This window comes from Bos javanicus, chromosome 16 (genome assembly GCF_032452875.1).
Source record: "Bos javanicus breed banteng chromosome 16, ARS-OSU_banteng_1.0, whole genome shotgun sequence".
Lineage (NCBI taxonomy): Eukaryota > Metazoa > Chordata > Mammalia > Artiodactyla > Bovidae > Bos > Bos javanicus.
The window spans coordinates 2,633,472-2,914,808 of record NC_083883.1 but is presented as its reverse complement, the minus strand read 5'-3'; the positions used below and the strand labels follow the sequence as shown (position 1 = coordinate 2,914,808).

The following is a 281,337-nucleotide window of genomic DNA, read 5'->3' as shown; positions in this document are numbered from 1 at the left end:
CACCAGATGTCAATATTGCAATCAGACTGATTACATCCTCTGCAGCTGAAGATGGAGACCCCCTACGTAGTCAACAATAACAAGACCTGGAGCCGACTGTGCTCTGATCATCAGCTCCTTATTGCAAAATTCAGACTCAAATTGAAGTAGGGTAAACCACTAGGCCATTCAGGTATCACCTAAATCAAATCCCTTATGATTATATGGTGGAAATGTCGAATAGATTTGAGAGATTAGATCTGGCAGACAGACTGCCTGAAGAACTACGGATGGTGGTTCATACATTGTACAGGAGGTGGTGACCAAAACCTTCCCTAAGAAAAAGAAATGCAAGAAGGTAAAGTGGTTGTCAGAGGAGGTCTTACAAACAGCTGAGAAAAGAAGAGAAGCGAAAGGCAAAGGAGAAAAGGAAAGATTTAACCAACTAAATGTAGAGTTCAGGAAAATATCAAGGGGAGATAAGAAAGCTTTGCTCAGTGATCAATGCAAATAGAGAAAAACAATAGAATGGGAAAGACTAGAGATCTGCTCAAGAAAATTAGAAATGCCAAAGGAACATTTCATGCAAACATGGGCTCAATAAAGGACAGAAATGGTATGGACCTAACAGAAGCAGAAGATATTAAGAAGAGGTGGCAAGAATACACAGAAGAACTGTACAAAAAAGGTTTTAATGACCCAGATAACCACGACGGTGTGGTCACACATCTAGAGCCAGACATCCTGGACTGTGAAGACAAGGGTCTTCACAGCCTTAGGAAGCATCACTATGAACAAAGCTAGTAGAGGTGATGGAATTCCAGCTGAGTTATTTTAAATCCTAAAAGATGATGCTGTTAAAGTGCTGCACTCAATATGCCACCAGATTTGGAAAACTCAGCAGTGGTCACAGGATTGGAAAAGGTCAGTTTTCATTCCAATCGCAAAGAAAGGCGAGTCCAAAGAATGTTCAAATTACCGTACAATTGCACTCATTTCACACGTGCAAGATTATGCTCAAAATCCTTCAAACTAGGCTTCAACAGTACGTGAACTTCTAGATGTACAGCTGGATTTAGAAAAGATAGAGGAACCAGAGATCAAATTGCTAACACCTACTGGATCACAGAAAAAGCAAGGAAATTCAAAAAAATCATATACTTCTGCTTTATTGACTTTGCTAAAGCCTCTGACTGTGTGGATCACAACAAACTGAAAAATTCTTCAAGAGATGAAAATACCAGACCACCTTATCGTTCTCCTGAAAAACCTGTAAACAGGATAAGAAGCAACAGTTAGAATCCTACACGGAACAATGGACTGGTTCAAAACTGGGGAAGCAGTACATCAAGGCTGTACACTATCACCTTGCTTATTTAACTTCTAGGCCAAGTACATTATGCAAAATGCCTGGCTTAATGACTCACAAGCTGGAATCAAGATTGCTGGGAGAAATATCAATAACCTCAGATATGCACATAACATCACCCAGTGGCAGAAAGTGAAGAGGAACTAAAGAGCCTCTTGATGAAGGTGAAAGACAGTGGAAAAAGTTGGCTTAAAACTCAACATTAAAAAACTAAGATCACGGCATCTGGTCCCATCACTTCATGGCAAATAGATGGGGAAAAAGAGCAAACAGTGACAGATTATATTTTCCTGGGCTCCAAAATCACTGTAGGTGGTGACTGCAGCCATGAAATTAAAAGACGCTTGCTCCTTGGAAGAACAGCTATGACGAACCTGCTGCTGCTGCTGCTGCTGCCAAGTCGCTTCAGTCGTGTCCAACTCTGTGCGACCCCATAGACAGCAGCCCACCAGGCTCCCCGTCCCTGGGATTCTCCAGGCAAGAATACTGGAGTGGGTTGCCATTTCCTTCTCCAATGACGAACCTAGACAGTATATTAAAAAGCAGAGACGTTACTCTGCCGACAAAGGTCTGTATAGTTAAAGCTATGGTTTTTCCAGTAATCATATACGGATGTGAGAGCTGGACAAGAAAGAAAGCTGAGCACCAAAGCTTCTGAATTGTGGTGCTGGAGATGACTTTTGAGAATCCCTTGGACAGCAAGAAGATCAAACCAGTCAATCTTAAAGGAAACCAATCCTGAATATTCATTGATACTGATGCTAAAACTGAAACTTCAATACTTTGGCCCCTGATGCAAAACAGCCAGACTCACTGGAAAAGGCGCTGATGCTGGGAAAGACTGAGGGCAGGAGGAGACTGAGGGCAACAGAGGATGAGATGGCTGGATGGCATCATCGACTCAATGGACATGAGTTTGAGGAAATTTGGGAAATAGTGAAGGACAGGGAATCCCGTCATTCTGTAATTCATGTGGTGGCAACAAGTCAGACATGACTCAGTGACTGAACAACTTAGTAAGAGCTACATCATGACATATTTAAAGGTAAATAAAATGACACAGCTGTGAAACTTTAAAATATTTCACCACAAAGGTGGGAAAAAAGAAAAAGCAATACTGAATTAAAACAGTGGGTTTTATTACCCCATTGAATGGTACACAATAAATGTATGCTGAGTGTGCTCAATCGTGTCTGACTCTGTGCCACCCCACGGACTGTAGCCTGGCAGGCTCCTCTGTCCATGGGATTCTCCAGGCAAGAATACTGAAGTAGGTTGCCATTTCCTGTAAGAAATCACAAAAACCCCATGTGTTTGCCAATTGTAGCTTGAAAAAACTACTCATCTTGGTTTCTAGTCACCTCCTTAGTCAAGGCTTTTCTGACTCCCCAAAGAAGATGATGACACTAAAGCACTTCTATTAAAATACCCACAATACTAATTTTATGTTTTTATGTGTGTCCCCTCCTGGACTGAAATCAGAGTGCAAGAACAGTCTTATTCATCTCTCAAGGATAATGGAACAGTGATTTTTACCCTACACTTAGTCCAAGAGACTCTTATATCTGATCTTTGATCTCTACCTTTGAACACAACTATAATTTAAAGACTAACTAAAATAAAAGGTTTTTGTCAGAAGTTAGCAAAACTAATCATTGTTATCAATTCTTTGAAGTCCTGAGTGCCTCTACTAAACACTACTGTCTGATTCCCTTTCAGCTAGATACCTGAAAAGAATAAAACCAACTTTTTTCTTTAGGGGGAAAAAAAAAACCAACTACCATTCAGATATTGTTTTAGTTCTTACCAGATCTGCTACACACCTAAAAAAGTGAAGAGTGTAGCAAGAATATACTCCAGCACAGTTTGCAAAACAAACAATATGCTTTACGAAACAACCTAAAAATCCCCTGAAGAAATTCTTGTGCACGATACTCAAGTCCTTAAAAGAAAATATTATATGTACACTTTATGGAAAGCTTTCTCTGATGTTGCTACTGAAAAATTTAAGGTGAAGAATAATAGATACAGAATGACCCCATTGTTGTTTAAAAGTAAGAATACATGTGGAAAAAGTCAGGAAGAACATAATATCCAGCAGTTAAGGGTAGCTAGCTTGAGGAGGGGGCAGGTTAATGGACAGTTCATTTTACACACTTCTGTACTGTGTGGTTTTCTTCAACAACACGCAAATAGTATTTTGATTTTTTAAAAAAACTATAAAATAAAAAGTTGTGATCCTGACTATACTGTGAAACAAAATATTCTTAAGTAAATATTCTAAACGAAATGAACTTTTCGTGGCAGAAATGAATGAGGAGTACGTGCACGCGTGTTAAGTCGCTTCAGTCGTGTCCGACTCTTTGCGACCCCATGGACAGTAGCCCGCCAGGCTCCTCCGTCCACGGGACTCTCCAGGCAAGAGTACTGGAGTGGGTTGCCATGCCCTCCTCCAGGGGATCTTCCCGACCCAGGGATTCAACCTACGACTCCTGCATTGCAGGCGTATTCTTTACCGCTGAACCACCGGGGGAGCCCACGTAAGAGGGAGGAGACCAAATCCAAACTGAGATGTAGTGATACTTAATACCAAAAAGTACCAAGGACCTTCGATACTTGTTTCCCATTCCAACATCCCACGGCACGGAGGAGCTTCCTAGAAGAGCTTCCGAGATGAAGGAAAAGAGCAGCAGCATTTTCTCTGTGTGTCGCTTTATAACAATGGTTTTCAAACTTGGGCGTGTACAAGAACCAACAGGAGAACGCGCTGATTAAAATACACCTTCCCGAGCTCCAGCTCCTGATATTCTGTTAGGGGAAGTATGGGTGTGGCCCCCAAATGAGCAGTCTTCAAACGAGTACTCAAGTGCCTCTGAGACAGATGGTCCGTGGCCCTGAAAATCACTACCATAAAATCTTGAAGACACTGCAGTGTCATTCTCTCCTCCCTTTCCCGCCTTTCCTCCAAAGTGCCTCAGTCATCCCCACACTTTGCGTCCTATCGAGCACCGTCCATCTATCCCGACTTCCGGTCGGTAACCCGCCGGCGGACCTGCGCCTAGTCACTGCACTCCCACCATCGTCCTCGGCGGATTCGCGTCGCGTGGCGCTTACCCCACCAGCCCGGCCTCGCCAGGCGACCTTCCGCACGCCGCCACCCACTCCTCTGGCTCCTCCCGCCGGCCACCCCCTGCCCCGGGCCGCACACCTGGCCGCGTCTCTCCCACCCCCCACCCCCCGCCCCCGGCCTGCCGGCACCTCGCCAACAAAACCCAAAAGCCACACCTCACGGCCGTTCCATGAGTCGCTTTCCGCCGAGCCCAGGGCTGTGGGGGCGTCACTCAACTGTCCCTAAGGTCTTAGCAGCATTTTGAAACGGCGAGTAGTGAAGGCGCAACTTCCGGCCTCCCCAACCCATCGCCCACAGGAGCTTCCGGTGAGGCCTCCGGAAATCATAGATGGGCCAGTGGGAGGGCTAGAGAGCAAGAAGGCTGAGCCGGCCCTACCATAGAGGGGATGCCAGTCCGGGGAAAGATAGTAGTAGGGCCTGGACGAATAAGACTTCTGAGGTTTCCATTTGAGGAAATCGCAGGGGCTTAATGCTATTTATAAACGTGTCCTGGGAGAGTTAAAAAAAAAAAAAAAAACAGGAAGGGGAGAAAGCTAAAAGCACCATCAGAGACACCTTTTCAGCTCTTCAGAAAGCTGAAAAGCCAGCCCCTCTGCTTTTCGGTGTTATTCATTCCTACTCCCCAGACATGGTGGAGCGGCACGCTAGTGTTGACGCTAATTAGGCGAGGATAAGATTAGTACAGACACAGATTACTACAAAATATGTGGTAAATGTTAAAAGAGAAGTGCAGAGGACAATGAGGTGGAGCTTATTTGGATCACATAATCAAGTCGTCTAGCCTACTCTCACAACACACAAGTGCCTTCAACAAACTTCTCAGGCATGCTGTTTGCCGGTGCCAAATGGCAGGACCCCTCCCAATACTTCATTTCGTTTACTGTAGGATGAGTCTAGATAGTCGAGGAATTTTTGAGCTGAAATATGTTATTTTACCACCTCTACTGGTTTTAGTTCTGCACTTTGGAGAAGACTAAGGCTTCATTCTTTCTAACATAAATACTATTTTTCTTTTTTTTTTTTTTGCAGACAGCTACCATGTCCCATCTCTAACCTTTCGTTTTTCTGCTTGCTGAAAATCCCCTCAGAGCTTTCAATTACTTATCTGCTGTGGCTTCAAGAACCTGTTTGTCCTATTTAAAATGTGCCTCCCGGAACCAGATACACACCTATGCAAAATAAAATGAGGCAATGACCTCTATTTGCACATTGCACCTTGCTCTGTTTCTGGCATCACCTCCGACTTAGGTAGAAATCAGAATTCTGTAAATGAGCTGAAGAATTAATTCCTTTTTCACACTTGCTCCCAGAAGGCTTTTCTAGGTGAACTGTTAACTATTTCTCCTCTCTTTTTCTGCAATTAATTTTAATTTTTAAAAATCCCAAACAGAAATTTGTCTTATATCTTTTAACTAGTACCTGGTTATTTTAGGTCCTTTCCTACTGTCTACTGGACTTTTTGGATTATGATCCTGTTACGCAATTCAGTTTAAGGTCCACAAGTATTTGTTGAACACCTACTATGTACCAAGCACCAACCTTCCATGAGCCGCTTTCCGCCGAGCCCAGGATTGTGGGGGCGTCACTCAACTGGAGTGGAGTGACGCCTGGAGTCTGGAGGTGCCGTCAGAATGTCCAGGTAAAGAGAACGTGCTAAGTGCAATGAGAGCTGCAGCTGGCCTTGCCTGGAGAGTCAGGAGGGATTAGCTCTCTCACTTTTGCATATTGTTGATTAACAATTATAATCAAATTATTATAATTATACAAATTATTTTCATTTAAAGCCTTGATAAATATGTTGAGTAGGAAATTATTAAGAATAGAGCTGGGGCTTCCCTGGTGGCTCAGTGGTAAAAGAATGCACCTGCCAATACAGAAAACACAGCTTCAATCCCTGGTCCAGGAAGATCCCACATGCTGCAGAACAACTAAGCCCACGTACCACAACTACTGAGCCTGTGCTCTAGAGCCCACGAGCAGCAAATTCTGAGCCCATGTGCTGCAGCTAATGAAGCCCACCTGCGCTAGAGCCAGTGTCCCACATTAAGAGAAGCCTGTGTGGTGAGGAGGCCGCAGACCACAACTAGAGGATAGCTCCTGTTCTCCACAACTAGAGAAAAAGCCTGAACAGCAGTGAAGACCCAGCACAGCCAAAAATAAGTAAGTTATTTTTTAAAAAGAATAGAGCTTACCCCTCATAGTTGACTCTGGTTCAGGATTCCAGAGTTCCTCTTCCAGAGTTGTTCTTAAACCAATTATCCCACCTAATAGAGGTCAACATTTGGCAACATTTCTCTGACCTTTCCCAAGGAGTCCATAAAAAAATAAATAAATGACTTGCTATAATGAAAACAAATCGTATCTATAGTATTTCTTCTACCAGTCAAGTAAACTTGCCAAAAAAGAAAACAAAATTGGGTTAACAAGATCATAACTGATTCAGTGATCGCCGCTTCCTTCTCTAAGAACTGTGCTCACAAACCATGTATTTGATAAACAGGAAATCTGGGTTTAGTCTAACTATTCTAGAAACCAGAAAGTTCCACAGGTCTTTAGTTTCCCCAATCTGTAATGTAAAAGGAGTGAATTGAATAAATTTTCTAAGGCCTACTGCAGCTTTAAAGGAATTAAAAGCCAATGTTATTGCCCTTTCTGAAAAGCTGTAAGAAACTATTTCAGACATGTAAAAAAGTGTAATGAAGAATATGACTCCTTTCCCCCACAATTCTTCATAAAGAACATTACCTGTACAAAAAAGTCCTGCATGTGGGACTCTCCTGGTGATCCAGGGGCTGACTCTGATCTCTCAGTGCTGGGGCCCTGGATTTGATCCCTGGTTGGGGAACTAGTTCCCACATGCCACAGCTAAGACCCTGTGCAGCCAAATAAATAAATAAAAATAAGTATTTTTAAAAGTTCCCCTTCAGTCTCTTCTCCGATGACATTTCCCTCCTTCATCTGAAGAGGGAACCATTATCCTGAGTTTGGTATTTACCCCTGCAACCATTTAGTCTTTTAGGATTTATACCTGTATATATTCCTTTCACATATTTTATACTTCAAATTTTAAAAAAATTTGTCTTCATGTTTACCCTTCTGTCTGTGTACTTTGTATCCTAATCTCCTTTTCTCATGAGGACATCAGTTCAGTCGCTCAGTCGTGTCCGACTCTTTGCGACCCCATGAACTGCAGCACACCAGGCCTCCCTGTCCATCACCAACTCCCGGAGTCCACCCAAACTCATGTCCATTGAGTCGGTGATGCCATCCAACCATCTCATCCTGTGTCGTCCCCTTCTCCTCCTGCCCTCAATCTTTCCCAGCATCAGGGTCTTTTCAAATGAGTCAGCTCTTCACACCAGGTGGCCAAAGTATTGGAATTTCAGCTTCAACATCAGTCCTTCCAATGAATACCCAGGACTGATTTCCTTTAGGATGGACTGGTTGGATCTCCTTGCAGTCCAAGGGACTCTCAAGAGTCTTCTCCAACACCACAGTTCAAAAGCATCAATTCTTCTGCACTCAGCTTTCCTTATAGTCCAACTCTCACATCCATACATGACTACTGGGAAAACCATAACCTTGACTAGACGGATCTTTGTTGACAAACTAATGTCTCTGCTTTTTAATATGCTGTCTAGGTTGGTCATAGCTTTCTTTCCAAGTAGTAAGTGTCTTTTAATTTCATGTATGCAATCATCATCTGCAGTGATTTTGGAGCCCCCCAAAATAAAGTCAGCTACCATTTCCCCTGTTGCCCCATCTATTTGCCATGAAGTGATGGGACCAGATGCCATGATCTTAGTTTTCTGAATGTTGAACTTTAAGCCAACTTTTTCACTCTCCTCTTTCACTTTCATCAAGAGCCTCTTTAGTTTTTCTTCACTTTCTGCCATAAAGGTGGTGTCAACTGCATATCTGAGGTTATTGATATTTCTCCTGGCAATCTTGATTCCAGCTTGTGCTTCATCCAGCCCAGCGTTTCTCATGATGTACTCTGCATAGAAGTTAAATAAGCAGGGTGATAATACACAGCCTTGATGTACTCCTTTTCCTATTTGGAACCAGTCTGTTGTTCCATGTCCAGTTCTAACTGTTGCTTCCTGATCTGCAAATCTAATGTGTATTCCTTGAGTGAGAAATTGGAACATTAATGAGCCAAAATTTAATAGTTCCCCATTGCTTAGGGGACAGTTATTCTTTCAAGTTAACTTAATATTGTCAACTTTCTAAATTCTCTATGTCTCCCTCTACTCCAGTCAAATACATGTTAAGCCTTAAATTGAAGCGTCATTTTCTTAGGTCAGTCTCCCAAGACAATAGAAGTGAAAGCAAAAATGAACAACTGGGACCTAATCGAACTTAGAAACTTTTGTACAGCAAAGAATATCATGAAGAAAACAAAAAGATAGCCTACAGACTAGGAGAAAATATTTGCAACACGAGACCAGGGGTTCATTTCCAAAATTGTATACAAACAACTCATACAACTCAATAACAAAAAACCCAAACAACTCAATCTAAAAATGGACAGAAGACCCAAGTAGACATTTCTCCAAAGAAGATACATAGATGGGCAATAGGCACATGAAAAGACATTCAGCTTTGCTAATTATTAGAGAAATACAATCAAAATAACATTGAGGTATATGCGTCACACCAGTCAAAATGGCCATCATCAAAGAGTCGATAAATACTGAAGAGGATGTGGAAGAAAGAGAACCCTCCTGCATTGTTGGTGGGAATGTAAATTGGTGCGACCACTATAGAAGATACTATGGAGGGAAGTTCCTCAAAAAACTAAAAATAGAGTTGCTACTAACTCCAGGAGATAGTGAAGGACACGGAAGCCTGGCATGCCACAGTCCACGGGGTCGCAAGGAGTTGGACATGACTGAACAACTGAACAATGATCCAGCAATCTCACTCCTGGGTATATATCCAGAGAAAACTATAATTTGAAAAGATATATGCATCTCAATGTTCACAGCAGCACTATTTAGGATAGACATTAGACATAGAAGCAACCTTAATGTCCATTGACAGATGAATGGATAAGAAGGTGTGGTACACATATACAGTGCAACACCACTCAACCGTAAAAAGAAAGAAAGCATGCCATTTGCAGCAACATGGATGGGCCTAGAGATTATCATACTCACTGAAGGAAGTCAGAAAGAGAAGGACAAATATCATATACCATTTATATGTAGAAACTAAAATAAGAAAAAACGAACTTATTTACAAAACAGAAACAGACTCACAGACATAGAAAACGTGGTTACCAAAGGGGAAGGAGAAGAGGAGGGATAAATTAGGAGTTCAGGATTAACAGGTGAACACTACTGTATGTAAAATAGATAAACAACAAGGTTCTACTGTATAGCACAGGGGAATATATTCAGTATCCTGTAATAAACTGTAATGGAAAAGAACATGAAAAAAGAATGTGTGTGTGTATCTGAATCACTTTGCTATATACCAAAAACTAACACAACATTGTAAAGCAAGTGTACTTCAATAAAAAAATAAATGTGTTAAAGTTTATATATAGCATGACTATAGTTAATAATAGTGTCCTATATATTTGTATTGCTAAGAGAGTAATCTTGGAAGTTCTATTACAAAAAAAATTTTTTGTAACTGTATGTGGTGACAGATGTTAACTAGATTTATTAGGGCGATCGTTTTGCAGCATATACAAATATCAAATCATTAGGTTGTGCACCTGAAATGATGTAACATGTCAATTTTACCTCAATAAAAATTAATTTAAAAAATATGTTAAGCACTTGTTGAAGGTTGGATAGTGTCAGAGAACCAAAGAACAGAATCATGGAGTCTGATCTTGTTATATTTTTATCTAACTTTGTGAATGCTTATTATATGTCAGACACTATTCTAAGCAATTTACATAAACAATCTTATTTAATTCTTGCAATCATTTTATTGTCCTGAGACAGAGGAATAGTTTACTCTAGATCACACAGGGTAGTAAGGTTTCAAAAAGGGGCACCTAACTTCAGTACCCAGTCTTTACAGATCCTTTCAATTTTTGAAGGTACTTACATGCATCGTTTAGAAAGTTTCAAGTTGAAGTATAGTTGATATACAATATTATATTAGTTTCAGATGAACAGCATTGTGATTCAGTATTTTTAGAGATACTGCTATTGAAAGTTATTACAAAGTAATGGCTGTAATTTTCTGTGCTGTACAATATATCTTTGTTGCTTAATTTTTATATTTGAAATATAGCCTAACACTATCTTACAATTATTCCCAAATTGTGTTCTTTTACATGATTATTAATGGCTACATATCATTCTTAATAGCTGCTGCTGCTGCTAAGTTACTTCAGTCGTGTCCGACTCTGTGCGACCCCATAGACGGTAGCCCACCAGGCTCCCCTATCCCTGGGATTCTCCAGGCAAGAACACTGGAGTGGGTTGCCATTTCCTTCTCCAGTGCATGAAAGTGAAAAACAAAAGTGAAGTCGCTCATTCTTAATAGGCTATACCATAATTTATATAGCCATTTATGTCATTTACAGTTTTTTTTTTTCCAGTTAAAATGCCTTGATGTTCTTTTCTCTCTTGTAATCAAGTCTTTTTGCACATCGCTGATTATTTCTTTAGGACAAATTCCTCAGAGTGGAATTGCTGGACCAGGGCAATCACTTAAAGCAGTTGGAATTAAGGGAAAGCAACGTCAGCTAAGAAAAACCCTTCGATGTCCCGCTCTAAGCCCCACGGAGGGTTAATTCTCCACGTCAGCCCTGTGGCAGAGGGCAGCGCTCAGAGTACTGGCGGCTGTGGAAAAGAAGAGCCTCCGATGCCAAGATCGAGAAAATGTCTCACCGCTGGCATGTTCAGCTTTCCACTCTGGTTTCCTGGGATTTCTGACTGGAAGGTCATTGGGGTTTGTGTCACGTAAAACTATGACTCGGACCCCATGATGGGACCTGCAGGACAATCCCACCATCCCTCTGCGGGGTCCTTTCTCCCGCTCCACACTACACAGTTCAGTTCAACAGCTTCAGAACAGCATATCTGTATTCTCTCTTAGAGAGGTTTGTGTGTGTGTGTGTGTGTGTGTGTTTGGTCGGGAACGTTTTAGATACCCACCCTTTTATCAAGAGTGTAATAAATCTTGTCAGTACAGATCTTCAAAAGTGGCCTACGTCACCGTTCTGTTCATCTTAGACTTGTCAGAGAGATTACCTAATTATTATTATTATTACCCAATAATGGTTATTGGGCACAGAAGAATCTCGCAATCCTGAGTTAACCGGTAATGCTGGCGAAAGGTCCACGAGGCGCGTTCTGTTTTCCCTGGCGCACGAACCCAGTGCTTGACCGGGTTTACCACAGTTTCACAAAATGCCGGCGGAGGAGGCGGGTCCGCGGCGCTCGTCGTCCTTAAGTAAGATGCCGCAGGAGCAACGTGCGTTCGTGAGAGCCCGGATAGCTCAGTCGGTAGAGCATCAGACTTTTAATCTGAGGGTCCAGGGTTCAAGTCCCTGTTCGGGCGCTTTGTGTTTTTTCACCTTCAGTTTTGTTTTCTTCCCCAGTTCTTAGAAATCTGAAGGAAAAAAAATTCCTCCCGAAAACCGCGCAAAACCTCCGCACTCACCAAGAAATTGAGTCATTTTGCGTAGCCGCTTTTCTTTCTTCCCTGACTGTACGTTTATCTATCATACTCCGAAATCAATGAAAAATAAAGTTGATACGACTTAAGGTAGAAGTAGACTTAGCAACTAAACAAACCTTGGAATTTTCGAAAAATCAGAAGGCGCCCGAACAGGGACTTGAACCCTGGACCCTCAGATTAAAAGTCTGATGCTCTACCGACTGAGCTATCCGGGCTCTCTCGAAAACCCTTTTCTCTTCTGTTTACTTGATAATATTCTAATTGGCCCTCAAATCTAAATTTTAGTTCGTATTATTTTTTCCAGTAAGATAAGGAAACACAAACATTCATTTTTCTGTGTTTTTCTCCATTCACTTAATACGTGTTTTCTTCAAGTTCCTTCATATTTAATGTCTGATGAATTTCTAATATTCACTAAGCTCTCTAAAATTACGTGGTAGTAAATTACAGAAAAATGGGAAACGGAGACGAACATTAAAAATTCAGAAAGCTGCAACCTCTTTTTACTACACTTCTGTCTTCAGTATACTGCTTCTCTGATAGGGCCTCTGAATGTCGGTTATACTCTGCGGAACCAGGTTTCAGGGATTTCCCCCATATCTTTAATGAACAATAGGACCTCTGAATGTCAGTTATATCTACCGACCCAGGTTACAGTATTTTCCCCATATTTTTAAAGAACAATGTATTTCCATTCACTTGATGATATAGCTGTTAAACAGGCATTCCTTAGCACAAAAGAAGGAAAGATACATTTGACTCATAAATAGAGGAGCTAATACAGGAAAAGATAAGTGACTGTGGAAAGGTGGATCCGAATATAGATTGAGAGAAAGGGAGTTTAGACCTTTAATTTAGATTTTGATTGAATTTTTCCCTTTCTCCCTCTTCCAGACAATTTGCAATTTTCAAATCAGACTCCCAAGGTGAGTCCTTCTAAAGCAGTATTAGTGTGTACCAGTGAAAGCAACATAAATTATTAAGAATAAAAATCTCCAGATCAGCCTGGCTTTTCCTAAAATCAACTTCATCAACTGTGACGCATAGGGTAAGGAAAACAGGATTATGAAATTTCAAGACTGATAAGGGAGTGCATTTTTGTTTCTGGGAACCTGAGGCTTCTGACACAATGAACTAAATTGCCCAGCCTCAGTTGCAGGAGTTTGCTTCCTACAATTGCCTGATTCTTTAAAAACAAAGGCCAACAAACTGTGTGATCCTACACAGGCCTGAGTTTCCACATCAATAAAACGAGGGAAGTTGGTTAGATGACCTGTACTGCGGCTGCTGCTAAGTCGCCTCAGTCGTGTCCGACTCTGTGCGACCCCAGAGAGGGCAGCCCACCAGGCTCCCCCTTCCCCGGGATTCTCCAGGCAAGAACGCTAGAGTGGGTTGCCATTTCCTTCTCCAATGCATGCAAGTGAAAAGTGAAAGTGAAGTCGCTCAGTCGTGTCCAACTCTTAGCGACCCCATGGTTTGTAGCCCACCAGGCTCCTCCGTCCATGGGATTCTCCAGGCAAGAGTACTGGAGTGGGGTGCCATTGCCTTCTCCGAGATGACCTGTAAGACACTTTCTAAATTAAAAATTTTTACCACTCTTGTTACTTTTTTTGCGGGGGATAAGATTAGAAGGAAGACTCAAAACGCAACAGGAAGAAATAATGTAATTGTAGAAACATTTTTTGATCATCTATTGATATTATGGCTTAGGTTCTGTGATGAAAGTCAGAGATGTATAGGACCTGGATCCTGTTCACAGTCTAGGAAAGAAGGGAGACATTTAAGCAGTTAATTTAAACAAAGTAATAAATGCAGTATTAAGAATTCAAGTACAAGAAGAGGCAGGAGATGAGAATGGACAGACAGAAAGGGTGTACAAAATGAGGGCAAGGGGTCTTTCAGTTTTCAGCAAGGAAAACAGGATCAAAGTTAAGTTTCAACAAGTTAACTGTCAGAGGTATGCAGAGGAAACTGTAGTGAGCCAGACAGACATTTATCTATTCAGGTATTTCTTGAGCACTCATGTGTGAAATAAGGAAAAACTGTTTGCTCTGTTTGAATGAGATGTGAAAATGTATTATACCTAATTTCTTTTTTTTTTTTTTTTAAGGAAGGGAACTAGTAGCTGTCCAGTGTCCCTGTGAAGTGAAGTGAAGTTGCTTCAGTCGTGTCCGACTCTGTGCGACCCCAGAGACGGCAGCCCACCAGGCTCCCCGGTCCCTGGGATTCTCCAGGCAAGAACACTGGAGTGGGTTGCCATTTCCTTCTCCAATGCATGAAAGTGAAAAGTGAAAGTGAAGTTGCTCAGTCGTGTCTGACTCTTCGAGACCCCATGGACTGCAGCCTACCAGGCTCCAGTGTCCCTAAAGAAGCAAAAATAAAGTGGTTTTTTTTTTTTTTTTCCTGGTCAATGGCTTCATTTGTTACATCGTATTGCCTTTGCTCCAGGAAAATAAACCAGCTGTTTAAATAGACTAACTCATGAATTGCTTATTGAGCACCTACTATTTCCACAGCAAAGAGACAGGCACAGTGGGAAGGAAAACAGTTAAGTCTGGAAGGAAAATGAGAAATGAAAATTGTGTTTTGGGGTTGGTGAATAAATTAATCTGGCTGTAATAAAGGGAGGTAGACAGGGAAAGTGTGGGATTGGAGACAGCTGACGGGATTTATTTCAGGCTAGAGGAGAATAATTTTATCATATAGGCAACAGCAAAGTTTGAAAATCAAATTGAAAGTTTGGCTTGTTAACATTGTAAAGTCCCATCTGAAGTAGCATGAACTGAATCTGCTTTTTCTATATTGGGTTACAAAATACCATCAGTAGCGCTTTCTCCTTTTTAAGCATGAAATCTTCCGGGAGTGCTACCAAGCTTCTCACTCACATTGACTGTTGAACTTAATTCTCCCACTGGAGGGCAGTCTAAACTCACAGATTCTAGATTTGTGGCCCAAACTCGCCCACCCCCCGCAACCCTTCTCAAATTTCCCCACTAATTATTAAACACATGCTCTTTGCTCTTCTACTCATCAGACTCATTGGTCATTGAAATTTTCCATCAACTCTGTATCAGAGCTAGGAAAGTTGTGGATGAAGAAATGGGTCCCCAAACCAATGCTGAATGTACCTACTCAGAGACCCAGTGCTTCACCATCATCATCTTTGAGTTGAGATCATTACAAGGTGCAGAGATGCATGGTACAGAGGAATTGTTTTGAAAAGTTTCCTTTTGTGTTTTTGGCCCAATAACTCCAAACTGAGAGCAGCCTGGGTTTCTGGTAGGCTCTTCAAGCTCTCTCCCACCACACTCCTCTCTATGATAGAAAGGCTAACAACTCAAGAACCCCTCTAGCATTCAGAATCCACTGACTTCTTGTCAATCCAAAAGGCATTTCCAGCCCCGAGCCCCTGGATGCCTCAGCCGCCCTTGTGTTCACATCCCTCTTTCCTGACACTTTCTCTCCTCCTCCTTTCTGACACTCTGGCGTCTCAGTTCTTCCTTTCAGGCCTCTTCTTGCCTCTATTTGCCCACTTGGGTGATGTCGTATATGTAACTTTGTTTATCATCTGTGAATGGAAGAGTCCAAAATTGAAACCATGTGTCCATGCCTCTACTTTCAATTTAGTTTCATAAATCTAAAGTCTACTAGACATCTCCACCTGAGCATTCCAGAGACACTGCAAGTCCAAATTTAATTTAATGTTCAAAATCAGAGTCATGATTGTACCTCCAATACCCGGGCCCTGTCTTACTACAGTCCCTCACTTAGTAAATGGCACCACCTGCCCCCAGTTCCTAAGGCATCAGGTGGGGAGTAATTCTACACTCTTCCCCCTCATTGATGATCCCTATATTCAGTACAGTACCAAGTATTACTGACTTGACTGCCTGACTCTCTTGTATCTGTCCTTCCCTCCCATCCCACGCTTCTGTCCCTGCTTCGAGATTCTCTGCTCTTGCACCCTGAATGCAGCCATGGCCTCCCCGTGAGTTCCCAGCCGGTACTCCTAAGTGTGCAAATGGCACACTCCAATTTGAAGGAACAATTTACAAAGGGCCAGCAGGGTGTAGAAAGCCAAAAGCAACAGTGTGCAGTCTCCCGGGCCAGCAGAAAAGGGAGTTCCCACTTCTTGGCCTGAAAGTCGAAGGAAGGGAGTGAGCAATTCTCTAAATGAAGAGAGAAGAGGGAAAGGGAGAGGGAGGGAAAGGAGCTGAGAGGGAAGGGGAAACACCTGGAGGAAGCTTTGTTGAGCGTGGCAGCCAGCCCACAGTGACCCCAAAGAGAAGGAGCCCAAGGAAGAAATGTCCAGACCTCTTGACCTCCCTCCTCCTGCTCTTCTGAGGAGGCTCCCCACTGGCCCACCGCTTCTAGGAAACCAGAGGGCCCAGAGTGGGTCTGCAGGGGCAAAGGGAAGACATCAGTATGTATTCCAAATCCTTCTGTAATAGGCCGCATCACTGATCACACCACTCCCAGTCTGCACCCTGGGTTCTCTGTTGCCTACAGGGCTAAACCTAAATTTTTTGACATGCCCTGGTTTCTCTAATAATACAGAATTTTCTCCCTACCAAGATGCATTAAATGCATTTAATATGATCCTCAGCCCAGCAACTCGGGCAGGCCTATTTCCTGTTAGCTCTTCACTTAAGACTCTCCACTCCAGCAACCCTGGACCACTGAGGGCCCCACACTACTGTGTTCTCTCAGGCTTCCGAGCTTAGCCTGATGACTAAGAGCACACAGAAAGGGGTCATAAATGTGTGCTGTGATCACGCAGTGAATGAGTGAATGAGTGCATGTTTTTATCCCCCGAGGCTCTTGAGCATTAGGAATAGTGTCATACATACGTTATATGTACAGAACACACAGGCTGTGGTCATCAAAATGGTCCATTACATTCTTTCCTTTGATCTTCACAACAGGCCTGAGTGGGAAGCAAAGCTGATAGAACTATTGATGCTCAGAGGGTGAAGTGGGCTACCCAAGGCCACAGTGCAGTGAGTAGAAAACAAACACAAGCCTTTGTCCCTTCTCCTTTCATGAGCTTCTCCTCCCATTGTCTCACTCAAGGTTGCCTGCAATTAATGGTTCTTTGCACTGGCCCAGATTTCACCTTATATGAGAACAAAACAATATCCCAAGAGGTACCTCCAAATCATGATCTCACTTTTTACATTGCTTTCTCCCTCTACATAGGACTTCATCTGGCTATTCAAATTTCCTTCCCCAAAATAGTTATCCTCCTTTGAGCTCTAAAGTCTCTTCCATTTAGGAAATTTTAAAACGCCCTTATCTTTTTTAAAAGGCCTTTCTGACACCCTTAAAAAAAATCCACAGAACTCCAGTGAACCCCAAACAGACTGTAAGAGTAGCATTTTAACAAACATTTCTTTGAGACCAGAGAAGGCACGGGTTTGCAGATGTTTCCCTGAGAACGCTAGCAGGGGAGTCCTGGGCCTCTGACCTCAGGCTGGGAGTACTGAGCCCTAGATACCTGAAGGGGACGGCAGGGGAGGGACTCTGAGAACCAGGTGCTGAGCGTAGTCTGGCAAGGAAGAAACAAGGAGGACCCTGGTGGAGAGCAAGATTCAAGTTTTGAGGAAAACGCACTTTGAGATAACATAGCATCGTTATTATGCAAAACAAACGCAAATGAGGGGCGGGCCAACTATGGGTTTCTTTGGGTGGAGCCCTTCGGAAAATTCTTCTAGAGACCACTGCTCAAACAAAGGTACTGAGTCAAAATTTTAAATAGAACGTAATGTATGAAAGATTTTCCCTTGCGCTGGTTGGGCTGGAGGATCAACCACTACCCTTCCCCTTCAGGTTGCAGACTGCTATTTAACGGGGCTCGGGTCACACGACCCACTAGGGCGAACCGAAAAACCGATGAAGCAGAAAAGTGCAAAAGGCAGAGGCAGCTTCCCCACGCCGTCTCCTCCAACCTCAAGGTAGGGACTCTCTCGGGCATCGCTCTGTTAATGATGCGGGGGGGAGGAAATTCCATCCACTGATACCCGGACCTCAAAACTCTGTCATTTCCAGTAGAATGATCTGGCATTCGTCCGGCACACAGCAAAGGGGTCCCAGCAGGGAAGGTAATGACCATCTGCAAACACCCTCACATGAGTGGAGAGTGGAGATCTCGGCCCCTGGGTTTCCGAAGCACGACTCGACGCCTTGATTTTCCCTCCCCGCGCGCAAAGGCCGGGGAGGCGGGGAGCCGAGCGGGAGGGGCAGGCGGCCGGGCTCGGGGCCCGCCCTCCTCCGCGCTTCGGGCGCTGCGGGCTGGGGCCGCGGCCTGCGGCTGCCCGCCCTGCCCGCGTCCGGCCGAGCCTCCGCTGCCGTGCAGTGCGCGGGGTCTCCGGGAGATGGCTTCCCCGCGCTCGCCCGCGGCTGCCGCTATTGTCTCCCCCGGGCCCGCCGGACCCCGCGGGCTCGCGCACGCCCTCCCCTGAGCCGACTCCCCAGCCGGTCCTCGCGCCCCTTCTGCCTCCCCGCTGCCTCGGGCCCGGCGCCCGCCGCGTGCTGCCCGGGAGGGAGCGGCCCCGAGGAGGCGGTGCGCCGCCGGAGCCGCCGGGAGCCGGCAGCCCGGGTCTCCGAGCGCACGACCGCAGGAAACCGCAGCGGGCGCAGGTAAGGCGCGCACCCGGCCGGGCGACCCGGGCCGCGTCTGCGGATCACCCGCCGAGTAGGGCGGACGGAGGTCCGGGGCTCTCCCTGAAGCATGGCAGCTGCGAGGTTCAACAATGGAAGGACCCGAGGGTTCCCGGGGCGCGGGCCGCGGGGGCGGTGGGCGCCGAGCTCCGGGCCCCGCGCCCGAGCGGGAGGCCCCGCCGCCTCCCCGCTCCTGGGGTCTCCGAGTGTCTCGGACCCCGGGCGCCCTCTTCCCCACCCCTTTCCCTCTGAACACACTTCCTGGCTCCCAGCGGCAAGGCGCCCTGAATCAGCCAATGGTTTTGGTGTTTTGGTTTGTTGAAGATGAGAAAATAAAAGGCAAAACCTGCCCTGGAGTGAGAGTGGTGGGGTGGTGCTTTCTCTTAGGGTAGGTGAAAAGTCAGCATCTAGCCTAGGGAATATATAATAGATATACATTTTTTAGGCGGACAGATAGGAAAATTGGCTTCTGCCTTATAAGGATACTGCAGCAAAAGGGGAAAGCTTGGGAGAGGGAGAGGGGCCTTCATTCCGGAGTTCCCGGTCCCTGGGGGGAGGCGCAGCTCCCCGGCCTGTATTTGTCTCTGGTTTTCAGCTCCCGACAGCGGTGGCTTTGATGTTGGGGCGCAATCGCAGCAGCAGGAAGCCCCGGGGAGCCTGCCAATCTCGGGTAGGGTGGGGTGGGAAGCCCAGGGGCTCGGCAGGCTCCCGGGTTGTGAGAAGAGGTTACTAACGTGTGAGGTTAGCGCACACACCCTGGTTGGCCGCGGGGCGCGTGTGAAGACCCTGCCATTGCTCGCGCTCTTCAGGCCGACCTCCATTCTCTTGGTCTCCACATCCTTGTGGGGTCTTTATGGCTTCCCAGCCCCTCCAGCCTGGCTGCGATGGAATCTCTATTGTCTCTGCTGCCCTGATGTTTTTTTTTTTCTCGGTTCTTTTAGAGAATTTTGTACCCTGGGTGGCTGGTCCGAGCGTGGCACCAGATCCCTTAGCACACAACTACCCAGGCTTCCAGAAGTGGGCCAACATGCCCCTCCTTCTCTGTCTAAACTACCTGACTGTATGGGTTGTGGCCAAGCAGATGTAAGTAATTTGCACTGAATTCCAACCCTGTATCAGCCGCTGAATGAAAACTTATTCTGTTGCCACACAAGGCCTCAGGAAGATACTGGAAGAGAAATGGTCCAGGGGGTGGCAAACTTGATCCCTCCCGGACTCCAGCTGTGCATCCCAGAACACAGAAGTTACGAGGCTTCAGAACTGCAGCTCCTCCAGAGCCTGGCGGTCCCCTCTGGGGTTGTGTCCATGGAAAAATTAAGTCGAGGCACATTTTATAGCCCTGCCTGGCAGCCAGCGTCTGAGGAGGTGGTGGCTCGGAGCCGGAGCCCTGGACTGAAGTGTGGCTGCTTCCCCTTTGGCCTTTGGGTGAGCCCAGGGTTTGACTTCCATGGCTCTGAACTTACTGCTGAGTGTGCATGGGTGTGTGTGTCTGACTCTGACCAAACTCTCAGCCCTGGCCAGAAGGGAGTTAGTCCATTTCCCTCTTCCTGGAAAGATTGGTGAGGGAGGCTCCGTTTATCTGGGTCCTCAGGCCTTTCCCTGGAGTGCTTGTTTGGATTGTCCAGTGACCTGGAATACCTGCGTACTTGGCCGGGATGTAACGATGCTCTAACAGATACCCCACGTTCTTGTGAGCCTTAGGTCTCCTCTCTGGTTTCTCCACCCCACCTAGGCCTGACATTTTGAAGTATCTCATGTGTATGGTCATTCAGCCTGGACAGCCCTGCTGGCCAACAGGAATAAAAATGAGGGAACTCTGTTCCCTTTGGGGGTTTGTAACTGGCCTTAAACTTCAGGCTCCTCGTGCTCCCAGGACGTGAACTTGGGTGCAATAGTGCGGAGTAGTAGAGAAGCAGTGGGTGGGTTCAGTGTCAGGAGGCCTGGCTTCCTAGCTGTGTGAGTATGAACAGCTTGTGAGCCTAAGACTCAGTTTGCATAACTATAAAAGGGGGGAAAATACCTTTGGGTCATAGGATTGTTTTAAGGATGAAAAACACTGCTTACCATGAACTGAATAAAATCATGTATGCAAAAGCACTCTAAAAAGTACAGAGTGCTATACAAAAGTAGGTTATACATCTGAGTTTAGTCTCACTAATGAGGGAGGGAAAGCTGGTGGGGATGGGGTAGAGGGATGGGAGGAAAGGGATATGAAATAGAGAATGTTCTGGAAACTTTCTTTTCTGGCTAAGGGAAAGTAATGTGACAATGCCCAGGTAAACTATTCTTTGGGTATTTCTCTTTAAATAGGGTTGCTAGAATGGGAACTAGGAGAGAAGGAAAGTCCACTTAATGATATTTCTAGGGAATCAGGGGGATATATACACCCCCAAAGGCTGACTGCTGTCTATAGTTAGGGTAGTACTGAGCTGGCAAATAATATTGTAGCTCACACTGATGTCAGCTAGCTAGTCAATACAGAGGAGAGATTTGAAGCGGGCATTCCCTCTCCAGACCCTGTGCTCATAAGTTGGGTGCCCCTTTGAGGGAGATGTTGGGTCCTGGGAAAGGAGCAGCAGAGTTGCAGAATTCATTCATACTGGATTCCTTGATTTGAATGCCAGTGAGATGCTACCGGACTGGGACATACCTTAGATAACTCACTTCTCAAGGACACAGATCCTGGGGGACAAATTTCCTCCACCCAGCCCTAGTCCAGCATAGCACCTCCTTAATTCTTGCATTTCCTAGGATCACATATAGTTTTAGAATTGGAAGTCATTTCTCTACAAAGAAATGACTCTTCCAAGGTCAGGTGATTCTTAACAATGCTGGAACTTGTTCCACAGATCATTTTACTACCAATGAAAGGACCTGTCTTTTAGCACTTTGGAATGTACCTATCAGTTGACCCTATCGTTGCTGGGAAATTTTCTTCTCTCAGGATATCGGTGATGGAATTCACTGTCCTCAAATCTCCATAGTGTTAAAGGGATTAATGACACAGAACATATTTTGAGCTTTGGGGAAGAAGCCCACAAGGTATGGAGGAGGAAGAGGAGAGCAGTCCCAATAGTCCTGGGGCAGAATATAGAATCTGTGACAAGGGATCTTTAGCAGTTCGTCCTTCCTCTTCTTGAGAACTTCCTGTAGGAAGTCTCACCTAGCAGAGGCTCCATAGTGTTTCAACAAGAGGCCAAAAATCATTTACCTCTTTGGAAACTTTTTTCCTTCCTCCTTAACTTTTGCACCTGCCACTCTTCTTTTTGAAAACATTGTTCGACACCCTTCATCCTGGACCTTTCTCTCCTAACCTCAGCCAACCCTAGTCACTGCGAGACTAGTTTCCTGGGCAGTGGCTTCTTTTCTCCTTGGCGTTTTTTTCCACTACGTTTAATGCCTCATTCCAAATCTCGACCCGTGGATCCTGTCTTAGAGGTTAGCTTCTATTTCTGCATCCTCCCCACTGTGGGTGGGTGCCAGTCCTGAGAGCTGCTCACACACTCTGGTTCCCCAGGCCCACCAGGAATAAGCTTGCATGGAGGCATCCTCTCCTGCCAAGGTTTTCTCTCTTTCTGTCTTAGTCTGCTTAGTACCCTTGACAGCAGACCAGAAGACACAGTGAGGGGAACGGGATAGAGAGCCGAGGAGATAGTACAGTTTGCCTTGCCAGGTGAAGAAACAGATATGAGCTCTTCTCATCTCAGGTCCAAACCTAGAACCCAGACTGGAGTGATTGATGGTGTCCAGCCACCGTTGAGACACCTCTGAGGGCCCCGTGTTTCTGAAAGCAGAGTGTCTGCCCCATCCCTGACTTGTCACGCTCGAGTGTCTTCCAGAGGGTAAAAGAAGTTAAAGTACGAGGAGCACTGGAGGACTCATTTAATTCTGACCCAAAATGGAGAGATTGTTTGCAAATTGGATATTATGGGCACCTGGGAGAACGCAACTGTATTTCCCCCCAAAATATTATAACTAGGATGTCAGACTTACACTTTAGAATTCAGGAAGACAGATTTTTTTTCTTTTTTTAAATTAAGAGAAAAGATGGATATAGTTCCCTGACAAGCGATTTTGAAAGAGTGGCTCCCTGAGGGTTGTCAGTTCTCTGAAGTGCAATTTTGGTTACGCTGTTGTAGGTGGTCCCAACAAGGAAGGCAAAAAGGAGCCATTTGAGAAAAAGTTCAAATACCAAGCAAGGCATGATAAAAATACCAAGCAAAGCATGATAAAAAAGAATAGCCTCCAGCACTGAGTGTCTGTCTTCCTGTAGCTTTTCAAACCTTAATTCCCACCCCCACTGCAATCCTTGGAGGAAATAGATGATGAAATTGTCTCATTCTCCTTTGCAGATGAGAGAACTGAGGTTCAGCTTAGGTTTAGATTCAAACCAAGATTAAGGTTGTACAACTAATGAGAAAAGAGCCAGAGATTGAATGTAGGTCAAGATGCCTCTAGAACCTGGGTTGTTTCTATGCTGCACTGGAGGCACCTGTGAGGAAAAAATGTCAGTGAGGCCCAGGTTCTGAATGAGATGGGGCTTCCGCAAGAGTCAGGTGACAGCAGCAAGTGTTCTTCTTAAAGTCATCTGTGGAAGAAGATGTGATCACAGAGGCAAGGAAGCTTGTCAGTTAATGTTTAAAAAGAGCTCATCTGTTCATTCACAGATGTTTTTTGAGTGCATACTAATGACTTTAGGTGCTTTCAGTGTCTAGCACATACAGCCTTCCAGAACTTACTCCTGGGTGGAGAACATAGACGAATGAGTAGGCTATAGTATGGGATGCTTAAAGAATTCATAAATGAGGTGTTTAGGGTGGTCAGAATTCCTGGTGGAAATGAAATGTTAGCTGAGATCTGAACAATGAGTAGGTGTTGGGGTGGATTGGGGAGTGAAACAAGTGGTGAGAGAGGTAAAGGAAGTGTAGTTTAATTTGGCCAGTACTCTTGCCTGGAAAACCCCATGGACGGAGGAGCCTGGTGGGCTGCAGTCCATGGGGTTGTGAAGAGTTGGGCACGACTGAGCGACTTCACTTTCACTTTTCACTTGCATGCATTGGAGAAGGAAATGGCACCCCACTCCAGTGTTCTTGCCTGGAGAATCCCAGGGACGGGGGAGCCTGGTGGGCTGCCGTCTCTGGGGTCGCACAGAGTCGGACACGACTGAGGCGACTTAGCAGCAGCAGCAGCATTGGAGGAGCTTGCATTTTATCTTTTATTCATCCATCACCCATTATGCATTGAATGCACATGGTGAACCTGAGTGCACAGCAGGGAAGAAGACAGACCAAATGAATTTCCAGGAGTAGTATCTGATGCATGGCAAGGACTCAGTAGATGGTGGTGGTCAGTTAATTTTATCATCTTCCAGTAGCAGGTTTGTGCTAAACCCTCAGAATATAAACGAGTTCAACATGGTCCCTGACTTTGGGGTAACCACACTATACTCCAAAAAACTCAAGTGAACAGATGAGCTTTATGTAGAAGGTAATTCTGTAAGCTCAATATGAGTCAGTTGTCCTATGGTTGTCCCAAGGCAGCATTTCTTTAAAAAGTATAGAAACTAAGACTAGAGTACTTAACATTTTGGGGGACACTTGAATTCTGAGAACCTAATACATGCTATTGGGTATCAACCTGGAAAAATCAATTACAATTTTGCCTTCCTTATCCAGCTTCAGAATCCCTGATGCTACAACAGGAAAGTGATAATTCTTCTCTAGGTTGGTCAGAGCACCCTCAGAACACCGTGTTTAACAACTCTGCCTGTGTGTAAAGCATTGTATTGAGCATTGTGGGGAAGACAAAGACAAATAGGAGGTAATTTTTTCCTTAAGATTAATGGGCTTATATTTATAAAGTGTTTTGTAGTTATAAACCACATACATGGATGTTTGTTGTTGTTGTTTTTAGTCACTAAGTCGTGTCTGACTCTTGCAACCCCATGGACTATAGGATTTCCCAGGCATGAATACTGGAATGCGTTGCCATTTCCAACTCCAGGGTATGTTCCTGACGGAGGGATCAAACCCACGTCTCCTGTATTAGCAGGCGGATTCTTTACCATTGCGCCACCAGGGAAGCCCCACCTACATGGACAAGTTATTTTTATTCTAATCACCAGTAGGGTAATACCAAACAATATAAATACAACGGGATGCATTAAAATTTTTACAGACATTTGAAAGGGAGCAAAGTCACTTTCAGTCATAGGAGATGAAAGAAGGCTCTAACATAAGAGCAGGTCAGGCAAGCCAGAGTGTTCTAGAGGGCACGCGCATAAACAAAGGAGTGCTCCAGAGGGCGCTCGCATGAGCGAAGGAGTGCTCCAGAGGGCACTCTTGTGAGGGAAGGAGTGTTCCAGAGGGCACGCACGTGAGTGAAGGCGTGTTCCAGAGGCGCTCACTTGAGGGAAGGAGGGCTCCAGAGGGCACTCGCCTGAGCGAAGGAGTGTTCCAGAGGCCACTCGCATGCGCGAAGGAGTGTTCCAGAGGCCACTCGCATGAGCGAAGGAGTGCTCCAGAGGGCACTCGCATAAGGGAAGGAGTGTTCCAGAGGCCACTCGCATGCGCGAAGGAGTGTTCCAAGGGCACTTGCGTAAGGGAAGGAGTGTTCCAGAGGGCACTCGCATGAGCGAAGGACTGTTCCAGAGGCCACTCGCATGAGCGAAGGAGTGCTCCAGAGGGCACTCGCATAAGGGAAGGAGTGTTCCAGAGGGCGCTCGCATGAGCGAAGGCGTGCTCTAGAGGGCGCTCACGTGAGCGAAGGAGTGTTCTAGAGGGCACTTGCATAAGGGAAGTAGTTGGTTCCAGAGGGCACTCGCGTGAGCGAAGGAGTGTTCCAGAGGGCACTCGCGTGAGCAAAGGAATGTTCCAGAGGGCACTCGCCTAAGCGAAGGAGTACTCCAGAGGGCGCTCGCCTGAGTGAAGGAGGGCTCCAGAGAGTGCTCGCATGAGCAAAGGAGTGTTACAGAGGCCACTCGCTTGAGGGAAGACGTTCTCCAGAGGGCGCTCACGTGAGCGAAAGAGTGTTCCAGAGGGCACTCGCCTGAGCGAAGGAGTGTTCCAGAGGCCACTCGCATGCGCGAAGGAGTGTTCCAAGGGCACTTGCGTAAGGGAAGGAGTGTTCCAGAGGGCACTCGCATGAGCGAAGGACTGTTCCAGAGGCCACTCGCATGAGCGAAGGAGTGCTCCAGAGGGCACTCGCATAAGGGAAGGAGTGTTCCAGAGGGCGCTCGCATGAGCGAAGGCGTGCTCTAGAGGGCGCTCACGTGAGCGAAGGAGTGTTCTAGAGGGCACTTGCATAAGGGAAGTAGTTGGTTCCAGAGGGCACTCGCGTGAGCGAAGGAGTGTTCCAGAGGGCACTCGCGTGAGCAAAGGAATGTTCCAGAGGGCACTCGCCTAAGCGAAGGAGTACTCCAGAGGGCGCTCGCCTGAGTGAAGGAGGGCTCCAGAGAGTGCTCGCATGAGCAAAGGAGTGTTACAGAGGCCACTCGCTTGAGGGAAGACGTTCTCCAGAGGGCGCTCACGTGAGCGAAAGAGTGTTCCAGAGGGCACTCGCATCAGCCAAGGAGTGTTCCAGAGGGCACTCGCGTGAGCGAAGAAATGTTCCAGAGGCCGCTCGCGTGAGCGAAGGAGTGCTCCAGAGGGCACGTGCATGAGTGACAGTTTGTGGGAGAGCGTGGGGCCCTGGAGAATGGTTAATGACCATCAGCGCTTTGGGGGGCATGCAGGGGACTGGGCTGGGACTTGGTGTGGGGAAGGGAAGAGACAGAGTTTCTCACTGGACGAATGACATGACCAGAGCTCCAGGATTCCCTGGCACTGCAGTATACCAGAATAGTCACCAATATCAGCTTGAACATTTGGTAAAATGTGATATTCCTGGGTCTCCATAACAGAATGGGAAAAAGATCTCGAACAATTTTGGCCTCAAACAAGATTCAGTTTAGCTTTTACTCATTTATTTTAAATTTTATTTTATTATTTGCTTGCTGCTGCTGCTGCTAAGTCGCTTCAGTCGTGTCCGACTCTGTGCGACCCCATAGACGGCAGCCCACCAGGCTCCCCCATCCCTGGGATTCTCCAGGCAAGAACACTGGAGTGGGTTGCCATTTCCTTCTCCAGTGCATGAAAGGGAAAAGTGAAAGTGAAGTCGCTCAGTCGTGTCCGACTCTTCGCGACCCCATGGTCTGCAGCCTACCAGGCTCCTCCGTCCATGGGATTTTCCAGGCAAGAGTACTGGAATGGGGTGCCATTGCCTTCTCCTTATTATTTGCTTATTGACGTATAATTGATTTATAACCATTTGACTTAGTCTCTTTTACTACTTGTGTGACCTTAGGCAAATTACTCAATTCATTTCCTGTTTTCGTAAAGTAAGGATAATAATATAAACATTTAAGGATTGTTATAAGGATGAAACAAGACAATACCTGGCACAGAATGCCAGATAGGGTGGGGGTGGGGGAAAGATCTGTTTCCTTCCTTCCATTTCTTTGATACTTATATTCACTTATTGAGGCTAGGGTCACATTTGGGTATCAGCTGTTGCCTTAGTGTGCTAGAGTCCTTGAAGAGTAACTGCTGACCTTATTCACTGACTGTGACCCTTATGGCATAGTCAGTCACCAGGTTAGTAACATATATCAGATTGTTACACAACTGTTAGATCGATTAGTGCCCACAACTTAGGGAGATGGTAATAACTATTTGTTTAGGAGCCCTGTGGTATAGGAGTGTGTAGAAGCTGTCAGGTCCTAACCTACTCTAGTACTCTTGCCTGGAGAATCCTATGGACAGAGGAGCCTGACGGGCTACAGTCCATAGGGTTGCACAGAGTCAGACACGACTAAAGCGACTTAGCATGCAAACATGCATGTACATATTCACTTAGCCTTCCTCTCTGTCAACCCCTAGTACAACCCCCCCCCCACCTTTGCTTTGTTTTCACCAGAATAAAGTATGATAACCTCACTCCAGGCAGGACAGTGGACATATCCTTGGGGTACTAATTTGACGGATTTATAATGTTTACATGCATTGTATTGGTGTTTCAGCAAGGTAGTTATGGATGGTTAGCTCCATTGTGCCTGCACATATGGCCACGTTCTGGCTTCTCTCATCCAGCTGCAGGCATGGAGCTAATCTCTGCTGAGAACAGCCTCTGACTATTGCTACCCTATTGTAGACCCTGAGTGAGGGTCACAGGAGCAAGGGCTCCATGACGGTGGGGCTGGTGGGATGTGAGTGTGCCTCACTGAGCCAGGTGGGCAACTGAGTCCCTACGCTGGGTATAGCCTTGGCCTCTGTCTCCCTTGGAACTTCCTGTGCAAAGTGGGACATGAGTTCAGTTTCGTCTCTCAGTCCTGTCCGACTCTTTGTGACCCCATGAATCACAGCACGCCAGGCCTCCTTTTGCATCACTCCCAGAGTTTACTCAAACTCATGTCCATCGAGTTGGTGATGCCATCCAACCATCTCATCCTCTGTTGTCCCCTTCTCCTCCTGCCCCCAATCCCTCCCAGCATCAGAGTCTTTTCCCATGAGTCAGCTCTTCGCATGAGGTGGCCAAAGTATTGGAGTTTCACCTTTAGCATCAGTCCTTCCAATGAACACCCAGGACTGATCTCCTTTAGGATGGACTGCTTGGATCTCCTTGCAGTCTAAGGGACTCTCAAGAGTCTTTTCCAACACCACAGTTCAAAAGCATCAATTCTTTGGCGCTCAGCTTTCTTCACAGTCCAACTCTCACATCCATACATGACCACTGGAAAAACCATAGCATTGACTAGATGGACATTTGTTGGCAAGGTAATATCTCTGCTGTTCAATATGCTGTCCAGGTTGGTCATAACTTTCCTTCCAAGGAGTAAGCGTCTTTTAATTTCACGGCTGCAATCACCATCTGCAGTGATTTTGGAGCCCAGAAAAATAAAGTCTGACACTGTTTCCACTGTTTCCCCATCTATTTCCCATGAAGTGATGGGACCAGATGCCATGATCATAGTTTTCTGAACGTTGACTTTTAAGCCAACTTTTTCACTCTCCTCTTTCACTTTCATCAAGAGGCTTTTTAGTTCCTCTTCACTTTTTGCCATAAGGGTGGTGTCATCCGCATATCTGAGGTTATTAATATTTCTCCGGGCAATCTTGATTCCAGCTTGTGCTTCTTACAGCCCAGCGTTTCTCATGATGTACTCTGCACATCTCATGATGTGCTCAGTGGTGTCTGACTCTTTGCAACCCCATGAATCGCAGCACGCCAGGCCTCCCTGTCCATCACCAACTCCCGGAGTTCACTCAGACTCACGTCCATCAAGTCGGTGATGCCATCCAGCCATCTCATCCTCTGTCGTCCCCTTCTCCTCCTGCCCCCAATCCCTCCCAGCATCAGAGTCTTTTCCAGTGAGTCAACTCTTCTCATGAGGTGGCCAAAGTACTGGAGTTTCAGCTTTAGCATCATTCCTTCCAAAGAAGTCCAGGGCTGATCTCCTTCAGAATGGACTGGTTGGACCTCCTTGTAGTCCAAGGGAATCTCAAGAGTCTTCTCCAACACCACAGTTCAAAAGCGTCAATCCTTTGGCACTCAGCCTTCTCCACAGTCCAACTCTTACATCCATACATGACCACTGGAAAAACCATAGCCTTGACTAGACAGACCTTAGTTGGCAAAGTAATGTCTCTGCTTTTGAATATGCTATCTAGGTTGGTCATAACTTTCCTTCCAAGGAGTAAGCGTCTTTTAATTTCATGGCTGCAATCACCATCTGCAGTGATTTTGGAGCCCAAAAAATAAAGTCTGACACTGTTTCCACTGTTTCCTCATCTATTTCCCATGAAGTGATGGGACCAGATGCCATGATCTTCGTTTTCTGAACGTTGAGCTTTAAACCAACTTTTTCACTCTCCATTTTCACTTTCATCAAGAGGCTTTTTAGTTCCTCTTCACTTTCTGCCATAAGGGTGGTGTCATCTGCACATCTGAGGTTATTGATATTTCTCCCGGCAATCCTGATTCCAGCTTGTGTTTCTTCCAGCCCAGCGTTTCTCATGATGTACTCTGCATAGAAGTTAAATAAGCAGGGTGACAACATACAGCCTTGATGTACTCCTTTCCCTATTTGGAACCAGTCTGTTGTTTCATGTATTCTGCATAGAAGTTAAATAAGCAGGGTGACAATATACAGCCTTGACATACTCCTTTTCCTATTTGGAACCAGTCTGTTGTTCCACGTCCAGTTCTAACTGTTGCTTCCTGACCTGCAGACATAGGAGATGGGAAAAAGGCATTAGGGCGTGTACAGAGCAACGCCGAAACTGACAGGACTCCTCCTCTACTCCCCCACCGCCTGGGTTACTTCCTACTTAGGAAAGAAATCTTGACCCCTCCATGTGCAGAGATGCAGAATGGTTGTTGTAACACCATCTAAGACAAAGGTGTTGTTCTCGTGCCCCATTCTAATGTCATGTCATGTACACAGCATCAGAATGTTTAGGAAACACTGAGAGCGTAAAAGAAGTAAGGCAAGTTTGAAACAGCTGACCGGGGAAGGTTTCTGAGGATCCTGAGTTGGGGTGAAAAGAGGAGAGAGAAAGCAGGAGTAAAAGCGCCTCCAGCTGCACTCATGGCTTTTGAGGCCCTAAGGGTCAGGTGGGACCAGTAGGGCCCGGGCACTGGAGCTGCCTCCACTGTGACAGGGCTAGGTAGGGGGTGACCAGGTGGAGGGGAGGCCCGGCTGGGATCCCCTGCAATCAGGCACCATCAGGATCTCTGCCCACTTCCCAGCCCCCTCCCTGGTGTCCCCTTCACTGTGGTTTGGGGATTCTGAACACTGGGAGGCCGTCTGGGGATGGATCTCATCTCCCAGTTCCCTCTTAGGGCCCTGCATCTGCAGTGGGGTTTCTCCTTTGACCTTGGTGAGACGGAACCCTTGGTCTCCTCCTGGGTTCTGTGTCCTTGGCTGACCCGGGGCAGGATATCCTTCCGGTCTGCTACCAGGAAGAGGGGAGAGGGACTTCATGGCTGCGGGGTGAGGCCAGGCTAACAGCAGCCAAGGCCAAGAATCGGGGGGTCAGTGACTTAAAGGGTCAGGCCGCCTCCTGGACAGTGCTTAGGGGAACTTGTGCCCTGGAGAGGTCGGGAGCTGGGACCGGGGGAGGACTGGCAAGGCCTGTGTCAGAGATCTGATCCTCCACCTTCTCATGGATAATTTCTTCCAGTGCCACTTGCAATTTCCTTTTCCACTTCCAGATTCCTTTAGGTTGAGCACCTTCTCCCCAGACTCTGCTTTTTAACTACAGACGTCCCTCTGACACTCCTGAATAAATTAGTATCAGATGTTTGGTGGTGTTTTGTGTGTGGTGTGTGTGTGTTTCTCGTCTGAAAGAAGGGGGCCACTTGGGAACTGACACCCCTTCCCTTGCCCATCCTGGTTTGTGAGGACCCCAGGGTTCTCCATTGATTGAGGGGATAACCAGCCGCCGCTGAGGCTGACCAGGTTTGTTTGGGCAAAGGCGCTCCAGGGCTCTGTGTCTGGGGTCTCCTTCCCTGGCGTCGCCCTCCTGCGAGCTTTCCTGGCTGGCCCAGCCTGGCCCCGCACCCTGGAATGTGGACAGGGAAGGGCCCTGGAACCTAGGGGCCCCGTTTTCCTTTTCTTCGGGTTCAACTTCCTGCTGCTTTTCTTAGGCTTCTTTGCCAGCAGCACTAGAACTGTCCCCTCAGCTGTCTAGGCTGGCTTCTTCTGCCCCCAGGGAGCTGCTGAGGGGGGGGTGAGTCGGAGGGTGTGTGGTGGGTGGGAGCGTGCGGGTGGGCACGTGTGCAGTTTGTGTGGTTACTGTGGCTCTGGGCCCCTGGGAGTGACTGCAGTCTATCGGGGACTTTCTTGATTTGGGGAACTAGCACTAATGGAAGATATTCAGACAGCCTGTCAGGATTGCTGGGTTAGGGACTGTGGTGGCAGAGAGACAGCGGTCAGAGCTGGCGGAGGGAGGTGCAGAGCCTCCCTGCCGAGAGGGCGGGAAGGAGCTCTCCCTGGGGACGGCGTGGGGGGCCGGTCTTCACTCCTCCGAGGTTCCCATGGGTGACTGGCTCAGGCTTTTTCCGCTCGACTTCCTTTCACCCTTCTCTGAGCCAAGCAGGTGGCTGTCGGCTGCCCACACAGCCTGGCTTGCCCTCTGGTTCCTCAGCTCGGGCTTCCAGCCATTGCCCTGCCCCTCCCCACAGGCGGCACCACGGCGTGGGGGCTGTTGGCTCCCCTTCTCTACTTTGTGGACTCGTTCTGGGGACCGAGCCCCCAGGTGCTTCTCGTCCCGGGCTCTGGCCATCATCAGTGCCAAACGTGTCCTCGTGGGGAGGTGCACGGGGCTGGAGCAGGCTTGTTTCTGAGGACCAACAGCACCGTGTGGCCTCTCCACACTGGGTCACGGGCCCTTCCCACTCTGCGGTGAGAGCCGGGGCAAATGCACTGACTGTTCGTGGGTCTCATTCGACTCATTTCTATTAGACAGGCGGATCCTGTCATGGAGATGGGAGACAGCCTTTCAGATGTCCAGGAAAGGTGCTACCAGAAAACAACTGAAGAATTGTTATAAGTGAATGAATTGGAGACACTCCCTGCAGATCAGAGAGTTGATCCGCAGCAAAGATGCCATTCTTGTGGAGTATGGTCTCACTGGCGTTATTCAGTTGACTCTGGCTAGTCTGATGCCTCGGTGGTTACCCCAAGATACTTCCCCATCCTCTTGCTGTGGGCATGGGCCGTCATTTGCGATGCTGCTCAGCGCTCCCTTCTTCTTCCCTGCAGACTCTGATGGGTTGGCCCTGCCCAGCTTGTGAGGACTTGAGGAGTCTGCACTGGAGCCGTGAGCCAGAGTGACACCACCTGTCATCTCTCCCTTCCGGTGAGTCCTCCAAGCAGAGCAGAGCCTTGCTGGTGTGTTGGGTCCTCACTTCGGTGCCTTGGCTGGATGGGAACAGCTGTGACCTGCTTTCTGGATTTTGCTTAATGGGCTGGCCTCCTCTAGGGAGTTTTCCCAGCCCACGCAAGAATCCTGGAGAACTGGATTCCGGCGGGCATGAGCTGGGGAAGCTAGACTGGAGGTTCAGCTGGAGGTGTCAGGCAACAGTCTAATCTTGCAGGAGCTCTCAGCTGCAGCCAGCAAATGGCACTGGGAAAGCCTGCTGTGTCCCCGTGCCCACCTCCACCCACTTTCTTATATCCCCCTCCTTGAGGGGCTTCCTTTATGCTTCAGGGGCCTACAGTAGATTCAGAGAGGCTGAGGTTTCCTAGATTTTGGAAACGTTAGGTGGTTTTTCTCTTGTAGGTAGGTTGGAGTGCACTTTGGTGGGAACTGATCTGAACTAGAAGGACTGGTCCTTGGAGCGGAGGGCAGGCAGCAGAGAAACTGGGAAACGTGGCCCAGAGGGGAGGTGTGGCTGCTCTGGCTCCTGGGATGGTTCCTGGGTTAGAAACTCACATGCTGCCAAGACCTTTCTTTCCTTTTTGCCAAATGTTCCATTCAGCTGACTGCCAGCTCCTGGTCCTGGGCCCTGCCGTCTGTAACAGTGCAGCTCTTGGAAAGTTTTGAGATGAGCCATGAGCTGCCACCTCACCTCTTCCATCCCTGACTCTCTTAATACCAAGACCCCATGTCTACAGGGTGTGTGCCAGGAGCTTTGAGCCCCAGGGATTCCATGTGTGTGCACGTGTACATATGTGTGTGTGTTTGAATGGAACCTGCTGCACAGACAGTTTCTGAGCAGGGACTGGGGACTGTGAATGCAAACCTGACGGATGTAATGGGTCACACGGCCTCCTGACCCTCTGCTCTCTTAGGACCAGAGAGCCTTTTATTAGGGCTCTTGGGTCCACTTTGGCTTCAGATTGGTGGAGAATTCACGGTAGGCCCAGGAGAGAGAGATGGAAAGTAAGTCCAGCAGCAAAGACTGAGCTACATGGGACTGCTTTAATTTGGCTAAGAGGGTGCTGGAGAGGGGCTATGTGAGTAGGAAGAAAGTGCAAGTCTCTTTCTTCCACATTTGGAACTGAGTGAGAACCACCCCGAGAGAACACGGTTAATGAGAAAGACTTTGTTGGTGTGTGTTACTCAGTGATTGGGCCTGACTTCAAAGCAGCCTGTAGAGTTGTATAAAACCTGTAGGTTTTCATTACGGGAGCAGGGATCGGCTGCATATCTGTTTGAGGCGGAGAGCTGACCTACTTGACTTCTGGTTATACCTCCCTGCTGGAGGAGTCAGGTTCCTGGCACAGGGCACACTGACTTCCCTGTTGGAGCTGTGGGCAGGGAGATGTGGAGCAGGACAGCAGGGTGTGGGTTGAGGGGTGGGCGATGGGTCCCTGGCTGCAGAACCACTGGAATGGGGGTCTGGATAAGTGTGGCTGTTGGGCATGGCTAGGGGGAGGGTCCTCTCAGAAAAGAAAACTCTGTGAGCCAAAGGGATTAAGCCTTAATGGCCTCCAACCCTTTGACCCATTCTGTCCCAAGAGGTGGTGTGGAAGGTCTCCTAGGGCAGCCCTAGAACTGAGTCATCTTAGGGAAGACAGGGGCTTGAGACTGCACATTTTTCACCCTTTCTTGATAACTCTCCATTGCCCCTGCTTGGTGAAGATGGGCCAAGATGGGCAAGGTTCAGGCAGGGATTGAATTATTTATGATACATCTGTCACCTTTGCTAGATCGTAAGCTTCCTGGAATTGTGCCATTGTCAACTGAATATTTGGGTCTAGTATGGCGCCTGGCACATAGCTGGTACTCAACACCCATTAGATTCCACTCTGTGGCCCAGGATGTGGGGAGAGTACCCAGGCTCATTAGTCTGTCCCAAGCAGGGCAGTTCTGATACAATGCCCCCCATCGAGGCAACAGGAAGCCCTCTCCACCCAGAGCTGGAGTCACTGCTGGCCCCTGGGGCCCCGCCCTCTCTGGCACAGGCCCTGCACAGAGTCAGCTCGCTGCAGGGAGTGCCCTCTCCTCTCTCCCCACCCTTTGACTCTGAACCATTGTGTGGCTCTGCTCGCACCGGCCTCCTCCCCCCTGACCTCCAGCCATCTGTTGGCAGCTGTGTGAACTGAGTTTGGTGCCTGGTGCTGCTTAGACCCTGGCACCAACCCGCTTGGCCATAAACCCCTTTCCCTTCACCAGCTGACTGCCTGGTGCTCTTCCGGGTCCCTTTCCCCAGTTCCCTCCTGTACTCCTGGTGGTTCTGAAACCTTAGTCTTTGGTGTCAGATCTGCACATCTGAATTGTCTGAGGGTCTTTGAAATGTTCAGAGTCCAGGGACTCACCCCACTAAATCAAACCCTCCAGGAGAAGGGCCAGGAATTTGTATGTTTGAAAAACTTACCAGATGGCAATTACAAACATTCAAATGTGGGCCCTATATTAGGTAATTTTATCGGGTCAGCGTTAACATTTTGCGGGTATGCTAACTGACATTGTGTTTACCTCAGAGAATGGCCTAGGTCTTCTGTAGAGATTCAGGCTAAAGTATTTAGAAGTGAAGTGCTTGCATCTTACTTTCAAATGTTAAGCAGAGAAAGTGTGTTCAAATGTGGGGAAATGTTAATAATGAGTGCATGCAGGTGAAGGGTAACTGGCTAAAAATGGTCTTTCAGATGGTTTTCATCTACTTTCTGAGAGATGGATACTGGAAGAGAAAACAGCTGGGGCCACCACGGCGCACAACTCCAGGGGGCACCACTCTCTTTGATGTGGTAGACGATGTCAGTCTCATAGAGTACAGTGTCTGGGTGCTCCTTGCAGTTTGTGACAGAGTGGTCTTGGCCCTTGACTTCTCTTCCTGGATGAGCTGCAGAGTAGCAAAGCCCCTGGTCCTCCTCTATCCCAGCTCTTTCCTGGGACCTACATCATGTATATTTCTTTCTTCTTTTTTTTAAAACAGAATCCTTAGTAGCCCTTGAGGACTCAAGGAATAGGGAATTTGTCAACCCAGCAGAGTTTGGCAGGGAGGGAACTGAATTGGAAAGAGAATGGGGGAGGCAAGAAACATGAGACTCTGATTCTTAAAATACTTTGTGTATCCACACCCCTCCTGGAGGATGAAATTCAGGAACGAGTTCTCAGTGTAAGCCAGTTCCCTCTAGCTCCAGGTGGTTGGGATCCTGCCTTCCCTCTTTCCCTAGATTTCCCCCGTGCCTGCTGCAGCTCTGAACCTTCACTCCACCTTGGGGGATGGCTCTCCCGGTCCTGCCTGCGCACCACGTGCCCGTCCGCAGTAGAGTGAGCAGAGCACCGCACTTTTGGAAGGCAGCTGCCGGTGTGGCCCTGGACACGAGACTTGTCAGCGGGCTGGGCCTCCTCTGCTTGGCCTGGTGGCGTCCTGGCCGGGAGCCAGGGGGCTGGTGGTTAGAGAGGGGTAGCTCAGCTTTCTGCATTTGAATTCCAGTTTGGAAAGAGCTGTAGGAGCTGGGCCTGCTGGATCTCCCTTGGGCATTTTTTTTTTTCCCTTGGCCACACCACATAGCTTCTGGGATCTTAGTTCCTGGAGCAGGAATTGAACCTGGACCCTCAGCAGTGAAAGCGCCAAACTGTAACCACTGGGCTGCCAGGAAGTTCCCCCTTGGGGCTTTCTTCTCTTTCTTTCTAGGGCTAACTTTGGAGTCCTCTGAGGAATCAAGAGAAATCAATAGGACTGAAGGGAATCAATAGGTCAGAATCAAAGAGTCCCAGGGCTGGAGGGCATTTTGTGCGGTGGTCTTGTCCATTTGCCCACCTGCATTTACAGATGCTAAACCTGGTCCTATTAGTTGAAGCCCAGTCCTTCCTTTGAAGGATCCTCAAGGAAGGATCCATCTGTATCCTGACCACCTATCTCCGTGTCTGAAAATTCTTACCATCAGAAAGCTCTACCCTTATGTTCCAGTTCAGGAGCATTTTTTCTCAGTGGAAATGAGGTGATATTGGAACTTGAGCTTAGTTGGGGGATAACAGAATCATACACATTTAATTTTGGATAAATAATTTAAGCTGATATTTGAGGTATATATAAGTTGCTTCCCAAGTGGTGCTAGTGGTAAAGAACCTGCCTGCCAATGCAGGAGACATTGGTTTGATCCCTGGGTCAGGAAGATCCCTTGGAAGAGGACACGGCAACCCACTCCAGTATTCTTGCCTGGAGAATCCCTTGGACAGAGGAGCCTGGTGGGCTACAGCCCATAGGGTTGCAAAGAGTCAGACACGACTGAAGGGACTTAGCATATTGAGGACATGAAGATAGGGCCCTTAATTCAACCTGGGGATCCGGAGAAGGCTTCCTGAAGAACCTGATGTCTGAGCAAAGTCTGAGCATTTAGAACCAAATAAGCGAAGAACACTGGCAGTTGGGAAGGGTACCTTGGAGTAGGAAGATACTGCATAGAATCACAGAGGTATCAAATAGGTAGTAATGAATGGTTGGAGATGGGAGGGAGATGTGGGCTGGTGATGAAGGCCTTGTTAAGGAATCAAATAGAGAGCCTTTGAAGGGGTTTAAACAGAGAGTGAGATGATCAGATTTACACTTTAGAAAGAACCCTCAAGCTGCTTTGGGGAGCAAGTGGTAAAGAGGGAAAGGTTAGCAGGAAGGACTGTTAGAAGGCTCTTACGATAGCCCAGCTGAGAAGGTGTGGGTCTAAATAGGGCGGCAGCAGTTAGGATAGCAGGAGGGACTCGATTTGGGAAGAACTCAGAGGACAGGCCTTGGTGACTGGACGGGGGTAAAAGGAAGGTAGGATCCAGGAGGACCATCAGCTGCCTAGCCTGGGTGACTGAGTGGTGCCGTTCACGGCGATGGGGAACCAGGAAAGGGAAGGCTGTGGGAAGGAAATGCGGATGTGGTCGTTCATTTGGGGCGTTTGGGCTTGAGATATGGGTGGCCATAGCGACTTGAGGGGGGAGAGACTCATCTGGGGCCATCAGCACGCACCTTGTATGAGTGGGAAACAGACCGAGACTGCCCAGTGTCAGCCAACTGAGGTGGAGGATGGAGTCCCACGCCTACGCCAGCATTGCAGGGGTGGACACAGGAAGAGGAGGACAACGGTGGAAGACGAGAAGAAAGAGAGTCATGGGAGGCAGCGGGTCGAGGGCATGGGAAGAGGGGAATGCTCCACGAGCCAAGGGCAGCAGCGGTGTCTGGGCAGATAGAAACCTCTGTGAAGCGGGGAGCCTAGGCGTTATTGCTGGGGCATTCCAGTGGAATGCCGGGGGCAGAAGGCAGGTGGCAGTGAATTGAGGAGCCAATAATGGAGACCTGAGAAGTGCCGTGTGTCTTCTGCTCTTGGCTGGGAAGGGAAGGGAGCACTGAGAGGGCATGAGCTGAAGGACAGGAAGCCAAGGTGATTAGGGTGTGTGTAGGCTTCTGGTTTTTGTTTCTTCTTTCTTTCTTTCTAAGGCCAGAAGAAGCTTGAACATGTTTAAGTGCTGAAGAGAGTGAGCCAGTTAAGGGGAAGAGCTGAAAGTCAGGGAGAGGGGCGGGGAGTTTGTGGAGCGTGTGTGGAGGAGACCCGGTGGTGGGGCAAGTGCCCAGGAGGCTTCTAAGTCAGCGGGAGGGGTACTGCTTCTCCAGAGGCCGACAGGAGAAAAGGAGGCTGAATGCAGGTGTGGATCAGTTAGTTAGTGGGCAAGAGAGGCAGGACGCTGAGAGAGATTATTTCCAATGGCCTCAGTTTCTCTCTTCACAGCGGCGCCAGGCCAGGCCATTTTACTACTATGCTTGTTCCAGCGTGGGGCTAAAAATACAGCCATTCTCTGGATTAAACCTGGAGGAGGGCATGGCAACCCACTCCAGTGTTCTTGCCTGGAGAGTCCCCATGGACAGAGGAGCCTGGCGAGCTACGGTCTACGGGGTCACAAAGAGTTGGACATGACTGAGCGACTAAGCACAGCACAAGCTCAGTTCAGCTTTGAGCGTTTATCTCTTGTCTCCTATCAAAAGCATGGGCCTCCTTTTCCTGGGTCTAGTGTCCCGTCTCTGGGCAGCCAAGTTCTGGGTATCTCCATCTGCTCATCCGATTCCTTGGAATTTTAAATAGCATGACTCTCTTCCTCTGTGGATAAAACGTAGTCTATAAGGAGATGTTGAAGGGTGGAGAAACACAACAGACACAGGAAGCAGCAGAGAGCTGTTTTTGCATACCCTGAAACTGAGCTTGTGCTACTCAATTTTGGGGGAAATACATTCCAAGACTCATGGAGCCAGCCGGTGCCTAAGGGGTGCTCCAGGATCTGGGAGGGGGCTGCATGTAAAGGATGCTCTTGCCCTAACTCATTTGGGGTGTGATGGAACTTGCCACCGTGCACCTATCTGAACTTATTTTCTATTGATGTTTTCAATTTTCTTATCATGAAGGACATGCTTCGTATGTCTGTAACTTGCTGGGCAAAGCAGTACAATAAAATGAAGGATTTTTGATAATTTTAGAAATGGTGAACTCAGCTGCTGGTGAGAAGCTTCAGAAGTGACTTACTTCACACTCAGCTGTCCCAACCTAATCTGAAACACACATACACACACAGGTCTGTGGTTCTTAGCTTCGGCTACAGTTTAGAGTCTCCTAGGGAGTTTTTAAAAATACCACTGCCTACTGCAGACCAATTAAATCAGAATCTCTTGAAAGTACCTGGGCTTCAGTACTTTTAAGAATTCCCCCAGTGTTTGTAATATGCAGCCAGGGTTGAGAACCACTGGGCCAGGCTAACCTTGTCATCACGAACATGTCTTCATGCCGTGTCATCCCACGGCACCTGAAGGAGAAGGATGACAAAGCTGGAGTAAATGAACAGGGCTTCTCATGGCAGAGGCAGCTGGCCAGGCATGTGTGTGTGTGATCTTCCTGTCTGGTTTCCTAAGGGCTGAGGGAAATCAAGATTTTGGCACACCTTCCCTTCATCAGGCACCCGGGTCTTACCTGTTGGCTAGTTTTGTTTTATTGCTTGTATTGATGTATTTTGGGAGGATCTCAGTGCAGTCTGACTAGTTGTTTCATAGGGCTTTATTGTACTTTTCATTATAGATTTATTGAAGTATAATTGTACATATAGTATGTACATATACATATAGTATGTATGTACATACAGTAAATTGTACATACTTAAAGTGCGCAACTTTATAAATTTTGACATACATATATATGGCCAGTGGTAAAGAATCTGCCTGCCAAAGCAGGAGATGCAGGTTCAGTTCCTGGGTCGGGAAGATCCCTGGGAGAAGGGAATGGCACCCCACTCCGGTACTCTTGCCCGGAGAATTCCATGGACAGAGGAGCCTGGCGGGCCACTGTCCGTGGGATCGCAAAGAGTCCACACAACTGAATGAGCGACTGACAGTTGCACTTTCACTGTAGATTAGTTCTCCTTTTCCAGAATTTTATACAAATGGAACGCTACATACCCATAATCTTTGGTCTGACTTGTTTTTCTCAGCATAGTTATTTTGAGATTCATCCATGTTACTGTATGTATCAGTAATGAATTCCTTTTTGTTGCTGAGTGGCATTCAGCTGTGTGGACGCATCACATTTTTGAATCCACTCACCTGCTGATGGACACTGGGTTGTCTCCAGGTTTTGATACGTCTGTTAATCCCGAACGCCTAAGCCTTCCCCACCCCGCCCCCTTGGCAACCACAAGCCTGTTTTCTGTGTCTGTGCCTCTCTTTCTGTTTCATAGATATGTTCATTTGCGTCATATTTTAGACCCCACATATAAGTGATATCGTTATGGAATTTGTCTTTTTCTGTTTGACATACTTCACTTAGTAGGGTCATCTCTAGGTCCATTCATATTGGAGAGCTGTCTTTCAATCGACTGAAGAGCCCTTGTCTCTATCTTTTTGTCTTTGCTGATGCAAGGTGCCTCCTTCTTTCCTTGGGGAACCTGTAAGCGAGATGAGGATGGGATTTAGGGACCAGAGATAGCAAAATGTATGGATGAATGGACGGAGAAGGCCATGGCACCCCACTCGTACTCTTGATTGGAAAATCCCATGGGTGGAGGAGCCTGGTAGGCTGCAGTCCATGGGGTCGCCAAGAGTCGGACACGACTGAGTGACTTCACTTTCACTTTTCACTTTCATGCATTGGAGAAGGAAATGGCAGCCCACTCCAGTGTTCTTGCCTGGAGAATCCCAGGGACGGGGGAGCCTGGTGGGCTGCCGTCTATGGGGTCACACAGAGTCGGACACGACTGAAGTGACTTAGCATAGCATAGCATAGCATGGATGAATGGAAGGGTGGATGGGTGTAATAGATACATAAAGTTGGCCTGGTGTCTCTCTATTTTTTTCTTCATCTTTCTGTTTCTTTCCATCTGTTGTAGGCACTCAAGAAACAGGCAGTGGCCCAGATTCTAGCGCCCAGTCAGATTGCTGACCCATCTGTTTTTGAGACCTAATGACTGATATTTTTACCCATGCCTTGCAGGTGCCCAGACACCATGCCACAACCCTGCAGACCGGACGTTGCCATGAAGTAGACAACTTCCTCGTCTGCGCTGTCCCCCGTCCTCACCATGTCTTCGACTCAGGGCAGTGGGGAACACTGGAAGTCCCTGGAGTCGGTGGGCATCAGCCGCAAAGAACTGGCCATGGCTGAAGCCTTGCAGATGGAGTACGACGCGCTGTCCCGGCTTCGGCACGACAAGGAGGAAAGCAGGGCAAAGCAGAACGCAGACCCCTCTCTGATCGGCTGGGATGAGCCTGTTCTGGACTTCTACAGCAAGCCAGCGGGAAGGCGGAAGGACCTCAAGCTCTTACGCGGTCTTTCTGGCTCCGATCCTACCCTCAATTACAACTCAGTCTCCCCACAGGAAGGGCTGCCCAACCACTCTACCTCCCGGGGCTCCCAGCCTGGCCCAGATCCCTGGCCCAAAGGCTCCCTGGCCGAAGACTATCTCTACATTTTTGATGGTTCAGATGGGGGGCTCTCCTTGTCCCCAGGACCAAGGCACAGAGAAGACTCTTCTAAGAAACTGTCCCCGCCTCCTCTGCCTCCCCGAGTCTCTATCTGGGATACTCCTCCCCTGCCTCCCAGAAAGGGGTCCCCCTCCTCTTCCAAGGTTTCCCAGCCCAGTGACATCAACACTTTCTCTTCAGTTGAACAACCTCCAGGCAAGTTGCTGGGGCCCGGGATCCTAGAAGAGGAGGAGGAGCTGGGAGGTGGGAGTCCGGGGCGGCCGCTGGGTTCCGTGGACTACGACGGCATTAACGATGCCATCACACGGCTGAACCTGAAGTCGACCTACGACGCAGAGATGCTGCGGGATGCCACCAGGGGCTGGAAGGAGGGTCGGGGGCCCCTGGACTTTGCCAAGGACACTCCTGGGAAGCCCGTGGCCCGGAGCAAGACCATGCCCCCACAGGTGCCCCCCCGCACATACGCCTCCCGCTGCGCCAACCGGAAAAACGCAACACCCGGCAAGAACCGCCGCATTTCTGCAGCCCCGGTGAGGACCTCTGTGTTTCTTCTGTGCCCGTTCCCTTGTCCTTCAGAAACAGAACAGTCCCTCTTTCCTCTTCACTGTCCAAATGCACGTCTGCTCCACCCTCACCCCTTCCGTGCACTCCTGCCTCTGCCTCTGCCACTGTGCCCCAGGCCGGGCTGGGGAAGGGAGGAGGGACGCCAGGAGAGGGAGCTCCTTTTCAGGGCCAAGTTTCGTGTGTCCCGGCCAAGCGGCCCTTGTGGGTGTGGGCGTTTCTGAATGCCCGCTTAGTGATATAAGGGGAGACCTGGGGTGAGGAGATGCAGCGTTGACTCCATGGCCGAATGGCCTCTGCTTTCTGACTTTCTGCTCGGCCGAAAGTGCTGCGTGATGATGGGGTTGAGTCCCGAGCCTGACCGATGTTCGGCGCTCGGGGAGCGCGTCCTGGCCAGACCTCTCAGTGTCTTGCGTGATGAGCCTTGGTGCAGAGCCCTGCTGCCTCTCACCCCAAAGCTCCACTGTGCTCGCTCCCTTTCTCTCTGTACTCTCTCCCCCACTTCTCTCCAGGTCTCTGCCTCTCTGCCCCGCTGTCTGTCTCCTCCCTGTCCTCTGTGCGCGCACACGCATGCCTCTCTCTCTCATTGGGATAAAATATACATCCCATAAATCTCTTTGAACCAGTCGTAAGTATGCAATTCAGTGGCATTAAGTACATTCATGTTGTTGTGCCATCATCACCATCATCCGTCTCATTTTGCAGTGAAAATATTTAGAAAAAGTATGCAGTGTGACCATAATAGTTTCACTTTTATCAGTGCATAGTATACAATAGCAAAGCATTTACGCAGAAGCACAGGGTAGGTTTTTTTCTGGTTTAAGAAGTGTCAGCAGCATCCCCTTCAGGGCAGGACCTGAAGCCTGCTTTGTGTTTCACCCTCGGGCCCTGGAAACCCTGGCCCCGGAGGAGCCAAGAGGCACCCCTTGGCAGATGCCTTCTGTGCTAATGGCGTTCCACTTCATTCCATCCTTGTTTTCTCCTAGCCCATTGTCTAATGGACACTGGGGCTTTCCCACGTTACGTCCCAGTAATTGGGATCCTCCACGACTCTGGAAGAGCCACGTGGTCCTTCCTTCCTGTGCTGGTTAAGAGAGTCCCCCCGAGCAGAGGCAGCTCCTGGGATAAGCTGTAGGGAGCCAGGCTCTTTAAAGGCCCTGCTCTGAGAGGTGGGGCTGTTCCTGCTATTTATAGGGACAGGGAGAGTCTGTTCTCACACAGCCGGGCCTGCTCGCACTGAGTCAGGCCACCCTGGTAGGTGGGCACCCCTGTGGCTCCCTTTCCCCCTCCCCAATTCTCATCCTTCCCACATCCCCTGTGTGTTATCAGAATTCTGGGGGGAAACTTGGTCCAGTGTCTCCTTGAAGAAGCTAGGGCAAGCAGAGCTCCTGCCCGTTCTTAGGGGGACATGCGGCCTTGGTCCTCCCCACCCCAGCCTGGTGCGGGGGCTCACTCCAGGACCGAGGCCCCTTCCGGCTCCCGGCCCACACCACCTCCTCGCCTTCGCCGGGCCTCCAGCCGGAGCGACCCTCCTCATCCCAGGCCTGCGGGGCCAGCTGAGGAGACGGCTGGCTCCAAGTGCCGGCGCGGTATCCCTGCTGCCAGCCTCTGCCTTGCAGGTGCCCCCGGCCAGCATCAGGCGATGCCCCCAGGGCCTGCCGGCCGGGCAAACGTAAGTGGCTTTGTTTTGTTTTCTTACGGAGCCCATGAGTGGCACTGAAAGGGCCTGAGTGGCCCTCACTGGCCACTCTGTCTTCTGCCCCCTGCCTTGCCCTCCCCTCCCTGTCTCTGTCGCTCTGTTGCTCTCACTTCTGTGGGTGAGCTGCTGACAGTGGTACTATTGTTTTGACTGGGACACAGCACGAACTTGGCAGGGCCGGGACCTCCCATGCCAGCTGCCCCCACGCTGCCCTCCCCTCTCTGCACACCCTCCACGCCTGCCCAGGGGGCGAGGCCAGTGAGCGAGGGTCACTCAGAGGAAGCGATCTGGTTATTCAAACGAGGAACTCACTTGCTGCCGTCTGCCCCGGGGCGGGGCAGGCAGGCTGAGAGGTGAAGGCTGGTGTGAGCAGACTGGTGCGCGGCTTCTCGGAAATGGCGCTTTTACCCGATGCCGGCTGCTGCTCCATCTGCGCCATCACTTCGTTCCTTGGGGGCAGCCTCCCCCGGGGCTCTGGGCAGGTCTGTCAGGACAGACTTGCACCAGCCCCTCCTCCACTTCGTCCCCCTGGGGCTGTGCTACAGGTCTTGTTGGAGGGCTGCTTTAAAACTCTCCGTGGATGACTGGACAGCCCCGTGGTGGAGGTCCTGCTGAGAATCTCAGGTGGCACACAGTTTTCTTGGACTGGAAGTGGAGCTCAGGCAGGCTCCCTCACATTCCAGCTGTGGGGGACCAGCAGAGTAGAAGGACCTAACCCTTTTAGCAGGTCCTTTCCTGCCCAGGAAGCTGCTTTGACACTTTATTCCTCAAACAGCATTGACCGGGAAGGCACGTGTGTCTGAGTCATCGCCTCCATCTATGGTCTCTTAGTCTCTCTCTGTGTTGGGTCCCTGGGGCTTGCTGTGGATGTTGAAGTGTTGCCCAGGGCCCCGTTTCCTTGGGGACTCTTTGGGCAACCTGCTTCCATGGGCTTCCGTTCTGGGATAGGGGAAACAGCTGTCCGCTCAGCTTCCTGCCACGCCTCTGTGAGCACCCTCCAGAAAGTCAGCCCCGGGGTCCAGCAAGCAGGGCACTGCCTGACCTGCAGGCTTGAGCTTACTAGACACTGGCGTCTCCGGAAGGAGGTTTGGCCACATTCACGTCCATCTCATCCAGGCTTCCAAACTCAGCCAAGGCTTCAACTGCTTTTTCAACTTGGCGCTTAGTCTCCCAGGACAGAAGATAAATATATTCCTGAAAGTCCCACATATGCCACTCTCACCAGGAAGCCTTTACACCTGGAGGTTAAGAGTTTAGATCGAGGAGCGGCCTGTGGGAAGGGGATGATGAGGCTCTGAGTCAGCTGCTCTTCTCTTAAAGGTGGGCTCCCGGCCCCACACCGTCGCCAATGGCCACGAGCTGTTTGAGGTCTCAGAGGAGAGAGATGAGGAAGTTGCTGCATTTTGCCACATGCTGGATGTGTAAGAGTTAATGACGGGGTTAGGGAGGGCTGTGGGGCGGGGAGGAGACTCAGTCCTTTCAGAACTTTCTAGGGAGGAAGAAGAGCCATCTGTAATAGATCTCAATTATAACTATGGGGTGCTTCCTGCAACCGGTGTTTGTAGGCTGTTTTGGAGTCTTAGAATTTTCACATTGTGGACAAAATTCATGAAACTTGGCTCTAACAAAGTATTTCCAATCACTTCAGGAGCAGTTGCCCTTAGGAGCAAATATACCCCAGATGGAGATAAAGGGTGTAATCTTATCTGGAGCTAAAAGAGAAAGGAAATGGATTCAGAAAAATATTCCTCGGAACTTATTATGGAAAGCTGTGTTGTTTAGAACTGTCCCTAATGTTCAACTCAGCTTGAGAAACGTTTTGCAACTGTAACAAATGTGTCAAGAACATGGTTTCGCAGAGATGCTTCCCCACTGTCCCCATCCTGGCCTGAAGACCTGGAGGGCCGCAGGCGGGATGGGCATGGAGGGGCCCTTGGGCCTCAGCACGGAGGTCCCAGCAGGCGTCTTGTCCGCCACTGTCTCCCGAAGGCACAGGTCTTCCCCTCTCTTCCTGCACAGCCTCCGATCTGGCTCTGATGTCCAGGACTACGCCCTCACTGGGTATGTCTGGAGCGCTGTCACCCCGAGCCCGGAGCACCTCGGGGATGAGGTGAACCTGAAGGTGACCGTGCTGTGCGACAGCCTGCGGGAGCCGCTCACTTTTACCTGCAACTGTAAGTTGGGGGGAGGCTGTGTGGGCATCCTCAGAGGTGGGGCAGGGGTGACTTTTGAAACCCCAAACTGCTTCATTGGCTGGTGCTGGGCCTGCAGGGCGAGGGGGCTCAGGTTGAGCCCCGCCTGCCGCAGTGACCCCCTCCTTGCCCCCCCGCCTCACCCCTTTCAGGCTCCTCCACTGTAGACTTGCTCATCTACCAGACCCTGTGCTACACCCGTGATGAACTGAGGGATGTCGACGTGGGTGACTTTGTGCTGAAGCCCTGTGGGCTGGAGGAGTTCCTGCAGAAGTGAGTGAGCGGGTGGGGACAAGCGGGCAGGAGGTGGCACGTGTCTTCTGGGACGCAGGGTCATGAGAGGGCTTTGCAGGGGCACGCTGGGCTCAAGGCCTGGCCACAGGCAGGACTCCTGCTTTCTGGGCATACTCTCAGCCACGTCGCGCTTTCCCCAGGAGCTCGGTCTTCCAGAGGGCTTGGCCGGCTTCCTGAGACAAATCTGCTGTGGAAAGAGCTTGGAACTGGGATTGGGCAAAGAGCATATCTGCCTGCAGACTTGTGCACGTGGAGAGATGTGTGTGGGGGGGTGGGGGGCTATGCCCCCGCCCTAGATCTTGTGCGGTGTCTTTACGGCCGGGGGCAGGAGGAGGACTGGGCAGAGTGCCCCACGGGACCAGGGGTAAGAACCACAGTTGCTCTCTTCCCCCTTCCTCTGCCGGCGAGCCCTTGCCCCGCTGGCATGTGGGGCTGGCTGTCCTCCCCACCAGAGGCGCGCCTCCAGCGCCTGTCCGTTCAGCGCCCTCTGCAGTGAACAGCCTCACTGGAAAGTCTGATGGGGACCAGTCTTCTTTCCACTGTGCTGGGCTCTGGGGGGCTGGGCTGGCAGAGAGGGGGCTGCACCCCTCGGGTGGCACGGCTGTGTGGCGGGCTGCAGAATCAGCCAGAGGTCAGCGGATCAGGAAACAGAGAGATCTGCCCTCCCCCTCAAGCTTTAGCCGCATGCTGCCCTCGTCCCTGGCTGCCTGGTGCAGCCGATGCTGGGAACAGGGAGAAGAGGCTGCCTCTCTGGGCTGAGGGGCTGAGGGGCACGCGGGGAACACCGCCACTTGCTCCTTCCCTTCCACATAGGTCGAGAGGCAAGGATGCCTGATCTGTGACTAGCGCCATTCTTGGCTGGCTTCTCAGGGGTATTGTGGGCCCTTCCTGTCTCTGTGCCCTCAACAGGAAAACAGAGAAAAGAAGAGGGCAGGGCCCTGTGTGGCACAACTCCAGGGAAGTTCAATGTATACTTACTTTCCCCCAGAAGAATAAAAGGGGCCCCAGACTCAGGGGCTCCTGGCAGAGAGCCCCTGCCACTGTCGGAAGGAGCAGTGGGCACTGTGGGCACCTGAGCACAGCGGGTTGGGGTCTGGCTGCCTTTTACGGGTTGTGAGACTCTGGCCCTCAGCTGCTTCTGTAAAATGCGCCAAGGGTTATAGATGAGAACACCCCGATGAGCAATCCCTAAACGTTCCCAGAGAAGGACCAGTCCAAAGAGAGGATCCAGGTCAGCTGGATACTGCCATTTCCTTTACGGCCCCTAGTCCTTCAGCCCCTGAGTCCAGAGGTGGTGGATAAGCGGTCAGGTGCTGACTTCTTGCCAAGACGCAGGGGGAATGTCGCAGGCGAGGTGGAACAGGATGGTTGGTCCTAGGGTCAGGCCTGTCTCCCCCTACCTTGAATGCACGCAGAAGAAAGCCTTCCACAGAGAAAGTCAGGCACGCTCCCCGGGGACTGTGTCCATCGCTCTTGGTCCAGGAGCCCCTCCTCCACCAGGGCTCTTCTCTTTCCTCTCGTGTAACAGAAAAGCCCAGGCCCCTGAGCATCTGCCTTGAGTGGAGGTGGGAAGGCCCCTTGGGAGCTCCAGAAAGCTGCTGGCTCCCAGGAGGCCCTGGGTTTCCTCCCCTGTCTAGCAGAGGGGCTGACGCTGAGGGGGAGTGGCAGTCCAGGATGCCGGCTGCCCTGATAAGAACCTTGAGATGGTCCCAGGGGAAGGCTGGGTTTCCTGCCGCCTCCCCCACCTCCGCCACCTCTTCCTTCCTCCCAGGCACTCCCGCCAGCCCTGCCCCATGGCCCAGCCTCTCCCACCTCCAGGTTTCGGCTGCCACCCAGTCTCAGCAGGGGGGCCCAATTCTGAGGCTTGGCCCCTCTGGATGTGGACAGCCCACTTACGTCCTAGCGGCCCGTCCTGGCCGCGGGCCTGGGCCCCTTTGTCGGCTTCTGCACAGAGCCCTCTGCATTGCTCTCCTTGCTGTTTCTGGCCTAGACTCCCGGCTCTGCTGAGGAAGGAAGTCCCTTTCCGGCTTCTGTTCCCCAGCTGCTGGGACCTGGCCCAGGCCTGCTGAGCTGGCCTGCAGGGGGGACTCAGTCTGCCCTTCTCCCGGGCTTCCTTTCTGACCACGGTTCAACTTGGGGCTGGAGCAGCTGGGGACCCCCTAGAGCGCCTTCTCTGGAGCCTAGGCTGGGTTAGGGGCACAGAGGTCTTGTGTGTTGTCCTCTGAGCAGGGGTAATGGCATGCAGGTCGTCTGTAGAGATTATATTGTTATTCACAGTCACACGACCCACAGAGGGAGGTGAGAAGCAGGAGTTTGGTTGGGGATAATTCCACCCCGAATCTTGGTGGGTTTGCTTGGTTGGCCTTGGCACCCCAGATGGTAATAGTGAGGAGTGTGTGACTTAAGACCACAGTGTGGGGGGACTTAAGACCACCTGTGCTTACGCTGGCTTCTGATCTGTCCTATATGCCAAAGTTAGGCTTCTCTGGTGGCTTAGTTGGTATTGAATCTGCCTGCAGTACAGGAGACCCAGGTTCGATTCCTGGGTAGGGAAGATTCCCCTGGAGAAGGGAATGGTAACCCACTCTAGTATTCTCGCCTGGAAAATCCCATGGACAGAGGAGCCTGGCAGGCTACAGTCCATGGTTGCAGAGTTGGACACGACTGGGCAACTAACACACATATATACCAAAGCCAAGAGAAAAATGAAGTTGCTCAGTCATGCCCAATTCTTTGCAGCCCCATGGACTGTAGCCTACTAGGTTCCTCTGTCCGTGGGATGCTCCAGGCAAGAGTACTGGAGTGGGTTGCCATTTCCTTCTCCAGGGGATCTTCCCGATTCAGGGATTGAACCCAGTTCTCCCGCATTGTAGGCAGACGCTTTACCGTATGAGCCGCCAGGGAGGATGGAGTTTAAACACTACCCCTGAGAAATCTCCGTTCCCCTCCTCTCCAGAAGTTCCCACTCCTGGAGTTGAACCAGGGATAACGGTAATAAATACCTAGCACAGTTAGTGTTTGTACAGACCAAGGGTTAACTGCATTAGGCGGCTTTTCTTTAGACACACCTCTGTTTCTTTGCCTGAGCTCTACTGTGACGTTTCCCAGCAGCCAAGGTAGAGAGTACAGCACAGGAATACAGCCCCTCTCCTGCCTCCCCTTCCTCTGGTTTCTTTTGCCCCTAGGCTGAGGTGTGCATTTCCCTCGAAAGTTCCACTGAGTCTCTAGGATGCTAACGGCCTTGTCCCTCTGTCCCTCCAGCAAGCACGCCCTGGGCAGCCACGAGTATATTCAGTACTGTCGGAAGTTCGGCATCGATATCCGGCTGCAGCTGATGGAGCAGAAGGCCGTGCGCGGTGACCTGGCCCGCACGGTTCGTGTGTGCCGGGGCCGGGGTGGGCAGACGGTGACGCGGAACATGCTGCGTGGGCCTGGGGCAGGAGCGCGGGGCTGCGGTGGAGGCAACCGCCTTTTCTGAACAGGGTGCTCCTCACACAGGTGAATGATGACCAGAGCCCCTCCACCTTGAACTACCTCGTCCACCTGCAAGAGAGGCCAGTCAAGCAGACCATCAGCAGGTGAGAGCGGGTGCCGTCCTGGGTGTGGGCCAAGCAGAGACCACGAGGGGACCCTAGAGGCACCCCCGCTTGCCTTTCTGCCACGGCCCGGGCTTCTTGCACGTGTCGGGCATGGGGGTCCAGAGTCTCACAGGAGAAGATCCCCACTCCAGGGTGTGTGACGTACCTTCCCTTAGTACTTTACTATGTTCTCTAAGTAAGAGGGGGCCCACAGAAGGGACTTCTGGCCTTCAGTCTGCATGGGACTGACGGGAAGAGCGGAAACCCCTTTAAACCAGAGCCTGATCGCTGAGCTGAGGAGGAGGAGGGAGAAAATGGGTCTTTCAGAACACTGGATCTGTCCTGACTTCTCCTATGACATTTCCCTGTCCCCAACTCCCCAGGCAGGCCCTGAGTCTTCTGTTCGACACTTACCACAATGAGGTGGATGCCTTCCTGTTGGCTGACGTGAGTACAAATTCTGGAGCTGGCCCAGCAGCCCCAAACTTCTTCCTGCCTCTCCCCCAGTCCTCCCGGGATCAGTGAGCACTAAAGAGATCTGGAGCGGACACTGAAATCTATTAGCAGAGCACTTTTCATTCCTCTAGCACATGGGCACACCAAGACTGCCGTCTGTCGGGCGGCTGGCACGTGTGTTCAGAAGGGTTCTGCTCCTCTGTGGGAGCAGGTCAGGAGTCATTCCCGGATCCTCTCTCTGGAGCACAGCATCTCCAAAGCTAAGAGACATAGAGTTGCTGCCCCGCTATACAACTTGAATGTCCTGTGAACAAGGCCAGGAACCTCCTATGTGCTGAGTCACAGGATCCCAAAGGTAGGGAAGGGCCAAGACTCTCCCCACTTGGATTCACATGGAGTTTTAAGCCTCAAAACCATAGGAATAAACATGTGCCCCATGTGCTGTGAAGTTGAAGAAAATCAAATCAGATCAGATCAGATCAGGCGCTCAGTCATGTCCGACTCTTTGCGACCCCATGAATCACAGCACGCCAGGCCTCCCTGTCCATCACCAACTCCCGGAGTTCACTCAGACTCACGTCCATCGAGTCAGTGATGCCATCCAGCCATCTCATCCTCTGTCGTCCCCTTCTTCTCCTGCCCCCAATCCCTCCCAGCATCAGAGTCTTTTCCAATGAGTCAACTCTTCGCATGAGGTGGCCAAAGTACTGGAGTTTCAGCTTTAGCATCATTCCTTCCAAAGAAATCCCAGGGCTGATCTCCTTCAGAATGGACTGGTTGGATCTCCTTGCAGTCCAAGGGACTCTCAAGAGTCTTCTCCAACACCACAGTTCAAAAGCATCAATTCTTCGGCCCTCAGCTTTCTTCACAGTCCAACTCTCACATCCATACATGACCTGGAAAAACCATAGCCTTGACTAGACAAACCTTTGTTGGCAAAGTAATGTCTCTGCTTTTCAATATGCTATCTAGGTTGGTCATAACTTTCCTTCCAAGAAGTATGCGTCTTTTAATTTCATGGCTGCAGTCACCATCTGCAGTGATTTTGGAGCCCAGAAAAATAAAGTCTGACACTGTTTCCACTGTTTCCCCATCTATTTCCCATGAAGTGGTGGGACCGGATGCCATGATCTTCATTTTCTGAATGTTGAGCTTTAAGCCAACTTTTTCACTCTCCATTTTCACTTTCATCAAGAGGCTTTTGAGTTCCTCTTCAGTTTCTGCCATAAGGGTGGTATCATCTGCATATCTGAGGTTATTGATATTTCTCCCGGCAAAATCACATAGTGGTCTTCAAAAACAATCCCTGTCTCATTGATGCTGTTTAAATGGTGGTCATCCTTTTGGGGGAGCTGGATATAGCTTTGTATCTAGCTCACCCCTCCACCGACTGCCAGACTCCCTGCTCTAGCAGCCTCTGCTTGGACCTTTACTGTGATGAGAGATGAGTTCTCCGAATGCCTTTTTTGTACTAATCTGGCCCTATGTTAGTGGCCGCTGTGGGTGGAGAAGTGTAAGAATTGTGTCAGGCTTCCGGGAACCTGTGTTCCTGCCAAAAGAATGAAATGGTAACATAAAGCTATTGGTAGACAGAACAGGTTGGTATTGGGTAATCAAGAGCTCTTGGAGAGTGTTGTAGAGGGGGACTGCTAGGGAAGGCTCTGGGAAGGAAGTGAGTATTTAGCTCGTCTGTGATCTGCATTTACTTAGGTAGTCAGGGCAGGGAAGGTGAAGGGATTCCAGAATAGAAAACCGCTGGAGCCATGGTGCAGGGCATGGCATGGCTGTGGGGCTGAGATGAGGCCTCCAGGACAGGCTTGACACTAGCGGGAGACATAAAGCTGCGTGTGCAAATGCACCCTCAATGCATTTGGTTCCCTTGCTCTTCATTCTCTGTGCATTGATTTTATTAAAACTGCACGTCACCCCGGTGAGACCCCGCATGTGTTTGTGTAGTATAAACAGACGAGTGGACAGAGGGAGGCTGGAGATAAGACGAGGTTCAGTGAGGATGGCTGAAAGCATTGGGGAACGTGGGCACGGCTCCTTTAATTCATCAGGAGCTGTGTGATATTCGCTAATGCTGGGTGTCTGAAAATAAAGCATGGGCCCCACAGGTTACCCTCCCAACCCGTTCCCCTGCAGCACGTGCCTGCCGGCCTCACTGTGCTGCCTCCCACAGGGGGACTTCCCACTGAAGGCCGACAGGGTGGTCCAGTCCGTCAAGGCCATCTGCAACGCCCTAGCCGCTGTGGAAACCCCTGAGATCACCAGCGCTCTCAACCAGCTGCCCCCCTGCCCTTCCCGAGTGAAGCCTAAAATCCAGAAGGTAATGGAGTGCTAGCATGGGGAAGGAGGAGGGGAGTAGCCCCGGGAATCAGGTGGCGGGGTGTTCACTTACTGAAGGGCTCTTCCCTCCACCTGCATCTTTCATGTCTGAACACTCGGTCACAAAGTTCCTGGGAAATGGAGGCCAAGTGTGTTGCCTTTCCCCGAGTCTGAGCGCGGCCGGGGCCTGCCACCAGGACTGAGGCCAGGAATGCAGGCAAAGGCTGCTCACAGTCACTGAGGCGCTGCCTGGCCGTTTGCATACCCACTGGGGTGCAAGACCAGAATCTCCCCGAGCCAGGGACTGGAGGCGCCACCGCAGGGGCTGCATGCTGTGCAGACAGGGCCAGCTGCGTGGCAGGTGCTGCGATCTAAACGCGAGTGGCCCAAGGGCTGCACCGGCTCATTTGGGTGGACGCGATGGCTGTATCCTGGCTCGTTTGGGTGGACGCTACGGCTGTATCCTGGCTTGTTTGGGTGGACGTGACGACTGTATCCTGGTTTGTTTGGGTGGACGGGAGGACTGTACCATGGCTCGTTTGGGTGGATGGGAGGACTGTACCCTGGCTCGTTTGGGTGGACGGGAGGACTGTACCCTGGCTCGTTTGGGTGGACGGGAGGACTGTATCCTGGCTCGTTTGGGTGGACGTGACGACTGTATTCTGTCTCGTTTGGGTGGATGTGATGGCTGTATCCTGGCTCGTTTGGGTGGATGTGATGGCTGTATCCTGGTTCATTTGGGTGGATGGGAGGACTGTATCCTGGCTCATTTGGGTGGACATGATGGCTGTATCCTGGCTTGTTTGGGTGGACACAATGGCTGTACCCTGGCTCGTTTGGGTGGACGGGAGGACTGTATCCTGGCTCGTTTGTATTGTGGCTTGTTTGGGTGGACGCGACGGCTGTATCCTGGCTCGTTTGGGTGGACGTGACGACTGTATCCTGGCTCGTTTGGGTGGATGTGATGGCTGTATCCTGGCTCATTTGGGTGGACGGGAGGACTGTATCCTGGCTCGTTTGGGTGGACGTGATGGCTGTATCATGGCTCGTTTGGGTGGACACAGTGGCTGTACCCTGGCTCGTTTGGGTGGACCGGAGGACTGTACCCTGGTTCGTTTGGGTGGACGGGAGGACTGTACCCTGGCTCGTTTGGGTGGACGGGAGGACTGTACCATGGCTCGTTTGGGTGGACATAATGGCTGTATCGTGGCTCATTTGGGTGGACGTGATGGCTGTATCCTGGCTCATTTGGGTGGACGGGAGGACTGTATCATGGCTGGTTTGGGTGGGCGGGAGGACTGTATCCTGGCTCGTTTGGGTGGACGGGAGGACTGTATCCTGGCTCGTTTGGGTGGACGGGAGGACTGTATCCTGGCTCATTTGGGTGGACGGGAGGACTGTATCATGGCTGGTTTGGGTGGGCGGGAGGACTGTATCCTGGCTCGTTTGGGTGGACGGGAGGACTGTATCCTGGCTCGTTTGGGTGGACGGGAGGATTGTATCCTGGCTCATTTGGGTGGACGGGAGGACTGTATCCTGGCTCGTTTGGGTGGACGTGATGGCTGTATCCTGGCTCGTTTGGGTGGACGGGAGGACTGTATCATGGCTGGTTTGGATGGGCGGGAGGACTGTACCCTGGCTCGTTTAGGTGGATGGGAGGATTGTATCCTGGCTCATTTGGGTGGACGGGAGGACTGTATCCTGGCTCGTTTGGGTGGACGGGAGGACTGTACCCTGGCTCGTTTGGGTGGACGGGAGGACTGTACCCTGGCTCGTTTGGGTGGACGGGAGGACTGTACCCTGGCTCGTTTGGGTGGACGGGAGGACTGTACCCTGGCTCGTTTGGGTGGGCGGGAGGACTGTACCCTGGCTCGTTTAGGTGGGCGGGAGGACTGTATCCTGGCTCGTTTGGGTGGACGGGAGGACTGTACCCTGGCTCGTTTGGGTGGACGGGAGGACTGTACCCTGGCTCGTTTGGGTGGACGGGAGGACTGTATCCTGGCTCGTTTGGGTGGACGGGAGGACTGTACCTTGGCTCGTTTGGGTGGACGGGAGGACTGTATCCTGGCTTGTTTTGGTGGATGTGATGATTGTATCATGGCTCGTTTGGGTGGACACAATGACTGTATCGTGGCTCGTTTGGGTGGATGCGAGGACTATCTCCTTGCTCTGGCTCACTGTCCCTCACACGGATCTGGTACAGACTGTCACTCTATCCTCCCTGGGGAACCTCTGCTCCTTGAATTTCGGTCCAGCCTGGTCCAGATGAGGGCGGCTATGAAAAGCTGTGATGGAAAGGACTGTGGCCCTGAAGCTCCCCTTCCCCTCCTTTCTCCCCAACAGGATCCCACCGTCTTGGCCATGAAGGAAAACCGAGGTAAGGGACTGCTCTTCATGTGGGAGTGGGCAGGTGAAAACCTCAGGTTCTGCCCAGATTCCTTTTCTCCCCAGCTCCCTTGATTTATGGGTCCAGGTCTGCCTGTGTGTGTGTGTTTTCCTATATGAGGCATGGACACAGCTGGAGAGCATATTTCTTTCCACAAAATGTTTTTGCATTATTTTTCCTATTTATTCCTATGGTGTCCCTGGGAGATGGAGATGAGTTTGTGTAAGTGTGGGAGTGGGCATGGTGCCCCGGCTTCCAAATGGGAAAACTTTCACTCGAGTAGGTTGTAGGCTCATAACCCCCATGTTTCCAATTCAGCAGGGCCTGGGGAGACAGTGATAAAGAATTTTCCCCTAGGATCCCCTCTTAAGTCTTTCCAGCAGAATGTTGCCCATATCCTAGAAATATGTTGCTCATATCTCCAGGATTCTTGGTCAGTGATTCCCAATCTTTCAGATTTTGTGGACCAAAAAGTATTATTTTGGTGACCGACATACAATTGTTGGTCTTATTTTGCTAAGCAGTGACTTCCTAGTAACTGATAACTCTTATTCCTACTATTTCCTAAAAGAAAGGACATTTAACACAAAATAAGTAGCAGCACATATAAATCAGGACGATGTTTAGAACTGAGCATCTTTCATTTTATGAGCAGTATGTGCTGTGCCCCTGCTTTCCCCATTTCAGCACAGACGCGTGACTGGCGCTCAGGGCCGCGGTCCCAGGCAGTGCCTTGCCCACAGAATGGAGCTCACTGACCCTCAGAGCTCTTCCTCCCGACCCCTTCCTTAAACAGAGAAGGTTGTGGAAGCCCTGACGGCTGCCATCTTGGACCTGGTGGAGCTGTACTGCAACACGTTCAACGCAGACTTCCAGCCCGCGGTGCCTGGGAGCCGCAAGCACGCCCTGGTTCAGGAGGCCTGCCATCTCTCGGGGCCGCTGGCCTTCACGGTCTATGCCACCCACCGCATCCCGATCACCTGGGCTACCAGGTGAGCGCGGGCTGCTGGCCCGGGACTAGGGAGCAAGCCGAGTGTCACTTCAGATGCCTTTCTGTCTGCATGGGACGCCACGGCCCTAAATTCAGGATCTGTGGCACGGTGATGCCCCATGCGCCCACTGAGAGGGACACAGAAGAGGGACGTGCAGGGGGGGAAGGGGCAGCGGTGGCCGGGGCTGGCGTTCCCGCCTGGTGCTGGCTGCAGAGGCATCCCTGCCCCTCCCACCCAAGGCCGGCGGGGGTGACACGCTGGCAGCGACAGATGGCCGCTTCCCAGCTTCCCAGGCTGAGTGCACCCTCCTGCCGTGACAGCGCGCACACAGTGGGCGGGGCGGGGGCGCGGCCGACCCTTTGTCTGGAGTCCCCCAGGCCCGCGGGGGTGGGTGGGGGACATTAGCGTGGTCCTCAGGCCCTCCCATGCCGGCCCCCTTGGCCCGAGGGGATCAGGCCTGTGGCCCCCCCACTCCGCCCTCCTCCCGAACCCCCGCCCCCTTCCCCGCTCTTTTTGTTCCCCGCTTAATGTATTCCTCTGGGCGACTGGCGGAGAACAAAGGGCGACTCTGGGAGCCTGGGCCTTCGCTGCCCTCCTCTGTCAGGCACCTGTCGGCGCAGGGACCCCCCTGTGTCGGCATTCACGTCCGCATCTGTCGCGCTCTCCTTCCACGCCACCCCCTGCCCGCGCACGCGCACCGGCGCAGATGCGCACGCGGGCCCGGGGATGGCGCTGGCCCTGGGCAGGGGCTGCGGGCTGCATCCAGTAAGGGGCAGGGACCAGGGCTCCACACGCAGCCTCAGAGCGGGCAGGGGCACCCAGGCTGAGCTGCTTTTCCCGGAGGTCGCGTCCCCAGATCCTACCTGGCTGTCCGGCCCTTTGACCGCGTGTTCTAGTCCTGCAGACCGAGAGGAGTGTAACCGGGGGAAATGGAGCTTGGCGTGGTTCGGTGCCGAGATGCCCTCTGGGAGCCGAGGGCCCTGACTTGCCTCCTTTCCCTTGTAGCTATGAAGAGTTCTACCTCTCCTGCTCCCTCAGCCACGGCGGCAAGGAGCTGTGCAGCCCCCTGCAGACCCGACGGGTCCACTTCTCCAAGTACCTCTTCCACCTCGTCATCTGGGACCAGCAGTAAGCACCCCGGCCCCGCCAACCTACCCCCGAGGCTCCAGGGCCCACTGCAGACCCTCTCTCAGCCTCTGAAGACCCAGGTTAAACCGGGCTCTCTCACTGACCAACCAGGAGAGCCATTTAGACTCTTGAGTCTCCACTTCCAGAGCTCTTAAATGAGGACTGGTGTAATTTCTACCTTTAAAGTGGTTATGAGTCTCCAATGAGAAGTGACCATAAAAGCGTGTTGTAAACCATGAACGACCATATAAACATTAGTCTTAATAATAATTCATCATTTTAATCTTGTCTCCCTTAAAAGGTTTAACTAGTCTGATAGAGTCTCATCTCCCTTGTTCCTAAATTTCCTGTAGAAGAGGGAGACAGGACTGTGTGCTTTCTCCCTTACATATCGGGGGGAAAGGCTGCCTATGGGGAAGAAGAATGGCCTTGGAGCCGTAGGAGTGAAGCTCTGTCTCTAGCTCTGCCTGTAGTCCTAGATTCTCCGAGGCCTCAGTTTCTCAACCTGTGAAGTGGGGACATTTGTTTAACTCAGAGGCAGTTGTGGCACTGAAATGAGATAGGCTACAGATATAAACATGAAACCACAAGCACAGGATAGCAGCACCGTGCTATTAACAGTAATTTGCTGTCAGGAAGGTAGGCATCAGCCAAGCGAAGCAGGAAGGAAATGGAGGTGCGGGCGCCTCGACGCGACAGGGCAGAGCTTCGTGTGCCTTGTGCGTTTTCTGTGCTGTGCTCCATCCGCTCAGGGAGTTTGTTGCTCCCCCAGCTTCACTTTCCCAGATTGACTTATCTCTGAGTCCTTATGTACAAAGCAGAAGATTTAAGAGATTGAGGAGGTTCCTCGGTGAGGCCACGGGGTGCTGAAATAGGTGCATGGAGAGCCTGGAGGTCTGGGAGAGGTGGGCCATTTTACGGGTGGCTGAAGGGGGACAAGCAGCACGGAGGGCAGCCCCTGTCTCCTGTCGTCACACTTTTACGGTTCTTAGAGCAATAAAGGGGGAAATACAGTTCTCTGATTAAGCAACCACCAGGGCAGGAAAGTCTCTTTGGAGGTGGAGGATGGCTGCATTAAAAGGCTCCCGAATTCCATCATCCCCTTGGGACTCTCTGACTCACTTACCACTGCTGCTAAGGGAGGGGTGCGTTACAGTGCTCTGGCCCAGGCAGACCCCACAGTGAGCCGTTCCCTGCAGAGTGTCAGAGGCGTGGAAGCAGCCCAGCATGTCCTGCCCTGGGCTGCGTGCCCTGTGGCCTCATCCCGCTTCCTGAGTCTCTGCCTCAGACCCCAGGGGGCTGGTCTCCTGCCTAGAGCCTTGTGGAAGGGGTTGTCTCAGTGCTGCCCCTCCGGGTCGCCCTTGGGCACCTTCCCGATTAAGAACAAGGTGCGTGGGAAGGCGTACTACAGTGTAGGGTTCAGAGCACTGGCTTGGGGTGCCACCATCCTCTCCTCCCTGCAGGTCCCACCTTGGGCAGGTCATTGAGTCCAAAATGGATGGTGATACGGCCTACCCTATAGGGTTGTTTGAGAGCAGTCGAGACATTGCCAGTAGTTGCTTGGCATGATACCTAGTGCACGATAGACGTTTTCTTCTTTATCATCTTTGTCGTGTTTTGAGCTGGGGGAGCCCTCTCAGTTCCAGTTTCTCTGTTCCAAGTGACTGGCGCAGTGACTGACACATGAAGATGTTTGTGCGTGAAAGGACTAAATGTGTAACTCAGTTCCAATGCAGTAACCACAGTGTCACACAGAAAAAAGCACATAGTCTACACACATGTCACACACGTGAAGCTCTGTTCCCCTTTTCACTGATAAGGAAACTGAGGCACAGAGGTGTGAATAGCTGGCCCAGGTTGGGAGAGGCAGAACCAGGACTGGAAGGGCACATCCCAGGACCCCAGCCGGTGGGAGCTGGCCCCTGTGCCATGCTGTTGAGGGACGGGTTGCAGCTCACCTACTGGTTGTCCTGACTGACCCCAGGTGACGGTCCATGGGGAGATTTCAGAACACCGGATATACCCAAGGGGCGAGGAGAAGGGGGCCTTGGCTGGGGCCAGACTTGCTGGTTTCAGTTCAGAAAGTTTCCACACTCCACTTTTCCTCTGGGTGCCCAGCTGGAAGCCTCTTCTTGGGTGAAAAGAAAGGATCGGGACTAGCTCCGTCTCCTCTCTGCTGTGGGGCCAGCCGGTCCTCTCCCCCACTGTAGTGTGGGGATCAGCTAACTCTCAAAATAGGCCAAGCAGCCTGGCTCTGCCCCTGGCCTGGCCTGGCATGTGTGCTGGCTCCTGGAGGGGTCCTAATTATAGCTGTGGGCCCCCGGGGTAGGGACGGGGCAGGGCCCTGCCAGTGTCTGGCAGGGAGGTGGGAGTGCTCCGCTTAGGTGGAGGTTCCCCCAGGAGTGAGGGGCACAGTGGGGGGAGCTGCTGGTCATGAAGCTGCTCACCACGGGGGTGGCCGCCCTGCCTCTGTGTCCTCGGGCATAGAAGCTGCTGGGCCCGGGGCTGGCCAGAAGGGTGTGACAGCATGGACTTTGGCCCCGGGACAGCTTCCCCGAAAGGTAATGCAGGTCCTCCCTCTTCCCACAGCTCCCCTCCCCTTCCCCCTCACCCCACCCCAGGGCCTGCTCCTGAACTTGGAGGGCGCGGCTGGGTGTGGTGTGACTCAGAAGGGGAGCAGGCGGAGACCATCTGGGTCCCCCGGGGCTTCTGTGCCTGACTTCTTCGGACCCTGCCGGTTGCTTTCTCACTACCCGGGGGCAGGGAGGAGCCTCTACTTTTTATTCTTTTGGTTTTCAAAATGTTGGGGGTGAGAACAAATTATTTGGGCCTGGTGGGTTAGGAGAAGAGGGGCCTGGGGAGGGCTGTGTGGCGGTGGGTGGGGGAGTCAGCGGGAGGAAGAGATCCTGCTGCTGCTTCCTGGTGGCGGGGATTGTTCAGTGGAAAAGGACTGTGGGTCCGTTTCAGCAAGTGGGTTCTTGGGGACCCTCTGCAGAAGTCCTGAAACTCAGGAAGGAGTGCGGCAGACTGTTTGGGTCATGTCATCACCTGAACTCTAGGTGGCTCTGGCTCAGTGAGTTCTGTCTGGTCACAATGAGGAGCCTCAGAGTCCGAAGATGTTTGCCTGACTCTCCCCAGAGGCTGCAGAGACTGATCTGTGGACTGTGATCCCGAGGGCCTTGAGGGAAGTTTTGACTCCAGTCTGGGGTCTGTCCTGGTTCTGCAGGAAGGCTTCCCCAGGGAGCACGTGGGAGGCGGAGCCCTCAGCCTCAGCCTGCCGTCCTGCCGCCTGGCCCTGGAGGCCACAGGGGCAGCACTGGCTGATCTGGTTTCCTGTCCTCCCTAGGATCTGCTTCCCTGTGCAGCTGAACCGGCTGCCTCGGGAGACCCTGCTGTGTGCCACCCTCTACGCTCTGCCCGTGCCCCCGCCGGGGAGCTCCTCGGAGGCCAACAAGCAGCGGCGGGTGCCCGAAGCCCTGGGCTGGGTCACTGCTCCGCTCTTCAACTTCAGGCAGTATGTGGGCCCAGGGCACCAGCTTGGCCTTGGGTGGAGGAGGGCCTAGGCAGAGGTGTGACCAAGGAAGCTACTGGGCAGGACTCATGGCCCAGGACTGGTGGGAAGGGGCAGGGAAATGCGTGCTCATGTAATGCCATCTGGTCTTATCATTGGAAGGATCTCAGAGGTCCTCCAGTCCCCCTCTCTAGCTCATGAAGGCATCCACCCCAGGTGTGGTGAGCTTAGAAAGGCTTCCTGGAAAGAGTGGGATTTTTTAGGGCTTGAAAGAAGGAACAGGTGGTGGTCTAGGGAGAGAATGAGAGAGAAGAGTTGGGCAGTGGATTCGAGCAGAAAAGGCAGATTTTTGGATGGGGAAGCAAGAGGAAAACCATGTCCTTAGCCACTGGGTTTGTTGGCTCACCCCCCATTTCATCTCCCTTAGAGTCCTGACCTGTGGCCGGAAGCTTCTGGGCTTATGGCCAGCAACACAGGAAAGTCCCAGTGCCCGCTGGAGTGCACCTAATTTCCATCAGCCAGATAGTGTGATCCTGCAGGTGAGAGCCCAGCCTGTCACTCCCACCCTCAGGCCCCTCCAGAGGTGGCTCCAAGGCTCCCCCGGAGGTCTGGGCTGGGGCGGTAGGAGAGCATGCGGAGCTGGGGCATGGGGTGGTGTGGCGGAGGCTGGAGCAGAGAGGGAGGGCCGTCTCTGTGGAGTCCGTGTCCTGTCTCCTGGAGGTCACCTGATTTCAAGGAGCCCGAGGCGGGATTTGAGGCCCTTGCCAAGCACGGCTCAGCTCCTCAGGGCCCCTTGTGATGAACTCTATTAGTAGGCTGAGCCATCCCCTCTTGGTGCCCGTGGGGGGACCCATTCTCTGGACAAGGGAGGAGTCAGGTCCAAGGTCTAGTTACCACTCTCCGGCTCCACTGTGGTCACAAGATGCTTTGGTATGGAATATGGGATATCAAAGTGGATACAGAATGAAAGCTCCAAGAGGCAGGCATTTTTATCTGTCATATTTACTACTCCGTACCCAGGGCCTAACGCTTGGCGTATATTAGGTTTCGATAAGCATTTCCTGAATGAAAGAATGTGGAACTCCCTTTGAGGACGGTCTCCCTGGGCTCTGACATCCGTTATAGGAGGATGAACATGGCAGCACAGAGGAAGGGGACGCAGCATTGCGGCCTCAGAGTTGGCAGGGCCCTCGCCCCGCATGTGGTCCCAACTTCCATCAGGCGGTACCCGCCAAGACTGAAGACTCCCCAGCCTAATCACACATCTGTGCAGAGCTCTGGCCTGGGACCAGTCCCCTCACCTAGACGCATCTCAGCCCAGTCTCTTCCTCACTTGACCATTTTTCTTTCTGTCTCTTTGTTTCCTTCTCATTTTTTGCTGGAGGTTATAGCTGGAAGGGACTGTAGTGATCACCAGCTCCAACAAGTTTATTTTACAGACAAAGAATCTGCGGGAGGGAGGGAGGGAGGTGGGCATGTTGGCAGGTGAGAGCAAGTTGGAGCCACCCAGTTGTGGTTCTCTCTCCTCACTTTCCCGATGTCACCCTGCAGATTGACTTTCCCACCTCGGCCTTTGACATCAAGTTCACCAGCCCTGCTGGAGACAAGTTCAGCCCCCGCTATGAGTTTGGCAGCCTCCGGGAGGAAGACCAACATGTGCTTAAAAACATCATGCAGAAGGAATCCCTGCACTGGTGAGGCTCAGGGCATGCCCCGCGTGTGACTCAGGCCTCCAGTGAATTTCTCGGCTTTCAGCTGACCTCCCAGTGGGTCCCTGCCCTCCTGCTCTGGGAGGCGAGGTGGGCTGGTGTGGGTATTGATTGCCACCTGGGCGGGAAGTCATGGAGACAGGGCTCTGCAGCCCCTAGAGCTTTTTCAAAAGCTGAGGAGGGTGGAGAGCTCAGAGTGAGGGTTTTAGATCTGGGAATGCCCCTCCCCACAATGGGCACTTGACCCAGGATCAGCAGGCCAGGAGCACCAGAGCTCTGCCCACTGCAGAGGAGCTGAGGGCTGTTTGCTGTCCATGGGGGCCGCTGGGCCTCCCACTGTGCCCCCACCTGCTGCCCCTGCCACACCCACAGCCTTGGTGTTTCTCTGGCCCTGACACTTTCCAAAGAAGATCTGCTCCCAAGGCAAGCTGGCAGCTCTCAGGAGTCTGTGAGCCCAAGCTGATCTCACCCTGGGGGCCACTTCTCTCAGCTGGTGCGGAGGAGCTGGAGGAGCCATGGGGTCTGGGCGCTCCCTGGCTTGTCCTCTCCTGTACCTCTCTGGCTCTGGCATGGCCCTGCCTGTGGCAGCTGAGGAAATGAGAGAGCTGGAGCTTCTCTTGCTGGCTCCTGTCCCATCGGGGCACTCCCCTCCCCCTGCTGACCCCTTACTCATCCGCCCCTCAGCTCCCTCCCCCATTGGACACCAGATCTCAGGCTCGGGAGGCGCTCCGGCTGGCCCCCACCCCCCCAACCCCCCCCCTCGGCCCCAGAGGCCTCTCAGCTGCCTTGACCCTGGCATGGGGACTGCTGCCCTCTGGTGGCTCTACTTGGGAGATGCCCTCAGTGCGCCCTCAGGAGGGGCAGCCGATCCTGTGCCATTGGCCCGGATGTCCCTGAGATTTGGAGTCTGGCCCCCAAAATTTGCTTCACACTTTGCAACCCCTTAGGGATAGCGTCAGACACGACCAAAGCGACTTAGCAGCAGCAGCAGGGATAGCGTCTGCCTTCCCTATTCTGACTTAAGGGCTTTGGGTGTAGCCTGGAGGGAGGCGTTCACAGCGCCCCTTGGGTACTAGTCGGCGCGCGCAGCGTTCTCTCAGAGGCCGGCTCCCTGCAGACAGCTGGCCCCACGCCCTTTCACCGCCCTGCACCCCCACCCCCAGGCTCACGGATGCCGACAAAAAGCGCCTGTGGGAGAAGCGGTATTACTGCCACGCGGAGGTGAGCGCGCTGCCGCTGGTGCTTGCCAGCGCGCCCAGCTGGGAGTGGGCGTGCCTCCCCGACACCTATGCTCTGCTGGCGCAGTGGACCCCCATGAACCACCAGGACGCCCTGGGGCTCCTGCACGCCACGTGAGTCACGACACCCACCTTTCCCGACCCAAAGTCCTGCCCAAGCCAGCCTGCGGCGCTGGAGTGAGCTGTTCTGAGGGGGAGTGGTCACGTGGGCGTGGAAATTCAGGGCTTTCCTACTGTTTCTCCACCCCATGTTATACTCCTCATTCTTCTGTTTCTCCACCTCATGTTATACTATGAACATTTTCCAAACATACAACAAAACTGAAAATAGTGAACATCCATATTCCTACCACCTAGATTCTAACCTGTAGCATTTATTACATTTGATTTATTGTATGTGTACTTCCATCAATATATCCTATTTTTATATGCATTTTGAAGTAAATTGAGACATCATAACTCCTTCCTAAATTCTTTAGCAAGCATATCATTAACTAGACCTCAATGTTTATTTACAGTTTTTCCTTTGAGATAAAATATACATATAAATAAATGCCCAAGCCTTATGTGTACATTTGCTGAGATTTGATGTATGCACACACCTGTTTAACCCAAATCTTATTACTTAGTTCTACTTTTGAAGCCATCGCTTTCTTCTTTCCGCTAGGGACACAGGCTTCCAGTCTCAAACCCCTAGATGGTACCCACTGTTCTTGGCTTATTTTCTACTACTCTTAGTAATTAAAATGTATCTAATCCATGCATCTTACCTTCTGGCCTTTTTGAGGCAATGGATTTGCTAATCTCTGCTAAACTAATTCTGGCTAGGTATACTGGCTTATAGTGATCTCTGTTATTCACCGGACAAGTTTTGCATTAAAGGATGGTACCAAGAAGTGATGGCACTTTGACTCTCATGAGGACTCTTTGATGATGGGAATTTCTAGCAGAGTGGGAATTAAGGAAGAGATCTTTGGGAGTGGCTTTGAGGACTTTGTCTCATTTTCTTTAGCTCATACAGGGAATGAGAGTGACTTCCATGGCCTCAGGCTGACTCTAACTGTGGGCTGGGACGTTCTCAAGGATTGCAATCCAGAAAAGGTGCTTAAGACTCCTAGTGGCTTTGGCAGATTCTGGAAGTCATTACCTTTTCTCCACCCATGCCTCTGAGGCCCTGGTGTGAGGGTGCTTGCTCACTCCTGTGCCTCAGACCCTGGGACTGGATTGTCAGCGTTCTGGGCTCTGTTTTGCAGGTTTCCAGACCAGGAGGTGCGTCGCATGGCTGTACAGTGGATCGGCTCCCTCTCCGATGCCGAGCTGCTGGACTACTTGCCCCAGCTCGTGCAGGTGGGTGGGCTGGCCTTCCCTCCAGTTCTGATGGTCCCGCCCCCGGGACCCCAAGACAGACTGTATTCTACAGGGATATTGCTTGGTATAGAGTATGGACAGTCAACAAAGCCCCCTGTCCCCTGTCTCCCACCCAGGCCTTAAAGTATGAGTGCTACCTGGACAGCCCCTTGGTGCGCTTCCTCCTGAAGCGAGCGGTCTCTGACTTGAGAGTGACTCACTACTTCTTCTGGTAAAACTGTGCAGAAAGGGGAGAGGTAGACTTGTCTCCCTCACTTGGGAGTACTTTACTTTCAACCTGCAGGGTAGGGGCTTCCTGGGTGGCGCTAGTGGTAAAGAACCCGCCTGCCAGTGCAGGAGACAAAAGAGACGCAGTTTCGATCCCTGGGTTGGGAAGATCCCCTGGAGAAGGAAATGGCAACCCACTCCAGTATTCTTGCCTGGAGAATCCCATGGACGTAAGAGCCTGGCGGGCTGCAGTCCGAGGGTTTGCAAAGAGTCGGACACCACTGAAATGATTTAGCACTGCCAGGTGGGGACCTGAGCCATCTGGGTTGCAGTATTTGGGCCAGCACCTTTTCCTCAGGGGGGTCTCAGCCCACCCCTATGGTAAGCAGAGTGGGATCATCCCTGGCCCTCCCCTCCACCCTCATGTGGCAGAAATATAAAGGAGAAACCAGATGCATGAGGCCTTGGAGCTCTACTTAAAAACAGCATGGGCAAGCTGAGAAGTGGATGAACACCTCTGTATCAGTTTTACACCCAGAGTCTGTTTTCCTTCCCAAATTTGGGGTGGGTTTTCCAGGGAGTTGGAGCTGGGTCTGGCCGTTGCCCAGCCCCCTTGCCTGTGGTCCCTTGGGTGTTCTGATTGCCGCGCTTCCCTTTGCCGGATAGGTTGCTGAAGGACGGCCTCAAAGACTCTCAGTTCAGCATCCGCTACCAGTACCTGCTGGCCGCCTTGTTGTGTTGCTGTGGCAAGGGGCTGAGAGAGGAGTTTAACCGCCAGTGCTGGCTTGTTAATACCCTGGCCAAACTTGCCCAGCAGGTCCGGGAGGCTGCCCCGTCTGCACGGCAGGTGAGCAGGGCGAGGCTGCCTCTGCCCCATTCTGGTTCTGGGCCTCTGCAGCCAATCGTAACTTCTCAGGCCTCCTGACCAGCAGGATGGCACTTGACCATCACTGGTGAGGGGCTGGAAGGAGGCGATTCTCTAATCTACAGGCTACAAACCATGGGAGTGTTTTCTTTGGCTTGCTAAGTATTAAAATGTCTATTTAACTGTTTGCCTTAAAGGCTGAGCCAAGTTGTATCAGTGCTTCACCACACAAGAGCGCCCAGCCAGAGGGGCCGAGGGAGGGCGAAAACCCAGTCATCCTTTGTCCACTGCGCAGTGAGCCTGTTCCAGGACCGCCAGAGGGGGCACCTTTGTGTTTGTACAACGGGCCTGTATTAGGCCAATATTAGGGATCCTGGTTGCTAACCTTTAAAAATTGGGAGATGATGAAGTCTAGATTATTGGCTTCCTCTGGCCACGGCCCAAGGGACAGCTCCTCCTTGGCCTGCGGCCCCCGTGAGCCGTTCTGCCATTCGCTCCGTCTCTGCAGGTGTGGCCTGGCGCTGGCCCGGGCAGGGATGTGGGGGTGGTTTTCCTTCATCGTGGTCTGCAGGAGGCTGTCCACACCTCTCTGGTGATTATTTCCATACCAGCTGCTACTGGGCACCCGCCCGGGGAGAGACCTGACTTCGGTGGAGCCTCCGGCCCTCACCCCACCCCGCTCCCCCCACAGGGCATCCTCCGTGCCGGCCTGGAGGAGGTGGAGCAGTTCTTCGTCCTCAATGGCTCCTGCCGCCTGCCCCTCAGCCCCAGTCTGCTGGTTAAGGGCGTCGTGCCCAGGGTGAGTGACTGCGGGTGTGGGGCTCTCGGAGTGGGGAGGGCTCATGGAAGCAGGGTCCTCACTGACCTAGTTACTGAGAGAGACAAGGAAGAGAGGCTTATGTGGAGCCTCTTCCCAGCCCTGACATGTGTGGTCTTTCACCTGAAGCTGTGTGGTGTGGGTGTGTGGTGTGTGGTATGGGTGAGTGTGTGGTGTGTGGTGTGGGTGAGTGTGTGGTGTGGGTGAGTGTGTGGTGTGGGTGAGTGTGTGGTGTGTGGTGTGGGTGAGTGTGTGGTGTGTGGTGTGGGTGAGTGTGTGGTGTGTGATATGGGTGTATGGTGTGGATGAGTGTGTGGTGCGGGTGTGTGTATGGTGTAGGTGTGTGGTGTGGGTGTGTGATGTGTGGGTGAGTGTGTGGTGTGGGTATGTGGTGTGGGTGTGTGGTGAGTGTGTGTTGTGTGGGTGAGTGTGTGGTGTGGGTAAGTGTGTGGTATGTGATGTGGGTGAGTATGTGGTTGGGTGTGTGGTGTGGGTAGGTGTGTGCTGTGGGTGTGTGGTGTGTGGTGTGGGTGAGTGTGTGGGGTGGATGTGTGGTGTGTGGTGTGGGTGAGTGTGTGGGGTGTGGTGGGGGTAAGTGTGTGGTGTGGGTGTGTGGTGTGGGTAAATGTGTGGTGTGGTGTGGGTATGTGGTATGTGGTGTGGGTGTGTGTGTGTTGTGGGTAAGTTTATGGTATGTGGTATGGGTATGTGTTGTGTGGTGTGAGTGTGTAGTGTGTGGTGTGGGTGAGTGTCTGGTGTGTGATGTGAGTGAGTGTCTGGTGTGTGATGTGGGTATGGGTGTGGTGTGTGGTGTGTGTGTATGTGTGGTGTGTGTGAGTGTATGGTGTGTGGTGTGGGTAAGTGTGTGGTGTGGGTGAGTATGTGGTGTGTGGTGTGGGTGTGTGGTTTGTGGTGCGGGTGAGTGTGTGGTGTGTCGGGGTAAGTGTGTGGTCTGGGTAAATGTGTGGTGTGTGGTGTGGGTGTGTGAATGTGTGTTGTGGGTAAGTTTGTGGTATGTGGTGTGGGTGTGTGGTGTGGTGTGAGTGTGTAGTGTGTGGTGTGGGTAAGTTTGTGGTGTGTGGTGAGGGTGTGTGGTATGTGGTGTGGGTGAGTGTGTGTTGTGGGTAAGTTTGTGGTATGTGGTGTGGGTGTGTGGTGTGTGGTGTGAGTGTGTGGTGTGTGTTTTGGGTAAGTTTGTGGTATGTGGTGTGGGTGTGTGGTGTGTGGTGTGAGTGTGTAGTGTGTGGGGTGGGTGAGTGTGTGGTATGTGGTGTGGGTGGGTGTGTGGTGTGGGTGAGTGTGTGATGTGTGGTGTGGGTGAGTGTGTAGTGTGTGGTGTGGGTGTGTAGTGTGGGTGAGTGTGTGGTGTGGGTGAGTCTGTAGTGTGTGATGTGGGTGTGTGTGTGGTGTGGGTGCGTGTGTGGTGTGGGTGTGTGGTGGGGGTGTGTGGTGTGTAGTGTGGGTGTGTGGTGTGTGGTGTGGGTGAGTGTGTGGTGTGGGTGAGTCTGTAGTGTGTGGTGTGGGTGTGTGTGTGTGGTGGGGGTGAGTGTGTGGTGTGTGGTGGGGGTGTGTGGGTGTGTGGTGTGTGGTGTGGGTGAGTGTGTGGTGTGGGTGAGTGTGTGGTGTGGGTGTGTGGTGTGGGTGAGTGTGTGGTGTGGGTGTGTGGTGTGGGTGAGTGTGTGGTGTGGGTGTGTGGTGTGGGTGAGTGTGTGGTGTGGGTCAGTCTGTAGTGTGTGGTGTGGGTGTGTGTGTGGTGGGGGTGAGTGTGTGTTGTGGGTAAGTTTATGGTATGTGGTATGGGTGTGTGGTGTGTGGTGTGAGTGTATAGTGTGTGGTGTGGGTAAGTTTGTGGTGTGTGGTGTGGGTATGTGGTGGGGGGTGGGGGGTGTGGTTTGTGGTGGGGGTGAGTGTGTGGTGTGGGTAAGTTTGTGGTGTGTGGTGTGTGGTGTGGGTGAGTGTGTGGTGTGGGTGAGTGTGTGGTGTGGGTGAGTGTGTGGTGTGTGGTGTGGGTGAGTGTGTGGTGTGGGTGAGTGTGTGGTGTGGGTGAGTGGTGTGTGGTGTGGGTGAGTGTGTGGTGTGTGGTGTGGGTGAGTGTGTGGTGTGGGTGAGTGTGTGGTGTGGGTGAGTGGTGTGTGGTATGGGTGAGTGTGTGGTGTGTGGCGTGGGTGAGTGTGTGGTGTGTGGTGTGGGTGAGTGTGTGGTATGTGGTGTGGGTGTGTGATGTGTGGTATGGGTGAGTGTGTGGTGTGTGGTGTGGGTGAGTGTGTGGTATGTGTGTGTGGTGTGGGTGAGTGTGTGGTGTGTGGTATGGGTGAGTGTCTGGTGTGGGTGTGTGATGTGGGTAAGTGTGTGGTGTGTGGTTGGGTGTGTGGTGTGGGTGTGTGATGTGTGTGTGGTGTGTGGTGTGGCTGAGTGTGTGGTGTGTGGTGTGGGTGTGTGGTGTGGGTAAGTATGTAGTGTGGGTGTGTGGTGTTTGGTGTGGATGAGTGTGTGGTGTGGGGGTGTGGTGGGGGGTGGGGGGTGTGGTTTGTGGTGGGGGTGAGTATGTGGTGTGGGTAAGTTTGTGGTGTGTGGTGTGTGGTGTGGGTATGTGGTGTGTGGTGTGGGTGAGTGTGTGGTGTGTGGTGTGGGTGAGTGTGTGGTGTGTGGTGTGGGTGAGTGTGTGGTGTGGGTGAGTGTGTGGTGTGTGGTGTGGGTGAGTGTGTGGTGTGTGGTGTGGGTGAGTGTGTGGTATGTGGTGTGGGTGTGTGATGTGTCGTGTGGGTGAGTGTGTGGTGTGTGGTGTGGGTGAGTGTGTGGTGTGGGTGAGTGTGTGGTGTGTGGTGTGGGTGAGTGTGTGGTGTGGGTGAGTGTGTGGTGTGTGGTGTGGGTGAGTGTGGTGTGTGGTATGGGTGAGTGTGTGGTATGTGGTGTGGGTGTGTGATGTGTGGTGTGGCTGAGTGTGTGGTGTGTGGTGTGGGTGTGTGGTGTGGGTAAGTATGTAGTGTGGGTGTGTGGTGTTTGGTGTGGATGAGTGTGTGGTGTGGGGGTGTGGTGGGGGGTGGGGGGTGTGGTTTGTGGTGGGGGTGAGTGTGTGGTGTGGGTAAGTTTGTGGTGTGTGGTGTGGGTATGTGGTGTGTGGTGTGGGTGAGTGTGTGGTGTGTGGTGTGGGTGAGTGTGTGGTGTGTGGTGTGGGTGAGTGTGTGGTGTGTGGTGTGGGTGAGTGTGTGGTGTGGGTGAGTGTGTGGTGTGTGGTGTGGGTGAGTGTGTGGTGTGTGGTGTGGGTGTGTGATGTGTGGTGTGGGTGAGTGTGTGGTGTGTGGTGTGGGTGAGTGTGTGGTGTGGGTGAGTGTGTGGTGTGTGGTATGGGTGAGTGTCTGGTGTGGGTGTGTGATGTGGGTAAGTGTGTGGTGTGTGGTGTGGCTGAGTGTGTGGTGTGGGTGTGTGATGTGTGTGTGGTGTGTGGTGTGGCTGAGTGTGTGGTGTGTGGTGTGGGTGTGTGGTGTGGGTAAGTATGTAGTGTGGGTGTGTGGTGTTTGGTGTGGATGAGTGTGTGGTGTGGGTCAGTCTAGTGTGTGGTGTGGGTGTGTGTGTGGTCTGGGTAAATGTGTGGTGTGTGGTGTGGGTGTGTGGTTTGTGGTGCGGGTGAGTGTGTGGTGTGTCGGGGTAAGTGTGTGGTCTGGGTAAATGTGTGTTGTGTGGTGTGGGTGTGTGAGTGTGTGTTGTGGGTAAGTTTGTGGTATGTGGTGTGGGTGTGTGGTGTGTGGTGTGAGTGTGTAGTGTGTGGTGTGGGTGAGTGTCTGGTGTGTGATGTGGGTGAGTGTATGGTGTGTGATGTGGGTATGGGTGTGGTGTGTGGTGTGTGTGTATGTGTGGTGTGTGGTGTGTGGTGTGGGTAAGTGTGTGGTGTGGGTGAGTGTGTGGTGTGTGGTGTGGTTGTGTGGTCTGGGTAAATGTGTGGTGTGGGTGTGTGGTATGTGGGGGGGGTGAGTGTGTGTTGTGCGTAAGTTTATGGTATGTGGTATGGGTGTGTGGTGTGTGGTGTGAGTGTGTAGTGTGTGGTGTGGGTGAGTGTCTGGTGTGTGATGTGGGTGAGTGTATGGTGTGTGATGTGGGTATGGGTGTGGTGTGTGGTGTGTGTGTATGTGTGGTGTGTGGTGTGTGTGAGTGTATGGTGTGTGGTGTGGGTAAGTGTGTGGTGTGGGTGTGTGGTTTGTGGTGCGGGTGAGTGTGTGGTGTGTGGGGTAAGTGTGTGGTCTGGGTAAATGTGTGATGTGTGGTGTGGGTGTGTGGTATGTGGTGTGGGTGAGTGTGTGTTGTGGGTAAGTTTGTGGTATGTGGTGTGGGTGTGTGGTGTGTGGTGTGAGTGTGTAGTGTGTGTTGTGGGTAAGTTTGTGGTATGTGGTGTGGGTGTGTGGTGTGTGGTGTGAGTGTGTAGTGTGTGGTGTGTGGTGTGGGTGAGTGTGTGGTGTGCGTGAGTGTGTGGTGTGTGGTGTGGGTGAGTGTGTGGTGTGTGGTGTGGGTGAGTGTGTGGTGTGGGTGTGTGATGTGTGGTGTGAGTGTGTAGTGTGTGGTGTGTGGTGTGGGTGAGTGTGTGGTGTGCGTGAGTGTGTGGTGTGTGGTGTGGGTGAGTGTGTGGTGTGTGGTGTGGGTGAGTGTGTGGTGTGGGTGTGTGGTGTGTGGTGTGAGTGTGTAGTGTGTGGTGTGTGGTGTGGGTGAGTGTGTGGTGTGGGTGAGTGTGTGGTGTGTGGTGTGGGTGAGTGTGTGGTGTGGGTGTGTGGTGTGTGGTGTGAGTGTGTAGTGTGTGGTGTGTGGTGTGGGTGAGTGTGTGGTGTGGGTGAGTGTGTGGTGTGTGGTGTGGGTGAGTGTGTGGTGTGGGTGTGTGATGTGTGGTGTGGGTGAGTGTGTAGTGTGTAGTGTGGGTGAGTGTGTGGTGGTGAGTCTGTAGTGTGTGGTGTGGGTGTGTGTATGGTGGGGTGAGTGTGTGGTGTGGGTGTGTGGTGTGGGTGTGTGGTGTGTGGTGTGGGTGTGTGGTAGGGGGTGTGGTGTGTGGTGGGGGTGCGGTGTGTGGTGTGGGTGTGTATGTGTGGGGTGAGTGAGTGGTATGTGGTATGGGTGTGTGGTGTGTGGTGGTAGTGTGTAGTGTGTGGTGTGGGTGAGTGTCTGGTGTGTGATGTGGGTGAGTGTATGGTGTGTGATGTGGGTATGGGTGTGGTGTGTGGTGTGTGTGTATGTGTGGTGTGGGTGTGTGGTGTGTGGTGGGGGTGAGTGTGTGGTGTGGGTGTGTGGTGTGGGGGTGAGTGTGTGGTGTGGGTGTGTGGTGTGTGGTGTGGGTGTATGGTGGGGAGTGTGTGTGTGGTGGGGGTGAATGTGTGGTGTGGGGGTGTGGTGTGTGGTGGGGGGGTTGTGTGTGGTGGGGTTAAGTCTGTGGTGGGGTGTGTGTGTGTGGGGTGAGTGTGTGTGGGCCTAAGTGTGGCTGGGTCAGGCTCTGTCGTGGTGATGCCGAGGCTGAAGGCCTGCTGGCGGTCTGTCGTCTGTCGTCTGTCTAGCCCTCCCCTGTGCCCCGCGGTGTTCTCGGTGCTTCCCTTTGATGTCAGGTTTCACCCTCACCACTCTCGTGAAGTCAGTACTGTGAGCCCCGTTTTAGAGGAGAGTATAGACGGGACACCTGATTGCCAGCAGTCATGCAGTGGAGCAGTGGAGTGAACGGGACGGGTAGGAGGTCAGGCGCAGCAGCTGAAGCCCTAACACACTAGACGGGGTGAGGGCGACAGGAAGGCAGAGGAGGGTGGGCCCGCAAAGGCCTGGGGAAACGGTGAGCGGCCGCTGCTGCAGCGCTGGGGCGGCCACTTTCCCGCCTGGGCTGGGCCGGCCTGACCCTCACCACTACCCTCTCGACGGCGGCAGGACTGTTCCTACTTCAACTCCAACGCCGTTCCCCTCAAGCTCTCCTTCCAAAACGTGGACCCACTGGGCGAGAACATCCGTGTCATCTTCAAGGTGAGGACCCCCTCTCGAGCCTGGTGGGGTGTAGGCAGTAGAGAGGAGAGGAGGGAGTCCAAGGCGGGCAGGAACAGCCTCAGGGCCCTTCTCGTCCTACTAATCGCACTCAAGCTGCTGCTATAGTGCATGAAAGACTATCGGCTGAAAGAGGAAACAGATGGACTGTGTGTGGGCCCAGAGAACTAGGAACAGTGTTGGAATGTACGGGGAGGCAGCTGACAGCCTGTGTCAGAAGTGTTTTCTAGAAGGCCAGCAAGGGAGCGGATAAGGTGCTACCCTGCTTGTCCCGGGTTTTCAGCCTGAATGACTGTGACAGGCATGCTGAGGGGGAGATTCATGTATCAGGTACAGGTTGGACTTAGATGAATCTTGAGGTCCCTCTAACTGGTCCATCCCTGATTCTGAGGAATAGATATAGCCTCAGAGCACACAGTCCAGGGGGGAATGAAAGGCATGAGCACGGCTTAGTCACATCCATGTGCTGTACGTAAGCTCCACCGAGGTGTAAACTTGACTTGGATGGTTAGGAGGGCTGCATGAAGGAAGGGCCCCAGACTTGGCTTCAGATGGGGGTGTGGGGTCGGGCAAAGACCACAGTAGCGCAGGGATAAAGTGTAGCTGTTGGCCCCTCTCTGGTGTCTGGCCTGGTGGGAGCTGGGTGAGCAGGTCCAAGGCTGAGGTGGGGAACCGGGCAGTGCCTGGCCTCTGTAGTCTGGGCCGCGGTTGCCCTCCTGGGGGAGCTGGGGCCTGGTGTGAGCTGGGGGAGGTGAGCGAGGTGGTCCTGGTCACTGTCTTCCTTCATCCAGTGTGGGGACGACCTTCGCCAGGACATGCTGACCCTGCAGATGATCCGCATCATGAGCAAGATCTGGGTCCAGGAGGGCCTGGACATGCGCATGGTCATCTTCCGCTGCTTCTCCACCGGCCGGGGGAGAGGTCAGTCAGGGGTGGGTGGGGTGATGGCTGGGCAGCTGCTGTGGGGGGCGTCCTTGCTTAATGCCCTTCTGCTGTTCCTTAACATGAACTTTGTGCTTCTCCAGGAAAATGAAAAGGGCAGGATTATTCCGTTAGAAGCTATGGAACAGCATAAAAATGAAGGCAGAGAGACATAAAATAAAGCAGACTTGGAGACATAGCAACCATGTATACTGTGTAGACTTTGGATTCTGATTCTAACAGACCCAACTGTGGAAAGATATTTTTTCAGACAGTTGTGGGAAATTTTCATATAGATTGGGCTAGATCAGATCAGATTAAAGAATGTTAAATTTTTAGATTTAATGCCAGAATTATATCCTTGTTAGTTATACTTGGAATACTTATGAGTGAAATGACATGTATGGGATTTACTTAAAAATACTCCAGATGGGATTGAGGCAGGAGGAGGCTGGAGGTGAGAAGAGGGAAGCAGGGCTGGGTGATTGAAATAGATGAAACAAAATTAGCAAAGTGTTGATAATTTTTGAAACTGGGTGATGGTTATGTGTGAGTTCATGATACGATTTCTTTACTCTTACATGTATTTGGAAATCCCATAATAAAAATTAAAACGATAAAAGATTATGGCTGTGAGCTGGGGAGACCACAGAGTCACAGTGTGGAATATGAAAGCAGGGGAACATCTTTCCCCTTACTGTATATATATATTTTTTGATTGAGCTATAATTCTGCACAGTACTGTGCCACGTGTATACATATACCCCCTCTCAGTCTTCCCTCCCCCGGCCCCTCATTCCGCCTTCTAGGTCGGCACAGAGCCCTGAGCTGAGCTCCTTGTGCTATCCAGCAGCTTGCACTGGCTCTCTGCTTTACACACGGCAGTGTGCATGTCTGTCCAGTCCCCAGGTCGTCCCCTGCTGCCTCCATTCTGTGTCTGTGTGTGTTTCTGCCCTGCAAACAGGCTCATCTGTGCCATTTTTCTAGATTCCACAAATATGCCTTATTATACATCTGTTTTTCTCTTTCTGATCTACTTCCTTCTGTATGACAGACTCCAGGTCCATCCACTTCTCTACAAATGACCCAGTTTCGTTCCTTTTTATGGTTGAGCAGCTTTCCGTTGTGTATCCATCCCACATCTTCTTTACCCGTTCATCTGTTAATGGACATTTAGGTTGTGTCCGTGTCCTGATTATTGTAAATAGTGCTGCGATGAACGTTGGGACACGTGTGTCTTCTTGAATTATGATTTTCTCAGGTCATATGCCCAGTAGTGGGCTTACTGGGTCATATGGAACCTCCATACTGTTTTCATAGTGGTTGTGTCAATTGACTTCCCACCCGCAGTGTAGGAGGATTCCCTTTTTATGCCCTGTCCAGCCTTGATTGATTGTAGGTTTTTTTTATCTTTGACCAGTGTGAGATGAGACCTCATTCTGGCTTTGATCCACAGTTCTCTAATACCTAGTGGCGCTGAGCATCTTTTCAGGTACCTCTAGGCCATCTGTATGTCTTCTTTGGAGAAATACCTATGTAGGTCTTCTGCCCATTTTTTGATTGGGTTGTTTGTCTTTTTGATATTGAGCTGTATGAGCCCTTTTGAATATTTTGGAGATAAATCCCTTGTCAGTTGCTTTGTTTGCAAATACTTTCTCCCATTCTGAGGGTTGTCTTTTCATCTCATTTATGGTTTTCTTTGCGGTGCAAAAGCTTTTAAGTTTGGTTAGAGCCCATTTATTTCTTTCTGTTTTTAGTTTCATTACTCTAGGAAGTGGGTCAAAAAAGATCTTGCTGTGATTTATGTCAAAGAGTGTTCTTCCTGTGTTTTTCTCTAAGCATTTTGTCCAGTCTTACATTTAGATCTTTAATTCATTTTGAGTTTATTTTTGTGTATGGTCTTCAGTGTTTTAATTTCATTCTTTAACATGTAACTGTCTAGTTTTCCTGGTGCCAATTATTGAAAGAAACTGTCTTTTCACCGTTGTATATTCTTGCCTTCTTTGTCATAGATTAGGTGACCCTAGGTGTGTGGGTTTAATCTCTGGGCCTGAAGTCAGGGAACCTGATTCCTCCAGCTCCATTTTTCTTTCTCAAGATTGCTTTGACTATTTGGGGTCTTTTGTGTGTCCATACAAATTGTCAAACTTTTTGTTCTGATTCTGTGAAAAATGTTGTCGGTAATTTGATAGTGATTGCATTGATTCTGTAGATTGCTTTCGGGTAGTAAAGTCATTTTCACAATATTGACTCTTCTAATCTGGGTACAGGGTGTATCTCTCCATCTGTCTGTGTCACCTGTCATTTCTTTCATCAGTATCTTACAGTTTTCTAAGCACAGGTGTGTTGCCCCCTTGAGTAGGTTTATTCCTGCTCTTTTTGTTGCAGTGATAAATGGGATTATTTCCTCAACTTCTCTTTCTGATCTTTTGTTGTTAGTGTTTAGGAATCTAAACACTAATGCAGGATCTTTCTGTGCATTACTTTTGTATTCTGCAGGTTTACCAGATCCATTGATAAATTCACAGGCGAATTTTTACTTCTTTTTTAAGAAGTGAAAAAGAAGTTTTACTTCTTTTCCAATCTGGACTCCTTTTCTTTTCCTTCTCTGACTGCCATGGCTAGGACTTCCAAAACTGTGTTGCCAATGTGGACAAAAATAGTGGCAAGCGTGGACATCCTGGTCTTATTCCTGATCTCAGGGGAAATGCTTTCAGGTTTTCGCCAGCGAGAATGATGTTTGCTATGGGCTTGTCATATTTGGCCTTTATTATGTTGAGGTAGGTTCCCTCTATGGCCACTTTCCGGAGAGTTTTTATCATAGATCAGTGTTGAATTTTGTCAAAAGCTGTTTCTGCATCTATTAAGATGATCATATGGTTTTTCTTCTTTGTTAATATAGTGTAACACATTGATTGGTTTGCATATATTGAAGAATCCTTGCATCCCTGAGATAAAAATCCCACTTGATCATGGTGTGTGATCCTTTTAACATGTTGTTGGATTCTGTTTGCTAGTATTTTGTTGAGGATTTTTGCATCAGTGTTCATCATTAATTCTGGCTTGTAATTTTCATTTTTGTGACATCTCTGTCTGATTTTTTATCAGAGTGATGGTGGCCTTGTAAAATGAGCTTGGTAGTGTTCCTTTCTCTACAGTTATTTGGAAGAGTTTGAGAAGGATGGGTGTTAGCTCTTCTCTACATGTTTGATAGAATTCGCCTGTGAAGCCATCTGGTCATGGGCTTTTGTTAAAAGATTTTAAATTGCATTTTCAGTTTCATTACTTGTGATTGATCTGTTTGCATTTTCTATTTCTTCCTCGTTCAGTCTTGGAAGGTTGTACCTTTCTAAGAATTTGTTCATTTCTCCCATGTTGTCCATTTTGTTGGCATATAGTTCTTTGTAGTAGTTACTTATGACCTGCTGTATTTCTGTGGTGTAATTTTTCCTTTTTTATTTCTAATTTTCTTGATTTGAATCCCCTCACTGTTTTCCTTGATGAGTCTGGCTAAAGATTTATCAATTTTGCTTGTCTTCTCAAAGAACGAGCCTTTCGCTTCATTGATTTTTGCTATTGTTTTCTTCATTTCTATTTTATCTCTGCCCTGATTTTTATGACTTCCTTCTTTCTGCTAACTTTGGGTTTTGTTTGTTCTTTCTCTAGTTGCTTTAGGTATAAGGTTGATCTTCCCCCTTATCATCAAAGTTTGTCCAAATGTCCTAGGGCTTAATTTATAGGGACACATCCAGCAAAGCTCTTGTAGTCCTCTCCTGACAGATGTCTTTTCTCTGCACTGGAGAGTGACTCGGTGTCTCCCCTCACAGGGATGGTGGAGATGATCCCCAACTCTGAGACCCTGCGCAAGATCCAGGTGGAGCATGGGGTGACTGGTTCCTTTAAGGACCGGCCCCTCGCCGACTGGCTGCAGAAGCACAACCCTGGGGAGGACGAGTATGAGAAGGTAGGGCTGGAGAGGGGGTGAGGCTGGGGTGGGATGCTTGTGGCCTGGCGCCCTGCCGTGTTCCCCCAAGGCCTGCATGTGCACAGCGAAGGTGGCTCAGCTGTGCTGGGAGGGAAGAAACACTCTTGGTGGACTGGTGCCTCCTGGTGTCTAGAGGGGGGTCACATGCCCGATGTAAGCTGACCAAGCACATCCTCTGGTATCCAGCTGGGAACCCTTCCCTAAATTCCTCTGGTAGACTGAGTTTGGAGGAAAGGGTGCTGTTTCAGTCATGGGTCCTATTCAGGTCCTCCTGTGCCTTCTGAGGAGTCCAGTGATGCTTTGGAGAACAAGAGTTGGAAGGAACTTAAGAGATCATTTTATCCATCTCCTCTTTTAATTAATTTATTTTTTTAATTGAAGGATAATTGCTTTACAGAATTTTGTTGTTTTCTGGCAAACATCAACATGAATCAGCCATAGGTATACATATGTCCGCTCCCTCTTGAACCTCTCTCCCATCTCCCCATCCCACCCCTCTAGGTCATTACAGAGCCTCTGTTTGAGTTCCCCGAGTCATACAGCAAATTACCATTGGATATCTATTTTATCCAACTCCTCTTTTTCATAGATGTGAATTTAAGGTTCATTCAGTTGTTCCCAGTTATGGAGTTGGTTTGTGGCATGCAGGGTTGAGGGTAGATAATGACACAGAGATGATGGAAAAGGTAGTTGACTTTCCTTGGGAGGGGCTTTCCTGGGTGGTAGGGCTTGGTGACCTGCTGGGTTTTGTGGCTGGTCCACAGCTTCATGGCTCTTGCCTCTGGGTCAATCATGTTTAAAGGAGAGAGAGTAAGTCATAATCACCATGCTCCTAAGAGAATGACCTTAAACCAGAATGCTAATTTATGGGGATCTATATATACTGACTTTTCTTGACCAGTGCCTTTTATCCCTCAGGGAGAACCTACATGGGCAGCCAAATTATAATCAGAATATTGTTTAGTGAACATGTAATTAGATGGTCTTCCAAGGCCGTGAGTGTTTGCGTTCCCCAGGGTTTAATTCCTGGCCTGCTGAGCTCTTTGTACTCTTCTTGGGCCAGTTCATCATCTCCTGTTACTTTATCCCCCCTTGCTGATGACTTCCAGAGCCATTCCCTCTTCCCTCTCCCCGCCCGATTGCTGGACCTCTGCTTGTGTTGACCTGTGTGTCAAACTCAAGTCAAAACTGAGCTTTCTGGCTCTCTGTCCTCTTGAAACCTGGTTTTGGTGAGTTTCCTGGGTGATAACACTCTCTGTGTGGTCTCCCAAGACAGAGCCATGAGACTTCTGCTTTTTATTTTACTTCACTTAGCTTTATGCTGTGCTGGGTCTCCATCGCTGTGCGTGGGCTTCTCTGGCTGCAGAGCCGGGCTCTAGGGCATGTGGTCTTCAACAGCTGCAATGGGCGGGCTCTGGAGCACAGGCTCAGGAGCTGTGGCACTTGGGCTTAGTTGCCCCACAGCATGTGGAGCCTTCCCAGATGAGGCATCGAGTCTGTGTCCCCTGCATTGACAGGTGAATTCTTAACCTTAACCATTGGATCGCCAGGGAGGTCTGAGCCAGAAGTCTTCATGCCTCCACTCTGCTTTACCGAGCCCTGTTGATTCTGTTCCTCAGAGGCCTCTTGACTCTGTCTTACTTCTCACCACTTCTTTCAGCTGGTTGCTGTCTGCCCCCTGAACCACTGGAATGCCTCTCCTCTTCCCATTATCATTCTCTGCTTGATTTCTGAGGCTTTTAAAATAAAGTGTAAACTGCTAATATCACTCCTTGCTCTCTGTTCTTCAAAGACTCCTTGTGTCCTAAGAGATGAGCTTATCGTCCATGACACTGCTGCAAAGCCTTCTGTAACCCAGCCCTGCCGACCCCTGTGGTCTCCTCCACTGCGCCTCCCCATCCACGACACTGCTGCAAAGCCTTCTGTAACCCAGCCCCGCCGACCCCTGTGGTCTCCTCTGCGCCTCCTGGTCTTATGGTCACTTATCTTGTAGCTTAGGCAGCCACTTCCATTTCCTAGATTCCTTTAGACGGTAGTGTTCCCTTTGCCAGGAAAGCCCTTTCTCCCTTTCCCCATCCCTCCAAACCCACCTCCTCTATGTTGTGAATGTTAAGGTCCTCTACCTTTGGAAAGAAGTAATATTGTTTCCACCCTCCCTCGACTCCATGTACTATTTATACTAACATGTATTTTTCAGGTATTAGATAGCCACCATAGACAGGCACTGTACTTGGTGTTGGAATTGTGATTACTCCTTGCCAATGTAATAAAGAGTCATAATAAATGTTAATAGAAGTTTGTACAACAAGAATACACACAGAGAGAAATTAACTCCGCATCTCAGTGTTTATTATCAGTCTTTCAAAGGTCACTCCCAGCTCTCTAGCCTCCTACTAGGATGATGCTGGTGGTTTCTTATGGTGCCTTCCAGGAGGGAAGTGCCAGAGATCCTTGTCCCTTGGCCACCTACTCAGCAAACAGAGTACCCCCATCTTACACATGAAACCCCTTAAATCAGGAGTACTTTCTTTATACTTTGAGACTTCCCGCCAGTAAGCAGCTGCTGCTGCTGAGTCACTTCAGTCATGTCCGACTCTGTGTGACCTCATAGACAGCAGCCCACCAGGATGTCCCGTCCCTGGGATTCTCCAGGCAAGAACACTGGAGTGGGTTGCCATTTCCTTCTCCAATGCATGAAAGTGAAAAGTGAAGTCGCTCAGTCATGTCCGACCCTCAGCGACCCCATGGACTGCAGCCTTCCAGGCTCCTCCACCCATGGGATTTTCCAGGCAAGAGTACTGGAGTGGGGTGCTATTGCCTTCTCCAAGTAAGCAGCTAACACCCTGTATAATCAGGTGAGGAGACTTTAGTCATTTACTCTGTGATATAGTATAGGCATATAGCTGCTTCGTAAGTCAAAACAAGATACATTTCAGGTAGCAGAAATACCTGTGACAGGAAGACAGGTAGGTAGGGATGGTCAAGACTGAGAGTTGATGGGTTATTGAGCGGTTTCTTTTCAGTTACGTATTTCCCTATCATAGAAGTCATCTTTTTTTTTTTCCAGAACGTACATTCTGTGAGTTCTTCACAAACTTTCTATTCTTAACTTCCTAGGGATTAGTCATCTGGTGTAATTTAACAAGTAGCTGGGAGATTTCTGTATTTTGAAATAGGCCTGTGGAGCAGCCAAGAGGCTGCTGGGAGATAGGATCCCTGGGCCCTGGGAAAGGGAGAGTACTGAACTCTGAGTGAATGTTGGTGCCTGTAGGGGATCAGCAGGGAGGAGTCCGTGCGGGCTGGGAGGGTCTGGAAACTCAGGAAGGTCCCTGAAGGCTGGGTAGAAATTTGCAGAGGGAGGTGGCGAGGGCATGTCCTATAGCTGGGAAACTTTCTCTCATGCCCAGTTTCCTGCTTGGCTCTGAAAGCTGTGGCCTCTACTCAGGAGTCTTTCTTGAGGTCTTAGGAATTCTCTGAACCTCCCAAAGAAGATTTGGAGGATGAAAAGTGTCCATTCACGATTTCCATACATTTTTACTGCAAAGACAGATAAGGGGGCAGATATTAACCAGATAAAATAAGGTAGATCCAACCCCTTACTCCTCCCCCTCCTGCTTTAAACTCAGAAATAGCTCTAACACATTTTACCCACTAAAGATGTCTGATTTTCAAGCGTAAAACACCCTCTAGAAGTGTTAAAACTCCCTCAGCTCTTCCTTGGAGTGAAGCGCATTTAAGTAGATTAGCATTTATTGGTTACCAAGAACACCGGAAATGGGAGCTCTATTAGGGATGAGGAGACGGACAGAAGAATTCTGAGCAGGATCAGGAGGGGACCTTTGAGTCTCCTGCCTCGGTGCTGTGCTTGAGTTAAGGTCACCACAACCAGGCGGGAAAGTTGTAAACATCAAGCCTGCCTGATTCTGGGCTGGTCAAGCCTGGGCTCCTGAATCAGTCCATTGTCCTTCCAACCAGTTTCCATGTATTGCAGATAATGGATATATTGCGGATAGTGGATATATGTGTGTATATATGTCCCGTCTCCTTTTTGCCCCATAAGATTCAGGACAAGCTTCCGTGTGCCTCAGTGTGTATGTCAGTGTGTGATGAAGGCTGAATAGGCAGATGTGAGAGCCCCTGGGCTCCTGGGAGAGGGTCAGGGCGGGCTCGGGTCAGCCTGGTTTTGCCCCTGGGGTCCCTGCGCACCAGCTTTACATCCTGCCGTCTGCATGCCATCCCCTCAGGCTGTAGAGAACTTCATCTACTCCTGTGCCGGCTGCTGTGTGGCCACCTACGTCCTGGGCATCTGTGACCGACACAACGACAACATCATGCTGAAGACGACTGGCCACATGTTCCACATAGATTTCGGCCGCTTCCTGGGCCATGCCCAGATGTTCGGCAACATCAAGCGGTAAGTAGCGCCCTGAAGCCAGCATGTGCATAGGCCCGGGAGGTCAGCGGAAATGGTTCAGAGCTGGAACACAAGCCCACGATGGGAGAAGTCCCGCACACTGCAGAGTGTGGCCCCTGGGTTGAGCGGCTCTGAGGAAGAGAGCACTGAGGCCTTGCAGAAGAAGGCAGGGACCAGCCCTCTGCCTGCCTGCTGAGGGCTGAGCAAAGGAAACGAGCCCAGACCACAGCCAAAAGAAACCAGATACCCGGGGGACATCACTAGCTCACAGGCAAGGGACCAGTGAACGACGTGTCTGGGGATCTTCTGAGGTTAAAGTGGGAAAAGAAACAGTGTTGGAGGAGCCCGTGGATCCAGTGTCACGCGGGTTTTGAGGGATGAGGGGACGCTCCCCCGACAGCCCACACGGTGAGCCCCCTCCTTCGTGCTGACCTTCTGCCTGTGTGTTCCCCTTGGCTCAGGGACCGCGCCCCCTTTGTCTTCACCTCGGACATGGCGTATGTCATCAACGGGGGTGACAAGCCTTCCAGCCGCTTCCATGATTTTGTTGACCTTTGCTGCCAAGCCTACAACCTCATTCGCAAGCACACCCACCTCTTCCTCAACCTTCTGGGCCTGGTGAGGAGCTCCATCCCTTTCTGAACCCCTCCGTCTTATCATCTGACACCATTTTTAAGACTCCCCATCTTGCTTCTGGAGATCTGCTTCTCTGAGCCCGAGATAAAGGCCAGGGCCCAGGCCACCTGGTGGTGTCTGCTGGTGTCTGACTTCCTGCTCCCGACCCCCCAGCTCCTGTGGCCTGCCAGCCGCTGCCCACTGCATCTCTCTACCACCCTCTGGAAGGGTTAGGGAGCGAAGCTGTAGGAAATGCTGAATTCCTGGTCGTTACAGACACCCTCTCCTCTTTGCTCTTCTAGATGTTGTCCTGTGGGATCCCTGAACTCTCAGACCTGGAAGACCTCAAGTACGTGTACGATGCCCTGAGGCCTCAGGACACAGAGGCCAACGCCACTACCTACTTCACCAGGTGAGACGCTGCACACGAAACAGTGCTGCCCGTTCTGGGTAGGTAATTTCCAGGCCGCTCGATGGGGAGGAGCTGGGCTAGGGAGACGGGAGAGGCTTTGCTCTGGTGGCAGAGCTTAGAGTTGACAGCACGGGTCAGTTGTCTGACTTGGGTAACTCGTTTTACTTCTCTCAGGCTCAGTCTCCCACCTGTACTTGGGTGCCAACCTTTACGCGGAGGTATTGCGATCCCCCGCTTGCGTTCTCACCAGGTCGCGGGCAAGGACGTTGTCTGTGGGGCCGTGTACAGTAGGGGTTTTGTAATAGTTTTTAGCTCTCTCGATCAGGACCCTCCCCCTTGTCAGAACATGGAATTTCACGGTTCCATTTTCCCATGTTGGATGTTTTTAGACACGTTATGCACGAAAGCAGGAAAGTGCCTATGTACTAATGAATGTCTACGGTTTTGTCCATTTTATTATGTACCCTTTTGGGAAGTTAGCGAGTTAAATTTTCTCTGGGGCTAATACAGTACCTTTCCTTCGGAACTAAAGTCTCTGTGTTGGGTTTTGTTTGGTGGGGATCCGCTGTACTGAAGCTGAAACTCAGTTTGACAACAGTATTTAGACTTTCACGTGGTGACCCCACGGTGGCATCCCACAGTTCCTTCCTACTGTGGATTAACCGTCTTTGGCCCAGGTGGGCAGTGAGGGGAGATGAGACCCCCAAGATCCACAGGAGTAAACTGTATTCAGATCATTGTGTGCAGTCATGTCCTTATAAGGCTAGCACACAGGGGAAATGATCTGATCTGAGCTGCGTGTTAGCCTCAGGTGTTGGGTGATATTCCTTGAGATACAGCTCTGCCCAGGCAGTGGCGACTTGGGTCTGTGGTTGCAACCTTTTCTTCCCATCCTTCTGCAGGTTGATAGAGTCCAGCCTTGGCAGTGTAGCCACAAAGCTCAATTTTTTTATTCATAACCTGGCTCAGATGAAGTTTTTAGGCTCAGATGATCGGCTGACCCTCTCCTTTGCTCCACGAACACACACTCTCAAGAGCTCAGGCCGCATAAGCGATGTATTTCTCTGTCGCCACGAGAAGGTCTTCCACCCCAACAAGGGCTATGTAAGTGTCTGCTCCAGTTTGACTCTCTCCTGCGCCCCGCCACCCAGCTTGTTGCGGTTCTGTTTCTTTCCTTCCACACTGTGGGTGCTGGAGCTGACTGAGCACCCTGCGCTGGGGGCAGTTGCAGGCCCTTTCCCCTCCCCTGCCCAAGTGCCTGCCTACAGTCAAGGACCTGAGTTGGATGGCTGTTCCCTCTGAGCCAAGGGTCTTGTGAACTAAGGATTCTTGTGAATCTTTGCTTTCATTTTCCTGCATAGGTATATTATCTTCGTCTCCATTAGAGACATTTTTATCCTCTTCCTTCTGGAACGCATAACTCTTCCAACACACACACACACACACACACACACACACACACACACCCTCTGTCCCCTCACGTGCCCTCTTCATTGGTTTGGCCGGGGGTGTTCACTAAGATTTGGGCTTTGCAGATTTACGTGGTAAAGGTGATGCGAGAGAATGCTCACGAGGCCGCTTACATCCAGCGGACATTTGAGGAGTTCCAGGAGTTACACAATAAGCTGCGGCTGCTCTTCCCTTCTTCCCTCTTGCCCAGGTAAGTGCTCCGCCTGCTCTCTGCACTGCGGGGTAGCGGGGAGGGCAGCCAGGGGCTGGGCAGCACGGCCCTTGGGAGTCAAGACCTGCGTCCTCGGTTTTCTTAACTGGCCATGTGTGATGACAAGCGCTCCCCCTGCTGGCCATGCGCTTCTGAGGCTCTCAAATGGTCTTCCTCCAGCCTCAAAAACAAGCCTGGGCGCACCTGCCAGGGCAGCTGCTGCTGCTGCTGCTAAGTTGCTTCAGTAGTGTCCGACTCTGTGCGACCCCGTAGATGGCGGCCCAACAGGCTCCCCCGTCCCTGGGATTCTCCAGGCCAGGACAGAAAACTGGGTCTAAAGGCAGGGGATTGTTGGCGTCTGAAGATGTTTTGAAGTGTCTAATCTTCTAAAGAGTAAAAGTGTTTTTGAAATATATAAAGAAAATGTGGTGTATATACAAAATGGAATATTACTATACTGCATGATTCCACTTATATGAAGTACCTAGAGTAGTCACATTCATAAAAACAGCAAGTAGAATGGGGGTTGCCAGGGGGAGGGAGCAGACGGGGAGCTGCTTAATAGGTACAGAGCTTCAGTTTCTCAAGAGGAAAAGACTGGAGAGGGATGGTGATCATGGTTACATCACAGTGTGAGTGTGCGTAACTCTGAACTGTACACTTACAAATGGGTAAGACAGTAAATTTTATGTTAGATGAGTTTTACAACAATTTTAAGGAGCAGATTTTCAAATAGAATTTGTACCATGATGAGGAAAACTGGAGGCTCCGGAGCTGCCTGAGCACTTCTGGGCAGCTGTAGTGCTCTGCTCAGCACTTTGGTTTTCTCTTCTGTGGTCCGTGGAATCGTCCAGTGGGAGATGCTGCGCATGCGTCCTCGGCACAGACCTGGGGAGCCGGGGGAGGCATGGAGTAGGGGAGAGGTCCCTGGGGAGGGAGGCCAGGGAGAAATGCGGATCAGGTGGCTGAAAATGAAAGTGGAATGGGACTAAAGGCTATTGCTTCCTTTTTTCACCATCTTTTCACCGGCCGCCAGCTTCCCCAGTCGCTTCGTGATTGGCCGCTCGCGAGGAGAGGCAGGGGCCGAGCGGCGCCGGGAGGAGCTAAACGGATACATCTGGCACTTGGTCCACGCGGCCCCGGAGGTGGCCGAGGTGGGTGGCCCTCAGTCCCTGCCCGGCCTGGCGCCGCTGAGGGGTGGGGATTGTGGACCGAGGCGCGCTTGCGTTTTCTGGGCCTGTCCGGGCATGGGGGAGGGCAGTGGGTCGTGGCACCAACCCCACTGAGCTGCACGCAGAAACGTGACACCCAGACACGCAGCCGGGCACACGGAGACACAGATCCGTGTCAGCTGCCATCACACAGTGCTTGTGCTAAGCAGGAGCCTGAGGAAATGGAAGGTTTCTGAACAAGCTGAGTATGTGCACCACCTGAATTTTTCTTTTAAACAAATGGTGTTATAATTTGGTTTTATAATGGTCATAAAGACAGAGAGTCATCAGGAGTCCCTTGACCCTAAAAAACCGTCTAACCCCATTTCCATGTTTCCTTCCTATCTGGCCATATATCAATGTGACTTTTATAGTTTTATAGTGGTTTTTTATTTTTACTGAAGTGTTTATAGTTAGCGTAACTTTAAATATCTATGCCAAGTTAATACACTGACTTGCAATACCATCTCTTTAACCATTCACCTCTTGAAAGATATTTAGATCATGCCCCTCCCCACCTTTTCACTATTAATGCTAGAGTGGGTATTGTCACACATTTTAGCTTTTGTTTCCCTAATTGCTTAGAAAACATTCTCAAAAGTAGAATTTATAGTCCTTGTCCAAGGCTGGCTTAAGCTAGGGATTGAGCCTGGGACCAGGCAGTGAACGCTCTGAGTCCTAACCACTTGCCTGCCAGGGAATGCCAAGGACAGACTGCTTTTGAGTTGATGTGAATACTTTTATTTGCTTCCTTTTTTCCAAAACTTTTTTATATGGGAACTTTCAAACATACAGAAAAATAGAGAAACAGTATAATGAATACCTATATATTCATCACCTAAACAGGCATTTTTTTTTGCCATGTTTGCTTCATCTGTTTTTTCTGAAATATTTTAAAGTAAGTCAAAGGCATCATGACATTCTACCCCTAAATACTGTGCATCTCTAAAAATCGAGAACATAATTTTACATAACTGGACCGCTGTTACACCACCCAACTCTTAGCCCACATTTAGAATTTCCCTGTCGTCTCCGAAATTCTTTAAACAGTTGGTGTTTTTGAGCCATGACCCAAATAAGAACTGCACATTACGTTTGGTCATCACATTTTGTAAGTCTCTCTTGATGTTGACGAGTTCCTTTCTTCCTTGTACCATTGCCTTACTGAGGAGTGACCCTGTTTTCTGATTCTGTTCCAGTGTGATTTGGTGTACACCTTCTTCCACCCCCTGCCCAGGGATGAGAAGACGGCAGGCAGCAGCCTGGCTCCCAAGTCCTCAGGTATGGTGCTGTCGCTGTGACATTTCTGCCAGCTTCCCTCTTGTTGTTCAGTCAGTCAGTCGTGTCTGACTCTGTGACCCCATGGACTGCGTGCTTCTCTGTCCTGCACCATCTCCCAGAGTTTGCTCAAGCTCATGTCCGTTGAGTCGATGATACCATCCAACCGTCTCATCCTCTGCCTTCCCCTTCTCCTCCTGCCTGCAGTCTTCCTCAGAATCAGGGTCTTTTTTAATGAGGCAGTCCTTTGCATCAGGTGGTCAAAGTACGGGAGCTGCCCTTCCCCTTCTCCTCCTGCCTGCAGTCTTCCTCAGAACCAGGGTCTTTTTTAATGAGTTGGTCCTTTGCATCAGGTGGTCAAAGTATTGGAGCTGCAGCACCAGTCCTTGTGTTACCAGATTCGCAAGCCTGTGTGCCCGGGGCACAGTGAGGCCCATCGGTACGCAACGTTAGAGTTTGGAACAGAGAAGGGTTTATTACAGATTCATACAAGGAGATGGGTGGCTCATGCCCTAAGAACCCCAATGTTACTCAGAGCTTTCAGCAAGGCCTTTTAAAAGCAAAAGGTGAAGGATGGATGTGGTTAGTTCTTGCAGACTTCTCAGTGTCAGAGTCTTGTTCTTGAAGTTAGGCCAGTGGTCAGGTAACAACGTTCCTGTGAATCTCTGCCGGACGAATGTTATTCTCTGTCCTGATAAGAAAGGGCAAAGTCCCAAGGCACAACTTTAACCCTCCAAGGTCCCAGAGCTGGCTAAGGGGAGGCATATCTCAGTTGGCAGCTCCTCAGGGCCAGGTTCCCATGTCTTGCCCAGCTGTCATCCTGAGGGAGCCTGGCATCCAACCCAGCTGGTCCTCAGTCTCCTCATGTTGCCCAAATGGGGAGACCAGGTCCCCCGGACTGTGACCAGGCAGACGGCCACTGCTAGAGGGTCACAGAGACAGGGATAGGGGAGAGGGGCACCACTCCTCAGGGCCAGGGCCAGGGCTAGTGGAGGGCCTGAGTGAGGGCTGCCAGGAGTCATCCCCAGTCTATTCCCTGGGCCCCCCAGCTCACCACTGGCCTGAGGCTGGGTAAGCTGGAGGGCCTCCAGGAGAAGGCCTGGATCTGCCTCTTACCTCACTTCCACCTGATGACCACCATACCACCGACCCTTGACTCAGTCACTTCCTCAGTGCTCCCTCGCTGACAGTTACCAGTGGGCGGGGCCCGCTGCAGCCATGGCCAGTAGCTGAGCAGGAAACGGACGTTGCTCGTTGACAGTGGCTGCTTGTGGGCAGGGTCTGCTGAGGTACCTGGGTCGCTGCTGAGCAGGACCTGTTGCCCAGTAACAGGTGCAGAGTGATGAGGACCAGCAGGGGCTGCCTGCTCAGGGCTGTGCTCACCCTGTTACTCCTCCAGTGAGTATTCAGAGCTGGTTTCCTTTAGGATGGACTGATTGACCTCCTTGCTGTCCAAGAGACTCCTCGAGAGCCTTCTCCAGCACCACAGTTCAAAAGCATCAATTCTTTGAAACTCAGTCTTCTTTATGCTCCAAATCTCACATCAGTCATGACTACTGGAAAAGCCATAGCTTTGGCTACATGGACCTTTGTTGGCAGAGTAACATCTCTGCTTTTTAATATGCTATCTAGATTAATCATAGATTTTCTTCCAAGGAGCAAGCATCTTTTAATTTTATGGCTACAGTCACTGTCCACAGAGATTTTGGAGCCCAAGAAAATAAAGTCTGTCACTATTTCCAACTGTTTGCCCATTCTATTTGCCATGAAAGTGATGGGACCAGATGCCATGTTCATAGTTTTTTGAATGTTGAGTTTTAAGCCAGCCTTTTCACACTCCTCTTTCACCTTCATCAAGAGGCTCTTTAGTTCCTCCTTGCTCTCTGCCATAAGGGTGGTATTGACTGCATATCTGAAGTTATTGATATTTCTCCCAGCAGTCTTGATTCCAGCTTGAGCTTCATCTAGCCCGGCATTTCTCATGATGTACTCTGCATAAGTTAATAAGCAGGGTGACAGTATAGAGCCTTGACGTCGTACTCCTTTCCCAATTTTGAACCGGTCCATTGTTCCCTGTCTGGTTCTAACTGTTGCATCTTGACCTGCATATAAATTTCTCAGGAGGCAGGTAAGGTGGTCTGATATTCCCATCTCTTTAAGAATTTTCCACAGTTTGTGGTGGTCCACACAGTTAAAGGCTTTAACATAGTCAATGAAGCAGATGTTTTTCTGGAATTCCCTTGCTTTTTCTATGATCTGTTGGATGTTGGCAATTTGATCTCTGGTTCCTCTGCCTTTTCTGAACCCAGCTTGTATATCTGGAAGTGAAATAAATGAAGTTGTGTGGTAATTTGAATATTCTTTGGCATTGTCCTTCTTTGGGATTGGAATGACAACCGACCATTTCCAGTCCTGTGGCCACTGCTGTTTTCCAAATTTGCTTGCATATTGAGTGCAGCACTTTAACAGCATCATCTTTTAGGATTTTAAATGGCTCAACTGTAATTCCATCACCTCCACCAACTTTGTTCATAGTAATGCTTCCTAAGGCCCACTTGACTTCTCATTCCAGAATGTCTGGCTGTAGGTGAGTGATCACACCAGGATGGTTATCTGGTTCATTGAGACCTTTTTGTACTGTTCTTCTGTGTATTCTTCCTCCCTCTTCTTAGTATCTTCTGCTTCTGTTAGGTCCATGCTGTTTCTGTCCTTTATTGTGCCCATCTTTACATGAAATATTCCCTTGGTATTTAATTTTCTTGAAGCGATCTCTAGTCTTTCCCATTCTGATTCTGTTGTTTTCTTCTATTTCTCTGCATTGTTTACTTAAGAAGGCTTTCTTATCTCTCCTTGCTATTCTTTGGAACTTTGCATTCAGTTGTATATATCTTTTCTTTTCTCCTTTGCCTTTCTCTTCTCTTCTTTTCTCAGCTATTTGTAAGACCTCCTTTGACAATCATTTTGCTTTTTGGATTTCTTTTTCTTGGGGATTGTTTTGATCACCACCTCCTATACAGTGTTCTTAGGGCACTCTATCAGATCTAGTCATTTGAATCTACTTGTTACTTCTACTGAATAATCATAAGGGATTTATTTGATTTAGGTCATACCTGAATGGCCTAGTGGTTTTCCCTTTGTTCAATTTAAGAACCAATTTAACTTCTCTGAACCTTCCAAAAGGTAATTTTTCCTGTCCCCATTTCTTCCCAGGTCTCTCTCCTTGACTCATCTCTGTTCCTTTGCTTACCGGCTAAAGAATCTGTGGGGTCCACAGCTCCTTGAGCAGATTTCTCGGGGACTGAATCTATTTACAGACTGAAATTCGATAGACTCACCCCAATCCAAGTCATGCTTGCAGACACCAACCTAAGTCATGCTCGCAGATGCCACGTGGCTGATCCCTGGTGGGATATCAGGAATCTGACATGGAGATAGGGCAGGGGGTCAGAAGAAAACAGAGACATCTACCTGGCACCTGATGGGGACAGGGCTGGCCCCCTGACCTTTCTCTCTGTCCTTTGTCCCTACAGAAGGCACATGGGCCCGGCCAGTCGGGAGGGTTGGAGGAGAGGTGAAACTGTCCATCTCCTACAAAAACAATAAACTCTTCATCATGGTGATGCACATTCGGGGCTTGGTAAGTGCATGCACAGTCCTCATTTGCATCTTTATCTTTCTTCTGGTACTTTTCTGACTGATGAGACCTTTTTTGTACCCCCCTCTCATGAGAGTAATCACAAAAGTTACTAAATGAAGAGTAATCACAAAAGTTACTAAATGAATCCCCAATGGGCCTGCTCCCATGCTAGGCCTGTGGTATGACCAAGCAATGCTGGACACAGCTTCTTACTACCTGTGACCTTTGGCAAGTAGCCCAGTTACTCTTAGTCTCATTAAAATGAGGATAAGGTTAGTGTCTGCCTCATAGGGTTGTTACAGGGGTTAAATGAGATAATGCATGTAGAGTACTTAACATAGTGCCTGGTATTATTATTATTATGGTGATTATTATAAGAGAGAGACCTAGGGGCCTATTTCCTGGTTATAGAGGTAAGGCAGCCATATGACATCCTTCAAGCATAATCAAGGGGGTGTATAATTCCTACGTTTTTGATATGTTTCTGAGAACCTTCTGAGTGGAAGGGGAAGGGAACTCATAGAATACCTACAGAGTGCTGGACTTCTGTAGGTTGGGGCACTGATGTGTGGCAGGAGGTCCATGAGCTCTGGAATCAGAGGTGACGGGGCTTCACTCTCACAGCATCACTCATTCATTTTAGTCAACAAATCTTCATCAGTCCCTTACTGCGTGCCAGGCACTGATACGTTAGCTCTGGACAGGAGGGCAAACAAAATAAAGTCTCTGCCTTCAGGGAGCTCACGATCTAGTAGGCAGAGGCAAACGGTTAAGTAAAATACATGGCAGGTTGGACAGTGGTGAGAACTTTGGTAAGAAAGAAAGCAGACAAGGAATACCGGGGTGGAAAGAAGGCATCAGCAGCCAGGGAAACCCTCACTAATGAGGAGGTGAGGGAGGGGGCCGTGTGTGTCAGGCCCTGCAGCGGGGGCCAGTGTGACTGAAAGCACCGGAGCAGGGGGAGAATAGTGGATGCTGAGGTCGGAGAGGGCCGACCGGAGCCGTGGTCCTGCGCTCAGGAGCATGGCTTTTCCTTGAGTGAGATGGGGGCCACTGGAGGGTTTGAGCAGAGGCATGCCAAGATCTGACTGACATTTTAAAAGGAGTGAGTCACTAATTGGCTGACCTTGAACTAGCAACTTAATCTCTCTGACTCATTTCTCTGCTTATCTCTCACTACGGGTTTCCTGGGTCAAATGACAAAGTAGACAGACATTGGGTGAAGATATCTGGGGATATTGTGGTTCATTCAGAACAGACCAAGTTATGGTGTGCCCTGAGCATTCATATACAGAGTATAGAACTGGATATCATGGGTGATCTGATTGATGTTTTAGGATGACATCTAATGTTACCGTGGTAGGTGTTTCTGGCAGAATGCAGTAGGCTGGCTGGGAAACATAAATTATTGTGCATTGCAAGAAGCTGGGTGTCGGGGAAGAGAGGCTGGGTCAGGGAATGGCTACAGGAATGGTGATACAGAGGCAGATAGACGGTTTCTCATTCCCTTTGCAGCAACTGCTCCAGGATGGGAATGATCCCGACCCCTATGTCAAGATTTACCTCCTTCCTGACCCTCAGAAAACCACTAAGAAGAAAACCAAAGTGGCCCGGAAAACCTGCAACCCCACCTACAATGAGATGGTATGTGGAGAAGGTGATGGGTGGGGCTGGGGCTGATAAACAACTGTGCCTGTTTTTGTAAATAAAGCCGTACAGGGACAGGGCCATTCCTGTGCATTTAAGTCTTGCCTGTGGTGCTTTCACGGTGTACCAGTGGGGTGAGTATGTGTGACACAGACCAAACGGTATGGCCTACAGAGCCTAGTATATTCCGCATTTGGCCCTTTATGTTAAAAGTTTGCTGATACTTAGGGTAGGGATTCCACAGCTGGGCGTGGTCAGTGGGGAGGAGGAGCCTGCTGGTCCTTTGCTGATAATGAACTGTGGCCCCGATGATGAGCCTTCTTTTGCTGGAACCCTGAGCTGAGAACAGTGTTCTTCGAAGGTCCCCTTGGGTACTGTATGCCTTCTGTATTCCCTTGGACTTTGCTTGGGGAGGTAAAGTGGTCTTACGCTCAGCCAGATCAAACCACCACAAACTATCATTCTTTTTTAACCAGAACATTTTTTCTTTTGTTAGGTTCACTTGTTCCCCCCAGTATTTATTTGTTATTTGGCTGTGCCAGTTCTTAGTTGTGGCACACAGGGTTTTCGATCTTCACTGAGGCATGTGAGGTCTTTAGCTGTGGCAGTGGAATCTAGTTCCCTGACCAGGGGCCGAACCCAGGCCCCCTGCACTGGGCGCCTGGAATCTTAGCCACTGATCCACCAGGCAAGTCCCTGAACCACCACAGACGAGCATCTCCCCCTTCCGTGTTCCCTCTCTCACTGCTTCCCTCTCTTCCCAATTTGGCGTCTGCAGCTGGTGTATGATGGAATCCCCAAGGGCGACCTGCAGCAGCGGGAGCTGCAGCTGAGTGTGCTGAGTGAGCAAGGGTTCTGGGAGAACGTGCTCCTCGGGGAAGTGCACATCCGCCTGCGAGAGCTGGACCTGGCCCAGGAGAAGACTGGCTGGTTTGCACTGGGATCTCGAAGTCCTGAGACCTTATGAACACAGCGGAGCCCCGGCCCGGGACCCCAGGCTCACGGCAGAGCTGGGGAGAGGACTCGTCCCTTCTTGGGGAGGGGCATGGCCCTTGGTGGGCTCCCTGCCGTCCTGGCCTCCAGGGTGGGAGGCGAGGAGAGTAGAGATGCTCTCTGCTGGCCCCTCCTCTGCAGACTGCTTTTGAGTTGGTTGTGATGAGCAGCCCTGTGGAGGCTGTGAGGTTGCAGCAAAGTTTTAAGTTTACCTTGTGTCAAGGGAACAATGCCTGGATTGAGGTGTGTGAGGTGCACTGTAGAAGTAGCATTTAGCGGGAGGGTGGGTGGGTATCTTTATTTTTATTTTTAAAAAATGAAATAGTAATGTTGTCCTAACTGGACAGGAAGCCTTGTGAGAAGGGACTTACATGTGCCCCAGAAGGCAAAAGAGGAAGACTGTTTGGACTTTTTTGACTAAGGTTCTTATTGGACTTTCCCTAGGTTTTTGTTTGTTGTTTTGTGTTTCTATCTATAGGAATTATTTGGGGAGGGGCCCAGTGGGCCCTCGGGGAGCACCCTCCCTCCCTGAGGGAGGTCGGGAGGGGCAGGGAGGGCTGGGTGTGCTTGACTGAGGCCTGCATGCTGGGCCTGTCTGATTTTGCCTCCAAAGGAGAGCAATGTGATGCCTGTGTGTGTGCGGAAGGGCCTTCCGGTCGGGGTTCTGCAGAGGACCTGTGTTCAGGGACCTGGGCTCGTCTGGGGGGAGTTTTTCCTCTGGTCTTGCCCTACTCTGCTAGGACATGCCTTGAACACCATCTTCGGCCCCTCCGTCAGCCTTTCTGGGGACTGTGTTGTCCCTGTGAATACGCTGGGGTGGTCCCCCGTGGGCCTTTCCCTGCAGCCCCCTCTGGTGGGATGGACTGCTGCCCGGTGTGACCGTGGGCGCCGTGGCCCTGGGGCGGGGCCGCCTGCTGGCTGGCCTCGGGGGCTTTCCTCATCGCCTGCCACTCCTTTCTTGTCACTGCTTCTCTCCCAAACTCCATTTCTGTCATTTTTTTTATAAGAATTTCTTCCATTCTGTGGGGCCATAAACCTATTATTCTGGAGCCAAAGGGATGCCCTAACTGAAGAAAAGGGGTGCGGGTGGGGGATCCCATCAAAACTGGTTTTTTTCCTGTGATTTTCTTTGGTTGCGCGGAGGCTGGATTGAGCTGAGCTGGGAGGGAGGGACTGGGTCTCTGATTTCTTATTACTCTTCATTCCCTACCAAATGGATTTGAAATTCACTCGTGCGCTTTACTCCAAAGGGTTGTCTTCCTTGAAAAAAGAAGGAGCAACTTTGAATTTGATATTAACTTTTTAAATTGGTGGCTGTGTCCAGTGATTTGGGAATGGAGTTAAATGGGGATACTCTTTGGATTGTCCTCCCCAGCTCCAACAAGGATCAGAAATTTCCCCTTTTGTTAACTCATTCCATAACTGGAGAAAGAAGCTCCATTGATTAAAGCCACAGAGCAGCAAGGAAGTTATAAACTTTTAAAGTAAAAATGCCAAGAATATAGCTGGCTGTTGTGAGCAGGAGTTGGGAGAGTGGGGAACAGAGGTGGAACTTCTCCAGGTGAATGGACCAGAGATGTGTTACTGGCTTTTTGCCTGTAGCTCATGTTACATTGACCCTCGATGCCCCTGATTTAAGAGATCTGTGTACTGTACCCACTTCCCAGATGTCCTTGTATCTCCTACTTTCTCTGGAATTGTATTTTCTAATAAATGATGTTTAGAAAAACAAAACTGTCATTTTCAAAATTGGTTCATGTTTAGATTAAAACATCTGACATATGAGATGAAGATGATAATGTTAGTCATGGTTCCATAAACGATAACTTTTATATGCATGTGTCAGCTGAATCTTTCCTTACAACAACTTGATCAGGTGAGTAGTATTATCTCCCAGTTTACAGACAAGAGTAATTAAGTAATTTGCCTAAGGACATAGTCGGCCTTGGCTCTAGAATTTGAACCCAGGTTTGACTCCAAACCTGTGCTACTTTTTCTAGGCAGTGTTTAATACAATCCTTTAAGTTGGTAAGCACTTGATAGTTTTGGATTGTATTAATATACATGTCATTTTTCATTACAGCTGTGCTGGAAAGTAGGCATGGCTCATTTGTTAACTGTCAGCAAACATTTACTGTGCTCACCAGTCACTGCTACCTGGGGGCGTGCCTCCACCTCGAAGAATACAGTCCTTGGAGCTGTGCACTGGGCCCTCTCTACCAGGAAGCAAAGATTACAAAGATAAATGAAGATGGTTCTCTGCATTTAAGAAGTTTCCTGCCTAGTGGTAGTTAACCAAGCCTGTTTCATACGAGAGGAAACAACCTTTGAGATGCCACACAATGATTATGTTGTTAGAGCCGAGCCGTCGCCCAGAATTGAACCCACATGAAAGCTGGAGGTCATGTGACCCCTGTTGCAAGCAGTTTACTCAGAAGTTTTCAAAAGTCTCCAGTGTGGAGTCATATTTCATGCTGGGAAATTTTGTGGGGCTTCCAAGGGACCTTTAGTAGTAACAGTAGTAAGTGATAACCTACCTTCTGTGTTTCTAAGTGGCTTTGAGATGTCACTGCAGTTCTAGGCAAGTCCCAATGGACTTTTTAAAAGTTAGAACTCGAATCTGGCAAGAGTCTTAGTTAAGGAAATTTCTTGGCCAAATGGGGTAGAAATCTGAACCACCCAGAGGGAGTGGGAATGAGGACTGGGGAGTGTAGGGGGAGGGGTGCCCAGGGAAAAGAGAAACAGAAGCCCTGGAGGTGGTAAAAATGATGTAACTGGACTTGTTAGGGTTTGGGAGGTAAAGGTTAGATTAGACTTGAAAGTTCAAAAGTGAGGCAGCATTTTTTAAGTTGGGAGGTAATTCTGGTGTCTGGGACTTGTCTGATACGTCTGTTCACAACACTGATGGCCCTTCTCTGGGTCAAGTGGGTACCAAGCACAATGACTACTAAGATAACAAGGATGTGGATCCTGTCCTCAAGGAACTCAGAGTCCAGCTAGGGAGGCAGACGTGGAAACGCGGTAAGAGTGCTGTGTCCCAGACAAGGTGCAAAAGGGGAGGGGTTGGGCAGACAGAATGGGCGTCACAGGGAGATATTTGAATTGACTCTTAAAGTCCATCAGAGCTCTGGATTTCATTCCCAGTGTGATGGAGATGCCATTACAAGGTTTTGAGAAAGGGATTACAGTACAGCACTGTACGTAGTCAAAGATCATTCTTTTGCTGTTTCAAGCAGGAATGGAAGCAGTAGTCTAGGAGGGGAGTGACATTACGACGGGGATGGGGCAAAGTAGTTCAATTCTGGATATATTTTGAAGGTAGAACCGATAGGGGGCTTCCCTGGTGGCTCAGCAGTAAAGAATCTGCCTGCTGATGCAGGAGATGTGGGTTTGGGTCGAGAAGATCCCCTGGAGAAGGGCTTGGCAACCCACTCCAGTATTCTTGTCTGGAGAATCCCATGGACAGAGGAGCCTGGCAGGTTACAGTCCATAGGGTCATGAAGACTCAGACATGACTGAAGCGACTTAGCACCTAAGTTTAGGGGCCTGGCAACTGGGTGAAAAGGACTGTAGGGGGATTATGGGATGGGGAAGATGGGCTTGGCAGATCTCAAGAGTTTTATTTTGATCATGGTAAGTCTGAGATGTCCGCACATCCAAGTGGAGAAGTAGGATGATGGAATCTGAAGTCTCAGGGAAGGGTCAGTCTGGAGTTGAGAAGTGGAAGTTGGCATTTAGTGCTGTGGAACTGGATGAGATCACTTAGATTAGAGAGGCTTAAAAACAAACAAAGCAACAGGTGACTGAGCTCTGATGCAGCCAACATGAAGAGGAAGAGTCCCTGGAATTGTAGGGACACTGCGGTAATGATGTCATGTGAGTCTGAAGAAACGGGCTACTGCAACGAGGGACACAGACTGGGTGGCTTAAACAGCAGAAACTGATCTCAGTTCTGGAGGGCAGAAGTCCAAGCTCAAGGTATAGGATTGGTTCGTCCTGAGAGCTGAGAAAGATAATCTGTTCTGCGCCTTTTGCTAGCATCCGGTGGTTTGCTGGCGATCTTTTGCATTCCTCGGCTTGTAGGTACCTCACCCAAGTCTCTGCTTTCATTTTCACATGGCGTTCTCCCTGTGTGCGTGCGTGCGTGTCTGTATCCAGACTTCCCCATTATACAAGGACATAGTCATGTTGGATTTGGCCACACCCTCATGACCTCATCTTAACGTACAAGGATGATATTTCTAAATAAGGTCACATTCGTAGGTCCTGGGGGATTAAGACTTCAGCATCTTTTAGAGGTGCACACATCAACCCACGAGTAAGAGAACTGGATTTGGCAAAATGTTCTTGGTGATCTTGATAAACTCTGGGTTGTTTTTTGCTGCACTGGCTCTTTGTGGTGGCCAGTGCACTTCTCTCGTTGTGGTGCATGGGCTCGTAGTTGAGATGTGTATGGGCTTAGTTGCCCCACGGTATATGGGATCTTAATTCCCCACCCAGGAATGGAACCTGTGTCCCCTGCACTGGAAGGAAGATTCGTAACCACTGGATCACCAGGAATGTCCCAATAAGAGCTGTTTTAATGAGTGTTTGGGATGAAACCCACATTGGAGTAGCCTGAAGACAGAATACGTGCAGAGAAAGTGGAGGCTGTGAGAGTAGACAACTCTTGAGAAATTTTTGCTGCAGTGGTGTAGAAACTTGGAGATGCAAGTATCTAAGGAGAAGTTATTTGTTATTTAACATAGGTGATATTAGCCCATGTTAATGTGAGTGTTCAACTAGTTTAAGAAAAAAAATTACATGTTACAGGAAAGAGGAGATAAAGGAGGCCAGATTCCTCAAATGGACATGAAGGGATAGGATCCAATAGGCTTCTTCGCTTATAATGGGATCAAAAGCAGAGTATGTGGGTCCTGATGCAGGTAGATTGGTGGATTCGGTGGTGAAAAAATGAAGTTGTTTATGTCCAGTTGTATCTGTCTTCTCAGTGAAGTAGGAGGTGTGTCCATAAGCTGAGAAGAACGTGTATGGGAATGCTGGAACTTTGAATAAACATTGTGAGACAGGCTGAGCGGAGGCGATGCAAAGCTGCTAAGGGACTATCTAAGGGGACTTCTCTGGCGGCGCAGTAGTTAAGACTCTGCACCACTGCAGCGGGGGTGGGTGCAATCCCTGGTTGGGAAACTAGAATCCTGCATGCCTTGGCCAAAAAAATAAAATAAAAACGAACTATGTAAGAATGCCTGGCATGGATGAAATCTGTTATCACAAAGAGGAAGTGAGTCAGTCAGCATGTTTGAGTGCTTTTCTCAAGGTCGGCAAGACTGTAGGCTCAGAATAAGTGGATAGTTGGGTTTCGCTAGGGTTGAAATTTTGCCAGAGAAGAATGCTGGAGTAGGAGAAGAGCATGAGAATGAAGGGTCTTTGCATGGGGGTAGTTTTCATACTGGATCATGAGATTCTTGATTGGGTAAGGAGGCAAAGAAAGAGGGTGATGAATCATAAAAACGTGGTAAATGCGATGGTTTGGAGGTTTGGCGAGGGCAGTGATAGCAGCTGAACAGGGGTTTCAAGGCAGTGAGCTGGGAAGATAGAAGGTGGTTTTTAGAGTGTGAGATACTTGAAAAATAATTTTGGAGGTGGTACTGACTGAAAAATGAAGGGAAAAGCTACACACCCTTTACCTTAGACCCTGAAAAATCTTTTAAAATAAATATAACTGAGGTTTAAATTATCTTCTGCCAAACTGCCAGTCAGCTTGCCTGTCTAAAGACTTCTTGTCTTCACCAGCAGGCACACAGCCCTGGCAAGACAGTGCTATCTCTGCAGACAGAGCTGCCTTCCCTCTGCTGCCTGCTAGATAGCGGGCTTCAGGAGGTGGCTCACACTTTATTTTCCTGCCAAGACTGACAAGGCAAAGTCACATATTCTTAAAGTTTTCCAGTACTTTATGATCCCATTGTTTCCCTTTAGAGCAAATTCCAAGGTAAGGAAAGTAAAAATTATATATCCAATGATCAGATGGGGAAGGAAGGCCCATTCAAGATGTTTTAAGGAATATGTGGGGGGAGGCAAGTGGTGGTAGTGACAAAGCTGAATGGAATGTAAGAGACTTGGCCATAAGGAAGATGCTCTTATTTTAAAGTATTAATACTCTTTCCATTCATTCAACAAACATTTATTGGTCACCGATCACGTGCCACTCAACATCCTAGGTCAGTGGTTCCTAAACGTTTTGGTCTCACGATCCCTTCCTTAAGAATTGGGAAGGACAATTCCTTAAGAATTGTTGAGGACCCCAAAGAATTTTGTTTATGTAAATTATATCTATAATTATTGTTTTAGAACTCAAACCTGAAATTTTTAAAAAATATTTATTAATTTAAAAATATAAACCCATTACATGTTAAATAAATAAGAGAAAAAAATTTTTTTTGAAAAAATGTCTAGCGAGAAGAGGGGCATCGTTCTACATTTTTTTCCCAATGTCTTTCCTATCTGGCTTACTAGAAGGCATCTGGGATCTCATATCTGCTTTTGCATTCAGTCTGTTGCCAGATCACATATCATGTACCCTCTAGAAGATACATGTGTACTATATATTCATGAGAAAAGGAAAGTTAAAAAAAACAGCTTAGTATCATTGTGAAAATAATTTTGGCCTTGAGAACCCTCTGGAAAGGTCTTAAAATGGGATCCTCAGGGGTGCTCAAATCATACTTTGGGAACTACTGTGCGAGGTATTGGAATACAGCCCTCAACAAGCAGAGACCAGCAGGAGAGAACATTTACAGGGATATATACAGAGCAGTGTGTTACATGCTCTAATGGAGTACAGTGGTATAGTTCTGACTGTGAAGGTCAGCAGAGACTTCGAGAAGGTGTTGACATTGGAGCTGAACCTTGAAGCATGGGTAGATATACAACAGAGAAGGTGAGGGCCTTCTTGACTGAGAAACTGTGAACGGTGGCATGGAACAAATCCAGTGTTCCTCAGAGTATAACCTGCATGAAGGGAAGTTACTAAAGAGAAGGCTAGAAAAGTCTAGGGAAAGGACAGACTGTACAGAGCCTTTATTCTACAGATGGGAAAAAATCTTTAGTGGATACATAACAAATATTAGCTGATGTCTGTGCCTCTAATCTGGAGAAGGCAATGGCACCCCACTCTAGTACTCTTGCCTGGAAAATCCCATGGATGGAGGAACCTGGTAGGCTGCAGACCATGGGGTCACGAAGAGTCGGACACAACTGAGTGACTTCACTTTCACTTTTCCCTTTCATGCATTGGAGAATGAAATGTCAACCCACTCCAGTGTTCTTGCCTGGAGAATCCCAGGGACGGGGGAGCCTGGTGGGCCGCCGTCTATGGGGTCGCACAGAGTTGGACACGACTGAAGCGACTTAGCAGCAGCAGCAGTGCCTCTATCTAGAAGAGGAACGATATTAGAAATTTAGTTCACTCACCAACCCACTGAGCTTTGAGTATTTAATTTGCATACCCAGATCTCTTGTCATTAAACTTACTCCCATTATTAATATATTTTTTCTGAATTGTAAATGAGCTATTGCTAGAGATATGGATAATAAGATAAAAGGGGATAAACCATAGAAATTGCGGACCTCTTAGTTTCCTAGAAAGAAGTGGCCATTCTTCCAACAGTCTCAACAAAGCAAGAGGCGCCCTCTGGGTTCCTGAAAGATCTTGTAGCTGTCTCCAGGGCTCAAACCTGCTACACTCCCTCTGAACAAATACTTCACTTCAGAGGTGTTGATTAAAAAGTTTTATTAGAAATAAAGAAATGGACTAAGATCAAACTCACAAGAAAGAATCAAATGTAGCAACTAAGATTATAAATTGAAGTCGCTCAGTTGTGTCCGACTCTGTGCGACCCCATGGACTGTAGCCCGCCATGCTCCTCTGTGGGATTTCCCAGGCAAGAATCCTGGGGTGGGTTGGCATTTCCTTCTCCAGACTCCTTACCCTCTGATAGACACAATTTTTTTCAAAGGATAATTCTCTGTGCTTTCTTCTTTGGGTGTTGTATCCCATGGTTCTAGGGGCTCAGGATACAAATATGACTTGAATATGACGTGAAGGGGAAGCAAAGACTAAACAGTTCTAGAGGCTCCGTTTCTTTCCTCCTCTGTTTGCCTCATTTGAAGAAACAGGGACACCACCTGAGAAACAGTTCACATTTTTAAATGAAAGACTTATGTGGGTTAGATGCCGAAAGACCTCAAAGCTGGATCCTAGGTAACGCTAAACCGTTATTTAGAAATCGTAAAACCGAGCGGGCAGGAATGCATAATGATTCATTTTTCACTTAAGTCTTATTAATCACGCCACATTATTAGTGTTTTTAACACGAGATATATATTTACACATCTCCCAACTTTTACTGGACTTAAATCTTAGGGTGATGATCTACTTAGCAGTGAATAACACTGGAACCACAGTGTTGCATAAATACATGCAAGTCTAAAACATACGTGTACACTTGGACTTGGGTACGTACCACGCCATTAACAGGTCCAGGGCCCTCTCCACCCGTCTACGCCGCTCCCTTGGGCCCAGAGCGCCGAGGTAGGGGGCGAGGGAGGGCGGGCCGCGGCGGAGGGGCGGTTTCCTAGGCGACCGCTAAGCTGCAAGTGCGCACGCGCAAAGCCTGGATCCGGCTGATGCAACCTCCCGCGCGCAACCGGGTCTACCGAGAGTAAGGAAGCCGACAGGGACCTGGGCGCGGCCAATCGGCGGCCGCAGGAAAGAGCGCGGAAGGGCCCGCCCCCGGCCCGGCGAGTGACGTCAGGCGGCGCGGGGCTGGTGGCGTAGCCGGCCGCCGTCCTTCGTCTAGTCAGCCTGTCTGGAGAGGTGTTGCCGCGGCGCTGGCCCTGCGGCCATTTTGAGCTTCGCTTGCACCCGCTTGCCCTCACAGATCAGCCCTTCCGGGGTAGCGCTGCTGAGGGGCATCTCCACGGTCCGTGCCTCCGAGGAAGCCGCCGCCGCGGAAGGGCTCCTATCTATGGTGGAGCGGCGCAGGCCGGAGTAGGACCCTTTCTCGCTGCCAGGATGGACGTCGCCTTGGCCGCCGCGTCTTGTGCCCGCCGTTCCGGACTGTGGCCCGCTGCCTGCGGCCGGAGCCGCTCTCCTTTTTGGCTCTTCTACTGGCCCGGGGGTCGGCCTGGGGCACCCACCCCGCCGCTGGGGAAGGCCGAGACTGTGTAGGGCCTCGAGCTCCGCGTCCCTGCCTCCGTGAGAGACTGCCGACACCGGGAGATGGAGCCGGCGGCGGACAGCTCGCGGGAACCGGACCCCCGCTTCCGGCTGCCCTCCTTCTTCCCTCGGCCCTCGGGATCAGGCACGTCCAGGTTCCCCGCACCGCTCTCCCCGGAACCCGACCCCAGGCTGGCTCCCAGCCCCCCGCCCGAGGCCCGAAGCAGCTCCTGGATGCAGCTGCTTTCCCAGCTCCTCGCGCCGCTCCCGGGCTTGCTTCAGAAGCTGCTGGTCTGGAGCCAGCTTTTCGGTGGGATGATCCCTACCAGATGGCTAGACTTTGCTGGAGGCTACGGCCTCCTGAGGGCTCGGAAGGAGCCCGCAGCCCCCTCGGCGCCCAAAGCTCTGAGTTCGCTGCGGCTCGACCCCTCGGCCGACGCGGCCGCCAGTCCCCTTGACTGGCTAGAGGGGGGCCTCCACTGGCAGTGCTCGCCCCCAGATCTGGAATTAGAACTTAAAGCCAAGGGAAGAGCTTTGGACTCCGCAGCCCATGCTTTTCTTCTGGAGCAGCCGCTGTGGGGAGTGGAGCTGGTGCCCCGGAGCGTCCAAGCGCGTCTGTTTTCCGACCCGGAGCTTGGCCCTTCGCCCTCTGGACCGCTCAACGTTCAGCGCTTAAGCAATGTCAGTGTCGTCTCCTATTTGCTGAACCCCTCCTATCTGGACTGCCTGCCCCGGGTTGAGCTGAGCTATCAGAGCAGTGTTGGAAGCTGCGAACTGGTCGATTTCCAGGCGCTGAGCCCAGAGAGCGGCTGCCTGGATGAGGCCTCGTCTTATCCCCAGCCGCTCAACGCAGAGATGGCTCCCGCCTCGTGGCAGGGATGTCCTCCTCTCTCTAGAGAAGGCCTGCCCGAAATCCACCATCTGCGCATGAAGCGGCTGGAATTCCTTCAGCAGGCCAGCAAGGGTCAGGCTTTACCCACCCCTGACCAAGATCATGGCTACCACAGCCTAGAGGAGGAGCACAGTCTGCTCCGGATGGAGCCGAAGCACTTCGGAGATAGTCCGACTCAGTGTGTTCCTGCTGCTGGAGCCGTTCCCGGAACCGCCCAGGAACCCACTGAAGAGAAAACAGAATTGTTGATTAGAGAAGTTCCTTTTGGATTGGAAAGACAGGGCCCCTCGGGAGGCATTCTATCTTGTGAGACTGGACAGGAGCTTGGAGAGGACCAAATAAGTGTAGTTGACTCTTCAGACATAGACGATGACCTTCCCATTTCTGCCAGACCAGCCTGTAGTAACAAGTTGATAGATTACATTTTGGGAGGTGCAGCCAGTGACCTGGAAACAAGTTCTGATTCGGAAGATGAGGATTGGGACGAAGACGTTGAGGATGACGGTTTTGATAGTGATAGCTCATTCTCAGAATCAGACCTTGAGCAAGACTCAGAAGGGCTCCACCTTTGGAACTCTTTCTATAGTGTGGATCCTTATAATCCCCAAAACTTCACAGCAACAATTCAGACTGCTGCCAGAATTCTTCCCGGAAACCCTTCTGATTCAGAGAAGGATTTGTCTGACAAGTCTGACCTAGGGAATTCTCCCCAGACTGAAAGTCTTCCCGAGTTTCCTGATCATAATTCTGGAGATGATGATGACTGGGAATCTAGTGCAGATGAAGCAGAGAGTCTCAAACTGTGGAATTCTTTTTGTAATTCGGACGACCCCTACAACCTTCTAAATTTTAAGGCTCCTTTTCAAACAGGGAAAAATTGGAAAAGCTATCTTGACTCAGAGAGGCCATCTGAGCCCATTTCTGAGTGTCACACCTTACTTTCCTGTAAGGGGCAGCTGTTAGGGAGCCCAGAAAGTAAATGTCCAGACTTGGTACGGGGTGTGGTTCTTTCTGGAGAAACACACACACATATCCGGAGAAAAAAGGTTTGTTTCTTTTAACATTCTTGTACTTTCTGTTCTGATGTGGAAAAGCACGAGTTTCCTGGAGCCATAGTAGTGCTTATTTTTTAGGAAAGACTCCAAGCTCTTACACTTCGGTTGAGAAATGACCACCTCTCCTTTTCCCTCATGTAGAGTGTTGTTCCTGTCTGAATTGAAGGTGCCTGTGTATAGATGTTAGCTTGAGGGTGCTGTTTTCTTCAGGGTTGGCAACTCTGGGCTGTTTCCCTTCAAGTTTCAACTTTCACTTTTTTTAAGGAACAGAAAAATTAAAATTTGTGTATACATGATTTAATTCTAGAGGTTGAGAAGGTCCTATTGTAGCAGTAGAGTTTTGTGGTATTAAGTGTAGCATGTCATTTGCAGACAGTTACTGCTCCAGTTTCAGGATAACTGTTTTCATTCCTCTCAGTTAGAACCCAAAGGGATGATGGTACCAAGTAGCAAGTCATATTTGTCTGGTTGTTTGCCATGAAAGAAAATATTAGTTTCAGTATTAAAAACTTTGGACATTTGGAATTTTGATTGACAATAATACTGAAAATAGTATTACCTTTTCTTAAGATAGCAGTCCAAGTTATCATTGGCCCTCTATAGGTTAATCATTTGTAATTATGATGGTCACTTATTTGGTTTTCTTGAGTAGTTGTTTCCTATTTCCAGGCTAGTCTTAAAACTTCATGGAGCATTTATATTACTCTTTCAACACATTATAAAGGTAACTGTATTTGGGTAATCTTTTGAATTGCTTTTTTTTTTTTTTTCGGCTGACGTCATTAATTGAAGAGAAATCCCCACAAACAGACAGGGTATCTTTTATTATGGAGCAAAAGTGTCTTTAGTTACCTTTACTTTTATTTGGAAAGATAAAGTCATGGGTGAATTATTATTGACCTCAAATTCTGCTGCATCAGAGTTTCAAGTGGAAAGAACTATAATCCATTGGCTCCAAATGACCAGCTTAATCTTTGAAACTCTCCCTAGGGTAGAAAATGTCCCTAAATGGTGGTATTCTTATGTCTTAGCTGTAGAAGCAAAATAAGGCATATTAAAAATTAGGTTTTAGTTCACACTTTTGTTAATGCTGTCTTAAATGTTTTTCGCTATGTTTTTAAAAGGTCCCTGACAAAATGGCATGTTTAGTGAATAGATAAACAAAGTGAGGCAATGGAATGAGCACTTGGCATCTGGAGACTTGTGTTCCCTACTCCTAAGTGGTTAGGGCCAACAGATTTAGGAAGATAGCCAGAGCTGGGAAGTAACTTGACCTCTCATGGCTTTGACTGACTGACTTATAGTAATAATAATAATGGCTATTGTATGAATTATCGCACGATTTAAATGAGGTGAGTAGATAAAACTCATAGTTGCTTTGCCTTAAATGATAACTCTTGTTTAGGGATCTCAGCCCAGCCTCATGTCTCTTTTTAGCTTGCTCACTGAGTGAAAAGTGAGATGAGTCAAGTAGATGTTACTATTACTATGCACTAGAAGCAACATTTATAAAAGATTATGTCTGGAATATGGTAAAGTTATTTATAACCTTTGACTACATCCCATTCTTTAGGTATATGGGAATAATGGATAGTGCCCAATTCTTAGAGTGAGGCTTTCAGATCTGGGAATGCTTTTTTAAATGGCAAACATGGTGCAGATTGTAGAGCCGGGCTCAGAGTTGGAATCCTGATTGCACCCGTGGAAGCTGTGTGATTTAAATGAGTCAGTTTACCTTGGTTTCCTTATCTATGCAATGAAGATGATGATGATACATACCTTATAGGGTATGTATTATTAAGTGAGATTAGTGAGATGAAAATTGTTAAGCACTTTGAAAAGAACCTGGCATATGGTAACCACTGTATAAATGTTATTTATCTTGGTGATAAAATGAATGAGTAATGCTAGAATGCAATATTTAGTAAGGTGTTACATGTCTACTAATTGTCCTCGGGGGTATTCCTTGGCCTGATGTAAAGGGAATGAAAGTAGCCAGCCACAGTGGAATTAGCTGATGTAAGTATTGAATGTACTTTAAAACAAGTTTTGACATTTGGTGTTTGATATCTTAAAAAGAAATTTCTATATTAGAAATTGAAAGATGGTAACGATAACCATGTATGCAAGACAACAAAAGAGACACAGATGTATAGAACAGTCTTTTGGACTCCGTGGGAGAGGGAGAGGGTGGGATGATTTGGGAGAATGGCACTGAAACATGTATAATGTCATATATGATACGAATCACCAGTCCAGGTTTGATGCAGGATATAGGATGCTTGGGGCTGGTGCACTGGAATGACCCAGAGGGATTGGATGGGGAGGGAGGTGGGAGGGGGGTTCAGGATGGGGAACACATGTACACCCATGGCGGATTCATGTTGATGTATGGCAAAACCAATACAATATTGTAAAGTAAAAAAGAAAAAAAAAAATGAGTAGGGATTAAAGGGAACTGTCACTCTTCCATGTGATCATATATATTGCAGTAGTCATAACTGCATGTATGTGTGGTGATAGCATAATGAATACAAAGAGGGTTTTTATCTTAACTACAAAGTCTCTTATAGTAACATAACCTTAAAGATATGTTTTGTTGCAGTTTGATTACTAAGTAACTTTTTCTTCTGTGTTCTGATTATAAAAGTAATTAATATAAGAATGCTGCTGCTGCTGCTAAGTCACTTCAGTTGTGTCTGACTCTGTGCGACCCCGTAGATGGCAGCCCACCAGGCTCCCCCGTCCCTGGGATAATCCAGGCAAGAATACCGGAGTGGGTTGCCATTTCCTTCTCCAATGCATGAAAGTGAAAAGTGAAAGTGAAGTCGCTCAGTCTACTACATGTTTATGATTTAAGAATTGAAAAACACTGAAAAGTTACTTTTTTTTTTGAAAAAGAAGTAGAAGTGAACTTTTGTGCTGTAATGAAAGCATTCAGGATTATATTTCTGAAATACTTAGGAAATATCTGTCATTTTGGAGGAGTGTACAAGTTTGTTTCTTTCTTTACTTCTGTTATATTTGAGATTAAAATTACTCTTTTATCTTTATAGGTAACCTTCCTTGAAGAAGTTACTGAGTATTATATAAGCGGTGATGAGGATCGAAAAGGACCATGGGAAGAATTTGCACGGGATGGATGCAGGTTCCAGAAACGAATTCAAGAAACAGAAGAAGCTATTGGATACTGCTTGACATTTGAGCACAGAGAAAAGATGTTTAATAGACTCCAGCAAACATGTTTCAAAGGACTTAATGTTTTCGAGCAATGTTAAGATGATTCGACAGCCTCTGGCCCTAGCATACACTACCTCTTACTTGAGAGGTTACTTTTAAAAACAAAAATTGGCAGCTGTCCTTCAACCTTGTCTTAGAGGATGTGCAGCTTGGATCCAGTGACCTAGTTTAATATTTTTTTGCAACATAGCCCACTCAGAAATGTCCAGGTTTGAAGCCAGGCCCTGAAAATGAAGGATGAGATGGTGTGATTTCTAATCCTCCCTTTTTTGTTTAGTTGGATCTGTTCTAGAATGTTGTTTGCTTACTGAAGTGAAAAGGGGACCTTTTAAGGTGTAATTTTGCACTTTGGAAACTTGTTTTCTTGGGAAACTATTTATAGGGTTCAAAGCCCATTTCCCATTCTAATTTAAATTATGTGCACCTGTCTAAAAACTCTGGGCTCTCCCCTCCCTCCAACATTCTGAAATTACTGGGCTGTTAACGTTTTCTATATATTCAGTAATTTGACCCTTCTACTTCAATGTTAAGAAAAATAATTTTGTATATACGACCAACTTAAAGTACATTATCGTGTGTCTTTTTTTTTCTTTTCCTAAAAATGACTGGTTGAAAATGTGTGGTTGGTTTTTATTTCCAGGTTAAGCTCTACCTAGGAAATGTTTCCAAGGACTGCCACAAAACCTGTATGTGCAGTACTTTCTGCTGCTTTGGGAAAGCTGCATATTTCTGCCAAATTTTAACATCTAATATATTTAAGTTCTTTGTAAACTCTTTTTGGAGAGGATTCTGTATATGTTATTGTAGTTCCCACTTGAGTGGTTCTTTGTGTCTTCAACAGGTAGAAATTGTTGTTAAAAGACTCCAGAAAGTAATAATTGTGTCATAGTTGCTTTTAAATTTAAAAGCTTAGAATTTTCCAGGAAGAAGAACAGGAGACATCTCAGAGCAATTTGGTTTTGTTGTATATGCTCTCAAAAGAAAACCAGTGTTAATAATATCATGCCTCAGCACCGTCACTTTTATAACTTGTCAGGGTGACACTGTAAACTTGGAAATGGGCAGTTCTGAATTTTCCAGTTTGAAATGTAAAATATAGACTTCAGTCAACATCCAAGTTTATTGTGTTCTTCTTTTTTAATAGAGAAGTAATGGCAAGGCCTATAATTTCAGAAAAGATCTATAGATTTGACAGATTGAAAGTTTTAATATCTTCATCCCAAAGCTTACATTTGAATTGAAGTTTCTGCAGTGACTGACTGTGTTTGGTTTAGTTAGCACTACATGATGTGCATATGATAGGTTGAGGGAATATTAACCAACAACTTTCTGGTCTGTTTTTACTTCACACACCTCCTGTTACAAGTAATAGAAAGTACGAGCAGAATAGATGACCTCTTAGTTTTGAAATTTTTCATCAGAAGTGCTTGCAGGATTACTACCTCAGTTTATAATCTACCTGGTCGTTATTTTTTTTCCATTTGGTTTGCTCTGAGAGTACAACAGCATAAAAGTTGGTCAGACTTCTGCAGAGCTCTTTTTCAGTGTGTTTTGTGCCCCTCTATTTTAGGTAATCATAGGGAATGCATTTATAGAGTCTGGTGTAACACCATGGAAATGCTAAATTTCAAGCATCAGCTGTGTCAGTTGGAAAGAAAGTATTGCCTTGAAAAGAAAACTGAAAATGTATAGGCATTCTTTTAAAACCAGACTGAAGTATACTATTTTATTTCAGAGACTTAGGTTGTGTTTTGGGGTTTTAAGTCTTGCACCTCTGCATATATGAAAATAATGGGAAATCTTTACATTTACTAGGCTTCCCTGGTGGCTCAGATGGTAAAGAATCCACCTGCACTGCAGGAGACCTGGGTTTGATCCCTGGGTCAGGAAGATCTCCTGGAGCCAAGGGAATGGTAACCCACTCCAGTGTTCTTGCCTGGAGAATTCCATGGACAGAGGAGCCTGGCAGGCTACAGTCCCTGGGGTCACAAAGACTCAGACGTGACTGAACGACTGACACTTTACATTTACTGGATTTTGGAGAATTGTTCTCTTGAGATTCCAACCTCACTGCTAAATATGTAAAAGCTTGGTGAAGAATTCTTCCATTTACTACCCTCCTTTAAAAGAAGTGATCAGACAGTAATGAGAAGGACAAAAGGTGAAGAATTCTTCCATTTACTACCCTCCTTTAAAAGAAGTGATCAGACAGCGCTGAGAAGGACAAAAGGGACCATTTAAAAGTTGGACAAGGGAAAAACAATTCTTACCAGTTTTGTCCAGATCCTAATTGTTAGAACAAAGTTAAAACTTCAGTCTTAAAAAGAAAATCCTTGGAAGTTTTAATTGAACATTTTACACACTTAAAGTCTTGCAATGGTGCTTTATGTATCAATGTAGCATATGAAAGGCTTTGTGCAGAGAAGTAAACATTTCCTTTTTTAAGTGTTAAAATGTGATAACACCATCTCCTCATCTTTAACTTGAAATCAAAACTATCAGATTTTATTTTTTTATAATTTAGGGAAGGTGAAGTTAGGGGCCTAAAAGACTTATAAATTGGCTTCTTCAGATCCAATGACTTAAATGTAACCAGTTTTTGTTGGGACTTTATAAAATTATATTGTGTATATAACTTAACTAATCTGTAAATTATAATAAATATATTTGCAATTATTAAATGTTACTTGATGTTTTGGTTCAACTTTATATTGTGTTTTACATTGTTTTTGGAATTACTGAGCAGGAGTTTCAGAATTAAGTCAGGTGTTTTTGTAGAAGCATTATAAACGTAAAAGGTGCTGTACAGATTTATGTGGTTAAAAAGGTTATGTGACATGGTAATTGCTCTTCAGCTAACTGAAGAGGAGGAAATCGTTAAGGGGGTAAATATAATTGCAAACTACATTTCAGTATTAGATAAACGAGAAGTTGGTTCTTAGAGTATGAAGTGACCTTCTTAGAGACTGGGGATTTGATTGTAAAACTCACCCCAGCTCTGTACTAATGCTGCAAAGAAAATAGTAAAATAGTATTCACAGAAGCAGTAAATTAATATGCTGGGGTTAGCATAGTGTTTCTCCTAAGTAGCATGGAAGTCTGCTGCTTTATTTTGTGCAATATGATTAATGATAACTGGTATTGTCAATCAGCATGTTCTCCCATTTATAATATTGAATAAATGTGATGGTAACATCTGAAAAAACAAACTTCTTATCTTGAAGAAAAAAAAGACATTTGGACTATAGCAAGCTTATTAATGGAATTAATTATTAATTATAGCATTCTTAATTTAGGCATTTGAATCTTGCTAGGAGGTCGCACAGAGTCAGACACGACTGAAGCGACTTAGCAGCAGCAGCAGCTAATGAAAAATTATTAAAAGTGTATTTCTTAACTGGAAGGAAAGAAACAGTTGCAGATAAATCAGTGTTTAGTACAAACTGAATTGACAGCCTAGGTTATACTTTTATTACCATCTTAGGGTTAATTTAAGCATCTTTGGCTGTCTCTCCCCCAGGAAGATGTATGAAAATAGTCATGTTCACATCAAGCCAGGTTTATTATGACTATCCTGGTATCCCTATAGAGGTGATGATGTTTGTTGTTTAACAGAAAGTTTAAAGCAAGTATTTAATTGCTGATCTCAGAAATTTTGAGTTATACACAGTTTTGGGAGTTTGTTAGTCTTATTTGGAGACTTCCTTTGGACCCTCCTTTATGTACCTTTTAAAAATGAAAATAATTATTTTTTTCCTCAGTTATAAAGGTATCTGACAGAGAGATGTACAAGGACATCCTGGTACATTCTAAAAAAGTTCGTTGCCCACCATTTTTTTGGAGCTAAGAGACCTAATTTCTTTATGTGTATGAAGAGGTTTTGATACTCAACTGATTATGACACAAATATTGGCTATTTGGAATGTCCCTATATTGGGAATTATAATTCTTATGGACTTAGTTGAATGCTTTGGTCAATATGAAATACAAGTCTTTTTCTCCTTGGATTTACTCGAGACTAAGTTTTTACTGGTCAAAATGGCTCACTGGGTAAACAACCCACCTGCAACACAGGAGACAGGAGATGCAGGTTTGATCTCTGGGTTGGGAAGATCCCCTGGAGGGAGAAATGGCAGCCCACTCCAGTATTCTTGCATGGGAAATGCCACGGACAGAGGAGCCTGGCGGACTATAGTGCATGGGGTCAGGTCACAAAGAGCTGGACGTGGCTCAGCACGCAGCACGTGACTAAAACACAAAGGCAGCGTGACGCCGAGCTCTGCAAGCCTAGTGTAGTAAGTAGGGTGAGCGGATCTCACCCTGCTCGCTTTGAGGGTTCAGAAAAGACCTATAGTGCATTCAGTTAATACATGTTAGCTACAGGTTTGAGATCAGGGAAGTCAAAGAGAAATGATTTTATACGTGGAATTGAGAACGCATGGTGGAGTTTGGGATTATGTTATTACCGTATAACAATTTGAGCCACATCAGTGTTTTACTGTTGACAGATTCAAGCTCATTAGGGAAAGACAGGGGAAATCAGACTTATGGAAATTAGGTTACTTGACATAGAGAACGCATGGTGGAGTTTGGGGTTATGTTATTACCGTATAACAATTTGAGCCACATCAGTGTTTTACCATTGACAGACTCAAGCTCATTAGGGAAAGATAGGGGAAATCAGACTTAAGGAAATTAGGTTACTTGACATAGAGAACGCATGGTGGAGTTTGGGGTTATGTTATTACCGTATAACAATTTGAGCCACATCAGTGTTTTACCATTGACAGACTCAAGCTCATTAGGGAAAGATAGGGGAAATCAGACTTATGGAAATTAGGTTACTTGACCCAGGAAGAGGGTACCCTAGAGATCTAATGGAAACAGTTCTAGAAAGCTGAACTATTAAGAGAAAACACTTCGGAATGCTTTTTCATGTTTTGTTCTTTTATTCCATTACCCCTCCCTTTGTCTCAGTATTATTCCTTTCTTCTAGGTTCCTTCTGCCCTTGTTTGCTGAACATTTTATTTTCACTGCTGTTTTCTAGATCCTACCTAGAAGAGGAATGAGGACCTTCACAGCAGCAGAACAGCACGATTGTCAGAGGTATGTTCATTAGCAATACTATCTATCAAGATGACACTGCAAATTTCCCCACCAAAATGTTAGGTTAATATATACACTGCATTAACTTTTAGAAATATCCCCGAAATGTTCAAGGTTAAAGACAGAGGTGGTAATAAAACTGGATTATACTGCTCTGAGGCAAGCTTTTTTTCTTAATGGGGTTCATGCATTGGCTTTGAAGGCAGAAACCAGAGAGGAGTCCCAAAAGAGTTTTTTAAAAAGTTGATCTGGATATATGTTGTGGAATGGTTTTTAAAAACAAATTTCATCATGCGAAGACTTGTTTCCTCTTTGGATCTCACATATCATCTCCAAGAGACCTCTGACAACCCTATCCTCCAATCCCTCCCTTCCCACTATCTTTAACCTTTTAAAATTGTATTCACTGCCCTAATCTTAACATTGTTACTTATTTCTTGTCTACGGTCACACCCTATAAACTCTGTAAGAGTCTTGCTCTGTGTCTTGTTCACTCTATGAGCACATCGCCTAGGACTGCACCTGCGTCATAGTCAACAGATGCTTGAATGAGTCGATAACTTTAAGTCAGTTCCCATACAGTCTTTATTGAGACTTCGTCACAGCCATGTCTGATTAGACTCCAGTGTGCCTCAGCCATAGATGATACAGAATCACAGAACTGAAAGGTCCTTAGGGAGAAGCTGTAGCACAGCTCTAAATTTTTTGAATGTAATTACAAATTTCAATTGTAATTGAAATTTGTGCTAGAGATACCTCATCAATTAATTTGAGTGTCATTAACAAGGTACATGTTAATTTAATTTACGAAGTTAATATGTGAGCAAATCAGCTGAGACCTTTCTTTTCCAGGATTAAAGAGTACTAAAGTATTGGGCGTGTGTGCTAAGTCACTTCAGTTGTATCTGACTGTAACGCTGTGGTCTATAGCCCACCAGGCTCCTCTGTCCATAGGATTCTCCAGGAAAGAATACTGGAGTGGGTTGCTGCGCCCTGCTCCAGGGGATCTTCCCCACCCACCACGGATTGAATCTGCATGTCTTAAGTCTCCCTCATTGATAGGCAGGTTCTTTACCATTAGCACCACCTGTACTGAAGTATTAAAAGTATTTTCCCCACCACACCAGAGGTTTCATTTCTACTCCTCTTTTTTAGAAAACAGTTGGCTTTGAGTTTCTAGAGATGCTCAGTTGATTCCACCAGATGGCGTGACTTGCCATCTTAGAGTGCCTGACAGATTCCTATCACTGCTAATCTGATGGCTGTTGCTTGGAGGTCATTTCCTTAGTATATAAACAAGCTGGCAAACCGCACTGCCCTGCCCATGCTAGATCTGCCTGGCCAATGGTGACTTCACCTTTTTGTGGTAAGTACTCATCACTGATAGCTCCCTGATAGCTTCCCTGGTGGCTCAGCTGGTAAAGAATCCACCTGCAATGCAGGAGACCTGAGTTTGATCCCTGGGTTGGGAAGATCCCCTGGAGAAGGGAAAGGCTACCCATTCCGGTATTCTGGCCTGGAGAATTCCATGGACTGTAAAGTCTGTGGGGTCACAAAAAGTCGGACACGACTTTCACTTATCACTGGGGGCTATTCCTTACAGGAGAACCAAAATTTATATTTGAACACAAATGATTCTTCATGGTCTCCATGGAGGAATAATAAAATGAATATGGCAATTTAGGTGATTGTAAGTGAGATATAAGAGGCTGATGTACAGATATTTGCTGGGTTTTTGTGTTAGAGTTTTTCTCTTTAGGGTTTTATCTCACTTAACTGTTTGTTCAACATTCAGTTTTCTGTTGCATTCCTGTGCATCAGGGTAGTCACTGTCAATGAGAGGAGACAGCCACGGTGCTTGGGGCATGGGAACTCCCTGTGCCTGATTACAGAGCTGTATATGCAACTGGCGTGGAAGGAGGAAAAGAGCCTCGAGAACTGTTGGTCTGAGGCTTTGTGCTGGCGTTACCTGTTTCCCGCTCAGTAGCCAAGGCCAGGTGGGTATCCAGGACTGCTCTTTGGTGGGTTTGACATTGGCTCCAAGGGGCTGCTCCTATCTGCTTCTAGGTGTACGGAATGGAGGCCATTACACGTTTGCCTACAACTGGTAAAGCATCTGCCTACAATGCGGGAGACCCAGGTTCGATCCCTGGGTTGGGAAGATCCTCTGGAGAAGGAAATGGCAACCCACTCCGGTACTCTTGCCTGGAAAATCCCGTGGACGGAAGAGCGTTGTAGGCTACAGTCCATGGGGTCGCAAAGAGTCGGACACGACTGAGCAACTTCACTTTGACTTTCTCCTACGCCTGCAGTGACGGAGGCACTTTGAGCTTGCGGTGGTTTCCTTTCTTTTGGTTCTGCTTGGTTTGACTGTGTAGGGAGGCGAGGCATGTTTTTGTACCTTCAGGAATTTACATGGGAGTTCTTTGTTTTCTTTACTTCTGATTGCCACATTTTCTAGATATCCACCTCTGAACAGATCTCCCTTCCCCAGGACAATCTGCTGAAAGTCACAGCCTGATTGGCCTGGGGGATATAACCCAGTACTACCTGAGAGATGGCAATACTTTTAGAATAATATTGAATTACAGAAGAAAAGTCCTTCATTGGGATGAAAGTGAAAGTGTTAGTCACTCAGTGATGTCCGACTCTTTGTGACCCCATGGACTGTAGCCTGCTGGGCTCCTCTGTCCATGGAATTCTCCAGACAAGAATACTGGAGTGGGTTGCCATTTTCTTCTCCAGGGAATCTTCCTGACCCAGGGATCAACCCCTGATCTCCTGCATTGCAGACAGATTCTTTACCATCTGAGCCACCAGGGAAGCCCCAATAGGGTGAAACAGGTGCATTTTCTTGCAATTAATTTCCCAGGTTCTTTCAGATAGGATGACAGTTACATTAGCCACTGTTCATTATTTTTCCTTTTTTCTCATGCAGTTGTTAAAAAAATTAAATTTAATTAAGCTTAAAAAAAAAATCAGTTCACCCATTTCTTCCACTCTCATGCTCTTCTCTGGCAATCACCAATCTGTTATCTGTATCTTTGAACTTGTTTTTATTTGTTCAGCTTTTGTTGTTGTTAAGATTTCACATATAAGAGACAGCATGCGATATTTGTCTTTACTTATTTCATTTAGCTCAATGCCCCCTAGGTCCCAGGTTGTCTCAAATGGCAAGATTTCATTCTCTCCAGGGTCTCTTCTTATCATTTAGCACAGAGCCCCTCAGGGTCCCTTGGGAATGTTTGCCTCTTGTGATCAGGTTTCATCTGCCCTCTACAGGCTTCCCCGATGACTCCATCTCTATATCCTCAGAGCTCATTGTCATGTTTTCACTGTTACAGTGCCCTGGACACCTTCTGATCACTGTTCATCACATTGAATTGTAATTATGTTTGAAATTCCATTTCTTCCTGTAGATTGTCACCTCTTTGGTGGAGGGGTCCCTCAGCACAGGGACCAGAACGTCTTGGGTGCACAATATACTTTTAACTCAAGTTACAGTTTCCAGTCTCCTTCTCCCAAAGGATAGGCTCCCTACCCCACACAACAATTGAGTAATTTACTAATTCATGTATTTCAAAGAAGCAATTAAATATGTGAAAAAGTCTGTCTTCAGTATAAATGTAATTTTTATTTCTAGTAGTTGAGATATTTTGAGAAGCTAGGCGATGGCACCCCACTCCAGTACTCTTGCCTGGAAAATCCCATGGATGGAGGAGCCTGGTAGGCTGCAGTCCATGGGGTCGAGAAGAGTCCGACACGACAGAGCAACTTCACTTTCACTTTTCACCTTCATGCATTGGAGAAGGAAATGGCAACCCACTCCAGTGTTCTTGCCTGGAGAATCCCAGGGACGGGGAGCCTGGTGAGCTGCCGTCTATGGGTCACACAGAGTCGGACACGACTGAAGCAACTTAGCAGCAGCAGCAGCAGTATTACTAGTGATGACTTTACACCTAAGGTTTTAGATCAGTTGATATTCTGTCTTCATTACTGATCTTTCAAGTGATACCATGAGGTTTATTGAAATTTGATCAGTATTATGAAAGGCACTTCTTCATTAGGCAGGGTATAATTCATATCCAATTTTCCTAGTTAAGGACTTTTTTTCAATCAGCTTATTGAGGTATACTTTACATATAAATAAAAATGTCCAATTTTCAGTATAAAATTCAATGAGTTTTAAGATTTGTGTACAGTCATGTAAACACTACCACAATAAAAATATAGAGCATTTCCATCACTCCAAAAAGTTGCCTTATACTCTTTTCTGTTCAGCCGCCTCTCCAACCTCCAGCTTTCGGCAGTCATTGCTGTGCTTTTTATCATTGTTTCACCTTTTCTAGAATTTTTAAGAATGGTGTCATATATACAGTGTGTACCCTTTTGTGTTTGGCTTCTTTTACCGGTGCGATGCTTTGAGATTCACCTGTGCTGTTTAGTTTGTCAGCAGTCCGTTCTTTTTTGTTGCTGAGCAGTATTCCCTTGTATGAGTATATCACCATTTACTTATTCATTCACTAGTTGACAGATGGTTGGTTTGTTTAGTTTATGGCTATTGTGATTAAAGTTGCTATGAACATTTTCATATAAGTGTTTCTGTAGATGTACATTTTCATTCCTTTTGGATAGATTTAAGAATGATATGCTGGATAAAATGATAACTATATATATATATATATATAAAATTTTATAAGAAAACTCCCAGTTTTCCAAAGTAGCTGTTCCACTTGGCAGCCAGTATGAGAGATCCAGTTGTTTCATACCCTTGCCAACACTTTACATTATAAATCTTTTTAAGTTTAGCTACTCTAGTGGGTTTGTAGTGACATCTTATTTTAGTGTAAATTTTTTTTTCCTTGATGTTTAATGATATGGCAAAGCATATGTTCAAATCTTTTGTCCATTTTTTAAACCAAGTTGTGTGTGTGTATATAGAAAATATTTTCTCCTAGTCAGTAGCTTGCTTTTTCATTTTCTTAATGTTATTTGAAGAGCAAACTTTTTAATGTTGCTGAAGTCCAATTTATCGATTTTTATTCTATGGTCTGTGCTTTTTTTTATTGCCCTACCTCATAACTCTTTCTCTAATGCAAAGTCATAAATATTTTTTCCTATTTCTTTTTCTGGACATTTTATGGTTTTAATTTTGACATTTAAGTCAGTGATCCATTTTTAGTTAACTTTTTGTGTGTTTGTTTGTTTTCAAATGGGCTTAATTAATTTGTTATTTGGCTGTTCCAGGTTTGCACTGTGGCACAGGCTCTTCACTGCGTGCTTCTCTAGCTGCAGCACAGGGGTTAGTTGCCCTGCGGCATGTGGGATCTTAGTTCCATGACCAGGGATTGAACCCAGGCCCCCGGCATTGGGAGCTCAGAGTCTCAGGGACTGGACCACTTCGGGAAGTCCCTGAGTTAATTTTGTATATGATATGAAGTAAGGTCGTGAGATTGATATTTTTACACACAGATAATAAATTGTTGAAAAGTAACATTGGCATCTTTGTTAAAAATCAATTGACTATATTAGGATTTCCCTTGCAGTCCAGTGGTTAAGATGCCATGCTTCCAATGCAGGGGGCAAGGGTTCCATCCCTGGTCAGGGAACTAAGATTCCTCCCCAGCTCCCCATATGCTGTATGTATGGGCAAAAAAAAAAAAAAAAAATCAACTGATTATATACTATTTCAATTTCTGTTTCAGTGGTTTGTATCTCTGTCCTTACATAAATGCTATACTGTCTTGATTACTGTTAACTTTATAATAAGTCTTGAAATCACTTTGTTCTTTTTCAACATAGTTTTGGCTCTTGTAGGTCCTTTGCATTTCTCTTTTATCTTATAAGCAGCTTATTCTTACCAAAAAAAAAACTTAACTAAGGTATTAAATGGGATTGCATTGACCTTATAGATTGACTTTAGAACATTGACACCTTAGCAATATTGTCTTCTGATCCAAAAACAGAGTACATTTCTCCATTTATTGGGGCTTTAAAGTTTTTCTATCACCAACGTTTCGTATGTTTCATGGTTAGTAGGCTAGGTGATGTCCTCTCTGTCATTCCCAGTGTTGGTGATTTATATCTTTCCTCTTCTCTTTCTTTTTAATCTGTCAAGAGGTTTGTCAATTTTATCAATCTTTCAAAAGAAGCAGCATTTGGTTTCGTTGATTTTTTCCATTGTACTTTGCTCTGTTTTGTGTTCTAGTCCACTGATTTCTGATTTGTAATCTACTTCCTTCTTTCACATTCTTTGGGTTTAATTGTCTTTTTCAAATTTCTTAAGGTGGAACTTGAAGCACTGTTTCAAAACCTTTCTTTTCTTCTAATGTAACTACCCAATGCTATAAATTTCCCTATAAGCACTGCTCTAGCCGCTTCTCAAATGTGCTCACATGTTGTAATTTCATTTTCATACAGTTCTAGATATTTTCTTTTTTTTAATTAACTTTTTATTGAAGGATAATTGCTTTACAGACTTTTTGTTTTCTATCAAACCTCAACATGAATCAGCCATAGGTATACATATACCCCCTCCCTTTTGTGAATACTCAAGACTCTTAATGATCATGTTTTTAATAAAAATATAACATGTGAAAACTAATTTGAATAAACAATCAGGGTACTTATTACTCATTATTATTTCAATTTTTAAAAAATTTTATTTTATTTTTAAACTTTACAAATTGTATTAGTTTCGCCAAATATCAAAATGAATCCTCCCTCACAACAAGGATTTATCCAGTCCCAAATGTCATGTTCTGAGGTTGAGAAACCCACTTTCTTTATTACTTTATACCCAAAGCTCTAGCAGTTATTCAAGAATAAATACTCCTTATATTGGGGGAGGCACCTTTGGTTCATTTCCAGAGCCCTGAGATATTTCTTTTTGATGGTTTGTCCAGTTTGGTGTTTGCTTTTGGTGGAGAGGATTGACAGTTTTGTCACACTGCCATAGCTGTAAGTTTGACCATAGTTTTATTTCCAACCCCACCTGTCCTTGTATTTGGGCTTCCCTAGTGGCTCAGCTGGTAAAGAACCCACATGAGCTGCGGGAGACCTGGGTTTGACCCATGGGTTGGGAAGATTTCCTGGAGAAGGCAACAGCTTCTCAGCATTCCAGTGTTCTGGCCTGGAGAATTCCATGGACTGTGTAGTCCTCATATTTAAAGCAGGTTTCCTGTAGACAACATACAGCAGCTTTTTGTTGTTTAGTTGCTCAGTTGTGTCCAACTCTTTGTGACCTCTAGGGACTGCAGCCCGCCAGGCTCCATTGCGCACGGGATTTCCTAGGCAAGAATACAGGAGTGGGTTGCCATTTCCTTCTCCAGGGGATCTTCCCAACCCAGGAATTGAAACCACTTCTCCTGCATGTCAGATGGATTTTTTACTGCTGAGCCACTGGGGAAGCCTGTTATAGTTGCTTTCTTTAAAAAAAAAAAAAAATTGGGGGGTACTTGTTGCTGTGTGGAGGTTTTCTCTAGCTATGGTGAGCGAGGGGCTACTCTTCATTTTGGAGCTCAGGCCTCTCGCTGCAGTGGCTTCTCTTGCCGTGGAGCGCAGGCTCTGGGGGTGTGGGCTTCATCGTTGCAGCACACAGCTTCAGTAGTTGTGGTGCCTGGGCTTAGTTGTTCCACGGAATGTGGAATCTTCCTACACCAGGAATTGAACACACGTGCCCTGCATTAACAGGTGGATTCCTATCCACTGCACCACCAGGAAAGTCCGTACAGTTGTATTTTTAAAACCAATATGATGATGTCTGCCTTTTAATTGGGAGTATTTAGACCACTTATATTTAATGTAATTGTCAATAGAGTTGAATTTAAATTTACTGTCTTGCTCTTTGTTTTCTTTATGTTCCATCTGATTTCATTTTTTTCTCTCTTTTCTTACCTTCTTTTGGATTGAGTATTTTTTTGTGTGTGATTTTATCTACACTATTGACGTATCAGCTATACCTCTTTATCTGATTTCATTTTTGTGGCTATTGTAATGTTTAAATATATAGGTTAACTCATCACAGTAGATCTTTAAATAATATTATACCATTTCATGTGTGTACACACAGAGCCTTTATTGACTACGGTAAAGCCTTTGTGTGGATCACAAGAAACTGGAAAATTCTTAAAAGAGATAGGCATACCAAACTGCCATACCTGCCTCCTGAGAAATCTGTATGCAGGTCAAGAAGCAACAGTTAGAACTGGACATGAAACAGCAGACTGGTTCCAAATTGGGAAAGGAGTATGTCAAGGCTGTATATTGTCACCCTGCTTATTTAACTTATATGCAGAGTGCCTTATGTGAAATGCTGGGCTGGATGAAGCACAAACTGAAATCAAGACTGCTGGGAGAAATATCAATAACCTCACATATGCAGATGACACCATCCTTATGGCAGAAAGCGAAGAGGAACTAAAGAGCTCTTGATGAAGTGAAAGAGGAGAGTGAAAGAGTTGCCTTAAAGCTCAACATTCAGAAAACGAAGATCATGGCATCCAGTCCCATCACTTCCTGGCACATAGATGGGGAAACAATGGAAACAGTAACAGACTTTGTTTTCTTGGGCTCCAAAATCACTGTGGATGGTGACTGCAGCCACGAAATTAAAAGATGCTTGCTCCTTGGAAGAAAAACTATGACAAACCTAGACAGTGTATTAAAAACAGAGACATTACTTTGCCAACAAAGGTCCGTCTAGTCAAGGCTATGGTTTTTCCAGTGGTCATGTATGGATGTGAGAGTTGGACTGACTATAAAGAAGTCTGAGTGTCAAAGAATTGATGCTTTTGAACTGTGGTGTTTTAGAAGATTCTTGTGAGTCCCTTGGATTGCAAGGAGATCCAACCAGTCCATCCTAAAGGAAATCAGTCTGAATATTCATTGGAAAGACTGATACTGAAGCTCCAATACTTTGGCCACCAGATGTGACAAGCTGACTCCTTGGAAAAGACTCTAATGCTGGGAAAGACTGAAGACAGGAGGAGCAGGGGATGACAGAGGATGAGATGGTTGGATGGCATCACGGACTCAATGGACATGAGTTTGAGCAAGCTCTGGGAGTTGGTGCAGGACAGGGAAGCCTGGCGTGCTGCAGTTCATGGGGTCGCAAAGAGTCGGACATGACTGAGCGACTGGACAACAACAACAGCAAGGTCCGCATCGCTGTGTGTGGGCTTGCTCTAGCTGCAGGGCTTAGGCTCCTCATTGTGGTTGCTTCTCGTTCTAGAGCGCAGGCTCTAGAGAGCGCTCAGGCTCCAGTAGATGTGGCTTGCAGCCTCAGTAGTTCTGGCTCGCGGGCTCCAGAGTGCGGGCTAACCCTTTATTTTTGAATGATATTTTCACTAGCCAAAGAATTCTAGGTTAATTTTTTTTTCTTTCAGTACTTTGAAGATGTCACTCCATTGTCTTGTCCAGCTCCTAAACTCTGAGTCTCTGATTTTGTGCTAGGTTCCTTGGGGTTAAAATGTTACACACAGCACTTGTCTCCTCAAGTTAACAGTTTCAGTTTGCCTTTTCCCAGCAACAATCCTGACATTGCTTTTGGGAATGTAGCCTGATGTTGCTATTAAGATCATAACCTGATATTGCTATTAAGATCATTACACATAACTGTGTAATGTACAGTTCTTTCTTTTCACCTGAGGGGTTATATACTGGCTCATCACCTCCCTTTGACTCTGATCCTGATGTTACTTCCTCCTGATTCTGTGTTTCTCTGTCCTCCTTCCAGAGCACACAGTCTTCGCTGCCTGTTCCATCTAAGCGGCAGTTTAAAGGATCAGACCTCTCTGCTTTCCTTCCCTGGGCTCTTTCTAGTGCTGTGAAGGAAACCTAGGCATTGATCCAGACAGACTTGGGCTTGAATTCCAGTTTTCCATTTCCACCAGCTGTGTGCCCTTGAATATTAAGGGGTCATACCTAAAATCTGAATAATAATAATACCTCTCAGAGAAGTTGGGAGGACTAAATTAGATAATGTATGAAAAGTTCTTAGTACCATATTTGACACATAATAATACCAACTAGTGTATATTATGTGATATGTGTATATATCTCCTGGTTTACGGATGAGGGACCTGACACATAGTAATCTACCCAAGGTTACACAGCTAGGGAATGGCAGAGAACTGAGAGTTAAGCCCTGATTGGTTCTAGCATCCATACTTTTAACTGTGATGCTTCACTCATTCTCTCAGTAAATAGGTTGGAGTTTGAAAAATAAGTGATCAGGTGAATGTTGGAGGAAGAGGGAAGTTAAAGGATAGGGAGGTAAAAGACACTTCAAGTAGAAAAAAAATGGGTTTAGAGAAAAGGTAGAAATGGAAGAATATAGAGAGCATGTTGGAGAAATTTCGAATAAGCTGGTCAAACTGGGTTAGGTTCTATGGGATGGAGGACAGGTTTGTTACGTAGGGTCTGAATGATAGAGTACTTTGAAAGCCATGCTAAGCAGTTTGGTCTGTTTCCTTCTACATAAAGTATCAAGCCAGCCAGGCAGTGACATGGTCAGATTGATTCTTTTGGAATGGCTCTTGGATCATTTGGTGGTTGGACTGAACTGAGCAGAAGCCAGAAGAGAGATCAAGTAGGATGTTCTTGTACAAGTATAGGTATGAAGCAGTGAGCTCAACCAGAGAGATGGCTAGACTGGAGAGGGGAGCTGGGGAGCAATGAAGGTATTATGGTTGACAGGACTCAGTGACTGATCAGATGAAAGAGGAGGAGAAATTACAATGGGCCAGCTCTACTATGCTTGGCGACAAGGATGAAGATGTTGTTTAATAAGCATCTCAAACTTAATACATCTTTCAATTAGTTTTCCCTGAGTCCTCATTATCTCAGAATATGGTCCAATTAACAATCACCCCGTTTCTTGGCCCCTCAAACCTAGGAGTAGTATGACCAACTGTCCTGATTTGCCTGGGACCCTGGGTTGGGAAAGATCTCTTGGTGAAGGGAACGGTTACCCACTCCAGTACTCTTGCCTGGAGAATCCCATGGACAGAGGAGCCTGGCGGGCCACAGTCCCTGGGGTCATAAAGAGTTGGACACGACTGAGTGACTGACACTTTCACTTTTGTCCTGGTTTTAGCTCTGATAACTCCACACCCCAGGAAACCCCTCCGCCTCAGGCAAAACAGAGATTGTTGGTCATCCTAACCCAAAAGTCACCCTAGATTTCCATTTCTCACAATTAATTGGATCTCCCTGCCTCCAGATATACCCTCTTTCCACCTACACTGCCGCCTGGTCCATGCCTCCACTGTGTCCTACCCACAGGGAGTAGGCAGTTGGATCTGTGCATCTGAAGCCCAGGGGAGAGGTCAGACTCAAACAGAAACTTGGGAACCAGCAGCATGTGGATGAGATTTAAAACAATGGAGGATGGACTTGCCTGGTGCTCCAGGGGTTAAGAATCTGCCTGGGAATGCAGGGGACACGGGTGTGATACCTAGTTGGGAGGTCGGGGAACTAAGATCATACACGCTGCAGGCAGCTAAGCCTACACACCACAACGAAAGACCCCACGTGCGGCAACTAAACCCAGTTGCGGTGCCAGTAAGTAACTAAACATTAAAACAAAAAAATGGTAGAGGAGATTGCCTAGAGAGAGTAGGTAGAGAGTATGCAGACTGCAGAAACAGGCCAGGGTGGAGTTTGGTGGAGTTGGAATACTCCAACATTTTGAGGTTAAACAGAGAGGTTGTAATCCAAGAGTTTAAGAAGCAATAGCCAGTGAAGTGGGAGATAAACCAGGGAAATGTGGTGTCATGAAGGCCTGGGGGAAAAAAAAAGCTCCAGGCAGGTTGTGGTGGCCAACTGTGTCAAATCCTGGACAAACAAGTAGGTTTAAAAGAGAGTTCCTGTTCCCAAGGAGTTTCAGTCCAGGGAAATAGGAAAGTGAGCTGTCACACATGATGAGTACTGTAACAGCGGCAAACGTGGGGCACATGGCCAGTGCAGAGGGCGTCTTCCTGGGCTGTGATTTCAAGGAGAATTGAAGAAGAAAACAGAGAAGGATTCCTCAGGCCAAGGGGGCCACAGGCACGAAGGATAATCAACTGTAGGGGTTTCAGGATGGCTGGGCTGTAGAGGGTGAAACAGATGTGGCACCCATTGCAGGAAGGAGAGAAGGAAGAACTGTCATCAGGAGGGTCACCTAAGGTGAGACAGAAGATGATCTGCTGGATTTGGCAACCTGGAAATGAATGCTTATTTTTGTCAGAAGAATTCTAACCATTTTCAAGGAGACAAGGGAACAGAAACCAGATTGTGAGTAACCGGAAATAAGAGATTAGACACGCCAAGGACATAGGGCATTCCTTTAAGAAACTTGAAGTCAAAGGAAGGAGAAAGTGGTGATAAGGTAATTGGGGTGGGGGGTTGGCAGGGGGCTTTTTTTTTTTTTTTTTTTTAAGGCAGAATTCTTGAACTTCAGGGAAAAGCTTGAAACTGTAGGGAAGAAGAGATAGTTGATTTGAGTAAGATTTCTGAAGGGCTTCCCCGGGGGCACTAGTGGTAAAGAACCCGCCTGGTAATGCAGGAGACATAAGGGACAAGGGTTCAGTTGCTGGGTCAGGAAGATCCCCCGGGAGGAGAAAATGGCAACCTGCTCCAGTACTCTTGGCTGGAGAATCCCGGGGACAGAGGAGTCTGGTGAGGAACCGGGAAGAATGAGAACATGAAAATGTAGCTGCGGATAGGAAGCAAGAGAGACAGATGGGTAGAAATATAGACTGTTGTAACAATAGGCATGGGGAGACTGCAGTGAACGTGTATAGACAATGTTGTAACAATAGGCATGGGGAGGCTGCAGTGAAGGTGTATAGACAATGTAACAATAGGCATGGGGAGGCTGCAGTGAAGGTGTATAGACAATGTTGTAACAATAGGCATGGGGAGGCTGCAGTGAAGGTGTATAGACAGTGTTGTAACAATAGGCATGGGGAGGCTGCAGTGAAGGTGTATAGACAATGTAACAATAGGCATGGGGAGGCTGCAGTGAAGGTGTATAGACAATGTAACAATAGGCATGGGGAGGCTGCAGTGAAGGTGTATAGACAATGTAACAATAGGCATGGGGAGGCTGCAGTGAAGGTGTATAGACAATGTAACAATAGGCATGGGGAGGCTGCAGTGAAGGTGTATAGACAATGTAACAATAGGCATGGGGAGGCTGCAGTGAAGGTGTATAGACAATGTTGTAACAATAGGCATGGGGAGGCTGCAGTGAAGGTGTATAGACAATGTAACAATAGGCATGGGGAGGCTGCAGTGAAGGTGTATAGACAATGTTGTAACAATAGGCATGGGGAGGCTGCAGTGAAGGTGTATAGACAATGTAACAATAGGCATGGGGAGGCTGCAGTGAAGGTGTTCTAGGTTAAAGTGGTGCTTTCCTTATGGCCTTTATTTTCTCTTGGAATGATGATGGTCTGCTGCTGAGAGTGACTACAGACACAGAAGGAGGCCTGTGGGAGACTGGAGAGTGTGAATGATAGGGGTATCGATTTATTTAATCCCTACAATGGCTTGGTAGGATATTTTTCTAGGCATTGGAGCAGAAAAGGTGGGCAGATAAATTCCAAGTGGAGTTTTCAGTAGGGTAACAGCTGAGAACACATGGACTAGAATCTTGGTTAGTGAGGGGATAAAGTCACAGGCCAAGCGTTTGAGTAGAGCGCTGCAGGAAGTGAAATAAGCGATAGATTAGGAGGAAAGTCAAGAGGCTAAAGGTACTGACCATGGGGTTGCAAAGAGTCGGACACGACTGAAGCGACTGAGCACACAGGTACTGTAGGAAGGCAAGGAACATGTGTAAAGGGAAGAAAGTAAAGAGGACATTAAAAGAACCGAAACTGTGGTCAGAACGTGGGATATTAGACATTTTGTCTTCCAGATAGGAGTAAATCTGAGTTGTGAGAAAGTCCAAGGAATGGCCTTGGGTGTGAGTAACTTACTGGAGTGGAGGTGAATGTCCCTGGAACTGCAGAGATTAAGGTGTTGCGAGGTTAGGACATTGAGTAGTTTCTTCACATCAGCACTGAAATTCCCCAAAGTGAAAGGGAGACAGGAATGGGGAGGATGATGGTGAGCCAGAAGCCAGCGTAGAAGCCTGACCAGCAGGTTGGTGAGTGACAGAGACAGGAGAAGGAACTGGTTGGTTGAAGGCTGGAATGGTTTCAGAGATACAGGCATAATGGTGCCTTGTAAGTTTATTGAACTAAACTGAACCAAAGTGCTGTGATAGTTCCAGGAAACGCCAAAGTCAGCACTAGCTGCCATTTTCTAGAAAAACCCCAGGTCAGACTTTAAAGTCAGTGCTTCAAGATTCAAGAAGAAACCCAGAGAGGAAATGCAAGCAGTGGCTCCAGGCCCCGCCTGCCCGTATCTGCCTGTGATGATAGACTGTTCTCTCAGCCCTGCCCCACCCACCCTCCACGCCGTGGCTCTGGGGAGCTGCCAGCGCCTGGTCTCTGCGCCAGGACACAGTCCTGGAGGAGAAGTCAGACAGCCATCTCGGGCTGGCCTCCTTCCCAGGAGAAGCCAGCACAGGGACAGAGACGCGGCCTGAAGGAAGCACGTTTCAGGCGCTCCTCTCCGTGCTGAGCAAGGGCTCATTAGCGAAAACGATCATCTTCCAGGGCTCTTCTCAGACCAACCACAAAATAACCTGAGCGGTCTCTCCACGCTCTCACCCAGGAGTACAAGTCTCTTCCTGCTCAGACAGAACCCAGCCTAACCTCAGCCCTTCTGGAACACACGCAACGTTTGCACACTCCTCCTCCTCAAGAGTGACGTGAACGTACTCAAGGCTCACTTTCAGGATGGTTCTCTCTTGTTTGCCTCCTGCTTCATTAGCCACTTGTGACTGAGTCTTTTGTTCAGGTTCCCTCATTAACACGACCTCTAAAAAGTAGTGTGTCCTGGTTCTCAGCCCTTGATCTCTGCCTCCTCCCTACTCACACACATTTTCTTTGTGATCTCAACTTGCTTCATGGTATTAATACCATCTAACCACTGAAAAATACCAAATCTCCCTACTCCTGGCCCAGACGCTAATCTCATACGTGCCGACATCTCCTTGGCATCTCTGCCGGGGTATCTCAGGCATCTCCATCTCAGAGCTGAAGTGGTTTCCCCCTCTCCCTGACATGCCTGCTCTTTCTGCAGCTGACTCCCATCTCAGTCAGTGGCAACTCTGTCCTTTCTGGTGCTCAGGCCAAATCCCTCGTAGTCAGGTAGGAGGAAACCTTGGAAGTGAGCCTTGAGAGCATTCTCATCATTCACAAAGAAAAGGAGAGGGCAGATCGTGCATGCATTCTCTTTCTCTCACAGTCCAGTTACAATCTGTAAGCAATTTCTAGCAATTCTACCTTTAAAAGATACTTGGAATCTGACGGTTTCTCACTGCTTCTATCCACCAACACAACGAACCAAACCAGCATGGTGTCTTGCTTGGATTATTGCAGTAGCCTCATAACTGGAATCTGTTTCTGCTCTATTTCAAATACCCGCTAGAATGATCCTCTAAGAGAGTCAGTAAATCATAATGATGATGTCTCCTACACTCAAACCTCCAGTAGTTCCCCATCTCATTTAGAATAACAGCTGATCTTCTTCCCGTATCCTGGAATGATCTAGCTTCTCCCACTGGCCCCCAGCCCACTGGTCCTCATCTCCTTTGCCTCGTTTATTCCGCTTCAGCCATGCTGGCCTCATTATTTCACAAACATTCCAAGGATATTCGTGCCTCAGGGCCTTTGCACTTGTTGTTTCCTCTACTTGGAAAATGTTTCCCCAGGGTCACATGGTTTGCTCTCTCTTCCTTCAAGTCTTTGTCCAAATGTCCTTCTGCTTAATGAGGCCTTTGCTGCCAACCCTATATGAAATCTATGGAATATAAGATAGCAGCATCCACTACCCTCCTCTCCTTTACTCTTTCCACTTTTCTCCATAGACTCATTGTCCTCCAAGACTGTGTATTTATTAAATGTAAATTCTATGTGAGCAAGGACTTTTCTGTTTTATTCACTCTTGGATCCTCTGTACCTAGAAGAATATTGGGGTCACAGAAGGTACTCGGCAAATATCTGTGGAACAAATGTAATTCAGGTCAACTGGCTTTAGAGAAATTTCAGGATTCCACAATCCTCTGGTTACCAGCATCAGTTCAACAGTCTTTTTATAACAAAACGTGCCACTCTCAAGATTTCCCTGGTGGTCCAGAAGTTAAGGATCTGCTTCACAATGCCGGGGACAAGGGTATAATCCCTGGGTGGGGAACACGGATTCCACATGCCAGGAGCGGCGGGGCCCACAGGCCTACATGCTGCAGCTACTGGCCTGCACACTACAGCCGCTGAGAGCCACATGATCCGAGATCAGGCAAAGGAACGGACAATATAAACACTAAAAACCCCACCTCTCTAAAACCTTTATCGAATCACCACTTCTATCAAGCAACTGGTTTGGGCTCTTGCATGTTTACATAATCGTATATCTATTAATCATCCCAGCAGAGAGGGCCTTGATTTCTTTTCCTTTGCTTCCTAGTTCCTGTAAAATAATTAACAGTGGCTAGTGACCTAGCCTGCTGCAGAGCTATTAAACACCAGCACTCAACAAAAACTACTGTTGTGGGTCTTCTTTAGCAGAGCAGAGGAATCAGTTATAATTATAACTGTGAGTCTCTTGGCCAGATACATTTAAATGATAAAGCAAATGCCTTTAAATATAGCTTTCTACTGATCGGGTTCTCAGGAGACCTGAGTTGTGGTCCCAACTCTCCCGAGGAATTGCCACAACTCTGGGTACTTCTCCTGAGTTCTCTAGTACCCTTAAGAGGGAAATTATAGACTTTGACCAGATGGTCACAAAAGACCTTTCCTTGATCTAAAATTGCAGTTTTATTGGAAGAGTTCACATTCTCAAGTCACTAGAAGTGCAGGTGGTTATCTCATTGACTTTCTCAAAGAAACATTGGTTACAACAAAGCAGAAGGGCCACAGGACACTTTGACCTTTGTCCTGGCTAGGACTTTTTCAGTTGTCAGGGGCAGAAACTGGCTGGAGCAAATAAGGGTGTTTCTGGGCATCTACAAGTAGAAATCCCAGTGATAGGGCCTCTCCTGGCAGGCTGGTCCTGGGGCTCTGGGATACGAGGACGCAGCGTGTCTGTATCTTCTGACTCCACTTTCTCCTAGACTGGACTCGCTCTCAGCCAGCTTCCCCTCAGAAAGACCCCAGCAGCACCAGAGTGACACCTGCCCGCTTGGAATCCAAGAGAGAAAGGGCTTCTTCCCAAGAGCTCTGCTGCTGCTGCTGCTAAGTCATTTCAGTCGTGTCCGACTCTGTGCGACCCCATAGATGGCAGCCCACCAGGCTCCCCCGTCTCTGGGATTCTCCAGGCAAGAGTACTGGAGTGGGGTGCCATTGCCTTCTCTGCCCAGGAGCTCTAGGATCTTCTTAAAACTGAGTCTCCCTGGTCTGGTCTGAGCCATGTGTCCTTCCTGAACCGATGGAGCTGGGGTGAGTGTGGGGGCAGCCCACTCAACCCACATGGACTGACAGCGGCAAAAAGCTAGACGTCAAAGGGAAGCTCCAAGGGCTATTAACAGGAGACAGGAGGTTGGATATTGGACAAGTAAAAATAACAGACATTTATGTCGGTCCTCAATAACTTATTATTTTTTTATAGGTACTGTGTGAATTTACCAAGATGCTATAGCAAATTACCTCAAATTGGCTGGCTTAAAACAAAAAAAAAATTATTTTCTCACAGTTCTGGATTCCAGAAGACTGAAATTTGAAGTGTTAGGGCCACACTCCCTCTGCAGGCTCGGGGGAAGAATTCCTTCTTTGTCTCTTCCAGGTTCTGGTGACTGTCACCATCCCTTGCTTTGTGGTGGCTTCCCTCCAGCCTCTGCCTCTGTGGTCACATTGCTTCCTGCTCTCCGTCTGTCTCAAGTCTCCTCCTGCTTTTCTCCTATAAGGACATGTGTCATTGAGTTTAGGGCCCACCCTGAATAATCCGGGATAATCTCCTCATCTCCAGATCCTTATCCTAATTCTATCCAAGTAAGGTCACATTCATGGGCTCCAGGGATTTGACACGGACAGTTTCTGGGGAGCTGTTTTTCAGCCTACCGCTGGAACCACGCCAGAAGCATGATAACATTCAAGTGACTGACTTAAGCTCTCAAAATATATGAGAGAATCAGAATCATTTCTAAATATCATTGATATATTTTATCCACATGATTTGTTGCTTTTAAAGAGATAAAATTTGCTGTAAGGAAAAAACAAACAGCTAAATTTCTGACTTAATTGCAAAGCAGGTAAGGTTTTCATTTCAGCATATCCCTCTCCTGCCTTCTTCCAGGTAATTGTTGAACCAATACCTATTTTTATTTGAGTTTTCTACTCTTTCTGAATTGTCTTTAGTTTCTTTGCTAAAGAAAGTTTCTTTGCTTAGCAGTATCAATCCTGATCATAATTAATAAACAAGAACTAGAATGTAAAGAGTCACTGGCAAGAACACACCACAGTGAGAAAGTATTTTCAAACCTGATTTCTTATTCCAAAAGAGTAAAAAACATTCAAAATCTCAACCACTTGCTCTTTTTTGTTTTTGGTCTAGGTAAATGTCCCAAGGAACCCCAGGCTAGATTAGAGATAAACAAGACAAAAATCTTTTGAAGAAACCCTCAGGAGCCCCTGCTCCTCCGAGAAGACAGTGGTGTGATACATGTTTTCAAAAGCATGTCATACTGTTCCCTATTTCCACCCACCTTCAGCCCAAGAAGCCACACTTAACCGGTTGCTCAGGTTGGACAGGGAGTGCTCTGGTTGCTGGTATTTTCCCTGGAGGCATCTTGGCAGCAGTCCTGGTGGTTCGGATCATCTGATATCATAGGGGTGGGCAGGTGGCTCTGGGCTTTACCAGCGGGATGGGCCTTAACAGGTGTTTCACAGGTTGGGGATGGGGGACCGGTGAAGTCTGACCCCTTGACACTCCCAGACATGTCAATTCAGGAGCTACAGAGGGGCATGCCTCCTCACCTGTGATTCTCAGATGCAGCTCTCCTTTACTGTCAAATGCAGCTTTCTTTACTAAAAACATGTAGGATCTGAAAAGGCAGAAAAGAGTTGGGTATTATAGGTTTTTGTTCCTTTTTGCTTCTGGAGAATGGACCCAAACTGGCACCAAGAATCAGCCTGTTTGTTGGCTGAGTGAATTTCCAGTGTTGGAGGTAGAATCATGCAATGGAAAGAGTTCTGGCCTGGACATTGGGCAGAGCCTTGCTCAGTGACATGAACTTTCTCTTCTCTTCTTTGCTCTTCTGCTTCCTATATTTAAGTCAAGAGGCTAGGATGAGATATTCTTTGAGGCATATTGTGGCTTCAGTGGAGAAGGCAATGGCACCCCACTCCAGTACTCCTGCCTGGAAAATCCCATGGACGGAGGAGCCTGGTAGGCTGCAGTCCATGGGGTCGCTGAGGGTCGGACACGACCGAGCGACTTCACTTTCACTTTTCACTTTCATGCATTGGAGAAGGAAATGGCAACCCACTCCAGTGTTCTTGCCTGGAGAATCTCAGGGACGGGGGAGCCTGGTGGGCTGCCATCTACGGGGTCACACAGAGTCGGACACAGCAGCAGCAGCAGTGGCTTCAGTATCTATGTACACACATTACACCTAGGTTGAGCCTTTAGGATTCCTGAGAAGGCTCACTGGTTGTTCTTTTTTCCAGAAAGCTCTCCCCACATACACCCGGATGTTGCTGGTGGTTATATTTATCTGGCCCCTAAATAGGGTCCAAAAGTACAGGATTGTGGTTAGAGTTAAGAGCCATTTCTAGTTAGGATAGTATCAGTCATTCATCAAATATAAATTGTGTGTCCCAGGTAGGTGCTGGGGCTATAAAGATGAACCAAATGGAGCCCCTGCTCTGAAGGAGACAGATAAGTAAACCAAGGATTGCATTATAGTGTGCTAAGCTCCACTGTATGTATACTCAGTCATGTCCGACTCTTTGTGACCCAATGGACTGTAGTGGGTTGCCATTTCCTTCTCCAGATAAGCTCCACTACAGGGTTATTAATAAAGTTACTTGACACATGGAGGATACACATATAAATCTGCCTAGAGTGGAATCAAGAATGGCTTTCTGGAGTAGGCAACACACGGGTTGATACCAAAGGGATGAGTAGGAATCACCTGGGTAGAACAGGCATCATGTCCCTTAGAATGCTTACAATAAACTTGCTCATTCAACAGATACTTGCCAACTGCCAAGCGACACACTGCTTCCTCTAAAGACAGGTATCTATTCCCTTTGGTCTGACACATGGATTAGGACAGTGTTTACCTAGTGGAAGCCTCAAGGGCAGGTCCTGAGTAAGCTGGGAAAGCTGACTGGAGTCCAACTTTGATGCAAACCAGAGACAGCAGAACTGTCAGTTCAGTCGCTCAGTCACCATAGGGCTCTTTGCAACCCCTTGGACCACAGAACTGTGGGCTCCAGCAATACCATTTTGCTATACTAGTACTGAATGCTTGCAATCTATGTTCCGTACATGGAACACATTCCCTCCTTTCTTTTTTTTTTTCCTTTCCTTCCCTTTTCTGCACAAATTAGGTATACAAAAGCTGTTGCTTTCTGAGTGCATCTGAAGGTCTCACTCTGATTCTTCCTTAGTCATGGCAGGCTTCTTAGAGGAAGTACTCAGAAAGACAGGTAAGTAAGGACTAGCTTGACTCATGAGGTTGACATTCTAGCGAGAAGGGGCGCCTTGCTACTCACAGCTGTGCCAGCCTTCCCTGCATCTGACCTTTGTTCCTCTGCTAACCTCCCGCCGAGCAGAACCAGATCACTTCCCCCTTTCGGGTCAGAGGCTGGACGTGTCCCTGCGGTTCGGGATTCCCATCTCTGTCTGCCAAACGGGTGCCCCCCGCGCCGGGAGTCAGGACTCGGGGGCCCGCGGGCCGCGGCGGACCCCGCCGGCCGGGAGCGGCCCTCGGGGCGGCGCGGGGCCCCGCCCTCCGCTCGCCGGGCGGGCGGCCGCGTGCGGGCCGGGAGCCGGGCGGCAGCGCCCTCGCTCGCGCTCGGCGCCCCGCGCCCTCCGGGAGCGTCCTCCGGCTCGCGCGCTCGCCCGCTCGGCCCCGCCGGCTGCCCGGCCGCGGCGAGCAGACGGGCCCGAGCCCTCGGCGCTGCCCGCGGGCCGCCCGCGCGAGCGGGGCGGCGGAGCCCCTCCGCGCTAATTGCCCGTCATTAAGTTAAGGAGACGGCGGGAGCGGAGCGCAGACTCCGGGGGCGGCGCGCGTCTGCGGCCGGGCTCGCCCGGCCCCGCCGGGGTTAAGTCTTCCGCTCCCTGCCGCCGGCTGGCGGCCAGCTGCCTCCAGCGAGAGGCCGGAGCCCCGGGCCAGGGAACCCGGAGGACCGCCTGGACCCCCGCCCCCGTCGCCGCCTCGAGGAGGAGCAGGAGTGGGGGGCTCGCCGTAGGCCCCCCGCCCGCCTCCCACCCCGACGCCCCGGTGCTCAGAGAGCCGGAGGGGCTGCGGGACTCCGAGATGGCCGATGAGATTGACTGGCTGGACTTGCCCGGCCGGTGGACCTACGGAGTTGACCGCGGTGGGAGAGTCTTCTTCATCAAGTATGTGAGCCTCTGTCATTTTGTCTCCCCCTCTCTCTTTCCTTTCCAAGTTGTCCAACTTGAAAGGCAGCAGGGCTGGGGACCAGCCGGAGAGGCCGGGTGGTGGGAGGGGTGGCTGGAACAACCCGCATGACTAATAAGTTTATCACTGTGCCTGTTTGAATGTGGCTCCCGCCTTTCCCCAGTGGGTCAAGGTCCAGCAGAGGCTCCGCACTCCCCGCCCTGGAGAGGCGGGCCAGGTGCTGGCTTTGCCCTCTCCCCTGGCCGCCGGCAGAACGGGGTCCCCGAGGAGAACGGCTGGACCTGGTGCCCAGCGCGCAGGTCTTCCCTTCCAGCTCTGGTGACTGACAGAGCCCGCGGAGGGTCCCTTCTTCCTTGTGCCCACCCCCACCTTTCCTACAGGAAGACGTGGGCTAGGTGCCAACCACCCAGGAGACCCTCTCCTACCGTCCCTGCAGTCCCCTGACCGGCACTCAGGGCTCCTCAGATGGCAGCCCCTCTCCGGCACTTTTACAGGGCTGTGGTCAAGGGGAAGAAGGTGCCCACAATACACCTGGCATTCTTTAGAGAGGGAGGCTCTGCTGCTTTCAGTAATATATTAGCACTGTTATATTAATTTCATCAACCAAAATGGCTCTGGCTTAATCTCATTATAACAGAGTGACTCTGCTGACGCTGTTTTGGCCTGCTTCTACGACAGCTATCTTTTGCCAGGATAGAAATCTCCTGATAATATAGCAAGCCTAGAAGCACAGCATGTGAACTGTTACCCACCCATGATGGGTTTTCCCTTTCTCAAGATAGCCGCTCACAGAACATTAGAGCTGAAAGGAAGCTTGGATGCAACCCGCTCCTGTTTCAGATGGGAGGCAAGCTCTGCAGAGATGGAGAGTACTTGGCTGAGATGAGACCACTTGTTAATCAGGGCTCCCACCGAGCCCAGAGTGCAGTGCCTTCCTTGTGTTACAAAGTGCCTTTGCAGGAGTGCAGGCAGCCAGTGGTTTTCTTGTTGGTGTTACTGTTTCCACGCTTGCTATAGGCTTTTCTTCTGTAGTTATTACTGCGATCAAAGTTGATGTTATAATTATACTATCTTAGACATTAACTCCACTAAAGTTCTTGACCCTGGGTCAGATTCTGAAATAACAGAACTTCTCCAGTATTAGAACAAGAGTCTCTTTGGTCAGTGGTTTGAGACTTTAGAATCCGTAAGAATCACCCAAGGAAATTAGTTTAAAAGGCCAGTTCCCAAGCCCTGCCTCCAAGGATTCTGTCTGAGTCAGAGGATCTGGGGTGGCCTCGGAATCTGCATTTCCACAGCTCCTCAGGGATTCTGATAAAGTGGTTAATTTGGCTTTTCCTATCTTTCTTCTCAGTTTCTTACTTGCCTTCCAACTTCTTTTTGTTGTTCATTCCATAGACATTTGTTGAATATCCACTATTTGTCTGCTGCAGTGTTAGGGATTGAGATAGAAAAAACAATAAGACACACAGGTTTTTCTTTAAAGGTGGTATAAAATGCAAACAAATACTTATGAAATAATAAGATACATTCCAGAGGTAATTGCATGATGTTATAGGAACACAAGGAAGAAAGAGCTAATGGTCTGAAGAGTTGAGGGAGGGCTTCCTGGAGGAGGAGACATTTCACATCATTCTGGAGGAGAGAGACCAGAGTGAAAGGGGCCCTAGGCAGAGGCCTGCGGGTTGGAGGGCACCTATGGCTGTTGGAGCCCAGGTTGTCGTAAACACTCTGAGGGGCTCAGGAGAGATGGGATGGGCCAGCTGGGGTGCCGCAGAAGCTGAGGCAAAACAGGCAGGAGAGGGCCGCTCCAGAGGGGCTTGTGTGTTAGGCTAAGGGGTTTGAACATGATCCTGTAGGTGATAGGAAACCAAACGCGATTTCGAACAGAGAAGTGACGTAGTTAGACGTGTGCTGTAGAAGGATCTCTCTGGCAGTTGCAGAAATGATGATTTGGGGGCTGAGTGGGGCGGCATGGGAGACACTGGAGGTGTGGAGGGCAGGTAGGAGGCAGTCACCAAAGTCTGTGCTCTGCTCAGTCGTGTCAGACTCTGTGCGACCCCATGGACTGGAGCCTGCCAGGCTCCTCTGTCCATGGGATTTTCTAAGCAAGAGTACTGGAGACGGTTGCCATTTCCTCCTCCAGGGGATCTGCCTGACCTGGGATCGAGCCCACGTCTCTCTGTCTCCTGCATTGGCAGGCGGGCTCTTTACCACTGAGCCACCTGGGAAGCCCCATCAAAGTCCAGGAGAGTCCAAGAGACTTGAATTAAAGATTTTTCTCCCTGAAGGGTGGGGAGAATCTTTAGGCGTAGAATTGAGAGTTTTCATTTACTTCTTGAATGTTGAGGAATGAGGGGAGAGAGGGGGAAGAGCCCCAGATAATTCTGAGCTAAAAAAGAATGTATTTATTTATTTTTGGCTGCAGTGGGTGTTCACTGCTGTGTGCTGGCTTTCCCCAGTTGCGGTGAGGGGGCTACTCTCTGCTGCATTGCACGGGCTTCTCACTGGTGGCTTCTCTTGTTGGGGAGCACAGTTCTAGAGCTCGGACTTCAGTAACTGTGGGGCTTGGGCTTAGCTGCCCCTCGGCGTGTGGGATCTTCCTGGATGAGGGATCAGGCTTGTGTCCCTTACACTGGCAGGCTGATTCTTAACCACTGAACCACCAGGGAAATGCTAAATCTTAGAATTTTTAACTTGAATTTGATAGAAATCAGGAGTATGGGAAGAGGAACAGATTTTAGGGAAGGTACAAGTTGAGCTAGGAAATCCCGAATTTGAGGTTCCCATGGGACAGTCAGGAAGTGCTGTCCTAGAGGCAGCTAGGTGTACAGGCTAGAAGTTGAAGAGAGAGGCCCTGGACTGGAGAGTCATCACGCACAGCTGGGACCACCCAGGAGTGTGTCAGGGGGAAGATGGGAGGGTCTCTGGGCAAAACCACATTTGAGGAGAGGCCAGAAGAGGAGAGGCCAGATGGAGGAGACCTGGCGTGGAGGTGGGTAGCCCCAGGGTCAGAGTGGCATGGCCCCAGATGGCGAGGAAGAGGGATGATCAGCTGTGCAAAAGCCACATGAGGTTAAGACTGGAGAGCGTTTACTGGATTGAGGAACTGGGGCATCTGTAATGACCTCTAGGAAAGTGGCTTCAGGGGAGGGCTGGGGACAGGAACCAGACTGCAGAGGTTGGTGAATGGCAGGCCAGAAAATGGGGACTGTTAGAAGGAACTCGTTTCTAACAGGGTTGTCTGATCAGGAAGAAGAGGAGCTTGGGAAGGGAGCTGGAAGGGAAAGCAGCTTTGAGAGAGAGAGACGGAGGGTTCAGTGGAAGACACAGACAGGAATGGGGCTAAAGTGACGGATGTGAGAGGGAGGGTGAAGTTGAATGTAAAGCCTGCCATGCTCAATAGAGTAAGGGTCTAGAAAAGATGGGAGATGATGTGGATTGTGACCCACGTGGACCCTTCTTCAATGGGAGAGGGCCACCTTTTGTCCAATGTAGAGACAAGTACTATAGTTCAGTTCAGTCACTCAGTTGTGTCTGACTCCTTGTGACCCCATGAACCGCAGCACGCCAGGCCTCCCTGTCCATCACCAACTCCCGGAGTCCACCCAAACCCATGTCCATCAAGTCGGTGATGCCATCCAACTATCTCATCCTCTGTCATCCCCTCCTCCTCCTGCCCTCAATCTTTCCCAGCATCAGAGTCTTTTCAAATGAGTCAGCTCTTTGCATCAGGTGGCCAAAGTATTGGAGTTTCAGCTTCAACATCAGTCCTTTCAATGAATATTCAGGACTGATTTCCTTTAGGATGGACTGCTTGGATGTCTTTGCTGTCCAAGGGACTCTCAAGAGTCTTCTCCAGCACCACAGTTCAAAAGCATCAATTCTTCGGTGCTCAGCTTTCTTTATAGTCCAACTCTCACATCCATACATGACCACTGGAAAAACCATAGCCTTGACCAGATGGACCTTTGTTGACAAAGTAATCTCTCTGCTTTTTATTATGCTGTCTAGGTTGGTCATAACCTTCCTTCCAAGGAGTAAGCATCTTTTCATTTCATGGCTGCAATCACCATCTGCAGTGATTTTGAAGCCCAGAAAAATAAAGTCTGTCACTGTTTCCACTGTATCCCCATCTATTTGCCATGAAGTGATGCGACCAGATGCCATGATCTTAGTTTTCTGAATGTTGAGCTTTAAGCCAACTTTTTCACTCTCCTCTTTCACTTTCATCAAGAGGCTCTTTAATTCCTCTTCACTTTCTGCCATAAGGGTGGTATCATCTGCATATCTAAGGTTATTGATATTTCTCCCGGCAATCTTGATTCCAGCTTGTGCTTCCTCCAGCCCAGCGTTTCTCATGATGTACTCTGCATGTAAGTTAAATAAGCAGGGTGACGATATACAGCCTTGATGTGCTCCTTATAAGACAGGAGGAGATACGTATAAGTGTTGGGGGGAGGTTGCTTCTGCTTCGTGGTTTCTATTTTTGTTGAGTTGAGGGATGAGATTATCCACTGAGAGTGAGGGAGAGGGATGGGAGGAAGGCGGGCCTGGGACTTGCCAGCATCCTGGGACCTGAGGTTGGTGGGAAAGCCTTGGAAACACTCAGCAAGGGTCAGCGGATTGGGGTCCCTGAAGAAGATTCTAGCTGGTGGGTTTGCAATGAGCGCGGTCCTTCTGGTTCCACAGTTTCCCCACTAGCCCAGGGGCAGGGTGGGAACAACCTGTGGCTGCACTGTTCAGGGAGCTGACAGGGTGGGGGAGGATGTGGGAGAGGATGTGGGGAGTGCTGGGTGTGCCCCCTCCGTGACCCTGCGACTGTCTGAGGGGTAGAGACACGTGTGGTCCGGGGAGCAAGGGCCGGAGGTCTCACAGGCCGCAGGGGAGGGGAAGGGCTGAGTGTCCCTGGCTCTGTTCCCTCGCCCCCTGTCGCAGAACCACAGCCCAGGCCACAGGCCCTCTGCCATGATGTGCATGGCTCCAGGTCCCGTGACTTGGTTTCCTAGGCACCTGGGAATGCTCTTCCTGCAGCTGGTGTTAAAGAAACTCAGAGGAAATGCAGTGGAGTTGAGGGAGAGGAAGCAGGAGTCCACGCGAAGACCTGGACACGAGTGTTCCAAGTAGCTTTATTTGTAATGGCCCGACCTGGAAACACCCTCGGTGTTCATCAGCGGGGAGGGGGGACACACCTGCGTGTCCTGCAGTGGGAGGAGCTACTGACCCGGGCCAGCACGTGGGAGAGAGACAAGAAGGAGAGAAGGCAGACAGAGAGGGCTTGTCTGTGTGATTCCACATGTGTGACACCCTGGGAACTCTAGAAAGCGCCAGTGAATCTATGGTAACAGGAAATGTACCAGTGGCTGCTGGGGACGGGGCGGACAGTGAGAACCAGTGGGTAGGAGATGGCAATTACAAAGGGGCACAGAGAGGATATGGGGGCTCACATCTTGATTTCGGGGTACTTTCACAAGTGTGTACACATCTGTCAAAACATTACACTGTACACTTTATGTGCAGTTTATTGTATCTTACTCTAGTAGAAATTTAGTGGCACTTCCTTAGTGCATTCCATTATACTATATAATTATATTATATATTAAGGTATTAATTACTGAGTGGATCCTGTTCTGGGCTCTGAGACCCCTAGTCTAAAGCCTGGGAGATAGGGTGGTCCGGGGGTCCTGCCCTGCGCATACCTTGGGCTCAGGAAGTATCAGTGTCCTTGGTTGGCAGGGAGCTGAGAAAGGTGGGTGGACCCCCCCTGCCGTGGCATCTGGAGACCAGAGGATCTACACGGGGAGCTACCTTGCTGGGAGTGAGGTGCTCGAAAGAGCTTGGGTAACAAGGGGGCACGTCTGGGCCTGGGTCCTGGCTTCATCACTTACTGATTCTGACTTTGGGGGACTTACTTAGCCTCGCGGAACCGCAGGTGTGTAATCTGCAGAGCTCCTGCTGTGAGGGAGCGTTGTGGATGGTGGTGCGCAGCCCAGCAGACACTTGAGGACTGCCGACCCTCGCAGCCTCCTCTTCTCTTGTCCGTTGCGAAGCTGCAGTGAAGAGCCTTCTGTGTGCGTCTCGTGTGGCTCACTGGTCACTCGAATGTCGCCTCCTTCATGATGCCGCCACGCTGCTGCCCTGCCCTAACCCCGTGCAGGGAGTGCTCCCCCCTCTGACTTGTAGTGCTCTCTCTGTGTGGCTCCTATCACCTCATATTCCAGATATCTTTTTACACGTCTGTCTCCCAGGTGGGTTATACAAAAGCAGTGCATCCTCTGAGGTCAGGGATCTGGGATTCTTCATCTCTGCACCCTGAGTCTGCTCAGTAAATGTTCTGCGTGTGTGCGTGAGCAAAGGCAGCCTGGTGTCTGGGGTTGGACGGTCAGTACTGATGTGACGGTGGTGATGGGTGTCCTGCTCAGGGAAGCCTCTGTGACCTCTGACATGTTCGCTTTGGTCTTCTCTAGTGATGAGGAGAAGTCAACCTGCTGGGTGCATCCTGGAACAGCATCGCCCATCCAGAGCGGACACTCCTCCTGTCCAGGTAAGGAGCTCGTCCCTCCCTGCCTTTGCAAGCCGTGAGGCGGGGATGCCCTGTGGTGGCTGTGGGAACCCGCTACCCTGACTTTGACTCTGGAACTTTCCTTTCTCTTCGAATGGACTCAGCTAAGCATTGACCCACCACTGGGCAGATGAGGGCAGGAGGCTTGATGCTCACCTTGAGGTCTTTTCGAGCTTCCAGTCCTGTGCTCAGTGACTGGGACTGACCTCTGAGGATGAAGAGTTTGCTTATCCCTCTTATCCCTCTGCCCAGTTGGAAAACCCCCTCCACCCTGAGAGCGCCCTCCCAGGCTAGCAGGAAAGATGGGCCCCATCCGAGCCAAGATGGTTTCATTCTAAATTGAAGAGGTGGAGACACCAAGAATCATAAGGCCTGGGGTGTTTCAAGTGAACAGCCCACCACCTTCTTCAGGATGCTGCCGTGGACCATAGGGGAGGGGCGGGATCGACAATGTTGGACCCCCTCACCCCACCCCCGCCCCTCGCTGGCCTCCCAGCCCTTCACCCAGCCACACAGATGGCCTCCCAGCCCTTCACCCAGCCACACAGAGTCCCGGTCATTCTTGGGGCACAGGAGCATTGCCGGATGTGCGGGTCAGGTGCTGACTTGCCCAGAGCCTGCTTTCTTTTCATTTCGGAACTGGACTTATTTTGGTTCTAGAGCCAAAAAGGACTTCAGGGATCATGGAGTCTGACTCCTTCATTTTAAAGCAGAGAGAAAGGGCCTGGCTCAAGGCCACTTAGCTAATAAGCAAAGAAGCATCGGAGTCAAATGCGCAAGTTCTAGAGACAGAGAGACCTGAGCTCAAATCTTGGCTTGAGTTTTTACTAGTGTGGCTTTGAGCAAGTGGTTAGTTTTTCTGGGACTTAGCTTCTTTGTAACATGGGGATAGGATTATGAACCTCAAAACGTTGTAGCACCGATTATGCAAGAGAGTCACCATCAACAGAGGTGACTTTTATGGTTTTTGTCGTCATTGTACTTTCAACTTGAAGCAAAGCCTCATGACCCCAAGGCTGCGGCTGTCTTCCTCTGGGTTGGTGGTGCCACCTTCCACGTTTTGACTGTTTTCAGCTGGAGTCTGTCCATCTTACCATGGCCCTAGGTAAGGCCAGAGGATGAATACAAGCCTGTGAGCCAATCCTGTCGTTTTTGGCTGCAGCCAACTGGTTGTCCAAGGTTGGGAAAGGGTTAAGATGCCCCTGAAGCTTGCTGGAAGGGCAGCTGCCTTAGTGGGCACTCCGCCTGGACAGGAATATAAGCACTCTTGGTGTTGCCTGGGCAGAGAGGGCAGTGTGCAGGGAAGTTGCTGGAAAAGGCAGGGGACATAATCCACGCTGGCCTCTTTCCCGGGCACATCACAGTGGCAGGATTATTTATGATTCTGACCCAATGGGGATCCTTCTACACGGGGAGGCTGCCAACCCACGCCCTTCTGAATGGGAGCATCCTCGCGCAGGGACAGAGGGGAACAAGTAGCATTTATGGGGCAACACAGAGGAAAGAATGTGAGCTTTGCACGTAGGCGACCAGACTCCTGTCCTGGCCCAGACACTTCCTGTGTGACCTCTGGCAAGTCGATTGAGCTCTCTGGGCCTCAGTTTCCTCATCTGTACAAATGCTTGGGCTGATGCCTGTTGTGTAATGTTGCTGTGCAGACTGAATATGCTCGCAGGGGTAAACCGCGTGCCTTAGAGGAGAGAGGCTCTCACTAAGCAGTGGCCGGTGGTGTGATTTCTGTGGACCGTGTCCTGAGAGGGAGGTGGGCTGCCCCGCTGCACTGAAGCATCGGCATCTCCAGCAGCAGCAGCTGTGGGAATGCAGAGCCTTGATACCCGGCAGTGAGTGAAGAGAACAGTGAGCAGCTGAGGCCAGCACTCTGTCCAGCCCAGGCCCCACTGTCCAGCAGCTTGTGTCTGAGGGCAGCTGGGAACAGGGCAGGAGAGGTGCAGACCAGCACTGAGTACCCATAGTTTATAAAACCTCTTACACAGGCAGGTTGAGAGAATCTGCGCCCGTTTCCTAATGTGTCAGCCACAGGGCTCTTGCAGCGGTGCCCTGCCTGCCTCCACCTCATGCTGGATTCCCTCGGACTCCCGGAAAGCTTGTCCTCCTCTGCCGCAGTTGGAGGCGGCCTGTTTGAGAGGCAGGACTCGGCCAGGGTGACTGCTTTGGGGGGGGCGGCAGAGCCAGAGGCTCCCGGAGTGCCCTGTGGAGAAGGAGACGCGGAGTCTCTGGAGCTGTGCAGCAGGGGCTGCGCCTGCCTGGAGGACTGCCTAGATGCCTCAGAGCCAAGATCAGCTTCCTTGGCTACTCAGTCCTCTTTCATTTTGCAAGTCAGTGATTCTCCATTCTAAGCATTTTCATGGATAAATTGTTTTCAGAGGTGCTGTTAAAATTTAAAAAAAAAAAAAAAAAGCCTCATTTTTTTCTGGGACTGATTTCCCAGGTCTGTGGTGTCTTATTCAGAAGCAGAGCTAATGACAGTGGCCTGGGATCTGAAGACTTGTGCGTGCGTACTAAGTCGCTTCTGTTGTGTCCAGCTCCTTGCGACCACATAGACTGTAGCCTGCCACCCGCCAGGCTCCTCTGTCCATGGGACTTCCCAGGCAAGAATACTGGAGTGGGTTGCCATTTCTCCTCCAGGGGATCTTCCCGACCCAAGGGTTGAACCTGCATCTCTTGCATCAGCAGGCGGGTTCTTTACCACTAGCACCATCTGGGAAAGCCCTTGGAGACTTGAGTCGTGGTCTTATCTTAAGTGCTAATTATCCATGAGATCTGGGGCCAGTGACTCGCCGTGGCTCCAGCTTCTGCTCCTGTGATATAAGCAGGGATGATCCTGAGGACCTTCTAGGGCGGTCATCTGTGCATTCACTGCTACATCCCTGGGGGCTGGCACAGGGCCTGGCCAGAACAGATGCGCAGTAACTGTTTGTTGAATGAATGAGCGAAGGCTGCAAAGGAGTGATCTGTTTTGTTGCTTCACTGCTCTCTGATGGGGGGCATCTCCTCCACTGCTACCTCTCTTACTGTTTGCTGGAGCACAGACTGATAAGGACAGAAAAGGGTGAGATTGTTGGTTTGACCACTGCTGGCGTATCTGTGAATTGCCCTGCTTCTCCGAGTCTCCATCCCTCCTGAGTGCAGATTGGGCTTGCGGAAGAGAGGGTGATTTTGTGATTTTGCTTCCTCACAGGTTTGCCCAAGGGCTGGGAGATGGATTCTACCCAGGAAGGAGCTGTGTATTTCATCAAGTGAGTAAGATGGAGTTTCTTTCCAGTCTTGGGGTTCTACTTTTGTCCTTGTGCCTGATACCTCCTTGGGCGGAGAGACAGTTAAAGGGTCTTCCTGGAGGCCTTGCTGGGGTCTGTGAATGGCCAGGAGGTGTCACGGGTTCCAAGTTAAAGATAAAGCCCAGGGCATGTGTGTGTGAAGCTTTGCAGATAAAGCCCAGGGTGTGCGCATGTGCATGTGTGTGTGTGTGTGTGCCCAGGAGAGCTCGTGTCAATCACAGGAAGTTCTCTGGGGTGGCGGGGTGGGGCTGGGTGATGAATGGAACGCTGGGCTGGGCTGTGTGGGTGGGAGGGACATGGCCCAACAGCGCAGAGGAGAGAAGCTCTTCTAGACACTTGGATCAAAGGGTTAGAGGAAGGAGCACGGTTGTCAGGAGAGGCGGGAAGCAGAGGTGAGTGGGAGGGAAGGGGTGAGCTGGGTGCGTGCACAGCCTCTGTCATCCTGGGGGCCTCTGTCATCCTGGGGGTGGCGGGCATGTGTCTGGTACTCTGTGTCCCCTCAGGGGTGGTCAGGGCCCTCTGTCGGATGGGTGGCTCGTGTTCTTGGGCGCAGCAGGCAGCCCTGGGGGCCGGGGTGCCCGCGTCTGCCCCGCTGGACGCCTCCCCCTCTGCCCTGACCTGGGTCCCTCCGCTTCCCCGCTGGCCTGTCTCTGGCTTTGCTCTCAGGGTGAAGCGGGTGGGCTCCAGCCGGCGGGGCTGGGCGGTGGCTGCAAACAGCTGGGGCTCAGGCACCAGCAGAGGGAGCCGCTGCCCAGCCTGCAAGGAGAGCGTGTTTCTCATCTCCTTTCCTCTCTCCCTACTTTCTCACCTTCCGTGTCTGTGCTGTGAGAGGTCCTCTTTCCATCTCCTGCCTCCAGACCAGCCAGCACTTGCATCGGTTTGCCTGTTAACCGTGTTCTTACCTAGTTGATCGGTCATGTCTGACTCCTTGTAGTCCCCTAGACTGTGGCCCTCCAGGCTCGTCTGTCCATGAGACGACGGGCAAGAATATCGGAGTGGGTAGCCATTCTCAAACAAAAGCAGTAGGAAAAAAATGGACAACTGATCTGTTTTGGAAATTGTTCTGATATGACATGGCTCTCATAGCCTGAGCTTTTCCTGAAATTGAACTCCTTGCTTCAGTTAAGACTTGCTCCTTTTTTTTCTCCTTAATGGCAGCACCTTAGCATTCCCTTATGCATACCTGGTTCTTGAGGTCATTTACGAAACACTGTCACATGTATTAAAAAAATGTTTTTGACTGCATGTCATGCGGGCTATTAGTTCCCTGACCAGGAATGGAACTCATGCCTCCTGCAGTGAATGTGCAAAGTGGTAACCCCTGGACGGCCAGGGAAGCCTGGCACTTCTGCATGTATTACCTTGTCGGCCTTTGAAAGCGCTCCCCCTTCCTGTGGTCCCGGCCGGCCCCTCCCCGCCCTCAGCTCCCGCAGCTGGGCAGCTGCACTGATTCTCGTTTTCCCTCCATCAGGCCAAACTGATTTCTGCCTCAGGACCCTGGCACTTGCTGTTCGCTCTGGCTGGGCGCGCTTTCCTCCTATTTTTGCACATCTGGCTTCTACTCAACATTTCTTAGCAGGGCTTTCCTGGCGACCTTGTCTGAAGCTCCCTCCTGCTCCTGCTTAGCCCCGCCGCACTTTCTTTACCCACACGACCGGAAGGGTTTTGTTTACGTGTTTGTTTTCCTGTTTTCTTGTTGGTGTCCCCCACTGCCGTGTCAGCCCTGAGAGCAGATTCTGGCTGTTTTGTGTTCCACTCTGTCCTGGATCCTTTCTGGCACTTGATAGGAACCCAATATTTGGTGAAAGGAATGAACGGATGAATGAAAAATGTCAGGAGATACAGGCATAACTAACTCCTGCTTTGGCTGCCAGCGCAGAGCCTCTCCTGAGTGCCTCCTTCAGCGTGTTCCGTCCTGAGCTCGTTGCCTTCCCACCACCAGCCTGTTTCATCTTTGTCGGAAGTGCCAGCAGTGCAGAACCCTTGGGCCCCTCCTCCAGAGGTCCTGTCAGTTTTCCTTTTAAATATCCCTCAGCACCACCACTTCTCATCATCGCTGTGGCCATCACCCACGTCTGTGAACACAGACACTGAACACCACAATTCAGTTCTTCGGCGCTCAGCTTTCTTCACAGTCCAACTCTCACATCCATACATGACCACTGGAAAAACCATAGCCTTGACCAGATAGACCTTTGTTGGCAAAGTAATGTCTCTGCTTTTTAATATGTTATCTAGGTTGGTCATAACTTTCCTTCCAAGGAGTAAGCGTCTTTTAATTTCATGGCTGCAGTCACCATCTGCAGTGATTTTGCAGCCCCAAAAATAAAGTGTGACACTGCTTCCACTGTTTCCCCATCTATTTCCCATGAAGTGATGAGACCAGATGGCATGATCTTCGTTTTCTGAATGTTGAGCTTTAAGCCAACTTTTTCACTCTCCTCTTTTACTTTCATCAAGAGGCTCTTTAGTTCCTCTTCACTTTTGGCCATAAGGGTGGTGTCATCTGCATATCTGAGGTTATTGATATTTCTCCTGGCAATCTTGATTCCAGCTTGTGCTTCTTCCAGCCCAGCGTTTCTCATGATGTACTCTGCATATAAGTTAAATAAGCAGGGTGACAATATACAGCCTTGACGTACTCCTTTTCCTATTTGGAACCAGTCTGTTGTTCCATGTCCAGTTCTAACTGTTGCTTCCTGACCTGCATACAGGTTTCTCAAGAGGCAGGTCAGGTGGTCTGGTATTCCCATCTCTTTCAGAATTTTCCACAGTTTATTGTGATCCACACAGTCAAAGGCTTTGGCATAGTCAATAAAGCAGAAATAGATGTTTTTCTGGAACACTCTTGCTTTTTCAATGATTCAGCGGATGTTGGCAATTTGATCTCTGGTTCCTCTGCCTTTCCAAGAGGTAATAATAAAAGTCAGATATACACATAACTTTGGAATCTGGGCTTCATTTTTTCTTCTTCTTTTAGTGTGGTTGAGTCAAATTTCAATGAGCAAATACTGATATTTGGCCAGCATCAGATAAATCTGATAATTGTGTCCAATAGATCCTTTCCTACATGGTGCTTGGGAGATCATTCTTTTGTATTACACAACTGATGGCATTGCTGAAGTGTGTGTGCAGTTTTAAAGTGTCATTGAACAGAAAGGGTGTGCAGGGAGAAGAGAAAAAGCACAGGGTTAAAATGTGGGTAAAACCCATTGCCAGCCTGTACGCATGTACACATAAATCCACTGGAGGGCGCCAAAGCACACATGACCGGCCCACTGAGGCCTTGAAAGGGCTGGCTCCCTGCAGAGGGTGGGTCCTCTCGGAGCTGACAGGGGCGTCCTGACCCTCCTCTGCCACCCCTCAACCATTGTGGGCCTGGTGGACTCCTCTGATGCTTGGAGATCTGGCCGGGTAACACTCATCCCTGATTTTCTCTGTCCCCTGACTCCTTCCCGCTAAGGCACCCATCTGTGGAGCTTGTTAGTTCAGTCTCGAAGAGTGTGTCTCTCTTCGGTTGGCAAAGAGGGCGGTAGGACCAGGGGTCCTTTCTGCGGAGACACGCCCCCGTTACCCTCGCTCCCAGCCTGGGCCCTGCTGCCCCTCCCCCACTGGGACGCTGCCCTGTAGCCGTGCCAGCCTGCACGGGCACCTCCGCCCCTCAGGGAGCCCCACCCAGCTGCTGTCACCTCCTTGTTCTGGCCTGGATACTTCCTCCAAGACGGGGCCAGGATGGGCTCTCTGCACCTGTGCCTCTGGTTCTGTCAGGGTGGGCTCAGCGCTGTGCCAGGGGCTGTGGGGGGTGGGGGGGCAGGCACACAGGAGCCCAGGGCTGGCTCACAGGAATCATCAGTAGAGAGCCCAACCTGGGGGACCCCAGAGGAGGTGGTGTCCCAGGAAGTATGATGGAGCCTCACAGGGCAAAGGAGAGAAGTCCCAGGGCAGCGAATCTGCGAGTTCGTCACCTGACTAGCTCTGCCCTCTGAAAGGCAAGTAACACCCTGGAACAGTAAAGCATGAGACAGATGAGGAGAAGCGAGGCGTGGTGTGGGGCCCGGAACAGACAAGCTCCATTTGCAGATGAGGGAAACAGGCTCAGCAGCCAGGTCACTCCTTCAGAGTCCCTTAGCTGGTAGGGAACAGAGCCGGGGCTCAATCTCAGGTCCTGAAAGAGAGTTTATCACCCAGGCTCCGTTATCCACTCCCCGCTTATTACCTTCTGGCAGGAGACACCCATCCAGGCGTGGCTGGGTAAGGAAGGGGCAGACACATTTGAGGGCCAATGGATCGCCCTCAGTTTAGTGGTCCCCGGTACTGTGGTGGGGGCGGTACTGACCCTCCAAAGGCCAGGAGGATGCGAGTGTTCAGAGACTGTGAATCCGTGACTGAGAGTTTTGGACATTTGTTTTTAAGCGCTGGGGGCCTTGGATTCCAAAGCGGGGGATAGATGGAGTCACAGAGGCACGCTCTTTGGAATATCCTCCCACTCCCTCCCAACCTAGGCCTTTCAGATGAGTCTTGTTCCCCCTCTGCTGCGTTAACAGAGAGGGAATTCAGATTCGGCGCAGGTGGACTATTTCCCCGGCTCTGCCTCACCGGTCCTCGTTGGACCTTGGAGACGCCTCGCCCCTTGTGCCCCGAAGCGCAGGCGGTGTTCCCGCAGCCGCCCTCGCATGCCTCTCCAGCCCGCAGCCCCACAGATCCCCGGGAGCACCGAGGCTCTAGCTCAGGCCGCTCAGAGGACTTGGCTGCTGCCCTCGCCCTCCGTCTGCCAGAGAGAAAACTCTCAGCAGGCCCGTCTGCCTCCTGCCCGTTCCAGGTGTCTGAGGAGTTCGTGGAATGGAGGCTGGGGTCCTTGTCCCCTTTCCCACTCTGTCTGTCCCTTCCAGATGCTGTAGTCTCTGGTTCCAGCCTTACTTTGCTCCACTGGCTCCTCGAGGCCCGAGACCCCCCAGAGCCCCGCATCTCGGGCTGCCTGGGCCGGGTTCTCCCCAAGCCTGTCCTGGGCAGTCTCCCCAAGCCTGTCCTGGGCAGTCTCGCCAAGTCCTGCAGAGCAGGGACAGGTGGGCTGGACCGAGCCGGTGCTGCCTGCACGGGGCCTGTGTCCAGCATTTCTCTGTCCCTCCGCCGAGTGGCTCCCCGACGGCCAGTGAACTCAGCGTTTCAGCCTTTGGCGGGGTGAAGGGTGACCTCAGGACCCCCTTCTCCACCACAGCTGCAGGCAGGTACATGCTATTCAAACCCGGGGTCCCTGGCTCCAGCCGGTCTGCTCTGGGGTGGGAAGGGTGGTCTTTCCAGTGGCCTCCTCTGGGGTGTGGGAGTGGGTTGTGGGGTGGGAAGGGTGGTCTTTCCAGTGGCCTCCTCTGGGGTGTGGGAGTGGGTTGTGGATCAGGATGGTCTTTCCAGTGGCCTCCTCTGGGTGTGGGAGTGGGTTGTGAATCAGGATGGTCTTTCCAGTGGCCTCCTCTGGGGTGTGGGAGTGGGTTGTGGATCAGGATGGTCTTTCCAGTGGCCTCCTCTGGGCTGTGGGAGTGGGTTGTGGATCAGGATGGTCTTTCCAGCGGCCTCCTCTGGGCTGTGGGAGTGGGCTGTGGATCAGGCCCCCTTAACACTCCCCTGCTGCTGCTCCTCCTCCTGGGCTCCGGGAGGAAGTCTGTGCGTTTGCACTTTTCATAGTAGGTTCTTTTTAATGATAAAGGCTTCAGTTGCAAAAGTGATGCTTATACTCATATTACATTAAAAGAGACCCATGGAGAAGGGAAATCGTTGTATTTAAGTGAAGAGAGGCTTAAATTTTAAAAATTAAGGTGATTCAAACAAACATTTGGAGGAGATGTAATAATCGTGTGGGTGGATGCTTGCAGCTGCCCTCTGTCTGTGCCACGCTCAGTTGCTTCAGTCGCACCTGACTCTTTGCAACCCTGTGGACTATGGGCCGCCAGGCTCCTCTGTCCATGGGATTCTCCAGGCACGAATACTGGGGTGGGCTGCCATTTCCTCCTCCAGGGGATCTTCCTGACCCAGGGGTTGAACCTGTGTCTCTTACATCTCTTGCACTGGCAGGTGGGCTCTTTACCCCTAGTGCCCCCTGGGAAGTGCCCTTTTCTAGCCCTTGCTTATTGCAATATTTCTTTACTCAGAAGTGACCCCAGGAACTCATCTGGGGTCTCCGACTTCTGGGTCTCAGAGGCAGATGGGACTAGGATCTGGTAAGCCTACCTGGAAGTTCAGGTGGGAATACTCCATTTTCTTTCCATCTTCCTGATCATGGCTAGGAAACTCAGTGTCTATCCTGCACTCGGTTATTGTCACAGAGAATCTTTTCCTAGCATCCACAGAAAGGTGAAGAGAAGGAAACTGAGGCTGTTGGGGGTAGGGAGAGAGAGAGAACTCTGAATGGTATCGGCTTTTCTACAGAAGAAACAGGGCTGAAATCCTATTGACTGAAGCCTTCCTTTCTGCCTCTGACCCTCAATAATGCAAAACACAGGTACCCCCAGCTCAGCTAGCATCCTTGCCCAAGGTCACTGGAGACCAATTGGACTGGGGGACCTAGAAGGTCCTGGCATCTTGTAATGAACTCCAGTCTGCTCCGAACATGATTTCTTTAAATTCACTGGGTGGACTCCGGGGAAGGGAAGGCACTAGGGCTCTGACCACAGCCTCTCGACACCCAGAGGCATGCCGGGCTCTCGGGTGGACAGCCATGGAGACGCAGGCAACCACAGGCAGGCCCGGGGAGGCCCTAGATGCCAGACCCTGGCCAGCTCTGGCTCCCTGCACTCTGGTGGGAGGACTGCAGAATGCAGCTTACACGGATGGCGGCCCAGCTGCCCTTTGGGGGGCAGCCTCGGCCCTGCGGTGGATGGCCAGGAAGCCTGTGCTGAGGAGCTCTGTTCTCACCCAGACTAGCAGCATGGGTGCTTAACAGCTCGTCACTGGGGTGGATGGAGTTAAACCTTTCCAGGGACTATTTACTCCTGATCCTAAGTGACAGCTTGGGGAGGGAGCATCACGTGGCCCTGAAATCCCCTGGGAGCCGATGGAGCATGCCCAGCTGCTTCTGCCTGGGAAAGATGCTGGATCCTGCAGTCCCCGCAGCAGCATCCTCTCCCCGCGCCAGGGACCTGTCAGCCAGAGAGATGACTGATTAGACCAGACCAGACCCGAGCCCTGCGCCTCGGAAGGGGGCCCCGGGGGCGGGGAGGAGGACCCCAGCTGGCCTGAGCTGGGGGGAGGGCTGCCTGGGGGCTCGGAGAGGTATAGCTTTTCGGCGTGGGGCTTGCACCTCAGCAGCCGGTGAGTCTTTTGACGCATCATGTGGGCTGGCGGGGAGCGGGGAGCTTGGGCTCTGGTCGGGGCTGGCAGCCGCCTGCCCACCGTGTGAGTCTGGGCTGCTGGCAATGCGGTGCCACTGCCTTCCCTGTCCCTCATTCTTGGCAGCGGTGCTTCAGGATCGTGGATGCTGAGAATGCTAATTTTATCCCTGTCTGTGCCCCCACCGCCACCTCCAAAACCCCCGGTGAAGGCTCATGTTGTCTGAATTTATTACATTTGAACCAGATCGCCTGTGTGAGGCCAGCCTTGGGGCTGCCAGCTTCCTGGGGTCCAGCCGGGGCCCCAGTCTGGCTCGAGCAGAGAGGCCAGCCCCACCCTGCCTCTAATCTTGCCAGAGGAGTGGGTTGAAGACCACCAGGAAGGAGAGGTGGGGTTTGGGGGCTCAGGCTCAGGTCAGCCCCAGGGACCCACCTCCCTCAGCGTGGGGGGGTCGGGTATATATTTTATGGGTTAGAGGTTGGGGCTTACAGCCGCTGAGCTCTTTAATTCCTCGGGGGCATCTGACCTCTGGGTTCTCAGATTCAGTGGGGAGCCCCTGAGAGAGCTGGAGCCTGCTGCGTGGGCATCGGGGGATGGGTTTATCATGGAGAGGGCCAGGCTGCAGACCCCAGAGTCTTGGGTATATTGTGTGGGGTTCTGAGCACAGGTTGGCGAAATGGCAGAGTAGGGTGATGAGCGGGGGGCCAGGGGAGAGTTGGACGGGAAAGGAGGAGAGGCTCTGGGAGATTCTCCTTCTTTAACGCAGGCACAGGGGAAGGAGTGGGGGCTGCAGCCTGGACCCTTGGAAGGCCAGAGGTGGGACAGCCAGGAGGGAGCCAGCCCCGGGGCGCAGGGCCGGGTCAGTGCTGAGCTGGGGGGAAGGTGGTGGGAGCAGGACGGGCACAGAGTCAGAGAGGGTCCCTGCCTTCAGAGCCTGGCTGTTCCTCCCGGGTCCCTGTAGGGCCTTTGCCCTCGGTCTGGCTCCCCTGAGGGTTTCCTGCAGGTAGGACCGCGAGCCCTGGTGGAACAGCTCTGCCTGAGCCTGCTGTCCAGACAGCCTTGGGTGCATGGCAGGCACCTGTCTAGGACTCTCCCAGATCTGGATTCCAGGCCCCCCCGGGGGGGGCCGGGAGCTGGGGGCTCCCGTGGGCTCCCACCAGGAAGGCCCGCCCCTCTACCCACTGGCTCTGCCTCCCTGGCAGAGCAGACTGTGGTGGGGGACTGGAGCCATCGCCAGGTGGGGCGGCTGGGGGGCGAGCCTGGCACTGCCCCGGGGCTTGCCTGGCAGAAAACAAGGGCTCCCTGTGTCCTCAGCAGGGCGCAGAGTGCTGGGCTGCAGATATGAATTATTAAGAGTCCTTGGCTTTCCAATCAGAGGCGAGGTGCTAAACGTGTTAGCGGCTGTGTAATTAATCCTGGGGGTGCTGCACAGGCTCGAGACAATGGGGGCCTTTTTTTCCCCTGGTTCGTCTTCTTTTCCTTCTTCACAGGAAGGTGATGGTGCAGGACGCATTACACAGATAATTACTTTTAACGTGTCTGCCTGGATTATTCAGTTGGGTTCTTCCTGCATGGTGTAAATGACTTAATTACTGAGGAAGTCAGTGAGCAGGCAGCCCCGAGAACGGGCTGACACCTCGCCTGATGGCCTGAGCCCGGGTCCTGCCTCTTCCTTCCGGGCCTGCCGTGGGTCCCCTGAGGCTGCCACACTGAGCCTGGACCCCCAGGGGGGCTTCAGGAGGGGGAGGCTTGCAGTGGGGGGAGAGGTCGCTGAGAGGCACCTCAGCTGCGGCAGAGAGTCCTGCTTGGGGAGGAGGCGGCATGGACATCAGCCCGTCAGTGAGATGACTGGGAGGCCAGTCTCCAACAGTTTAAAAAAAAAACCCACGTGTTTAGAGAGGAAAGAGCACATTTGGGAAACATTCAGAATAAATGGTGAGCAGAGAGGAAGCACGTTGAGGGCAGGCTGAGTGGGACCCTCTTCTTGGTAGTCACAGTCCAGGTGGGCTCCTGCTCAGCACCCACGGCTCCAGACGCCTTCCAAACGCAGACGAACCCTCTGCAGCCTCCTTGAGGGGCGCATCTGGGTCCTACCCTCGCCTGGATAGTCCCAGTGACTGGGGCTCATTGACTCTCCAGGCAGCCTGCTCCACGGTCAGAACATTCTTCTGTCCTGAATCAAAACGTGCCCACTTCTCAGTTCCACCCTTTGGTTTTGATTCTTCGAAGCAGCACAGAACAAATCAGCTCTCTTTCCAAGAGTGATAAAGATGGTTTTCTTCATATTAAAATAGTGCATAATAGCCTTTGGACATGATGTAGTTTATGTAATCGTATTTGTGTTGGACACTTAGGTGGTTACCCTTATTTTCTTTTTACAACTAACACAGCATGATCATTGTTTTGCGTAGGGATTTTTCTGTATTTTGGATTATTTTCTTAGGATGAATGCTAAGACATAGAATTAATGTGATAGAGGCTATACATTAAGAAAAAATTACTATTCTGTGAGTATAAAACTAATACAAGGTCATTAAGAATGTAGGGTAACCCATAAAGAAAACATTAAAATTAAGTGTAATTCTCTCAGAGATTTAATATATAATTTGAATATTTTGGCATATATATATTTTTGTGAATTCAGGCACAGACATATGACTATGTTTATTACCAAAATACACATATATACTGTTAAAAATTGACCAAGTATATATTTTTGTCACTTAAATAAAAAGCATTTCTCCATGTCATTAAGTATTCTTTTACAATATCAATTTTAGTGACTGGTATTTCCTTATAGACCTACTCCATTTATTTATTTAACTGGCCCCGATGTTAAACTATGTGTTTCCAGCTTTTCACTTTTATAAATAATGCTACAGTGAACATATAAATATCTGAATCTTTGTACATATCAATAGCTTTTTTCCTTAGGTTACATTTCTAGAAGTGGAATTCCTATGTTTTAAAATAGGTTGACATATTTTGCCAATTAATTGTTAGAAACTACTAATTTACATTCCCAGCAGCTGTGTATAAGAATGTATTTTGTGGCATGAGCATCAGCATTGACTATTCTGACTTTTTTCAGTTTCAATTCATTGTTTCTTGAGGTGGATGAACGTTTGTCTATTAGTTTTAAAATTTAAAATTCTAAAAATTTAAAGTGTGAAGGGTCGTCTGTTATCATTTGTTTGTTCAAGTCTTTGGCTTTTCTTAAAAGATAATTTAGTGCAGTTGTCAAGATTGCAGTTACGGGGCCAAACGAAGGCCGACTCTGGGTCCTGCCACTTAGCAGGGACGTGAGCTTGACCGCAACTTAGTCTCTCTGTACCCCAGTTTCTCCATCTGTAAACTGAAGATAATAATGTACCTTATCTCACAGACGTTTTGTGAAGATAAATGAGGTCACATATGTAAAGCGCATAGAATCATGCTAAGCAGAGTAAGTGACAGTATTTTTTTATTATCTTACAAGTGTCGATTTGCATGAGAAACACAGAAGCCAGTGTCATGCTTTCCCTCCCCGCCCCGAGTCCCCCAAGTCCCCCAGGCACTTGGGAGCAGACGCCTCCGGTGACACCGCCCACCCCCTCAGGCTCTGCTGCCTCCCCCCAGGCTTGGTCTCCCCAGCACAGAGCTCAGGGAGGCAGCCGCCCCCCACTCCCAGGGCCACCCCGGGAGTGTCACGCTTCTGTGACTCCTTCTGGCAGGCGCTTGGACAAGAGAAATCGGCTCCGCTAGTGTCTTCTGCTAGCAGGACATTCCGCTGGAGTCCCTGCTGCAGCTGCCCAGCCCCTCACACGCTGCAAGGCAGATGGTATCCAGGGTGACATCAGATCCTTCCAGGTCACTTAATCTCTGTAAAGGCTTGGTCCTTATTGTATGAACACAGGATTCAGGGATGGGCAAGTCAACACTGATCTGACAAATATGGATGGATGCTGAGACGTCCCTCCTGCAGGGCCTGGGACCACCCCCTCTTCCACAGGGAAGGCAAGGCCCCTCCCTAACTGACATCACCATGTCCGCTCAGTCTGGCTCATCATTACCTGAGAACTTGAGTCTATAATTGCAGGTGCCAATTTGCTTTTAATTAGCCTAATGCTTGCAATTAGCTTGTTAAATTCAACCTAACCTCTAGTGGTGAGGTCATTTTTCCTGATTTTACTTGGTTCCTAGATCCTCATTAGTATCAATGGGCTCTCCACAGATTGCAGGCCGGTCTGCTTGTCTCTACTAAAACTGCAGCTGCTAGCTGGGGAATTGAAGGGGTCACAGCAGGGAAGGAAAATCTGCTTTAGGTGAGGTGGGATGGTGGGTTGGGAGTATTCTGATGGAAACATAGATTTGTTGGACTCACAAGTGGGGTCTAGAATCCAGGTTCCTTCCTTCTAATTCAATGTTCTTCCCCTTCTGAACCTCAGTTTCCCCATCTCTAAAATGGGAATAATAATTATTTGTCCTGCTTGCATCACTGAGGTTCAAATGAGTTAACATAGGTGGGTGTGAATGTGAAGCAATATGAAATTACTTTATCACGTCAAATGTGAAAGTTCTTTAGAATTAAACAAATGATCCCAGCGTCCCTGGACACTAGTTCCTGGACCCATCTGTCTCTTCTCTTGCTGTTTTCTTGATTCTTGATTCCATTGTTTTTGTATCTTGTTCACTCCCCCCAAACCACGGGTGATTTGAAGGCATTGACATATAACAAATGCTCCATACATATTTTTGTTGCTCAGTTGTGTCCGACTCTTTGGACTGCAGCATGCCAGGCTTCCCTGTCCTTCACCGTCTTCCAGAGCTTGCTCAAACTCATGTCCATTGAGTCGGTGATGCCATTCAACCCTCTGGTCCTCTGTCATCCCCTTCTCCTCCTGCCTTCAATCTTTCCCAGCATCAGGGTCTTTTCTAATGAGTTGGCTCTTCGCATCAGGTGGCCAGAGCATTGTAACTTCAGCTTCAGCACCAGTCCTTCCAGTGAATATTCAGGACTGATTTCCTTTAGGATGGACTGGTTGGATCTCCTTGCAGTCCCAGGGGCTCTCAGAGTCTTCTCCAACACCACAGTTCAAAAGCATCAATTCGTTGGTGCTCAGCCTTCCTTATGGTCCAACTCTTGGTTGGATATATAAAGATTTGGATGGGGAGAAGTGTGGCCCAAGGGATAGCATAGGGAAACAGTTATGAGAAAGCCTTCGATGGCAGTTGGCAGGGGGCATTTACTTCCTGTCCTCCTCAGCCATGCCGCCTACTCCACTCCACTGGGCTGCTTCACGGCTGGAGCTGGTCTTGCTTGTTTTTGTGAAGTTCTGCACAGAGTCAGGCACATAGCAGTTGTTTGACACCTGCTTCATGACCGCATGAGTGAGACAGGGTAATGTGGTAGAGGGAGCGTGGAACTGGGTCAATGAACGTGATTGGAATCTTGGCCCCCTGCTTTCTTTCAGCAAATATTTATTGTGTGCTTATTATGGGCCAGATACTAGGTTGTGAAAATGAATTTTAAAATTCGTGGTCTAGGAAGGGAGCAGACGTGTGCAATGATATATGATATGAGACGTATGCGTTAGAGATACATGTATATGATATGACACCTGTGTATGAGAGACATGTGTTGTGTTTGTTTGTGGCCAAGAAAGACTCTCTCCCTGGGGGGTCAGGAAAGGACTCCTGAGGAGGGGCCTGAACCTGGTCTCCTCAGTTTGGGGAAGTCGCTTAACGTCCTTGGGGCTTGGTTTCCCAAGCTATTGTGTGGGGGAGACTAAAACATCCTTCATGGAGGTGAGGATGAAATGAAGTAAAATAACATGAGTAAAATGTCTGGCTCCAAATAATCTTTTAATAAATGTTAAAAGTGTTTTCTTAAAGCCAGGCCACATACTTAGTTGGTGGAGGAGAGGCACTAGCCAGGGTCTCAAGGAATTTCAGAAACTGATTTTACAGCTTCATTTTAGCTCTGCTAGTTAATACCTGTGTGACCTTGAACAGGTTCCTTCTCCAAATCTCAGTTGCTGTGTCTACAAAGTACGGATAACTAATTTGTTATCTGGATCAACAGAGAGACTTCAGGCAAGGTACCTAGAACACGCTTGGTCCAAAGTAAGTCGGGGAAAATAGTAGCTCTTCCTTGTTATTATTAGCAACAGATTTCATGGAGAGACTACATCTGCATGCTGACACCACTGCATGCATGCTGACTTCCAGATTTGCTCAGAAAGGAAGGGGGGATGAGGGGGTCCGGGGCAAGACTGGGCAATAGCCAGCACATTCTGAGAAACGTTCCTCAAGGTGCGGTGATCAGAATTCTGTTGAAAAGTGTGGAGGCTACCAGGCTTGAGTGAATTGCTGAGGTTTGCTACAGCTCCTGTCCCAAGCTGGGAGAGCCTGCTTCATGGGAAACCGAGAGGCAACCCTCTGACAGCAGGAACTTAATTCCCTCAGGCACGTAGGGGCAGGGGCCGTTCCTGCAGGCAACATCCCAGTGGCTCTGTCGCCCGGCTGGTCCCCTGACCTTCCTAAGCAAAGCAGCCTGGCGGCCATGCTGGGTTGCCATGGTAACTGGCGGCCTCCCAGCTGGGTTGCCCTGGTAACCAGTTAGCTGGTATTGGGGGAGGGGGATGGTGAGCTGGGGGAAATCAGCCTCAAAAGAGGCAGAGAAGGACAAGGGTGGGACCAAGAGGAAGACACATCCCAGATGCCCCCAGCATAGCCCACGTCTCTCCCTCGTGGGATGGGGAAATCCAGAGAAAGGCAGGTAGGAAAGGAAGCTGTGTTGTCTCCTGCCCTGTGTGTGTGTGTTCTGGCGCGAGTCATCTTGAGCAACGCAGGATCCTCGAAGGTTTGATTGGGCAGCGCAGGAGCTCTCTCAGGCCATGACAAAGCAGGGAGGTCCAGAGAGGGGTCCATGTCCCCATCCCGGTCGCACCACCCCAACGGTGCTATCCTCTCTGAACCCCAGTTTCCTCATCCATGAAATGTTAGTGCAGACTTTCAGGGCCACTGGAATGGTGCCCGGTCTGCCGGTGATGGTTCCCTCATCTTTCTCGCTGATTTTCTGTTTGGTGGACGCTTTCCAGCCCGTGAGCAGCCTGTATTGGAGGCCCACCCTGCTCTGGGCCCAGCACAATGGGGGAAGGAGATGGGAGGTTTGGAATTCTTGGGAACTTAAGACCTGTCTCTCAGCCTCAGGGAGTTTACCGTCCCAGTCTCCTGAGGGCAGGAAGCAAAGGTATACAGTCGGGAACATCTGCAAGAAAGTTTTCAAAGTAGAATCTAACTGAAATTTTTGCCGCCAGCAGAAATACATTTTCCATCACAACCCAGCAAAGGTGTGTGATACCCTGTGTCATGCATACTTCATGTCGCTTTTGAGTCTAGTCTGGTCTATTTTATTTAAAAAAAAAAAGATATTTTGACCCTTCAGATTGATTTCACACCCACCTGTGGTTTGAGAAACATTGAGAGAGACCCTGAGCTAAAGCTCCTTCCACCTTCCATGTGTGGGGTTGTCTGGTTGGCTCTTCATGATTGAAGTGTGTGAGGTAACAGAGGCTCTGAGGTCACATGACTTGCCCAGGGTCACAGATTAAAAGGCATATAGTTGGCGCAGGGTCACAGAGCCAAGGCTTAAAAGGGGGTCTGTGTGGCTCAGGTTTGTAGTACCCCTGTGTGTGCTGAATTTGTTGCCTATTTTCATTCTTGCTACAAGAGGATTCCTCTTCTAAACAGAGGTGAGGCTCCAAAGATCCCAAATGAGGGCCTGGGGCTGAACCCAGGCCTCAGTCCCTGACGTCTGCTGGGGGCCGAAGGGGCTATGAAAGCTGAGGCTGAGCCTGAAGCAGTCTGGGTGCTCCCTCTGCGTCTGTGAGGCTGAGCCTGAAGTGGTCTGGGTGCTCCCTCTGCATCTGTGAGGCTGAACCTGAAGTGGTCTGGGTGCTCCCTCTGTGTCTGTGAGGCTGAACCTGAAGTGGTCTGGGTGCTCCCTCTGTGTCTGTGAGGCTGAGCCTGAAATGGTCTGGGTGCTGCCTCTGCGTCTGTGAGGCTGAACCTGCAGCGGTCTGGGTGCTCCCTCTGTGTCTGTGAGGCTGAGGCTGAAGCAGTCTGGCTGCTCCCTCTGCGTCTGTGAGGCTGAGACAGCCGTGGTCTGGGTGCTGCCTCTGCATCTGTGAGGCTGAGCCTGAAGTGGTCTGGGTGCTCCCTCTGCATCTGTGAGGCTGAACCTGAAGTGATCTGGGTGTTCCCTCTGCATCTGTGAGGCCGAACCTGAAGTGGTCTGGGTGCTCCCTCTGTGTCTGTGAGGCTGAGCCTGAAATGGTCTGGGTGCTGCCTCTGCGTCTGTGAGGCTGAGCCTGCAGCGGTCTGGGTGCTCCCTCTGTGTGAGGCTGAGGCTGAAGCAGTCTGGGTGCTCCCTCTGCGTCTGTGAGGCTGAGCCTGAAGCGGTCTGGGTGCTCCCTCTGTGTCTGTGAGGCTGAGCCTGCAGCGGTCTGGGTGCTCCCTCTGTGTCTGTGAGGCTGAGCCTGCAGCGGTCTGGGTGCTCCCTCTGTGTCTGTGAGGCTGAGCCTGCAGCGGTCTGGGTGCTCCCTCTGTGTCTGTGAGGCTGAGCCTGCAGCGGTCTGGGTGCTCCCTTGCTCTGTGAAGCTGAGTCTCAAGCCGTCTGGTGCTCCCTTGCGTCTGTGAGGAGAAGGGGAAGGAGAGATGAGGGCTGGGCCCGGCTGCACTGAAGCTGCCCTGCAGCGAGCTCTCCTGGGTCTGAGCCTGTCAGGGTCCTGGGGCTCCCTCCCAGCACAGGCTCCTGGGAGATTTTCTGACAGGAAAGCCTTAATCCAGGCCTGGGAAAGCCAGTTTTTAACCATCCATTTCCAGCGTGATGAAGGACATGAATGTCAGCCCAGGGCGGCCAGGTGCAGAGTAACCGCAGAGTAGGCCCTGCTGGGCCCCCGGGGGTGAGGAGCAATGGCCCCCAGAGGATGGACCCCTGGGAGTGCCTGTGACAGGTCCGAGGTCAGGAGCAGAGTAGGAACCCGAGCCGTGGAGGAGCGTCCGTTTGCACCCTGTCTCCTCTCAGGGCCTGCGTTTCCGCCCGGGGCTCACCGGGGCGCAGGCCGTCCTCCAGTGGACCTTGCCCTTTGCAAACAGCGGAGCGAGGCGCTGCCCGCCAGGCCTTTGGGTGCATTCCCTCCTCAGTGTGGAGGGGAGGCCGGGGGGCTGCAGCTGTGAGAGGGCGCACCAGCCTCAGGCCCCTGCCCTGGTCCTCAGGCGTCCAGCCCGCGACTCCGCAGCCAATGTGAGGAGTGTCCTGTCCCAGCTGCTCGCAGCCAGGACCTTGGGCTCAGGGCTTGGGGCCAGCACAGTGGGCGGTGCCTAGGAATTCTGCTGGGGCTCCGGTTGGGTGTGTGTCCGAGGCTGAGAGAGGGTGGGGTTCCGGTAAGGAGAATCAGTGCTTTGGGGTCAAATGAGGAGACTGTTCAGTGCTTGCAGAGGAACCGATTCACACGGGAGCTGGATGGATGTCTGTCTTGTAGGTACCCTTTCTCTCTGCATCTGTGTGTTCTGCCTGTGCCCAATTTGCTCTGTACTGTCTTCCCTTCCTCTTGTCCAGGTGACGTGATCACCCCTCTAGTGGCTCAGACGGTAAAGCGTCTGTCTGCAATGCAGGACACCCAGGTTCAATCCCTGGGCTGGGAAGATCTCCTGGAGAAGGAAATGTCAGCCCACTCCAGTATTCTTGCCTGGAAAATCCCGTGGACTGCGGAGCCTGGTAGGCTACCATTCATGGGGTCACAAAGAGTCAGACTTATTTCACTTTACTTATGAAGAATCTAGCATTTCTGAGATGATGGGCCACTCATCCTGGACCGCGTTGACAAGTGGGCGAGATTGATGGTTTTCTGCCCCTCATGTGACCCAAGTTTGAATGCGTGCTTATTAGCCACAGAAGAGATGATGGAGGTGGGAGTGAGGAGGGGAGACATAACTGTCTGCTTCCCCTTTGCTATGACACCCCCGATAGTCACGGCTCAGGTCAGCCTCGCAGGGCTGCCCCACTGGCCTCTCCCTGGGTGTCCAGACCCTACGTCCTTGGGAAAGGCAGCTGGCAAATGCTGCCTTCTCTGGAGGAGCGAAGGTGTGTGCATGTGCTGCTCGCATGGTCATGTGTAAGTGCAGCCGCAGGAGCCCTTCAGATCCTGTAGAGGGAGAGTCAGAGACGCTGAGGCGAAACCTTGGCGGCAGAGCCGAGCTGCAGCGGGGATCAGGGACCATGGGCAATGTTGGTCCTTACAGCTCCCTTGGCCCATGCAGTGCTGAAGGAAGGCATTGTCTAACCAGGCAGCGGCTCCTTCAGGGGAGACAGCCTCCTTCAGCAGTACAGGCCTTCTCTGAATCCAGAAGCCAGTGTCCTCATTAAACCAACTTAGCCCTCTGGTGGCAGCCGGCAGGGTGGGCTTAACTCATTCCCTTATTTCCCCCGTGCTCCGCTCCCATGTGTTTCTGCCCTTCCCCAGCACCCCCGTCATTGAAGTTACTGTGTGTGTGTGTAGACGTGAGTGTGGAGAGAGATGCAAGAGATGTCTCCCCTCCTCACCCCCGCCTCCATCATCTCCTCTTCTGTGGCTAATAAGCACGCATTCAAACTTGGGTCACATAAGGGGCAGAAAACTATCAATCTCGCCCACTTGTCAACGCGGTCCTGGATGAGCGGCACATCATCTCAGAAATGCTAGATTCTTCATTAGTAAAGAGGGGTCATCACTTTGCCTGGACAAGCTGAAGGGAAGATGGTACAGAGCAAACTGGGCTCAGGCAGAACACACATTGACTTTCCCCAGTGCCTCTGATCCCGCTCTTAAGGTCAAATGACTCAGCGTAGAAAGGAGGGTCTGTGCGGGGGCCCTACTGCAGGCGCAGGGAGCAGAGCTGGGAGGAGGAGGGGTCTTGGTTGATCTGCCGTCTGGTTCAGGGTTGTGCTTGTCAAGCCAGCCACGTCCATCTGCCCGCTAGGACTTGTGCTGTGGGTGAGGTTGTATCAGGGCAGTGAGCACGTGGGTTCTCGGGGACCGAGATGGAGGTCCCACATGTGAAGAAAGAGGAAGAGGAGGGAGAAACTGAGGCCTCGGCACAGTGGCGATGGGAAGCGAGGAGAGGGTTGTCAGTGGAGGGAAGCCTTGAAGGGCGTGGGGCCGAGGTCTGAGAAGGAAGCCTGGATTGGCATGGACAGGACCAGGCTCAGATGCCTTCTGACGGGCTACCTCTGGTCAGCTGTTCTGGAGGCAGAGTGGCAGAGCGTGGCAACTTAGCGTCTAGACCCTAGAAAGGACTTTCCTGAATTTAAACGGAAAACATCCTGATCAGGCCTAGCATCTTCAAATCTGGTGTTGTCCAAGGCCAAGCCATCAACACTTGTACTTATTAAGTTATATTTTTAAAAGTGTCCTTTCATTGGCTGAAGCAGCCAGTTAGAAATAGAAGTTGCTCTGAAACATTTTCTTTCACATATGTCTTTCTGATGAATTTGTGACTCCTCGCAGTAATCACATTGTCTTGAAATAGTTGGTACAGGATGCATAGCTTCCCCCACTTCCCCTGGGTGCTCTGCGCTTGGGTTGGGGCAGTGTGCAAGAGAGTAAGACATGCAGCTGCTCTCCACCCAAGTCCTTTTGTGGGCTGAGATTTCAGATGATTTTTCCTCCTCCTGGTTTAGAGCCAGTCATTGGCTGAAGGATTTGCAGGGGGCCGTTTGATTGTGTTTTGTCGTCTTTCTCTGTCTTTCTTCTTGGAGGTGTGGCTTTGTCACTCACTTCTTGGGTACTCGGATAATGTAGATAAAGTGCTGGCCCACAGCATAACTTAGGTAGGAAACACAGAACCCCCTTTATACTTTTAATGATGACTGTCTATATTCTTAATATCTCCTTGAGAAGCAGTGAACTATTTTCAGCCAGTTTAGAAGAGTTGATCACTCCCACAAGAACCTTATGAGTTAACAGGTCAGAGGAAGGATGTGTCAGCAGAAGCTCATTTGCATGTTTCCCACAGTCTTTCCTTTGGCTCAGTTTGCAGACGTCCTAGGCAAGTCGTAGTGTGGGCATAGCTGTCACTTTCTCTCCATCACATCTACCAGAATCTGTGGGCAAGTCTGGGCTACATGTAGCTCATTATAAACACTGTGCTCGGATGTCAGAGCCTATTTTTCCAGATGGAGAGACCAAGACAGGAGAGGGACCTAGAATCTCAGCATTGGAAGCAGCCTTTCATTTGGTCCAACCTTCCTCCCAAATAGCAGCACCTAGATGTGTGACCAGCCAGCGCTCTTGAGCCCCCAGTGACTGGGAGCACTGCTCTGTGAAGCAGCTTCATCTGTCGTTGGACAGCTTCAACTCACATCCTTCCTTGATACTGAACTCAAACTTTCCTTCTTCTACCATCCATTCTTTGGTTCTAGTTCAGCATCCTGGCCATCCTGACCATCTTTGCTGAGAACACTCGTTTGTTTTCAAGAGTCCAGTGTTAAGAGAGTGTGGCATGGTGGGAAAACATAGGCTGCAGGGTTCACCTGCCTGAGCTTGCACCTTCCTACTACTCATCAGCTGTGTGACCTGGTTATAATCCCAGCCTCTTCAAACCTCTGTAAATGTGTTCATCCATCTGTAAAGTGTGGATAATGATGGTACTTATCTCATGGGGTGGCTGAGAGACCTAACTGCATTAACATATGTAGAAGGCTTAGAACAGGGCCTGGCAACTGCAAGCTACTCTGTGCAAGTGCAAGCTTTTTATATTCTCTTAAATTGTCTAGAATTGAACACAGCATTGCAGCTGTGGTCTGTTCAGTGGGACTCCGATGCCCTCTGCTTGACCGTCTCTTTCTGTTAGGTCAGACTCAGTTTGAAAATCACTGGTGTTTAAGTTGTGCTCATTGTGCGGAAATCCTCAGGTTATTTTCCCGTGGACAGTTGCTAGGTTTAGAGCTCTCCCGTCTTCTACATCAAAGACGTGCTCTGCTTTAGAGGGCAGGCCGGCGTCAAGGGGCGCCCCGAGCATCCCTTCCCGTTGGTTCCAAACGTGCATGAGCCCTCGGTGGCGCCGTCTGGTCGTCTTTGTAAGACTACTCTACATCTGGTGTTCTACTTGGAAAATACCTTGACCCACGCGGGTCTGAAATAAAAGCCCCCACCCCCATGCGTCTCTCCTCTCTCAGGGGTCTCTTTCACTCTTCTCTGCTCATCTGGTGCACACTTGCTTGTCGGGTGGGCTGAGCGGGCACTTTTGGACTTTCCTGACCTCCGGATTCAGCTCCTGCACTTCCCAGAGTCCCCAAGCCATAGGGAAAGGGACACCAATGCCCCAGACGTATTCAGAGCGCCTGGTTTCACGGGTAGGCTTTGAGACCCTCTAAACCTTTGTTCTTTATAAGCAGCCTCTACATCGTTTGGGAATGTGTTAGAGATAGAGTCTCAGGCTTCACTCCTGATCTACAGAATCAGAATCCAAATTTAACAACGGCCCCTACAATGTCACATTAAAATTTGAGAGGTACTGCTCTGCATTATTCAACTTGGAGTAGGAATGAGGGTGAGGCGGGGAGAATTCTATCTTCCAAGATCTTACTGACTTACTAAAATCAGTCTTACTGACAAGGCTCCTAGGGACAAACATAAAACTATTTCTAGGATATTTGATCACTAACTGTCCACGTGCCCTGTTGTTTCTTGGACTGCCAATAATAGGGTTTTTTATAAAACTCTCATGCCTGAAAAAAAAAAAAAACTAGATTGGATTTGAGTTTTCCCATTTTATTAGTGATAAGCTCTTGAGCATCTTTCAAAGCTTTGAATTATATGCACAATGGGAATCTTTTAAATGATAAGTGTAGGGTTTTACGTTTGATAGATTTCCTTTTGTCAGTGGTAGGCCACTGTTTCAGTGTGTGGAATCTTGATTCTGCCCTACGTGTGTTAGCCCTCCCTCTCGGCCTTGTCAGGAGCAAATCTGGTAGCCTCCCCTTCTGGGTCTTTATGCAAATTGTAGATGAACCCGTGGAACACAGCAGGATCCTGGCCAGAGCCCGGTGGAGCTCATTCATTCGTTCCGCCAGCCTTGCTGAGCACAAGAGCTGCGCCTCTGCAGTCAGATGAGCTGGCTTGAGCTCTGCTTCTGCTGCCTGCTGCTTTCGTCACCTTTCGCAAAGTATTACCACGGCAGACTCCTGCTTCTTCATCTGCCGTGGAGGAAGCTGGGGGAGTCAGCGGGATCCCCCAGTGCACTAAAGAAGGCCTCCTCCCCTCCCACTCGGAGACCTGATCCAGTTAGTCTGTGGTGGTACCCAGGTATTAGTACTTTTAGAAGCTCTCTAGGTAATTCTCACGTGAAGCCGGATTGAGAACCCCTGGGCCAGATGTCTGTCCCTGCACAATCTGCTGCTCTGAGCTCAGAGGCTCCCTGGCAGCCTGACAGTCATCTTCTGGGGCCTCTGCCCCCGCAGCCTGAGCAGTACCGGCCGGGTCTGTGGTAGGAGAGAGGGTGCTGGTGCTGGGCAGGTCATGCAGAACTGCAGGGTACCCTTGTCTTCCCCAACCCTCTGGGAGAGGACTTGGGGTGCCCCCTATCAGCCATCTGCCCTTCTGCCCTTCTCTGGACAGTAGAATCATCTTTGACTTCTCTGACGTTAGCTTCTGTGTTTTGGAGCTTGCTGCTTAAGAAAAATAGTCAAAGGCCAGTGGAGGTCAGTTTTAGCATCAGCCAGACAAGATGGCTCCCTGTCTGGTTCCTCTCTTTGTTCTCTGGTTCTGTGCCCCTGTGACTCAGAAGGTGACAGCCCCTCTGAGGCCTCCTCTTACAAACCTTCCCCTCCATGGCCTCCCATAGGCCAAAAGCTACCCCTGGGGCAGCCCCCAGGGACTTTGCTGGCAACACGTGGATGCATGCACACTCCTCTGACTTGGCACTGGGGTGGGGTGTCAGAGAACCTCCTTGCCTAGCCTGGCTCATTTGGGACTAGACTGGCCTCGGCCCTGGGGCTCAGGATGTCCCTTTGAATGTCCCTTCCCTGCTTCTGGGGTATGAGTGTGCTCAAGATCTGTGTCATCTTGTCCCATCCCCTTCCTCCCCGTGGTCACCGCTGGGTACCACTGCTGGCTACGGGAAGTGTCTCTGCAGTGGGCTTGGTAATTGGCGCTTCAGCTGGCTGATTGACTGTAATGCAGGCGAACATTTATTTACCCCGGCAGCCGCCTCTCAGACAGCCGTTAATTGCAGGCACAAGAGAGACAATAATTATGGGATAATGGGTGGTTTTTGTGGGAGGCCTTCTCCTTGCACTGTGTCAGCAAACATGGAGGGTTTGTTTCCTAACATTTGGCTCCCCTGCTGAGGAGATGCCGAAGCCCCATCCCACTCCCCTCGTTCCTGTCATCCATCCCCCGACCCCTCCGGGTTTTACCCACATCCCCTGGGTGACATCTTCCAAAACATCATCTGCTAATTCCCATGCAGTCATGACCCTATTTTTAGGATTTGTAAGGTCGAACTGGTGCCTTTTAGAAAGTAGTAGTTAATTAACTCTTCCTAAAACAAGGGTGAGTAAATACCGAACTATGTGCTTTATTCCATGGGCCCTTCTGATCTTTGTTAATATTTTTACATAGTTATACTTAGCGTACAGCTCTTGTCCTATGCCCTGCATTTTTTTTTTTTTGCTTAATATTATTTTATCTAAACACTTCCAGGTATGATGATGGTCCATAAATTTTTCATTTTAGATAGCCATCAATAATTCTGTCATGTTACTCCATGATTGTATTGCTTTTCTCTTATTACTGGAAATCTGGGTTGTTTCCAGTTTGTTGCTGTTATGAATAGCTCTGTTATTCATTTGTATGTTACTGATTTTTTTCTCCCAGTGGGTAAATTGAATTATGAGTTATATTGATCTGGCTTCATGTTGGGAAAAGTTGAGGGGAGAGGCGAGCTGGACGCTCCTGGAGAGTTTAACCTGTTCCCTCACCTCCCTCTCCCAATACTGATGCTCCGTCTTCTCACCTCTTTTCTCATCCATTTCTAGTAAGATTCTTGCTCCAAATCCCCTAGTCACAGCCCAGGCTAGTGAAGACGAGACTTGGTACTCTGGCAAGAATTGCTGCAGGCTAGATCATCTCCAAAACACAGTGGCTAAGCGCATCAGCTTCCCTGGGTTTCCTGGGCTCAGCTAGGTGCTTACTTGGGCTTTCTTATGGTCATCTGAAGGCTGCACTGGGCCAGACAGCCGAGGTGGCGCCATGCATGAGTGTCCTCTGGGAGCTCGGCTGGAGCTGGCCACTTGAGCACCTGTGCGTGGCCTCTCCACGTGGCCTGGACTCCCCTCGGTGTGGCAGTTGGTTCCCAGAGGGAGTGACTCCAGACAGAGCATTTCAAGAGACCCAAGCAGAAACTTTAAGGCTTCTTATGCTGTAACCTCAGATGTCATACAACATCACTTCTGTTACATTCCATTGGTCCAACCAGATCGTGGGTCCACCCAATGCAAGGGGAGAGGAGCAGACTCTGTCCCCCAATTTGCAGCCATCTCTGATCTCTGTTCTTAGAGATGGAAAGTGTGTATGGATTCCTGCTAGATTCTGCCTTCAGAGAGGCCATGTGAGAGATGGAGCCCCTTGGCTTCCGCTCTGAATCCTGCCTCTTTTCAGTCTTAGGAGTCCTGTGATCTCCCCTCAGAGCCTCTCTCGGGCCCTAAAACCATCAAATCTCTCTTCCTGGTCCCTCTTCTCTTCCCTTTCTTAACTCCCGAGGCTCTGTATCTTTGTCTGCCTTGTCTCACACTGTTCTTATCACACATCATAGCACTTAGTTATTTATGGGCTTGGCTTGTTAGGTTGTAAACTCCTACTCAAAGGCAGGGACTGTGTCCCTCTCTTCTTGTTAACCTCCACACCCTACTCCAAGTGCCTGGAACGAAAAAAGAGCTTCCAAAATTCCATCCCATCCCCAACTTCAGACACTGACCCCTCCACTGTCTGTTGAATGAATCAGATCAGATCAGATCAGATTAGTCACTCAGTCGTGTCCGACTATTTGCGACCCCATGAATCACAGCATGCCAGGCCTCCCTGTCCATCACCAACTCCCGGAGTTCACTCAGACTCACGTCCATTGAGTCAGTGATGCCATCCAGCCATCTCATCCTCTGTCGTCCCCTTCTCCTCTTGCCCCCAGTCCCTCCCAGCATCAGAGTCTTTTCCAATGAGTCAACTCTTCGCATGAGGTGGCTAAAAGTCCTGGAGTTTCAGCTTTAGCATCATTCCTTCCAAAGAAATCCCAGGGCTGATCTCCTTCAGAATGGACTGGTTGGATCTCCTTGCAGTCCAAGGGACTCTCAAGAGTCTTCTCCAACACCACAGTTCAAAAGCATCAATTCTTCGGCGCTCAGCCTTCTTCATAGTCCAACTCTCACATCCATACATGACCACAGGAAAAATGAATAAGTTCTCTTAATGGGAGGGTGGTGGGGGAAGAGGAGAAAGATCTATTGAACACTTGCTATATGGAGCTTTATATAAATTATGTTATTTAATTTTTAAAAAACCTGGAAAGTATGTAGTGATATCTCAGTTTTACAGATGGTAAAGCTGAGGTTCAGAAATGTTAAATAATATGTGCAGGTGACAGCCTTAGGGTCGTGGAGTTAGAAAATTGTAGAGCCTAGGTCTTTGGAAACGTGGGGCAAATCTTCTCTCCCGTACACTTAACCTCTTAGAACCTTATTTATCTATAAAAGGGGGAGGATAGCTCTTACCTCATAGGGTTGTTTCGGATGAACTAGACATGCCACACATCCGGTGTTTGTTATAGAGTAGGCGTTCACTCCATATTGCCTACTGGGACCTGACTTCATGTTTGCAAGGGCTTGACAGGCACTCCGCATGCTGGGGATGCTTCTGTGGCTAGCGGAGCAGCTGATGGCACGGCCCTGCTAACATCCTTGGGTGCCTGCACTGTTCACCAGCACATACAGAACTGCTCTGGAACAGGCTTCCCAGTGACTCCTCGCCTCGCCCTGAAGCACTTGGGAGCCATTCCCCTGGACTTTCTCCCGGTGTGCACCGTCCCACCTTCTTTGTAAACACAGCTTCCCCTGGAGCACCGAGCCTGCAGATTCCCCACCGTAATCGTTTTTTTGTTTGGTCTTTGAAAATTAATTCCAACAAGAGCTCATTCGTTTTCTTTCTTTCCCTTCATCCTCCTGCTCACATGTTCTCTTCGCCTCTCTGCCCCGGTTCCAGTTTTTGCTCTCTCTCTGTCTCGCCACATACGAGTACGCCATTCAGGATAATCGCACAGTGGTGGTGTTTCACTGGGTGAATTATATGAACTTGAAAGGAGACTGCAGCACAGTGAAGGGGGGTCCTTGGTAGAGCCGGGGACCGCGATAATTTATGTCTTTCCTTCCCTGATGCCCTTCCCTCTTACTGCTTTGGCTCTGGCCTCAGCCTTCTCTGGCTGGAGATTCTGCCTGGGAAGGGAGGAGCTGGCTCGTCCAGGCGTCCACTGGTCTGGCCCGCTGTTCTGTCGCTTCATTCCCAGCTCAGTTTGGTCTCCCACTCCCCTGCCTGGCCACTCATATATAGCATTGAGTTGCCAGAATCACAGATGGCAGAAGAAGTTGGATTATTTTTTCTTAACTCTTTTCATCCCCTTCCCTCCAGAGGTTCAAACTGAAAAGGCTGGAAGTCCAGACAGAAGGGAATTACTTAACTTTACTCCCTGCCTCAGGTCCTTCTTCCCTCCCAATGCTAGGTATTTGGTGGGGCCACAGGGCTCAGGGGGCGGCGGGGAAATGGAAGCCCTGCTAGCACCCCGCCCGCAGGAGCTGCAGAGGAGACCTCTCCAGATCAACCCTGCTCTCTTTATCACTCGGTCCAGCACCCGCAGGAGGCTCATCATCGGCAGTTGCTAGCTTGTGTGATTCTGTGTGGTGCCATCAACTACTCCGCCATCCACAAAGGCTTCCTAAACAGTCCAATTCTGTTCCTGGATGCTTGGAGTCTGACAGATGGTCCAGTGCAAAACGGCATTTCCTGCATCCACACGAGTGTCCTTCATGCTTACAAACCCGTGGTGCTTGGGGTGGAGCGGGAGAGTGAGGAGGAGGAGGGCAGACCAGTTACAAGCTGGTCCAGTGCATAATTTTAAATAATGCTTCACACACACACACACACATACCTGATGGCCTTAGACAGAAATGGTCTCTCCTTCCACTAGAATTCCTCTGGCACAATGACGTGTAACACTTACAGGAAATCTATGCTTCTGGTTGTAGGGTAGAAGTAGATCGTATTGGACAAATTGGGGCTGGGTTATAGAAGGCCCTGGGTTTCGAGGTAAGACGTTTAGCTTTTATCCTACAGTCAGTGGAGATACGTTGTAGGTTTATGAGCATGACTAAATTATCATTCGAAGAGGGGAGGAGAGTGCCGGTAGTGGGAGTAGAAGTAGAGGAGACCAGATTCAGAGATATTTCACCTCCAGGGCATGGAAACGATGGAATGATGGAACCGGGGAGTCCATAGTTCAGGTGGGTTCCTGGGTCACGGATAGTCTGTAGTTTAAAGACCGCATCATGGTTGGGATTGATTGGTGATGGGAGTTTCTAATGACAAACTGAGAGTTATTTCAGGGGCTTAGAGGGTGAGGTTGGAAATCCAAGTCTTAGTTGGTGAGTGGAGGCAGGAAGGTCAGGGTTATGGTGAGAGTTAGGGCGTGTGGGACCCGATTGGGAGATGAGGTACAGGAGCCCTTGGAAGGCTCCTCTGAAACTTGAGAAGTTTTCACTGGACACCGTCACATGTAGGAGATTTTGCCCTGTGCTCTGGTTCTTGTCATTTGTTAGAACAGCAGGACTCAGGAAGGGTGAACTCTCGGGGGAGGGCTGAAGCGTCTCCTGGAGCACCTTAGAGGCACCTCTTAAAGGGACCCAGCAGGATTGTTTCCTGGCCCTGAGAGTAACTGAGGTGAGATGACAGGGCCGTGTCAAGCAGCGGCGGGGCTGTGCGAGACTGAGGAGGAGGCGCAGCTGTGTCCACGTCACACAGGTGCCATCAGGCCCCGCGCCTGCCTGAGAGCGGCTGGCCCCTCCGTGCACCTGCCCGCCCACGCAGGGAAGGGGAAGCCGGGGCGTGACCCGCCTCCTCATCTGCCAGCTTTCTTCCGAGGTCGCCTTTGTCAACACTGGCACCATCTTTCTGGAACTGCCACCCCTAGAGCTGAGGCTGCCCAGCGTTTTCTGAGTGTCTTCTTGCCTTATTCTAGTTGCCCTGCCCCTGCCGCCTCAGAGATGCATTTGGGATCCAGAATCCTGAAACACAGCCGCCCCCTCCCTACTTCCTCCCCTAAGAGGGGCCTTCTCTGGAGCCTGTCTCCGGTGGGGAAGGCAGGGAGGAGCTTGGTCCAAGGGGCCCAGCCCGGGTGTCTATATGTTGAGTAAAGTTGTCTGCAGAGTTGGGCTGAAGCCAAGCTAAACATCCCCCCCACAGCCCCCCAACACTTGCCAGCTGCCCCAGCCATCCTGCAGTTCCAGCCGGGCTGGGAAGAGGGGCCAGGGGCGGGGGGTGGGGGTGGGGGTCTGTTGGTTAACCCTTGGGAGGCCAAGGAGATGAAAGAATCTCTTGGGAGGAAAGCATCTCTGTCTTTTCCAAGGTGGTCTCATCTAGACTAGGAGGCCCAGAGCCTTCATCCAACGGTGAGTTTACAGGACGTGCAAATATATTTTATGAATAATTAGAAAAGTTTGGAGGCTCGGGGTCTTTTATGGACTCTTTATTTTAGCTCAAAGATTTAAGATTTTGTTGAACAGGAGGCACAGGAAACTTTCCTTCCAACTCACCTTACTGCCTCCCCTACTTGGCTTCTCTCTGAGATGGGGGAGCTATGCTCTGTCTGACTCCCCCACTTACATGTGTGATTGCCTCATGGGACCTTTTTCTGGCACCTGGGCTGAAGCATGTCTGGTCCATACTGCCTGCTCCACCCTGTCTGAAGCCTGCTCCCAGGGAAGGTTCTGGAGACGGGGGATTCTCATTTTCCTCGGCGGTGGCCACAGTCAGCATTGTATTACTCTTGCCCATTTGTATTCAAAACCTGGGGAGAAATGGTCCAAGGCTGGACCTCTCAGAACTCACAACCTCGGAGGGACTTTGTCATTTTGAATAAGCTGAGTAAGAATTTGTTGTCGACCAGGAGCATGATGAATGGACATTTCTTAAATTTTTAAGGGAATTTATTGCCAGTGAAACCCTGAACTTGCCTGATCTGCCTTTATCCCCTGAGGCCCCTGAACTTGCCTGATCTGGACTTCTAGGTTGCTAATGGTTGGTTGAGGTAGCCCGTCACGGGAGCCCTCCCCAGAGCGGCTGTAGACTAGGACTGGGGGCCTGTCCAGCGAGCAGGACCTGGCCTCCATGTTTAGTGTCTACCCTTCCCCTGAGGGCCAGGCCCTGGGCTGACCGAGGGGCAGAAATGGACACTGACAGGCAGAGCTGGGTTTCCTGGGCAGTCCCCTAAGATGTGCAACTTTGGATCACTCTCTCTCCCCTCTGAGCCCTAGCTGTTTAATCAGTGGCGGTCTGGGGCTGACAATGTAAGGCTTCCTCCTTTGGGTTCTGTGAAGCTGCGACTGGGGAGCAGGCCACGTGTATAAAAAGCAATGTGTCAATGTCAAAGATTATTACTTACAGTATTATTCTTAGGAGAGGCACAAAACTTCGGAGCCCCAGTTGCTCGTGGAAATTCCTGCAGCCCACAACTTCCTCCCTAGAGGAGTAAAGGAGAAGCAACCCTTGGGGTATGAACTGCCTGCTCTTCCGGAGCCACACTGCTTTCAGTGCTGAAGCCTGATGGCTAGAGAAACCCCAGATCACGCCTGGGCCTTCCCTCTTGACTGTGCTGTGTCTGCGTTTTCCCTCTGATGGGGCTTGTGGGGTGGGGGTTGGGGGCTCTGCTCTTCTGCACAGGGTGCTGAGACCCAGCCTCGGTACTCTCTGGCTTGGTGCGTTGTTTGCCTTAGGCTTTCTTGGGACAGCAGTGCAGAGCCTGACAGAAACCTGCCTCCTCCTTCCTAGGTGTGGCCAGAACGTTTATGGTAGTGATACCTAGCATTTATAGAGCGTCACTTCCTCTTTGGATCCTCAGCCCTTATCCTTCCGTGCACGCTCCCATCTCTCTGCAGGTGCAGGCTGAGCCCCAGGGTCATATAACTTTGTAATGAAGACTCGGCGCTGTTCAGGGACTTGCCTTAGGTCTCAGCCAGCAAGTGGCAGAGCCAGGATTTGAGCTTCAGAGTCGGCACTCCCTCTGGGGTTACTTGTGAGGGCCCTTGAAGCTCAGTGGGAGACTCGTGGTCCACTTCCTCAGGGCCCGAGGGGTGGCTCCAAGGTAACTTTGGGTCTTGTGGCCCCTGAAGGTCAGTGAGCATGAGAGGTGGGCGGCGGTCATCCCGTGACCGCCCAGCGTGGGCATGAATATGGAGCAGGCGCCTTGGAGGAGCGCTCGGTTAAGCCCGTGTCCCCTTGAGCGATGTGCCCCGAAAGGGCGGGCTCCGGCAGGCTGCCTGGATCTGCCCCTTGGCCCGGGGTGGAGCCTGCCCTGGCCCTCCCCACTCAGGAGGCAGGTGGATCGTCAGTCTCTCCGGAGCAGCTGCCGGGAGGTAGGCGAGGGCAGAGGGGCCAGGTTCGTGGAGCTGGCGCCTGCACGCCCGTGCGCGGCCAGCGAGGCAAGGGCCCCCTCTGAGCACATGGCTGGGCACGGCTGCTCAGGCCGAGGCTGGGGCTGCAGGGTGGCTGGGCTGGTGGCCGAGCCCTGGTTCTGGCTGTGGGCCCCTGGTCCGGCCTGGCCCCACCCCATCTCTCTGGCCTCCCTCCTACTGCTGTTTCCTCTCTCCTTTGCTCTCTTTTCTCTTCTCTCCCTTTGATTCCGTTACTTCCCCAGCAGCTCTGAGCTCTGGAATGTCCCAGGTCTGATGCTCACTGCTCCTCGTCCTCCCTTCTGGAGGCGTCTGCAGATACCCCAGACTGTCCCACCCTCCCCCCACAACTTCTCCGTGCCCTCTCCCCAGCCTTGTCTCCCCTCCCAGGAGCTCTGTGAGCCATAGCTCCAGGAAGTGCCAGGGGAGGACCCGCCTGGGTGGTGCCAGCTGTTTGCCCAGGGTGAGGTTGGCCTCAGCCTGGGTCCCCGGGCTGGGCTGGGGGACACTGGGTCTCCGGGCTCCGCGGTGGCCTGTGCTGCCCGCTCCTCCCTCCACCTTCCTCCTCTGCTTCCTCCCAGTGGAGGCGGAAAGGCAGCGTGGGTTTGATCCAGTGGCTGTGGGTGCTGCTTTGCAGGAATGCTGGCTCTTTTGCGGGGTAGTGAGAGGCTAAATTCAGGATGGGGCTGGGAGAGCTATTAGTCTTCGGCTCTGAGCTAGGATGGTCTGAGGGAAAGCTGGAGTGTGGCGTTCTACCTCCAGAGCTGGAGTATGGCTCCATTGCTGTCTTGGGGCACGATCTTGGGAGAGTTGCTTTCTCTACAGAGTGTTGGCTCTACCACTGTCAGAGGCCCGAGGGGATCTGCTGTAGCAAGTGCTAAGTGCTGCAGTGGTAGTACTGGAAAGGGAAAAGCAGTCTGGGGGTCCTCTGCATCATTCTCAAGGGTGGGGGAACAGAGGCCAGAGCCAGTGCCCTGGCCCGTTTGGAGGAGTTTATTACTGCACTGGGCTTCCCTGGCGGCTCAGATGGTAAAGGATTCACCTGTAACGCAGGAGACCTGGGTTCCGTCCCGGGGTCAGGAAGATCCCCTGGAGAAGGGAAAGGGCTACTCACTCCAGTACTCTTGCCTGGAGAATTCCATGGACAGAGGAGCCTGGTGGCCTACAGTCCCTGGGGTTGCAAAGAATCGGACACAACTGAGCAACTAACACACACACACATTATTGCACTACCACAGTGATGACCATGGAGAGTCTGATTTTCACTTTAAAAAACGTTTTTCTTGTAGAAAGCTGTAGACATACACAAAAGTAGAGAGAATAGTGTAATAGCCCTCATACACTCAGAGTTTTTAAGTCATCTCACAGCCCATGTTGTTTTATGTACACTCCCAGTCCTTTCTACCCTCTGATTATTTTGAAGTGAATTCTACACAGCTTATCACTTCATCTGTAAAGATAGAAACTCTGAAAAAATCATCATCACACCTAAACAAATGAATACTTCCTTAATATAATCAAATATCCAGTTGGTATTCTTATTTCCCTGCTTATCAGAAATTTATTTCCTAGTTTTTTTTTTTTTTTAATTTGGCTCCAAATAAGTCCATGCACTGTGGTTGGTTGCTATAGCCAAGAGTCACTCTCAACTATAAGTAATGTTTGTCTTTCTCTTATGATGTTTTGCTGAAGAAACTGGGTCATTTGTCTTATAGAGTTCTGCATATTCTGAATTTGGCTGACTGCATCCTCATCATGTCATTTGCCATGTTCCACTGTCCCTGGAGCCTGGTGGGCCACAGTCCATAGGTTCGCAAAGAGGCAGACACGACTGAAGCGACTTAGAACACGTGCACGCACTGTCCCTGTATTTCCTGTACATACACTTAGATTTAGGGCTTGGTCACACTCAGGTTCCTTTAGTCTATTCATCAGAGGGGCAAGACTCTCTTGGTTATGGTGTGTACATCTATCAGGAGACACACAATGTCTGGTTGTCTTCCCTTTTGTGTTACTAGCCTCCTTGATGATCATTGCCAGGATCCATCCATTCATTATAGGCTAATGGCCTATAAATGACTCTTTGTAATTAGACGTTGCTTCTTTCATCCCACAGTAAGTGATCTCTTGCTTTGGAAAGAAGCCTCCTTCTCTGGGAGGTGTTGCTGTGGAGGCTGAGCCCACATGGCAACAGGGTGGCCCCCTCCCATCCATTCTGGTGTCTCTGTGGATTGGTAAGACAGACGTCTTACAAATGCCAGGCTGGGAGTCTTAGGAAGAGTCTTTTACACCTCTACAGCGTTCAGTCAAATTTCAAGTCTTTGTGTTGATGGAGGGCGTCAAAGCCCAGGATACTCCAAATAACTTTTCCAGTTACCTCTGAAATACAGTTCATCTTTAATTAGATTAATGCTCAGACACAAACCTTCACTATCTCCTGTACCCACCAGCCTGGCTCATACTACTATGCTCGACCTGATAATAACTCCTCTATATTTGTACAGTAGTTTGTAGTTTACAAAGTGCATGCACTTACATGCACGGATGCACACACACACTCATGCATGAGAGGTTAAGAGTGAAGCATTGAGATCAGCTTGCTTGAGTGTGGATTTTGATCCAACTTTCTAGCCGCGAGCAAGTGAGCTAACTTCTCTGTGAATCGGTGTCTCCACCTGCCTTACAGGGATATTAAATAATGTAAACAAAGCACGTGCCTGATGCATAGTAGGTGCTCAGTAAATGTTGGCTGCTGGAATGAGCAATCAGGTATCTAGCTGTGAGATCTGCAGACCCTACAAGGACAGAGCAGCGGCAGAGAATTGAGAGCTAACTGTATGTCACAGGTATAGGGTTGTATGCTAGCTGTTCCAGGAGCCACCAATAAGCAGGTCAAGCAGCATTTGGTAGCAATTTCATTTCTTTTCAGCTTAGCCAGAGTCGTCAGAAAGCAGCCTAGGGCTTCAGCCCAAATTTTAAGGATAATGAGGTTGTATCCAGAGAAGTTGCTCTCAGAAACACAGCAAGTCAGAAGATGTGCATAAAATGGGAGAAACAGTCTGGCCTCTCTGGCTCCCTGATGCCTGCTTTGTCCCTGCCTTAGGAATGGGAGCAGGCAGGAGGGAGTAGGAGGCCACAGGGGCTGGCTGAGACTCGCTCTTGTATTTTTCCCTTTTGGAGGCCTGACTGTTTCTTATCCTTGAGGAGGCCCCCTGAGGCCTTGGGCCTAGTGAGCCAGGTGGACACGCCTCCTCCCCGGGAGCTTGCAGTCCCCTGGGGCCTGGCACAGCTGCTTGCCCATCTGCCCATGCAGATCAGAGATAGAAATCTGCAGCTAGACAGGCAGACACAGCAGCCCGCCTGGGCAGAGGCGGAAGCTTACTTATAAGGTGCTGGTCGGGCACGGGACTTGGTGCACTCCTCGGCCTCAGTGGGCCAGAGACGCCAGGCGGAGCAGGGCTCTGCAAGGGGCTCACAGAAAGAGAGGAGACTGGCAGGCACCAACCTTGTGTGCTCGTATGAGCTCTGATCGCTGGCTGGTTCCTCGAACTCGCAAGCGCTGAGCTGTGTAGACAACAGGACGCCATTTGTGGGTCTGATGAGACACAGAAAGGGCTGAGAGGAGCAGGGAGTAAGCCCTCGGTGGGAAGGACAGGTGGGAAGGCCGGGCAAGCAGTGAGCTCGCACTGCCTTCCTAGGCATCAAAAAAGGAAGACTGGTATTGAATGAACAAAATAAATGCTTGCATTTCTGTTTGCTGGCGCCGGCCTGTTGTATCCTTGAGCTGCTTCTTTTGCTGGGAGCTCAGCCTTGTGACTGAAACATGTGAGCAGACAGAGGCAAAGTTTCCATCCCAGGCAGAGGAGAAAGTGGTAAGGGAGAGACTGGGGCGAGGCAGAAACCCAAGTAACCGCTTTGTCCGTAACTCCAGACTACAGAGGCTACTGTCTGGAGCTGGCTTCTGCCTGGGCCTATTCTAAGCAGAGGACCCCAGGGTTTGGGCAGTGAGCAGAGTTCAAGGGCACAGAGCCATGAACATTTGGATGATATAGCCGGAGTGAGGCTGGATTAAACTTCCTCCCAGACTGCTAACGCCTAGCTCCGTGCTGGCACGCCAAAGGCACTCGTGAAATACAAACTGAGTGGATGGATGGATGGATGGATGGATGAACCAGTCAAGGAGAAAGAAAAGGGGTTTAACTACATTTATCCTTAGATTCTTTAAGAATTCTCTAACTTGATCCTTAGGGTTTGGACTTCAGTCTCAAAATGGTTGTCTGTTAGGAATGTGTTGTAAATTGAGGCAAAGCTTGACTCTCTATCCCACAGAGCTCTGCTTCATGAATTAACCAGGATTTGGGGCTTCTCTTCTTTGCCTTTTATCTCCCCATCTCTGCAGGCTCACTTGGGTGGGTGTGCGGGGACCAGAGGCGGGCGGTCGTACTTAGAACCTTAGAGTGAGAGCTGGGGAAGTCTGTAGCCTTCAGCTCCGTGAGTCCTGCGCCCCCGGGTTCTGAGTCTGGGTGTCAGTGCCGTTTCTTGCCCTGTGCTTCGCATGGAGTGGGTGCTATAGGACATTTGCTGAGTTAAGAAATGACTGAGTCGGCAGAGGCAGGACGGAGAAGCTTTCTCCATCCTAACTTCTTCGCCCCTTTTCCTTCTTCTGGGCCTTAGAATGGGGCAGACTCCTTTAAGGGACAGAGGAGCTGAGTATCCAGTCATGCCCTCTGGTCTCCTTGAACTCAGGGGCCCAGTTTGAGCTGGGCTCTGTTTCAGCTGGCAGAAGGGGCATGGAACCAGAGCCTGCCCTCGGCCGTAGAGAAAGGCGGCTACAGCAGGACTGGACACGTTGAGTGCTCAGCAGCCTGCCCTACAAACCAGCTTAGGGAAAATTAAATGGATTCAAGCCAGGGGAAGCTCGGTTCGTGGCACTGGACTCTGTAGGGAGGACGCTGGGCAGGGTGAAGAATGAGGGGGCACTGCCCCTTTTTGTGCTCTGTCCAGTCTAGAAGTTCCTAGCTGCTTGCTTGGCTGAACTTGGCACTGGCTGCCTGGAAATGGCTGTTATTACCTCTCCCCATGTCCATCTTTCACTCCCTTGCCTGCTCTGACCCCTGAGATCTTGGTAGGATGAGTGACCTCTGGGGAAAGTCAGGGAGCAGAATCCTGCCTTATGGCCTCCTCCTGGGTTTGCTTGCAATCTATTCTAAGCAATTTCCAAGGAGGAGCTTTTTTAGGGCGCAGGGTCCTGAGCAACTTCAGTCGTTTTCTAGCAGATTTTCAAGCTCAGAAGGCAAACTTATCTGGGTCTTCTGGAGGAAGTAAGGCCCAGCAAGGCCAGTTTGTGCCCAAAGGCTCACTGGAAGGCATCAGGGCACTTGACCTCCCAACCCTGGGACCTGACCTCTCAGTATTTCTGAGCATCGGGTTTCCACATGGTGCCCGTGGGTTCTCTGCCAAACCAGAGACTTCTTTAACATGTGAGCCCTTCATTAGGGTGGCCCATTTGTTCTGATTTGTCTCTGCTTTAGCACTGAGAGTCCAGCATTCTGGGAACCCTTCATTGCTGGGCAAACTGAAACAGTTGGCCACCCATCCCTGGGGATTCTCGCTCTGTTAGCTCTCTAACCCTGGTCTGCTTTTCTCCATGTTGCTTAAATCACAGGGAACATTTTCAGCTTCTGTGGGCTGACCCTAGAGATCTAAAGTCACAGATAACTGGACAGAGATGTCACCTACCCAAGGTGCAGGAGGCACTTCTTCCCCGTCTCTCAGGAGCTCTAATACAATCAGAATAGTTGCTCCTCTCTGCAACTGGAGCACCTGAAGCGCTGCCTGGAGATGGCTCCTGCCTGTCCGTCGCCAAGAGCTCCGACCAGATCTCACGTTTCTGCATCTCTTCTCCTCTGAGTAACTCCAAGCATCCTCCGCTCTCTGGCCTCCTGGACCCTAGCATGGTTCCTGTGCCAGAGGACACAGACATGTACAGGTGACACACGCCTCTTAATAACTAGAGGAGCTGAAGTCTAGGGATGGTTCAGTAAGCTTTAGGCCCAAGAACACACAGAAGCACTAAGATCAGAATCAACTTATAATTCAGCAACCTTTAGGCACAAATCTTCAGCATTTGTGATTTCTGGAATAGCCTCTCCCGCTTCAAATCATTTCTTCTGAATCTTGTCCCTCCCACTTAAGATTTTGTCAGAGAAAGGCGCCTCAGAGAAGATTATTTCCGCCTGCTCTTTCTTTGGCCCCTGTCCCCGTCTTGTTGGTGATGAGACTTTTCCTAAGTGGCCCGCCTCCTTTTCTGATGGGCGCTGAAAATAGCAAGAGCTGAAGTTGCCTCGTCCCGTCCTTCCCGTCCCCTCCCATAAAGGAGTTATTCACGGAGGCCCCTCTCTTTAGCCTATTTATAAATCTTTCCAGCATGTCTTTGTCCCAGTGACGAACACTACTCTACCCTCCTTAATGCTGCCTTCTACTTCAGCCTTGGTTGAGATGCTAGAAATTTCCTTCCTGGATACTCTGGTCTTCACCATTCATAGCCCCAATGCTTACCAGGCCTGTTTTGCAATCAAGTCAGAGTGGAGAGCTGCTCTTTGGGGGATAGGCCCACGGGTCACGGCTGGACTCTGGGGTGCAGACGCTGGAGAGGACTTGTGAAGTCCTTGTGCAGCTGACACACACCCTCTGCCGCCACCCTGGGCTGGATTTTTATTACACTTCACTCCAGCCGGGGGTGACTCATGCAGAAACTTGGGGCCCAGGGCAGAAGTGTGACTTCAGCCTTCACTCAGCACTCATCAGAACACTCATTCAGTGTGCTTGTAGTGGGAATTGAGTGGTTATCATGGATGGCAGGAGCGTATGACCTGCACTTGGCTGACGTGGTCAAGAGCACAGCTCTGGCATCGGTCTGACTGGGTTCCGTCCAGAGCCTGCCATTCTGGGTATTTACCTCATTTTGTCTCATCTATGCAAGGGAGATGGTAAGAGCCATCTCAGAAGATTGTTGTGAAGATGAAGTGAGTTGCATTTAGGATTATGCCTGACACAAAGTCTGCACTCAAACAGCCGTTATTATTAGCTGGCTCATACCCTCTGCCATTTGCCTGTCTAGCAAGTTGTTCGTTCATTTGACAGATATGTACTGAGTGCCCATTATGTACCAGGAAAACAGATAAACTTCTTCAAAGTTTCCAGTTACACAAGCATTTTCTAAGGCTCTCTATTTTTGCTTTAGCCTCTTGGCAGCAACAGAGTTTGAGAAGTGGGTCATCACTCAGGTCCCATCTTGATGACCCTCGTCTGCCTGTTATGGGGCAGGGTTTCATGCATAGGTCACTCGCCTGGTGTCAAAGGACCTGAATACTGTTGATGACCTGGCTGCTAACCAGGTCATAGCAACCAGGTGACCTTAAACAGATCACTTAATCTTCCTGGGCCTCAGTGCCCCCCTCTCTCAAATGGAATAATAATCTCTTTCAACCTTACCTTGTATGGGTGCTCCGCGGATAAAATGAGATAATGGTTGCCAAAGCACCTTGCAAAAGTAAAAGTTCTTTGTTAACGACAGACTAGAGGATGACAAAGAGGAGACAGTTTTCAGAGAGCTCCGGATCTAAGTGCCTCCCCCAGGGAAGGGCCTGAAGGGGATTAGCAGCAGTGCAAGAAGCTCCTCGAGGGCACTGAATGTCCAGTGCTTAGCAGAGCGCTTGGCACATAGTAGACACACAATAAATGCCTGGCACATAGTTGAGGGGCCTCAGTAAATGTTTGTCAAATGAATGAGTGTAACAAATGGTTCCCTCCAACACAGCTGCAGGGAGGATACTAAGTTCTGAGGAAATACAAAGCAAAGGCAAGACCGGTGCTGGGCACGGTCTGTTAGGACCATGACAGAGCTGAAGTCACACAGTTCAGAGCCTTATTATTAATAATACATCGTTATTTCCTTTAAAGAAAAGAAGTCTGGGTGCACATAAGTGCTCATTTGTTCAAATATTTGAGCTGGGCAGCGTGAGACTAGGATCAAGGCATGGTCAGACTACCCTGAGGTCCTGTCTAAGCTCTGCAGCCCGTGTGTGCTGCTGCTGCTAAGTCTCTTCAGTCATGTCCGACTCTGTGCGACCCCATAGACGGCAGCCCACCAGGCTCCCCTGTCCCTGGGATTCTCCAGGCAAGAACACTGGAGTGGGTTGCCATTTCCTTCTCCAGTGCATGAAAGTGAAAAGTGAAAGTGGACTGCAGCCCATCAGGCTCCTCCATCCATGGGATTTTCCAGGCAAGAGTACTGGAGTGGGGTGCCATTGCCTCCTCCTGCACCCCGCGTGTAGCCTTGAGCAGTTTTCTCCATCTGTCAGGACCATCCTGAAAGAGATGATATAGATTTAGCATGGGAAGAAGGAGGAGAACTTGCATCAGTAAAATGATACTCCATGAGACAGGAAAGGCATTTGCAAAGTCCCCAGGGCCGGTTAGCTTAGTTTGAGTTGGTGGGGGGTGGGGGGGGTGGGGTGGTCACAGGAGAAGTGAAAGGAGTGTTTGAGAGTAGCCCTTGAAGCCCAGGCACAGGAGTCCGCTTGGGCAGTAGCTCCAGCTGGATTTTGAGAGAGAAATACTGGTTAGGGGAATGTGGAGGGGCACATTTGCAAAGCCAATCGTGGCTGGTCGGGGAGCAGACCACGGGAGGCACGGTCTCTGCTGTTTCCCTGTTAGGAGAAGAATCTCAGTGGTTGATAGCTCTGGATAACAGGGACAGTGGTTGAGGCTGCAGGGACCCGGGCCACCTGCCCAGCAGCGGTTAATGACACTTTGAAGGTGGTAAAAGCTGGATGGCAGCACTCTGCCCTGCAGTCCCACTGGCTTCCCCAGTCAGGGTGGGGAGCTGGCCTGGCTTATTTGTTTTGGAAACTTCTGTTGCAGTGGAAAGGAAAGGAATTGAGAATTTCTAGCAGGCCACCTGGGTAGCTAGGTCTAAAGTCATACAGTTTAGAGCCTTGAGTTAATACATCATTATTTCCTCCTTTAAAAAAAGAAGTCTGGGCACACACAGGTGCTCATTTATTTGCATATTTAAACTGGGCAGCATGAGACTAAGGGCAAGGGGTGGTCAGACCGATTTGAGGTCCTAGCTAAGCTCTGCTACCTGCTATGTGACCTTGAGCAGGTTTCTCATCCTCTCTGAGCATCACCTGACTCATCTACAGAGGCCTTTGTCAGAGAGTTAATTTGAGGATTAAAAAAAATAGTACGGACAGCAGTGCTTACACAGTACGTGTGAAGTTCTCAGAAGTGGTCATCGTCTACGCTCTCAGCTTCTCCTGCTAAGACAAAGCGGGCAGAGCAGGCCATGTGCAGCCCACGGGGCCAGTCCTGGCCTCTGCTTTTCCTGACTGGGCGGTAGGCTGGGCTCTGTGCCCGTGCTGCCCTGGACACTGGCGACACTGGCGACCCCAGACATGAGACTGCCTTTCCCTCTCTGTATCCTGGTACCTCACAGGGCCTGGCACAGAGCAAACATTTACTGAATGTCTGTGTAATGGAAGATGAATTTAACATGGCCCTTTAAAGTTCATAGTCTAGCAGAGGAGACAGACTTGTAAACAAAGAATTGAGAAAAATAAGATTAGATGCACTGAGTGCTTTGCAAACACAGAGGAAGGAAGACAAAATCACCTGAGTGGAAGTCAAGAGCAGCTGCAGGGGGCAGGCTTGGGCTCAGCCTCAAAGCGTGGGTGAGGGAGTGGAAGGGTTGCAGCTCAGGCAGAGGAACCGTGTGCTTGGAGGGGAACTGGAAATACGTCAGCACGCTGAAACGCAGAGAACACTTCCGGGATCCTGGAGTAGGAGGCTGGGGTGGGTGTGGCTTGTGAAGACCCTTGGTGGCTTTACCGGGAGGGTGGGTTTAATCCTTTCAGGGTCTGAGCCCACTGGGGCACCGTTTGCTACCTCTTTCTCCTTGCCCTCGCTTGTCCTTAGGGCCCTGCACAGATGAGATCCTCCCCGAGGATGGGAGAGGCCCGTGGCCTGCCTGAGAGAACACCGCGTGTGAGCCGTAGGGTCCGAATGAGAACTCAGCCAGCGCCCTTGGCTTTCCCCGACCAATGTTTCAGTAGTAGGTTGTCCTTGTGGGTGTCTCCGTGGCCTCCAGCTGACATGATCCCACGTTCTGCCCTGCAACAACTGCCCCGTCTGTTCAGAGAGCCCAGTGTGACTGACCCTGGACGCCGCTCCCCAACCCAGCTCTTTGGTGCAAAGGAGAAGCCACAAGACCTGCTGGAATAAGTTCCTGCTTCATTGCTAGGTGCCTGGCTGCCTGGCACGTGCCAGATTTGGCTTGAGGGCTTGTATTTCCAAAGAGGTTGGGCAGGATTTGCCGAGTGTGATGGCATCATTCTGGACTTTTCGGAGAAAGCCAAGAAGCCCCTCTGCCCTCTCCCGCCCCACCTGCCGCCCTCAGGGCCAGTGTGCCTTGCAGACCGGGGGTCTCCACAAGCACATGCGGAGTGAGCAGTGGCCCGTGTAGGAAGGGCTTGGGGACCTGGTACTTTCTAGAAAAGCGGGAGGAGCAGGGGGGCCTCACAGGGGCTCAGGCTGAGCAAGAAGCCTCCTTATCTCCTCGTCCTGGGGAAATTCCCGAGAGAGGCCAGCTTGCTGAGTTACGGTTTCCAGTGGTTTCCCGAGTGCTGCAGGAGCTCCTTCCCACAGGGGCTGCCCCTCCGTCCCGCCTCAGGGAGGTGGGGTGGCCTTTTGTGGGGGGTCCAGGCGGAGGGATGTGGTTTCTTCTTCAGGTTCCTGTGGTGCCAGCTCCTCACCCGGGAAGCACCCCCAAAGCTCACCCCACCTCCGGGGCTGAGCATCCAGGGGAGGGGCTGCCCCAGCCTGGATTGCCGGTCCCCTTCCCCTGAATCCATGCCCATCATCCAGGACAGAAAGGAGCCTCCATTGACAGGTGGGCATGGCAAGGCGTGCGGGGTGGCGCAGGCGCGCCCGAGAAGCAGCAACACCCATCCTCTCACTTTTCGAGGTGAGACAGCGAGGAGGGCAGTGGCGTCCTGGGACCCTGCCAGGCCTGCCTGGTAGCTGACGGCCACCCCCTTTCGAGTGCTCCCTAAGTCTGTCCTGGACGGGCTCTGGGGGCTGCAGCCCGCGTCTGTGCGTCCCAGTGTGACCTAGATCAGCGGAGGGTCACATGCGTGGTCCGGCCCTGTGCCTTGAGGTGACGTTCTCTCCTGGCGCCTGCTCAGCCCTCTTTCGCCCCTGGCTCCTGCCTGCCTTCCTGCTTACTCCCCCTTCCCTCCTTAGTCCTCCCCCCTTTCCATCTCTCTCTTCTCTCCCCGCCCTCTTTGTCCATCCCACCTTCCCTGCCTTCCCACCCTCTCTTGGCCAGACATTTATTAGGAAATCACTAGCTGCTAGATACCAGGAATGCAAAGATTAGTAAGACATGGTCACCGCTCTCGAGGAACTCAGAGTACTGTGTGGGAGACAGATCCATAAACAGATCATCACACACGGGATGATAGCATGGCTCAGAAATACCTGTGCAGGAGAGGGAGTGGTCCTTTTCACTGGAGTTGGGAGGGGGGTGCAGGTGATGGGGAAGAGACGTTCCTGCCACCTCCAGTAGGAGCCTGGCCTTGCTGGGACCTGCCCTCACTTATATTCACAAAGTCTGTGACCAGGAGCAAGTCCTTAACCTCCCTGGATCTCAAGTTTTCCTATTTATTTTTTAAAAAGAGTTGTTTGAGGCTTACTACAGAATGAAAATATACAAACAAAATCATGGGTTTTGCCTTGTAGGAGGCGATGTTAGCCAGCTCTCACTGGAGGGACAGTGAACAAGGATGCTGGGGACCCCAGAGGCAGTGGCCGCCCAGCTGGTGGGACAGGAGTGGCTGCCCCTCCCCTTGTGCTTTTTCCGTGGCAGGTGCTCGACTGTGGGCGGCCCAGGGAAAGGAGAGGCTTCGTTCACAGTTACGGCTGTGTTGTCCTTTTTGTCTGTCCTCTTTCTTCCCACCAGAAGTATCAGCTGGGTTTGATGAAGCCCGCGGTTGGTTTCAGAGACAAACTGAGTGTCCTGTGTTAGGGGAGTTGGCATCGATGTCCAGGTGGGGAGCAAACAAGGGCAGACTGAGAGCCAGGTGCTCCCAGACGCTTTGTGATGGGGGGACCTGACTCCCTCTTTTCTTGTCTCCCGGAAACCTTCCCACTCTCTGCTGAACGTTCACGCAAGTGAGCTTGGGCAAGGTTGGGAGACGGAAGGATCCTGGCATCTCTGGACCATAGTGAAGATAAAGTGATACATGATGAGAAAGAACCTGAGTCCTCTGGAATAAGGGGTGTGAGAGCGTTTAATATCTTCCGGCCAGGTTTACACTGCGCAGATCGAGTGCTTAACACACGTGGTCATAAGCCCTGTTAACCAACTTCATTACCTCCGGCTGTTGTAGTAGAACTCTGTGGACTCTGTTATGGGACCCTGGGGGTGCTGTTTGCTGAACTCGAGCATTAGAAAATTAAATCACCTGGCTTTGAGGTGAGTGCAGGAGAAGCCCCCCTCTCACAAACAGAGCCGTCTCCTCCGTGGCACAAGCTTCTTTCACATGTGAGAAGGTGGCATCAAAGGAAGCAGACAATGTGGTGTATGCAACGGGTAACAGCCCAGACGGGGCAGTCAGAGCTCACATTCGGGCTCCACCACTGATACGCCATGTGGCAAGTTCACCTCTCGGTGCTGCTTCCTTACTTGGAAGATGGGCCTGGTAATACCTACCACATAGGGGTGTGTTGAATTAAAAGAGCTAATCGGGAAAGCGCTTAGCATAGTGCTCTCATGCTGGCGCTCACCCTGCTCCGGCTTGTGTTCCTCAAACTGTTGTTGTTTAGTCACTAAGCTGTGTCCGACTCTTTTGCACCCCCATGGACTGTAGTCTCCCAGGCTCCTCTGTCCATGGCGTTTTCCAGCAAGAATGCTGGAGTGGGTTGCCGTTTCCTTCTCCAGGGGATCTTCCTGGACCAGGGATTGAATCTGTGTCTTCTCAGTGACAGGCAGATATTTTACCACTGAGCCTCCAGGAAAGCCCAACTTCAAATCACCTAAGCCTCTTTCCCTAAAGCTATGTGTATGAACACTCATGAAACCTCTGAGACTTGGGAATCTTGTCTTTGGAGAGACACTTCTTTGCTTCTCCCACAGCAAAGATTTCAGCCTTTCTCTCCATACTACAGAAAGATATAAATAAGCACACACATGTACGCATGTATGTATAATATAGCACTTAAGCCAACAGCTTTCCAACCACTTTCTGTAGCTAACTAATGTAATTCTCGCAGCAGCCTTAAAAGGCAGACGCTATCAGAATACTCATTTTAAAGATGAAGACACAGAAACACAGAAAGACAAGCAACTGAGCCAAGACCGTAACTCTTGCATGTGCCTGCGTGTGTGTGTCATGGGTTTGAGAGGTATCGCAGAGTAATGCTTACTCTTACCAAGCGCGCACGGAGATTTTCTATTCTATTCCATTAAATTTTAAAAGTGCTAATCTTGACTTGCTAAATTGATTTCACAACCTGCCGATGAGTCAAAAATTACATGGTAAAAGCCTTACAGAGTCTCCTCAGAAAGCCAGGAGGGTAATCAGGGGAAACGTCTGAGTGGAAGAAGGACAAGGGCAGGGTGGCTTCACGTGGCCTTTTTTGAGAAATGATGGCGCTCTTGCTGGGAGCACTGGGGTTCTGAGACTGCGAAGGGACCTCACTGCTCCCAGATGGGGACTCTCAAGAGCATCGGACCCTGGGAGGGGGCTGGGTGGGGCTTGGGATGTCACTCTTGTTATCTATCCCTTCCCAGATGGATCAGAGAAAGGCTCCCCAGCCTGGAGCTCCTGCCTGGAGCCCGGGACGAGGGCCCGATTGTTGAACGCGTGAGGCAGCTGGGCTTCTCTCGAGCTGCTAGTGTTCTGTCAGTAGTACCCTGGGTTTTGCTTTTAGGGTTAGCTTTTGAAACACTAAAGAAGTGAAGAAGAACTAAAGATCCTCTTGATAGAGTGAAAAAGCTGGCTTAAAGCTCAATATTAAGAAAACTAAGATCATGGCATCCCTTCCCATCACTTCATGGCAAATGGATGGGGAAACAGCGACAGACTTTATTTTCTTGGGCTCCAAAATCACTGTAGATGGTGACTGCAGCCATGAAATTAAGAGGTACTTGCTCCTTGGAAGAAAAGCTATGACCAACCTAGACAGCATATTAAAAAGCATAGACGTTACTTTGCTGACTAAGGTCCATGTAGTCATAGCTATGGTTTTTCCAGTGGTCATGTATGGGTGTGAGAGTTTGACTACGGAGAAAGCTGAGTGCCAAAGAATTGATGCTTTTGAACTGTGGAGTTGAAGAAGACTCTTGAGAGTCCCTTGGACTGCAAGGAGATCCAACCAGTCCATCCTAAAGGAAATCAGTCCTGGGTGTTCATTGTAAGGACTGATGTTGAAGCTGAAACTCCAATACTTTGGCCACCTGATGCGGAGAGCTGATTCATTTGAAAAGCCCCTGATGCTGGGAAAGATTGAGGGCAGGAGGAGAAGGGGACGACAGAGGGTGAGATGGTTGGATGGCATCACTGACTCAATGGACATGGGTTTGGGTGGACTCTGGCAGTTGGTGATGGACACAGAGGCCTGGTGTGCTGCAGTTCATGGGGTCGCAAAGAGTCAGACATGACTGAGCGACTGAACTGAACTTTGAAACACTCCTGTATTTATTAACTTACTTTATACTCACGAGAGCTAAATTAAGTGAATGTAGGTTCCATTCCATTCCACGGGTGAAGGAAGAGAGGCACAGAGACATTCAGTGGTCCGGCCAGGGCTCAGGGAAAGCTAGAATGCAGGCTCTGGGCTTCTGGCTCTGGTGATTTTAGCTGCAGGTTATACAGGCGGTGGTGTGACTGCGTGTGATGATGATGAAGGAAGCGGATACACAGAGGCCGCCTCGCCCACCTGGGCTTCGTTACCTGCTCTTCAGCCGCATGGCCTCCTGGTGAAATGCAGGGAGCACCCCACCCCAGGGGGTCCTAGCACAGGAGCCACAGGCAGCGGGAACAGGCTGTGCATGGCTTCTGTCAGCCTGTGCTGGCACTCTTATCGGGGTGAGTCTGATATCTGGGTTGACTTCCCTAGTGTGGGATGGCTTAAATTCCAGCCAGCCAGATAAAGGTCAACCCAAAGACTGGAAGGCCGGAGAAGGTGGAAGCCGGGGGAAGCTGTGACCTTTCAGAAGGACCTCTGTCTCTCTGGGGCAGGTCAGCGGAGCCACTGCCCCTGCAGCAGAAGGGACAAGCTCAGCTCATGAGACCCCGCCAGCTCTGGGGAGCCCTGCCCCTCAAGTCCAGTGCTGTATTAGGGAGAGGGGCTGGGGGAGGCTGGGCCCGCTAGGCAGCCTGCGGGGAACCCTCTTCCCGCGTGGGCCCCTGTCCTGAGCGCCCTGCAGCTGTCTTTCAGGGCAGCTGTCCCCGCAGGCCTTGCCCAGCTTTCAGGGGGATCGGCTCTCACACCCACTCCCACATCCTGTGTCAGGAAAGCCAGGCTGTCTCCCAGCCAGCGCCTCACCTCCCCTTATCTGTCCCGGGGTTGCTTTTAGTAGTTTAAAAAGTTAGGAAAATATTGTTCAGAGCTGTGGCTGCTCCTGAGTGCTTCCTGCTGCTGGGAGTGAGGCTTCAAAGGTCATTTCGTCCGTTGATCAGTGAGAACATATTTACTGAGCACCGGCCGCTTTGTGCCTGGTGGGCCCTGCAGCCAGTCCCCCGACGCTCCCCCAGCTCCAGTTCCTTCTGAGGCACCACGGGGTGGCAAGTATGGAGTGGTAAACACGGGAGTGGACACGCGTTCGCCCCTGTGTTACTCTCACCTCTCGGCGTGACTCCTGACCCAGGCCAGGGGTCGGTTTTCTGCCGCCCCTTTTCTGTGGCTTTTTCTGGGGGGCCCGCCCTGGGTCTCCCAGAAGCTGCTGTCTCCATGCGGCTGCCTCCCTGACCTGCTCCTGCCTCTGCCTTATTCTGCCCTCAAAATGCGCTACCTTTGAGACAAGGGCAGTTTGGTAGGTTTGGTTTGTCTGTGTCCAGGACTAGATTGGAGTTTCTCGAGTGCAGGGACCCCTCTTAAAGTCTAAAGACTGAGAAGTCTTTAGCCCCGTGGATGCACGGATGTCCCTGGAACGAGTGGTGAATATGTGCCCATATCTGCACACAGGAGGAGGCTTTCTGTGGGCCGGGGGTGTTTGTTGCAGGCTTTCTGGGAACGGTGGCATTGGCGCTCCCCCTTAAAGCAGTGTCTGCTTGCTTTTGGATACCTGGGTTCAACAGGCATCTAGAATGGAATCTGGAAATCAGGTTCGTAGAGAAGTGCCTCAGGCTATCAGACAATCAGTTTGGTTAAGATCTGCAGGTGGCTTGCTCTGGTGGCTGAGAGGAGTGGGGCGTCTTGTTGGGGGGTGGGCATGGCCCAAAGCAGAGATCCTTAAGGCTTTGGGGGGAAATATTGGGACACTGTGGCTGGACTAGAATTTCTTTTACATGGAGCACTGGGACAGGACGTTTGAAAGATGACTGGGCATGCACTGTGGTGGACCTGGGATGCTAATCAAGGTGCGAGGCCTTCATGTGGCCGGCCAGGGGAAGTTTCTGAGCAAGAAAGTAACATGATGAAAACAGGCACTAAACCATACCCTGCAGAGGGGACATGGGCTATATTTTTAAAGCACAGAGTCCTAAACTTCCTCTTATTACTCATTCCAAGTGCTTCTGGGTGTCTAACCTAAATCTTTCTGGCTGCAACCAAAGTACAGTTTGTCTCCTAGGAATTGGAAAACACCTGGACAGAACAGTCATCCTCCCATTTCTGTCAGCGAGAACCCACATATCTCAGTGGAATCGGTATGCGTGCCAGGGTTCTGGGCCAAGTTGGCAGAGCCCTGGGGCACGGGAGGGCACTGTAGCCGACATCGATACGGGGCCCACCTCTCGGGGTAGGGGCTGGGGTCCTCAGAGCCCCCGGTGGGTTAGAAGCCCTGGATTTGTCTCTTGGGTGCTGTTCCCCTCCCCACTCCCGGTATAGGCAAACGCACTGCCCCTTGGAAAAGCTTGCAGGCATAGAGACAGGCCCTCGACCCTCCTCCCTAGTGAGGGTAAGAGAGAGAAGGCTGATAAAGGTCTCTAAGCCGGGAGAGGAGGGCATGGAGGAAGAACAAGGGAGGGGCAAAGGAGCAGAGGTGAGCGGTGAGGGGCTCTCACCCCTGCTTGTCAGGGTGCCCATCTATGCCCAAAGGCGGCTGTGCCAGGAGGGAGCAGACTGTGGTGTCTGTTCCCTGCCAGTCTCCAGCTTGTACCAGTCCTGGGCTCGGGGGCGGGGAGCTCGAGTTTAAGTCTGTCTGGTCCTCCTCTGTCCTCTGCTGTGGCTCTCGCTCCCTCCCTCCACCTGCCACCTGCAGCAGTGTCTGATGGAATCCCAGACACACTAGTCTCTAGAAAAGAAAGCTGTTCTTGAACAGGGACTCCCGCCCCACTCCCCCTGGGCTCCCAGGGCGAGTGGAACGTTCCTTTTAAAGGGTGAGCCGGGACCAGGTGAGCTACAGTGCAGACAGGAGAGAGGACTCAGAGCCACAAGTGGGAGGAGTGTGGCTGAGCCCCCATGCTGCCCACCTCCCCCCCAGCCCTTCCTCCCCAGCGGCTGGAGGGCCCCTTGCTTCCTGAGCCCAGACCCCAAACTAGGATGTGGCCCTGGGACACCTACAGAGGCCAGGTAGGCAGACGCCCTCTCAGGAGACCCTGCCCCTCGCGCCTGGGCACAGGCACTTTCCCACCCACCTGGCGCTGTCGTGCCCCACAGTTCTAGGGGCACATTCACACCGTGCTCCATGTGACTGGCACCCCTGGGGTGTGCTGGGGATGGGAAGGCAGTGCCAGCAGATAAGGAGGAGGGCAGAATTAGACACTTTTTTGTATTCCAGGCAAACAATAGGGAACTTCCAGGACGCTCGGGAGAGGGAGTTGCCTGTAAGAGGATCCCCGAGTGGACGCTCTGTGAGGTGCTTAAACAGGGTTTTGCATTTGCCGCTGGTTGCTTAATTAGACACCTACATGGTGCTCTCTGCTAATGACCGTATCTCCCGGGGAGATGACACATAAAGGGCTGGGTGGCTTCAGAGGCCAGCTGAAGTTCTCAAGGACAGCCACCTGAGAATGGGGGCGAGGGAGGTAGGACCTCTTGGCACTTCCTTGGGCCGATACAGACTCTAGACCATCAGAGAGAGTGGTGCTTTCTCTCCAGGGACTGAGGAGGGAAGCAGGGCTTGGGGCCCATCCTGCCTCCAGTCTTAACATCCTGTGTGGGCTCCAAACTCCTGGCTATGGTTTGCCTCTTCAGAAATGGGGAGGGTCATCCCCTGTGTCCAGGCAGTCACTGAGGCCAGATGACGCCAGTCATGTGCGTGCTTCTGGAGGTAAGTGCTCTGCCGTGCAGAGCAACTAGGGTTTTTTCCAGGCACCTGCACGTTAGGTTGGAAAGAGAGCTGGGTGGGCGGCTCTGACAATTGCCTGGAGGAGGGCATTGCTCAGCATTGTGAACTCCAACTGGACAATCAAGAACTTTTGTGGGATCTGAAGCTCAGTTTCGATAATGGGCTAAGAGCCTAGCCACAAATGTTTCAGAGCTGCTCAGAGGGTGTGCTAGAGGCAAAGTGACGCTGGTAATTTTCTGCTGGGGTTGGCAGAGATGGCCTAGTGTCATGGAAACTTTGGATTGTAGGGAAGGCTGAAGTTTGAGGCTGGGCAGACCGAGCTTTGAATTTTGGCTTCCCTACTTACTAGCTTATTCCCTGTGGGACTGGGGGACTGGCTGGATACAAGTGTTTGTGACTCTTCTTGCCTAACCCCACCTTCTGTAGCACATCTTCCTAAAACTGTGGTTTTGCAGATATAGGGCAAAGAGGCCCCAGCCCTGTCCTGCATGAGCCAGCCAAATATTTATCAAAAGCAGGGCTGCAGAGGAAAGGTGCCAGGATCCAGGTAAATGCTGTGTTTGTGGTGCCCAAATAATGCCATACTTCATGGGCTCCCAAGTGCTATAGCCCTGCTGGGAGGCCTGAGCCAGGCCCCTGTGAAGGCTGGTTGTGGGGAAGTCCCAGAGGGATGACAGATAAAGGAGAGGGTGGCTTTAGAGGCCAGGTGAAGCAAGGGGCCTATGAGCAGTTGGGTAGTAAGATGGCAGAGTGCAGGTGGGCAGCGTGAATGGCTCAGTCACACCCCTCCCACCTGTGTCAGTCCATGTGTGAGCCAGAGAGACGCCCTCCCATTCTGCCTCTGGGTATCTGGGGCACTGGCATCCTGGCTTTGGCTTGTCTTTGGTCTCCTTTCCTCCATCCTGGGGAGGCCTGAATACTTCAGGAGGATGCAATCTGATGGGCTGCAGGATGGCTGTATGCTTCTGATGGTCCTGATGGAACTTCTCATTTCTGCCCATTTCAAAGACAGGGTGATCTAGTGTCACGGAAACTTTGGACTGTAGGAAAGGCTGAATTTCGAAGCTGGGCAGACCAAGCTTTGAATTTTGGCTTTACTACTTACTAGCTGTGTTCCCTGTGGCCTAACACGGGATTTCAGAACCCACATGGCCATGGGTGTTGGTGATGATTCCTCCCATGGGGAAATAAAGCAGTCTATTCTACAGCATAACCCTGAATGCTTTCCTGTTGGGAAACAGGGACTATATTCAATTTCATTTCATAAACATTTACAAAATCTTCGTCTGCGTCTTTGGCTGCATCGCGTTTTACTTGTGGCACTTGGCATTTCCATTGTGGTGCACAGGCTCTCTAGCTGTGTCTCGGGGGCTCAGTAGCTGCAGCGCTCGGGCTTAGTTGCTCCTCGGCATGTGGGATCTTAGTTCCCCAACCAGGGATCAAACCTGCGCCCCCTGCATTGCATGGCAGATTCTTGACCTCTGGACCGCGCAAGTCTCTCCGTAGACATATTTTAGCAAAGATATTTCCAGTTCCAAAGAGTCAATGATTTTATGTTTTTTGAAAAAAGTATCTTGGAAGGAAGCAATATTCAAAAATTCTATTGTATTTGGCAATTACCATCGGTTTTATTTATTTCTTTTTCAACCCACTCAGGAAACCTTTGTTTAGCTCAGAACTGGAAATAATGGGTGGAGGCAGAAAGCGGGCTGATGGCACACTTCAGTAGCAGGATAGACCACCTTCAAAGGTAGTGCCTTGTCCTTGCGGGAGTCCATGTGGCTCGTTTGTCTTTTCCGAGTGCTGGAGGCAGCTTTTCCTCCTTTGGGTGGGAGAGAAGACTGCTTTGTGCTGAGATCGCTCCTAAACATGGAAGGTCTGATTCTGGGATCACCACAATTCCCCAGGAGAGGATAGGGAGTTTTCCCTTCACTACTAGGCAAATGCACGGAGATTGGAATTAGAGGGTTCCCCTGGGGCTTCCTGACTGCCTTCTCCAAAGCTCAGCCCCTTTCATTTGGATCAAACCTTGACTCTTTCCTCTCCCTAAATGTTTATCACCGTCAAAGACTTTGAGCTTGTGTACACTCTTGGCTTGCTGCATGTCTCAGAACCAGCTTCTGTTCTGGGTGGATCTGTGCTCTGTATTCCAAGCCTTCTCTAGCAGGATGGGAGATTAACAATCAAGCAACCATTTATGGCATTCCTACTGGGTGCAAGGCAGTAGTGTAGGAGACCCAGGAAGGCAAGGTATTGTCCCAGTCCTTAAAAAGCTCCAGTCTCTCTTTGGGAAATGAGCTTTACACAAGTAAAAAGTCAGTTAAGGGTACAAGGCTCTATGAAACGAGAGCCGAGTGATAGCAACAGTGGTAGGGGTGGGTGGGAGAGCAGTCGATTAGCTAGTGCTGGGCTGAGGCACCGGTGAACCAGGCCAGTGGATTTTGGACACTGATCACTGTGGAGAGATGGGGTGGGAGAGACTCAAAGCTGTGGTTATAAGCCTGGTTGCCTGGGACAGTTTATGTTGACATTTACAGAAGTAAGACAGCTTATATGGGGAGCCCATTAATAATTAACTGTTTTTATTTAAATTTTTTTTTTTTTTTTTTACACCATGCATAGGTTATACTTTTCAAAAGTACAGAATAGTATTCCATGAAGAGTTTCTCCTACCTCGTCTCAGATTTAGCCTCAGCTCCCTCCTTGGAGGTGATCACTGTTACCAGTGTCTGCTATGCCCTTTCTGAAATGCTCTAAGCCGGTCTAGGCTATGACCCATGGGCCAAATCTAGCCCCCCACCTAATTTTGTCTGAGAAAGACCCAGCAATGATGGTTACCCTTAAATGGCTAAGAAAATAAGAATAGTGGTTTGTGACGCATGAAAGTTGTATGAAATTTAAGTGTTTGTGTCCACAAGTACAGTTTTATTGTAACACAGCCATGCTCACTTCTTTATGCTCATTTATTTACACATTGTCTCTGGCTGCTTTTGTGCTACAAAGGCGGAATTGAGTATTTGCAACAGAGACTATAAGGCCCATTAAGCTGAAAATATGTGCCATCTAAGCCTTTACATAAAAAATTTGTTGACCTCTGCTCTAGGCAAACATATATAGGTAGTTACAAGTCATTTCTTAACCCAAATGGTAGCATATGAAGCTAAATGTTCTGCCCCTTACTATCTTCATTTACTGTATCTTGTAGACTGATCATATCAATACAAAAATATAGTCAGTGGGTGGTGAATCTTAATTTGATTTTAGGTATGTGAGTTTAAGGCCAAGCCCCTTGGGGAAATGCTCCTTGTCCAGCTGGGCTGAAGCTTGGAGCCTGGAGGTGAAGATGTGAGTGACGTCTGCTGGGAGGACTTCAACGCAAATCTATGACCTTGGCCTGTAGATCAAAGATTTTCCTTTGCAGAAATGAAGCATCACATGCTGAGCACGGTTAAAAGTAAACTGAATGCTAATAGGTTGACATAAAGACAATGAACTGGAAACAGTAAGCCAACCCCTGGAAGAACAGCAAGTACTAAAGGCCATTCAAGCCAGCCAGTAAGATCTAGCATGCAGTCACAGACAGAAGGGTGCTCAGTGGATCCTTACTGAATGCCTGTTGTATGCCAACTGCTTTATACATGTTATATATGTAGTCGCTACTCTCTCAGGTAGGATTTTTTTTTGCCTCATTTTACAAATGAGGATAAGGCTCAGAGAGGTTAAGTGAACAATTAGTGGTTCAAGTGATCATCTAGTTGTGTTAAAGCATCTGACTTTTAAAGCCTCTTTTTATTCTGCTACCCAAGATGCCAAATCTGGCTAGAAGTCATTGCCTAGCTTTGACAAGCCATTTCATCTTCCTGACCTCAGCTCTCTCATCTGCAAAATGAGCCAGTTGTCACCAGATTTTCCTTCCAACTCTCACCTGGCCTGATTCTGTTACGGCTAAAACATAAGGGAAAGGGGTGACTCTGTAAGAGCCAGATGCAGAAACTTGGAGGAGAGGAAGGTGTGGTTAGCAATTAATATATGCTAGACTGTGAAGAAAGCTGAGCGCTGAAGAAAGCTGAGCGCCGAAGAATTGATGCTTTTGAACTGTGGTGTTGGAGAAGACTCTTGAGAGTCCCTTGGACTGCAAGGAGATCCAACCAGTCCATTCTGAAGGAGATCAGCCCTGGGATTTCTTTGGAAGGAATGATGCTAAAGCTGAAACTCCAGTACTTTTGGCCACCTCATGCAAAGAGTTGACTCACTGGAAAAGACTCTGATGCTGGGAGGGATTGGGGGCAGGAGGAGAAGGGGATGACAGAGGATGAGATGGCTAGATGGCATCACTGACTCGATGGACGTGAGTCTGAGTGAACTCCGGGAGTTGGTGATGGACAGGGAGGCCTGGCGTGCTGCGATTCATGGGGTCGCAAAGAGTCGGACACGACTGAGCGACTGAACTGAACTGAACTGAACTGATATCAGTTATCTGGAAGCTGATCCTTAGGAGAGTATTATTCCTTGACATGGAGGAAGTCTCCAGAAATCTTTGCTCCTCAACTGGAAACTTCCCACCCTCCTCGCTGCTGTGACCCTGAGCGTCACTTAAGCACGTGGACTTGAACAGCTGGAGAGGGCGGGCTGGGAGAGCCTGTGGACAGCGCCTGGCAGTGTCTGGGCCCGCATGGCTCCGCTCTACTCGGGCGCCTGGAGGAGCTGCAGCTAGAGGGCTGTCTGATGCTCCCGAGCTGCAGGCTGGGTGGGGAGGAGGGGAGCGCGAGGGCGGGTAAGCCATCAGACCCGCGGAGCCGGGGGTGTGAGTGTATTTATATAGGACTGAGCCAACCTGCAGTTTCAGATTTCAGACTCTGCTTTATTGGAGAATTTTCCCTGGTTTTCAGTCAATGCTGTAACAGAGAGAAAGCTGACACCAGAGCCTTCCTGGAAGGCTGGGGAAATTCTGGATTGCCGGGCCCTCTCCTGGTCTCCTTCCTTCTCAAGGGAGGAGCCACTCTCCGATCAGGAGTGTTGTTAGGATTCTTTCCCAATCAACAGCCTGCGTCTTCCAGCTGGGTCCTGGCTGCCAGCATGGAAGGTAATATCTGGGGTCCCGGGCACCTGGGCTGGGAAGAAATGGGGCTGTCCAAGCCTTCAGGGGAGAGGACCCTGGGGGTAGGAGGATACACATGTTGGGCAAAGAGGAGTGGTTCACAATAAGAGAGATAAGAGAGAGAGAAAGGAGTGTCTGCTGAGGGAGAGGAAGGGCAGGGAGGGAGGCAGTGTGTCTGTGTGTGTGTGAAGCACTTCTATTGTTTTTGGAAAGCAAACCATCTTTACACTTTCTCTTTATTATCATCTCTTTATCTCCTAACAAATAAGAGTGTCCCATGAATATCTATCTTCCTTGAGGGTCTCCAATCAAAAAGTTAGAGAAAATTTCTGACTTTCTAGAATGTGAGTATTTTTTCACTTGTGGGATTGCAAAGGGAACTTAGGGACATGGAGGTGTGTGTCCAGAAGACTCTTGTCCCTGGAGTCAGCCCTGGGTGTTGCAGGCACTTGGAAACACTCCCGGTAGAGCTAACTTGTAAGTCTGTAGAGTGGGATGGTTTAACCAGTATAAATTCTAGCATGGCCTCCACGTAGTATTAGGGTGATCCAGCTGAATGAGATCAAAGCTATTAGAGACAAGTGCCAGGAGCACTTTCTTCTCAGAGCCTCAGAACTGGGCAGGATGGAGGCCAGTGCCTGGGGTGGAGGTGGGGTAGGGGCTTGGCACTCTTCCTGAAACCCAAGTTTGGATGGGGTGGTGATTGGTGAGTCAGACTGGCTGAATGCGGCTCTGTCTTCCCAGGGTTTGCGTGGTGTTTCTCAATGGCCAGGAGCAGAGATCAGAGGCCTACCTCATACCGGGGCTGGTGGGTGGGCAGCCGGGCCAAGGTGCCAGGACCTGTCTGTGCAGTGGTGTCCCCTGGGCAGCACGTGCTGTGCAGCAGGGTCCGCAGGAGTGGTGGGTGCTGGCCGGGCCGGGCCAGATGTGGCTTTTGAAAAGCAGATTTGGGGTGCTGAGATAAGCATTGGAAGAGGAGTGTGGTGGAGTCTGCTAGAGGCAGAACATGGAGTTCTGGAAAGGATCCAGGAGAGGGGACTAGGGAATCTTAGGTTCTGATACAGTTCAAGGCTGTAGCCAAACAGAGACCTCAACTCTCAACACGGATGTAACCTGTGGGTGAGAGGACCACAGTTTGCCTGCTGACTTCTGAATATAATGAGATGGATGGATGAGAGGTGATGAGGGCTAGGCAAAACACATTTTCAGCTTGAGAAATTATATACTGCAGTTGAGTCTGGGAGGCAATCACACAGTTATTTATTAGGCAGGATAATTAATATGTAGTGTAGCCTGGTTATTTTTGAAACTATGGGCATTTAAAAAAACTATTTTTTATTTACATCACCAGCTACTTCCAAATAGAATTTTAGTGGTTTTTTTTTTATATTTGGTAGATGGTGCAATGCATCAGTTTGGCCAACAGATAATAATAACCTTTCATTTCATTCACTTGTGTATGGTTTTCCAGCTGGGAGACACTCTCTGGCCCAGTTCAGCAGCTGTTTACCAAGCCCTGTTCTCTCCTAGGTGCTGTGTTAGAGACTGGGTATACAGTCTCTAAGACTTATCTACAGATAAGACCTGGTTCCGCCCTCAAGGATCTCACAGTCACTGTAACCCTATCAGGAAGACAGAATATCATTCCTATAACATAGATGAGGAGGCGGGAGCTAAAAAGTGCTAAGGGACTCACGGTTAGTCAGCAGAAGGATTAGGATAAGATGCAACTCCTAATCCAGTGCTCTTTTGTGTTTCCTCTGCCCCGAAGTAGTGTCAACTTCCCTCCACTTCATCCCCCACCTTGTCTCCACCAGAGTCACGAGCAAGCAGCCATTGTCTGTGGAAGGCAGCATGGAAAAAGTGCTTCCTGCAATGGAGTCGGTCCTCTCTTGGGTCCTACTTGTGCAACTGAAATGGCATCAGTGGGTCTGCATACATGTGAGCTGCTGACCTGATCCTCTCTACCACTCCCCAGTAGCCTCCTTTAGCTCTTTATTCTTTTCTTTTTCTTGCGGGTGCGCCGGGTCTTCGTTGCTGTGGGCTTTCTCTGGCTGTGGTGCACAGGGGCTACTCTTCATTGCCGGGCACGAGCTTCTCTGAGCAGCGGCTTCTCTTGTTGTGAGCGCAGGCTGGAGGCGCCCAGGCTTCAGGAGTCGTGGCTGACAGGCTGAGTCTCTCCTCGGCATGGGGAGTCTTCCAGGACCAGGCATCGACTCGTGTCCCCTGCCCTGGCAGGCAGACTCCTACCTGCTGTTCCACCGGGGAAGTTCTCTCTCAGATCGTTCTTGACTTTGGGCAGATTATCTTCCTCCCCCTTTTTTCCTGGATTATCTGAACAGACAAGGGGACAGTAAAATCCAGGAGCTCATGGAAACCTGGGAGACTCCACGAGGAGGTAGATGCTCACTGAACACTGGATTTATAAAATAATCAACATTGCTTAGTTCTTTGTAGTTGACAGAGTGTGTTCACATGAGCAAAGATGCTTGTCGATTCCCCCTCCCTTTCAAGTCTGCCAGCTCTGATTTCCTGGAAAGGTCTGAATCACCAAAGCTTAGGATTGTTCTCTTCATTTTTAGGCTTAAGCTGAAAAGGACATAGAGAGGTCATCTATCCCAGTGATTATCAAATTTTGGTCTGTGACAAGAGTTTTCACCAGTCTGAAATGAAATGAGAAAAGAAAGGGAAAGCATATTGAACTTTTTGGCAGGGAAGCAAAAATGTATTCAGTTTAAAGGATTTCTTTTGGGGGCAGGAGATGTACTCAAATATTTATTCTGAGGCTATGGCTTGCTTATTCTTTTCAAGAATTGGTGATGAGAGTAGATGGTAGGTAGGCTTTTTAAATATCCTTATTTGGCAAATTGAAAAGTTGGCAACTTTATAGTGGTTCCTTAAATTTCATTTTTTGAAATTTAACTAGTCCATGAAATCAAAAAATCTTGCCTCCAGGCACGATTTTCTTCAAACAGATGAGACTCTACTTCCCTGATAGGGGTTCTTTGGGGCAGATTTCTGAAAACTTGGATTCTGATCTTGTCATCACTGTTCTTTCCCTCTGGGTTCTTGGGCCATGATAAACTCACATAGAGTCTCGGTTTCTTCATTTTTCCATTGTGGGCGGTTTCTGCCTCCAGGACAAGGTCACCAGCAGAGGAATGTGTTCTCACTTCCTCCTCGCCTGAGTCTGAGACTCTCAAAGGGGTTCTGGAATCAGGCCTTGCTGGTTCCTATTCCTATAGTCATTTTTAAGAAATAATGGAAGTCATCTCCTTTGCTTGGAAAAGATGGAGAGGGTTTGTAGTTTGAAATAGGCAGCAGCATGAGGTACATTTCACATTTGAAGCTTGGTGTCCAGTGTTAATCATTTGGAAGCACCTTTTTAACTAGGTAGCCAAGAGACAAGGGTATTAAAAAGGTCTTGCCATCAGTTTTTGAAATGGTGGATATCAAGTGGAGCTTTTCTAAATCTGGAGGCTCCTGAGGCCTTAGAGTGTTTTGAGTCTTTTACCTTCTGTAGTCAGGCCTGAAATAGCAACAAATATGTGGGAATTCCCGGGCAGCCCCAGCTACCAGACTGAGACTCGTGGTTGGGTGTGCACATGTGTGCAGACTTGTGGGAGAGAAGACGTTTAGAGGAGAATCAGTTTGAAATCACCCTAGAAATTGAACTAGATGCTCTTTTTGAGACTTGTTCTAGGACCTTTTTTTACTGAAAGCCCGGGAATCTTTTTGTAGGATAGAATTTTCTGATTTTCCACCCTAATTTTATGTTCTGAAACAAGAACCCTCCTAACCTAGGAAAGCAGCGTTTGGACTTAGTTGAGTTTGGGCGTTTGGTAGTAGACTCACCCCAAGCTTCCGTGGGGAGGAGGGAGACGTGGGACAGACTACTAAAGGCAACAGGAGAGCCGCAGGCTCTGAGCCAGAAGACCAAGCCCAGGGCGAAATCCTCTCAGAGGTTTCTGGATGGTGGTGGGGCACGAGTACAGCCACCTGGGAACAGCGCTACGGAAAAGCCTGAGCCTGTGGATGATGGACACCACAGCCTTACTCAAACCAACGGAGAGGGACGGACAAAGTGAGAAGGATCCAAGAAGTTCAGATGGGAGATCTCTGCCGCCCGCAGAGCTCCTGCCCAGGAGACCCCTCCATGGGCCCTCTGATGGCTCCGCCGAGGTTTGGGGCCGTGGTTTTCTTAGCTCATCCCTGATCACCAGCAATGTTGGCTTTCCCCAAGAGAGCTTTCATGAGGATTTTGTCCTAACTTTGGGTAGATCGGGACACAGAGTCAAGGAGCACAGTGAAATTCTTGGAGAAAATCTCTTCTGAAATTTTCAAGCCAAAGGTGAACGCCATTCAGCATGCCTTTTTCTGACAGCAAAGGTCAGCAAGATGTGACTGGAGCTTCACAGACATCCCCATCCTCGTCACAGTGAGGTAATAGAAAGCACTATCCTTTTTCTGACTGCAAAGGTCAACAAGATGTGACTGGAGCTTCACAGACGTTCCCATCCTTGTCCCAGTGAAGTGACAGAAAGCACTATCCAGGCTCCAGGGCCACCTTTCCTTTCCATTGACTGCATGATTTTGGGCAATTCAGTCCCTCTCTAGGCCTCAGATTTCTCATCTGTGAAGCAAGAGGGTTGAATTTGATTGCCACCATCCTACTCAGCTCTGCATGCACCAATTCTCCATTTGACCAACAGACCTTATCACTCCGAGAGTCTTCTATCTTCCTCTGAGATGCAGGTCTGCTGTCCAGCAGTTGCAGGTCTGTTGGAAAAGTAGCTTGAGGTGGCAGGATAAGATGAGTTATTTTCGAGACAACAGACCCAGGGTCAGAACTGAGATACCCACTTGGACAATCGTGCATCAGGACAGGTTAAGTCCTTCACAGTCGTTAGTAAGTCCCTGAAATGTACGGCTAGAGCCAAGGGACCTGTGAATAACAGTTGCCCAATATTGGTCACAGTTATGGGCCCGGGTTTTCTACTATTTTAAAAGCCTCCTGGGGTCATGAAAGAGCATTAGCGAAACTTGCCAAACCTGTTCCACTGCGTGTCCGAGGTTTGTTTCTCATCCAGAGTGTCCATCTTCATCATTTCTCTCACACTCAGCATCTTTTCTTCCTTTAGCCCAATTCCCCACACTCTTTGGCTCTCTCCACGCCTTAGCATTCCCCAAGTCTCTGTCACCCCTTCCCCTGAGAATGCCTCTAGGGAGGAGGGAGCAGAGGTGAAACTGTGGGGCAGTGGTAGTGGAGAAGGTGCTAGGAGCCCAATGAGGTGGGGAGTTGGAAGCATATTTGGAATATTCAGGCATGTCTATACCTGAAGCCAATCAAATACCAGCACGCTGCCTCTGCCAGCTCTGTTGGGGTGGAAAAGCAGCAGATTCTTATGGGCTGATGGGCTGGTCTTTGGATCCCCTCCCCTCCCCATGCCAACTTGTGTTCTGGGAAGCTGGCTCCAGGCTGCAGGAACCCAGGGACCCAGAAGAGATTCAGATTGTGGCAAGGCAAAAGCTTTCAGTATTTGTCAACATCTTTAGCTTAAATAACCCTGATGGCCTTCCTGAGCCACCTGACTTCAGGGGCTGGAGGAGGAGCTCAGATAGCTCCAAAACTCATCATCTGAAATGCCTGGGGCCTGTGGATTTCAGAATGGTAACATGATGCACACACTATGTATTACATAAAAACCTCCGGCAGAGTCTGGAACAGCTCCAAAATCACACATATTAATATTTCCGCAGCAAGATGTGTCTAAAGAATCACAGAAGTGGGATTTTTTAAAAAGGCTAAAATGAGTCTCATGCCAGTTCAAGTGATGCTACCAACTAGGTTTGAGTCAGGTTGGGTTCTGCCATCAATCCAGTTAAGAAAAAACTTTACATTTTCAGATATTTGTGGATTTGGGAATGTAATTAAGGCATTGCAGTTCTATACTGCCTCATATAACCCTATCACATGGAATTAGCATTCCCATTTTACAGATGAGGAAACTAAGGCTCAGAGAGCATCAGTAGCTTGTCTAATGCCATTTGGCGGGTAAGTGGATTCCAATCAGAGCTGACCCGTGATTCCATACCACCCCTGTTCATCTCCAGAGACAAGCCATTTCCTCCGAGGTAGGGCGCACTTTACCTTTGGGAGTGACTGAAGGAGATTTGGGGGTGTGTGGGTGGGGGCGGAGCGCTGACTTTGGCATCTTCCCTCATTAGGAATGCTTTTCCTGCACATCTGATAGGGATCATTTACTGACTTGTTCTTATTTATACTTTGACTTCTGGGATCCCAGTAAGCTAAGGTCTCAGAAGAGAAGAAGCTAAAGTTCAGTCAATTTTGTGGCTTACAAGACGAATCCAGCTGGCTTCATCGGGGCTGTGAGAGCCAAGAACAGATGGGGTCAAGTTGGGTTTAGTGAGAGAAGCATCACTTCAGTGGAAACAACTCTGCAGAACCAGTGGGATACAGTGCTTTCTGCTTCCCCGCCCACCACCTGCTGCAGAAGGCTTGCCTTGAGCAGGGACCCATTTGAGAAGACTGTCTGGAAGGATAACAAACTCCAGATGAGGGTGAGAATGGTATGCAGCTTGAAGTAAGGAGAATTCAATTAGGAGGGTTTCACTGGTCTTCATTAGTGATGTGAAAAAAAGGTCAAAGGAAGAGCTAATTCAATTTATTGAAGATAGACCACATGGTTTTTAACACTTCATTGGACAGATGATCGTTGGTCTGTTGTCTGGGCAGTGACATATGTAACCTCCCTCCCCGACCTGCTAACTGCTGTCAGACAGTGCCTGCTATTCCTGTGTCACCTCTCCGACAGGAAGGATTTGAGCTCTTATTATGCAGGCGCACAGGAGCCCGCAGCGTCCTGTGCTGTCAGGAGCCTTCCATCCGTGAATTCCAAGCAGCTCGCAGGTCAGCCGCTCTGTCTGGGGAGTGGCCTGTGCTGTGTGTGTCCTTCCCTAGGAAGCTACCGTTAGGAGGAGTGGTAGGTTCGTTGCCATAGTGACAAGGAACATCTGCTCTGGCCAACTAGAGAACAGAGGAGGAAGATATTCTTAAAGGGACCGTTAGCTCATGGATTTGGTGGCAGGGAAGAATTGATGCTTTTGAACTGTGGTGTTGGAGAAGACTCTTGAGAGTCCCTTGGACTGCAAGGAGATCCAACCAGTCCATTCTGAAGGAGATCAACCCTGGGATTTCTTTGGAAGGAATGATGCTGAAGCTGAAACTCCAGTACTTTGGCCACTTCATGCGAAGAGTTGACTCATTGGAAAAGACTCTGATGCTGGGAGGGATTGGGAGCAGGAGGAGAAGGGGATGACAGAGGATGAGATGGCTGGATGGCATCACTGACTCGATGGACGTGAGTCCGAGTGAACTCCGGGAGTTGGTGATGGACAGGGAGGCCTGGCGTGCTGCGATTCATGGGGTCGCAAAGAGTCGGACACGACTGAGTGACTGAACTGAAGTGAACTGAACTGAAGTGTTTCTAAAGGCCTGAAGGACAGAGCAGATCCCTTAATCTGAGAGAGCTGTGAGTCTCTAAGGTGGCAAAGGACCCTCGTTTGCTTTGGAAAGGGCAGGAGAAAGGATATAAATTTTCTCCTCTCCTGAATAACGAATGTCCTCTGGGAACATGCTCCCAGACCCCTGGCCCATCCGTCAGCAGAGGTGGCCTACCACCTTCACTAGGGACTTAGCTCACCCATGTGGCCCGCACTTCTCCTGTTGCCAGCTCTCTAAACACCCGAGGAGCTTTCCCTGACCTGGGAGGCAGCAAATCCACCTGCTTTCTCTGACCCCTACCTACATCCACCCTGTCCTCCTGCATGGCCTTCTAGGCCAGCTCAGGTCTTAACAGCACTGTGTTCTGCAACCCTTGGGCAAACTCCTTGGCCCTTTTCCTTCCTCTTCCTTCCTTTTCTTCCTCATGCCGGCCACATCTACAGAGTTTAGACGCTGGATCCTCCAGAATTCATCTTGTCTCTCTTCCTGATGTTAGTTATAACTTTTGAGTATGTTACTGGAACTGCTCAAAGGACTTGAAGCCCCAAGGGGATTGCATTGTGAAGTTCAGAGGGATGGCTGGGCTGCAGGAACAAGCTAGAATCAAGAAGCTGGCTGGTGCAAGTGTGGCCTTGCCCATTGGTCCTCTTCATGGGCTGGCTTCAGGCTCTTCTCCCTGCGGGGCTGTCCTGGCTCCGTGTCAGTCTAAAGAGATGGCTTCTCGCAGCTCCCTTGTGTACATGTCACCTGAAGAAGGACTGGTCTTTTTTTTTCTCTCAGTTCCAATTCCCATCCCTGGAAAGGTGTTTTGGCTGAGCTAGGGTTGGATGGCTACCTGGAACCAAGAGAGTGGCATGAGGTTGCAGGAACATGGCTATTACCGCTGTAACTCTGTGGTATCGGGGTGGAGGGGCAGTGTCTAGAAAGGGATGGGTACTTTCTTTTTTGGAGGGGGGGGATGGGTACTTTCTATCACCGATAGCCTTTCCTGGACCTCCAAGCCCAGAGGTGTTTGATTTGCAGAGTTTATACACCCCAATATCCTTTGTCCAGCTCTCTCCCCACCTGTCTACGAGGCTGCCGAGGCCTAGGGGGTAGTAACGGCAGTGTGGCTGAAGAGGCCCAGGCGTGGCTGTCCTCGCCATTCCCCACGGGTGGACAAAGTGTGGAACCTGAATCTTGAAGGCCATTCAGGGCCCCACCCTCCCCAGAGGTAACATTCTATCCCTTTAGTAAAGTCCTTCATGAAAGATTTATTGTTTCATCAGACACTAGGGAGTCAGGATCTAAAAGCCACACATCAAAAGCTTATCACTGTTTCTACATTCAGTCTTTGGTATTGTCGTTGAGTCCACGGTCCCCCATTCCATCTTGGGCTTGTTGGAGGACCGATGCCATCTTGTTTGGGTTAGTATTGAAACAGGGACCATGACATCATCACCTTGTGTGAGACGACAGGGTGGCTAGGCCAGGGTGTGTGGGATTGGGAACCATTTCTGGCTGGCTGTTGCCCTTAATCCAAATGAATTCCAAAGAAAACACAACGAGGGGTCAGGTTTGTCTAAGCTTTTCGTGGCGCTGTGTCTCCTTCATGCCTTCCCCTGCCAAAAGCCTCAGCTCCATCCACAGTGATGGCAGACACCCCAGAAGTGCGGGGACTGGAAGGGGTGGGCGTGTGGGGAGGCGGCCCAACCTGGCTCTGCTCTGGGAGGGGCGTGCGGGAGGGCAGTGGGGAACTGAGCCCTCCCCTGCTCCAGCCTGACGCCCCTGGAGCCTGGGAGCCGAGGGCGTCTTTGGGTGGAGGAGAGGGAGGGCCTGCAGGATCCCAGGGGCTGAGCTATTTCTGTAACCCAGAACACACATGCCACAGCCACAGAGAAGGTCAAACTCTGGGCGCAGGGCTGGAATGCAGGGGCCAGGCAGCGGAGGGAGCTGCGGTCGCACCCCTCCTGGCAGCTCAGCCGGCCCCTGCATTGCTCCCTGGGGAAGGTGCGTTACCCAGAGCAAAGTGCGTGGCCTGGGGAGGGACGGTGGCAGAGATGCTGGTGCAGTGCTTTGGAGGGGTTTGGGGAGAGCACCAAATCCAAATACCCATTGCACTGGGATGGGGAGGAATTTAATTCCAGGGTGTGGGACTCTATTTCATGCTCTCTGCCATGGAAAAATCAGGTCAGGCAAAGCCCTGTGTGAAGGGCAAGAGAAACAGCGCTGAGGCTGGGCCCAGGAGGCTCGGACAAGCACAGGTGTGTGAGTTGCGCCCGTGTTCAGAGGTCCGGACGGACAGATGCGGGGTCAGTTTACGAGAAGCAGGGTCAGCCTCTGTCCGCTCAGTGTGAGCCTCCCACCCACAGCGGCCCCGTCCAAGGCCCCTCTTCACTTGGGTTTGCAGTCCTTTCCTTCGTAAGCGCTGCCCACGTTGATGCGCTTCAGGCCCACTCACCTGGCTCCGCCCCTGCGTCCTGGGCGCCGGCACGCGCACCGCCCCTCGTCCCCGCCTGCCGCTGCACTAGCCCTTCCTCCTGCGTACGGTGCCCGCTGTCCTTCACGCTGTGCCCGCATCCTCACACGTGCTTGTGTGTGGTTTGGGGCTTCTGGGGTTTCTGTTTATAGTTAGAAAATCGCCCTGCTCCCGCTCTGCCTTTGTCGCAGGAGAACCATCTTCCTGGCTGAATCTGACCGCCGCCTGACCCTTGGGCGCCCTGCCCTTGGTCCGCCCCTGTTCAGCCCCCTGCTGCGTGTCTGCTGGCTTGTCTGCCTTCTCCTGCTGTAGGGCTCCTCAGCCGGAGGACCCTAAGACGGGAGCGTGCTCCAGAGGGGCTTAGGCTTTCCTGGACGGGTAACCTTCCCCACCTCCTTTGCCCGGCTCTTTGCTGAAGTGCCCAGGACTTAGTAGCCTCTTGTACGCTCTCATCAACTCTGCGGACAAGGTGGCTCCCCGCTCAGGCCCGGTGGGCCCCAGGGGCAAGCACTTGCCCGCATTATACAGCTGCATGGGCGACTACCAGCACTAGGGCCTGAACCTTCCCAGACAACTCCTCCAGCCCAGGGATGTGGCCCCTAGATGGACTTGCTGTTTAACTTCCAAGTGTGACATGACATAGAAAAACAAGATCCCCTCCTCGTTCAGAGCACGGTAGGACAGACCTCCGTCCTCTCTAAGATTCTTAGGTGTCGATTATGCTGGCTCCTGAGGGTAAGGGGTCTGCCTCAGATGATTGGGAGTGGTCTGAGGTGGGTGGGGGCTTCAAGGCATTCTTAACTAGGTTGAGAATATCCAAAATACTATCTTGATGGATAACTTCTTTAGGAGCAGTTGTTAAGCATTTGTCTTCATGTGTCAAAGTGCTGAGGGGTTTTATAGTCAGAAATTAGGCCATCACTTCCTATGAGCGAATGATCTGAGGCAGGGGCAGATAGTAATGATTTCTGGCATTTATTGAACATTGCAAGGTCCGGGTCTCTCAAATTCTCTGCTTGTATAATCTCATTTAATCCTATGACAAACCCTTGAGGTAGCAGTTTATATTATCTCTGTTTGCAGATGGGGAGATGAAAGCACAGAAAAGTTATCACTCACTCAGAGCCCCTTAGGTAATAACCGGTGCCGTCAGATTGGAATTGGGGCGGTCTGACTTCGGAGCCAAAAATCCCAAGGCCAATGCAGATTCAACTCCACAAAAATAAACTAAAGGGTTAGTTTGTAGGATGATGCATGAGAAGGGAATTTCAAGTTGCACAACAAACTGGAAGTGGGAAAAGAGTTGGCTTTGGGCTGTGTCCTGGGCTCTCACCCTGGCTTTCCCGTTTCCAAGCTGCCTAGAGCTGCTTCCCTGATGGCTCAGCTTCCTCCTCTGCAAGTGCAGGGCCGTGGTGCCTGCCTCAGGAGGTTGAGCAGAGAATGTGCTAGTTTCATGGCCTGGGTCAGTGTTAATTTCCTTTCTTTTCGGTGCCAGTTGTCAAGTCTTCCTGGAGCGAGTGAGGAGTGATTTGAGAATTCAAGGTTAATTCTTTTTTTGAGAAGCAAATGTCTAACCAGCCCTCCAAGACCTGATCTTCCGGACAAGACTTCCTACCATTACCATTTCCTACTGGTCCCTGCTGGGACTGCCTGGAATTGGAGGAAAGACAGGCTGGACAGAGAGGAGTGTTTGGCTTAATGTAGCTCTCAGACCGCCGTCACCCTCTGACCCTTATCACTTTATTTTTTCCTTTTAAAAATAAGGACATTCTCTTACATAAACCCAGTACAGTGTACAAATTCAGGAAACAACACTGATACGTTACTATTATCTAGTAGACAGGCCATATTCAGTTTCACCAGTTGCCCTAATAATGTCATTGGAATCTAATCCAGGAGCATGTCTCTGCTCCTCTTTAATCTGGAATAATTCCTCAGCCTTTCTTTGTTTTTCATGCACTGAGGTTTTTTGAAGAGTGCAGACCTCTCCCTGGCCCTTTCGGGGCCCTGTCTCGTCTCCCTATCTCTCTCCCAGTCTCTCCAGTCTCATCCCTGAGCAGGGCTGAGTAAGGTAAGGTGGTTGAGGCAGTCTCCTTAGGCACAGCATTTAAGAGGCTGCCAGAAGACTCAGTAATCAAGATAAATAGCATTTATTGCAATATTAAAAGAAATAAAAATCAGTGTGAAAATTTCACCAAGGACAAAATATCAACATTTTCAGTAACAACAGAATCAGTAACAGTGCCACCCTAAGCTATGTTGGAGCCTCAGGCGAATTGGAAATTGTGTACTACTAAGGGAATGGCACCCCACTCCAGTACTCTTGCCTGGAAAATCCTATGGACGGAGGGGCCTGGTAGGCTGTAGTCCATGGGGTCGCTAAGAGTTGGACATGACTGAGCGACTTCACTTTCACTTTTCACTTTCATGCATTGGAGAAGGAAATGGCAAGCCACTCCAGTGTTCTTGCCTGGAGAATCCCAGGGACAGAGGAGCCTTGTGGGCTGCCGTCTATGGGGTCGTACAGAGTTGGACATGACTGAAGCGACTTAGCAGAAGCAGCAGCAATCTGGTCTTTATTTAAAATATTTCACGCATTATGGATATTTTGCACTAATTTTTATTCCAAAATACTGCATAAAACTTTGATCAAACTTGATCATTGAGCTTTTCGATGCCTCTTACGTTTTGCACCTTGCAGCGTGGATTTCCGCCCTCCCGTCACCCTGTCCTCAGAACAAGGGAGAGAGGAGGGGGGCTCCCAGCCCCCACAGAGCAGGGGGGCAGATGAAGAGGGGAAGGAGGCGCAGGGCCTGGAGCCCTCTAACAGCTTCCAGCTGCTTCCTCATCCACCAGACTTCTGCCTTGGGAGTGGTGTTAGGTTGGTTTCCCTCCTCTCTCATCAGATACGCGGTCTGATTAGACCCTCAGATCCCCTCTTCTCTCCCAGGCGAGCCTGTCTTAGTATGGCATGGTTCCCCTTAGCTGAGCTGATTATGACCTGAGACCTGCCCCGTTTTCCTCCGTCCTAGGATCCCTTCCAGTCTCACAGCACCACTTGTGTGCTACGAGAACGTCTGCTCAGCGTGGGGCGAGCGCCCCGATGCTGGTCTGCGTTCCATGCTCCTGGGAGCCGAGCCAGGGCTGAGGGACGGGCGGGGTGCCCCCAGGCTGCGGGCAGACCGTAGTTAGCAGGAAGAGCTCCACGCTGAGGGTAAGGGACTCTTGTAGGAGGTGGGTGATCTTACCTCTGTGAGCCTCAGGCTTTCTGTTTGTATGTTTTTTTGTAAAATGAGAGTGTTAACATTTTTCTGCCTACCATATAGAACCATAAAAGAATCATGTGCGATGATGAGGAGAGGACTTTGTGAACCAGGTTTTATTTGATATTTTCCCTTCTGTCATAAAACAAACAATTATTTTTATAAAGACGATCTTCAGGTCTGCCAAATTATTTGACCTAAATCCAGGAGAGAGGTCCAGGCTGATTCAAGGCCACATCGGTGCCCGTCTTTAACCAGCCGTCAAAGCAGGTCTCTAGGGAAGCTGGAATCCCCACCCTGCCCCGCCACACCCCTACCTGCCCAGATCCATCACAGCAGAGGCCCAGGGGTAGGTGGTTTTTTTTTTTAATGTCTCATCTGAAGACTTTTCTTTTTTATAGCTTTAGAGAGGTACAATTGATTTATGATAACTATTGAAGGGGTAAAATTTGATGCATTTATTTTTAGACTGTAGCTACAATTAAGATAGTACACCTGTATCTGCTGCTGCTGTTGCTAAGTCGCTTCAGTCATGTCCCACTCTTAGCAACCCCATGGACTGCAGCCTACCAGGCTCCTCCGTCCATGGGATTTTCCAGGCAAGAGTCCTGGAGTGGGGTGCCATTGCCTTCTCAGACAATGTATCTATCACTCCCCAAAGTTTCTTCCTGCCTTTTTGAAATCCCTCTGTCTACTCCATCGCCATAATAACTGCTGATTTGCTTTCTGCCACTATAAATTAGTTTACCTTTGTGAGGGTTTTGTATAATGGAATCATAAAGTATACATTATTTATTTGGGGGAAGGGAGTTCAGCTTCTCTCTCTCAACACGATTATTTTCAGATGCATCTGTGTTGTTATGTATGTTAATAATTCATTTCTTTTTATTGTTGAGTCATGTTCCATTGTATGGATGGTACACATAATGTATTCTCCTATTCACGGACATTTGAGTTTCTTGCAGTTTGGGGCTCTTACAAACAAACTTCTATGAACATTTGTGTTCAAATCTTTGTGTGGACATATATTTTCATTTCTTTTGGACAAGTACCTAGGAATCCATGTATGTTAAACTGCATGGAAAAGTTTGGCAGTTTCTTAAAAAGGTAAACAAAGTGGAAGTACCATTTGCAGCCTTATCAGCAGGGTATGACTTTCAGTTCATTTACATTTTGGTCAACATTTGGTATGATTAGTCTTAATTTTAGCAGTTCTGGTGGGTGTATTAGTGTTAGCTCGTTGTGGATTCAATTTGCTTTTCCCTAATGACTAATGATGTTGAGCATGTTTTCCTGTACTTTATTTGACATAGCGTTTCCTCTTTGGTGTAGGATCTGTTTAAATCTTTTGCACATTAATGGACTTCCCTGGTAGCTCAGCTGGTAAGGAATCCACCTGCAATGCAGGAGACCCATTCGATTTCCGGGTCAGGAAAATCCCCTGGAGAAGGGATAGGCTACCCACTTCAGTATTCTGGCCTGGAGAATTCCCATGGGGTCGTGAAGAGTGGGACAAGACTGAGTGACTTTCACTTTCACTTTGCTGTCCTGATATTTAGGTGTAAGAGTTCTTTATATATTCTAGATGAAAGTCTTATGTCACATGCTTTGCTAATATTTTCTCTAGTTTATGGCTTACCTTTTTATTTTTGTAACATGTTTTGAAAAGTAAAGCTTTTTGTTTCAATGAAGTTTGATTTCTTGATATTTTGTTTAAAACTGGTGCATCTTATGTCGTATTTAAGAGATTTGCCAAGCCAAAAGCCACTTAAGATTTTTTCCTCTGTTTTCTTCTAGAAATCTTATAGTTGAAGCTTTTCATTTTAGGCCTTGGTCCATTTTAAGTTAATTTTTAATGGTAAAGTCGAGGCATTTTGTTTTTGCTTTTGGTATATGGACCTCTAGTTTTTCTAGCACCATGTACCGAAAAGACTGTCATTCCCCCATTGAAATGTCCTTATGCTGCTGCTGCTACTGCTGCTAAGTCGCTTTAGTCGTGTCCGACTCTGTGCGACCCCAGAGACGGCAGCCCACCAGGCTCCCCCGTCCCTGGGATTCTCCAGGCAAGAACACTGGAGTGGGTTGCCATTTCCTTCTCCAATGCACTAAAGTGAAAGGTGAAGTCGCTCAGTCGTGTCCGACTCTTAGCGACCCCATGGACTGCAGCCCACCAAGCCCCTCCGTCCACGGGATTTTCCAGGCAAGAGTACTGGAGTGGGGTGCCATCGCCTTCTCTGGAATTATCCTTATACTTCTATGGAAAACCAACTGACCGTATATGAATGGGTTTATCCCTAGACTCTATTCTGTTCAGTTTATCTGTAGGTGTATCTTTATGCAGATACCACATTGTCTTGACTACTGTAGATTCTAATCTTAAAGTCAGATCATCTAAGACTTCTAACTTTATTCTTCTTTTTGTAACTTTTGGGGGTTATTATAGGTCCTTTTAATTTCTATATGAATTTCAGAGTACCTGTATCAATTTTTACAAATAACCTATTGGGATTGTATTGACTCTATAGGAAAATTAGTGGAGAATTGATATTCTAACAATATTTAATTTCCTTTTTCATACAAACAGTATATCTGCCTTTTATTTAGATTTGATTTAATTTTTCTCAGTAGTAGTTTAGAGTTTTTGGTATATAGGTCTTGCACATCTGTTGTCAAATTTATTCCTAAATATTTCATATTTTTTACCCTGTTGTATGTAGTATTTTTAAAATTTCAATTTTTCACAGTTTGCTACTAGTATCTAGAAATAGAACTGATTTTTCTATGTTGACTTTATATCCTGAGCCCCTGTCCCCCTTTAAAACTCAGTTTCACAGAGTGGGAACCTTTAAATACTGAGATGCAGGGCTTTTACATGAAATGCTAAGCATTTACAACAAAGGCACAAACATCAGCGTCCTTTCCCGGTTTAAGCTGATCACACTCTGGCAGTCCTGCAGCCAGCTGTGGCTCTAAGGGACGTGAGCGGGGAGCGGTATGGTGAACCTGACTCTGCAGGCAGTGCGGCACCAGGTTTCTGGGAGTATTTCTGAGGGTGGACGCGGCAGGCTGGGAATGCTCGCAGCCCCTTTAAGAGACCAGGGCCAACCCGCCATCAGGCAGCTGGGAAGGCAGCCCAGGAGATAAGAAAGGGCCCCCTGGTAGATTTAAGCCAGGGTCTTGAGCCACAGTGACTGGACTACTGACAGACAAGAACAAGGTGTGGTGAGAGGAGATGCAGCCACTAGACCCAGGCTGGTACGAGCTGGAGCAGCACCACCCACTGGGGCCAGAGAGGAAAAGGGGGTATTAACTGTGGGCGTGCAGAGAGAGGGTGCTGACGTTCTCCAGCATAGCCTATCATGTTTATGATTATGGTTTAAAAACCCTACGAGACTACTTCAAGGCTTTATATGTAGTAAATGTTCAATAAATATGTTTATTGAGCCCTATATGCTATGCTCCCTCTACTGATATCTCACTTATGCTACAGCATACAGTGAGATCCTCTGTTATAGGGTTTGGAGACTACCGGATTTCTTGCTCAAACTAGAAAAATCCTGGCAAGGACTTACTCTGAAAAGCCTGGAGCTGCTCATTTGCACATATCTGCATAGATTTGCATACGTCCTACATGTAGATACTTTTATGCTGGATTTAGATTTTCCCAAATCAGTTGCCTATTTTTAAAGGGAAAAAGAGGTAATTTCTCTCTGCTCGTTCCTGGTCACCTTTCTTTCGCATCCACTAAAGATGCAAAAATGATTTCTGCAACTCTGAAATATAGATTACCTGTGCCCCACAGTTTGTGTAGATACAAGCAATCCTTTGCCTGTCAAGTTATTTTCCTTTTTCATTTCTGTTACAGTTCCTAGCTCCAAACTCCTGGGTGAGTCAGGGAATCATTAAGGCAAAGAAACCCTCTAGCTAAACAGCCAGGAGCTGAAATTGCCTAGAAGCCTTCCGGGATTCCGCCCTGTACCTGCATAGGGAGGCTAGAGGCGCTTTCACTGACCTGAAGCCCCCTTCCCACTGTTTCCTGGCCCAGGGCTAGGCATGCTATGACTACCTTTGTCTGTTCTCTCTCCTCCAGGAATAAATAAAAATATCACCCCTCCCCCCTGATCCTGGCTCCTCTATTGGCCTGCTAGGCAAATATTTCATAATGTGGGCTCATCCAATTGGGCATTGTGCCAGGACCAAGTGCCTCAGGTTGCCAGTGTGCTCCAATCAGGCAGGGCAGCCTGGGTGGGACTAGAGGGCTCCTGCTCTCCACATGGGAGGCAGCGGCATTACTCAGGTGGATGGCATCAAGGCAGGAGTTCCTGCTTTCTCGGAGCTGGGAAGAGGGGACGGGGCTGTCCATCAGCCAGCTGGAGGCAGCCAGCACCGAAGGGGTTAAAGCCAGTCAGCATGTGTGGCTGTTAATGATTGCTACCCACCAGGGGCCTGATGAGTGTTAAAGGAGAGCCTTTTCCCTATTCCTGAGTGTGAAAGGAGTCAGAGAGAGCAGAGGGCATCGCAGAGAAGAGCTGGTAAGTGAGTGGTCCTCTGTCTCGCTGTCTGTCTGTCTGGGAGGCTCTGGAGCAAGTAAGGGAGCTCCAGTATTCCCATACCATCAGCTGGAGTGGGCTTTGTTACAACTGGATGCACATTCTCAGCGTTGGGCCAGATTTCAGTATCACTCCTATTTATTAGAAGGAAATCTTCAGCGTTCTCTTAGTCCAAGGGGGTGAACCCCTTGGCACAGATGCCAGAAATACAAGTCATTGTCTGCCCTGCTGCAGAGACAATGGTTTTGTGTACCCCTCTGCATGCAGAGCTGGAGCCCGGCTCCCCCCGCTCCCTGAGCCATTGTCTCCAGAGCAGGGGACTCGGGAGCTCTGGGCAGAAGTGCCATCGGCCTCCTCACAGCCATTTCCTGGGCCCAGCACTGAAGGAAGGCAGCGAGGGCTAAACCAGAGGAGACTGGCATAGCTGTGCCCTGCCTTTTATTCCCTTTACTTCACGTCAAGTGTGGAGAGGTGGGAGGCAGGATGCAAGGAGGGGGCGTGGAATAGAGAGTTGGCGCGAGACTCAACTCATTAGAAGACAAAGTTTGTCATTTGGGAGCAACAGAACCAGGAAGAGAGAGAGCCATTCTTCTGGATTTAGGTATCTGTTGTCCCCTTTCCCCAAACTGCCAACTCAGGACCCTCATTCCTTCTAAATATTGGGGCTCTTTGACCGAGGCACCTTCTCACGTTGGGTCAGACTTGTGCAGGGAATGTGGACAAGTTTCGCTTTGTTGGTGGAGTGCTAAGACGGACTTGTCTCAGCTGATGTTGTGTGTGTGTGTGTGTGTGTGTGTGTGTACTCATGCATGCACAAAAAATGAAAGCCTGATTTGTCTCCAAAGCAGAAATGTTGACTTTACCCCCATCGTAGCCAGAAGCCCTTTTGTCCCCTGCCTCTTTCTTGGGAGGAAAAAGGTTCGATGACATAATGGTAATAGTAGGCGGCCCTGGAGGGGTCTGTCGGGTAGGAACAGAGGGTTCCCTGTGCCGGTCTTGAAGGCAGGTTTGAAAGATAAGGCAAGTCCAACCCTCTGGCTTTCAGCTGTGGTGCTTCCTCCAGCTAAGCTGCCCACAGGCAAACAGAAACCAGGCACGAGAAGGGGCGGTGCCAGCTACCAGACCCAGCGGCAGCAGCGAAAGCAGCCGTGTTTCCGGGCATGTAAGCCAAGAAAGAGGGGAAAGTAGGAACTGGGAGAGGAGCTGCCCCTTCTGGTGTTCTGCCTTGTGCTAAGAGTTAGCCGCAAGGATGACTAGCCGCCCTCCATCCTCAAACTTCCAGGAGAAGCACCACAGAGCAATTGGTGTTCCCAGGCAGGGCGGTCTTCGTGGGCACACAGCTTGTGCCGTGGCCCTGCATCCTCAGAAGGGCTTGGTTTGATGCTCTCCTGTCACCGTCCTGAACTTCATAATGTTTGAGCAAGGAGCTCTGCCTTTTATTTGGCTCTGGGGCCTGCGAATTACGTAGCTGCACTATTCCTAGGCCAGCCACAAGGGGCAGCATCGGGATGGTGTTCACGTGCTCCAGAAGGCACAGGCACACTCACCCGTCACTCAGGTGTCCCTTACCAAGACTGGCTTCCGTCCTGACCAGGACCAAGCCCAGCGTCCCTTTTGTCCTCTCCAAAGCACATGTGTCTTCTTGTCTCAGCATCCCCACCGAGGCCTCCTTCCAGGCTACTGCATGGCAGGGGGACAGGGCAGGGGCCCGCAGTGTCCCTCCCCAGGTTCTCCCATCCACTTTCCTTTTCTTCCCAAGCTCCTCTGTCCCTTGTCTGGGCTCCAGGCAGGGTCTAGGCCTGGGAACACCTCTCCCATTCCTCTGAGGTCTTCTCCCCTCCCGGCTCCAAGCCAGTTATCAATGGGCACACTCTGGCACCTGCTTTGGGTGCTGTTTGTTTAAGAACAGACTGTACCCCTGGGATTAGCACAGGTTCCAGGCTGGGTGGGGACAGGGAGGTGCAAGGGAAGGAAGACCCTGAGCCTGCTGTCTTCCCTGCAGTTCCTTTCCCTGCCTCCCACCCCGTGGAGGCAGCACCAGGCAGACCCTGCAGGCCAGCTGTCCCTTCTCCCCCCTCCAGCCTCACCAGCAGCTGGCCAACCCAAGAAGGAGGAGGAGGTATGAAGGAGGGCCCGTTCCTTGCTCCTTTCCCTTTGCCAGCCTCCATGACCCTCTCTGTAACTTTTCTCAATTGCCTCTCCCAGGGCCTGTGCCCATTAGGGCTGTTAGTAACAATATTTTCAAACCCTGGAGGAGTCTTCGTGCATCTATTTTAAAATGATAGATACCTACATTAACTTTGATTGGACTTTCAGATGTATCCTTTGATTTTAGATGTTTAACATTTTTGTTATTGTTGTTGGCAACAGATTTCCTTTTCCCTTTTCTTTTTTCCTTAGCTTAGGGCTATAAGAGAACTTGCATTTCCCTGAGGACACTAAACCCATGTCAGCTGGTGGAAGGACAGACTGGTTTGGAGTTATGTGTTTTATAGAATCCAAAATTATTAGAACTGGAAGATGGCTTAAAGAACATCTAGCCCAGTGCTGTCCAACAGAATATCCACCGGGGTAGAACATGCTATAACCTTCCTGTCCAATTTGGTGGCCTCTAGCTGTGGTGGCTCTCAAGCCCCAGCAGATTGTGGCTAGCATGACTGAGGAACTGAAATTTTAATTTTATTTAAGTTTAATTAGTGAGAATGTAAATAGCTGCATGTTGACTAGTGGCTACTAAAATGGATGGGATAGTGCTCTTTGTTTTATTTTATTCTTTTATTTTATTGTTTATAACATCAGTCACTGACTGAGCAACTGTTACGTGCCAAGCGTTCTCCTGGGTGCTTTAAATATGTGTTCTTGTTTAATCTTCCGAGGGCTTCCCAAGTGGTTCAGGTGGTAAAGAATCTGCTGGCAATGCAGGAGACCTGGGTTTGATCCCTGGAGAAGGGAATGGCTACCCACTCCAGTATTCTTGCCTAGAGAATTCCATGGACAGAAGAGCCTGGTAGACTATAGTCCATGGGGTCGCAAAGAGTCGGACACGACTGAACGACACGACTGAACGACTAGCACTTTCACTTTAATTCTCTGACCAATTCGGTATCACTCCATGTTCCAGACGAGGAAACAGACCCAGAAAAGTTGAGATGTCAGTACTGGTCAGCTACAGTCACGCGCCCACCATTCTTTAAGTGACAAGTGTCTCCAAAAGTTCTCTAAGTTCTTTCCCTTCCAGGTCTCAATTTCTCTTTCTGGGCTGTCAGGGGAGCTCACGGTGATTTTTCTCAGCACACAGAGATGGAGACAGCAGTGACTCTCTCCAGGCACAGCCATTGCGTGCCGGCTGCTTCCTCTGGTGGCCCTTGTCCCCAAGCTCCTCTTGTATCTTCTGCAGCAGACAGCAATCTGGGAGAGCCCTCTGTCTTCCAAGCCCTGAGCCAGCTCCCTGCGTCCATGGGAAGTTCCAGACTCCTCGCTCCCATCAGGAGGAGGTGTTCAGAGTTTCCCACAATCCATCTGTGTCCCTGCTGTTCCAGGTCAGGAGGACCAAGCAGCCGAGCCCTCGCGGCCGGCGAGTGAGGGGCGGTGCTCACACTGGGGCTTTGCTCCCGGCCCACCTGCCTCTGCATCTGCACCACGTGCAGCCCTGTGAGGTGGGGACCTCCTTCCTCCCAGAGCAGATGCCTCGGCCCTGCCCTCCTGCGCCCATTGATTCACCGCTCTCTTCTCCACCAGACGAAGCTCTGCTCAGTAGACTCTTAGCAGAGCCTGGCTGGCCAGTCGGAAGGGAGAAGGGAGAGGCCCCAGAGCAGATAGAGCCCGCCCGTCAGATCCCCCGGGGAGAGGCTTCATGGCTGAGTTCCCCTGCCTCACTCCCAGTTCAGCCTCCGGGAGCAGAGCAGCACGCCCCATCCGCCTGCCATGGGCAGACCGCTGGCCACAGATCCGGCCAGACAGATCGCAGCCACCGCATCAGACAAATCTCAGCCACCCCACCAAACAGCCGTCCACTTCCCGGGTGTGAGGTGCCGGCCAGGGCACAGGGACAAAGAAGGCCCAGGCTGTGAGCGGTTTGTGTGTGGCTGCCCCTGCACTCCTCTGCACTAGGCAGGTGTTGTGGGACTCACGTTTTTGGGCACGTCCCACCCCACGCCACACACGTCACCTGTGGCCTTCAGGGGTTCACAGTGGGGGGTGTGTGTGACCTTCATCGCTGCCTTCTTGCAGCAGGCCTTGTGGAGCCGGAGTCCTCCTGATTCACAAGCCTCTCTCCCTCTTCTCTTCTAGAGTGAGGAGCTCAGGCTGGAGACGCGGTGGGGACTGGGGGCAACCAAGGAGATGCGAACTTTGTCTTGTATCTCTTGTTACTGTGAGTGAGTGAGTGAAAGAAAGTCGCTCAGTCGTGTCTGACTCTATACAGTCCATGGAATTCTCCAGGCCAGAATACTGGAGTGGGTAGCCTTTCCCTGCTCCAGGGGATCTTCCCAACCCAGGGATCGAACCCAGGTCTCCCGCACTGCAGGTGGATTCTTTAGCAGCTGAGCCACAAGGGAAGCCCCTTGTTACTATAGCCGAGGCAATGAATCTCAGCTCCCCTGACTTGCGTGGGCCTTGCCCTGCTCCCAGGCCAAGGACCAGAGACCATGTGAGTTTAATGTTTTCCTGTGTTCACCCCTTCAGAGCATCATCAGCTTTATTCCTCTGCTGTCTAGTCTAGTAGGATATTTAAGCACAGCACAGTGGAGCACTAAACAGGCCACCACTCATTACTACTGTTTCATTCTAAAAATGAGGAAACTGAGGCACAAAACAGCTTGACCCTTGCAGATTGCTGGGTTGGGAACCAAGAAGGCATGTGTAGCTTTTCAGGGTGTGGAAGGAGGGGGCCAGCCCAGCTGTGTTACTCTCCAAACACTCACTTGGTACTGTTCCTTCCCTCGGGGTGGGTGGGGTGACTGCTGTCTGCGGGACGCCAGGACCGAAGCTGCCGAGCTAGGAAGGGGGAGGCCTGGAAGCGGACAGCTGGGCTGCCTCAGTGTCTGGAGAGCAGGGCTCAGCTTTGTTGGGCGAGGGGAGGTAATTAGTTCCTGCCCTGCTCGTTCCTCTGGGGCCTCTTCCCCGTTGCTGACCATCAGGGAAGCAGCTTAGAGGCTGAGGGGAGGGGACTGGAGCCCTTCTCCTCTGTTCTGTCTGGCTTGGCGGGGCCCCCAGGGGAGGTTGAGAGAGGGAAAGCGTGCCCCCCTTGTTCGCCTTCTCTTCTTCTCCCCTCAGCGGGATGGCCAGAAGCTCAGGGACAAGGAGTATGAGGAGCCGGGAGCCAGGCTGCCCCGGCTCTCCAAGTTGGGTCACGGTGTGCGGAGGCCGGGCTGCCCCGGCTCTCCCAGTTGGGTCACGGTGTGCGGAGGCAGAACGCCTCCCAACCTGCTTGAGACAGCTTCTTTTTTATTTTAGTCTTCTGTTTTGTTATTTTTTAAATTTATTTTTATTGAAGGATAGTTGATTTGTAATGCTGTTCATTCCTGTTATGCAGCAGCATGATTTGGTTATGCACACATTCTTTTTTTTTAAATATTGTTTTCTATTATGGTTTATCATAGGATTTTTTTAATTGAAGGATAACTGCTTTACAGTGTTGTGCTGAGACAACTTCTGAGACCAGAATCATTTTAACACCTGAAAGGGCTGTCAGTGTTCAGACAGTGAAGGAACAGTCATCCCAGGAATGACATTTAATAATTTATCAACCAGAAAGGACACAGGCCTGGCATCCTGGAGGGCCCTAAGATACTTCTGGATCACACAGAGGAGGGGAGGGCCAGATATGAAAGTACTGAGATTCTTCCTTATTGGAAGAGTAGCCCTTTACCAACTAGTATGGAAGAGTCTCAGTATTTTAATAAATGGCATGGTTATGCTGAATATCCACCCCATTTATTTTTCAGAAGACAAATGGAGGTCCGTAAAGTAAAATAATCAGTTTGAAGATAAGATAATGCAAGTTGAGACAGAAGATCAGCATGAAGATTCCCCATGAATTTACCCTGAGTACCCCCCTCTGCCAGACACACACACACCCACTGAGACACACACGCATGCACTCACATACACACAGTAAAGTGCTGTGTGCTCAGTCGGGTCTGATTCTTTGTGACCCCGTGGACTGTAGCCCACCAGGCTCCTCTGACCGGGGCATTATCTCAGCCAGAATACTGGAGCGGGCCGGCATTTCCTCCTTCAAGGGAGACAGGCCCACGTGTGCTCACATACACACAGTGAAGCATTACCCTGACTCGAGAGCACACAAGGCTCTCCTACCCTTACCTGCAGTTGTAGGCTTTCCTACCTCCTATTCTTAAAATAAAAGGAATGTCCAGGCCCAGGAGAGACTAGGGAAGGACATCCACATAGGATGGCAGGGAGGAAGCCTGGATCTGGAGCCCTGATTTGTGACTTCCATCCCTTGGCTACTGAGCCAGCTTTTCTGCTTGCTACCTGAGCTCGGGGCCAAGCTGAGGCTAAAACTGCCCCAGTGCTCCATGTCTGATTACGACAGGGGAGGAAAGGTGTTCTGACTCTGGGGCAGTGATGGGGCTGTGAGGATAGGCAGAGTTAAGTGGGAGAGACCAAGCCTGGGTCTTCCGTCCTCACTACTTCCTGCAGCCCCGTAGCCAGCTTTTTTTATGTTTCGAGCTTACTTGGGGAAGACACTGTCATCTTGGCATTTGGGAAATGACCGTGCACAGCAGGAAGGCTGGAGCAAAGGCGGGGAGGACAGAGAGCAAGCGCAAGCACAGGGCTGACAGCTGTGTCCCCCGAGACCGCACGGCTGGTGTTTTGATCTGTTGGCAGCATTTCGAAAAGACCCAGTGTCTCTTGAAGGTGCCTTTCCCCCCTGCATACCTACAGGTGCCGCCAGGCCTGACCCCCTTTGGCCTCCTCTTCGTATGGCTGCAGTAGGCGGGAGAGCAGTGGGGCTTGGGTGGGGAGAACTTGGCTAGGGAAGTGTATTTTTTCCTAGGAATGATGGGGGTGGGTGGGAGGGGGGAGCCCCAGGAATCAGGCACATCAGGATTGTTGGGAACGTGAACCAAGTTGGTTTTTAATTGGGACAGAAAAGTGGAGCACATAAAGCTCCTTGAAATGATGATGACATCCAGAGGGGAGGTGGAGAGCGGGAGCCCGACCTTCGCTTCCTTTGCAGGCTGCAGAAATTTTCCTGTGTGTGGACAGCCTCAGCTTGGAATTTGCGAGCTGGGGGAAGAAGGAAGTGGGAGGGGTGGGCTGTGGCAGCCCTCCTCTCCGCTCACCTCGCAGTCCTCTCTCCATCTAATGAACTGCAAGGCCAAAAGCCAGAGCTTTGTTGGGATGGAAAAACCTGGCTGGCACGCATTCTCGGGAGCTCTGGGGTTGCAGCAGCTTGGTGTTTTGCAAATAACCAAGAGGAGCCCAAGGTGGAAGGAGTTGAATGTATCTCTCTCGTTGTTCAGTATTTATCACGATGGGAGCTGTCCATTCTGAGTGTGTGTGTGTGTGTGTGTGTGCAGGTGTGTATACACGTGTGTGAACATGCCTGTCTGCAAAGGGTCCTGAGCATCCGGGTTTCTTTTGCTGCTTCTGACTGCACGGTGCCGGGTATCGTTCCAGGTCGACGCGGATTCTTAGGGAGTAGTTTGGAGGTTGGTCAGCGCACGGTTACCTCGGTAGCGATGCTGTACCAGCGCCAGCACTTAGAGGCTGCGGGTGTCTCTTAAACTGTAGAAAAGCCCAAACTAGATGAGGGGACAGTGCTTAGAAAAGGGACAGGCTCTATCTCGTTTCTTTGTAGTTTATTGGTTTGGGCACTTCTGGAATGCCAGCCCCTGCTACGTTCACAACCGTCTTAAGCCCGAGACTGGTTTTCATTTTCTAGCTCTAGTACTTAGCATATATCTTGATTTGTTTTTAAGCAGAAAATATAGCCATTGTGTTTTATATATAAAATGTTTCACATCTTGAAAGTTTCTAGGTATTATTTCACAGAACTAGAAAGGACCTCATTTGCCAGAGAAGGCCCTCTCGTGTAGGGCCTTGGACTGAAAGGTCAGTCATTCCAGTTCTCTCTTCACTGATGGCCACTGGGGCCACCTTTGTAGGTACAGTGGGTGAGGGGACCACCTAGTGGGCAACTCAGGAGTTTAGGGATGCTCCTGCCCCCTTTACTGCTTGAGAGTCCCCCCTTCCCTTGAGAGGAATTTGAGCAGTACATTTGGAGGTAGATTCATAACCATTTGTCCTTGAGAAATGGAGGCCTTTGATGTCCTAAAAGAAAGGGAAGAGGAGAGAAAAAAACAAACCTGATCACCTGTCTCTCTTTCCCTTTTTTAATAATGTCCAGTACTTGGTAAGTTCCTCCTGGTGTCTAACCTAATGGAAACCTGTCATCTGTGTAGTTTAGTAGCAAAGGAAAAAGAAAAACTCCAGTCAGGTATTCTGTGTGCTCATGTAATCCTGAGGATTGCAGAGCTCTCAACAGACAGGGGAAACCCTTGGGCCTCTGTCCCTCTGCCTGCGCTATCTCCACCAGGCAGGAGAAGTCATTTAACTTGCAAAGTTAAGCAAAGGCTGTGGGAGGCCCCTGAGCTCAACTTGAAGGGAAAAGGGACATTTTTGCCTTCTAGTGGGAGAAACCTCATTTCTCAGTGCACCTCAACACCTCCTCCTGTGCACAGGAGCTTAATTTTCTTCCCCTCCTAATGAAGATGGATCAAAGCCAAGCTGTATAGTCAAGGGGGAGCCAGGCAGGGAAGCTGAGTGAAGGGGGTGAGGGGGCAGAACGGAGCTGTTCTCATGGAGAGGAAGTAATTAATTTTGAGAGAGCAAAGATAAGGAAGCCCTTGGTAATACAATGTCAAACTCCAAATGCAGCTGGCTAAAAATTAAATCAGAGCATAGGGAGTTTCTTTTGTTCATTCATTCATTCACTTATTCATTCAACAAATATTTATTGGGACCTACTGTGCACAGGCAGAGATCCCAAGCAGGAACTGGGAGAGGGCCCAGCTCGCCATGACCACAGCAGGGCTCCAGGAACTGGATTAGGGATAGGGAGAGGTGGATTTGCAAAGTGAAGCCATTTGTCATCAGGATAAAGCATTTGCAGAAGTACCACTAAATGGCTGAACATATTGACCTTTTGGATTTAGGATTAGTTGCTTAAATATCAGCCCCAGCTATACCCGACCAGCTTGTCTCATCATGGGTTAAATAATGTCTTTTCTACTTACTGATTGCATTGTTCTCTGACTGGGTTCTGTCTTCAAACCAAACAATTAGATTAGCTCCTCCCTTTCCGTGTCTGTTGGCGTCACAAAATTGCTGTAACAACAGACTATGATGTCAACAGAATGCCTGGTGCTGCTGAAAGGAACCACATAGGTCAGAAAGGATTCTGTCATCTGAAGATAAAAATGGAACAATATCCAAAGCTAGAGAAACTAAAATTTGATATCAAAAAAGAACATCTCCAAAAAAACCAAAAACATCTCGGCAGTGTAAGATAATGGTAGGTCTGGAGCATCCTTTACTGAAACCCTTCACAAACAGCCAAGACACTCACCGAGACTGATTGCAGAGCAGGCTTGCCTGGTGGCAGGGGCTTGGAAGAGATGACCATCAGAAGCCCCTTGCATGGAGGGCCCTTGCACTTTAAGACATGGAGGACATCAGGAAAAGAAGAGATGTGACCATCTTCAATCTCTGGAGAGTTTGGAGTAGCTAACGACGATGCAAACCTCCTTGCCCCAAGCAGATCTGACAGTCTCCAGCTGGCATTTATCACATTGCATCTGGGCAGATTTACAAAAATTAACACATGATGACCCCCACTCTGAGCCCCATTTGCTACCCTCTTCCTCCTAAGATTTGGGAAGAAGCTGTTCTCCTAGTTCACCCGAGCAAAGAAGTAAATCCCCACCACTGGCTCTGGCTCCACGACACCCACACCCACGCGCTTCACTTGCTCATCTGCTGGGCCACCCCATGTGGAGGGTGAGTGACCTGGGCGACAGCCTGGGGCGGTGTCTGGAGGGGTCGTGTAGGGGGACGCCGCGAAGCCTCGTCCACTGCGCTCCTGTCTGCACAGAAGAAGGCTGGGCAGGCTGAGAGCAGAGAGAGGAGACCCCGTCAGTCTCCGCTTCCAGCATCAGCATGGCACAACAGCCACATGTGAATCCAGAGCTTCATTTAACCTTGTGCCCACGGGCTCAGAAGGGTCTCTCTGAAGCGGGTGGATTTCACCCGGGGGCCTGTGTTGTGGGCCAGGAGGTGGGGCGGCAGGGAGGGCTGGCGTGGGTTTCTGCCATGCAGATGGGGATGCAGCCCCGGACTCCTCCACCCTCCCAGCGACTCCGTGTCCTTAGCGCCACGAGGTCAGACTGCCTAGGAGTGGTACACCTGCGCTGTGTGCCTGCTCCATCTCTCCGCGTTCGCTGTTTCTCCTTGGGGACCTGAACTGAGCCTATCATCCCCCACTCACTCATCCTGCCCCCGGCGCTCTGCCCAGCAACATTCCGACTAAATGCTGGGAAGCCACAGGCCCCCCTAGGGCACCCGGGCACCCCTGCCACCCAGAGAGAGGCCCTCCCCCTCCCCGGTGCCGGAGCCGGAGGAGGGAACCAGCAGTGCCCGCTGCCACCACGCGCTGGAGCCCGGCCGGCACTGCGAGCAGGACCGGAGGACTCACTTCTCAGAGGGATGCTACGAGCAGGCTGGCTGCCGGGTCCTCTGAGGCTGCCGCACAGGGGCCAGAGCTGCCAACAAGATGCTGAAGTTTCGAGCCGATCGACGGGTCAGGTAGGGTTTCTGCAGCGGACTGTGAGCCAGGTGAAGTGAGAGCTGAGTTGGTGGGTCACTGGCTCTGGGGGCGTCACAGTGAGGGGCCCGCCCCGTGTGACCTGGAGATCAGAGTAGTTAGGTCAGTGGTTGCTGCATTGCAGTGCTTGTGAAGGGGACGCTGTTTTGAAATTGGTAGCGCCTGGGTGGGGTGAGGACGTCATCTGTCGGGGTTGCTGGGTAGGAGACTCTAGGGCAGGAAGAATTCAGTGTCCTTTGAAAGACTTGTGCCGGCTGACAGCAAACTCTGTGTGGCTTCGGGGGGTGTGTGTGTGTCTTTCCGTCTGTTCATCTGTACCAGTGCCTGCAGGAAAGATTCCAGCAGAGTTATCACAGGGAATGTGTACAGCAGACTGGGCCAAAGGCGATGATTTGGGGGAGAGTGTCGGGGGGTAGGTGATCTGAGCTGGAAAACAGCAGAGACCTTGGTGCCTCAAGGATCTTAGCTATTGCAGCCTGCCTGTCCCCCACCCCCTCCACAGAGCAGAGCCAGGCATGTGGGTGACCGGAAACAACTGCTGTCCCTTGCCGAGACCCCCTGTTGAGGAGAGTATCCTTATAAACCTGGGACAAAGGGAGGAATACAGTTTGAGAAACAGAAAGTGAGTTATCAATGTGATAGAGTTAGAACCCAGGCTAACTAGACACTGGCCAGACTTAGGGTCCCGTCTGGTAAGCCCAGGCTGCAAAACCCAGATTTCCACATAGGCTGTAGCCACTGCCCACTGGGCTTCTATCTACCACGTGTCTTTGGATTTGATCTGAACATGACTGGTTTGGAAGCTGAAAAAAACACCCGCTGATATTACGTCTAACTGCAGCAAAAAGTTCGGCTGGGAAGTGTCCCAGACTATGGAAAGCAGCTCTCCGAAAGGTTACTTTACTTCTCTCATGCAACTAAAGTGATGTCCTGAGGTCTCTTCCCCCTGCTAGCTGACCTGCCACGTGCCAAGCCCCAGTGCAGCCTCCGCGGGCTCTGTGCAGACACTAGCTTCTGGGGATGGACTGGGCATGTCTGGGCTCTCACAGTCTCTCTCAAGAGGGGTGGGAAAAGAAGACCTTAAAATTCTCCCAGCACCCCCACTGGCTGCAGGCTTGAATCTCCTACCGTTTTCTTGCCAGGTGGTCCTTGGCTTGCAGAGTCCACCTCAAATGACCGCTACTCATGGCTTAGACCCTCTGCACCAGCTCCTCCCTAAGTTCTATCTGCTGCCCTTCCTCCCCTGTCTCTCTGCGGAGCCCCCAGGGAACTTTCCTGACAGTCAGCCAGAAGAGCCCCAGCAGGGCCTCCACGATACAGCCCCACCTGCCTCTGCACAGACCCCACCCCTGGTCCAGGTTTCCCTCTGCTTCCCGAGGGCCGTCTTCACAGCAGCCACTCCCCTGCCACAGTATCCATTAGTCAGACGTGACTGCTGAGCCAGCGGTCACCTCCAATGCTGGACTGGCCCAAGGGCTTGGCTGCGTCAGCTACTCCCTTGCCAGGGAGGTCCTGGACTTGGAGTGAGTGGGGCCCAGCCCGAGCTCAGGAAGGAAGCCCTGGATCTCTTGTTTCATTTGAAGAAAGAGGTAGAACAGGGGAGGAAGAGGCCCAAGGTCACAAGAGAATTCTTTCAGCAAATGATGAGTGAGCAGTTTTATGCAGAGCCCTGGCCGGAGTTGTCTTGCTGAGGGTGCCCGCCAAACGCCAAGTCTTGACCATTGGACCCCTCCCCACCCACAACAGACATGCCCAGAATGGCCACCGAAAGGGTTAAGTGGGCTTCTTTCCAGCCTAGGGATCTCTGCTGCTGCTGCTGCTAAGTCGCTTCAGTCGTGTCCGACTCTGTGCGACCCCATAGACAGCAGCCCACCAGGCTCCCCCGTCCCTGGGATTCTCCAGGCAAGAACACTGGAGTGGGTTGCCATTTCCTTCTCCAATGCATGAAAGTGAAAAGTGAAAGTGAAGTCGCTCAGTTGTGTCCGACTCTAGCAACCCCATGGACTGCAGCCCACCAGGCTCCTCTGTCCATGGGATTTTCCAGGCAAAAGTACTGGAGTGGGGTGCCATTGCCTATCTCTAGTGAGTCGTTAACACTGATGGAAAGACCGCTTCCCCTCCTGACAGACCTGCTGCCGCTTCTGCAGCCCGGCCCTCGCTTGTTGCTTTCAGTCGTGCTGGAGGGCAGAGTGACAAGCTCCTGGAGGTCCCCATGCCTGTCTCTGCCCGGGCCCGTCCACCCTCGGGCCCGTGTGTCTGCCTTCTTCGCCTTGACCACGGCTTTTTTCTCTCTCTTGCCTCTACAGCCATAATGAAAGACGGAACACATTTCTACACCCACTGACTGGCCAGGTTCCAGAGGAAAACAAAAAGTTTGACTTGAAAATGTATGTTTACTCCCTGCCCACTATTTGGTCTTTGCATCCTTGACCACCATGATCTGTGCAGCTGGGAAGCAGAGGGAATGGGGGGCAGAAAACGGAGCAGAGGACTTTAGGGTCACTCACCTCAGTTCTGAGGGCTGGAAACTTCTGAGGCCCATCTGGCTTGACACCCTTACCCTCTTTCCTGGAATCTTGTTGGGCCTAGGCTGATGCATCCCATGGGCTGAGCTCAAGGAGTGAAACAGGTCTGAGGCTGGCATGTCGTTCACCTGGGCCTCTGAGGGGCTAGTGAGAGTCTGCTGTGACCACGAGAACCTTGGCTTGGTCAATGAAAGAAAAAAAAGATAATTAAATGTCTCTCATTTCCACCATGTCTTTTAAATCCACCATCTCATTTTAAATGTTTCTCATTTAAAAAAAGATAATTAAATGTCTCTCATGTCCACCATGTCTTTTAAATTAGAAGGAGAGGAAGTCCCAGAGTCCCAGGGCCTAGGTTTTTAAGGTAACTTTTCAGGAAAGGAGGAGGAGAATGTGCAGAGCCCCTGGTGGATGGTCTCGGAAGCGCAGTGGGGGCAGCTGAGGCCCCCTTGGGGGTGCTGGGGGCCCTCACTTGTGCTGAACACTGGAACGGTGAACGGCACGGTGGGGAAGGGGCGGGCAGCACCGTTGTTTCCTGGTTCTCACTGGCCTCTTTCTTCTTTTCTGGCCAACTTGCAATCAGATCAGCTTTGGACATGTCCAATAAAGCAGGTGGGAAACGCTCAGCCGCCACCGACCGTGACCTAACCAACCACAGCATGGTGTCTGAGGTCCCTCCAGAGCGGCCCGGCGTCCGGGTAAGCCTAGCCGATCCTTGAAATGTATCAGGCTGCTTGCTTGCTCCTGCAGGTTGCAAAGAGCAGGTGATGGGATGCAGGGAGTGGGGAGCCGGAAGGGAAGAGGGCTCAGACCAGAACCATATGGAAGGCCCACCTCTAGCCCAGGGGTCTCAGCCTCAGCACCGCTAGCACTGGGTCTGGGTCCCTCTTTGCCGTGTGCGGCCGCCCTTTCACGATAGGTGCCTCCGCCCAAGATGCCCATCACCCATCCCGTGACAACCAAATGTCTCTCGACATTGTTAGATGTCCCCTGGGGGACAAAACTGTCCCACCCTCACTGAGAACCACCGACCTAGGGGGGCAGCAGGAGAATAGCTAATGAAGGGCCTGGCAACTGGGTGCTCAGAAACGGGGGAGGAAGGGAGTGTCAGGAGAAAGGAGCAACCAGAGGAGAATGTCGCAGAGAGGTCTGGTTAGAGGAGGGCTGGGAGTGTCCGTGGGGTTTAAACACTGTGGTAGCTGGGGGCTCTGACAAGAGTAGTCGCAGTGGTGTGAGGAGAGCAGAAGACAGACACAAGCGGAGAGGGCTTACGAGGAGATGGGAGGACGGGCGCAGGGCGCTGAGGGGTAGAGGCTGCTCTTGCTAGAAATGAGACCGTCAGTGGTGGCACAGCCCTCTAGTCCAGGGACTGGAGCTGGGTGTATGACAAGGATAAATCTTAAAAACATGTCAAGTTGGAAAGTATGAAAACTATAGTGTCATTTACGTAAATTGCAAAAGCATGAAAATTCAGCATTTTTATAGATAAGCTTGCAGTACAAACATATATCCATGGAGGAAGAAAAGGTGGTGAGGTCAGGGAGGGGGCTCACAGGGAGTTTCAGCTTATTTGTCAGATTTTATTAGGAAAGAAGACAGCATGTAGTGGTGATTTAGGCCCCACTTTGCTGAAATGGTTGAAATATTTCAAAAAAATATTTCTAAAGTAACTTAACTATGAAGGGAAATGAGGGGCAGAGGGCGGCAGCTATGAGATATGCAAGATGGAGGGAGGTTTTATTTTGTTTTGTTTCACGATGTTAAGGGCAGGAGGGAAATGGCCCAGGAGGCTGTTTCAGGAGAAAGGGCATAGCCGACGTGTCGTGTTTCTGTAGAGCCAGGAGCCAGGTGCAGAGGTGGTGTTAGCCAGGTTAGAGGAGGGGCCCTCTTCCTGAGGCTGCATAGAAAGGTGTGTCAAGCATGGGGGTGGGGCTAGGAGGTTAAAGACATCCCCGCCAGATGTTTTCAGTTTTTGCGGGAAAGTAGGAGGTAGAGTTTTCTGCTAAGAGTGGGGTAGGTAGAGGGGCATCGGGGGCAGGGCTTCAGAATAAATCCAAGGGTCAGCGGCCAGCAAGGGACATTTGGAATATTGCCTGATAATATTGAAGGGTCACCTGAGGTCGTAGAGGGAGTCTGTGGCTCTGACTCACGGGTGGGTGTGCTTCTCCTCCAGCAGTACTATGGCCTGGCAGACAGTTGTGTTGACTGGAGGTTGAGGGTTGCTGGGAAGCAGTGGCAGAGAGATAAGAAGGCCGGGTTATTCCTGAGGGGTTGGCAGGGGAATGGCTGAAGTGGCTGCTTCTGGGAGCAGCTTTTAGGCTGCAGAGAGCCCGTGAAACTATGCCAGATGTCGGACTGAGAGAAAAGGGAGAGACTTAAGGATTTTCATATTTTGAGGGTGATGGATAACTTCTTCAGATAGCTAATATCTGCCACTGTGTGAGTCTTTACAAGTAAAGTAGAGAAAATAATTTCACTTCCCAGTTTGGGAGGGACTTTATGATAAACCCCAGTTTCTTCTTTCCTTCCTCCTACAAGTGTTTGCTAAGTGCTTGTTGATAGCTGGACACCTTGCTAGGCTCTGGTGATGATGACGAACAGAAATCTCTCTGTACAGAGAGCTCACAGTCTAATGAGGGAGATGGGGAGCCCACGGTCCTGTTGCAGTGTGACAGGGTCTAGACTGTGAGAATGCCCAAGAAGAGGGAGCAGCGCCACCCTGGGAGAGCAGGGAGGTTCTGTGGGCTCGGGGTGCTGAGCTAGGCTCTCAAGGACGGGTAACAGCAGCGGGGCCTTCCAGGAAAGGCCTCACGGGGTGGGAGAGACCCACTCGGAGTCTGGCGTGACCAGTGGCAGTGACTGTGTGGTGGAGTTGCTGAGAGTGGGCGACGGCCCAGCCAGGTCTTGCAGACCTGTCCCTGCATGCTGTGCTGAGGACTGGAATTCTCTTCTAAATGATGGAGCAAGTGAGAAGTTTTAAGCAAAAGAGTAGGGTAATTAATAAAAGTGTAGTTCATTGCAGAGGGTAGCTAGCAAGAAGAGATGACAAGCCACGAGGCAACAGCAGCAGCGGCATTTGAGGGGAAAGGGTGGGCTTGAAACTCATTCAGAAGATAAAGTCGCCAGCCCCATATGGAGAGTTGTGAGGAGTGCGGGGAGGAGGGGACGCTGACAGCCGGCGCAGAGAGCGGCTTTAGGCCCGAGCGGAGTGTGGGCCAGTCCCCGGAAGAGAAACGCAGAAGTAGAGAAGAGCAAGGTTGGTTACAAAGGGGATGGCTTTGGTTTTGCGCTTATTGAACCCTAGCTGGACGACTAGTGAGCAAGTGGACCGGCCTTAGATAGGGTTAGGGAGCTTTTAGCACTTTGCTGGCAGCTGAAGCGATGGATGTGGACGAGGTGACGCGGACAGTGTTTGGTGAGAGGAAAGGAGGGAGTTTGAAGCCCACCAGCACTTACAGAGGAGGCAGAGCGTGGGAAGGGCTGGCACAGACAGAAGTACTGAAGAGTGAGGAACGGCGTCCCAGAGACCAGAGGAGAGTTGCGGGGGGCAGAAAGGCTCAGTGCCGGCATTCTAGAATGTCAGGGACCGCGTGGCCTGAGTTCAGTGACGTCGCAGGGACCATTTCAGAAGAGGCGTGGGAGGCTGACGAGGAAAGGGAGGAGGAAAGAGACGGAAGGGAGGGCAGGTGTTCCCAGACAGTGGACCGTGGGTGGAGGGGCAGTCAGGGTGTGTGCGTGTTTGAGAGACAGACAGACGGATGGATGATTTGAGATGGACAGGCCTGAGCACCTTTGCCGAGGAGAAGCCGCCAGTGGAGAAGGAAGAGAAGAAGACAGAGTTGAGAGATTACAGGTGAAGCAAGTCTCAGAGGAGACAGCTGGCTGGACTCAACGGCCCTGGAAAGAAGGAAAATGCCTCTTCTTTCGACCTTGTAGGGAAGGAGACAAGGAGAGTGGCGAGGGCGTCATTTTCTGGGTAAAAGGGTGTGAAATTGAGGAAGTGCGTATCTGACAGCCTTCGTTTTCTCAGTGAGGATCAGGGCCCGTGGAGGGCAGGGTGGGCAGAGGGCAGGGGAGCGGTGAGGGTGCGCTGGAGCGGCGGCTGGCCTGAGGGACCTGTCTGCGCTGCGGTCCGTAATCTCCCTGAGAGTGCAGGGAGGGCGGACGATTTGATCTGATTACTCTGTGGTTTAGAGTTGCAGAGAAGATCAAGGAAAAGCGCTGGATGGGGTGCTGGAGAGTGCGGTTGATCTACCCTGCCAGGGAACCTAGGCTTTATAGGAAGACAACTGATACCAGGAGGTAGCTAATGAATCACAAGAAAAGGGGAGACATTCAGGAGCTGGGGGTCACAGCGGAAAAGAAAAGCTGGTGTAGGTGAGTGATGGAGTGAGAAAGCCCAGAGGACGGGACGCTGAGGTGGAAAGATGGGAGTATGAGAACTGGCGATGCTGGTGACGGAGTCCTGGGAGCGGGCCAGGTCTAAGGTGTTGCCGTGGGGGTGAGTTGCTGGGGTGCAAGTGGACGATTCTGGACTTGAGGAATCAGGGTAGTTTAAACTCAGGCCACTGGATGGGCCATTGGAGCCATGAAATTGTCACTGTGATGCAAGACTTTAGAACAAAGCAGATGACTGATATCAAAATCCTTCGTCTCTGAAGGAATGGTCTAGGAGCTGATCGTGGTAAGAAAGGCTAGACAGTGAAAGACCAGTAGTACTTCAAGAGAGACTGTTGCCAGAATGTGGGAAGAATGGCAGTGTCCGTGTGGCAGTAAGGAGCCAGGAGAACACCCGTACATCCTTCCTGGTCTGTGGCATGCTGATGTTCAGGAGTGAATAGGACTCGGAGAGGATGGAGATGTAGGGAATCTACTTCCAACTGAGTGGGTCCAAGACAGCATTATGAAAGAGGTAAGGAGTGAGGCCGATAGGAGGAGGATAGGCCAGAAGTGAAAAGGGAAAAAAAAGTCTTATTTTCTCCTTAACAAAAACCACATCACAGTGAGACAGGTAGGACTATTCTTTTGAGCCCCACATTAGAGATTTAAAAAAGAGTCAAAAAATTGAAAGCCTGTGCCCTTGAGTTAGTAACAGATCCAAGGTTCTCACCTGAGCTGCTTAACCTGAGGGCCCCCGGGGTGGCTCTGGAGAGGGACCTCTCCTGCCAAGGGCAGCCCCTCCGTGCAGGTGGGGCGGGAAGGAGAGGGAGAGAGTGAAGCCGGCTGCCGTCTGTCTCCCTAGGCCGCCCGGCCATCCCGAAAGGCCATCGCTTTCGGCAAGCGCTCCCACTCCATGAAGCGGAACCCCAGTGCTCCCGTCACCAAGGCAGGCTGGCTCTTCAAGCAGGTGAGGCCTCCTCCGCCATCCTGCCCCTCACAACGCTGCTTCTCCTTATACCGTCATTTCTCTGTACTCAGAAGAGCCCACGTATAAAACTTTGCTATGTCTTTCCCAGGTTCTATTTTGGTATATTTCTGTGAACAGATCTCCTGATTTTATAAAGGCTCCGGGAGGTCGAGTATCTTCCTAAAGTCACAAAGAGAAATTAGCATCATATTTGGGAGTCCAGCCAGGTCTCCTGATGGGCAGAGGCAATGACTTTGAAATATACTAGGCCCCTCACCCTGTGAGAGCAGCCAATGGCTCGGTCGGCAGGCCCGCTTGTTACGAAGGGAGGGATGTCTCCTCTGAGTCGCAGGGTCCAGTTCTCCTTGCTGACCCTGCCACTACCGCTGCCTGCCCTTCTGCTCAGTCCTTCCGACTCTTTGCTGCCGCATTTAGCTTCCCTGGGGGAGACGCTGAGGCGCAGAACCACGGAAGTGGAAGGTCCCAGGCAGTACTGGGACCCCCAGCCCACCTCTGAGGGCTCTTGGGGGCCCTTCTTAGTGACAGAGCCACAACCAGAAGCTGGGTGTCCTTATACTGAGTGCAGCCCTCTTTCCACCGCGGCCCCCTCCTCGCCGCACCCAGCTCACAGACCCTCCTGTCTGTTCCCCTGTGTGTCCTGCAGGCCAGCTCTGGAGTTAAGCAATGGAATAAGCGCTGGTTCGTCCTGGTGGATCGCTGCCTCTTCTACTACAAAGGTGAGCTTGTCCCTGGTGCTGGCAGGGGATGCCGAGAGCCAGTGCCCCCTCTTTATCATTCTGCCCTGTCACGGGGCTCTTAACCTGATGCATGTCGGTGCATAGGGGCGCACACATCCCCTCTGTGGTCTCTGGCACCGGTGGGGCATGACCGTGAGATAAGACACAGCTTTCTTGCTTACACTCTCTCACTCGTTTCCTGCTCGACAGTATTTACTGAGTGCCTCCTGGGCTTCAGGCAGTTCTGATGGGTAGTGCGGTACATGAACAAGACTGTCAGGTGGCAGAGGGTGAAGTCTGGGTGAGGAGGGCAGGAGAGGAGAAGGAGGGAGAAGAGGAGAGTGCCTGGCCACAAAGCAGGCCACCTGCTAACTGGACCTTGTCTGCTGAGCTCCCTCCTGCCCCACTGGAACGCATGGTCCGGCCTGTGCGGGCGGGGTTTTTTGGTCAGTTTTGTTCACTGTTGTATCCACAGCACCAAAAACAGCCCATGGCATGCGCTAGGCGCTCTGTCGATGTGGGATAAACGATCATCCCCCAGCTTCTGCCCTCTCTGCCTGCCCCAATACTCACTCCCTTCCCTCCCCTCAAAAGGGGGTAAAGCTCTTGTAACTTGGGTGCAGCGGCCCCTAGGAGGTTATTTTCAAAGCATGCACAGCATTACTTTGTCACGGAGGGCGTGGAGGGAACTGGTAGGGGCTGATGGCAGTGACAGTCCTGTCTTGCTGACGCTTGGGCGCTGAGGAGAGAGAAGGGGAAGGGATGTAGCAGGTGTGGCTGTCTCCTTCTCCCACGTGCCCTGGAAAGGTGGGGATCCGACTTCTCCCGGTCTCCTGGGGGCAGTTCAGGGGACCATTAACTTTGGCACACAAAGGTTGTACCCAGGGACCCCTCCTTACTGTCGCTGTGCCCCGAGGCTCCTGAGTCCCTAGGAGAGACAGCAGGAAGGGGCTGCACGTGTAGGTCCAATCACAGAGGAAACCCTGAGACTGAGAGCAAGGAATCTGCTTGGGCCAGCCCCGGGACGCAGGGCCCCCCTGGAGCCAGAGAGTGACAGCAACTCCAGGTGGGAGGGAGGGCTGGGGTCTCTGTGGGTGTGAGAGGGAACCTTGAAAAGCCCTGAGCTCCAGGCGAGCAGAGATGGGGGGTGCTCTCCATGAGGCATGCTCTCAGGAGATCCCTAAACACTGGTCTGCACTCAGCCCAGCGGGGCCCACCCACTCCAGGGAGACAGCCTCCGCCTCCTGAAGAAGCTCCAGGTCGCCAGCCCTCCTGTGCGTCTGCCCAGCCCTTGATTGGCACTGCGCAGGGTCAGCGCAGGAACCTTGGCCCGAGGGTCTTTGTAGGGATGAGTAAGGGGGAGGCGGAGTTCGTGGATTCTGTAACCCTTCTGACAGCTCCTCTGACCCCTCCTGAGGGCTTCACAGAGTCTCCAGCCCAGGAATAAAGTGCTCTCCCGGGAAAGTGGGGAGGCTCTTGCATGGCCTCAGGGAGTCCCCACCTCGTGGTCCCCACAGAGCACCTCTGCCCCTGTGAGTGTGTGGGTGTGTGGGACACCTGACACCTGGGAACCAGCTAGCTGATCCATCAGGCTCCTGCGGAGATCCGGGATGAGTCATGCTGCAGCCTGTTCCTTCACCTGCTTCTTCCCCAGAGCCAGAGGCCACGCAGGGGTGTGTCTTCTGGGCAGACTCAGACCTTAGTGGGGAGTCTAGTCCGGGGAGGACAGAGCAAGCTGCCAGGAGCCTGGGAGAACCTTAGAGATAGCCACCCAGAGGAGGCCAAGATGCGAGTGTCCGCTCTACCCCCCATTAAGACCTGTTCCGGGCGTCACTGCTGGGACTGCCTTGTCTGGAGGGGCACTGGGGGCAGGAGGTAGGTTACAAATGCTAGCTTGACAGTCAGACGTCTTGGGCTAAAGATCAGTCTACCACTTAATACTTAAGTAGCCTTGGACAAATTATGTAACCTTCCTGTGCCTCAGCCTCCTTGCCTACATAAAAATGGAGGTCATGCAGTACCCTTCACAGGATTGTTGGGCGAGTTAAATCTAAGGCTTTAACTTAGAACACTGCCTGACCTGCTGCAAGTACTCCAAAATGTTGGCTCTTACGTGCTTGTTTGCGGTTCCTAGGAACGTGAGCTCCCCGAGTCTAGCACAGTGTCTGCAGGGCCGCCATGCTCCCCAGCTCTCGTTGTGTGGCTGTGCGATGGCCCCGAGTAGCTGACGGACAGGCGGTGGGGAGCCGGGGTTCGCGGGTGTTTATCACCATAAGGCTGAGGCGCTGCGCTCCCCCGCCCCGCCCCACGGGCACGCACGCGTCTCACCGTCGCTGTTTCCTCGACAGATGAGAAGGAGGAGAGCGTCCTGGGCAGCGTGCCCCTCCTGAGCTTCCGGGTGGCCGCGGTGCAGCCCTCGGACAACATCAGCCGGAAGCACACCTTTAAGGTCAGTGGGCCTTCCTCTCCCAGGCCGGGTGGGGGCTGGAGGCACTTCTCCTCGAGCGCACGAGCGCATGGAACGCAGCGGGGTCAGGAGCTGCTGCCTCGAGCAGTTCCGGGCGGTGGTACTGGGGGAGTAGGCAGTGGCCCCAGGACTCAGTCCAGGCTGCTGCAAGGCTCACCCAAGGCTGGCCCCTGGTCTTCGCTCCCAGAGCCGGCCTGTAGAGATGAGCTTCCGTGACACCACAGTCTCCTGGGGGAGAATTCATTCTGTGCTGCGTCCGCGGACCCTCTGCGCATTGTCCTGGCACTGAGGAAATCCTTCGCCGCAGAGGCAGAAGCTGTGGGCCCATGGGTTTTTAAGATCCGCTCTGGAAAGTCTTCCTCCACACCTTTACGGGAACTAGACCCCCAGGCTACCTTAATTAAAGGGGCTCAGATGTCAGCTCTTCGCTCCTATTCAGTGCCCAGCATGCTCCCACGGCCGTGTAAGGGCCCTCAATTTGTCATTGGGCCTCACTTCCCTTTTTTGCTTTGCCCTTCAACCCTGCTGCCTGCTCCCTGTCCCCTTCACAGCCCTTGTCATGGCCCAGCGCCCTGCTATATTTGTAACCTTGCAAAATGGCTTTTGTAGGCCTGTGTGTTTTAGATTCCATAAACAATGTGCTCTACCTGAAAAAAAAAATCTTTGGAGAAAATTTAGGAAGTGAGTTTCATGGTGGCTCAGATGGTAAAGAATCTGCCTGCAATGAAGATCTAGGTTCAGTCTCTGGGTCACGAAGATGCCCTGGAGAAGAGAATGGCAACCCACTCCAGTATTCTTGCCCGGACAATCCCATGGACAGGAGCCTGGCAGGCTATAGTCCATGGAGTCTGAAGGAGTCAGATATGACTGAGCAACTATCTGGGTGCAAGAGTATAAAGGGCACAGTAATTAAAAGCCACTAACCTCATGGAGACACAATTTGAGGAGTAAGGGCCCAGGGAGACGGGCCCCACCTGCCTGCTCTGAGCAGCGAGCATTGCTGCTCAGAACCCATGGGGGATCCACCTATCAAAGACGCGTCTGCAGCTGTCTCTTCCTGGGCCAGTGTTTTTCCACATTTAAAAATTCATGGCCTGTTTGAAGTGATAAAAAAAATTCCTTGCCTTTTTTGGACTTAATGATGCAAAGATCATAGGTTCTTTTTCATTTTCCAAATATAAAATTATGATATCGACCATGCATTTTCTTCGTACAAAGCCCTCTCTCCCCCAGTTGAGAAATACTGTCTAAGACCCTGAAAACCCACAGGTTGCTCGAGGGCAGCGTCAAAGTTCCTGGGGCCCCAGAGACTCTGGTCACCTGGCTCCAGAGAGGTGGGCAGATACACAGGTGCTGCTCCGGGGAATAAGGACGGGCTGCTCAGGCACATAATTAGCTCCCAGTCTCCACGGGTCCTGTCTGCAGAATGGATAATCAATAGGAGCCTGGCTCCAGGGCACCAGATTTTAGCTGGGGAAATAGGAACAGGCTGTTTAACCAACAACAAACGGTCCTGCTACACACAGATAAGTACACACACCCACACAGTCAGACAGCCTGTCTCACCCTCCCCTGCAGACCTGTGCACACAGACACGCTCCAGCCCGGAGCCCTGCTGGCGGTCGCCTTAGAGAGACGTCCCTAGTGACTGCCACACCTGCTCCGCAAACCCGGGCCTCCGCGCCCATCAGCCTTCTCCTTTCCTTGAGGAGCGCACTGCCTCTTTAAACCCGACTTGAGGGCTGTGCTCAGTGGCCCACAAAAGGTCCTGATTGTGGTCACTCAGTGGCCTCCCCAGGGAAGGGAGGGGCGAGGAGACAGATGGGAGGCTTGTCCCGCCGTGACACCCTCAGATGGCCAGTAGTGAGGGGCCGTCCTGCCCGTCCTGTGGCTGAATGCCTTGCCGTGCCCTGAGCCGCCCGTGGGGCTCGGTGGGCTCCCCACGGGCGCCACCCCCGTTCTCTGGCCCCTCTCGTGTTTCCAGGCTGGTGCGGCTCCGCGTCAGTCGCCCTGTCTTTTCCCAGGCCCTCTGCTTCACTGTCACAGGCAGTTGTTCCTGTGCCTTGGCTCTCTGCTTGTTTCCCCATGGGCGTGTTTTGTCCTCCAGCTTGACTGCCAGCTCTTCAGGTGCAGGGAGCGTGTCTTTGCCCTCCCTGTGACTGGTGCTCAGGGCAGAGCTCTGCACACACAGGGCGCTCACTGGAAGCGCAGCGGGTGAATTGTCTGCTGCCGCTCCCACCAGCCCAGGGCACATATCCTCGTCCCCCAGTGCGGTTCTCCTCTGCAGGATCCCTGTGTCCTCCACCCCAGGGGCCTTACTCTGGGCCCTGCTGTAGTTTCAACCCCTGGAGACCTCCTTACAGCCTCGGTGGCTTTACAGTCTACAGTGGCTCCACAGTCAGCAGCCCCCTTCCTCTGCCTGCCTGCTGGGCAGCCCGGCGGGACAGTGGGGACTGGCAGGATCCGGAGGAAGGAGCCCCCTCTCTGTGCTGAGAGAAGCAGGATGCTCCTCCACTGGGCAGCGGCTCCTAGGAAGGAAACCCTGTCCCAGGGAAGCTGCTGAGGGTGTGCGGAGCCTGGCTGGGGGAACTCCCGGAGGGTGTGGGCCCAGTGTTGCTGTTTAGGAGAGCCCTGGGGCTCGTCAGAACAGCCCTGCCTTCTCTGCTCCCAAACCCCAGAGACCCAGGATTTGCACCCAAGGGGTCAGGGGCCAATGTGCACTCTGGGATCTCTCGTGATGAGTGGGATGCACAGAGCCAGCTGCTTTTTCTGTGAGATGGTGGCTCTCACCTGGGGAGTGTTCTCAGCTCTCAGAATCAAGCTCGGGAGCGTCTTTTCCTCATGGACATACCCATGGAACAGGTGCCTCCGTTAAGGCCAGAGCCACATGGCAGTGTGTTTGCAGTTGCCGAGCTGGTCAGGAACAGAGCTAGGATTAGCACTGGGCTGCCCTGCCCTCTCCCCTCTGCCGGTCGAGGTTCTCCGGGTCTGAGCTCTCCACCACGGCTCCTGGTGGTGGACTGGGCCTTGCTGGGTGCTGTGGTCCTGGTGGTGACGCTGAGTAGGAGGGGTAGCCCGAATAGCTCCCCACGTTCCCCTGCTCCTCAACATTCCTGCCACGCCGTCTCCTGTCTCTGCCTCTGGTGTTCGATTGACCTGTTCTCTGCTTCTCCTCCTTCTGGCCACGTGAGGACCCCTCCTCTGGACAGGAGCTCTCTTCGGGGTGCCCGCCTGCCATGCCTGCTTGCGGCCGCCAACTAGGTAGCGTGCTCTGACTGTCTCTGCATGCCCCCGTGTGCCCGTGCTGTCCCTCTGCCTAGGAGGGGGCCAGCTTCCTGGAGGCTGAGCTGGGGCCGGGATGGGCCATGCTTGAGGGTGGGAGGCATCTCTCCCAGGCATGGGGGTGACTGACCTTCACATCAGAGACCGAATTTGGTGGGCGAAGCGGGTGAGGTAATTAATTGTCCCTTCTGCTTGTAACCGCCTCAGGTAGGGCAGGTAAGCCTGCCTGGCTATTACTGGGCTGCCTGGTGGTGTCCCGAGGGCTAGTCACAGGCAGGCAGGCGGAGGCCAGCTGGAGTCCTTGGGACCGCTGTGGCCTGCCTCTTCAGCTTGCCCTGAGCTCCAGATGGAGCCAAGAGCTGCCGGTCGGGGGAGTGATTGGCCTGACCACCCCTCCTGCGGGCTGGGTGTCTTCTCCCCACAGGTGACTGTGTGCTGGGTGGACGAGGCTGGGGCCAGTTCCACGCACTGCCTCTCCCCACAGGCTGAGCACGCCGGGGTCCGCACCTACTTCTTCAGCGCCGAGAGCCCCGAGGAGCAGGAGGCCTGGATCCAGGCCATGGGGGAGGCCGCCCGAGTACAGATTCCCCCAGCCCAGAAGTCGGCGCCGCCCCAGGCTTCGCGTCACAAGTGAGTGTGGGGCTGGAGCAGGGCATGGGCAGTGCCATCAGAGAGAGAGTGGGGTGAAGAGGCCCCCACCCCATGCCATTGCTGAGCCCAGCACATGGGCTTGAACCCCTAGAAAAGGTGAACAAGCTCCTTGCCTTCCAGGAGCGTGCCTGACTAAGTGACTTCAGAGCTGTAGTCTGTTTTCCCTTGGGCATCTCCTCCTCTTCTTTCTGAGCCAGTGGAGGCCAACAGAAAAGCCAGTTCCAGCAGGGCCTGGCCAGGAACCATATAGGGTCATTGGCTCATTTTTTCCAGCACACCACCTTTGTGGGACTCAGGTTCGAAGCCCAGCTCAGCCACTTGCCCACTGTGTGACCTGAGTGTAAGTTACTTAGCCTCTGACCCTCAGAGACAGCCTTTATAATCCTACCTCTGGGTTGTGAGGACAATATGGTGTATGTAAAATGTTTGACGTGCAGCAAGGGCTCAGTGTGTGAGTCACTTTATCCCATCATTACCCGGAGCCTCAGCCCCTGGCTCTGCTTCAACTTTGCATCTGAAGTTAGATTTTAATAGGGACCCAGCAGAAAGAGGTTTTACAGTGTAAACTCCAAGACATTATGCGTGTCTTAGAATTGTTCACCAAGCAGTGTCTCAGCAAGGATGCTTGACTGTTGAATTAGAGAAGGTATAAAGAGATCGCTGTCAGGAGAGTCCGTCCTTGCCTCTACCAAGGAGTGAACTTCCAGGGGTTCACTTATTCTTTTCACAAATATTTACTGTAAATACTAACGTGTATAGGCTGCTAGGAAAACAAGGTAGGAAAAGTCTGACAAGCGCAAACCTCATGAAGCTTAGATTCTCAGAGAAATCCCTGTGAGAAGCTTGTTCTGGAAAGGGGTTTCTGTGCCTGTGAAGTCTGAGGCAGCCACTCTGGCCCCTGGTGTGCCTGCCGCATTTGACCTCACACAGTCCTTACCCACTCTGCCATTGAGGAGGCCAAGGCTCGTGAACATTAAATAACTTTCTCTAGGAGAGAAGGCTTGCCTGTCACAAGCCTCTGTAGCTGGGACATCAGCAGTTTCTATTCTGTGTCGTGTACAGTTGCCACCAAGTGAGGCAGCTGGGTCCTGGACAGACTGCAGAGGAGACCCAGTCTGGGTGGGGTTGGTCTCGGCCATAGCTTGAAGGCTCGACTCCAGGTGGGTCAGCAGAAGGGAGTGGAGGGTGGCCCTTGGGGACGACAAGCAAACACACACAGGTAACCCTGGATTGTGCTTTACAGTTGCCCTGACTGGAGCAGGGAGAGAGAGCGGAAGGTGGGATTTAGGAAGCAGAATGGAATACATTGACTACTGTTTCCATCGCTGCTTTCTTGCCCATCCTTTTCATCCCTTTTCTCCTTCTCACTTTCCTCCACCTGAACTCCACGCCGGGCTGGGGTCACTTACAACACCGCCCTTGGCGTCCCACAGCCATGAGAAGCCAGACTCTGAGAACATCCCACCCGGCAAACACCATCATCAGCTCCCCCACAACAGCATTCCCAAGCCTGAACCAGAGGCCAAGACTCGCGGTGAGGGTGACGGCCGGGGCTGCGAGAAGGCGGAGCGGAGGCCGGAGAGGCCCGACGCCAAGAGCGAGCCGCTGGTGAAATCCAACGGTGTCCACGCCGGACCGGAACCCGCCTCAGAGCCAGGCAGCCCTTTCCCTGAGGGCCTGAGGGTCCCGGGAGGTGGGGAGCGGCCCGCCCAGCCCAATGGCTGGCAGTATAGCTCCCCTAGCCGGCCAGGGAGCACGGCCTTCCCGCCTCAGGACTCCGAGAGCGGGGGTCACCGGCGGAGCTTCCCGCCACGCACCAACCCTGACAAAATCGCCCAGCGCAAGAGCTCCATGAACCAGCTTCAGCAGTGGGTGAACCTGCGCCGAGGGATACCCCCTCCTGAAGACCTTCGGAGGTGCGGCCTGGGGCGGGTAGGGTGGGGTGCTGTTCCCCCTGGGGCTGGGGTGTGACATGCAGGCAGCCTGCGCTAGATACCTTCCAGAAGCCAGGCTGGATGGGGAAACCAGCCCCATTCCCTGCCTGCCCAAGTCCTTCCTGCCCCATGGTTGCCCCCTACCCCTGATGCTTCCTTCAGAGGAAGCGGGCAGAGCGCCCAATGCCTCGCCCAGGATAGTAAACAGAGGAAAGGCAAGTGAACTGGCTCAGCCGTGTCCGACTCTTTGCAAACCCATGGACTGTAGCCCACCAGGCTCATCTGTCCATGGGGATTTCCAGGCAAGAGTACAGGAGTGGGTTGCCACTACCTTCTCCAGGGGATCTTCCTGACCCAGGGATTGAACCCAGATCTCCTGCATTGCAGGCAGACTCTTTACCATCTGAGCCACCAGGGAAGCCCCACAGGGCACTGGGTGGACTGAAATGTGGAGGCAGTCACAACGAGGGACCTTTAAAGCTGTTCCAGCTAGACATCCATCCCTGCTTCCCACCCTGTATAACATCCAGTGTTTCCACCAATGCGAGACCCACTAACCGCCAAGGCAACTCGCTTTGTGTTTGAATGGCTCTAACTGTTTGAAAGCCATTATTTATAAACACTTTTTGAAAAAGAAAGATGTTGCCACTCATTGGCCCTAGTTCTACCCTCTAGACAAGTTTACTTCTATTCAGTTCAGTTCAGTTGCTCAGTCGTGTCTGACTCTTTGCCACCCCGTGAATCACAGCACGCCAGGCCTCCCTGTCCATCACCAACTCCCGGAGTTCACCCAGACTCACGTGCATCGAGTCGGTGATGCCATCCAGCCATCTCATCCTCTGTCGTCCCCTTCTCCTCCTGCCCCCAATCCCTCCCAGCATCAGGGTCTTTTCCAATGAGTCACCTCTTCACATGAGGTGGCCAAAGTATTGGAGTTTCAGCCTCAGCATCAGTCCTTCCAATGAACACCCAGGACTGATCTCCTTTAGGATGGACTGGTTGGATCTCCTTGCAGTCCAAGGGACTTGCAAGAGTCTTCTCCAGCAGCACAGTTCAAAAGCATCAATTACTTCTATTACTATCTATTACTAGATAATAGTGACTGGCTTTCATTTGAGGACATTTATTGGATATCTGATATTTGAATTTTTTGGATATTTGACATTTTGGATAGAAGACATTTATTTTTCTTTTGGATGTCTTTACATGTCTTTTGGATAGAAGACATTTATTGGATATTAGATATTTGGATATTTGAAGACCTTTATTGGACCTGAGTATGTTCATCAGGCAGGTGGGGTTACCGCTCCTTCCCTGGGGCTCTGGGCAGCTCCAGGGCTGCAGGTGACAGTTCACTGTGGTGATCTGCCCTGCCCTGGGGAGAGCTCCTCGCTTGGGTTGAGTCCCAGGACCCGACTGGCTGAGTCTTTGACGGGACCTGAAATCAGGGAAGGCGCCCCTGTGTGTCCTCTTTTGCCCATCTCCAGGGGCCTGGTGCACTCCACTTCTTTCTGCTCGCAGCCTCTCTGGAAAGGATCTGAGAAATTGGTTCCTGCTGAGATGGAGATGGCTGAAGGGCTTAAAGTTTCTCCCTAGTGTATTTCATTTTAAAGAGAGAAGGATGGAAGCTCTGAATAGTGAAATTTCTGGCCTCAGGGAGCTGGTTGAGGGAGGGAGTTTGAGGACTGGTCCTTCTTGCACCTCTGGAAACAAGCCTCTGTGCGTGGGCAGTGCACGCAAGGTCAGCCTAGGGCACGTCCACATAGTCAGAACCCGCCTAGGCTGGAGGACAGGGAGGGGCGGCTGGGGCACGGGCAGGTGGCTGGGAACATGCCCGTCTTGTCTGGCTTCCTTACAGAGTCCTCTCTCTCTCTCAGTCCTTCTAGGTTCTACCCTGTGTCCCGTAGGGTCCCTGAGTATTACAGCCCCTACTCCTCCCAGTTCCCTGATGATTACCAGTACTACCCCCCAGGGGTGCGGCCAGACAGCATCTGCTCGATGCCGGCCTACGACCGGGTCAGCCCGCCCTGGGCCCTGGAGGATAAGCGGCACTCCTTCCGGAACGGAGGCGGCCCTGCCTTCCAGCTGCGCGAGTGGAAGGAGCCTGCTGGCCTTGGGCGGCCGGATGGCACCGTCTGGATCCCCAGCCCCTCCCGGCAGCCCGTCTACTACGACGAGCTGGATGCCGCCTCCGGCTCCCTGCGCCGCCTGTCCCTGCAGCCCCGCTCCCACTCCGTGCCCCGCTCGCCTGGCCAGGGCTCCTACAGCCGCAGCCGCGTGTACTCCCCCGCCCGCTCACCCAGGGCCCATTTTGAGCGGCTGCCGCCTCGCAGCGAGGACATCTACGCTGACCCTGCCGCCTACGTGATGAGGCGATCCATCAGCTCCCCCAAGGTGAGCCCCCCGCCTTCCCCGCCTTCCTCAGCCCCTGAGGTCCCCCGGAAGCCTGAGGCCGTTGGTCGAGAAGACATGGAGAGGCGGGGGCGTGTGGGGCCTTTGGGTCCTTCGGCTGGCTCCACAAGACCAAAGGTGCCTCCTGGGGCAGGGCCGCTAGCCCCGCGGTCCTGTCCATGGAGGAGTCGCTTTGCCTCTGCGCAGGAACTTTGCTCTCTGTGCCCCTCCCCAGGCTGTGCCAGGAGCCCTGATGCTGTATAAGAGGGCAGAGAGGCTCTGTTTGCTTCAGACCTCGAGGACCTGGACAGATCATTGCAATCATATTGCAGTGGGTAAATGCTGTCCATGTTAGTTTGAAATCTGCTCCAGGACAGGATACAGCATCCCTGACCTTGAGCTGCAGTTGGTGGGGAAGCTTATGTCCCAGCTGAAGCCTCACCTCTCCAATCCCCTTTCTCTTCCAGTATGATTACCTGGGAGACAGGCGGCCAGTCCCTGCAGGACTGTTCCCCTACAACTACCCACCATCCCCCACGGTCCACGATAAGATGGTATGTCCTCTCCCCCGACTCTGCTTCCCCTCAGGCCCCCTCCTCCCAGGGGAGGACGGATGCTCTGTGCCCGGTGCCTGGACCGTCTGGTCTTTGGCAGCCTCTGGATACCTCCTCCCTGCAGCCTGGACTCTAACGTCAATACTGAGTGCGGTGCTAATTACCCCTTCTCTGCAGTGACACAGGGCAGAGGAGCAGGGACAAACCCTGGAAACGTGAGATGTCCCCGTCCTCTGCATCTCAGGACAGCCCCTGTCCGGTATGCAGAGGGGACTGGCTTAGGCTGCGGGCTGGGAAGAAAACTTAAGCTCGCGCTCCCCAAACAGGCGTGGCTGTCTAGGTTTCTTCCCCCTAAGTATACTTTCCTCGAGCTTGCCCTCTCCTGGAATGTTACTTCGGGGGAAAGAGATGAGAGGTGGGATTGAGGAAGAGTCCATATTGTGTCTTCTCGTATCTTCTCTCACCTTTCCACTCTTGTCTCTTCCTGGAATTTGTTCTCCAGAGAATTCTGTCTCCCCTGGAGAACTTGATACAGATATTCCACTTGGAGAGCTGGGAGAGCCTCTGGAACAACAGGCAGAGTCCTTGTCCCCAAGGGCCTGTGATTGACCTCCCTCAACGAGTCTCCTCTGCGTGTGTCCAAACTCTGTAGTCTTGACACAGAGCAAATGCACCCACCCAGAAACAGTGGATTTCCCCAGAAAACGCAGAGCTGACAGAAAGTGCTGCCTGAGTGGCTTCCTGGTTCCTCCATCTCCCAGGCGAGGGCCAGGCCGACCGGGAGCCATGGCACCGGGAGCCACGGCGTGTGCCCCTCCTCTGCCCCTCTCCCTGCCCTAGACCCCTCAGGGCCAGCGCGGCCCCTCTCTGTCACTGCCCAGCTAACTCTTAACTGCTTTGCTTCCTTTTTTTATTGTCTTCTTTTGTTGTGTTCCTGTTGTTTGTGTTGCTGTTGGGCCTCGGGCTCCGGGTAGGATGAACTTTTAGACCTTCAGTTGCAAAGAAACCTAGAGTATTTGGATCAGCAGGTAGGCAGAGCTGGTGCCCCTCGCCACCCCCTGCCCTTCCATCACGTCCGCCTGTTCCTCCTCGCCTCCTCATCTTCCATCCATTCAACAGCCTTTGTTGGCACAACCAGGGCACAACAAAGCGGCTTATATTTTGGTTTACAGCTTCACACCCCTTCTCTGCAAAGCCCTTTAGGACAGCTGGGAGTTTCCTGGGGAAAGGAGAACAGTAAATCACCACATGAATAATTAATGTAGCCATCTATTTGTTCGGCCCAGATGGAAATGCCCCCAGGGAGCAGGCAGCAATTTGCATTTTTGCTGGAGAGAGTTGCAGAGATAGGGAGGAGCTCTAAAATGGGAGTTTTGGCTAAAGCTGAACTAAATCCTAAAGCTAAGGATATAGTTCAGCTTGAATCTGGGAAATTAGCCTATCCTATTCCACAATTCCAGGTTGTGGTTAAATTCCATAATTTGCAAATGAAGGACCATAGACCTGCCCTCATGATTTTTTAGTTTATGTTAATTCAGTATATTTGTTAGTTCCTCTGCAAAGTTCTTTTGTATACACAGCTTATATTTTCCTGAGAATTCAGTGCCGTAGACAGAGGGAGTATTAACCAACCCAGTGTTACAGATGAGCATCCTGAAGAGGCAGTGCGTGTCCCTGTGTGATGGAAGGAATCCACTACCTGGGCTCTCGCCTTTGGCTGCCGTGCCTTTTGAGGCTAATGAGGCTGTGATACTGGGTTTAGATAGGTCAGGGGTCAATATGCTGGGCATTTATATGAGGACGTACTCATGTTCAGATCTGTACCCCCAAATCGTGGGGATCTGAATGTGCGCCAGGCCCAGGTGGAGGTAGCCTAGGGTGGTTCAAAGAATAATGACAGCAATAATAACAATGGCAGACTTACCATAATTGGATGCTTCCTCTGTGCCCCATACTGTTTTAAGCACTTTACAGATCCTAACTCATTTAATCTTTATAACAACCCTGCAAGGTGGGTGTTGTTATTATCCCCATTTTGTACAGGATACGATGAAACTAAGGACTTCCCTGGTGGCTCAGCAGTAAAGAATCCACCTGCCAATGCAGGAGAAGCAGGTTTGATCCCTGAGTCAGGAGGATCTCCTGGAAAAGGATGTGGCAACCCACTCCAGTATTCTTGCCTGGGAAGTCCTATAGACAGAGGAGCCTAGTGGGCTACAGTCCATGGGATCACAAAAGAGTCGGACACAGCTTGGCAACTAAAAACAATAATGGTGAAAAGCCCAAAGATCAAATAACATGCCAAGGACACGCAGCCAATGAACAACAGAGGTTGGCTATGACTCTGAGCTTTTGACTCAGTTTACAGCTGAGGAAACATCTAACGTGAAGAAGTTGGGGTCAAACCTCATCAGATTAATTCTGTGCTCTTAACGTTGTGGAGAGGATCACAAACATGGTATCAGAGGACGGGGCTGTAACTGCTGGTGGTTCTAGTCACAAGCCATGTGACTTTCATCTCCTAGGGTCGTGGTGTCTCAGTGAGCTCAGCCTCGTGGGAGACCCTGGGCACTGGGAAACACAATACACACACTTTAATCAGCGATGGCTCCCAGTCCCCAAGAACGTGGCATTTTAGTCCCAGAAGGCACTGTGTGCATTCTAGGCTGTGTGCGGGTGAGTCTCAGGATGCCCGCCAGAGCTCAGGGCTGGGAAACACTGGCAGGAAGCGGGGTCTGCAGGGCTGTGGGCTGGTGAGTGGCAGGGCTCCCGGTCGGGCCTTCCTCCCTGCAGCCCATCCACGTGGCTGGCTGTCCCATTCAGGTGTCAGGTGTCAGGACCCCTTCCTGGGGGCTTCTGCCCTCACAGGAGGGCTGGGGGCTTCAGGAATAACGTTTCAGAGGAGCTCTTCCTAGATAGAGGATAATATTCTTAAAAGACAGTTTTGTATGACGAGAAGAGTCCGGAATATAGTCAGACACTACACTCGAGTTCCAACTGTGCTGTTTACAAGGACTTTCCTTAAACCTTGGAAATGTCACTTGGTCTCTCTGGGTCTTTGTTTTCTCAGTCATGAGATGGACTTTGTAGGACCTGCCCTTTGTACCTCAGAGTTTTTGGGAGAGCCAGGTCAGAAGGCGTATGAGAGCCCTCTGGCAGACACTGATGTGGGTAGTGATTGCTATATGATCACTTTTTCGTTTTCTTCCAAAACTCAAAAATATTAACTTGACCACCCTTGACCCCAGTGCTACGTATTAGTATAAGGTCCTGGGTTAGGAGCTTTCTCACCAGATTTCTCTAACGTTTTGGAGGGACAGAAGGTGGCACACAGGAACTCCCCTAGAGGCAAGGTCCACACGGGCTAAACCGTCCTGGGAGGCACAGCGCGGCAGGGGTGGTCAGGGCGAGACTGCTGCCGCTTCCTTTATTGTTTTAGATCCCTGGTTGGGGCAGGAGTGAGACCCATGCGGGACCAGCAAGAGCCTGGGCCTCGCTTGCCCTCTCAGAGCCTGATGTGCTGGTGGACATGCCTTGTCCTGTACGCATCCGCGTGTCCCCCACACACGGGACACGGGCCCGACGCACAGGCAGCAAACGTAAACACACACACGCCACATGCAGTCACACGCATGCCACGCGGGCACACCCTGTACACAGCACACACACGCCACATGCAGTCACACGCATGCCACGCGGGCACACCCTGTACACAGCACACACACGCCACATGCAGTCACACGCATGCCACGCGGGCACACCCTGTACACAGCACACACACGCCACATGCAGTCACACGCATGCCACGCGGGCACACCCTGTACACAGCACACACACGCCACATGCAGTCACACGCATGCCACGCGGGCACACCCTGTACACAGCACACACACGCCACATGCAGTCACACGCATGCCACGCGGGCACACCCTGTATACAGCACACACACGCCACATGCAGTCACACGCATGCCACGCGGGCACACCCTGTACACAGCACACACACGCCACATGCAGTCACACGCATGCCACGCGGGCACACCCTGTACACAGCACACACACGCTCACACACGTGCACAGGCTCTAAGAAGATAGGAATTGAGCTTAGACGCTACAGAAAATGTGGTCGATGTCCTATTGACTTTTAACCATTTAACAAATACTCAATCTCATATTAGAGTTGTTCTTTTAGAAGCCTTTTAAATCACACTTGATGTTATAGGAAAAAAACTCCCAAGCAGGCTAAAAAAGTAGAAAAACCAGATCCTAGGAAAGCCCTTTAACGTGCGCTAGAGCCTGTGAATGGAGCAGGAAGGGGCCCCTTGCCCTGCCTGCAGAGTATAGAAGAAAGGCTGCATTTGGGCAGCCACCCAAAGCAGGCAGGAGGGAAATGTGTGTGGGTCCAACACAGACTGGGAAGACAAGGGTACAAAATGTGGTAAAAAATCTTCTAACCCCAGAAGATCTGCCCTAAGGTGGCTCTGCCCCTCCCCTTACTCACTTCCCTCCCCTGGAAGTGTTTTCTGCACACGCCCGCTGTGTCCCGCCACCTTCCCCCGCAGATCAGCCGAGTTACAGGGACATAGCCAGGGACACCCCCCATGTGTCTACACTCGACGCTGCCACCCTGGAGCCGGGGGAGATGCTGGCCTTCCCGGTTGGTTTGCTTGGCCAGTGCTCCCTCCACCCTCTCATTCTCCCTCAGCCTTCCTCCCGCTCTTTCTCTTTCATTTGGCAAGCAGTCTTCCCCCTCCATGTTCCTGAAGATCTCTGAAGCATAAAGAGTGCATGTTGGGAGCGCGGTGTCCCAGTCTGGTGTCTCTCTAACATGGCTTGCTTGCTTTGACCTCCTTATTTGCTCCCTGGCATCATCCCAGGTCAGCATGGATGCTATCAGCCCAGCTCTGGAAACAGAATTTTACAGTCCTCTCTACTCTAGAGCAGAGGTGGGCAGGACTCGGGGAGAGAGGCCTGTGCCTAACCGACGTGAAGGCCCATCCAAAGAGCAGGTCGCATTTTCTTTAAAGTTGTTTCACTTAGTTCCCGCCTGGGGAGATTGGCCGTTCCCACTGCCTGTGTGGTCCTTGACCAAACCAGAGTGAGAAACGAGGGCTGGGCCGGGGGGCGAGGCCCACAACGCTCAGGCGCCTGAGCAGGTGTCCCTGGGCCCGGGCCAGGCCACGTGACCTCCCGCCTCCCTGCCATGGCCTTTCCTCATGGGCAGCTTTGGCGCGGGTCCTGAACCAGAGTTCACAGCGGGTGAGTGACGGGCGAGAGCAGAGAGGGTGCTGGAGGCCCCAGGAGGAGGATCCGCCCTCCGCTGTCTCCTGGAGCCCAGGCAGGCGTGGGGAAGACCCCCGCCTGGACTGCATCTGAGCCGCCCGTTCCTCCCTCTGCCACAGATGAGTGAGAGCGAGGCTCTGATCAGTGTGGTGAACCGCATGGTGGAGAGCTCCTCCCCCAGCGCCCAGCTCTTCATGCAAGTAAGGCCTCTGCCTGGCAGCATGCTCCCGTCAGCATCATTCACGCCTCCCGTGCATGGTCGAGCCGCTCCTCTGCCAGGCCTTACCCCTGGGCTCAGCCCGGCCTTCCTCCTTTCATTCCTGGGGTCGCCTCCATTCTTCATGTTCGTGGGTAAACCGGGCTCATTCCCCAAACCATCAGCATAGCCAGCCCTGACATCTCATGCCATGCCAGTGATCACAGAGTGTCCAGGACTTCTTCCTCGCGTTTGGTGCCTGCTTACCAGTGGCTGGGGTAGGGAGCATGGGGCGTGGTGTGCAGCCGTCCAGGGACACTTGTGCAGGGTGGCTGCGTTCGCTGCATGTGTCACCAGTGGAAGGCGCGCTTGCCGGACTGAGAGGCGCCTCCGGCTTAGGCCCAGTCCCTGGGACTGGCACGTCGTCTACTAGGGCAGTCGTTTTCAGACGCTTCCGATGCTCCTTCCTTCTCCCAGGTCTTATCCTCAAAACCAGCCGAGACTTAACTGTTGTTCCCACGGTTGTTACGCGTGAGCCATTTGGGAGCTACCCGGCGCTGGAGCCCCTCCAGAACCGCTGGGACGGGCTTCGGCCGGGCCGTCCCCTGCTCTCCAGCGGGCAGAGCGCCGGCTCAGCTCGGGTTCTGGAGTGGGTGCTGTCTGAGCTGGAAGGCTGTGGTCGGTGGCAGGAACAAGGCGGGGCCGTCAGCTCTCCCGTGCCCGCACGCCCTGCCCTCTGCCGCGGTAACCGATCTCCTGTTCCTGCAGGTCCCTCCGTACCCAGAAGTGTTCCAGGACAGCCTCCACACCTACAAGCTGAACGAGCAAGACACAGATGTAAGAGCAGCTCACTGCTCCTTCTGCCCCTCTGGCCCCACTGCTGCCCCCTCATTCTAGCTCTCCCCATGGGGGCTTTTCCTGTGCTCCCTCTCATCCCCTGTGGCCCCTCACAAATCTGGTCCCTGTCCCATCTCCCTGCAGAGACAGTGCTCTCTGCCCAAGCCCCCTCAGCCCCTTCTCATCCTCACTGCTCACCCTACCTGGCATCGTGGTTGTGTGTTTCTCCACTGAATGCGAGGCCCTCTTGTCTATAGCAGTGGCCCGTGCTTATTTCAGGCACGCAGACTTTAGTAGGAAGTAGCCCCAGGTGCCTGGAAGGAAGGCTGTGGCCCGGTCCCTCCTCAGGGAGCTTCTGGGCAACAGGAGGCTCGGGTCTCAGCAGACCTGTCCCAGGGCCTGCAGGAGGGCAGGGCTGGGCGCCATGCTAGCTTGTGGGCCCGGGACACGAGCAGGTGGTATATGAGCCAATCTTGAAGTAAAGGACCCAGGGGACAAGATTCTTGGTCCATAGAAGGGAGCCAAGGGGGTGTTTGAGGAGTGGCGTGAATACAGGTGTGAACACAGGAAAGCACATGTCTCCCCAGGAAACAAGTTGGGCCTCACCTGCCTCTTCCCACTGGCCTTGTGTGGGTGGTGGATCTGCCCAGCAGGCAGGGCACAGGTTCCGTGCAGGCCAGGACCAGACCTCAGAGGGACCCCAGCGTCAGCCGTCCTGAGACTCTGGAAGGAGGAGGGGAGGTCAGGGTCCCGTGGGCCTCAGGACCAGTGTACATTGTTCACTGGTTTTACTAAGACTTGTTCGGAAACCGGCGTACCCCTCCGATCCATACATACCTGGAGGCCTGAGAGGCGAGGCCGTGTTATCGCCTCAGCCCCTTGTGAACTGGCACCCCCAAGAGGAGGGGTGAGCAGGAACTCAACATTTAGCTCTCGGCCCTCTCCCTGCTCAAGCTGACTCGCTTCCTCAGAATAAGTCCATCTCCTCCCTCAACGGGTCTTTGGGGAGTGCCCCAAGGTGAAGACAACTTCCTGTTCGCAGGAGCCTCCAAGGTTAGGGTGAAGGTCCAGGCTTCCTGGGCAGGGGAAAGGAAGTGGTATCCAGAGGCCCAGTCCTGCTTATCCAGTTCCCAGGTCCCTGTCAGGCCATGCCCTTGACTTCCTTCTCTCTCCCTCCCTTCCCCCTTGGGGACCCTAGAAGCTGCTGGGCAAGTTGTGTGAGCAGAACAAGGCGGTGCGGGAGCAGGAGCGGCTGGTGCAGCAGCTGCGAGCTGAGAAGGTGAGAGCCGTGGGGTTGTCCTTAGCGGGCACACGGGGGCTGGCCCAGAGAAGGGGTAGGTGGCTCCTCCATCCTAACTCAGCTGCTGAAGCTTTGTCCCTCCCCAAACCTCTGTCCTGCCCTTACTCAGCCCTGCTGAAGCTCCTCTGGGGATCTTGGCCAGTGTGAGGAACCTCCGCTAAGCTGCCTGGCTGAACCCCTGTGGCTCTAGCCCTTGCTGCCGAAAGCCCCAGCGAGGAGTTAACAGGGCTCCTCATAGCATTCCCCTGCCTTTCTTCAGGAAAGTCTGGAAAGTGCCTTGATGGGGACCCACCAGGAACTGGAGATGTTTGGAAGCCAGCCCGCCTACCCAGAGAAACTGCTGCATAAAAAGGAGTCGCTGCAGAACCAGCTCATCAACATCCGGGTGGAGCTGTCTCAGGCAACCACGGTGATCCTGTGCTCCTCCCTGCTCAGAGAGCCACCCCTCCCAGCCTGGGCTCCCCTAGTCCCCACTCTCCCCGAGGGCAAGAGCAAGCTGTCTGGGAGGGATGTAAACAAAGCCCTTAATGCTGCCTTGCAAAACGGCAGCAAGCCGCCTCATCCCATCAGTCTCCACCAGGGAGCTTGGCTTCTTTCCCACGAGCCACATCTGCGCCAGGATTTGTTCACGACAAAGTGAAGTTGAGGGCCACTTACTTCCTCGGCTGCTTTAACAGCTTTGCTGCACACCCTTTCTCTCCCCTCTCTGGAGAACCAAGACATTGGCAACATGCCACCCTGGCTACTTCCTAGTAGGCACCGGGCGGGCCCTCCAATGCAGACAGCAGCAGCAAAAGCCCTGGAAAACTGAAGCCCAAAGGGAGGAAGGTGTCTAGCCTCCAGAGGGTGGACTCCTCTGGCTCTCCTTTAGTCTCTGTCACCCACCCTGGGGACAGCACAGGGGCATAGGAGTGAGATCAGCCCCTTTCAGCCTGTCTGGAGAAGATCCTGTTTTCTTCCTATTTGGGCGTACGATAGGCTAAGCAGTTTGCACCTCCTCTAAGGCCAGGGTTTGGCTGTCATCAGACTATCTCAGCCCTGTGCCTTCTCCCATCCCTCCGTGTCCTCCTCCCCAACATGCCAGACCCCAGGTGCCCCGGCCCGAGGCAGGACGAGGAGGGGCGGTTTGGCACTTGCGGCTTCTCAGTGAGCCCTCCCCTTGCAGGCCCTGGCGAACAGCACCATGGAGTATGAGAGCCTGGAGGCAGAAGTCTCTGCCCTGCACGACGAGCTCTGGGAGCAGCTCAGCTTGGACCTCCAGGTGAAGGGGCTTCCAGGCAGGCAGGGCCCCTGTCCTTTGGTCCACAGTATCTTCCTTTCATGCTTTGGAGAGTTCAGAGACTTAAAACCGGGAGGTTGTCCTGGAATGAAAGACAAGGTTCAGTTCAGTTCAGTCACTCAGGAATGTCCGATTCTTTGCGACCCCATGGACTACAGCACACTAGGCCTCCCAGTCCATCTCCAACTCTTGGAGTTTACTCAGACTTATGTCCATCGAGTCGGTGATGCCGTCCAACCATCTCATCCTCTGTTGTCTCCTTCTCCTCCTGCCCTCAATCTTTCCCAGCATCGGGATCTTTTCAAATGAGTCAGTTCTGTGCATCAGGTGGCCAAAGTATTGGAGTTCAGGGTGTGTTAAAACAGACTCTCAGTTTCAGGGTGAAGATAATGTGAGAACATTCTTTAGTTCTGTCAAATCTTGGGGGACAAAGAGAAGTTGAAGCGTGGGAGACTTTAACAGACATGCAGATATAAACAATGGCGAGTTTTTAGACGGGAAAGAGGCCTTCCTTTCTGGCATGGGTCAGGAATGCCTGCTTGGAGGCAGGAGGATGGACACTGGGGGCATTTTCTTTTCCGCCCTCTGTCTTCTCTCTCCCCAGGCTCCACTCCTTTGGCTCGCTTTGTAAGCCCTGTCTCTCTGAGGCAGTTAACACCCTGCTTTCTCCTTTCTTCTTCCTGGTAACTAAGCTTACCACCCAACCATGCAGCTGTCTAGGTGGGTGAGGTGAGGGCCAGAGGCCCCACGCGCCACCATGTCCTGTGGGCAAGGCCTCAGTTCGACATGCACATTTTGGGAGATGGGAGAGCATCATGGTCAAGGTGCCGGCTCTTGAGACAAGTAGACCCAGATTCAGATGCTGGCCACGCTGCTTACTGACAGACGGTCTTGGGCGTGAGCCTCTCCACCTCTGAAGTGCGGACAACTGCTGTCCTTGCCTCAGAGAGGTGCTGTGCAGCCGCAGTGAGTCCGTGTGTGCAAAGCACTCAGCGCAGCCCCTGGTAGGGGTTGGGGGGCACAGGGAATGCTAAATCAAGGGAGCTATTGTTTTTCAAGGAGTGGACACTGTAACTGAGGAGAATTCATGGCAATTAGGCAGAAGTTGGATGCGGGCATTACAGAAGGGCTATTTGGCTGTGAAACAAGACAGTAAAGCTGAAGCTCTCGCCCCGGGAAAACAGGCCACCACCAAGTGTCCACCAAGGGGGCGGTCACTCCAAGACCATCCTGAGCGCCCCTGGGTGGGGCGGGATCAGAGGGACAGGTCCTCGCTCTTGGTTTACTGAAGAGGGCTCTTTGCTGTGATAACAGAGCCCTCTTCTCCCGCAGTTCTGGACGCTGAAGAGACAGAGGCTGCCCGTGAAGAAGGCGTGTGCTGGAGGGATGTGTGTGCGAGCGTGAGCGCGGGAATGCTCCCGCCAGGACGCTCCTTGGTAGCAACTTCCTTTGACCTGCTTTCTGGCCGTTTCAGAATGAGGTGCTCAACCGGCAAATCCAGAAGGAGATCTGGAGGATCCAGGATGTAATGGAGGGGCTGAGGAAGAATAACCCGTCCCGGGGCACAGACACAGCCAAGCACAGAGGTAGGTGCTCTCTCCAGCAGCCTCCTGGGCTCCTGGCCTCAGCAGAAAAAGCGTGTCTCTGGTCTCCATCCCGCAGCTGCCAACTTGTACCTCTGCAGGCCCTCACACCATGCTCAGAGCCAGCCTGGGCCTTCTCAGGGCTCCAGAAACGTCCCCCACCCAGAACAGACCAGATACACCAAAGAGGCTGTTGCCTTGATCCTCTTGATTCCTCCCTGGAATAGGTCAAAGAGCACAGCGCTTTCCTGGCCCTCAGTTCAGTTCAGTCACTCAGTTGTGTCTGACTCTTTGCAACCCCATGAACTGCAACACGCCAGGCCTCCCTGTCTATCACCAACTCCCGGAGTTTACCCAAACTCATGTCTACTGAGTTGGTGATGCCATCCAACCATCTCATCCTCTGTTGTCCCCTTCTCTTCCTGCCTTCAATCTTTTCCAGCATCAGGGTCTTTTCAAATGAGTCAGCTCTTCACATCAGATGGCCAAAGTACTGGAGCTTCAGCTTCAACATCAGTCTTTCTAATGAACACCCAGGATTGATCTCCTTTAGGATGGACTGGTTGGATCTCCTTGCAGTCCAAGGGACTCCCAAGAGTCTTCTCTAACACCACAGTTCAAAAGCATCAATTCTTCTGAGCTCAGCTTTCTTTATAGTCCAACTCTCACATCCATACATGACCACTGGAAAAACCATAGCCTTGACTAGACAGACCTTCGACAAAGTAATGTCTCTGCTTTTGAATATGCTATCTAGGTTGGTCATAACTTTCCTTCCAAGGAGTTAAGTGCCTTTTAATTTTATGGCTGCAGTCACCATCTGCAGGGATTTTGGAGCCATGGGCTAACTGGTGATCTGAGACCACTAGCTTAGTGTCTTCCTTCCTTCAGCCCAGGGACTTTGGTCTGGCTCTCTGTGACCCTTGGAGGCAGTGGTGTTATTTCCATCCATTATCTTTTCCTGCCCAGCTTGCCTCTCGACAGCCAGCCTGTGACCCAGCCCCAGTCCCTTCAGCAGGCCAGGTGGCCCTGACACCCTAAACCACCCCCTGCCTTCCCACCACAGAGCCCGGCTACACTCCAGGCCACACCCCTGCCCCTGTCCTCACCTCTCTCCTCTTCTGCTTCCCCAAGGAGGACTTGGCCCCTCGGGCACCTACAGCTCCAACAGCCCCGCCAGCCCTCTGAGCTCTGCCAGCCTCACCAGCCCACTGAGCCCCTTCTCCCTGGTGTCTGGCTCTCAGGGGTCCCCCACCAAGCCTGGCTTCAGTGAGGTAAGCTGAGGTCGTGGGTAAGGTGGGCCGGGGAGGGAGGACCCAGTCCTCATTTGCTTGAAACTGTACAAATTCTGTGCTCATCTCCTCCCCAGAGGCCCCTAGTGCTCTGTCTCTCTCACTAAGATGGTCATTCTCACACCCAGTTTGTGAACTTCACTCCAGATTTCTCCTTTGCCTGTTCTTATCTCTAGCTGTCATTTTTAGTTGCCGTTTAGGGCAGTCTTCCTGAGCTCCATGATGGTTAGCAAAGATACCAAACACTTAATAGAAATTTAAATCTGGGATTGTTTCAGGGACAGGAGAGCTGAGAGTCAGTGTGGGAAGCATTTTCTGAGTCAGTAAATCAGCAAGTCTTTTCTGAGACTGGGCAAGGGATGGTGTGAGGCCCTCTCAAGAAAGATGCCTGCGGGGCTTTACCCCATTCACAGTGAACAGCCCTCCTCTGGAACGTGGTGGCGTGTGTCTCAGTATTGAGCCACACGGTTCAGACTGCAGAAGCGCCAGTGTTCCAAAGAGAAGGTGGAATCTAAGCTGGGCCATGAAGCATTGGGGCAGGTAGAAGGACAGGTGGAAGGCATTAGTCAGGAGAGATAGCAGAACAGAGGTAGAAGGGAGGATGTGCCCAGAGTGATGGGGGTGGTGATGAGGAGAGAGCTCTGAAGAACATGCTGGGGCCTCAGTACAGGAGGGCGTCACGGGCAGGCAGGGCTTGCGCTGCAGATGGAGTCCACCCTGGCTCGGGTGGGAGTGAGGTGGTCCGGGCCCGCCCCGGCTTGGGTGGGAGTGAGGGGGTCCCGGCCCACCCCAGCTCAGGTGGGAGTATGGCGGTCCGGCCCGCCCAGGCTCCTGCAGTGTCGCGTCTGCCTCTGCTAACGTTCTCTTCTTCTGCTCTCACAGCGGCTGCTCTTGTTCCTCCTAACGCTCTGGCTTCTCTCTGCCTCAGGAGCCCGGCCCGCCGCGGCCCCCCCTCCCCAAAGCCTACGTCCCCCTGGAGTCTCCTCCCACTGTGCCTCCACTCCCTAGCGAGAGCCGCTTCTGGCCGCACCCCAACTCCCCTTCCTGGCACCGCGGTGGTGAGACAGCCAGGGGTCAGGTACCCAGCGCCCTCGGGCCCCGAGGGCAGGGATGGAGGGAACGGCCTGCAGGAGACCAAGTCACTGACCCTATGCCAGGGTTGACTTTCCCACAGCTCAGCGTTCCTGGCCTCTGTCTAGTCAGACTCTGGGATGAGCAAAGGGATGGCTGAGGCCCTCGTACCGGCCCTCTTTCCCCTTTTGCTTCCTGTGGACAATGGAAAACTGCGTTGCTGCCCTGCCCCATGGCAGCCCATGGCTGTAGGTGGTGGGTTGGGGCCCTCTCCCTGCCAGCGTGACCGACAGCGGAGACCCCGCGGTGCCCCATCCCCACCAGTGCCGTTCTGGTCTCGTCCTGCCTGGTCCACCTCAGCCCCCGTCCCCCCACGCTCTCCTTCTCCCCTTGCCTGTGTCTCTGGGCCTCACCAGCCCCCGGAATGTAAGGATACACACACTTTCTCCCCTGTTCTGGCTCCTTCTCTCACCTGAATCGCTAGCCAAGGTTCAGGAGAAATGTGCAGTTAGGCTTGGAAGAGGTTGCGTGCTGAGTAGAAAGAGTCGTAAAACAGGCTCAGCCATTTACTGGTAATATGCACAACCCTGAGGGTCTGCCCGGTAAGGTGGGCAGGACAGGCATCATTACCTCAGTTTTACAGACAAAAACAGGTGGTAGGACTCACCCAAGCTCTCCAGTTGGGCCAGAGCTAGTTTCAGACCTCTGGTCTAGTTACACGGTTCTGGGAGTCCACAACCCCAATGCCCTTTTCCTTCCCACAAAACTCATCTGGTTTTCTTGTGGGAAAACCCGATAGAATCCTCAGAGATCTTTGGTTTTGTGGCCCCCTCTTCCAGTCGTTCCTCCTCTGGCTCACAGCAAGTCTGTACATTTCATGTTTGCCATGAGGGAATTTCTCTGATGAGCCTCAACTGGGGGCCTCTTGGAGACCCTGAGCCCTCATTCCACAAGAGGGCCCCACATTGGCATGGGTGGGAGGCTCAAGTGCATCCTTGCCCACTTGCCAGTGAGTGCACAGTCTCCCTGCTCCATGTCTCTTTCAAAGGTTGGCACTCCAACCATTGCAAAACAAAACATCACCACCCAGGGCCAAGTTCTCCGAGGTTACTGTAGCACAGTCCGTCCATCCATCTTCTCATCCTTTCTCCCTAGCCCAAGGCAAGCTACGAGCAAAGCAAGAGAGACCCCCAACAGACATCCCCCCTGGATACCTCTAGAGACATCAGCCTTGTGTCTACCAGGCAAGAAGTTGAGGCAGAGAAGCAGGCGGCTCTCAACAAAGGTACCCCTTGCCCCGCTGTCCCCTAGAAGCAAGGCTTCGCACCAGGGGGGAGCCCAGAGAGGTGCTCGCTCACACCCAAGAAAGCGCTTCCCCACCTGGGCCTCCACCTCTGCAGCGGGGCGGAACAGAGCCCGTCTGAAGAATGGGCGGGGCCGAGCCTCCCTAAGAAGGGGCGGGGCCGAGCCCCTCTGAGGAATGGGCGGGGCCGAGCATCTCTGAGAAGGGGCGGGGCCGAGCCTCCCTGAGAAGGGGCGGGGCCGAGTCTCCTTGAGAAGGGGCGGGGCCGAGCCCCTATGAGGAGCGGGCAGCCCTGTGTCCCTCTTTGTGGGACCCACTGGCCACTGTGTCTCCCTGCAGTGGGCATCGTACCCCCACGGACCAAGTCACCCACCGATGAAGAAGTGACCCCGTCGAGGGTGGTGAGGAGGAGTGCCAACGGGCTCACCAATGGCCTCTCCTCCCGGGTGAGTGCACGCCCGCAGGCCCCGAGCTTGGCTGCCGGAGCTGGGCTGGGAGTCAGCCTCTGTGTGGCCGCCTGTCACAGTTCAGGAAGCCCGGAGCTAGAGGAGGAAAGTAGAACAAGACAGAAGGGAAGCAGGGGAGTGCTTCAAGGAAACACGCCATGAGACAAGGAAGCTGTGCATAATCAAGATATCATATTGAACAAAATTGTTATAATGTGCCACTGATGAAACAAATGCAAAAGTCAATGGTCAAAGATACATGTGCTGGCCAGAGGCACTGTGTTAGTTTCCTAGGAAGTCAGCAAAATGCCACGAATATGGTGACTGAAAACAAGTTATTCCCTCACCATTAGAGAGGCCAGCATCCAGAATCAAGGTGTCTGAAGGTGGGCTGTGTGTGCAGGCTGAGGAAACACCCATTCCATGCTTCCCTCCTGCCTTCTGGTTGTTGCTGGCAACATTTGGCTTGTAGACACATTCTTTGGCTTGTAGACACGCCACTCCAATCTCTGCCCCACCTTCAATCTCCTTCTACTCTGTATGTCTTCTTTTTCCTGTTGCTTATAAAGGCACCCATTATTCAATTTAGAACACACCACATTTGAAAATGATCTCATCTTGGGCTCCGTAGCTTAATTACACCTGCAAAAACTCCATTTCCAAATAAGGTCACATGCACAGATACTGCGGTTAGGACTTAGATGTATTCTTCGGGGTTCACAATGTAACTCATTACCGGCAGGCTTCCCAGAGAAGGGAAATTTTAAGGGATACTGGCAGATAAAAAGTCGGAGGGCAGGGGAGGGCACCAGTCCGAGCCCTGTCCTCCCCCCACAGCAGGAGCGCCCCAAGAGTGCTGTGTTTCCCTGCGAGGGCAAGGCCAAAATGAGCGTGGAGGAGCAGATGGACCGCATGCGGCGGCGCCAGAGCGGCTCTGCGAGGGACAAGCGGAGGAGTCTGCAGCTCCCACCCAGCCCGGCCCCCGACCCCGGCGCCCGGCCTGCCTATAAAGTGGTAACGTCCTCCCGGCCCCACAGACATGGCCTGGCGTCTGCCAGCACTGCCCACTACCAGGCATGGTCAACCTCAGCTGGAGGGGCCTGGAGGAGGAGGAGGTTTCAGCAGGGAGGGGCCAGGACGGACCCAAGCCAGGCAACTGGGAGACCTGGGGAAGCTTCTCCCACGCTGGGCAGAAGACATACTGCAGCAAGCATTTGCCTCTTTAGTGTTTTAAGAAAAATAACTCACAAAAAGAAATGCCTTGATTGTTTTAGTTGAAGTGAATTATACAAAATTCATTGAATAGAGAATAGTACAGAATCCACAGCCTAGATGTTTCTAATGTTTCTAGAGCATTTCCTGCGCGCTTAGAAGGTCATCATCACAGCGCACCAGCACATGCTAGATGTTTCTAATGTTTCTAGAGCATTTCCTGTGCCCTTAACATTGGGCTGGGGGTGGCAGAAGGTCATCATCACAGCACACCAGCACATGCTGCAGTACAGGTCCCAAGCCCTTTTGTCTCGTTTAGTCGTTTCAAGGATACTGGACTAGGAAGTGTTACCCCCACTGTTGTTGTGGTTCAGTCACTAAGTCGTTTCAGACTCTTTACGACCCCATGGACTGCAGCACACCAGCCTTCCCCATCCTTCACTATCTCCTGGAGCTTGCTCAAATGTATGTCCATCGAGATGCTGATGCTAATTAACTGTCTCATCCTCTGTCACCCCCTTCTTTTGCCTATAATCTTTGCCAGCATCAAGATCCTTTCCACTGAGTTGGCTCTTCAAATGATGTGGCCAAAGTATTGGAGCTTCAGCATCAGTCCTTCCAATGAATATTCAGGGTTGATTTCCTTTAGGATTGACTGATTGGATCTCCTTGCAGTCCAAGGGATTCTCAAGAGTCTTCAGCACCACAATTAGAAAGCATCAATTCTTTGCTCTCAGCCTTCTTTATGGTCCCAGTCTCACATCCATACATGACCACTGGAGAAACCATAGCTTTGACTAGATGGGCTTTTGTCCCCATTTTAGAGACCGGGGAAAAAGTCATGAGAAATTAAGGAGCTCTGGGCCACACAGCTCCTAAGTGCAGAGCTAAGAATAGCCCAAACTATGGGGCTAACTTCTCTTTCCACTAAATTTCAGAAATACAGAAAAATTATGACCCATAAATCCTGCCCTTTTTTCACGTGATAAGGCTAGAGATCCATGTAAGACACACTGATTCCGTTACTCAAAATATATGGCACAGTATGTGAACACAGGTGAGGCGGGCGGAGAGAGACAGGCACTGACAGGAGACAGTGATGAGGTGTTTCCTCTGCACCCTTGTAGGCGAGCAGGCTTTGGACAAGCACCACGGAAGGAGGGTAGCTTTGCAGTGGGCGTGGTGGGTGCAGTGGGGTGGTTGCCAGGTCAGGCGTGCTGGGCAGGGCCGGTGAGGACCCCGGCGTGGTTGGGGCTGCCTGGAGGCAGCGGGACACAGGCCCCGCGTGGTCCTGACTCTGCCGCCCCCCAGGTGCGCCGCCACCGCAGCATCCACGAGGTAGACATCTCCAACCTGGAGGCGGCGCTGCGAGCCGAGGAGCCCGGCGGGCAGGCCTACGAGACTCCGCGGGAGGAGATCGCCCGGCTCCGCAAGATGGAGCTGGAGCCCCAGCATTATGACGTGGATATCAACAAGGAGGTGAGCAGCGTCCTGGAAGAGCAGCACAGGGTGGGGGTGGGGGGACCGTAGAAGGGCGTGGAGGTGGTGACCGCGTCTCTCCACAGCTCTCCACCCCGGACAAAGTCCTCATCCCTGAGCGGTACATTGACCTGGAGCCCGACATGCCCCTGAGCCCAGAGGAGCTGAAGGAGAAGCAGAAGAAGGTGGAGAGGATCAAGACGCTCATTGCCAAGTCCAGGTAACAGGCCTCGGGTGACCTCTACCTAATCCACCCACCCTGGCACCCAGGACATCGAGGGCACTAGCGCTACTGAATCCAGTGCCCGGACATGTGGTTGGTTCTCCCAAGCCTCCCACCGTGGAAGAAGTGGTTTGAGGCGGCAGACTGGGCCGAGACACGTGGCCGGGTCGGTGACGCAGCCCTCGGTGCCGCAAAGACCTCCTGGGCGCATGCATGTGCTCTCATCAAGACAAACGGATGAGTTGCCCTCTGCTGACTTCTTTTCCCCATCAAGGCTGCCCTGAGTTTTCTCTTAAACCTTCTAGTTTGTTCTGAAATGTTGCAGGCAGGGGTCCTGACATGCATTTTGCCAGGGTCCTACTCACCCCAGGGGACAGGCTTGCACACTCACAGGCCCCCGGACCCCCACCACCCTCAGCCCGCAGGTCCCCCAAGCCAGATGGACCATCCTGCCCCCTCCATGTCTGTGTGTCTGTGCCTCTTCAGTATGCAGAACGTGGTGCCCGTCGGCGAGGGGGACTTTGTGGACGTGCCCCAGGACTCAGAGAGCCAGCTGCAGGAGCAGGAGAAGCGGATTGAAATCTCCTGTGCCCTGGCGACCGAGGCCTCCCGCAGAGGCCGCATGCTGTCTGGTGAGAGGGGCTGGGCCTCGCTCTGCCAGGGAGACCGGCTGCCCAGGAGTAGGGGAGGCAGTGTGGCAGGGGCGAGCATAGAGCAGGGCAGTGTTCCTTGAGGTCAGGATGAGCGCTTGTTGAGCACCAGGGACTGTGCTAGGCTCACGGGGTGCGAAGGGACCAGAGTTGCTGACATCTGGGAGCTCCGAGTCACCATGACCCACCTCGCTGCTGGTTGGCGGAATGGCCAGAGGCCGTGTGGGGAGCGCAGGGAGCCGTTGTACCTGCGCAGGTCCAGGAAAGGCCCAGAGAAGGGGTGATGACTGAGCCTGATGGGGAGATATACAAGTGTGTGCCAGAGTGCAGCAGAATGAGGGCCAGTGTTCCAGGGCATTCTCCAACTTCCCATTCGTGCTGCAGGCAAATAGCAGGAATGAAAAGGGAAGATGGTACAAGTAGCCAATAGAGTCACCACCTTGGCTATTGACCCAAACCCACTTTCCTGCTAAGAAAAGATGAGTGTAAGGAGCTGACTTCACACTGATACAAAGGCTAGGGGGTCTTAGTGGACACTACAGGGTGTAGCCAGTAGAATTAACTTCTCTTCCGTCTGAAGGGAAGCATCCTGGAAAAGAGGAGAATGTAATTGGGAAGAATGGAAGAGACTCTGTGAATGGGAGGCTTTGTGGTGGAGGAAGTGGTCAAGTCACGAAGCCTGGGAGACAGAATATTCCCTCTTCCTCAACGTGAAAGGTGCTTCGGATGGAGAGGGGGAAGGCTCCAAAGGCCAGTCAAGACAAATGCCCTAGATGGATGCCAGGCTTGTGGTAACTTTAGTCGTGCTGGCCACAGTTCTAATGCCCTGGGTGAGTGTCAGATTAGGATCGTGGCTAGACGCACAGAGGAAGGAAAGGCTTTTCATGTTAGTGGCACAGGGTTTCAGTCCTGGCTCTTTTCTGCATCTGTAAAGTTTAAATCAAGATACCTGTCTAGTGGTGTGAGGATGGAAACAAGGGGTGCTAAGCAGCTAGCACCGTGCCTGGCGCTCAGTAACTGCTCAGTAAATGCTCCCCTGCTGTGGGAGCGGTAGTCCCAGTGCTGGGGGTCATATTAGTTGAAATAGCAGCAGCTAAAGTAGAAGCAGGAGCCTTTTGTGGTTTTTCTAGCTATTTTAAATATGGATATTTTCAGAAACCAAAGCGTTTTGAGATACAGCAAAAGGGATCTAAGTAAGCTTTAAGAGAGAAGCTACTAGCAGTTGGGGTGTAAATGGACTTTAGAATGGGTGGCCAGGGAAAGTCCTTGGAGATCTTTCAGAAACAAGCTTTCAGTTGGCAGGAGAGGAGAGCAAGAGAAGTGATAGGCTTCAGAGAGCCCCATCCTGCAGCCAAAAGGCAGCAGAACCAGTTTGGCTACAAGGAAGCTTCTGTCAACCGCCCTGTAGTTTAGCTACAAAATGAGCCCGAACCTTCCAAAGATCAAATTCCACATGCTCTGGGCAAAAGGCAACTTCCTGTTTCAAGAGTTAGAACAGACGGCGCTATTAAAACTTCTCTGCCCCTCCCCAGCCCCTGGCTTTCCCTGCTACAGCTCCCCTACCGAAGGCGTTGTGAAAACAAAGCTCACCCTGGCTTTTCAGATTCTCCCTTGATACACATGGGCTTACATTCCAGAGTCTGTGTGCGCAAAGCAAATGGTCACCCTGCTTTTGCCAAAACCCCAACTATTCAAAACATGGCCGTAGCCCAGCCAGACCTCAGACTTACCCTGTCCCCACCGCCCCGACCTGTGGCTCACGTTCCCAGAGCTCTGCCAGGCACGGCAGACGCTGTGTGGGAGAGGGTGCCCATGGGCTGGTGCAGCGGGAGGGGGTGCAGTTAGGGCCTGAGTGCAGCGTGTGGCCTGGGTGCAGAGGCGGGCGGCGAGCTTGTAGCCGTTGTCGGTGTCCTGGCGTGCAGTACACGGAAGATGGGGCAATAGTGGGTTTGTCCATGTGGCGCGATGTCATCGCAGTGTCTGTACTGGGTAATGGTTGTAGGTACATATGTATGTGTGTATATTCACGTATGTGATGTATGCGTGGAGGGAATGTTTGCAAATATAGGAGTGTGTCTGTGTGTGCAAAATGCCTATGGGTGTTGTGCAGAGACCCATTATTTATCAGTACAGGTGGTGTTTGGGAAACTGTTGCTGTGAGTGTACAATACGTAGGTGGAGGTGGTGCTTAAAAATGCAGATGTTTACACGTGATGGGCTTTCTTTGCAGTGTGATGGATGATCGAGGCTATTTGTGTATATGTTGTGCACAGTGTGTGTGTGGAACTTTTGTGAAAACACACCGACGTGTGCAGGATGGAGAGAGCACAGCCTCATGAACGTGAATACGTGTGACTGATTATTTATACGTGCGGGTGTGGTAGTACTTGTGAACACACAACTGAAGTAGCACATTGTACAATGCCTATGTGCTGCATATGTGAACTTATTTTGATGGACGTGTTCATAATCTGTGTTTAGTATTTTTCTGATTTCGTAGAGGTTGTATTTAACATAATTAATCTTTCTTGTTCTCGCTCATTTAGTATCATTATGCATGTACGTGTGCTAAGTCACTTCAGTTGTGTCTGACTCTCTGCGCCCCCGTGGATTACAGCCCACCAGGCTCCTCTGTCCATGGGGATTCTCCAGGCAAGAATACTGGAGTGGGTTGCCGTGCCCTCTTCCAGAGGATCTTCCCAACCCAGGGATCGAACCAGCATCTCCTGTATTGGCAGGCGGGTTCTTTACCACTAGAGTATCATTATAAATGTCCTTATTTTGCTGATCTCTGTGGAAGAGATGCCCTTGGGGTCTCTAATCCGTACAGATCTATTTGTGGCCCTGCTAAATGCTCCCAGACTGTGAAGGCTTTAAAGTTAATATGTCTCCTTTTCACAGAAGGTGCTCTCGCCTTCAGTTGTGCCTCAGTGGGCCTCTCAACTCCTCTTTCTCTCTCCCTCTCCTAATTTTCCTATTTCTAATCTCTCATGGGCTAGAAACCCAGCAAGTCAACACCTATCATAATTGTGTTTAAATAAGTATCTGGACTCCAAGGAACTCTTCAGTGAATAAATTGTAAGAGCTTTATTGCATGCACATTGTAGCATCTATTTGGCTTCCTTAAGATCTTCCTTGCTTAGGTTTTGGTTTTTTGACTCTTAGGAATCGAAGTTACCAGACAACTACCCATTGGATCTGTGATACGGGTGTGCACATGGATGTGTGCTTCAGAGGTGTTTGTGGATGTATTTGTATGAAAAGTGACAAGTATGTTGGGTTGTGTACGAGGCGCAGGCTCAGTCGTGCCCACACACACACATGAGTTGTGTGCGCTGAGTAGAAAAGTGTGGTGTTGCTGGACCCATGCAGACTGGATCACTTCCTTCTGTATGTTTGTGGGCATGCACAGATGTGCCGCGGGGCTGCGTGGGCCCTTTCTCCTGTGCAGAGGCCAGGGAAGGTGATGAGGACCCAGGCAGGGTGGGAGCAGGGGTCTGGGAAGGCCGGTGCCGGGGTCCCTCTCCGGAGGGAGACAGTGTGACCCTGGCCCAGGCCTGGTTCTGCTCTGAGCCTGAGTGAGGCTCCCACAGCCACACCAAGGGAGCACGGGGGTCTAGAGACTTGCAGGGCTTGTTCCTAACACTACGACTCCTTGTCCTTCACTTTGCTGTTCTCAGCATGGAAAAGAATGATAATAGAGTAAAATCTCATTAATTCAAATGTCACCACTTTCGGGCTTAAATGATCTGTTTAGAGGTGGATTGAAGTTGGCCTTTCCTGGATGGATGAAAAGAGATCTCAAGTGACAGCGGGAATCGCTTTTGAACCCTCCAGTCAAAGTTAGACTGGTTTGAAGCCCATCAGGAGCCTCTGTCCTCGTGGAGCTGATGAACACTGGGATCACTCCACTTTGAGTCATTGAATGAGGGCCTGGTGATTTGGATTAGTGTGATTTTACTGCACTGTTAATCATGGTCATCAGTGATATCACTGCCTCTGAAGGTGCCACCCCTTACCCTGTCCACAGTCGAGGGGAGGTGTGAGCATCTCCCCGCTGCACAGATGGAAGGGGAGCTCTAGGCTCAGAGGGGCCAGCATCACCCCCAGTCACCCTGGTTCTCAGCAGAGCTTGGATGCGGCCAGGTCTCCCCTGGGGCCCCGTGCTCTCCTCCATGGCGACCCTGGAACCAGCTCCGCTCAGCTTGAACAGATGCCCAAGCTCAGCGCTCCTCTCTGCTTGCCTCCTGCCTTGCTCCCTGCGTGGAGGAGGGCCTCGCTTGCTCTGGGCACCGGCCTCATGCCTCCGCCTTCCCCACCCCCCACCCCCGCAGCCCCTATTCACTGCCCTGTTCATTTCTGTTTCCAGTGCAATGTGCCACCCCAAGCCCTCCCACCTCCCCTGCCTCCCCGGCTCCACCAGCCAACCCCCTACCGTCTGAACCCCCGCGGGGCGCCGACAGCAGCCATGTCATGCGGGTCTGAGCTCTGACGTAAGCACTTTTCTACCGTATTTCATCCAGCCCCGGGAGTGGGACCCCTGCCCTCCCCCCACCAGCCGCCTGCACCCTCCATCCCGCCCGCCATCGCTTCTCCCCGCGCCGGCGCGCCTCGCCGCTCTTCCCCTCCGTCGTCCATCCTGCGCGGTGCTGGGCTGGAGCCGGCTGGCAGGGCTGCTCCCGGAAGCTGCGGTGCCAGTGGCTTTGCGTCTCCAGGAGCAGACGGGACAGAGGCCGCTCCTGTCCGCTGTCAGAGGGCTACCCCAGCTCCCCACCCCTGCACCTCCTGTCGGCCTGCAAGCCTGCCATCTGTTCCCTGCCTCAGAAGCCCCTAGAAGCTGCTTCTCCCAGATCTTATCTCTCCCAGATGGTACCCAGGTCTTCTGTAAAGTAAAGTGGCCCCGGACAGCTCTAGGCAAAGGCTGTGTCCCTTCCCCCTAGCACACAGCCCCTCAGTATCAGGCAGCTGAACAAGGACTGACTTCTGTTCCTTTGTGCCCCTCTCACAGGGTTGAGGGGTGGTTTTTGCAGAAGAGACTTTCTGGGCGGGTGGGCTGGAGGGCCCTCCCCGTGCAGCGCCTTCTCACCCGCGTCTCTCTCCTCCAGTGCAAGCCCTGGCTGAAGCCAACGCCGCGAAGCTCCAGAGAGCCACGTTCTGAAGCCGCCTCTGCCCCGCGGCCCACCCTGGCCCCCCAACCCCTGCGCTCCCACGGGAATGCTGAGGGAGCCAGGCCAGGGGCTGGGGTCGCCCAACAGCAGCACAGACACCGCGGTGTCCACACCCCCGGGACTCCGGCCCGAGATCCTCGCTACTCAGACAGCCACCCTAGGCTGGGCGTCAGGTGGCGGGGTGAGGAGCGCCATCCTGTCCGCTGCCCTCGGCACAGGGAGCCTTGCTCTGGCCCTGGCTGGGGTTGTGACAGCCCTGCTGGAACATTCCTTGGTGGAGAAGATGCAGTGGGGAATGCACCCTGGGCCCTCTTAGGTTAGGACTTGTCGCTCGATGCCAAGAGCGGAGCCTGCCGTCATCCCCTTCCATCAGCCCCGCCCTGCTGTCCAGCGGTGCCCAGGGTCTTGGCACATCCCGGTTTATTGGGTGCTCCTTTGGGGTCCAGTGGAGACTGACCACCTGCCTGAGCCAAAGACAAGCTGACAAGAGATGGGAGAGGCTCCTCGGCTCCCAGAGGGGAGCACTGGCCGTGGGTGGGAAGCGGCAAGTGTGTGCAGCGTCTGAGGGCAGGTTGAGAAGGGGTAGCGGAGAGAAGGGGAGAGGTCTCGGGAGGGCAGGAGGAAAGGGAGCGGCAGGGCTCGTGTGCGGGGAGGAGGGGGAGGACAGAGATGAGAAGGGAATGGGGTCGGTTTCCCCGGGGTGGAGCCTCAGGTTAGTGCCAGGCACAGTGCCAGGTGTCAGCTCAGCTGTCCCCACCTTGTGCCGGGATCGGGGGCTGCCAGCTCCAGGACCCCCACGGAGCACGCTGCTGTGGGGCGGAGGTGTGCGCTGAGGGCCCGGGGAGCGTGGGCTGGGGACAGCTTCTTCTGGATCTGGGCCTGATGTCGGCCTCCCCGTCCTGGGGTCAGGAGCAGAGACAAAGACCTGTCTTGGTCCTGCTGGAAGACCAGAGGGTGTGGGGTGGTCGGGGTGTGGAGCGTGTGATCAGCCACGGGGCCTTCCCTAAACGTTTCTGTGACACCATCTCATTGCCTTCCCCCTGGAATGTGCTGTGGGCCAGCTGAGCGTGTGCCCCAGGAGAGCAGATGTGGCCTGAGCCTGGTAGGCCAGATTCTGGAGTCCTCCTCTCAATCCCAGGCGTCCCACACAGGGACAGGTTGAAGCTGTTGGAGGGTCTCACTTCTCGCGTGGCTCATTCACACCCTGCGTAGCCAGGGGACCAGTGGCGGAGAGACAGGAGCAAAGCCTGTTGTCCCTCCGCTCCACCACCTTCAGATGAATGTAGCCAGAGAGGACGGAGGAGCTAGAGTGAAAACCCTTGGCCCCTAGACCTTCTCTTTGCCAGGGGTGCTTCCCCGAGACTTCAACCTGAGCTTCAGAGACCCTGAGAACGATTCCTTCATCTTCTAGCAATTCCTCTCCACTCCTTCGTGGCTGGGACAGTTATGGTTCATATGCGAGTAAAGCTGACAATTCACTTAACAAATATTCCCTGAGCACCTTTTATGTATCAGGCGCTGTTGTAGGTGCTTAAGACATTCCCATGTTTCTGAGGGTTTACAGACAGGAGGATTCGCTCACCCTCACATCTAGCAGGTTTTTGTAAACGTGACCCTTGGCTGCATCTCCCATCTTCAGCACAGCTCAAGCACCCCAAACGTGTCCTTTCTCCCCCATAGACTGACAGGTGGGATCAGCTCCCAGGTAACCTTCTCTCCCTTCTCCATCTTCTCCCACACCTTGTCCATCCATAAAAAGCAGAGTTTGGGGTCCTTCCACGCCTTCTCCCTTTCTTTGTGTCTTTTTTTTAAGTGATACTTTTAGAAATACATGTGAAATACCAAGGATTAATGTCTGCCCCTCTGCGACCTCTCTTTCACCTCTTTTTCATAAAGCTGGCTCTTTATGTTGCTTTACATGCCTTAATATATGTTTTGTGAAGATTATCATATTGCAGATGTATATGTAATATATATATATATATATTTGTTTGGACATCTGATCCTTTCCTGAAACTCCTGCCCAGGCCCGTTTTCTCTCCTTTCCTTTCCACATCATTCCAAGCATACTGTGGCCATACCCCATGCCTTTTGATCCAAAGAGGGGGAGAGGAGTTATTTTAAGACAGATCTATTTTACATTTTTGTTATAAAAGCAAATCTATTTTCCACATGTGCAATGTCTGAATGGAATTGGCAGACGATGTGAGGGACTGGGGGGCTGCCTCTAGGTCCCGCCCTCCACCCTTCCCTCCTCCTCAGCAGCCTCCTCCTTCCCATTCCCAGTCTGCCAAGGGCTGGTCCCCAGAACTCAGCCGGAGAGGATCTTGCCAGGGCAGGACATTCTCTTGCAGTCCTGGTCTAAGGATTTGATTACACTGTCAACTTTTGATGACTCTCTAGGGTTATTGAATGTGAACCTTCTTGAAGGAAATGTTTACAGCTGTGTGCACAAAAGCAGACCCTTGCAGGCATACACGCCCCAGATGTGCTCCTGGATCACCGCCTTTATCACCCTGCTGGAATATGCCAAACAGCACTGAGAATGTCGGTCTATTGTTTGATGGACCCAGGGTATGGTGCAACGGCCAGTGCAAACAGTTTGACATCTCTGGTCCTTCGGGGCAGACACATTCAAGTTCCTTGGACTTCTCACATTCCTCTTCACTTGGTCCCGCTCTGGTCTGAGTGACATCTACGGCACCTGCCTCCCTCTGTGACCTTTCTTCTGGGGCCCGTTGTTAAGGGGATGGTACCCCAGTCTGGCATCCAGACTGTGAAGTCAGCCCTGAGGGTCCGAAGGATGAGGTGCATCTCAGCCTTGCCCAGGACTTTCCTGCTGCTGGGGCCCTGAACTAAGCCAGCTCAGCCTTCCAAACTGCTTAGTGACTACTGAAGTGGGCAAGGGGCTCTTGCTTTGCAAGGATTTGGGCAGAATGGAAGTCTTTTGTCCAGATCTGGAATCAAAGGTTTTGGAGCCTAGCACAGAGCTCCTGGCCAGCATCTGAAGCCTGGCCTCCCACTTTGACCTTTGCTGGCACCCTATTCCGAGCTTAAAACATCTTGCTAGGAATGAAGGGAGCCTGGCTGGGGGCCCAGAGCTAAGTAACCCACCCGGGGAAAGCCCTGGTTACTAATCTAGGGCCTTCCCAATTAACACATTACCTCCCTCAACAATAACCAGGAGGCTGTAATCAAGTACTAATGTTGTCACTTTAGAGATTTTCTGAGGTTGAAGGCTGTGCGTACTTGCTCACCTGTGTTGGTGAGAGGGATGCTCTTGGAGCAGGGCCGACTGTAGCAAGACAGAAGTAATTCCCTTCCCTTTAGGCAGCCCCTCACCTGGCAGCTCTTAAAACTAAGGAAAATATGAAATATACGTATATATACATATATCTATTTATGCACACATTGGGGCCAATTTGATTTGCTAGTATTAGACAATAAACTCTACAAGGAAATTTATGGTCTTGGTGTCTTTATTTAGTATAAAAATGACCTTAGAAGAAGAGTTAAGGTTAGATAAACAGTGAGTATCTGTCAGGGCTCCATAGCAGCCCCTTAGCTTCTTTCTAGCCAACAAGCCCCTCCCCAGGGAGGGGCCATCCCAACTGACAGGTGAGAGCTTGCTTCCTTCTCAGCAACATTCTTTTTATAGATACAGGTACTGAAGCACTCAGTGAACTCTGCATTTGTATCTTGCAAGTTTGTATAAACCCAATACAGGAAATAAATGGTTTGTGCAAGTGGCGTGTCTCTGGCACTCCGTGTCCATGTCTGCCGTGCCTGGCCTTGGGGTCCATGGCAGTTTATATGCCTGGCAGAAAGGGCGAGGAGGCCTGGGCCAGGCCTTCCCTAAGGGACCACCCGCTCCCCCTAAGCCGGGGGCTGCCCTCCTTGGCCTGCCTCCTGGGCAGGAATCCCAGAATTCTCGGAAGGATGGGACCTCCCCACAGACTGGGGATGATGGTTTGCTGTCAACACGACTGTCATCTTTTTGATCCACGTGATCCCAGATCAAGACTTGTCCCAAGTCTGAACAATGGAAGTATCACGTGCTTTAGGCCCTGGAACCTTCTGCTGAAGTCAGGGTGGGGGTTGGTATCAGAAAGGCTGCCTGAATTCTTTTCATCCAGCTTCAGAGATTTGGGGCCACATCTCCTGGCAGGTACTCTGTGCTTATCCTTTATTGACACTCAGTGTGAAGGACTTTAGCAGAGCTGCTCAATTTGAAATGTTTGTGAGGAGTGAGAATTAAGAGACCCTGTGAGTTCTGTGGGGAAGCGGGTGGAGAGTGAACATGAGCCCAGGACAGCAGCAGGCTTTGCTGGGCTTCCGCAGGATCTCTGGGGAGAGAAGGTGGCATTCCTGGTTCGAGAAAGAGGATATATAGGAAGGCAAGCCTGATTAGCTTGGTTCTAATGGCTGGTTTTGAATTCTGGGCACCTTTTCTCATCCCTAAAGGGCTAGTAGCACCTGTATTAATGACTGGATTTTGGATTTTGTAATATCCCAAGAGAGTTATAAACCTTAATGTCCTTTGTGAATCAAGAACTGGGACCAGATGCAGGCTCGCGCAGAAGCCTGTAGAGCTGGAGGAGGCATACTGGAGAAGTTGCCCACACACCGGACCTGCTTTTCTGTCCAGGCCAGAGCCAGGGGCTTGGAGAGGACATGGAGCGTGATGGCCCGGCTTCCCTCTAGGCAGGATGCTCACAGGCCCTGACTGCTCCACTCTCTGGCCCACATCAGTCCTTCCATCAAGTCAGGCTAGGGGTGCAAAAGAGGTTGGTAGTCAGCAACCAAACATGAACAAGCAGCTCGCAGAAGGCCCTTTAAGGAGCGGACTCTGTAACTGCATGGCCATGTCCTTATTCGTGATGACAGGTGTGCCGGGGGCCAGGCAAGCAGCCAGACTTCAGACCCTGCTGCTGCAGGGAACGGGGCCATGCCACACACCCACTCAGCCCTAAGCCTCCAGTGCAGAACTGGCTCACCCCACTGCGAGACTGGTGCAGCAGAGGAGACGCTGTGCTCAATTCCTGGTCCCGCTCCTTGCTAGCTGCATAAAGATTTGGACAAGTCACTAAAATTCTTGAATCTCAAATACTTATCTGTGAAATGGGGATATTAACTACCATTCATAAGGAGCTCTCGAGAAAGTCAAATAGAAAAAAGGGATGGAAAGCACTTTCAAAATGCAATTTCATTTACAAATGTGAGGAGACGGTAGTGACCCTGTATTGGCCCCTTGGCTGTCTTTAGGGCACGATGAAGGGAGAAGGAGAATGTCTCCTTGGAGATCCTTGGCTGACCCCACGGTCTTCGCTGGAGGACTTCGGTAGGGCCCCTACCCTTCAGCCACTGGGGGTCCTCCCCCTGCCGCTTCCATCCCTGCAGCCCCGGGAGCAGCTGCGCTCTCCCAGCCCTTCCGCACGGACCAGAACAGGCATCCCAGGGCCTGCGTCCTCCTCTCTGAGGTTGCCCCCATGAAGGGGCCCCTCTTCAGCATGGTGGGCTGTAGACAAGCCCGTGGGCCCAACTCTGGTACACAGTGCTCTCATCTGAGGATCAGATGAAAATGGTCCAATTTCAGGACAGTTCAGTTCCTAGCTTACAGGTGGGCTCCATGGCTGAGAGGAATGTATTCCTAGTTGCTACTCCTAGTAGCTCAGATGGTAGAGAATCCGCCTGCAGTGTGAGAGACCTAGGTTCGATCCCTGGGTTGGGAAGATCCCCTGGAGAAGGAACAGCTACCCACTCCAGTATTCTGGCCTGGAGAATTCCATGGACTGTGTAGTCCATGGGGTCACAAAGATTCGGACATAACTGAGCGACTTTCACTTTCACTCCTGTGGGAGCAGTTTGAAACCATAACTGAAATCCAAGTCTTTCATATAGTAGCATTAGACAGTAGAGTAATAATAGTAATATTAATAACAGTATAATTATTACAACTGTATGAGAATAGTAATAACAATGGCTCATTAAGTATTTATTATGAGCCAGGTACCCAGTTCTGTGTATTTCACATGCATTTACTCACTAATTCTCACATTTATGTGATTATTATCCAAGAAACTGAGGCACAGAAAGAGTGAATAGAATATCTAAAGGTCTTATGAAGCTAGAGTGAAGCCCAGGGCACTCTGATGTCATAGCCTGAGCTCCCTACCTACCAGTTTCAATGGGAATTATACGGCCCCCTAAGGGTGATTTTGAAAATTTTCAGGTCTTAAGTTGTCTTAGTGTTAAGGAGGCAAAACTTTTACTGGCATTTAGTAGCTCCAATGCACAGGAGAGTTTTCCAAAATAATTAATTGCCTTCTGTCCTGTATAACTTTCAGTTCAATTCAGTCACTCAGTCGTGTCCGAATCTTTGTGACCCCATGAATCGCAGCACGCCAGGCCTCCCTGTCCATCACCAACTCCCGGAGTTTATCCAAACTCATGTCCATTGAGTCGGTGATACCATCCAGCCATCTCATCCTCTGTCGTCCCCTTCTCTTCCTGCCCCCAATCCCTTCCAGCATCAGGATCTTTTCCAATGAGTTAGCTCTTAGCATGAGGTGGCCAAAGTACTGGAGTTCCAGCTCCAACATCAGTCCTTCCAATGAACACCCAGGACTGATCTCCTTTAGGATGGACTGGTTGGACCTCCTTGCAGTCCAAGGGACTCTCAAGAGTCTTCTCCAACACCACAGTTCAAAAGCATCAATTCTTTGGCACTCAGCCTTCTTCACAGTCCAACTCTCACATCCATACATGACCACAGGAAAAACCATAGCCTTGACTAGATGGACTTTTGTTGGCAAAGTAATGTCTCTGCTTTTCAATATGCTATCTAGGTTGGTCATAACTTTCCTTCCAAGGAGTAAGCGTCTTTTAATTTCACCACTGCAATCACCATCTGCAGTGATTTTGGAGCCCAAAAAATAAAGTTGACACTGTTTCCACTGTTTCCTCATCTATTTCCCAAGAAGTGATGGGACCGGATGCCATGATCTTCGTTTTCTGAATGTTGAGCTTTAAGCCAACTTTTTCACTCTCCACTTTCACTTTCAGCAAGAGGCTTTTTAGGTCCTCTTCACTTTCTGCCATAAGGGTGGTGTCATCTGCATATCTGAGGTTATTGATATTTCTCCCGGCAATCTTGAGTCCAGCTTGGGCTTCTTTCAGCCCAGCGTTTCTCATGATGTACTCTGCATAGAAGTTAAATAAGCAGGGTGACAATATACAGCCTTGACGTACTCCTTTTCCTATTTGGAACCAGTCTGTTGTTCTGTGTCCAGTTCTAACTGTTGCTGTATAACTTTAAACAAGTAGACTAAATCCACTACCAGTGTAAGTCAGTCATATTACAATTCATAATAGTTCTAAAAAGTTTTTGCATGCTTCTAATTTTTTTAAAAATTAGTTTTCTGAATAACTCAGGAAGTTGCTGCTGCTGCTAAGTCGCTTCAGTCGTGTCCGACTTTGTGCGACCCCATAGATGGCAGCCCACCAGGCTCCCCCGTCCCTGGGATTCTCCAGGCAAGAACACTGGAGTGGGTTGGCATTTCCTTCTCCAATGCATGAAAGGAAAAGTGAAAGTGAAGTCGCTCAGTCGTGTCTGACTCTTAGCAACCCCATGGACTGCAGCCCACCAGGCTCCTCCGTCCATGGATTTTCCAGGCAAGAGTACTGGAGTGGGGTGCCATTGCCTTCTCCGTCAGTAAGTTAAGAGATGCTTATTATGGAGAAGACACTTAAATGGAATAAAGACATTGTCTCAAAATGATTGAATAATCTACTCCAATCATTGTCTATACAACGGATTCTAACACTGCAACTACTGTATATTTGGTTCCAATGCAGTGGTCTTACTGAAAAAGCAGAGGCTGATTGCAAACAGTTAACAGAGGAGCTCTGAGAGAACCAAATATTATTAAAGCAAAGATTCTTGAGATGCAAGGTCTCCTTGGCTCTCCTTAATACCTGTTTTTTGACATTATTTCATATTACAGTATTGCCTCCTTCATATTTTTTAAGTTTTTACAGCCCAAAGATGAACATCTATGTTGTAACAATTGCATATGGAAATGTTTGGGGGAATTGCCTGCTGTTTTTCTCAGGGTGCATATTCAATTGCTTTAAACAGCTTATATCACCACTTCTCTTTCCAATCCTTCCTATATTGCCCTTTGGAAATATATGATCTCCAAGGCCTTTTAAGATCCCCCAGATTGAAGTTTGCCTGAACACACAATGGTGTTTCAAAACACAGATCTGTGGGGACTTCCCTGGTGGCCTGGTGGTTCCAGCTTCGCCTTCCAATGCAGGGGGTGTGAGTTTAACCCCTGGTTGGGGAGCTGAGATCCCACATCCCCTGCACACCAAAATGCCAAAAAAACATTAAAAAAAAAAAAAAAAGAAGAAGCAATATTGTAACAAATTCAATAAAGACTAAAAATAGTCCATATTAAAAAAAATCTTAAGTAAAGCACAGATCTATGTGTCTGTGACATGTTTCCACTGCCCCATCCCATGTGGTAACACGGGGAGCTATTTTTAACAGCACACATCAAATCCGGTTTTTGGTTTGTGGTTTTGGGTGGCTTGGGGGATTTCAGTTGCCTGACCAGGGAACATGGGCCCCAGCAGTGAGAGAGCCAAACCCTAACCACCAGACCTCCAGGGAGGTCCGTCAGACTGTCTGTCTGCACTCACATTGTATTCCCTCCATTTTCTCACGTTGTCATCTTTAACTTGCTTTGCTATGTTAGCTGTACTTCAGTGAAGGTTATTTCCCTCTTTTATATGTATACGTGCAAAGACCTCTGGTCTGTTTTTACCTACCTAACAGTTTTTATTCTAGTGTTCACTCCCTACTGCTCTTTTGATTTTTTTGTATATAGAGAGGGGTTATTTGGTGTTTTTTTTTTTTTTTTTTGAAAGGGTGGCCCAAGTCTTCTATTTCTCTTAAATTCAAACTTATTACAATTAGGTGCAAGCAATCTGCCTACTTTATGTCTTCTGTTAAGTCTTGTCTAACAGATGGTGACTGCAGCCATGAAATTAAAAGACGCTTAGTCCTTGGAAGAAAAGTTATGTCCAACCTAGATAGCATATTCAAAAGCAGAGACATTACTTTGCCAACAAAAGTCCGTCTAGTCAAGGCTATGGTTTTTCCAGTGGTCATGTATGGATGTGAGAGTTAGACTGTGAAGAAAGCTGAACGCCGAAGAATTGATGCTTTTGAACTGTGGTGCTGGAGAAGACTCTTGAGAGTCCCTTGGACTGCAAGGAGATCCAACCAGTCCATTCTAAAGGAGATCAGTCCTGGGTGTTCTTTGGAAGGACTGATGTTGGAGCTGAAACTCCAGTACTTTGGCCATCTCATGCAAAGAGTTGACTCATTGGAAAAGACTCTGATGCTGGGAGGGATTGGGGGCAGGAGGAGAAGGGGATGACAGAGGATGAGATGGCTGAATGGCATCACTGACTCGATGGATGTGAGTTTGAGTGAACTCCGGGAGTTGATGATGCACAGGGAGTCCTGGCGTGCTGCGATTCATGGGATCGCAGAGTTGGACATCACTGAGCAACTGAACTGAACTGAACTGAACAGTTACATATGGAGACATTGTGTCTTATTGTAATATTTTCTTCTTTATTATAATTACCTTTGAGGTGTTTAAATGAAGGCTGTAGACTGGTCATATCTTCTATGAAACTGCACTGCAGGATAGAGGGCATGTTGCAAAGGGGATGCCAGCTCTAATGGGATTGAGAGCCACTGCTCTCCACCGAGAGAGAGGGGAGGTTAGGAACCGGTCAGCTTCTCCTTTTTCAGGCTCAGAGAGGGCGGAGGGATGCAGCCACATCTACACAGCAGGTGGGCGGGCTAGAACCAAGCGTCCTGACTCGTTGTCCAGCCCCACCCCAAGCCTAGATTCGTCTTTCCACAGCTCAGCCTCACAGTCCAGAGCCGGACAACGCTGGGGGAAAGGGGCGAAGCTGTGTGTCTAACACCCTTGGGACATTCTGCCCTAGAGTCAACTGAATCTGGCGCTCTCAGACGGTCAGCAACAGGTCTCAATTAGCTGCTTGTCGCCCCCGGCGTCTAGCGTGGGCATCAGCACAAAGCGATCCAACTGCTTACAAGATGAATCTATTAACATTGTTGTTCAGTCGCTCAGTTGTGTCCGACTCTTGGCGACCCCATGGACTGCGGCGCGCCAGGCTTCCACGTCCCTCACGTCCCTCACCGTTTCCTGGAGTCTGCTCAAACTCCTGTCCACTGAGTCACTGATGCCCTCCAACCATCTCATCCTGTTCATGGGGTTCTCAAGGCAAGAAAGCTGAAGTGGCTCGCCATCCCCTTCTCCCGTGGACCACGTTTTGTCAGAACTCTCCACCATGACCCGCCTGTCTTGGGTGGCCCTACACAGCATGGCTCATAGTTTCATTGAGTTAGGCGAGGCTGTGGTCCATGGGATCAATTCGGTTAGTTTTCTGTAATTCTGATTTTCTTTCTGTCTGCCCTCTGATGGATGAGTATAAGAGGCTTGTGGACCCTTCCTGATGGGAGGGACTGGCTGTGGGGAAAACTGGGTCTTGCTCTGGTGGGCAGGGCCATGCCCAGTAAATCTTTAATCTAATTTTCTGCTGATGGGTGGGGCTGTGTTCCCTCCATGTAGTTTGGCCTGAGGCCAAACTGGTAGGGGTAATGGCTGTAATGGCGACCTCCTTCAAAAGGACTTACACCAGCACCCTGAGCCTCCCAGGACTGCTGTGGCCAGTGCCCTGACCCCGTGCTGTCGACCCACGCCCCACCAGAGACTCCCACACACACAGGCAAGTCTGGCTCAGTCTCTTCTGGGGTCACTGCTCCCTTCTCCTGGGTCCTGGTGTGCACAAGATTTTGTTCGTGCCCGCCAAGAGTCTCTGTT

General features: G+C 50.7%; 4 protein-coding genes, 3 long non-coding RNA genes and 3 other non-coding genes across 43 annotated transcripts in view; 6 read left to right on the top strand and 4 right to left on the bottom strand.

Annotated features, from left to right (window-relative positions):
• The window catches only part of MDM4 (MDM4 regulator of p53), a 41,529-nt gene extending 34,587 nt beyond the window's left edge, over nt 1-6,942 (bottom strand). For 3 of the 5 annotated variants that reach the window (XR_009729834.1, XM_061381952.1, XM_061381954.1), the window contains exon 1: nt 4,634-4,724. The gene's annotated coding sequence lies outside the window, so the exon portion shown is untranslated. Of the gene's footprint in view, nt 1-4,633; nt 4,725-6,670 lie in introns of those variants that run through there. The other 2 variants (XM_061381953.1, XM_061381955.1) reach the window with 1 other exon arrangement.
• On the top strand, nt 4,698-5,690 carry LOC133227472 (uncharacterized). The gene is made up of 2 exons (XR_009729835.1): nt 4,698-4,784; nt 5,508-5,690. It is a non-coding gene; the product is annotated as an uncharacterized LOC133227472 (long non-coding RNA).
• Nucleotides 6,943-11,938: 4,996 nt separating the features above from the next.
• TRNAK-UUU (transfer RNA lysine (anticodon UUU)) lies at nt 11,939-12,011 on the top strand. Its single transcript has one exon. It is a non-coding gene; the product is annotated as a tRNA-Lys (tRNA).
• Nucleotides 12,012-12,273: 262 nt separating this feature from the next.
• Nucleotides 12,274-12,346, bottom strand: TRNAK-UUU (transfer RNA lysine (anticodon UUU)). The gene has a single exon. It is a non-coding gene; the product is annotated as a tRNA-Lys (tRNA).
• Nucleotides 12,347-17,902: 5,556 nt separating this feature from the next.
• Nucleotides 17,903-95,556, top strand: PIK3C2B (phosphatidylinositol-4-phosphate 3-kinase catalytic subunit type 2 beta). 6 transcript variants are annotated; one of them, XM_061381922.1, is made up of 34 exons: nt 18,686-18,770; nt 32,596-32,692; nt 41,233-42,253; nt 45,304-45,404; nt 45,973-46,157; nt 46,328-46,448; nt 49,731-49,842; nt 49,968-50,047; nt 50,431-50,494; nt 52,686-52,832; nt 55,175-55,208; nt 56,014-56,209; nt 57,215-57,337; nt 60,684-60,851; nt 61,276-61,387; nt 62,400-62,542; nt 63,721-63,909; nt 65,049-65,142; nt 65,280-65,374; nt 66,037-66,217; nt 66,927-67,034; nt 72,939-73,031; nt 73,841-73,970; nt 77,798-77,934; nt 82,200-82,369; nt 82,831-82,987; nt 83,287-83,396; nt 84,299-84,500; nt 84,932-85,056; nt 86,093-86,210; nt 87,467-87,548; nt 91,076-91,182; nt 92,698-92,826; nt 93,608-95,556. In XM_061381922.1, the coding sequence occupies exons 3-34, from the start codon at nt 41,321-41,323 to the stop codon at nt 93,794-93,796; spliced, it is 4,935 nt and encodes a 1,644-aa protein (XP_061237906.1). In that variant the 5' UTR covers nt 18,686-18,770; nt 32,596-32,692; nt 41,233-41,320; the 3' UTR covers nt 93,797-95,556. The 6 variants fall into 6 exon arrangements, with proteins under 6 accessions (XP_061237907.1, XP_061237908.1, XP_061237905.1 ...); XM_061381923.1 differs by lacking the exons at nt 18,686-18,770; nt 32,596-32,692 and adding an exon at nt 17,903-18,085; XM_061381924.1 differs by lacking the exon at nt 32,596-32,692 and having other exon boundaries at nt 18,681-18,770; nt 46,003-46,157.
• Nucleotides 27,308-27,437, top strand: LOC133228288 (small nucleolar RNA SNORA3/SNORA45 family). The gene has a single exon (XR_009730151.1). It is a non-coding gene; the product is annotated as a small nucleolar RNA SNORA3/SNORA45 family (small nucleolar RNA).
• A 7,106-nt stretch (nt 95,557-102,662) lies between the features above and the next one.
• PPP1R15B (protein phosphatase 1 regulatory subunit 15B) lies at nt 102,663-110,912 on the top strand. Its single transcript, XM_061381950.1, has 2 exons — nt 102,663-104,977; nt 108,043-110,912. Exons 1-2 carry the CDS (start codon nt 103,103-103,105, stop codon nt 108,262-108,264), a joined length of 2,097 nt encoding a protein of 698 aa, XP_061237934.1. The 5' UTR covers nt 102,663-103,102; the 3' UTR covers nt 108,265-110,912.
• A 19,313-nt stretch (nt 110,913-130,225) lies between these two features.
• LOC133227469 (uncharacterized) lies at nt 130,226-135,755 on the bottom strand. Of its 3 annotated transcripts, XR_009729831.1 has the most exons (4): nt 134,965-135,753; nt 132,404-132,471; nt 132,133-132,297; nt 130,226-131,327 (listed from the first exon to the last, which is right to left on the bottom strand). It is a non-coding gene; the product is annotated as an uncharacterized LOC133227469 (long non-coding RNA). The 3 variants fall into 3 exon arrangements; XR_009729829.1 differs by having other exon boundaries at nt 132,133-132,471; nt 134,965-135,755; XR_009729830.1 differs by lacking the exon at nt 134,965-135,753 and adding an exon at nt 134,178-134,376 and having other exon boundaries at nt 132,133-132,471.
• On the top strand, nt 134,661-273,864 carry PLEKHA6 (pleckstrin homology domain containing A6). Of its 22 annotated transcripts, none has more exons than XM_061381928.1 (29): nt 134,661-134,999; nt 141,489-141,565; nt 144,783-144,840; nt 229,501-229,581; nt 230,303-230,417; nt 234,962-235,066; nt 235,731-235,803; nt 238,152-238,252; nt 241,977-242,182; nt 243,637-244,119; nt 246,015-246,531; nt 246,996-247,082; nt 248,057-248,110; nt 252,484-252,564; nt 253,329-253,397; nt 254,596-254,676; nt 254,957-255,106; nt 255,863-255,958; nt 257,451-257,562; nt 258,694-258,833; nt 259,780-259,929; nt 261,078-261,207; nt 261,565-261,671; nt 262,512-262,685; nt 264,195-264,362; nt 264,449-264,582; nt 265,072-265,217; nt 269,605-269,728; nt 270,341-273,864. In XM_061381928.1, exons 1-28 carry the CDS (start codon nt 134,917-134,919, stop codon nt 269,718-269,720), a joined length of 3,894 nt encoding a protein of 1,297 aa, XP_061237912.1. In that variant the 5' UTR covers nt 134,661-134,916; the 3' UTR covers nt 269,721-269,728; nt 270,341-273,864. The 22 variants fall into 22 exon arrangements, 21 of the variants coding, with proteins under 21 accessions (XP_061237912.1, XP_061237911.1, XP_061237914.1 ...); XM_061381927.1 differs by having other exon boundaries at nt 134,662-134,999; nt 262,509-262,685; XM_061381930.1 differs by having other exon boundaries at nt 134,663-134,999; nt 242,037-242,182; nt 262,509-262,685.
• On the bottom strand, nt 176,188-182,148 carry LOC133227470 (uncharacterized). Of its 2 annotated transcripts, none has more exons than XR_009729832.1 (4): nt 181,487-182,148; nt 180,668-180,889; nt 178,434-178,543; nt 176,188-177,307 (listed from the first exon to the last, which is right to left on the bottom strand). It is a non-coding gene; the product is annotated as an uncharacterized LOC133227470 (long non-coding RNA). The 2 variants fall into 2 exon arrangements; XR_009729833.1 differs by having other exon boundaries at nt 178,434-178,523.
• Nucleotides 273,865-281,337: the final 7,473 nt, after the last annotated feature.

Bases quoted from the DNA above. Each gene is read 5' to 3' on its own strand.
- PIK3C2B (XM_061381923.1), top strand. From the start codon at position 41,321: ATGTCTTCGACTCAGGGCAGTGGGGAACACTGGAAGTCCCTGGAGTCG. The intron at 50,048-50,430 runs GTGAGAGCGGGT...CCAACTCCCCAG, and splicing joins GTCAAGCAGACCATCAGCAG to GCAGGCCCTGAGTCTTCTGT. The intron at 63,910-65,048 runs GTGAGTCACGAC...TCTGTTTTGCAG, and splicing joins CTGGGGCTCCTGCACGCCAC to GTTTCCAGACCAGGAGGTGC.
- PPP1R15B (XM_061381950.1), top strand. From the start codon at position 103,103: ATGGAGCCGGCGGCGGACAGCTCGCGGGAACCGGACCCCCGCTTCCGG. The intron at 104,978-108,042 runs GTTTGTTTCTTT...TTATCTTTATAG, and splicing joins CACATATCCGGAGAAAAAAG to GTAACCTTCCTTGAAGAAGT.
- PLEKHA6 (XM_061381927.1), top strand. From the start codon at position 134,917: ATGGCCGATGAGATTGACTGGCTGGACTTGCCCGGCCGGTGGACCTAC. The intron at 255,107-255,862 runs GTGATCCTGTGC...CTCCCCTTGCAG, and splicing joins AGCTGTCTCAGGCAACCACG to GCCCTGGCGAACAGCACCAT. The intron at 265,218-269,604 runs GTGAGAGGGGCT...TTCTGTTTCCAG, and splicing joins CAGAGGCCGCATGCTGTCTG to TGCAATGTGCCACCCCAAGC.